The sequence below is a fragment of the Plecotus auritus genome (genome assembly GCF_963455305.1).
Source record: "Plecotus auritus genome assembly, chromosome: 9".
Classification (NCBI taxonomy): Eukaryota; Metazoa; Chordata; class Mammalia; order Chiroptera; family Vespertilionidae; genus Plecotus; species Plecotus auritus.
Window position 1 is genome coordinate 127828751 of NC_137783.1, and position 288358 is coordinate 128117108.

Sequence of the window (288358 nt, forward strand, 5' to 3'; positions counted from 1 at the left end):
TGAGAAAATGAAGGACAATGAAAATCCTAAATACACGAACCAAAAAAAAAAAAAGTGTGAACTTGGGAGAATTGAGTGTTATGGCCTAAGAGCATTCCACTGGGATGGGGCCCAGGCTTCTAAATCTGTGGACCAATCATTGCCACCTTCTTTTCTCTTTTTCTTATACAGGTTTTCCTGAATACTTGGCTCATAAATCAAACAGCTGCAACATTAATTATGTTAGACCTCTAGTGTTAGCTGTTAAATATGCCTCACCCTAAGGATTACTGCAACACTAACCCTCTCTGGTTAGTACTGGGCATATGAGTAGGCAAGTCGCAATTTCTTGTATTCTCTGATTTGATGGAAATTGGAAAGCCAACACCTCAGCCCACACACACCTAGGCTATAAAAATCTCTTTAACTTGGCAGACCTAGTTTTTTCTGTCTCTACCCACACTCTGCTGATACCTCCTCCACCCCCTTTTCCAGCATTCATCTCTCAATTTCTGAGTCAGTGCTGGGGAGATCAAGAGGAGAGTGGGGAAAGTGACTAATAATGATTAAATATGAGCACCTACACTGTGTCAAGTGGTGTCTTAGGCACTATCAATAAGGCAACTATTATTAGTTCTTTTTTTATAGATGAAAAAAAAGTGAAACAGGATATAATAAGTAAAGCAGTTAAAAGCAACAAAAATAACAACAAAGCAAACTAGTCCACAGGGGCAAACATCTGGTGAAAGGATGCCATTAAAATCCCCCAAGGACAAAGTGAAGTCTAGAGGACTCCTTTCTAGTAAGGTAATTGCAAGATTTTCAGAAATCTAAGTTCTGGATAGAGTTGTAGAGTCCTGGGAATATACCATTTACATTTTAAGAAAGCAGTTTTCTTCTTTGCTTAACCCCTCCACTCCAAAAAAATGATGTCAAAATGTGGGAAATGCTGACTTACTGTTGCTGATTTGTGTGATTCAGCATGCAGCTGAAGTGTGAGGAGAAAACAAGGATATGAGCAGCTAGGGTCAACTGTTCTCCCCAAAATTGTAAACTTTGATTCAATTGTTGAATAAAGATTATGGATGGACAGAAGGAGCTTACAGGGCATCTCTGTTTCATAAGCCCATTCTTTCTATCTAAGTCTTTTGATTTTGTATTTTTTTAATGATCTGGAATTTCTAGAATGGCGCATGGTACAGTGTAGCTTCACCCTTCCTAGACTGCATTTGATCATTCCTATATGAGAGTTCATTCTTCTGCAAAAACAACACAAAAAGTAAAAACAAAGAATATTCTTTATAATAAAGCATGACAATGTTTTTTTAATCATAAACTGGAATTGATTAAACATATTAATTAGTGCTTATAGACAATTATAAATAAACTTCTCTTTTTATGTATGTGTGCTTTAGTTAACCCCATGCAAAAGCCCTGTGTGCCTTTTACAGAATCTCATAAAAGTTTACTCAAGCCAGACATTGAGTTTTATAGAAACATAACACTTTCTAATTGCCTCCTACTCCTACACATCTGAAAGACACATACACACACACAGAATAGCCTGAGGACATACCTAGTTTATAAGGTCCTTATTCATTGATGACCAGATCACCTCAAAATGACCATGGGATATTTTTTCCCATGACTCTCACATCATAGAAGACTTAGGTTTAGATTATGTTGAGAGACAAGGAAAATGTTATTGTTCCTTTCCATGCCAATTTTTTCATCTACCTTTTTTTTCATATCTCATTTACTGGGAGAACAGTTTTATTTTAAATTTTTAAAATTTATTTATTTAAATTTATTGGGGTGATATTGGTTAATAAGACCATATAGATTTCAAGCGTGCATTGCCATGATACATGATCGGTATATTGCATTGTGTGCCCCACCCAGAGTCAAATCTTCTTCCATATGTTTGACCCCTTTACCCTTTACTACCCTCCATTCCCCTTCCATCTGGTAACCACTATTGTAGGTCTCTATGAGTTCTTGTTCATTTTTCTTGTTTGTTCATTTGTTGCTTTCAGTTTTAGATCCCACATATGAGTGAAATCATATTGTTCTTGACTTCTCTCTAACTTATTTCACTTAGCATAGTATTCTCAAGATATATCCATGTTGTCACAAATGGCACTATTTCATATTTTCTTATGGATAAGTAGTATACCATTGTACATATGTTCCCCATCTTCTTTATCCAATCATCTATCAAAGGACTCTTCAGTTGTTTCCATGTTGTGGCCAGGGGAACTCTTTTAAAAGCCTCAGATAACTTGAAATTCTCTAGCCCTATTCCATAAATGTAACATCAATAACCCTTAAGATGGCTTTCCAGTGGCTTGCATCTTTCCTGTGAGCTAGAATTTGCTTCAAACTTCATATAAAAGGCAAACTTTAATTTAATAGCAAATCTTTTAAAATATTGTCTATTGTGTTTCTAGCTCTGTTTTTCTCTCTCTCTCTCTTTCCCCTCCCCTCTCTCTAAAAATCAATAAACATATCCTCAGGTGAGAATTTTTAAAAATGCCAGATGACACTGCAACAAAGTACATATCAATGTTTTTAGATTCACATTATCATAGTGAAGTCTTCGGGAACCAAGAACAAAGAAAATTAAATTGATTTTCATTCTTTTAGCTATTTCCATATGTTCAGTTTCCTCTATACTAATACAAAATGAGGTTTTTAAGACCACACACACAATTAAGCTAAAAAATTTACCAAGCTCTGAGACTGATACAATAGTTATCCGTTGCCATATAACAAACCTTTGTCCCCGAAGCAGTGCCCACTGTTGAGGTTTTGCAGTAAAAAAGACATCACGGCCCTGGTGATAGGTGGTGTTTCAGCCAATGTTTTTCAAGTGAGCACTGCTTGTGGGAGCTTGACAACAGGCTGACATCCCAGGTTCTCCCTGGGTTCTGAATCCCTTTCTGCAGCTGACGAGGATGTTTAGCAAAGCTGACTGCAAAGCTGGAAATCCATCATGGTTCCTGAGGCTGAACAGAAGTGTTCCTTCACTTGTAAATAAATGCAGACACTGAAAATGACTAAGGGGAAAATAATGTGCTTCCAACATATAAGGATGTTTAGTTTTCATGCTGCCGAAGTGAGCACCAACATATAATGATTTTTAAGCTTCATATTTCAGATTATAACACCAAAGAGTCCAGCATGTCACCTGGAGAAGCAAGAGTATAGTGGTCAAGAGTACAGCTCTGGAGGCAGGTTTGAACTGGGTGAATCCTAATTCTGCTCTTTATTGCTATGGAACTGAGCAAACTATGTAAACATGTTTTGCTGTTTTCTCATGTATAAAGTGCCTACCTCTAGGGTTTTGTGAAAATTAAAGGGATAACTTAAAAAAACAAAAAACAAAATTAAAGGGATAAATCATATGAGCATTCAATTAATATAAGATATATAACAAAAAGGCAGTTTCCACATATAACCTAAATCGCCCCAATACAAAAAATAAATTATACAGGTTTCACAGTGGTAATAAAATAATGACACTATCTTAGATCTGAATAGTGTTTTAGAGTATGTGAGTGCTTCCACACCTCCAAGCTCACTCGATAATAAAGCATACTTCTTAATAAAATCCTGTTAGCGAAACTGTGTCCAGCCGCTGGTGGGAAATGGATAAGTATAGTGAGCCAGGCAAGCTCAGGCCCGACAGCCATTAGTGAGAAATAACAGATGGTGTCTCATTTTTTGCTATAGGCAAAGAGCCAAATGACATGACTAAATAGAAAGACAGCCCCATAGGACTGCATTTGGGCTCCTACTGAGCATGGAGCCTGAAAGGCAGGGACATTTTTAATAACCTTTCTTTGACAAGCTTAAAGCCATTTAATGTCTAAACCTGTCACACGTATCCAGCCAGGAGAATAGACCTCCAGAGAAAACCCTACAGTAGACCGTCTCACCTCCCGGTGAAAAAATAAAAATTGCACACATGCATAAAAAAATTATACAGCCGTGTCACCAAATATGCACTTTCCTTTTAAATAAAAGCAGCCATTGCTCCTCTCAATGGCAACCTTCTAGACCTACTCCCCATTTTGCATTGGATGAAAAAATCGGTTTCTATCCAGACATTATTTAAATAAAACAATAGAGGACTCATGCTTACTTTAGCTGAAATTTTAGTTCAGTCTAATTAGAAGAAAATGCATTATAAATTATTGTGTGTTGAAAGTTTATACCAAAAAAAAAAGAGAGAGAGAGAATGAACTCATAATTCCTTATATATCGGGTTTCACTTTTTCATCAATCCAAGTGAAACAGCAAGTAATTGCTTCTTTTTTAACAACTGTGGAAGTAAATGGGGGGAAAAAACTAGCAATTAACATGATTAAAAAATCTTCATTATTTTGTCTATTGTTATAGTACTCAGCAGCAGTGAACCAGTGATTCTGCAAAAAACATTCACTACAGCAAATTTATCTAATAAATTGTATTTGTTTTCCAGCAAGTCAGCTAGTAAGAGCATTAGTGTGGACATGATTTGATTTTCCCTGGAGTCCATAGCTTCATCTTGCCCCAGCTGTTTCATTTTCTTCTCATCACCAAATCATTTTATTACAATAACTCTCCCTGCCTTGTTTTCCTATAGCGTTATATGAATACAAGCACATCAAAGATACCTCCATGCTGAGTAGTAAGTTTAAGGTTTACATTTGAATTCCACCTTAAATGTACGTTTGTCAGGAGAAGGAAGGCTGGTAGAAAAAAAAATAGTTTGAAAAATATCATTTACCATTCCTTAACTATATTATATGAAAACTAATTTATAAGAGCTGCAGTAGGGGAAAAACCATCTTAGTAAAATGTCATAATAATGTCTGTGTAGTTCTACCGATTAATGGAGTTAATCTCAAATAAAATAGGTGTACTAATGATGTTTCTAGAAAGACCCAGCCTGATTTATATATTTTCCCTTTTAAATCTCTCATGCCAGAAACATGATTTCAAATTTGAAATATATGCTTATTTGTAAATTCAAGAACACTCTGAATTCCACGAAAGTGACCATTCTTCTTGTTTACCAGTGTTTTCTATATACCCATGTGTGGTAGATGTTCAATGACTGTTTAATATGTAATGTAATTCACAGCAAAAATTGTTAGCAAAAGGAGTGTATAAGCACAGTGAAACAATTGAAACAAGTTGAAACACACATTATCTTGGCCATACCAGAATAGTTTGCAGTTGAAAAATGTGGGTCCCAATGATAGAAAAGAAAAATATTCAAGATCCTCCCCTCAGCAGTAACATTTAGCCTTCCTTCCTCCTAGTCCTCTCTTATAAGCAACGCCATGGTGTCTCCTCCTCACTCCTGCATAACCCAGCACACCCATGGTCATCTCTTTTTTTTAAATAATATATTTTTATTTACTTCAGAGAGGAAGGGAGAGGGAAAGGAAGAGAGATAGAAACATCAATGATGAGAGAGAATCATTGATCAGCTGCCTCCTGCACACCCCCTACTGGAGATTGAGCCCACAACCTGGGCATGTGTCCTTGACTGGAATCGAACCTGGGACCCTTCAGTCCACAGGCCGACACTCTGTCCACTGAGCCAAACCAGTTAGGGCCCATTGTTATCTTGAGATCCACCTCATCATGACCACTCCTCTTATTCCAATGCACCAAATACTCATTCTGTTTAGGTCACTCCTTTCTGCTGTAAGCACATTGGTGCTTGTATTAACCTTGCTCCTTCTGGTGGAGGCAACACAGTAAATCCTCAGAAAATGAGTAATGAGAAAATGCATGTACTGCTTTTGGAGTCAGAAATGCACATGTTATTGCCCTATCTGGTTTGGCTCAGTGGGTAGAGCATCGGCCTGCAGACTGAAGGGTCCCAGGTTCAATTCCGGTCAAGGGCATGTACCTTGGTTGGGGGCACATCCCTAGTAGGGGGTGTGCAAGAGGCAGCTGATCAATGTTTCTCTCTCATGGATGTTTCTAGATCTCTATCCCTCTCCTTTCCTCTCTGTAAAAAATCAATAAAATGTATTTTAAAAAGACTAAAAAAAATGCACATGTTATTTTTAAATAAATATTCATTCAGCTTGTGAATCTTGAAAAAGCAATTGCTAAAGAGTTTGCAACCAAACTGGGAAATATATATATATATTTTACACACTAGCATATCTGACTGATTTTTCTGTATCTAAAAAATATATATATTGCATCATTAACTTGAAACAAGCTGTTCTAGCCTGGCCAGTGTGACTCAGTGGTTGAGTGTCAACCTAGGAACAGGAGGTCACGGTTTGATTCCTGGTCAGGGCACATACCAGGTTGTGGCCTCGAACCCCAGGAGGGCGGTGTGCAGGAGGCAGCCAATCTATAATTCTCTCTCATCATTGATGTTTCTCTCTCTCTCTCCCTCTCCCTTCCTCTCTGAAATCAATAAAAACATTAGAAACAAAAACAAAAAACCACCACTACCAACAACAACAAGAAAGCTGCTCCAGTAAGATACAATGACACATTCCATTGCAAGGGCTTGGAGACACAGATGGCCTCTCAATTCTAAAAGCCTGGAGGGTTGTCCTCTCAGTATCAAGTTTCTGTGTAAACTGCCCAACATGGAGGAAGGATTACTTTATTTAAAATAGCATACCAAACAATAGGCAAATAAATAAATGCTCTTATCTCTTTTCTGACATTCAAAATCCTAGTTATTCTCTAGGCTTCATGTTAAAATATGCCTTTCCTTATGGGCTTCCTCTAAATATATTGCTTATCATGGTCAAACCTGAATTACAGTAATGCTTTCTCTCCCACTAAATTTTAAGTTCACCCAAGGCAGACAAGTCCTACATTTATCTCTCATCTTTGTATCTCTCGGTTTAGCACAACGCCCAGTCATAGTGCCTAATAAAGATGGGCTTATTGAGAGTCAAACAAGAACCAGTCCATTGCTTTTTCTAGTCTATGGAGGAACTCAAGGAGTAGGATATGTCCTTGACAGCTTGTTCCTCCAGTTTCTGCTTAAAATATGTCAGGCTAATAGGTCAATTTCTGTATCCACAGTTTCTCCACTCATCATAATATTGCTGCAACTGATAAGTGACTTACCTACATTTATCAAATCCTCAGAATGTATAATTTAAATCTTATAATTTTTTAAAAAATATATTTTTATTGATTTCAGAAAGGAAGGGAAAGGGAGAGAGGGAAACATCATTGATGTGAGAGAATCACCAGTTGGCTGCCTCCTGCACACCCCCCACTGGGGATCAGGTCCACAATCTGGGGATGTACCCTTGACCAGAATAATCAAACCTGGGACCCATCAGTCCACAGGCTGACGCTCTAGGGCTAAGTCTTATAATTTTATTTGTCAATTATATCTTAATAAAGCTAGAAAAAAAATTTAAAGTAAAAAAAATGCTAGTTTTCAAAAGAAAAATATCTTTGGCTTTATTTATGAAAGATAGTATTTATCTTCTGACTCTTGCCTAATGTTCCTCTGGAGAAGCAACATGATCTCATAAGCCTAGAGTAAAGCTAAAGTGATATGTGAATAACAATGCAAAATAATAATTATAATAAAAGGTCAGGTATATATACATTGTTTTACAATTTCAAATATAATTCATCTCTATTTTTCAGCATAACCCTTTAAACCTCTTTTGTTTATTTAAATAAATATTTGAGGCCTCATTCTGTTAGATGCTGTATCAAGTACTGGAAATAATAAGAATGAAGCAGAAAGAAAAATGTCAAACCACACAGTTTATGACTCAATTGAGGGAACATTAACCCTGTGGGTTAGAAACAAATGAGGAAACTCAGAGATAAACAACTTGCCCAAAACCTGACCAGCAGGACTGGTTTGAGACCAGGTTGATCCAACTGCAAAATCTAAGCTCTTAAAAAAATTGTTATAATAGCTGAACTCTCAAGACCTACTAGATACCCTTCTCAGTTTCTTACTGCACAGGCAATATGTAATTTTTAGATAGAGTACTGAAATATACATTTTATGATTCTCATAATTCTCAGAATATGAGGAGAATGATGGTCTGTTTTATAAATTAACTTTAAGGATATTATGATTACATAATATGGATAACTTTGAACAAATGTTAAGAATACATTTTTTTCTTCAAAATTGAATTCAGATTGTTAAGATAATTTTTGGCTTTATAAAAATCAGCAATAGTTTAGATTTCAAAGTAACAGCATTTTGATTGATCAGATTTTCTTCCTACTTTCTACTTTTCTAAGAAATTAGCTATTTGACCTGTTAGTTGCCCTTTTTCTGAGGTATGATAAAAAATTACTTTTATGGAAGTCTACAAATCATTTCCTTCTGCATCTAAGGTACTTTAAATGGAAGTTGGTGTTTAGATTGATAACTTTCAGCACTATAAAACTGCCTTCACCAAAGATTCAATGATACCTTCACACTTACTAAGGTAACCCTCAATCAAAAAGAAAATCTACCCAATGAAAACACCTCATAACCTGAAATGTGCAACTATTCTATTGGAAATTTAATAAAGGATGAGTAATAATAAGGACAAACTGTGGAGATGGATAGGCAGAGAAAGTCATGGACATGGAACCCAAGCTCAAACAGTAGAGAATCATTACTGGGTAAGATGGAATGTTCATTGCTTTGGCCAGAAACATTGTGCAGGAAAAATAATCATTGTTATGAGAAAAGTATAACCCTGGGAGAGAATTTTCCAATGGCTTATGCCAAGGTCTATAATGTTACTATTATTTTCTATGTAAACATATGTTCTGTAAAATGGACCTACTGTGATTTGATACGAAGACCTGATTCATTAGCAGTATCCAATAAATAGCAGCTGTGACACAAACCCTCACCAAGCATCTAATCATAAGGCACATTTTACTTGCAACATTGGCTCTAACCAGAAGTGTCAAGTTATTAGGTTTGAGATTTTATAGACTGGCTTTAGTAGATTCAATATAGCCAAGGGATATCAGTTGGTATTAGAACACCCTTATGGAATTTTCCACTGAAGCCTAACTGAGGATAGTCCCGGAAGCTACATACTATAATTCATGTGTATGAGGGTGTGTATGAAAAGCTTTTACAGAGAAAATGAGAGCACTTGGCTAAGGATGTGTTAATTCATTCATTCAAGGAATATGTATTGAGTGACATGTGCCAGACCTTGTTCTAGGCCCCAGAGAGGCAAACGGGGAACAAGAGAGACAAGGCATCTGTCACTATAGAGATAATATTCTACTGGAAGGCGTTATGTGATATACAACTAAAACAATAAATGAATACGGCGATTTCTGACAGTGGTGAGATACTTGAAAAAATAAAACAGAATGATGCAATAGAAAGTAACTGGTCAGTGTGTGGGTAGTTAAATTCTGGAAGAGCCCACTGAAGTGCTTAGATCTACATGTCAGGAGCCAGATATGCAAAAAGCTGGGTGCATACATTACAATTACTTGCTTTTGATCCACCTGTGGTTTTGTGTTGACCATTTTTTTTTTCATGAAACCATGTATGATTCTCTATATCTGAATCTTAAAACCTCACAACACTTGGATATGGTCATCCTTTCTAATTCTCCCTCTTAATACATAGGTGTACCCCTATAGCAATATTCCATACCTTGTGAACCACCTCAAAGAACCGAGGGCTCCTAGAATCTTCTGGGCAGTGTAGGTCTTTCAGTGTGCATACTTGGTTCTGTGAATTGATAATGTTTAAATTATATCCTTTGGGAGCAGGATATTTTTGCCTTAGCACTACACTAAGCTTATAGTGAATATAAAATTGTGGCAAATACCACATAGGTTCTCCAAAAGGTTGGGGAATGACAGATTGACTTGTAGAGCTAGAAGAGCACTTTAATTTTTCAAATAGTGGGACATTAATGCCAGTTTACCCTAGGGAAACCAAATAGACTGAAAATCCATTGTTTTACATTCTTATTCTGCAGAGTCTGCATATGGTACTAAGAAATTTTAATCAAAGGCAAATCAAAGCTTAATGGGAAAGTTATGACATAAATACTTGTATGAATGGGTTCAATTCAGGTATTCACAGCTACACTGTGTATTTCAGAAATGTGGAGTAGGGGTGTTAGCCGAACAGTCTAATATTGTGTCTTCTTATGTGAGAAAACAGATTCATGGCTCAGATTTGCATTTTAAAATATTACCCGGATTTACCCAACCTTGCCGGTCATTAACATAGTTGAAATTCATGCTCGAATAGTTATTAGAGAAATCATTAAATCATGAAAAATTAAAAGATGTTCCCAAATGCCCAGAACTCATCATGAAAAGTATAATGAATACAAGATATTTTCATTAATCATTCATATGCTTTTCTATAATGATGGAAGTAGTAGTATACTTAGAAATTGAAACATTATTTCCTATTTCTAGTTTCTATAATTTTATCACTAGCATTTCTTGTAGCTTTCATTTTGGTAAAGTTCCTGTGGTATTTATTTTTGCCAGGTATTTGAAGTTAAACTTAATGATTTGACATTTTAATATCCCTTACAGTAAATGAATTAAGAAAACAATATATGTGTAAATATAATTTTTAATCATCAAAACATTTTTGTTTTGTAGCAGGATTCCCTAAGATGAGAATGGACCATGTCTTATTCTCTATATTGACTCAACATATTTTCTAGACTTCTTTTATTGTCCTTTCCTATACACAGAATCTGTAAAGGTGAAAATTAAATTTCCCAGGCTTGAAGCTAGGGTTCCAGACATGATATTGGTTTTGTCAAGCAGGTGAATTCTGAGGAAGGAATAAAGACCTGAGGCATACATTTTACAGGTGCACATCAGCAGGTAGAGCATGGATCTAAACCCACCCTTCCCTGCAGGTTCCTCCTGATCTCCGTATCACTGCTAAGAAAGGATTTCCTGGATTGGATTATGGATGAAGTAGTGGTACCAGAGCCAGTAGTTGGAATAATGATTTCCTGTTTCCTCAGTTTCCTTACTGTGGGAGAGAGGCATTTCCTAGAGAAAGCTAGTCTTGTAGCTTCTTATGGGAGTCTTTCCTAGGGGACCAAGGCTGGCACTTGCTCCTGTAGCCTTCTAGTGATTTTTATAAGCACCTAACAGGCTGTTTTAACTGTCTTTCTACTCAGAGACCAGGTAAGGGTAAGTTTTATTTGGACTAAGATAAAAGATGGAAGCTCTATTTAGATCTCAAATCTAAGCTGATTTTCCAACGGAAAGTTATCAGAATGCTACTTTGAATAATACTGGGCCCTTGACATGCTGATAAAAAAAGCAATACTTATTCTGCCATTGTTTGAATGTGGAGCTTTCTGTGGGACTTCTTGGGTCATGGACGTGCCATAATCAATTATTCTTGAGTTCTTAGTGATCCAATAATCAAAAACATCATCCTGAGTCCTAGACTGAAGAGTGGTAGAGGCTTTTTTCATTACTCTTCTGTTAATCCTGTAGCTTTATGGACATCTTGCAACCCAAGCCTTGAAATTATAAAATGGAAAGAAATAGTCTAGCTTCATCCAAATTAAATATTCACACTTATGATAATATTTGCATGAATCCTTGACCTACTTAGGCAAAGATAGTTTTAAAACTGTCAGGCATTCTACTTAAACCACAAGGGAGTTAGTAAAAGCAAGTACAGAAGTAACTAGGACTCCATTGCTTTTTTAAAAATGTTTTATTGAGTTCTTAATGTTATTCTCCTTTTATTTATTTATTTTCAAAAATATATTTTATTGATTTCAGAGAGGAAGAGAAAGGGAGAGAGAGATAGAAACATCAATGATGAGAGAGAATCCTTGATCGGCTGCCTCTTGCATGCCTTGTGCTGAGGATCAAGCCCTCAACCTGGGCATGTGCCCTGACCGCGAATTGAACCATGACCCCTGGTTCATAGGTGGACACTCAACCACTGAGCCACACCAGCTAGGCAATGTTATTCCCCTTTTAAAGTGATATTGAGTTTCCATTTTAAGAGGGTATATCAAGGTAAAAGCAACATCCCCCCTGTTTAACTATGGTACATACCTGATCAGCCACGTATATTTTATTAATTGTAAACAAATGCTAAAATGCTAAAGTCCTTTATAACATGAATAATTTTGGTTTAAGAACCAAGGTCATATATGCAATTCATTAGCTGTTTTAAAATATTTTATAGATAGGTAGTTACGTAGGTAGATAGACAGAGGCTAAGTAAAGCTAAATCTCAAGCCTAATCTTGGCAAGTTAGATTCCTTCAACCCCCTGCAGAAATTGATAACAAATGCAAGAAACCCAGGATTGTGAGGTAGATTTGAGTAAGAAGGTAAGACTAATGAAATCAGGTTTAAACTTTTCTAGACACACTGTGTTCCTGACTCCTTAGTTTATAGTGATTTGCACAGTGAAAGTCTCTGGCTGAGAATCTTGATCTATTTCATTGGTTGACTCATTTGAATCCCAACTCAGCTATAAACACCTTAAATGCAGGAATCCATTTTACCACTTACCAAATACAAAGCTTGCCCACAGTAACATTTTAGTGAAAGTTTGTGGAGTAAATTAACTATTTGTCAGTTGGATTTCCATGTAGGTTGATGACATCAAGAGTTCTAGCCAAGTGCTTCTCAAACAAATGTGAATGTGATTACCTGAGGATTTTGTTAAAATTCAGATTGCTATTAAAGAGATCTAGGGTGAGGCCCAAGATGTTACACTTCTAATAAGCTCTCAGGTGATTTAGATGCTGCTGTTCCTCAGATCATATTTTCATAAATAAGAGTCTATCTCACTCCTATGAGTCTTATTTCTGTGAGACAATAAAACATAAGCTAGGCCCGGCCATGGTGGCTCAGTGTTTGAGTGTAGACCTGTGAACCAGGAGGTCACGGTTCAATTCCATGGTCAGGGCACATGCCTGGGTTGCAGGCTTAATCCCCAGTGTGGGGCATGCAGGAGGCAGCCAATCAAGGATTCTCTCTTAACACTGATGTTTCTATCTCTCTTTCCCTCTACCTTCCTCTCTAAAAATCATTAAAAATATATATATTTTTAAAAAGACATGTTCAAATTCTATTCCTGTACTTACAAATTTAGTAAATGTAAAACAATTATTAATATATATGTGCCTTATTTCTTCATATGTAAAAATTTGATAACAATCAATATTTTATATGGGTATCATAAAATGTAAATGAAATAATATATGAAAATAATTAGCAGAATACTTGGCATATGGCAAGCACTCAATAAATGGTAGCTATGCAGTCTCATGATTTTCCCTACTGACTATGCCTGAGGTTATATGCTCAAAAACACTCTTAGTAGGCTAGGTGAGATTACTCTGAAGCCTAATCTTGCCATGTTTGATTTCCCCAATTCACTGCAGGAATTGATAGCAAATGCAAGAGGCCCAGGGTTGTGAGGAAGATCCCAGTGAGAAGCCAAGACTGATGGAAAGGAGACTTAGGGGCACTGGGTAGTAATGTGGGGCTAATTACTGAAAAAAAGGCAGAGTTTTTATAGTAAAATAAAGAAGAAAAAGGCTAAAAAAGAATAGAGAGCCAATCTGTTTAATGGGGAAAGTGAAACGTGCCCAAAATATAAAAATGGCATTCAAAATGCTTCTATTTGTCATATCTTAGGTCAGGTTACCCACAAGAAAGATTTTGAGGCAATGATTCATGTTAAGTGATTTAGTAAGGAGATGTTCTAGGAAAACCAGTCAGAAGAGTGTGGGAAGCTGACTAAAAAAAGAGGGAAAGTCCAACAAATGTGGGCTGGCTCTCAAGCAAAGCCTCACAGAGGGAAACAGCCTGATCTCCAGGGAATTCCTGGAGTGTAAATTCGCCTTAAAGATGTCCTGATTTGAAGAGAGAGAACTGGAGTTTTATTCATTGCTTTTAAGCTAGCCCAGAGAAATGGGAGAGACATAACTTTAAATCCCACACATTTCTAATTACACAGTGCTGGTAAAGCAGGCCCCAGTGCCTGAAAGCAATCTATAATAATAAAATGGTAATGTGCTAATTAGACCGGACGTCTTCCAGACGTCATTCTGGACATCCTTCCTGATGAAGCTAGGGCCCGAGGGAAGCCAGCCCAGGTCCCGGGTGCCTGCGGGTGCCTGGAGGAAGGAAGCAGCCTGGGTCCTGGGTGCCTGCCAGCAGCTGGAGGAGGGAAGCCCATGTCCTGGGTGCCAGACGGAAGCCGGTACCAGCAGCCGGGGGAAGGAAGGCCTACTCTTGCATGAATTTTCGTGCATTGGGCCTATAGTCTATATATATAAAAGGCTAATATGCAAAGTGTCCCCTTGGGAGTTCAACCAGGAGAGTGGGAGTTCAATTGCTTGCTATGACTTGTGCTGACCACTAGGGGATGGCGCAGAACATGGCAGGCAACCAGTGGCAGTGGTGGGGACACTGAGGGAGTGAGGGAAGGAGGAGGAGGGGGGTGGGGAAACTGATCGGTCCTGATCACCAGGCAGGCCTAGGGACCCTACCCGTGCATGAATTTCATGAACCGGGCCTCTAGTCCTATATATAAAAGCCTAATATGCAAATCGACCAAACAGACCGACTGGTCAGTGGGTGAGCGGGGCCAGCGAGTGGGAGGCACCAGGCCAGCCAAGGCAGGTGCCAGCAGGCAGAGGGAGGAGATGGCAATTGGGGGGCAGCGGCAACTGGTAGCAGCAGTGGGGAAATGGGGGTGGGGCCAGCCACTTGCCAGCTAGTGCCATCCCCCAATCGGCCTGCTGGTTGCCTCTCACAGAGGGAGGCCAGACTGCAGCTTAAACTGTCAGTCAGACATCCCCCAAAGGCTCCCAAACTGCAAGAGGATGCAGGCTGGGCTGAGCACCTCTGCCCCCTGCCCCCCCCCCCCCCCAGTGCACGATTTTCATTCACCGGGCCTCTAGTTTTCCAATAAAGAGCCAGAGGTCTTAGAGGTTTGAAGCCAAACCATACAGAAAGGAGGGAGAGAACACAAAAATGATAGATGCCAGACTACTAAGTATTACATTGCAAAGGTAACTTCATTGTTTACACCTTCCAAGGACAACTGCTAGCAATGAAAGTAGTTATTTATCTATGAGTTTTTTTCAATGCCTACAGCTTCTTATTGTGTGACATTAAACAGAAATGACAATGTTTTTGAAAGTCAGGGTGACTTTGCAACATGAGTTTTTGTTTTGTTAGACTTTTTGTTTTAATTGTTTTTAATTACTCTTCAATAGTAGAACCAATAAAAGTAAGCTGAGGAAAGTGTTAATAAGGACATATATAAATATATATAAATTGAAATGAAAATATATACAGTGGGTGGGCAAAAGTAGATTTATAGTTGTTCATGTGGAAATAAAATAATCCTATCTAATAAAAGAGTAATATGCAAATTAACCATCACTCTGCTACACCCACAAGGCACGCCCACCAGCCAATCAGGAGCGAGTATGCAAATTAACCCAACCAAGATGGCTGTGGCCACTGAGTGAGCAGGAGGCTTGGGTTTCCCTGGCAATGGAGGAAGCCAAGCTTTCCGCACACCCTGGCAGGCCCAGGCCTCCACTCAAGGCTACACAGTTTCAATTATAGAAGATAAATAAATCCCAACAAAACTGGCTGTGGCCATGGAGCGAGCAGGAGGCTTGGCTCTGCTCAAGGCTATAAAGTTTCAATTATAGAAGATAAATATATCCCAGATACCAAGGCCTCTGGGGGTCACCGGGGGGGATGGTCAGCCTGCAAACCAACACAGGCCCCTCAGCCAGGCCACCCCATGCCCCAAGGCAACCCCCACCCTGATCCAGGACACCCTTCAGGGCAAACCAGCTGGCCCTCACCCATGCACCAGGCCTCTATCCTATATAATAATCCTATCTAATGAAAGAGTAATATGCAAGTTGACCATCACTCCAACACACAAGATGGCTGCCCCCATGTGGTCAAAGATCCTGCCCCCATGTGGACACAAGATGGCCACCACAAGATGCCCAGCAGGGGAGGGCAGTTGGGAGGGACCAGACCTGCAAGGGAGGGCAGTTGGGGGTGACCAGGCTGGCAGAGGAGGAAAATTGGGGGTGACCAGGCCTGTAGGGGAGGGCAGTTAGGGGCAAACAGGCTGGCAGGAGAGCAGTTAACCATCAATCAGGCTGGCAGGGGAGTGGTTAGGGGGGTGATCAGGCTGGCAGGCAGTAGTGGTTAGGGGCAATCAGGTAGGCAGGCAGGCGAGCAGTTGGGAGCCAGCAGTCCTGGATTGTGAGAGGGATGTCCGACTGCCCATTTAGGCTCGATTCTACAGTCAGACATTCCTCGAGGGGTCCCAGATTGGAGAGGGTGCAGGCTGGGCTGAGGGACACACCCCCCACCCCCATGCACAAATTTCATGCACCGGGCCTCTAGTAAATAGTAATACAAGAATCAACTATCTTGCATACTCACAATTGCCAACTTATTTCTGCCAACCCCCTGTGTATATCACATAAGAAATTCGGGTGAAAATTAGTTATAGCCCAACTGCTAAAAAACTAGTGTGGTCATCCAGAGAGAAGAATGTCTGCAAATGACATGCTGCACTTAAACAAAGCATTGTACCAAAAATATGGTTAACCTATAGGACTTTATTGCTTGCCACTTTGCATTTCCACTTTTGAAATGAAGAAACCATTATGACAAATACAGAGTTGAATTAGTGATATAAAAATTATGTCCAAAATAGCTATGCAAATTTAAATTTCATAACCTGACTGGCAGAAACTTCCAGGCTGAATATAGAAGTGTCTAAGGGTAAAAATAAGCAGAAATGGCTTGTTAATTCCAAGTCCCATATTTCACACTGCACACAAACTGAATCTGAGGTGAAAAACTAAAAATACTTGAATATATGTTTTTGTGCTTAAAAATGCTGAAATTGGAAGAAATGAGGAAATGGCCTTTTCCCAAGGACAAGAAATATAGAATATTTTCCCCTAAAATGTTAAGAGTTCAGTTAGATAGGATAAGCTTTAGATTAACCCTCAAATAGCTGCAGCTTAAACTAGCAAACACAGTATATGTGTGTAATGTGTGTGCATGTATGCAATTTATATATTTTGTGTATGTACATATATATAATCATAACTCTCAAATAAAATATATACAATAAGATAAAAATATAAATTATAAGAAATGACTGGCAGAAGTAACTGTCACTTATTTAGGATCCTTTCAATGCTTCAGAAATGAAAAGTATTTCAAAAGAGCAACAAAAGCTATAAAGAACTTAGAAAAAAAACTTAGTGTTCACGACCTCTGAAGAATAAATTAAATAACGTAACATAAATGATTAAAAAACACAAAAGCCAATCAAATTCCTGAGTAAAAAGAGTTACAATTTTCCAAGATGGGAAGACTCAAAAATCATAGAACTATGAGCCCCAAATTAAGTTAATTAAATATAAATTCAATATAATCCAATGAGAAAGCCATTATATTTTGGGGTAGAATTTGGTGTAGTAACTCTAAAGTTCACTTGAAGTAGAAAATCTGGTAGAATAAGAACTATTTGGGAAAAATAATACAAAAAAAATCCTATCTTACAAAAATTAAATTGGGGGCAACCAGGCCTGCAGGGAAAGGCAGTTAGGAGGGACCCAGGCCTGCAGGGGAGAGCAGTTAGGGGTGACCAGGCCTGCAGGGGAGGGCAGTTAGGGGTGACCAGGCTGGAGAGGGTGCAGGCTGGGTTGAGGGACACACACACCCCCGTGCACGAATTTCGTGCACTGGGCCTCTAGTATACATATAAAGAACAAAAACCATAAAATTTTAAAAGAAAATAGAGGAAGATAGTTTTGATAATATTAATGTAGGGGAAGTTGTTTTAAGTAAGCAAATTAGAAACTGTAAAGAAAAAGCAGAATTAGCTTTTAAACACTTAAAACATCATTGTGACTAATGATGCTGTAAAAGTTAAAATATAAGGACCAATTTAGAGAGAAAGTATTTGGAATACTTTTAATAGATGAAATAATAAAATATCAAATGCATAGGAAGCTAGAAAAAGGTAAGATAAAAAATAGGGGTAGTCTGGCCAATGTGGCACAGTTTAGCGTCGACCTGTGAACCAAGAGGTCATAATTCTGATTCCGGTCAGGACACATGCCTGGATTGTGGGCTTGATCCCCAGTGTGGGGTGTGCAGGAGGCAGTTGATCAAAGAGTTTCTCTCATCATTGGTGTTTCTATCTCTATCTTCCTCTCCCTTCTTCTCTAAGATCAATAAAAATATATTTTTAAAAATAGGGGTAAAGTTTAAACATTTCACCCAAATGAGAAATACCAATAGCCTATTACCATATAAAAATTCTCAATGTCACTGATAATCAGGAAAATATATTTTAAAATGAGAAGCTAGCCTGTAAGGTAAGAATATATTCATAGGTAATTTGGTAGGGCAAATTGTATACTTTTTATTTAACATTTGAATAGATAATATATCCCTATGTGTCAAAATGCACAAGTACAAAATGCTATGTAATAGTCTTCTCACCCAGTTCCCTGCCAATGGTTTACTTTTTACAGGCAATTAATTTACTTTATCTCCTATGTAGTTTTACAAAAATGTATTTACAGGCAAATACACAATGCTTTGCACTTTAATTTTACACAAACACACAGATAGCTTTCTCCTTATTTTTTCCAGTGTTCCATTGTATAGACATGACATAATTGATGGGTATATAGTTTGATGACAATGCTACAATAAAAAAAAAACTATATATATAGATTGCATCACATAGATTTGAATATATGAAGGGTAAACTTCTGGAGTAGAATTGCTGAATAAAAGTATATTTGTTCTTTTACAAATGAGTAGTCTTTTGAGTAGGAATTTTGAAGATAGTGTTAAAATTTCAAATAGTTATTTCTTGGAACAAAAAACCTCTCCTGCAAAGTACTTTTAACATAAAAAAAAATGATGTCTCTAAAAGGATACATATTGCAGTATTTTAATAGCAATACACTGGAGCTCTAAATGTCTTATAATATATATAATGGTCTATCCATATTACTGAACTAGAGGCCCAGGGCACGAAATTGGTGCACGGGGGTGGGGGGGGGGGGGTGGGCAGGGGGGGGTGGTGTCCCTCAGCCCAGTCTGCACCATCTCCAATCTGGGACCCCTCAAGGGATGTCCGACTTTCCGTTTAGGCGGTGTGACATCTCTCTCACAATCCAGGACTGCTGGCTCCCAACTGCTCGCCTGCCTGCCTTCCTGATTGCCCCTAACTGCTTCTGACTGCCAGCCTGATGACACCCTAACCACTCCCTGCCAGCCTGATTGATGCCTAACTGCTCCCCTGCCAGCCTGATTGCCCCTAACTGCCCTCCCCTGCAGGCCTGGTCACCCCTAACTGCCCTCCCCTGCCAGCCTTGTCACCCCTAACTGCTCTCCCCTGCTGGCCTGGTCACCCCTAACTGCCCTCCCCTGCTGGGCATCTTGTGGCAGCCATCTTGTGTCAACATGGGGGCAGCCATCTTGTGTGTTGGAGTAACAGTCAATTTGCATATTACTCTTTTATTAGATAGGATAGAGGCCTGGTGCATGGGTGGGGGCTGGCTGGTTTGCCCTGAAGGGTGTCCCGGATCGGGGGGGGGGGGGGTCCCCTTGGGGTGTGGGGTGGCCTGGGTGAGGGGCCTGTGGTGATTTGTAGGCTGGCCACGCCCCCAGGTGACCCAAGCATAGGCTGGAAGCAGGTATCTGGGATTTATTTATCTTCTATAATTGAAACTTTGTAGGCTTGAGTGGAGGCCAGGGCAGGCCAGGGCGGTGGGAAGCTTGACTTCCTCAATCACTGGGGGCAACCCAAGCCTCTGGCTTGCTCCAGCTCTGTGGCTGTGGCCATCTTTGTTGGGATTTATTTATCTTCTATAATTGAAACTTTGTAGCCTTGAGTGGAGGCCAGGGCAGGCCAGGGCGAGGGAAGCTTGGCTTCCTCCATGGCCAGGGGCAACCCAAGCCTCCTGCTTGCTCCAGCTCTGTGGCTACCACCATCTTGGTTGTGTTAATTTGCATACTTGCTCCTGATTGGCTGGTGGGCGTGGCTTGTGGGTGTAACGGAGGTATGGTCAATTTGCATGTTTCTATTTTATTAGATAGGATAATATATGGCTATTAGAAGGAATGAATTATGTCCATATAAACAAAGATGGAAAATTCTCCAAGATACATATAATTAAATGAAAAAAAACAAGTGACTGAACAATATGTGACTTAAGATTTATGTTATTTTTAAAAATATATTTCCAATCTGAAAGGATACACACCAAACTATTAAAAGTGATCATTTGTCAAAAATGGAGGGATGGGTGTAGGTGATAGGGGCAGTGTGAAGGGGAATTTTACTATTTTTGCTGTATGTCTAGATTTATATTATTTTTAAAATAATAAAAGAAAATATTAGGAACACCTCACCATGAAAGTCAGCCTCTAAAATCTCTTGTGTGGATGCACTCTAAGATTCAAAGGTAGAGAGTGCAGATAAAAATGTGTGTCAATAGGGATGACAAGCAAGGACAGCATAAGCAGAATCTGGTATATATGGTATTCCCATTACAAATGTGCCTTTTCAGTTAAAAGTAATAAATCTAATTTTAAACTAAAAAACAAAGTAAGCATAGCCACAATCTTTGCAATTTCTAAGTGATAAAATGTGATAACTTTGGCGAAATATATAAAATGCATTTTATACATAAAGGAAAATGTGGAACTAATATAAATAAATCATGTTTTATAAGTTATTGGAAACTGACTACTTTATATGAATCTACCATATGAGCTATAATTACACCTTATAAACATGAAAAATAACTAAACCAGCAGGAGGGCTTTCTTTCCCTCAATAAAAGAACCATATGTCAGGTAAAAGGAAAATGATCACATCCACCAATGTTGTTTCTGAACCTCTGTTCCTGCTTAGGAACAGTTCATAGCTGAACCATGCCATCCATCCTATATAATAAAAGCCTAATATGCTAACTGTCTGGTCATCCGTTCAACCAATCAAAGCATAATATGCTAATGATATGCTAAGGTCGCTCAACTGCTCGCTATGATGTGCACTGACCACCAGGGGGCAGGCAGTCAACCAGTCACTATGACGTACACTGACCACCAGGGGGCAGACGCTCAAACCAGTAGGTTAGCTTGCTGCTGAGGTCCAGCCCATCAGGACTGAGCAAGTTGGGTTGGACATGTCCTGGAGCCCTCCTGCGGTCCCTCCCTGGCTGGCCAACCTCCTGCATCTCTCCCCGGCCCCAATCGTGTACTGGTGGGGTCCCTCAGCCTGGCCTGCACCCTCTCACAATCTGGGACCCCTCGGAGAATGTCGGAGAGCCGGGTTTGGCCCGATCCCACAAGCCAGGCTGAGGGACCCACTGGTGCAGGAATTCGTGCACCAGGCCTCTAGTTTTACATAATGACTTAGAGTAATCTTTACTTATAATATGAATCAGTAGGGCAGTTAAGTAGGCAGACATTCTGTTACTGACTCAATAATATGACAATCTACACACAGAAATGTTCTTAGTGAAAAGTTACATGCAGCCCATGATAAATACCTGGTATACATGCCCCTAATCTCTCATCCCTGTGGAATCTGCAGAAGTTAATTAGCAAATACTGAGCTCCAAGGAAATCTCAGAATCCTCAGTTTAATACTTCAGGCAGCAGTCATTATCAATCGAAAAGAGTTATGGCCAATCTAGTTAAAAGTCCAACAATTCAGTTTTCCACTTGAATCTTTCCATTAAGATGCTTGTTGTAGGTAGAGATATTTGGTTCTGCTGTTGAATTATTTTGATAATTTTGATATTTATGAGAATAAGGGAATCAGATTCAATAGGGGAATTCCATTGTAATTCTCACATAATTTTTTGTTCTTACACCTACTGTACTATAAGTTAAATGGAATAGTAAGAATTTAGTAAGTCACCCAATAATGTTTTTAGTACTTTACATTGAAAAAAAAGTTATTAATTTTAAGTTAATTGTTTTTTTTAATATTTTTGTTTTATACTTTCAAAGCCAGAGAGATATAGTTTTCTCATTATACTGAAACTAGTCATTAGTAAATAGTTATCGGGTAAGATCATCTGCTTCCCAAGGCTCTTGACAGTGAAACATCATTTGCAGATAACTCACTACAAAAAGCATAGTTTAATATGAGGTGTCAGCTTATTCTGGCTTTTAATTAACTCAGCTTTTAAGTCCCTTTTTTTTCTCTTTTCATTTACTCTTATCATAGTATTTGTGCTTGCTTTTTCTTTATTATCAATAGTTCTAGTTAGAAAAAAAGTTGACAAATATTTCAATGCATTTAATTACTTACTTATATAATAACAAATGTGTTAATAAGTAGAACTTTAAGAAAAGGAATAAATTTAAAAAGTAAAACCTTACTTGATATAAACTAAACACTTAGGTAACACTATATAACTTAGGATCTTGATTCCATTTCTTTTTTTTTTTTTAATTTAAATTCTTTATTGTTTTTTTCCCATTGACCTCTCCTCGGCCTCTCCCACCCCCCAGAATATGCCTTCACCCTCCTACTGTCTGTGTCCATTGGTTATGCTCATATGCATGCATACAAGTCCTTTGGTTGATCTCTTACCCCACTCCCCAACCCCCGCCTTCCCAATTAGGTTGGATGGTCTGTTCAATGCTTCTGGCTCTATTTTTGTTGATCAGTTTATGTTGTTCATTGTATTCCACAAATTAATGAGATCATGTGATATTTATATTTCTCCAACTGGCTTATTCTGCTTAGCATAGTGCTTTCCAGATCCATCCATGCTGTTGCAAATGGTAAGTGTTCCTTCTTTTTTACCACAGCGTAGTATTCCATTGTGTAGATGTGCCACCGTTTTTTAATCCACTCATCTGCTGATGGGCACTTAGGCTGTTTCCAGAGCTTAGCTATTGTAAATTGTGTTTCTATGAACATAGGGGTGCATATATCCTTTCTGATTGGTGTTTCTGTTTTCTTGGGATATATTCCTAGAAGTGGGATTACTGGATCAAATGGGAGTTCCATTTTTAATTTTCTGAGGAAACTCCATACTGTTCTCCACAGTGGCTGCACCAATTTGCATTCCCACCAGCAGTGCATGAGAGGGTTCCTTTTTCTCCGCATCCTCGCCAGCACTTGTCATTTGTCAATTTGTTGATGATAGTCATTCTGACAGGTGTGAGATAGTACCTCATTCTCATTTTTATTTGTATCTCTCAGTAATTAGTGACTTTGATCATGCTTTCATATGTCTCTTGGCCTTCTGTATGTCCTTTTTCGAAAAGTATCTACTTAGATCCTTTGCCGTTTTTTGATTGGATTGTTTATCTTCCTTTTGTTAAGTTGCATGAGTTCCCTATAAATTTTGGAGATTAAACCCTTATTGGAGATAATATTGGTATATATGTTCTCCCAAGCAGTGGACTTTCTTGTTTTGTTGATGGTTTCTTTTGCTGTGCAGAAGCTTTTTATTTTTATGTAGTCCCATTTGTTTATTTTCTCTTTAGTTTCCATTGTTCAAGGAGCTGTATTGATAAAGATATTGCTAGGACATATGTCTGATATTTTGTTGCCTATGGGTTCTTCTAAGATTTTTATGGTTTCCTGTCTTACATTTAAATCCTTTATCCATTTAGAGTTTATTTTTGTGTATGGTGTAAGTTAGTGGTCTAGTTTCATTTTTTTAAATTTTAATAAAATAATTCGTGGCAATGGAAATTCCATTGCCAAGAATTATTTTATTAAATTTTTTAACCATCTTAATTTTAAGCTTCATAGTTGTGAGTGGATAAAATTGCTTTTTATAACTTTTTGTAACAAGCAACTCTAAATTTCATAATTTTCTATTCCATTATTGGAATTTAGGGTAAGTTAAGCATTAACTTAGCTTTTATAAGTGAGCAAGTCTCAAACTATACAATGAAAGTGTTTATCTTATGCATTTGCTCATTTCTTATTTTGACCAGCGCCTTACCTAGTTGGAGTTATGGTAAGGTGCTGAGTGACTGAATAAAGAACTAAATATATGAATGACAAAATAAATAAAAGAATACTTGGTTCTTTACATAAATAGATGCTATGTATTGAAGTAGATATTTATCAGTATTTAATTTAAAGAATGATTAAGTATATTTATTATGCACTGGTCTGTAGAATGTATTATGTGTACTTACTATATATATTTATAATGAAGTCATACCTCTCATTTTGTGTTGCCAACACAGACACTCAGCATCTTAGAAAATCTTAACTGTTTTAGTAGTGAAATAAATACTACTAATAGAGTTAATTATAAAGAAGTCTAAGAAGTGCTAACTGTATTTTCTTGATTTAGAGTCACATGTTCACCATGTTTAAGGTGGTGGGAAACCTTTAAATCAGTGGTTCTCAACCTTTCTAATGCCGCGACCCTTTAATACAGTTCCTCATGTTGTGGTGACCCCCAACCATAAAATTATTTTCATTGCTACTTCATAACTGTAATTTTGCTACTGTTATGAATCGAAATGTAAATATCTGTGTTTTCCGATGGTCTTAGGCTCTACAGCAGCGGCTCTACAGAACCGCTAGCAGGGTCGCCTAAGGCCATCAGAAATTGCAGATATTTACATTATGATTCATAACAGTAGCAAAATTACAGTTATGAAGTAGCAACGAAAATAATTTTATGGTTGGGGGTCACCACAACATGAGGAACTGTATTAAAGGGTCGCGGCACTAGAAAGGTTGAGAACCACTGCTTTAAATAAATGGCTTCATGTAATTCTGGAAATAGAGCAGTTGTAGAACCTGTCTCTCACTTATAATACTTCACATGCTCTTTTTTAGCCACCTCTTTATTCTACGAACATGATGATGTAGCCAGAGTTATATGTAAACAACACTCACACTCAACATTGAATCATAGTGATGAATGGTCTGCATGTCTTCACCAAAGAGTCATTTCAGCCCTTAAATTATGAAAAGAGTTGACAAGTGACACATATCTCTGGAAATTTGGTACCAAAAAGTTTTCTCAAATTATACATTCTGTGTTATTCATATAGACTCAGTAGAAATATATCATCTCTCACATAATAGTTGTTTTTTCCAAGAAAAAAAATATTAACCAGAGAAATGACTCAAAAGCAAAATAAGTGTAGAATAGAAAAACAAGTTCTGGTAATTACACTTTCAAAGATTAGAACATATAGTCCAAATATTATGTTTGGTGTATTTTAATATCACACTAATTTCAACTTAAGTTTTATTTATATTGCTAAAATGACTTGGTAATCTTTTCCAAACTGATGGCTACATTAGGAGCACAATTAAACCAATGCAGTGGAAATTCACTGCCACTAATTTAAATGAAAATGTTATAAAAGGTAAAGCTTAAAAGAGAAGAGATAAAGCAAAGAACTTATATGCATAGCCCATGGACAAGGGCAATTGGGTAGTGAAGACCTGGGGGGAGGGGGGAGAGATTGAGAGGAAGGGGATAAAGGGGAGGAAATGGGAGATGTCTGAAATACTATCAACAATAAAAACTATATTTTTTAAAAAAGATAATACATCAGGCTACAAAAATGTGTTTCATATAGGATATTTACCATGTTAAAATAAAATCACAGCAGTTTAATTAATAAATGTATATATTCATTAAGGAACTGAAAAATCAGTCATTATGTCTCCTGCAAATGGCCTAGGGAAATATTATTTGAGTCAACTACTATTGCGTTAATATCTATAATAATCTATAATAATAAAAGCATAATATGCTAATTAGACCGGACATCCTCCTGGACTTCCTTCCGTCCTTCCAGATGAAGCCGGGCCGAGAGGGAAGCCTGGACCCCAGGTGCCTGCCGCAGCCAGAGGGAAGCCCGGTCCCGGGTGCCAGAGGGAAGCCAGTGCCGGCAGCCAGGGGAAGGAAGGCCTACTCTTGCATGAATTTCATGCATCGTGTCTCTAGTATTTATTATATTATATATATGTTAAAATTATCTTTGTCATTACAAAACATCTCATCATCACAGAAGTTCTATTGCTCAGCTCTGGTCTGGAGAATTGAAATAAAATCAGCTATAAGAACTAGAAAGGAAGCCTGGGCGCCAGAAGCCGAACAGGTGGCCTGGGCCGCAGGCACCACGAGGAGAGGCGAGGTGAACCCTGGAGGAGCCAGGCCTGGCATGTGAGCCGAGTGGCTCCTTGGCGTAGCCTGCCCGCACCCCCCCAGCCACACGCCCATCAGTGGCCCTGCTGCGCCAGCCTCCAGCCCGTCCCCCCTCCCACCAGGGCTGCTCAGCTGCCGTCAGCAAGGGGCGCGGGCAGGCCCAGCAGCTGTGGCGGCATGAATGTGACCGTGTGTTCCATGTTTCTCTGTCTCTGGATCTGTTTTTGTTCCTCAGTTTATGTTGTTCATTATATTCCATAAATGAGTGAGATCATGCGATATTTATCTTTCTCTGACTGGTTTATTTCACTTAGCATAATGCTCTCCAGTTCCATCCATGCTGTTGCAAATGGTAAGAACTCAACATCTATCAGACCGTCAAACCTCAGAGGGAAGGTTGGGTGTGGGGGGGCGGGCGTAAGGGGAAGAGATCAACCAAAGGACTTGTATGCATGCATATAGGCTTAACCAATAGACACAGACAACAGGGGGGTGAGGGCATGAGTGGGGGGATGGGGGGTATTGGGAGGATAAGGACACATGTAATGAATTAATCAATAAAGAAATTTTAAAAAATAAATTAATTAAAGGAAAAAAAGAAAGTGACCGTGTGTTTCAGAAGGACCTGTGTCGTCGGGCAGTGCGGAGACGGCCACATGAAAGTTTTCAGCCTCATCCAGCAAGCAGTGACCCACTACTGCAAGGCCATCACCAAGGATCCAAGCTACTGGATTCAGGTGCATCGACTGGAACATGGAGATGGAGGAATACTGGATCTTGACAACATCCTCTGTGATGTAGCAGATGATAAAGACAAACTGGTAGCAGTGTTTGACGAACAGGATCCACATCATGGAGGTGACGGCACCAGTGCTAGCTCCACAGGCGCCCCGAGTTCAGAGATATTTGACAGTGAACTTGGCACCAATAATGTTTCAGCCTTCCAGCCTTATCAAGCAACAAGTGAAATTGAGGTCACACCTTCAGTGCTTCGTGCAAATATGCCTCTTCATGTCGGACAAAGCAGTGAGCCAGCTTTCACTGGCCTCTCAGCTTCTGTCAGTGATAGTAATTTTTCCTCTGAAGAGCCTTCACGAAAAAAACACACATGCTGGTCAACAACTATGGCTTCCTTAAGCAAAACGCTGCTGGTAGCCCTAAAACCTGTGACAGGAAGAAAGATGGAAATTACAGAAGCCTTCCACGAGACACTAGTCACTGGTCTAACCAATTTCAGAGAGACAATGCTCACTCATCTCTGAGTGCCAGTCACCCCGTGTGGACAAATGGCTGGAGAAGCAAGAACAGGATGAGAATGGGACAGAAGACAACAGTCACGTTGAACCTGTTGGACATGTGGACAGTGGTTTGGAGAACATACCCAACTTTTCTCTGGATGATATAGTAAAGCTTGTACATGTCCCCAACGATGGAGGGCCTCTGGGAATCCATGTAGTGTCTTTCAGTGCTCGAGGCAGCAGAACCCTGGGGTTATTAGTAAAGCGATTGGAGAAAGGTGGTAAAGCTGAACAAGAAAACCTTTTTTCATGAGAATGATTGCATTGTCAGGATTAATGATGGCGACCTTCAAAACAGAAGATTTGAACAAGCACAGCATATGTTTTGCCAGGCCATGCGTACACCCATCATATGGTTCCATGTAGTTCCTGAAGCAAATAAAGAGCAGTATGAACAACTCTCCCAAAGTGAGAAAAACAATGATTATTCAGGCCACTTCAGCCCTGATGGCCAGTATATTGATAATAGGAGTGTGAGGAGTGCAGGGCTTCAGGCACCGCAGAGAGCACCCAGACTGACCCACCAGGCCGAGCAGATGGACTCGCACCCACCACTACCTCAGAGTACACAGCCCTCTGGAAAGCCACCGGCAGCTCCAGCCCCAGCACCACAAAGTGTATTTGGAACAAGTATAAGCAGTGGTTATGACACCAAAAAAATAGGCAAGAGGCTGAATATCCAGCTTAAGAAAGGTACCGAAGATTTGGGATTCAGCATCACTTCCAGAGATGTAACAATAGGTGGCTCAGCTCCCATTTATATGAAAAACATCCTCCCCAGGGGGGTTGCCATCCAAGATGGGAGACTGAAGGCAGGAGACCACCTGGTAGAGGTAAATGGAGTAGATTTAGCAGGCAAATCCCAAGAGGAAGTTGTTTCCCTGTTGAGAAGCACCAAGATGGAAGGGACAGTGAGCCTTCTGGTCTTTCGCCAAGAAGGTGCCTTCCACCCAAGGGAACTGAATGCAGAGCCAAGCCAGATCAGATTCCAAAAGAAATGAAAGCAGACGAGGAGGATGTTGTTCTCACACCTGATGGCACCAGGGAATTTTTGACATTTGAAGTTCCACTTAATGATTCAGGATCCACAGGTCTTGGTGTCAATGTCAAAGGTAACCAATTAAAAGAGAACCATGCAGATTTGGGAATCTTTGTCAAGTCCATTATTAATGGAGGAGTAGCATCTAAAGATGGAAGGCTTCGGGTGAATGATCAGCTGATAGCAGTGAATGGAGAATCCCTGTTGGGCAAGACAAACCAAGATGCCATGGAAACCCTCAGAAAGTCCATGTTCATTGAAGGGAACAGTGAGGAATGATCCAGCTCATTGTTGCAAGGCGAATAAGCAAGTGCAGTGAGCTGAAGTCACCTGGGAGCCCCTCAGCACCTGAGCTGCCCATTGAAACTGTGTTGGATGATAGAGAATGAAGAATTTCCAATTCCCTCTACAGTGGATTGAGAGGTTTGATGAATCCCCCACAAGAAATGCTGCACTCAGTAGTATAATGGGTGAGTTAGGAACATAGGACTTGCCATACTGAATCAGACCATTGGTCCACCAGTTCCTGTAACCGGTGTCCTGCCTCCAATCCCTGATGCTTCAGAGGAAGGTAAAAAACTAAACTAAAATACAAACCAAAAACCAAACAAAATTCACCTAGTAACCTTTTGAAATGCTGTGTATTTGGATTGAGGATTCATTAATTTTCATTATAGCCTTTTGCCCTGATTTTGTTAGCTATGGATTCATTAGTCTGCTTACTTTTGCATTGTTGTTGGCATTGTCTTCCCTTCTCTCTGCTAGAGGACTTTTAAAACTCTAGATGCTTCCCCCAAGGTAGTAACTTCCCTCCCAGCTCTGTGCTTTGTGATATACTGTGCATGCCCTTTGGGCTGGGGGGTGACAGACTCTTTTCGTTGGATGATAGGCCAATTGATGTTGAATGATTAGACATTTTCTTAAGACAATATTTTTACATGTTGTACTGGAATCTAGGGATCCCATATAGTTTTACCCTGAGAAATACATGTACTTAATGTGATTTATTTTTAGTTTTGGAAATCTGAGAATTAGTCTTTGTCAGCCCCTATTTCAATATCATTGGCTCTAAAACAGAAATACACTTGAAATCAGTTCCCCTTAAAGTTAAAAATCCTGCAAAAGATGCTACCTTACAACAAAACACCAAAACAGGGTACCAAATCCTATCTAATAAAGAGGGATTATGCTCATTGACCCTCACAAAGATGGTGGTGCCCACAGCCAATAAGGAGGGAATATGCTAATTGACTGCCCCCAGGGGAGCGGCAAGCCATGAGAGCGGATAGCCCTGCCCACTCCTGACACCTTTGAATTTCTCCGCACCAGAGGTGGTTTCAGCAGCGGAGTTTCATTTCTTATTACAGATTTTAGATTCCAAATACAAATTAAGATTTTAATTTGAACAAGAAACCACATTCCTTAAGCATGCAAACCAAAAGTCTATAATAAAGTTTACTTTATAACCTAATTCTGCCCCATTAGCCTGGCTGAAAAAGACGTTCCCACCCTAGTTATAGATCTTGACTTCTGCAGCTGATCATGGGCTTTGCTTGTGGTGAATTTCCCTCACCTATATGGTGATCTTTTCCCCACCTTTTCAGTGTATTTTTTTCCCCACCTTTCTGGTGAAATCTTCTTTTCTTTGCTCTAGGTGAAATATCATCCCCTCCAGAGGTCCCACATCGAAGGCACCAGTTTGTAGTGTCCCACATTTGGGCTCCAGTTTGTAGTGAACCCCTTTTACGTCCTGTATGGTTCAGGGTTCAGGTTCAGGGTTCGGGCTCTGGAGGAGGCCGCACACAAATGAAAAAGACTAGAAAATATTAATTTGGAAATATTGGGGGCCAGGCAGGAGCCCAACTCAAGGGGAAGGACTCTGCTTTGCTCCGGCCTAGAGATCCCTTTTATTAAGACTATGGGATCCACCCATAGTGGTAGGCAGGCAATTCCAAGAATAGCCAATCAGCAAGGATTTACATAAGATTAAAAGGTGGAGGTTGCTTTAGCTACCATTGTCTCAACTAGGCAGTGGGTGGTTGGCTCTGACCTTTCAGAGCTTCAAGGTTGATCAGCCTTCCGGGTTCCTTGTGCACACCTCTCTGCTAGTGAAGGCAATGGGCGGCTTCCAACACTGGGCTGTGAGAGGAGGCAGGCCGGGCTGAGGGACCCCCCCTCCCGTGCATGAATTTTCATGCACTGGGCCTCTAGTATAAGATATTAGAGCACTGAATTTCTATTCATCTCCACCAATACCAATAGAATTTATTGATTTGCATAGTATCTAGGTACATGGAAATTTTTCAGATCTTACTTAGTAAATGCTTGTCTTCTATGCTTTTAGATTAACTCCTGTTAGACACTAGTGGAGGTGATGGTATTTACTTCATGATCAATTATGATTCAATTAGAACTTGGTATTGAAATTCCAGCTGACTACATTAAGAAATGATTTATTTTACGCAATCAGGTGAATTTTCACGTGAAATATTTCTCATGTACACCTGACTCTAGACCAGAATGAGCTTTGAGACTTTCTGACTTATATCTATGGGAACATATCCTAGGAAAGAAGCTACTAAAAAATATATTTAAGCCATAACCGGTTTGGCTCAGTGGATAGAGCGTCGGCCTGCGGACTCAAGGGTCCCAGGTTCGATTCCGGGCATGTACCTTGGTTGCAGGCACATCCCTATTAGGGGGTGTGCAGGAGGCAGCTGATTGATGTTTCTGCCTCATTGATGTTTCTGGCTCTCTCTCCCTCTCCCTTACTCTCTGTAAAATATCAATAAAATATATATTAAAAAATAGATTTAAAAAGGTAGAATTGTTAGAAATGGAAGGATGTCAGATCTCATCAGTCACACTTTCCAAATAACAAATAAAGGAATGAAATCCCAAGATCCCATGGTGATTTTTATTTTGTTTTTATTTATTTTCTGGGGAATACTGAGACTGCACAATTTGTGACATTCATTCTTTATTCCCATAAATTTATAAGTACTCACATCTTTAAGCAGAAAGCATTAGACAGTATCTAAAATCTATTCCATTTTGACAACCACTGTGATCTAAAAATCAAAGAGGTTAATCTTTTAAAACAATGTTAGAAATCATGTAGTCCAACCTCTTTATGTTCTATTCAAGGAATTATAGACCAAAGAAATTAAGTGACAAATCTGAATCTGCAAAGTTACTGTGCTTCTGAACCAAAATGACCATGTATATTTTTGTGAGTCATAAGTCCCACATTACTCAAACCTGTTTCATCTCCTTAGCTTTTGATGGGGTCAGCCATATTTGTGACCAAAGGAAAGATGTCTCCAAATGTCATTTGTATTGGCTGACTTTCCACTCTTGTGCATTTTAAAAGAGTCATCCTGGACTTTCATCACAAAGAAATCTACAGTGAGCCTGCATAGGATTTCTTTATTTTTAAAGCCTTAAAAATATTTTACACATTGTTAGACCATCCTAACTAATCTATACTAATAAAAGGATAATATGCTAATTAGAGCAGGTCGACCAGACATTTTCTGGTCGTCTGGTCCTCCTTCCGGACAAAGCCATGGTGGTGGGGGCCGAGGCAGAGGCAGAGAGGTGTGATCAGGCTGGCAGGGGAGGGCAGTTAGGGGCCATCAGGCTGGTAGGCAGAGGTGGTTAGGGACAATCAGGCAGGCAGGCAGAGGGGTTAGGGGTGATCAGGCAGGCAGGCAGGTGAGCAGTTAGGAGCCAGCAGTCCTGGATTGCAAAAGGAATGTCCGACTGCCTGATCCCATAAACTGGCAGTCAGACATCCCCTGAGGGGTCCCGGATTGGAGAGAGTGCAGGCCGGGCTGAGGGAACCCCCCCCCCCACACACACACACTAATTTTGTGCACTGGGCATCTAGTTAATAATAACAGTACTAGGCATAGCTAATTTAACAAACATATTCATTTCATAAAGTTACAAGCTGACATTTGGGAGCATTGAACCTTAAATTTTTTCCAATGTTTTAATCTGAAGAATTTTTCTATCTAAAGTAAAACTGAAATCTGTTGTATCCATTTTAGAATTTAATCTTAGTAGCTTTTATTTTCACACATTTGTGGTGAGTTTAAAAAAATATGTTAATATTATTTCATCTTGTTAGAAATTCAATATAGAAAAATGAAACATTAATATTTTATTGTGAGTCAATCACTGGAAAAATTTTGCTCATTTCATCTGTTTTTAATATCATGTATGGCATTGCCTTCTATGTAAATGTGCCAATGAATAAATGTTCAGTAAACAAAACAAAACAAAAGAACTAGAAGGTATTTTTTCTGAAGTTCTAGTCTTACATATAAATAATTCAAGAGTTTCCTCTTAATCTCCTTAATATTTCATTGAGAGGCAGCCAATAAGTAATGTCTCCTGTACCTTTCTGACAGATGTGATTATTTTTCTGTTTCTTTAGGGCACGTCATGCTTTCTGTTCACTGTGGTACTATGTCATCAATTCTCAAGATTTAATCACTCTTCTACACTCGGATATTTTACTGTGATTGAAAATCTGTTTTTTCAACTTGGTTGATGTACAGTAATTACTTTTCATCATTACATGCTGCCAAACAGATACCTGATAAGGCTTACTGATACTTAATGGTCCTCCCATGAGAAAAAAATATATAGTATATTCAGTGCTAATTTCCCAATAATTAACATGAAGTTTTCTTGCCAAGGCCTGAAAAATTCTTCTGGTTTTATGAGTTCTCTCTTTCCAAAGACTCCCTCATTCTAACCTTTTAAAAAGAAAACCAATTTCTAGCAAAATTAATCCTATATAATAAAGAGGTAATATGCAAATTGACCATCACTCCAACACACAAGATGGCTGCCCCCATGTGGTCAAAGATGGTGCCCCCATGTGGACAAAGATGGCCACCACAAGATGGCTGGCAGGGGAGGGCAGTTGTGGGTGATCAGGCCAGCAGGGGAGGGCAGATGGGAGGGACCAGGCCTGCAAGGGAGAGTAGTTGGGGGTGCCCAGGCTGGCAAGGGAGGGCAGTTAAGGGTGAATGGGCCGGCAGGGGAGGGCAGTTGGGGATGACCAGGCCTGCAGGGGAAGGCAGTTAGAGGAAAACAGGCTTTCAGGGGAGCAGTTAGGCATCTATCAGGCTGGCAGGGGAGTGGTTAGGGGGTCATCAGGCTGGCAGGCAGAAGCAGTTAGGGGCAATCAGGCAGGCAGGCAGGTGAGTGGTTGGGAGCCAGCAGTCCTGGATTGTGAGAGGGATGTCCGACTGCCCATTTAGGCCCGATCCCACCTGTCTTCTGGATCCTCTTAGTAATTTTCCAGCTACTTCCCACTCTGCTAGTTGGCTATAAGTCCCCACTGGTCTTTGTTGTACTTAGAGTTTAGCCCAGCCATGGGCAAACTACGGCCCGTGGGCCGGATCCGGCTGTTCTATCCGGTTCTCTTGCTCTCCCCTCCGTTCCTTTACTTTGAATTTATATTAGTTCACACAAACACTCCATCCATGCTTTTGTTCCAGCCCTCCAGTCCAGTTTAAGAACCCATTGTGGCCCTTGAGTCAAAAAGTTTAGCCCAATCTCTCTTTTCTATTATAATTCCCTTATTACAAAAGTCATGAACAAAGTCTTCCTTACCATTTAAACAAGTATCAGAATATTGTTTTCAATAACAGTCACAATAGTAAGATAAATAAAACTTAAAATATATTTTAAAAAAAAAAGTAAATCTATACTGGCTTTCCTATTGTTCCTAAAAGGTACAGTCCAAATCCTCTTTGTTTTTTTTTCTAACTCCATCCTACTATGATATTATAATATTTTGATCCCCAATATTCCTTTTGGCCTCATTTACTCCCTCCACCAGTGAATAAGTGCCACATATTTCCCTGGGGGGAGGGAAGATACAACTTAGAACAATGATAGCAAATAGGATCCTAAACACATTTTTCAAAAACATTTACTGTGGTTATTTGTTTTTGAATTCTGAAAACCTAGCTCTGTATATTAAGAGTACATGCCTAGAGGACTCAGACCACAGGATTATATAATAAGGAGAGAAGGTTGTATGATGACATTTTATTACAAGTCTTTCTAAAGAAAAGAGATTAAAATTATTTTCTGGGATAGCTTAGAAGTTTGGAGAGGATTTGGAAGACAGAGTAAGAGTGTTTAGATGTGAATGTGAAAGTCTGCTTTCAATTTTGCCTCCTTTCCTAGTCAAAACCCTAGAGAAAGCATAGAAAACTCTTGATGGTTTGCCTAAACAAAAGCAAAGGGGACTTGGGAGCTTTGCAACACTTGGTCTGGAACTCTGGAGACAGAATTGAGACAGTCATGCAGAGGGGACCCACACCAGCATTAGGCATGGCAGATCCCCAAAGATTAAGGACTTCAGATTCATCTCTCTTCCCTTGAGTTTTAGTTACCTTCCACAGGATACTGACAAGGTGTGAAATTACTTACATGCCTGAGAATTAAGAGCATGTGACATGGCAGTGGGGATGTCTGAGGAAGAAGGGGTATCAGCTGGGGAATGGACAGCCTAAACTGCTGTCCGGATGGAGATGTGACTACTAGTACTTCTCATGACATCAGTACTGCCAGGGGCAGCTGAGGTATGGACATATTCATTAAGAAGGGATCATGAAGTTTTCTACCCACTATTTATGCCAAAAGAACAGATAATGTATATCAGTAGAAGAGTATTTACAGGTCAGAGATCCTTCTTTGGAGGATGCTAAGATGGCATAAAAAGCCCTCCTGACCTGATAACACCTACAAAATACAAAAACAGAACAGGGAGTATTTATCCAAAGAAGACTGAGATTTAATCCACAGACATTTTATTATCTTAAACTGGCAAAATCAAAATTTCTGCCATCAGCTTGAGAGCTAAGTTCAGTAAGAAATGAAAATTGTAGGGCTCAACATGTAATGATATAATGTGAAATTTTAAACTGGTTACACTACCATGACATATACTCAAGAAATAAAACTTCATAGTTTCCATTAAGACGCTTATTTAACTATGGGAAAATAATAGTCACTTCAGAAAATTGTTATGAAGAGTGAATGTTTATAGTACATGCAAAAAAACCTAAAAAGTATTAGCTATTTTATTATAATTATTGATTATATCTAGGATCATGTTGATTTTTGATATAGCAACTTGCTTTATACTATAAGGTACTGCATAGGGTAGCATGAGTCAACATACTATTTGGTATCATTTACCCTTTTTGAGAATCTAATGATCATCACAATAAAAGTGAACAATGAATAAAATATTTTGCATATAATTTCAGATTCATCTTTTGAGCTCTAAAGGTCGATGGATCCTATGCTGAAAGTCCCTGCTCTTCTATACATTTGCAATTATATCTACTACTAAGGCACTAAACCTTCAAGGAGCTAAATTTTTTTCTCTCACTTATGATAGAAAATATAAATTCATCCCTTCAAAATATTTTCTTAGAGAATGAGAAAAGACAAACAGACATTAATACTAAAATGACACAATGTTGGCATTATCTAATAAGGATTTTAAAGCAACTGTCATATCAATAATTCATTGAGCAATTACAAGCACTTAAAACCAATAAAAAGAAAAGTCTCAGTAAAGAAATAAATATAAAGAAAAAAGCAAACTTAAACTTTAGAATCAAATAACAGATATAAAAATTCAATGGAAAAACTCAATAACAGAATGGAGAGGACAGAGGCAGGAATCAATGAAGTCAAAGATAGAATAATAGAAATTATCCAACATAAACAAAAGAGAAAATATAGTAAGGAAAAAAATATGAACAGAAACTCAGTGACTTCTTGGTATAAAACAGTATAGTTAACTCATGTTGTTGGACTACAGGAAAGAAAGGAGAAAGTGAGTGGGGCTGAAAAATATTCTAAGAAATAATGGCTGAAATTTTTCCAAATTTGGCCAGAGACATAGCCTATAAATTCAAGAAGCTGATCAAATCCAAAATGGGATAAACCTAAGGGAATCTACACCAACATACATCATAGAGTTCTGAAAACTGTAGACAAAGAAATAAAAAACTTAAAGAAGAGAGAAATGAAATTTTACCCATAGGGGAAACCCTACTCAAGTGACATATTTGTCATCATAAGTCATGGATGCCAGAAGGAAATGTCACATTTTAAAATGCTGAATTAAAAACAACAACAACAACAACAACAAAAAAGCCACACAAAGCAGCCCTAAATTCTTTATCTAGCTTTATTCTTCTTCAGGAATGAAGGGAAAATCAAGACATTCTCAGATGAAGGAAATTTAGGAGAATGTCACACCCTAACAAATGACTAAAAGAAGTTCTTGAATATTCATGATATTACTTGTTTTACTAAAGGAAGATATAATTATGATTATCCCAAATGTATAAATGAGAACATGGAAGCTTAAAATAATGATAAGAGTTTATCAAAGGCTGTCAGTTAACAAGGTTTTTAATTTATTTCTCCCTTTTTGTCTCCTCACTTACACTTCAGTATTCCCACCATTTAAAAAAAATCAGTTTTTTAAATCTTTAAACTCTTAAATGGAGTTATGTCTTTTAATTGTAATATTGTAATAGTAAGTGTAATATCACATTCACAGAACTAGGCTATAAAAATGGGTATAATACATTTAACAAATTGCAGAAACCATATTCTTCAAATATCCTGCCTTAGCTAAGGTTTATAATAACAAGCAGCGAAATCATTTTGAATCTACTGGGGCCAATTTACTGACGCAGTGCACAAGGTCCAGTGCTTCCAGCTGTAATTAGAAAATGGCGCCTGCTCTCCATTAGTTTTGGTTACTATAATAATTCCATATGCAACCCATGCCTGCTGACTAGTGAACTAGATCATGTATCTTCTATAAATTGCTCTTGTTAGTCACTTGTAATTTATTTTATGTTTCCAACAACAGTTTCAAACCAGCAGTGTCAGGAACACATGTTTTTACGCTTAATGAAAAAACAGACTAGAGAATGTGCGCCTCCAACCTCATCCTCACTCCTGGCTATTAAAGTTTATGTAGAATACTAAATATTTTTGAAAGTTATCAAAGATTGCAAAAGTGGATTTTTAAAACACAAGGTAGAAAACATACATCCTTTCTGCCAAGAATATTTATTACAAAATTATGAAATCTCATCTCTAAAAGAGACTATAAAATAATTTATAACCTGCATTGTTTTTGCTATTCTTTATTTTGATAGTCAGTTTGTTAGTGTATATTATTTGAAATTTGGTATAAACATCCATTGTGGATTTTAATTCAGTTAATATTCTTAAGGTGTGTAATATGTCTTAGATTAGCAAAGAACTTTTACCAATTTTGTCCCTGGCCACATCTATAGTCAGTGACCGTTAACAGTATGCTATTTTCTTATTCTATTTTGGCAAATTGTCAATGCTCATAAATATATGCATAGCCTCAAACAGAATATTTTACCAAATAAGTATTGATAATGTGTCAGATGCATGGTATAACATGAATATTTCAATAGCTATCCCATAGAGATTTATACAATTACGGAGGGTAAAATATCCAATATTGAGCTACACAAATATCTATGCCTCAAATATTGCTTTTCAGATATAGTTTCTTTTAAGAAATAAAAAATTTGGTTCATAACATAAAAATATATAAGCTAAATAAATTGGTTTTTAAACTTTTTAGTGTATTATAGTCTGACATATTAGTAGGTGATCAATGCTTATTAAATAAAAAAATGAGTAAAAACTTGCAACACAAATATAAAACTGAACAGTTAGATATAAAATGAGCCTTTGTAGTGATTAACATACAATGTTTTCGAATTTTTAGAATAAAAATATTTTAAATAGTAAAACCAAAATTCATATAAATCCCTAATATTGAGAGTATCATAGACTTCATTCACAGCATAATACTATTTGTAGAATATATGTACATATAAAATATAAACCGATTATTCACATTTTATATCCCTATGCTTATACTTCTGAATTTATGCATATACAAATTTTTAAGATTAAATCCTGATCATTCATGAGATAAAACAATAAAATCACAATAGACTTTAAAACACCAAAGTTCTTTTGAACTCTAACATTTATCCCAATATTAAGAGTAATGAAGCTTCAAGAGACAGTTGTATACACATTAATTACTGTAATCATTCAAGCTACTTTCCCTTAGGGCCACTGTATTTCTAAGCCAAAAGGGCATTCTTAGCCCACTATGGCAATTAGTATCTGATAAATGATGCTACTGCCACACTTCTAATATAGTGATTGATCATTTCCAATTAATTCCTGAGAGAAATCAATGATTCCTTCCTGAAGCATTTACATTAACTAATTTATGTTAATACGAATACTCTATAGCAGCCGTGGGCAAACTACGGCCCGTGGGCCGGATCCGGCTGTTCTATCCGGTTCTCTTGCTCTCCCCTCCGCTCCTTTACTTTGAATTTATATTAGTTCACACAAACACTCCATCCATGCTTTTGTTCCGGCCCTCTGGTCCAGTTTAAGAACCCATTGTGGCCCTCGAGTCAAAAAGTTTGCCCACCCTTGCTCTATAGCCATAATTTGCTAGGGAATATGGATTATTCTATTTTTAATTGGTTACTATTTTAGAGCTTTGGTATACTGTTTCAGAGCTCAAAAATATATTTAAAAGCTATAAAGATCAAGTAAAATTGGGCAGTTTAACCACAGCAAGTAATCTTTGCATTGGTAAATGTTGATCAAACTCAAATTCAACAAAGAACTGTTGAAAAATTTGTCAAATTGTTTGTAGCTTAGAAATGTTACCATATATTGGGGACCCCACTTTTGTATGGATTTATACTCCTTGTATCTACTACTAAAATGACTTGCATTTTTAAAGCTATAACTCTAAGGGTGTGGTAATCAAATGTTTCCTCCACTCTTACTCCTTTTGTTTGCTCCATTTCTAGTGTGAGGGCCTTGGATGTTCAAGCAGCACAGTCTTGTCCTCACTGAGCTTATACTCTAATGGAAAAGACAGAAACACATCAACAACACTAAATGGGATACAATTAATAGGAAAATGGGTGGTCTGAAGGAAAACAAGAGTGCAATATATTTGGATAGAGGCTTAAGTTCTCTTCCAATTACTTCAAATTTCTCAGTGAATGTGGGAGTCCACTACTTGAGCTGTTAGGTGGAGATAGATTGTAGAGATGCAGTAAAGTATAGAAACCAGCTAACTGCAGTGATCTGGCAGATTTATGATGGATGAATGACCATATAAATTATCAGTCAAACCAGGAAACTTTAGAGAATAAAAGGGGACACTTGCATTAATTATGCCAGGACAAGAGGCATAACTCAAATCTGTCCTGAGCAAGCAATAATTTATGGTCATCCTAGGACCTAGCCCACACTAGGGGGATGAGCAAAAATGGAGCTAAGGAAAAATATATTGATGGAAGGAATGTGAGGGTTAGAGAAGAGGAAATATTTTAAGATAATTCCCAGTTTCTATTTATTGAGAAACACATGGGAGTAAGCAGGCTTATAAGTGGGGATATAGGTTTCTGTTTTGGGTATGTTTGGTTGAGTGGCTTGAGGCATTTATATGGGGATATTGGTCATGAAGCTCTGATGAGAATCTGGGCTGGAGATATAAATTGTGCACATAGGTAGTATTTAAATGGGTGAGAACACATGGGAACCAGACTATTAAATTCTGAGAAATCCCAGGAAAGGTTGATTAGGGGAGAAGTTAGGCAGAAAATCAAATTGAGAAAAAGTAGCTAGAAACATAAGAGGAAACCAGGATAAAGCAGCATCACACAGGTTTTGAGAATAGAATTTCAAGCCTAGTTTCAATAAAAGGGAGGGGTCAAAATCTCTAAAGTTGCAGAAAAGTCTAGTAGTTTGATACAAGAAAAATGTTCCTTTGCATTTGGCATAATGGAAATAATTGTGACCCTGACAAGAGTTATTTCATAGGAGTATTGAGGACAGAAATTAGATTGATGAGTTACCATTATCTGACATGTTGGTTAAAGAAAACTCTTCATTACTGCTGAGTTCAAAAACTGTTTTCTTGCCGAAACCGGTTTGGCTCAGTGGATAGAGCGTCAGCCTGCGGACTGAAAGGTCCCAGGTTCAATTCCAGTCAAGGGCACGTACCTGGGTTGCGGGCACATCCCCAGTAGGGGGTGTGCAGGAGGCAGCTGATCGATGTTTCTAATTCTCTGTCCCTCTCCCTTCCTCTCTGTAAAAATATCAATAAAATATATTTTTTTTAAAAAAAAACTGTTTTCTCTTTGAAAAAAACTACGTTTGTTTTTTTATTCTTACCTGAGGATATGTTTTGTTTTTAATGCCTTTTTGAGAGAGAGAGAGAGAGAGAGAGAGAGAGAGAGAGAGAGAGAGAGAGAGAGAGAGAGAGGAAGGAGAAACATTGATGTTTCCCATACTGACAGGGAGGAAACCCGTAGCCTAAGTATGTGCCCTGATCCGGAATGGAACCTGCAACCTTTTGGTATACTTGACGACCTTCAACCAACTGAGCCACAGGCCAGGGCGAAGTAGTCTCTTTTCAGCATTCTTAGAAATGATCCTTCTAAAAAAGCAAACTATTGTTAATTGTATGGCTTTAAATAGGATATTTCCAACGTCATCTCCTCTATCCAGAAAATCCATGGTACCACAAACCAATCTTCATATGTTATAATTACACCTATTATAAATTAGTACCTAAAATGTATTTTGGACACATGAAAGTATAGATTTGGTGGCAACACTGAAATTTTAATTTTGTAAACCATATATTTAAGTAATCAATAGAAAATGTTGCCCACATAGAAATGGGCTTGGCCGAGACGTAGAACTTGTCTTTTCCCAAATGCAACATCATGCACCACTCCCAAGAGCTAACAACAGGTCTGTCCAGATGCTAAGGCCAGGGACTTCAAAATCTCCATCCTGTGCCTTACAAGTCTCCAGGGCACGTAGAACTTCATCTTTCAGAGGCGAAGGGGCCTGACAAAGGCTTTGAAACCTGCTGAACAACTCCTCCCAGGGCCCATCTCGGTCCTCAGCTCCAACCCAAATGCCCTTCTGAAGATCGTAGTGCAGCTGTCGACCCCAGTCTGTCAGCAGACCCAGGTAGACCTGGAAAAGGTCTGGATGGCGACCCACCACCTTAGTTAAAAGCCCGGCTGGGAGGCTGTGGCAAAAAGTAGCCATGATGCCTGACTTCCCCAGAAGCCACTGAACCAGCTCGTGATGCCCCTCTCCCGGGGTTTTGGGGCTATCCAGTTTCAACTCCTTTTGGGGGGGCCCGAGGGGCGACGAAGGCAGCAACAGTGCGGCGGCTATCACCTCCAGGAAGTTGTTCTGGGGCAAGCTCTCCCACAGGCTGCTGAGCAATCTGCGGGGGCCCTCCGCTTCGGCCTCCCCCACCTCCTGCAGACGCTGCAGCAGCAGCTCGGCCTGAGTCTTTATCAGTGGGTCCTCCTGAGCGGCCGAGTTCTCTCCAAAACAGCTGGAGCGCAGCAGGTGGACGGCGGCCCGGCGGCGGGCGAGGAGGGCAAGGCGGTCTTGGAGCGTCTCCTCCTCGGCGTCCCGGACGCCGGGGCCGGGGAAGAGCTGCTGCAGCAGGCAGCGAAAGGCGGCATCCCCTAGGGCCCGGTTCCCTAGCAGGCGCTGGGACAGAAGGAGGTCGCAGCGCCCCAAGGCCCGGAAGTTCGTCAACCCGGAGAAGGTGGCGGGCCCAGAGCCGTCCTCCCGCCTCCACTGGTCCTGAAGCCGCCGCTCCAGGTCCAGGCGGATGCCGGCATGACGGCCAAAGCGCCTGTAGACGTGGCGCATGTAGCGAGACCACTGCAGGGCCCTGCGCACGGTCGCAGGGTCCCAGCTGTGGACGTGGGTGGTGCGAGAGACGGCCAGCACCTCTGAGAAGCGCTCCAACTGCTGCGAGAGCGACTCCATGGCAGCGCGCGAGGGCCCGACTTCCGTTTTCACCGTGGAGACAGCGATTCCCTGCAAGCTGATTGGTGTGTCTGTGGAACTGATACGCCTCCCTACAATGCTATTGGGCGAAGACGCTGTCAATCTGACAGCTCCACATTAATCCGGGTACTTTGAGGCATTTAAACTAGAGAAACTGCGAGGTGGTTTTACTTTGGCCTTTGAACTCTTAGGGGAGGGAGAGTAAGTGCAGGGCATCCTAGCGAGAATTCCAAGAGCCACGTGAGAGATGCTCATTTAATAAAAACGTTATTAAATGAAATTTTTAGATCAATTCACCCTAGTAAAAATGTACTGACTCCCACTAATTAATACCAGGCACTATGCAAAAGTCTGGACCGTGACATTGTTCTTTCATTATTAAAACTGAAGCCCAGGTTAATTGAAATGAAAAGTAAAATAAGATATTTTGAGAGCGGGACCACAGTCACATAACTTCTATTATAGTCTGTCGTTATAATTGTTCTGTTTTATTATTGGTTATTGTTAATCTCTTACTGTGCCTAATGTATAAATTAAGCTTTTTTATAGGTATGTGTGTATAGGAAAAAACAAAAAACATATATAAGAGTCATACTGTTTGTGTTTGCAGCATCCACTGGGGCGTCTTGAACGCATCCCGCTCAGATAAGGGGGACGAGGACATGAATGTAGTATAGTGTGCGCTATGAATACCAGTACCAACCTCCCACTTCTTGATCATGATTTCTAAATTCCTAGGTTACAATAAATTAGGAGAGAGAATGCAAAAGCAAATTTCAGGAGATTTTGTTAAAGTCTGACATCAATTGAACCATGGGAATTAAGCATCATCAATAACTAAGGATTAGATAAAGGTGCTTTCACGAAGTGCCAACCTCATCTGGTTCTGGTGAAGATTAAATGAGATAATAAGTGTAAAATGCCATTCTTGATATCATAGTTTTCTTTTAATATTCATTCTTCCATCACCTCACCCTCTTTGCATAATAACGATGCAATTCTGGATACTGATTCCAGCTCAGCTCAAGAGAGTAAGGCCTGATAATTGTGTGTCAATCATTTTAAACTATCCCTCCTCTTAATTCAATAATTAATTTAGAAACCCAGTCTTAAATCTATCTATGTATAGCATTTTTTCATGACAAAATTTTCCCAGAAGTGTCCAGGTGAATCAGTTCCAATCGATTAGGCCTTAGTAAGCAATCAGAGGAAGCAAGACATAGGGTTTTTATTTCTCTGTTCTCTGCTAAGGCATCGGTATTCCAGCCTCTTCCTCAAAACTTCTAAGAGGCCTGCCTGAGCTTCTAGTAGCACATATTGCTCCCTGCAGCCCTAGAATATTCTTGCTGTTGCTAAGTCCTGGATGCCCTGGCTTACCTTGTAGATTCCCTTAATGCTGGCCCATCCCTATAAATACTGCTCTGTTAAATTTTCTAAATCCTTACTGACTGTGCTTGTTTCCCACCATGACCTTGATTGAAACAGTTTTCTGAGTGTTCAACCATTCTTATAATTAATATAAGCCTGTGAGTCATAATATTATCAATCATTATCTATTTTGGGAATGTTGAGTAGTCAAGGGCTGTGATTACCAAATACTATCATTGTCATACACTTCTGCCAAATGTTACTGATACGTAAAAAAAATTATGACAGAACAAAGTAAAATTTTTTTCATAAAAGTAATTAAATAAAAGGAAACCACATTTATAAAGTAATGGTGCCCAGCAAGTGTGGCTCAGTGGTTGAGTGTCATACCATGAACTAAAAGGTCACTGGTTTGATTCCCAGTCAGGGTACATGTCCCAGTTGCTGGTTCAGTCCCCAGTAGGGGGCGTGCAGGAGGCAGCCAATCAACAATGTTTCTTTCTCATTGATGTATCTCTCTATCCCTCTCCCTTTCTCTCTCTCTAAAAATCAATAACATATTTTTTTTTAAATAAAGTAATGGTGATATTAAGTGGTCATTTTGTGTTTTCTTAACTTGGAAAAATAAAAAATTTTGAAAGTATTTTAAACACCTACTTTAGAATATGTATGTGTGTAGAAATATAGATAGATGATAAGTCAGTGACATTCATAATTCTGAAAATCTCCTGTTTAGTGTGGGAAATGGTAGAAGTGTTTGTAGATGGACCCAGCTTGTGAAGATTTTAGAATACTGCACTAAGGAATAGGGTCTGTGTTGAATTGGCATTCAGATGCTATTGATAATTTTGGAGCACAAGAATTACATGATCATATCTGTTATAAAGCAATGTAGAAAATTGGTTGTAGCCAGCTGAGATGGAGGTCCACTAGAAAAATATTGCAATAGTCCAGGTGCACAAAATGACAGTTTTACTAAGGAAGTGGCAGAGAAAATAAGGAGGGATGGGAGAGAGTCATGCTAAGATTTGAAAATTCCTTCTGAAGAAGAATCTATAGACCTTAACGGAGAGGAGATGCAAAATAATTCCGCAAATTGTAATTTTACTAATTGGGAAAAGTCTCTTTCCTTTTGGAATGGAACAAGATATTGATACTGATTTTGACTAATGCCAGTAATTGGAAAAGAGAATAAAAAACTCATAGCAAAGCATGGCTCAGTGGAAATTCTTATAAACTAGTTTTTTTGTTTGTTTGTTTGTTTTTAATCCTCATACTCTTTAGGATCCCCTGGATTAGCATATTACATAATAGAACCCATAATTAGTTAATACTATGTATGGTGACTCCAGAAGACATAATGATTGCATGAGAGTTGAGTTATTAAAAATGCAATTGAATTATGTAAAAGGAATAATTTAAACAGGAATATCTCCTCTTCCTTAAATAATATCCAATTCAACTTCCAGAACCTGAGTATTTAATTTGTTATCTCTTAGACTGCTAATATTCAGAAACTACTTAAATACCTGAATTAATCCCACTGGGAGAAGTTCTGCTGACTGAGTTTTATCATTTATATATTTTCCCACTGCATGGATACCTGTTTTGAAAAAAGTAATCTATATATATAAAAGGCTAATATGCAAAGTGTCCCCTTGGGAATTCAACCTGGAGCCCGGGAGTTCGATCACTCGCTATGACGTGCGCTGACCACCAGGCCACAGTGTGGAATCAAGGAAGGCCCTGGCTGGCAGCCAGAAGGCCCCAATTGGCCCTGATTGCCGACCAGGCCTAGTAACCCTACCTGTGCATGAATTTCATGCACCGGGCCTCTAGTCTCTACATAAGAAACAATGATGGCCAAAGCCGGTTTGGCTCAGTGGATAGAGCGTCGGCCTGCGGACTGAAAGGTCCCGGGTTCGATTCCGGTCAAGGGCATGTGACTTGGTTGCGGGCACATCCCCAGTGGGAGGTGTGCAGGAGGCAGCTGATCGATGTTTCTCTCTCATCGATGTTTCTGACTATCTGTCCCTCTTCCTTCCTCTCTGTAAAAGATCAATGGAATATATTTAAAAAAAAAAAAAAGAAAGAAACAATGATGACAGCTATACTGACATAAATTGAATAAATAATATACACTTTTGAGACTACATGTCAATACACAGATTATACACCCTCCTCCGTGTAGATGTGTATATTTGCATAGAAGTAAATGGGATGATATTCCCAAGAAGGTACTTGAACTAAATAACTGAACTACATTTAAGATTTCATTTTTCTTTTGCATTTATTTTTCTAATGTCCAAACTAGAAAGAAAAAAAAAATCAGGATCTCTCTTTTCTTTCAAATTAGAAGTTTGATTTCATGGAGTAGAGCTCTGAGCTCTGTAATAATGTCTGGATGCCCTTATTTTTATCCCACAGTTATCAGTATATTGCTATATAAGAACCTGCCAGCAAAGGCTTTTTTTCTGGTTCAATATGTTTTAAATGTCTGTTGTTCCCATTTTCAAGTCTCCAAAACTTTTATGTGAATTCTTTCAGCACATTTTTTTCATTATGTCCTGACTTTCTTTTTTTTCTGGATGGCTGAAGTTTCCAGACATATAACCAGAAATGTCCTAAGAGAATTAATATATAAAAAAACTAAAGCTAAGGACATGGAAAGCAAAGAAAAATATCATGTAAAATACATATATATACTGGTAAATTCATTTTAAGTTTTCCTTTAAAAGGTAATACATGAACCTAATTTTCTTTATTAATATTCTCTCACTGGGTAGCAAATATGGTGGAAAGGTATCAAGAAATTTGTTTTTAATAACTCCCAGATCCAATCTGAGTTCTTAGATTGGGCTAGTCTGTTAATATCATTAATATTAAGGACTGTTATTCCAAAAGATTTCTAGCATTTCAAAATAAACTGGCTGAAATAAGCCAAACAAGTGATTAAAACAAAATTCACAATATCACAGAGACATTTTATTTGAATGTAAAAAATATTTTTGGTAATGTTTTTTATCAGTCAGTTACCAAATTTTAAGTATAAAGAAAGGCTTTAAGGGAATATTCCATCAAATTTGAAGGGCTCACTTCATTTCCGTGGAGAGGGGTGTTTGAAGCAAAAGTGCCAGAATCTAATATTTCTTTTCCCTTTATTGTTCTGAGTGGATGAATGACTTATAATTTTCTAACAGTTTGCATAACTTTACTTAAACAGATCTAAATGGGTAAAAGCTCCTGTTTCTTGTTATTTTAAGATAGGGCATGTCCTCACCTTTCCCTTAGTTTATACACTGAGTGGCCAGTTTATTATGATCTCTGAACGCATAATAATCTGGCCACTCAGTGTATATCCTATATAATAAAAGGCTAATATGCAAATTGTCCCCCTGACCAGGAGTTCAACCAGCAGGCAGGCCAGCCAGCCACCCATGTCCCCTCCCCCTGGCCAGGCTGGCCGGACCCCACCCATGCATGAATTCATGCACCGGGCCTCCAATATATAGTGTTCAGAGATCATAATAATCTGGCCACTCAGTGTATAATTTTAGTATGCATCTGCTTTATTGATGCTCTGCAGAGAGGAGGAGATATATATATATATATAGAGAGAGAGCAACATCTCTGTTACCAGGATGTTAGTAGTACCTGGATCCATTTGAAGACTTTTCAGTATTTCATGGCCCATTCAGCATGTTAGAAAATGCCAAGAGTTCAGAACAAGGCAAAATTACTGAGGGAGCTATAGTGATAAAAATAAAGGCAAGAATTAAAAAGAATTATGTAGCCGATTACATTTGACTATATAGTGGGGGAAATATTGAGACATTTTTCAGAGAAATATTTTCCTAAATAATAATGTTATTGAAATATGACAAAATTAAGGATTGCAAGCAGCAACATAATTTTAAGCAAATATTTGCAAATTTCATAGTAAATATTTTTGTTTGTGAAAATTATTATAATTTTTAAAGTGTAATATTATTAACTTTTTCTAGTTCAAATAAAGTTTCTTTTCTGGGTATTCTTGGTTATAAAAAATGTTCATTTTATTTTATTCATTTAGTGAGAAAAAAAAAACAATTTGATGTTCTTATCCTCTGCCCAACCATGAGACTATCACTTAATAACTACAATTCTGTGTAACAAGAAATTATTAAAGTGAACACCATGTTCTTTAGCTCTTCAATGGAATTATGTTAATTAGTTTGTTTACAGGTTTTAGTAAAAAGAAAAAAAATTGCTTAATTTTAACAAGAAGGCTGCATATCTCTACAGTGTGGCTTAAGATCAATTTACCTTTTATTGCCTATACCAGCTGTGAAATTTTCCCTTATTCTTCTCTACTTTAGAGAGCCTAGGGGATACTAAATGTAGCTCTCATATCCTAGCAGTCCAAGTATTTTCAACTTTAAATCTATGTGTTTTACATTTTGTAGTCTCATTAGGCATATGGTTGAGGAACATAAACTATGAATATTAATCTGATGTCCAGGTGGTAGGAAATTGGAAGGACTTCCAGCACAGCATTAAAGGGAACAGGCAATTGAAACTGCCAGAAGAAAAATCTATTTTGAGAAAGATGTGTGTTTTGGAAACAGAGTCATAAGACATTTGACTATGTTAAATTATTTGTGTATGGTATGTCTTTTAGAAGGTAATTCAGAAATAAAAAACCTATTTCATATGGCTTAGTTAGGTAGTATTTGCACACTGCCAGGTTTGCTTTCTAATTCTAAAATGTCTTTCCTTCCTTCCTCCCTACCTCCCCACTTCCCTATTTCCCTCCCTTCTTCCCTCTCTTCTTCCCTTCCTTTCTTCCCTCCCTCCCTCCCTCCCTCCCTCCCTCCCTCCCTTCCTTCCTTCCTTCCAGCTTTGAAGAATACAAAACACTCAGAAAAGGGGAGCTAATATTATTTGTGTAATGTAGGAGCTCAAAAGTAGTCAGAAATATATACAGGCTTTATTTTATGATGTTTCCTTAAAAAAAACGCACCTTACCTTTAATTTGAGTAGTCTTATTTTTATCCCAGGAAAAAAAATCTGTTGTTTCCTTTCTCAACTATTTTGTGCCTCATGTTTCTTAGGCTTGGAACCATTTTCTTCACTTTTATTTCACATGAAACACTTCCTTCTATGCTACACATCAAATCCTACCTCTTTTGTGAGTCTTTTCTGGTAACACCAGCAGAAAGTAGTCTGTTTCACTTTCAGGTTTCCTGTAACACCTGTGGTTGCATTGTTAATTTGTCACTTACTATTTACTGCCTTTTATGACAAGTTAGGTTCTTTTTATGACCCAAATGTCTAATGACATGAGCCTACTGAATTAATCACCACGCCAGGCATATTGCTACCAGGAGAATTCAATACACCAGGTTCACTGTGCAGGGTCCCTTCTCCACAAAATGGGCAGGAACACACCGCCCAATTACATTTTCAAATGGATATGTTTATCTTAGCTCCACCCTAATGGTATTTTTAATGTCGACAATACTTTCTGCAGTACCTTACTGGATGTAGGAATGCAAGGTGTTGGAGGGGAAAGAATATGTCCTTTCTTAGATGGTGAGACTTCTTTTCATTAGACTTTGAGCTCCTAAAGGGGAGGGCCTAAGTCTTTGTATCCTTGGTTCCTAGCATAATCATTGATACATGATTTGTGTTCACCAAACTGGAGCTCAACAAAATTTTGGAATCAATCCATACCAGTGTGTGTTATAAAGTTGTTATGAGGACTCAAGGAAATCATGTTTGCAAGGCACTTAGCACAGTTACTAGCACATCATCTATATACAATTGATATTAGAGGGTTCTTTTCCTCCTATCATTGAAGTGTGTGTGTGTGTGTGTGTGTGTGTGTGTGTGTGTGTGTGTGAAGTGGTAGACATGAAAAGGATACTCTAGCTTTGAGGACTGGAAAGATGAAAAAAAATGAGGTGTGCAAGATGCATTTGGAAAGTATTTATCTCTTCAACTGATACTTTTGAACCCATATTATGGGCCATGTTATGTTCTAGGGATATAGGAATGAATAAAGTAGAGTCTGTATTAGCAAGACCCAGCCTAAGAGAAAAGAAAACTCCAAATTGTCCATAGTCAGAGGATTGCGATACTGGTTATGGCCATTTTAAACATGGCCTTAGAAATGTTTGACATTCCTCCCATTGAAAACACGGATTTGTGACCGATTTGACCAATAATACACAGTGAAGGGATGCTGTGTGACTCCTGAGGCTAGATCCTAAAACGGCAGGCAGCTTCCACCCAGTTCTCTTGGACAGCCTGCTGTCAGAACATTCCTCTAGCAACACTTCCTCTAGGAATCGGCCACCAAGCTGTGAGAAGGCCACTTCACCTGGGGAAGCCTTCAGTCATCCAAGCCCAGGCACCAAATATATGAGTGACAGAGCCTGCAATTATTACAACCCCTAACTGTTTCTGTTTCTCCACTTGAGACCCCAGGCATTGTGGGACAGAGGGCAACCATTTCTCCAGTGCCCTGTCTGATATTTCTCAGTCTTCCTTAGCAAAAGTATGTGGTAGTTGTTTTACATCACTGAAGCTGGGGTGGTTTGTTGCATTGCAGTAGTAACTGGAGCTTAAGGTGATAAAGATGAGGTCATTATTACTTAACTAGAGGCCCGATACATGAAATTCGTTCAAAAGTAGGCCTGCCTTCCCTCGGCTGCTGGCACCAGCTTCCCTCTGGCACCTGGGACCCAGGCTTCCCTCGCAGCCCTGGCTTCATCCAGAAGGTCATCTGGAAGGACATCCATTCTAATTAGCATATTATGCTTTTATTATTATAGATGGTCTAATAATATTTTAAAACCCCTCTTGTTGAAGTTATTTAATTAATTTTCTTTTAAAGAAAGTATAAAATAACTTGTAAGAACTTGTAGGTTCAAGTAATGAAAAATAATGAATAAATAATATAAAAGTTACCTATTTTTTTCTGATAAGGGTGATATTTCCTTCCAACATGAAGAGTTTCCTTGAACCTTTATTATGATACTAAAATATGGATCATAAATAGTTATGGTTATCATAAAGCAGTATAACTATTCCTCATGGTTAGAAAATGAAAATTATCATCATAGGAAATAATATGCAATTATTGAGTCCAAACTTTTTAATATGGTATTTAAGGCCATCCCAAATCCCCACTACTATCCTCTATCATCTGAACCCTACAACTCCAGACTGCCTCTCATTCCCTGAGGACTGAACATTTTCACACCGCCAGGCCTGCATTCAACTCCCCTACCTTATCTTGTAAGGGTCACCCCACCATGCTGCCTACCCTGATTCCCAGAGGCATGCTGTTCTTGAATCTCCTTGCTCTTCTGTAGACTGTGGTTTGTACCTATATTTACCACTTATTTCATTCTGTGTTAGGTTAATTCTGTTTCCTTCACCAATGAAAAATTATTCAAGGGAAATGGTGTGTCTAATTCTTCTTTGTATTTCCACATTACCCAATTTAAGTGCTAAATAAATACTTTCTAACTGTCAAAAACAAAAACAAAAAAAACAAATGGGAACATTCTGAGGTAAGTTTGTGATATGGCAAGAAACATTCTAAAAACATTATCAGAGTCTCCATCTACTCTTTAATTCCAAAATTGAAAAGTAGGGACAAAAATAAAAATGACTGCATTTTGTTGAAATCATAAACCCCAAATTGTAGAAATCACCATTTTTATTTGGAAAAAAATTAGCATTTCTGTTCTTAAAGATGTCTGTATAATTTCCATGCATAATTTGGTTCCAATTCTAAACTCTGCCTTAATGAAAAAAATTAATGTATGACCTGGCAGGCCTAATACATGCCTCCTCTGCTTGCTCAGCAAAGAAATTAAACCAAACCATAAGATGTAAATCATACACTTTCTTGGTACAGAGCCTAGCTTTATTTCCTTACCTTCTATGTGTCTAGCATAAATATTTAAGGCTATATATTAAAATTTAATTAGCAAAATTAGTGCAGTATTTAAGGCCAAGTATATGAGATTTTTAAGTTATTTAATAATTCTGAGAAAGAATGTTAAGTAAACATTTTGTGTATAGTATATTTTTGTACTTCCTGTGCCTCTTGGATCTTACTTTCTTCCTGTTATTTCATAAAAATATTCTCATTTACTAAACAATAAAAATATCTTTATGTGATATTATATTGCCTGGATAAAACTGCAGACCAAACTTATTTATGAACAAGAAAATATAAATGTTTTAAAACAAACTGGAAACTTTTTATTTCAATCATATTATGACTTCTACAAGCTATAAAATAATAGCATACACTAATATTGGATGTGTCTTCTGATTCTTTTCTTACATTTTTGGGTCTTGAACTTGGCTACATTTTCTGAAACTTGAAGCTTTTCATGGTCTCTTTATGAGTTACAGCAACGTATGTCATTAATGAAGAGAGTTGGGAAACCTCTTCGCTAGTCTTAATACAGCACAAGACAAACACCAACAAACCAGTTAGGGAGATCTGCCTCAGGTATAGAACGTTAAAAATGGATATCTGTTGAAGCAAAGAGGATGAATGTAAGAAAAAGAAAAAACTGAACAGAGCTGTGTAAAGGAGAAATTGAATGAATGTTAAGATAATGTTCACATGTTGGGGGGAAAAGAAGAATAAGGTATAATCAAGGTAAACAATAAAAAATTACAGGAATTGATAAACACTCAAAAAGTATATAGAAGTTAACCTTATGCTTTGAAAAATCCCCACAACCCCACAATAAAGCAATACTAACAATTGAAAATCATCATAAGGTATAAGATATATGAGCTAGAGAAAATTCCCGATGGTGGAAATAGTAAAAGGCAGTTCACGTATGCTTATTACTCTCCCACTGGAGGTGTCTGTTGTGATTGTGTGTGTGTGTGTGCATGTGTGTGTTCTTTACAGCACTTATATACTTTTATGTATACTGTATGCTGGACATTTTCATTATGACGCTATTAAAGTTTTAATATTGTTTTACTCATTTTTTTCTTTCGTGTTTACTTTTACAAAGGATTTTGAGATAACTTACAGAAATTCATGAGCACAGGGAAGTTTGTTTATGATATTTCTATAGAGGATAGTGAGATGGCAGGAACATTTTAAGAGAGGAGGACAGTGAAGCAAGACAGGACGAATCTGGGAATCCTGTAAGAGGAGAATAATTGTAGAAGCATGAATAGGTGAAAAAGGGGAAGTAGGATAAAAAGAGAGTTCTCAACCCTTTGTCCCTGTTCTACAAAATGTAAGGATTCTTGCCCGGCTGGTGTGGCTCAGTGGTTGAGTGTCTACCTATGAACCAGGAGGTCATGGTTAGATTACCAGGTAGGGCACATGCCTGGATTGCAGGCTTGATCCTCACTAGCTGGCATGCAAGAGGCAGCCAATCAATGATTCTCTCTCATCATTGATGTTTCCATTTTTCTCTCACTCTCCTTTCCTCTCTGAAATCAATAATAATATATATCTATCTATATATAATAGAGAAATATGCAAATTAGCCAGGGCGCCATAATGTCACGACTGCACAGCAGGGACCTGAGGCTGCATGGTGCCTGGATGGGGCAAGGGACCTCAGGCCATGTCCCCCGCCCTGCATGGCTTGATGGGGGACTTCAGGCCATGTCCCCTGCCCTGGCACTGAGCCGGAAGACCTCAGGCCATGCCCCCACCCCAGCACTTGGGCCGGGGGACCTCAGGCCACGTCCTCCACCCAGCAGGGCTTGACGGGGATGTCAGGCCGCACCCCTTGCCTAGCAGGGCTTAACGGGGGCCTCAGGAAGTGCCCCCCACCTGGCAAGGCTTGATGGGGGACCTGAGGCTGCGCCCCCCACCTGGTGCCAAACTGGGGGACCTGAGGCTGCACTCCCCACATGGAGGGGCTTGACAGGGGTGGGGCCAGCCAGGACTGGGTCTCACCCAATGGGGGTGGGGCCGGTTCGGTCTGGGTCTCCTGCATTTTTGAAGCGCATGCGGGTGGTGGGTGGGGACTTGACTCTAGGTCCCGCGGCACACCCCAGACTCTGGCAGGAGGGAGATTTTCATATATATTTTACTAATTTTCTTTCATCTCTGACAATTCTATTATAGAGAAAGGGCAAATAGCAGTATTAAAATATTTCCTCTAACTAATTCTGCCGGGGTTCTTTTTCCAGCCTTATAAAGGGTTCAGCATTCTGGAGAAAGGGGCTGATTCGTAGATGATTAAAGAGTCCGGAGACAAAAGATAATTTTGAAAGGCATTGGGGGTCAGAGGATCTCCAGCTAAAGGAACTGAAGACTCCCCTCCTTAACTCAGGACCCTGCTTTTATTTAACACAATTTGTCCTGAGGCAGTGGTCGGCAAACTCATTAGTCAACAGAGCCAAATATCAACAGTACAACGATTGAAATTTCTTTTGAGAGCCAAATTTTTTAAACTTAAACTTCTTCTAACGCCACTTCTTCAAAATAGACTTGCCCAGGCCGTGGTATTTTGTGGAAGAGCCACACTCAAGGGGCCAAAGAGCCGCATGTGGCTCTCGAGCCTCGGTTTGCTGACCATGATCCTAAGGCAAGGTGGAGATAATACACTTCAAAGGGTAGGGTATAGAAGCATTGTCAGTTTGGGGAATAGCCTACAGCTGTTCAAGTGTTTGGCCAACAGGAGGCAATAAAATGCCCTGAGCTGTCTGGCAGTTAACAATTATCCTATTCAGGTTTGGGGGAAGTGCCGTTAGCCGTTTTCAACAGGTAAACTACATATGTGGCTCACCCTTGTTGAGCCGCCCAAGCCTCACCAACCTTTTGGTGAAACTCTTGTAATTATTACATGCTGGAATTGGTTCCCAGCATAATTCCCTTTAATGTGCATGAATTTCATGCACTGGGCCACTGGTGTGTGTGTGTGTGTGTGTGTGTGTGTGTGTGTGTGTGTGTGTGTGTTTAATTAAGGATTCTTTTCATGGCAGGACACATCAAAACATGCTGACACTTGGACAGATAGAAATTAAGACTCTGTTATAGATCCAAATGAGAAAAGGCTGCCAGAGAGAGCCACACAAAAGGTTGTTCCCTGGGACAGGGTAAGAGCAAGACGAACTTCTGTATGGCAGGCTAGGAGGCTTTAGTTCGTTTTCCAAAGCTCCCTGGGAAGTGACTAATTTTGTGTACCCCCCAGGGCATTGGGGATCTCCCTAGTTGTCTGCTAGAAATTAGGGTGAATGTGGGTGCATAGTAGCTCAGAGTGTGAGAGCCCAGTAAGGGAAGTGGTTAGAATATGGATTTAGTTGGCTGCATAAGAGAAGGAACTGAAAAGACTCTACCCAGGGTCTCAAAATTGGGTCAAGACAGTATAAAAACAAACAAAGAAACAAATAATAAAACCCCACTATGTTATACTTTCCTGGACCAGAAGGGAAAATAAAGTGATATATACATAATATATAGAATACATATCCTATATAATAAAGAGCTAATATGCAAATGGTCATCACACCCTCATGCTCTCACAGCCTCATGCCTTCACACCCTCACGTCATCACACCATAACAGTTCAGACACTCAACACAGGGGAGAGAGGAATGGGGACCAGCCAGGCTGTGGCCAGGGAGAGGGACAAGCTGCCTGCCCCACGGTCCTGGGCACCAGCAGCTGGGGCTGTGGCCCAGGAGAGGGATAAGCCGCATGCTCCATGGTCCCCGCAGTTCCGGGCACCAGCAACTGTGCCTGCGCCTGCGGCCCAGGAGAGGGACAAGCCACCTGCCCTGCGATCCCGGGCTGCAGCCTGGGCAAAGCCGGCCCAGGTCCTGGGTGCCTGTGGCTGGCCAGAGGGAGGGAAGCCCAGGTCCCGGGTGCAGGGCAAGGCAGAGGTGGTTAGGGGTGATCAGGCCAGCAGGGGAGCTATTAGGGGTGATCAGGCCAGTAGGGGAGCAGTTAGGGGCGATCAGGCAGGCAGGCAGAGGGGTTAGGGGTGATCAAGCAGGCAGGCAGGCAAGTGGTTAGGAGCCAGCGGTCCCAGATTGCAAGAGGCAGTCGGACATCCCCTGAGGGGTCCTGGATTGGAGAGGGTGCAGGCTGGGATGAGGGAGCCCTCCCCTCCCATGCACAAATTTCATGCACCAGGCCTTTAGTATATTATAAATATATGAAGAAAAAAAGAGCCTAGTAAACTCTAAATATAAAGAAGGCAAAGGGGAAAAGAAAAATAATAGGGAGGGAAAACAGTAGGTTATCTCCTGAACAGGAAATTCTTTCTGAGGTTCTTTTCTTTTCTTACTCTGCAAGGTCTGGACCACTCTATTTCCTCACACTCTTTTTCCCCAGGGCTTTTGTTGTCAACTTGGGCAGCCCAATTATGTGAGCATCATATCTTGGCCTATAATTAAATTTGCGACTAATATATTTTATTAGGGTTTAAATTCACTTCACAATTTAGTAATGAACTAAGTCACTCCCAGAGTTATACAACAACTGGTAGCTAAGCAATGAGAAATGATAATCAGCATTCCTACTTTTATTCAGCAACTCCCCAACATTTGAGGTGAGAGACTTTAAACAATCTGGATATTTTTGTGAGGAGGAATGAAGACAAGTGAATACTTGTATATACATGTAAGATTTGCTTTTAAAAGACTCAGTTATTTTTATTTTTTTAAATCTTTATTGTTGAAAGTGTTACATATGTCCCCTTTTCCCCCATTTACTCCCTCAGCCCGCCCACACCCTCCACCCCAGCACCACTCTAATGTCTGTGTCCATGAGTTCTGCATATATGCATACACCTTCCCTCCGAGATTCTACACTCTGTTCCATGCTTCCATGTCTCTGGGTCCACTCAGTTCATCAGTTTATTTTATTAATTAGATTCCACATATGAGTGAGATCATGTGATACTTGTCTTTCTCTGACTGGCTTATTTGGTTTAGCATAATACTCTCCAGGTTCCTCCATGCTGTCTTAAAAGACTCAGTTATTTTTTATTCAACTTCTTACTTACCACATGATAGCTTCCACTGGATATCGAATTGTTATCTCAAACTTAACTTGTCCAAAACTAGAAACACAATTCTTCTCTCAAAGGAAGATATGGTAAAACAAAACAAAACAACTTCTTCCCAAAGTCTTTTCAATTTCAGTAAATGGCAGCATAGTTTCTGTAATTGTTTACATTAAAAAATCGTTGGGGCTCACCTTGTTTGTCTCTCATACTGCATATCCATCCATCAGTGATAAAATTTAAATCAAAATTTAAAATAAAAATTATAGTGACATATATCATGGGTGAGAGAGTATTCTGGACTAGAATTTGGTGCTTACACAATTCATCTGCCTCATTATAAAATGAATACTAATATACTGAGGAAAAATAATGTGAGGAAAGAAGAAAAAAGTATGAAGAAGAGAATAACCATATAAAAGATATGCAGACTCTAATTACTTACCATAACATCCCTGCAATCCCTCTCATCCAAATCACAATCACCCCTCAGCTGGATTATTATAATAGCCACCAATCTGTTCTCCTTGCATGCCCCATTGTCCTCCTACAGTCCATTCCCTACCCAGAAGTCAGAGTGACAACTTCACACTACAAATCTGATCATGTCACTCCTCTGCTCAAACTCTTAAAGCAAAGTCCCTACAAAGACTTACAAGATTCTACAGGATATGAAACCCCTCTTCTGGAACCTCAATCTCTCTGACATTATCTCCTACTCCTTCTTTATTTATCTCTGCCATAGGAGCCTCCTTGATTTCCTGTAACATTTGCTTTGTAGAATTCCCCTGAGACACTGCACTAGCAATTTCTTTGTCTGAAATGGTCTTTAGGAATCTTTGTGGTGCACTGACTTCCTTTGGATCTCTGCTCAGATGTCATTTTGCTGGTGACCATGTATAACATCTGCCATGACCATGTATAACATCTGCCACCTCTCAGCATTTTCTAACATCTTTACCCTTATGCTACTACCTTTCTGTAGGACACACATTATCACTAGCTATATTATGCATTATATTTTATTGGTTTATTTGCATAATTCTTGTCTCACTTCAGTACAATATAAGTTCTATTAAGTTGGGGACTTTGCTTTCCTTGGAAAGAACACAGCATGCTTCATCTTAGCTAGCAGAATAAATGGTACTTTATTTTATTTTATTATTGATTTTTTTACAGAGAGGAAGGGAGAGGGATAGAGAGTTAGAAACATCGATGAGAGAGAAACATCAATCAGCTGCCTCCTGCACACCTCCTACTGGGGATGTGCCCGCAACCAAGGTACCTGCCCTTGACTGGAATCAAACCTGGGACACTTCAGTCCGCAGGCTGACGCTTTATCCACTGAGCCAAACTGGTTAGGACATAAATGGTACTTTAGAGGTAAAGATGTGTTTAGGGGAAAGATTCTGATTGATTTTCTATTCAAATATATGTAGCAATATGAGAACAGGAACAGTTACTGGCTACATTTGTTACATAAGACTAGAGGCCTGATGCACGAAATTTGTGGCAGAGTAGGCCTTCGCAGCCACAGTGGCTGCCTGGATCCTTCCCTCACAGCCACTGTGGCTGCCTGGATCCCTCGCAGCTGTGGTGGCTTCCTCAATCCACGGCTGCAGCCCCAGCTTTGTCCGGAAGGTCGTCCGGAAGGACATCCAGTCTAATTAGCATATTATGCTTTTATTATTATATATTAGTTGAACACATACATTTGTGCATTCATAGGTTAAGCAGTTTTGTGTGTTTTTTTTAAATTTATTTTATTGGTTTTTTACAGAGAGGAAGGGCGAGAGATAGAGAGTTAGAAACATCGATGAGAGAGAAACATTGATCAGCTGCCTCCTGCACTCCCCCTACGTGGGATGTGCCCACAACCAAGGTACATGCCCTTGACCAGAATCGAACCTGGGACCCTTCAGTCCGCAGGCCGACACTCTATCTACCGAGCCAAACCAGCTAGGGCGGTTAAGCAGTTTTTGATCCAGAAATGCTACTCTATTAGTGAAGATGAATGTCAGAACCTCAGACATTATGCTTTATTTCAAATGGAACACATGCAAACCCTTTCTATTTTGTTGTTTTTTTTTCTCCTTGTTTTCAAGCTATGCATTTGTATGTAAATTCATTTTAGTTTTATCTCAGAGGTAAAAACTGTTGATGTATAGACTCTTCCTTCTCCTTAAAAAGAAAATAAAAAGAGCCCTGGCCAGGTAGCTCAGTTGGTTAGAGTGTTGTCCTGATACTCCAAGGTTGTGAGTTTGATCTTCAGTTAGGGCACATACAATAAATACAATAATCAACCAATGAATACATAAATAAGTGAAACAACAAATCCATGTTTCTCTCCCTATCTCTCTCTCTTCCCCTTTCTCTATCTGTAAGATCAATCAATAAAAATTTATTTAAAAAAGATAGTGAGAAAGGAAGGGAGGGAGGGAAGAATGAAGGAATATAGGAAGGGAGAGAAGGATGGAGGGAGGGAAGGAGGGAACGAAGCAGGGAGGGAGGGAAATGAGCATAGATTTTCAAATCACTCAGAATCAGACATGAGTCTGAATCCCATCTGAGCTGTTTAAGACCATGTTTTCCTGTTAACCTGTGAGCTCCTGGAAAGCCAGGCTTTCAACTTCATCTTCATGTAACAAGTGCACAGAGGAGATTGGAGAATGAATGAATGAATGAATGGACCATGAAGCTATAGATGTCTAATAGCGCATAGAGTGGGATGCCATAAATTGGAGAGGAGACAAAGATTCAGAGAAAGGATGCATAAAATTCTCTGATCTCCTATATTTTTAATGATGTTTTTATCCCAGGGGATTGTTGTAATGAGTCAGAAGATGATTTAGGTGCTCAATCCTATATAATAAAGAGGTAATATGCAAATTGACCATCACTCCAACACACAAGATGGCTGTCCCCATGTGGTCAAAGATGGCCGCCCCCATGTGGACACAAGGTGGCCACCACAAGACGGCCAGCAGGGGAGGGCAGTTGTGCGCAATCAGGCCAGCAGGGGAGGGCAGTTGGGAGGGACAAGGCCTACAAGGGAGGGCAGTTGGTGGTGATCAGGACTGCAAGGGAGGGCAGTTGGGGGGGACCCAGGTCTGCAGAGGAGGGCAGTTGGGGGTGACCAGGCCAGCAGAGGAGGGCAGTTGGAGGCGACCAGGCCTGCAGGGGATGGCAGTTGGGGGGGTATCAGGCTTGCAGGAGAGGGCAGTTGGGGGGGGGGGACCCAGGCCTGCAGGGGAGGGCAGTTAAGGGGTGACCAGGCCAGCAAAGGAGGGCAGTTGGGGGTGGCGAGGCCTGCAGGGGAGGGCAGTTGGGGAGGGACCCAGGCCTGCAGGGGAGGGCAGTTGGGGGTGACCAGACCTGCAGGGGAGGGCAGTTGGGGGGGGGGGGACCAGGCCTGCAGGGGAGGGCAGTTGGGGATGACCAGACCTGCAGGGGAGGGCAGTTGGGAGCAACCAGGACAGCAAGGGAGGCTAGTTAGGGGTGACCAGGCTGGCAAGGGAGGGAAGTTAGGGGTGACCAGGCCAGCAAGGGAGGGCAGTTGGGGGTGACCAGGTCAGCAGGGGAGGGCAGTTAGGGGCAACCAGGCTGGCAAGGGAGGGAAGTTACAGGTGACCAGGCCAGCAGGGGAGGACAGTTGGGGGCGACCAGGCTGGCAGGGGAGGGCAGTTGGGGGCAACCAGGCTGGCAAGGGAGGGCAGTTAGGGGTGACCAGGCCAGCAGGGGAGGGCAGTTAGGGGTGACCAGGCCAGCAGGGGAAGGCAGTTGGGGGCGGCCAGGCCTGCAGGGGAGGACAATTAGGGGCGACCAGGCTGGCAGGGGAGGGCAGTTAGAGGTGACCGGGCCAGCAGGGGAGCAGTTAGGCGTTGATCAGGCTGGCAGGGGTGATCAGGCTGGCAGGCAGAAGAGGTTAAGGGCAATCAGGCAGGCAGGCAGGCAGGCGAGCGGTTGGGAGCCAGCAGTCCTGGATTGTGAGAGGGATGTCCGACTGCCCATTTAGGCCCGATCCCTTGAGGGGTCCCAGATTGGAGAGGGTGCAGGCTGGGCTGAGGGACACCCCCCCCACCCCCCGTGCACGAGTTTTGTGCATCGGGCCTCTAGTTAATAATAAAATACCTAACATCTACTAGTACTTCATACTTGCTATGCATCAGACAATAAACTAAATATTTTACATATGTTATAGAATGCTCAAGACAGGCCTACAAGTGAGGGGCTATTTGTTAACCCCACTTTACAGATGTGGAAATTGATAGTTAGGTTAACTAATTTGCCCATAATTTTTAGCAAGTAAGTGAAGGAGTTAGAACTTGACCCTGACTGTGTCTGTTTCCAAATCTGGACTCTTAATTATAAAGTGAACTGCAGTGACTATTAGTATCTCAAATTAAGATGTCCTATTCCTTGTCAGCTTTGGTGGGAATAATGGCTGGTGAAATCTTTTGGCAAAAGACTCTGGAGTCCAAGAAGCTACTGTGACAGCAGCTTGATGGTATTTCCTTCTGCCTAGAGCAGCCCCACTAACTCTGATCCCTTCCCATGCAGTTCGGTCTCTGTGGGATAGGCATGCTACCTCTCCAAGCCTGGTCCAGTATTCATAGTAGAAAACTCTTCCACAGTATAATTTTACGAGTCATTTCTCAAAATGCTTCATGTAAATCAGCAGTTGTCAAAGATCCCATGTTTGTAAAATATGTGATCGTTTCAATATTGGAAATTTCAGCACATTTTTTTTCATCCTTCAACAAAGTAACCCTAAATTTGTCATTACCAGTGTTCTAAAAATATATGGATAATTGAAACAAGGTCATCCTGCAAGAGAGTCCCAAGAAAGGTGACAGTAAAATATCATTTTAGTGTAAATTGTTCTATCAACAAGGATGCAAAATCAACAACGGGTGCCATCTTCACAGGGAGATTTCCACTCATTTACCCTTTGATGGGTGCAGTCCTTCCTTCTTGTATCTGTCCTATTACACAATGGCATCTGCTTTTTCTCTTCCAGATATTCAGTGGCATTATGTCTCATTTATTCATTCAATCACTCAACGACCTGAGGTTTGGTACTGTGCTGAGGACTTGATATGCAAAGATGGATAACCTAGTCCCCCCTCTCTAGGGGTTCACAGTTTTAGTAGAGAGGTGCAGGTGTAAGAAAATACCTGTGACATATATTATAAATGAGATATTGAAGAAATAAAATATTCTCAGAGCAAAACAGAGAGACACAGCAATATTTCTGCCAGAGAGATCAAGAGAACCACAGAGAAGATAACTACTAAGCTAATCCTGGAAGAATGAATTTGATTTAGTCAGAGAGAGAAGGAAAAAAGTGAAATGTCATTCTAGTCAGCATGAGCAAAACTTGGAGGTGTGAGGGTGTACAATGTTTGGGATATTGTGATATTACATCATCTCAAGTCTACTGCCGACAATATATGTGCACATCTGTTTTGTACTTTATAATGAAGCCATCTGTTCATTGATACCCTGCCTCAATTTTGATTGATTTTCTCCTTAGTTTAGTTTCAACATCAGATTGTTTTTCAAACTATGGGTTTGAAATAAATTTAGCAGTTCTTCAACAGCATTTCTTTTCAATTGAATGGCATAGAAAAGACTAGAATAAAGCCAAATAGAAACATGTTTTGGTTATGTGTGTCTGAATGTGCTTCTATGTGTCTGTAACATAAGGTATTTCATATTTTGAGTCACAATAAAACAAGTTTGAAAGCCACTGAAGTAGTAATATTTTTCTATTGCTTTTCAATGCACTCCCATTATATTGGTTATGATTAAACCTTGAGTCCAAATCAACCTTGGTTTTTAATGAAGTGACTAGTGACACAGACTGACCTCATTTATAAGCCTGGTACACAGGCAAGCATCTGTTTTACTGAATTCTAGTTACATTTTACTAGAAGAAATGATTCTAGCCTGGAAATTAAACCATTATTTATAATGTTATTTTAACATTATTTTCCTATTCTGAGGTCCAAACTACTAAATTAAAAAACAATATATAAAAATATAACCAATTAGTAGTAAGCTTCCCAGGAGATTGGATTCTTCTATAACTAGAGGCACGTTGCACAAAGATTCATGCAATAGGCCTTCATTCCCCTGGCTGCCAGCACTGGTTTTCCTCCAGCACCTGGGACCCAGGCCTTCGCTCTGGCTTCCGCCTTCCATCTTCGCTCTAGCTGGAGCCTTCAGTCTTCGCTCCAGTCGGAGCGCTGCTCCTGTAGCTCCTTCTGCCCGCCCCCGCCCTCCCCCTCATAGCAGGTGTCCTGCCCTACCTGGCCGCTCTGCGCCTGCATGCGTGCTGCCCAGAGGCCTGGAGCATCTTGGGGGTGGGGCTGCTCCCATCTTTGTTGGGTTAATTTGAATACTCACTCCTGATTGGCTGGTGGGTGTCATGAAGTGATGGTCAATTTGCATGTTTCTCTTTTATTTGAGTAGATATTCATTCATTCAACAGTTATTTATTGAGTGCTTACTAGATGTCCAATGATATTCTAGATGCTAGAGAAGACAGTGGTTCAAAAGAAATACAGGGTTATTGAAATAAAATATTTTATATTAAACATTCATATTAAATTTGACCTTTTTCTAATTAGAATGGCACATACATTTATAAAAGATTTAGAAACAAACCACACAAATATTTAATGAAAACCTAACTTCATTTAGACAAGGAAAATCACACAATAGTATACGTACATTACAAAGGATATTTAAAACTAGATGAGATAAATGTCATATTGCATGAAATGCTTTCCATCTACCCTCTGTGTAAAAATTAGAAGGCATATGCTCATATACAACACACATTTTGTGAAAAATATGAGCCGCACAATAGGGAATGGATACCTATACTAGTGTTATGTTGTACTTATAAACTTTAAAGTTTTCCTTTGAGAGTGAAAATCGAGTTTTTAAGTTGGATATACAAATGAGAGTAAACCTTGAACTCTCCCATGAAATTTCTGTCATTTGATTCATTCTTTGTAGTGTTACATATGAATGGTGATGAGAAGTATTAACATTTACTTTTTATCCCTAATGTTATTTACAATTACCATACTAGGACTTATAAATCCTTTTTGTCTGACATTTAAAAACATATTTCAATATATATATCAATTCAAAGCCTATATTATGGTCCAAGATGGTAGGTAGGGAAAGGTAAACATAGTTTTCATTACTGATAAAGTATTTCAATAAAAAGGAAATAAGTGTTTTCATTTATTACATTGCTTCATATATTTCTCTGGCACCATTGCAGGTTTTTATACTGCTTTCCATATCATATTTCTCACTGGGTTCTAACACTTGCTCATTTAATAGCCCTCTTGAAGCTATTTAGGAACATAAGAATGCCTTGCTCACCTTTGGAAATTTATTTTACTTTAACCCAGTGTCTATTTCCATGTTTTTAAAATTATTTCAAAGTGTCTTCTAATCTTGATCACCTATTGAAAATTTGCTGGACTTTCCAGAAGAGGTGAGGATGTATATATTATTTAATGAAGGAGGGAGAAAAGAAAGAAAGAGAGGAAGAAGGGAGCGAGGGGAGGCTAACTTATAGTTGGGGGTGGGGGATGAAGAACTTTATTGTTTATTTTAAACCTATATAAAGATATATACTTTTTGAGAGAAAAGGCACAGCTCATATCCGAGACAATGTTGAAGGTGTGCAACATCCCCAAACACAGAGTAACCTAGAAACTTTCAATATTGAAGTCCTCTTTAAAACTTTAATATTTAGATGATAAAAAGAAAAACTAAACTACATATTTCTTTAAATCTGGCTCGGCTTTTATTTTTTGTGCTGTCAAGGTCAGGGATATATTTACACAATTTTCACCTCAATAGGTGAGGCATTTGCTTTCAGTACCTTCAAATCAGATCAGGGAAGATAAGCTGGACCAGGGCTTCCCAAGATGAACATGTTTAGGTTGAGAGAGAACAAAGAAAGACCATTCTTGGATAAAAAATGTATCTGACAAATGTATTAGTGACTGATTGGAAGACATAAATAGAAATTTGATTTTGAAAAATACAAAATCAAATGGGAATTGTTACAAATTCAAATTAAATTAAAACATAATTTTGATGCCTCTTTAGAAATCTTTTGTATTACTTCTCCTTTGCCACCAAAAGAGATTCAGCACAACTCTCAGATGCTAAGGGAGAAAATGCACATTTCTCCTAGTATTTTCCTTTCTGCTCTTGCTCAAAAGACAGGAATCTGATGTGATGCATAATTCAAAAGTAAAAATTCCTGGAAGAAAGCAGCATTGGAGGGAGTAATTTGAATGATGATGTTCTCCCAGTGCTTCTGCAAGCCTCCCTATTTTCCCAAACTGGGTTTAGCATTGTTCCTGAGTCAGTACAAACATTGATATACACTTTGACAAGAATATGGAACAATATGACAAGAATATTTACACCTGGAAAGGTATAGGATGTAAGATTTTCAAATCCAAGGTGTTAGATTTTTGAACTCTTATTTTATACCCTGAAGATACTAAAATAATGTTTATTGGCTGATGATGTTTGATCATGAAAATTTATCTAGGATGTTTGACCTTTTAACTTAAATCGAATACATTTAGAAACTCACAATACTTTGTTAGGGCTCTTGAAATATCAGATTTGGTTACTTTGGAAACATTTTTATTATTTAGAATCATTTCCTCAAATTCATCTGTAACCTGTTCTGTATGATTTGTTCAAGTTTATGTACATCCAAGCAGTAATATAGGCCTTTACATAATGCTGTTTCTCTTTAAAATGAGGTGGCTCTGGGAAGCCAAGGAACTTGGAACTGATAGCTGCAACACCACCTTGAACTAAAGTAAAAAGGTTGGGGGGGGGGGTCAGTCAGTGCCACCAAACTTTTCAATCTGTTTTGTCCCCTTCCGCACTATTTGTACTGCCTCAAGCAAGTAACGGATGCGGTGTCTAGATGTTTCAGAGCAAATAGCCACTTCCAGATGAAAGCAGTAATAAATGCAACATGCATTCTTTAATGATATCTAAAATTATCCAGGTCACTTCGCTATTGTGGATCTACAGGTAGTTTCTATTTGGGGGGTAGGGGTGCGGTGGGGGTGGGAGTACCTTACTACCTACTTAAAAACTGGTATCCATGAGAGAATCAGAATACTGTGTGCCAACGCCATCTTATAGAGGGGATGGAGATGCACGTGAATCGGATGAACATGAAAACAAAACAACAACCAAGTGTAATACTTTTCATCTACGCTCCATGGAAGTGGTAACCCGAGGCGAGGAGGACACTCAGCCAGAGGTCACCTATATATTAGCGGGGAAGCAGACACTTGAACATCTGTCCAGTTCACAGCAAGGCTTTCCATCTCAGACTCCACGAACTAATAAACAACAGTTGGGGAGCACTGTCTGTGACATTCCACATCATGCTGAGCTGAGGCGGAGAGAAAGAAGGAGGAATTGTATTTCCTTTTGTAAAGCGAAAACAGCCCTAAGTGCAGCCTCTTCTACAAGCTGATCTTTAGAGAGACGTGCAAGAAATCCAATTGTTCAGTTTGGAACGAAGAGTGGCCGAAGTTACTGGAAAGCTCATGCTTCCCAGTCTGCAAAAATCGCTGGCCAGGAAAGCACAACTTTTCCAACACCCCATTTTAATATTGTGCTAAAGCCATCGACTCTGTTAAAACCCTGGAGTTAAATATGATCCCCTCCCCACCCCCAGGCCCTTTCCCTCTTAGGTTAGTGTTTGGGGGGTCAAAGAGGGGGCTGGAGCTTGGCCCCAACCTCCGAACCGCTGCCAAGGGCTTGTAATACAATCTCTCCCCGTTTGAAGGGTAAATCAGTGTCAATTGCGTTGCCGTCCACCAGAAAAAGTAAGCATTTGACTTCCGCTCGGTCTGTGCGGACTGATGAAATGTAGGAAATCTGTTTCTGGCAGGGGGAAAGATCGTTTTCCCAAACTGCACCAAGAGGAGCCATCAGAGAAGTATGAAGAGGGGCAGCGCGGCGGGAGCTGCTGCCTGTGCCGCCCGGCTGCTGGGGTGCGGACCGCTGCTGCCGCAGGACCTGCTCCGGGAGGGGGCCGGGCCCCAGACGCTGCGGGAGCCGAGCCGGGAGCCCGGGCGCCTCTGAGAGCCGCCAGCACCCAGCCACCAGCAGCCAGCTCCGGACGCGGGGGTGAGCGGGGCGGGCGGGCGGGCGGGGGCAGCCCTCCCAGCCGCCGCAGCGTGCGCGCTCCGCAGCGCGGGATGGCGGGAGGCCCTGCTTGCGGAGACTGCGGGGGCGGCGGGGCAGGGGGAGGTCTTTAAAAATAACCCCGGGGACCTGGCCGGGCGGGGTGAAGAGCTGCGGACCGCTGGACGGGCTCTGGTGCTGAGTGGGTGGTCACTGCAGGGGGCGCCTCTCTGAATCACGGGACACAACCATGTGTTCCTCATCCCTATTGTGGACCAGCCCCAGGGACCGCGGCGCGAAAAGCCCGCTGGGGCGGCTCAGCCAACCAGGGACAGAAGTGAGGGTGTCTAATTAGCACATCGATTATGAATGCACACTGACGCCTCCCGGCACCAGGGCCGCTGTGATGCACGCTGTTATTGGGGTGGGGGAGCGGAGTGGGGCTGGCCTTTAGGGATTGACCCTGAATGTTTTGCTTGAGTCAGAAGGCCAGGATGGGAAGAAGAAGGGTGACACGTGTGATTTGGGGTGAATCTCTGTTTTCCTTGATGAGTTTGACAGAGTTGAGCTTTTTCAAGTGAACAAACAAAGGCTGGCCTGTGAATCAAACCCCCTTTGGGAATAATTCGCGAAGCATTGTTCTCTTTGAGTCCACAGAGCAGGGTTTTGGAATCTGGAATTGTTTGGGGAGCAGAGGAGACAACTTTGTTTTGAAGGCATTAATTATTTTGGCAAAGTTACATTGTATCAGCCCAGTGAGGTAAATGGCCAATAACCTAGCCCAGCGTGCGAAGTTTCTACTGTTAGAAAGGAGAGGGAGCAAACGCTGGGCTTAACCATTGTTTTCCACACTCCAGCACAGTTGGGGGTGGGGTGGGTTGCTCAGTACTTTCCTCCAGGTAACCTTTTTGGAAATCAAAACCTTTACCCTCCCCACCTTCTTCGTCTTACTCCTCTCCCCTCCTTCACCTTCCTCCTCTTACATATAGATTTGCAAAACTTTTCTGTTCCTCTGGCAAACTCCGCCCTCTCCCCAAGAACCCTCTCCAACAAAGCTAGATCAGTTGTGTATGGGAGTCTTATGCAGAGGAAATAAGATCTGCTTGTGCACAGGAACACCCATTTGGCCTCCCAGTGTTAAAATAAAGGCCCAGGCAGGTCGGATGTGCCAGCCGGGCAGGGGAAGTCCACCTTTCCTCTCCACCTGTCCCCTGAGATTCACAGAGGCAAGGCTGAGAACAAGCCCTTGTGCTCATTGCTTCTTTCCCCCCAACCTCTTCGCTGTGTGGACACTGATTAACTACAGCTGGGATCTGGTGTGCCCAGCCTGTCTTTGAAACCCATCAATGAGTTCCTTCTCGAGGAATGCTCCCCCCTAACGGTGGAGGGGGAGGTGGTGGCCGTGGTGGTCCTCTCCAACATGGGCGTCCTGGTTCTGACTGCCTAAGAGAAGGTAAGGGACAGATGCTGAGGCTTGGGACCTTGTAGCCTTCACCCATGGCTCTCTGCATCTGAAAGGTAGCTTGGATTTCAACCTGTATGCTACTAAACTTTTGAGCTTTTTTTCTTTACTTTGCGGCTAAACACCATACTTTTGTGATGTGGACTGTGCTTTATTGGGAAATAGATTCACTTGGCAAAACTTATTTCACCTGGTGCAAAAGGTCATGTGGTTGCCACTGAGTTTCCTAGTATCTTGCTAAGGAATCTTAGTTAAAACTTAAACTTGCAGGGGTGAAATGGCAGGTCTTTCTTGTATTAACCCTAAGTATGGGAGGTAAGATTTTAGAATTCTGTTTCAAGGCTATGAGTCTGCATAATAGACTTTTGGAGTCTATAATGGAAGGCCAAAGTTACCTTGGTTGAAACCAGGTAAGGAGGCTCTAGCAATTCATGCGCAGAGGGAGTTTGTTAAAATTGCAGCTGATGTTAAGGCTATTTTGGTATCTTTGTGGTTTTGATATGGAGGCACAAATAGAATCTCACTGTTTCTTTGCATTTCTCCTGAGCAACTATCAAGGTTTTCTACTCCATGTTTTCTGATTAGAGGAAATAACTGGGGTGAAGGTAAAACATATCTCTTGTTAAAGTGAGTAAGATGCATGTAATTTTTGTCTTAAACATTTTCAGGATCAATTCAGTTGAGTTTTTGTTGATGTTCTCCCCTTACATGAGAGAGAGTAGAAAACTGAGAGCTGTCAATAACATTATAGTTAAGAAAAACAGAAATCTTTGCATTACAAACAGCATATAAAAAACAAAATCTCATGAAGTGAGGTTTGCCTAATCAACTTGGATGAAATTTTGCTGGAAATCTTTAAATATTCTAATTGACTTATGAATTTCAGGTGGCTTTCTATTCAAATTATGTTCCATGTTAATCTGGTAGGGGTCCAAAAACTTGTATTAAATTGTTTGGAAAAGTGGTCGAGCAGAATTAAGAAAAGAAAAAGAAAAAAATCCCTAATGCCTAGAAATCAGTTCCCACTCAGTCTTAATATTTTGGTCATGATTTAAGAAGGAATTATTATTGCAGGCATATCATTAGTTGATTCAAGACAAATCATCATGGGAGTCCAGGTAAGAAAGATTCATGGAGGAGAGTTAGCATTACTTGAGATTGGGCACCAGAAGGATAGGATACTTGCAATGACTCTGTGGCTACATAGCCTTGTTACATTGGGCAAAATATTTTAGGACTCCAATCATTTATTAAGAACCAGGAATTTGACAAAGAGTAAATCTTCTAATGTCCATTTAAAATTTAAAGATATTATGACATAATTAGGAAAACTGTTGAGTGCTGTTTTGACTTTATGCTTGGTGCTTCTTTAATCTGTGGACAAGTTGTTCCCCTTAGCCAGAAGTGGAGGTCCACTTACTTACAAGATCTAGAATTACTTTTATGATTAAATTTTGAGCTTTGATTTTCTGATTAGACTCAGGTTAAGCATTTGCATTCATGGCATTGGTCGAGAATATGTAGCATTCTAGAGAGGTTATTGGTGAGCTAAAATGAGTCACATAGGAATGAAGAACTCAGAATGGTGAAAGAGCCATCCTTAGTTGTTAATTCTTTGAGTCTAGCTTGAAAGATAGCATTTTCTCCTTCCAGATTTTGGGAAGGTGTTTGGCTTGGGGTATTGTTTGTTTGTTTTAAACTTTAAAAGATAGTGTTACTGGCCTATAAACGTTGTTTCTTCATTGTTTCACACCCCAAACACACAAAATGGACTAGATAGAGGTGAGGTCAATGCTGCAGATGAGAACAAGGTGGCCTTTAGGGTGGAGACCCTTCACTGGGAATTCATTAGCATTCTTTGTTTTAAGTGGCCACAGTTAAGGAGTATGTGCAGGGTAGGGAAGGAGTGTAGTGACATCCTCTCACATTTATTTTGGGATGTCTAGCATTCTCCTATCTTAATAGCTTATCTTTAACTGCTGTCAAAAATGAAGTATAATTTGTTAACAAAATTTGTTTTTAAAAATAAATGTAAACTACTCATTTTAGAGCTCAACATTTCATTCATCTTTGAGTTTTCCAATATTTATGATTTTATTTCATCAATACTTTGTTTTCATTCCTCTTCATTGCCCTTTGTCTTCTCTTAGTGACTTAAAGGCCTACAAAACATTCCTACTTTGTTACAGAATTGCTTTTCTTTTTAAAGTAAGTCAATGGAAGTTTCATGTTGGCATACTAGATTTAGCTAGTACTAATTGAATATAAAATATATGCCAACACTGGCATAAATATTTAATCTTAAAGATTATATTTGAGATGTTAGCCTCCATTGTACATACTGAAGAACTCAGGCACAAAAACAAAAAGTCTCATAACTAGAATAGAACAGCTATTAAGTGGATAATTAATAGAGCTAGTGTTTGACCCCAGGACTTCTGATTCCAATTCTGAAATTCCAATTATTATTCATTAATCAGGCTTTTTAGTGGAATCTCATAGCAGACAATAATGATATAATGTTTATCTTATTCTTATTCTTTCCAATCTGTTTTCTATGCAATATTGCAATGCATTTTTTATAACATGTCAACAAAGTCTAGAGGTAGACTAGGAATCATGTTGGTCATAATAAAGCACAATTCTAGGTGGTGTAAAGGAATACTTTATCTTTAGAGTCAAAATTATGAGGTCTTCAACTGGGATTCTGGAGCCACAGACTAAACAGTCTTTACACATATGATATTTTACTTACGGAGTCATTCATTCTTTCTTCTTCCCCTGGGCTAGTTCACGTCTCATCATATTCATAATGGTTATTCCAGAATCACTTCTATGGAAAGAAAGAAAAAAATACATTCTTTGAAGAATTCTGTATTAAGTTTCTGCATGTTTTTCACTTTAGAATTTATTTTTCTGAATTCCAAATCCTGAGGGTTGGCTTATCCATTTTTAGGTAGACCCATAAACCTTGGAGAAGCCATAGTGTAGAGGACTCAAGGCAGCATTGGAGTCCTCGCTCCACTCTCCAAAGCTATTGCCTTTTTTTAGTTCTTACCGAAATCACTTACCAAGCTTTTTACATATTTACATCATACAAATTTTAATGTTAACATCTTTCAGTGTTTTGATATAGTATACAAAAAAAAATGTTTTTTGGTCTCCCAAACTTTAACTTTGTTCTTCAAGTCTAGTGAATCATTAATCATTTCACTTCCCATCTTTAAAAGCTACCCTTTGGCATCGCTTATGGTTTTTGAAAACTTTTGAATGCATTCAAAAGATCAGAACTGATCTTTTTGTTTCGGTTTGTTCTTTGTGATTTGATTCAACGCATCCACACTAATTAAACATTTGTTAAAAATGATAATATTTAAAAAGGTTACAACCTGTAGTGATCTTTTTATGTTGGTGATACGAATTTGTTTGACTTTCGTTCACCCCATTTTAGTTATTTCAATGGGAAACTATTCACCATGGAATAATTCTTCCACACTCCTGCGAGCTGGGTTCATTCCCATGTTTCTTATTCATGTCTCGGCCATATCTAAATCCAAGACCTCCATGTAGTGGCTGACTTTCAGTTGAACCACAGATGGTGACTTAAATTATGAAAAAAAAGCTTCAATTTGGATTGAAATCCCATTTTTTTTTTCAAAAGGGACTTAAATACAATTCCTATCCATGACAGTGACTTTAAGTGCCAACCAATTTGGCGTATGTTTACTTGCTTATCTCCTATTGCATGTTGATGACCCACTAAGCCTTCTTTATCTCATTTTAACCTCCTGGTAAAATAAAACTTTTTTAATGGTTTGCATATAGTTTCAATCATATACAAAGCAGCATAACAAAAATTGCTTAATTGCTCCCACTGTTTTTACTTCATGATCATCTATAAATATTAGAAGATAGTTTGAATTACATGTCTGGCAAAATACAGGGCAGACTCCATGAGAAATAAATGTGCCACTGTCAAGAAAATAAAAACTTCACTGTTTAGAAGTATTGAGGGGAAGGATTGTGTCCCTCTGACTCACTGAAACTGTTACATGCCATTAGGCTTACTGTAAACTATCCCTTGATGAATTCTTTGTTGGACAATGAGCTTAAGAATCTGAGGTGTCTTCTTGCTTTTACTGAGCAGAATAGGACTCTGATGTTTAAATGGAAGTTGCAGAGCACATAATAGGATGTAGCTAAAGTTACTGACCTACCACATCTCACTTTCAGGAAAGTAGTGGGAGAGATTGTGTCTTGAGAAGAAAGGCATTTTAGAGGTAACCCTTTTAAGATTTCCATTAGTTATTTAAATATATGAATCATGTGCTTAAATGTAATATTACTTAAATGTCTGTTTCTGAGGCCAGCTAGCCTATAGGAATCCTAACCAGCTACAGGGAGATGTTTTGTTTTTCTGGGACTAGACCTATTTTTTTCAAAGAACTGGGGCAAAAATGTTTTGGGTTTCTGATATTTAATGACAGGATTTGGAGAAAATTTTAGGATTTTGTATGAATAATGTGATGATTAACTACAAAAGAATAGGCGATGATAATGTTCTGTTTCCTATAATGATAATTTAGTAACATATGTTTCACATTTGCACTGTTTTACTATGGATAACTAGATATGGAGATATTTATAAAAACATGTTTTCAAAGAAAAATTATGGCCTTTTCTGTTTGCAAAAATGACTCAAAGGCATAATTGCTTAGAAATGCATTTGTTTGTGCTTTTAAATTACATATTTATGACACCTTTTAGGTGTTTATGCTCCAGCTGTCTTTTCTAATACTATAGCAAAATGTTTGGGAGATGTTCACATTTGACATTTTTCTAAACACCAGTATATTATAATGTTTTCAAAAGCAGTCTTTAAAAGACAAAAATTATCCTATGCTAAGAGAATTTGACTTTGAGATTAACTAGGAGGGAATACTATGTAAAGTTTCAAAGAATAAAACTGACAAGAGTATATATACACTTGTATTGGTAACTTTAAAATACCATAATTATTGAAATATAGCTGAAAACCCCATTATATCATAAATCTTACCTCTTGCCAGTTGTATTTTCATTTTGGTTCAGTTATCATGCATTTAGTTACTTCTTATGCACTATTTGTGTGCATAATAGAGACCTACACATTGTTAAATGTATGAGATTCTTACCTTAGCTGCTTCAATGTTACTTCTACAGTCTTAGGTCATATAAATAATGCATACGAAAGTGCTATGTTCAAGGCCAAGTATATATTCAAACAACTTTTCTACAACCCACCCAGGGGACTGTGATACCTATGAGGTGACCAGGTTAATGAAATCACCTTTAACTTGGTAGATTTAAGATATTTAATCACTTCTACTCAAAAGATGGTTGCAAACAAAACCTAGGGTGCAAAACACATAAAGTGAAAAGACTCAAAGTAAGACAAAAGAAAAATTTGTGGCAGTATTTGTTAGAACGATTGGGTTATATTTTGTAAAATGTGTCATTCTGGAAAGAATATGAAGACTCAGGTTTAAGGATGACAGTGCCATAATCTAGCTGTATGATCTTGGTTAAGTCACTGATCCTATATGGTTTTTATTTTCATTAACTGTAAAATGAGAAAAGTATAGTAAGGGACTCTTTGAAAACACCTTTTACCCTGTCTCCCACCCAGTTCTCTGAACTGTAAATCCATGATTGCTCAGGCATCTGCAAAGAACCAAGTATTGTGCTTAATCCCATACGTAATAGTTTTAAGGGTAGTGACCATATGTTTACAATAAATTGTGCAAACATTGTCACTGCTAGCACTCATTCCTAAAGTTCTGTAGAAATCTATGGTTTAAAAAATTAAGCCAAACAATGGGGATTTACAGTTTGGATGCTGAAATTTTAATTAACAACTTTGAGTGGAATTTCTTGTCTTAGAAGCGGACTCTAAATATGATGTTTGACATAAGCTTAGGGCTAGCTGTTTGATATATCTATTTGACCTTTGATTGCTGCTATTTTCTACCAACTGGCTCGTCAACAGTGATAGGACCAGAAAAGATAAAGCAAATAGTGTTTCCTGAGGGTTAATAATTAATAACCTGACCTTTCATCAAAATCTCTATGGATCTGGTTCCTTACTTTGTCATTGGCAGCAAGATGTTAACAAGAGAGGTCTGTATAAAAAGCAATTGCTCTTTTGTTTCCCAAACAGGTATTACAAGTGCATAAATAATGTGCACTGCTCTGAGCCCAAAGGTACGCAGTGGACCTGGCCTCTCTGATATGCATCAGTATAGCCAGTGGCTGGCCAGCAGACATGAAGCTAATTTGCTACCGATGAAAGAAGATTTGGCCTTGTGGTTAACCAATCTATTAGGTAAGGTTATAAGATATCATTTTGTGAGCAAAGATAACAGGGTTGTTTTTTTTGTGTGTGTCTCTCCCCCTTCTCCACCCCCATATAGTATCCTTCACCTAAGCATGTGACAGCACCTTGGAAAGAAGGATTTCATTATTTGGGTTTTGCATCTGGGAAACCTGAAGCATGTGGAAAATTTAAATGAATTTCCCAATGTCTCTCGCATTAACTGTGCTTCGTACTTCCAATATCATGCATCGAACTATGGAAATATGTGGTCAAATTGCTATTTCATCTATATGCCAATATGATTTATGTTTCACTTTTCTTTTATGCAATGGACCAACCTGACCTATTCTTTGGACATCGCACCTAGGCCATAGTCTGTGAAATCTGACTTCTAAAACTAGATTGCTTTGCCTTACATTTATAGCACATCTTCTGAAACTGCTAACTACCCAAACTCTAGAATGAATACATCTATCCTTTGTCCAAATGAGCTGACTAGAGTCATCTAACCTTGAGCTAAAATTTTTCTGTTCATTCACTTCTGTTTTTAGCTACACTTCCAAAAGTATTATGTCTGAGAAAAATGCTACCTCATGCTAAGTCTGTCTCTTTTTAAATTCTTATTGTGCTGGCATAGTCATAGGATAAAATTTCAACCATGTGCATTTTTTAACCATGTACATTTAAAGAATCATTATATATAGAAACACTCTTTTTACAAATAGTTTTTCACAGAGAGCAAAACTGATTTATGACCCGGGGGAAGGACCCTTATACACATAAGATATAAGATTTGAATATCGAGTAAAATATTATTTGTATGATACTTTATCACCTGCAGAAAGGATTTCACCAACCTTATTTTATTACTTAAAGAGAAACTAAAGAGCTTAGTGAGAAGCACCTTGTCCACCTGAAATCTTAGTGAAGTTTGGAAAGGTTTTAGCACATTTTAGCCAGATTTTCCTTTCTTGCACCATGGCTCAGGATTTTTCATGGCTTTTTTTTTTTTTTTTTTTTTTTTTTTTTTTTTTTTTTTACTTTTTCTCACTGTGTATACACTAGTTTGACAATTCTCTGTAGTGTAACCAGAGCTACTGCATATGAATATGCCAAGGAGGAACTTTTATCTCCATCACGTAGAGGGAGTCAAGTTAACCTAAGCAGGTGGATTTCCTCTCTTTATGTTTGTCCTTCCAAGGTTCACTAATGATTGTTACACGAGTAACTTATTATTCACTTTGAGCTGTCTTCAGATATGGCCTTTCACAAATACGGCAGTATAGAATGGAGGTTAAGAGAATAGGCTTGATAGGGATTGCCTGTGTTTGAGCCCCAGAACTGCCACTTACTACCAACATGATATTGGGACAGAAAACCTTCCCCTCTCTGTGCTTCAGTGCCCTCATGTGTCACGTGGTGATAATAGTAGTGCCTACTTTGTAAGGATGCAATGGGATTACATGACTAAAATAGGTATGCTGCTCTTTAGAAAGTGCCTGACATATTGTAAGTACTATGTGTTGTTGTTATTCCAATTATATAGTTTAGAGATACTGTTAATTTTGTGGATATGTTTGTTTATTTATTTATTGAACAAATATTTGAGTGTGCCGCAGCATATACTATTAGTTTAGAAAATATGAACACTGGCATCAGAAGGCTTGAATTCAAGTCTCAGTTCCACCACCTCCTAGCTCTGTGATGCTGGGCAAGTGTCTAAATGCACCATGCCTCTGTTTTGTCATCTGTAACGTAGGTATAATACTAGTATCAACCTCGTAGGATTGTTGGCAATTTGAACGAGATGATCACATTTAGAACAAGGTCTGGTGCATAGGAATCAACTAGCTATGGTAAATACGTGCTGTTGTGATATTAGTGGTCCAGACACAGTCTGCTAAGTACTGGAGGGTGGAGTGGTGATTAAGAATAGACAGAGTGCCTGTTCTTAGAAACATTGTAGCAGATTGAAAAGGAAACATTAAGTAAGTAATTGAATAATTCATTAATTGGGCTTATTATAAACACTAAAAGATATAGGTTGCAATAAGAGGTGGGAGTCCTGCAAAGGATTGCTCGACTTAGGGAAATCTTCTTTAGGAAGTCTAGTATTTAAACTGAGGACCAAAGAATGATTAATAGCGAGCCAGACGAAGCATGTGAGAAGAGCCTGGTTGGAGGGAATGTCTTGTACTGAGGTAGAAAGGAGTTTGGTACATTGGAAAAACGGAATGAGGACTAGGGTCAACAGTGCAGGTCAAGAGAAGGTGAGTTTCATGACACATGTAGGTACTAGATTATGTTAAAAAACATTATAATTTATTGTATGATCAGTGAGGAACCATTGAGGCTCCAGATAGAGGGAGATGGTGATTAATTAGAATATAGCATGATTATACAGGTATGGTCCAAGGTCCCATGACTTGTCATCAAAGCCATTTTATTTGGTGAATGTGATCATTTACAAAGCAGCTTGATCAGTGTGAGCAGCCCAAGACAGCCTCAAAGAATAGAGAGTCAGTATGTGTAATGGAAAGATCCATGGAATAAAAATCAAGAGACCTGGCTCGTAACAGGACATCAGGAGACCTGGCTCCTAACAGGATGTCAGGAGACCTGGCTTCTGGTTCTGGCTCTGCCACTCAGGAAACTTGCCCAGAGTCACTCAGCTATCTTTTCTGGGCTCCGTGTCCTCAACCATAAAGTGAAGGGGTTGTAGACAATCTCTGATGTCCTTTCCAGCTCCAAAAGTGTATGTTTCCAAGAAATCCATCTCTTGAGACCCAGTTTGAGATCATCAATATGCATAAACAAGGGAACATCATTTACATACATGAATAATCTTTATTTTAAAGAATCAGACTATTTTTTTTTTTTTTAATGCTAGCAGTTGGTAACACAAATGCAACTAATGGCTTAGGAGATTTCCTCAGAAAAGGAATCTTAAAAGACTCTCAAGATATAGAAAAGTACCACCTTGCATTGACTTAAATTAATAAACATAGATAGTAGACCTCAAGTGACTAGCCTTATGGTAACTTAAAAAGTAGAACAATAATTTGACATTATTTAAAAGTGGTAAACCACTTGTGGAGATAAGAAAACATGTATTAAAATGGTGATGATATGAAGGGGAGAAAACCAATATGGCTCGGTTAGAAGATATTTTTATAACATATATTAGGTACCTTTAGAATTCACATATTTGAAGTCAGTAAAGTACACTTTAAAATTATATATATTTACTGTCCATTTTATCACTTCAGAAATATTTTCAAATTTATGTTAGTAACTCTCAATTATTGCTTTGTAGGTACTTGAAAGTTAGAGATATCTTAAAAGTAGTTAGCTCCAAAGTTGATGCTGTCTTTATATAACATATCTGATTTTTTTTTTTTTTTAGTGAGGTAGAAGTTCACATTCTATAATAAATCTTTTAATTATATTTTTTACCATTGTGATATAGAACTTGTGGAAAGGCTTTCTACTTCTTTTTAGTAATACTTGATCAAAATGTAACATTTTTTATGCCCTTCAAAACGAGTATTAATGATGGTCTAAATTCAGATATTTCTGGTCTTTCATATGAAATATCAAGTGAAAGCTGCAGTTTCTTAAAGAACACTCAATTTGGATTTAGATATTTCTGCTAGATAAAAAATATTGGATAGAGAAGAAAATTATTTCATTGGTCCATAGACCAGTATTCATATTCATATCACATATGGAGGTTTAATACTATAAATTTCAAGTATATGATACTTAATCAGTAACACTAATACATACCACTTTAGTTTCTTGGGCCTGGAATTAAAGGAGCAATAGCAAATTTTTAGATTAAATATTAGTTATGTATAATAAGAACATAGACTGCCAGCTCTCTTGTAAAAAGTTGGGATTTGTTTATGGGCTAGCACAGTGGTCGGCAAACTGCGGCTCGCGAGCCACATGCGGCTTGTGAACCGCGGTTTGCCGCTCTGTTGACTAATGAGTTTGCCGACCACTGGGCTAGAACATCAATGTGATTCGTAAGATCATCATGTAATATTTACTGATTACTCATATATCTTTGGAAATATCAACTGACCTTATTGAAAATAGTTTGTATAGTCCAAGTATGTTTTTCAACAGCTGGCTCCATGAAGCAGTTTTATGGCCATTATTATGAAAAAGCAGCTAAAGAATCCTGAATATCCCTTCATTCTTCACTATAAAATCTTTCTTTGGCCATTGTTCCCTATTATACATTAAATACAAACATTTCATCTCTATTTAAGACCTTCTGTTTTGTTATTTTTGTTCATGAACTAGCTATTTTCCATTTGTTATTGATCTACGTCCTTAGGACATATTTGAACAACAAATAATTATAAAAATACATCTTGGAGAAAAACTTGTCACTTTGAATAAACAACATGTTATTAAATTAACAGTATCAGATTATAGCAAAAACACCATTCAAATAGAAGAGGCACATTCTACAAATGTAGTGATTATTGCTGGACTATTGAAAATTGTTGTTGACTTAGCTTTGAAATGAATGTACTAACATACATGTTCTCAAATTGTTTATTTCACTTGTGTTTCTATGTTTGAAAATGATGATCTACCTTTATCTTTAATTAGTATTTGTTTAATAACACTACATGAAATCACATGGGAATATGTTTTTGAGAAAAGATTATAGTTAAGTAGCAAATAAGTAGACACTGTTCATAAAGATTGTAGATTTTTAAATGTAGGCATATGTGTTTCAATATATGTAGGAACTTTGAGTAAATCATAAGATATATTACAGATCAAGTTTTGCTGAATGGATTTTACTTCCATTTAGAAATGCGTTGTGACAATTGATGTTATGGTGATTTTCCCTTTCTCTCTGACTTTCCACAAAATAAAATTCAGTTGTTATATGCTTAATCTGACTGATACGTAATTTTACTTACAAGTCATTTATAAAAATAATCAGTTTCTAGCATTAAAATGTTAAGTGTCTACTTATTGGTATTGCTGCTGTCTAATATAACTGCTGTCTAATAAATTTTGAACAGCTTTCTTTGCTTTTTATTTTTCTTGAGGCTCTTTTACCAGAACTTATCCTGCAGAGTTCTTATGTTCTTGATACAGTGCATAAAAATTCATTCAGAAAGGTGCTATCTTTTCCCAGTTCAAAAGTCTAAAGAATCAAGTTCATGTTCACAAGTTGACACCTTTCAGAGAAGTTACTGCCCATGTTTTTTTTTACCCAACTTTTCCAACAGAACCAGCTTTGTCTTTTCATGATATAAATGCAGGGTAGAGAGTTGGAATCACTGTGGGGTAAGTGCTGATCTAGGGTTTCAGGATAGAATGAATCATTTTCTACCTCACAACCTTCAGATTTCAGTCTCAAAACACTGACTAATTCGAGTTAAGACAGCAGATGAGTTCCTTTGAGTTCTTCAATTAGAAAAACATCCTGGGATTGAGAGATTGCAGTGGTTTCAAGTAGCGTTGGATTCTATCCGGATCACCTGTAGAGATAAAATATGCCAGTTTTCTTCTGCAGTAAATCAGGTCACATATCAGAAGATGCCTGAATGACATTCTCAACCATTCTCCAATTTACCATGTGCACTGCTGTTCATTTTCCAGTACTGCTATCACTATCTTCAGCCCTAAACTGGTTTTTTGCTTGTTTGTTTTTTCCTGAAGGGCTTTCTGTGGAGTTTGTAAAGTGAAAGAGACAACTAATTAGGGAGAGTGCATTGTAAAAGGAAATAGTCATATATTTAGCAAACATTTACTAAAGTAGAAGGGCATGGTGGGTGACTGAACATAGACCTCTAAACCTAAAGTTAAAGAGCCAGATTCCTTGTGTGACTTTAGGCAAGTTACTTAATCTAAGTGCCTCAGTTTTATCATCTGTAAAATGGATATAATGGTAGCACCCACATCACAGTTTTGTGAGCATATTAAAAAATACATGAATACATGTAAAGTGCCTGGCATACAGTAAGAACTCAAATGTTTAATGTCATTGTTAAATGCTATCATGTCTTTAGGAACCTGAGTTTAGTACTTCTAACTTACTGGAAGGAAAACATTCTTTCTCAGCAAAGTATAAGATAAAAGGGCCCCAGGGTGGCTCCATTTTAAAATACTAAACGTTGATACTTAATCTTTATGGATATTATGGCAAGCATGTGTGTTGATTTTAGTTACTTGACAGATGTTTATTTCATGTAATTGTGCCCTACTATTTTAATAGGAAGTGACCAATGGCATTTTTTAACCAAACTTCCCAATCTTTGTCTACTGGCAAGCTGTCAATCATGACTGAATTGATGGTGTGAAGATCAAAGTCTATAATATAAATTCAGGAAGCAAAGACATTACCTCTAGACTAGACTATTTTAGATTGATCTTCAGGTCAGTAGTCTGTACAACCCAGTGAGGGTCAGTATGCCAAGAAAATTTAAATAAAATATTCATTGTTCTATCTTTTCCCAAATATATCAACAATGTGGAAGATGGGGCTGAGGAAGAAATGATTCTATGGAACAAGAATCCTACTGCTTCTAGTATTTATAACCTAAAGTCTCAAACCAGCTACACACATTAAATATCTGCTTCTAACAAAGATATTTAGCTTTAATGTATAATGCTTACTTGAGAAATTGTAATTAGTTCATCACAGCCTGTTCTAGTGGATTTGTCATAGTTAAATTCAGTTAATTTTATATTCTGTTTTTTTTTAAATACTTTTAATAAGAATGAGACAATATATCAGGCCTTACAAGAATTATGACTGATTTCTTATAATTATATACTACATTTTAAATATATTTTATGATTCTTAATCTTTGGATGGAAAGTACATTACATGTGATGGTTGTTAAAAATACTTCTCTGTCTTGCATTTTTCCTTCATTTGAGGCAGCACATTTCAACTATAAAGTATGTAACAGTGTCTGCTTTAGCCAAAAAAAAAAAAAAAGAAAAAAGAAAAAAAAATCTCACCTTTTGGAGCTATAAAATATACAGAATTGAAAGCTGACACCTAATATATTTTTCATTAGATACAGATGTTCAGTGTAGATTCTTTCTTCAAGTATTCATGGAAGTCAGGATAAAGAAAAATTTTCAGGTATAATGCATACAAGTAAAAATCATACCTTTTGGTAAGCTGATATTAACTTTTTAATAAAAAACATTTTCTTTCTGTAATTTATAAATTCTTTTAAATATTATAATTATCTTGTCACTTAACATTATGAGTAGAATCTCTAAATTGCCATAGAGCTTAATGAAATAAGAATACCTAAAAACCTCACCTAAGTATAGAAAATCTTAAAACTAATATATTTTTAACAATTTAAAGTTTACCTTTTTTTTACCTTGGAATTTAATTGGTAATTTTGAAAATATTTCTAATACTAGAGGCCCAGTGCATGACATTCGGGGTCCCTCAGCCTGGCCTTTGCCCTCTTGCAGTCTGGGGAGTGGGCCTAAGCTGGCAGTTGGACATCCCCCGAGGGGTCCTTAGTGTTCCCGCCACCACTGCTGCACTCGTCAGCTGTGAGCCCGGCTTCTGGCTGAGCAGTGCTCCCCCTGTGGGAGTGCACTGACCACCAGGGGGCAGCTCCTATGTTGAGTGTCTGCCATCTGGTGGTCAGTGAGCATCACAGCAACCAGTTATTCTGCTGTTCGGTCAATTTGCATATTAGCCTTTTATTATATAGGACTTATTTTTCATACTTGTCTGCAAAATAACTTTCTTGTTGTTAGAAAATGCAGGCCAATATGGTGAATGCATGATACAAATTCAGTTGTGCTGGCTTTTTATTCTTGAGACTATTACTTTAATTCCTGAATTGAGTTGAGCTGCATACAATCTATTTATATATAAAAGGCTACTATGCATTGTGTCCCCTTGGGAGTTCGACCAGGAGACTGGGAGTTTGATCACTTGCTATGACATGCGCTGACCACCAGGGGCGGCGTGGAACGAGGGAAGGCCCTGACCGGCAGCTGGTAGCTGGGGAAGGAAGGCCCTGGCTGGCAGTCGGAAGGCCCCAATTGGCCCTGATCTCCAGCCAGGCCTAGGGACCCTACCCGTGCAAGAATTTCATGTACCAGGCCTCTAGTTTTGAAATAATAGTCATTTTGAATAGGCTATGTCTGTGGTGAGTAATTAGAGCTACTGATGTTTTGCCACTTGCAGAAGTCATTATTCTAACTGGGGGATGAAATGTGAACTATCCAGTAGGGGAAAAAAGAACATTTTAAAAAAAATAATTCTCTTTCCCTTTTTAACTGCCCTTCCCCCAAGTCTGAAAAAGAAAATCATTTCAAACAGATGTTTCTTGAGATATAAATATGTTAGGTATTGTGAGTTTAACTTTATGCCAGTAGTTTATCTATTGTTCCATGTGGGTTATAGTTAAGTGTTCATGGATTTGAGCTGCATGCATTTTTCTTAGGATAAAAGTTAACTCTGAGAGACTCAACATAAAACTTTAAAATACTTCCTTTTATTTTGCCTTAACCACTTTTCACAAAGATAGTACCCAATGTTTTCTCAAAGTTTCCCAATAGTTTATTTCTTCATCTGTTAATTCATGTGCTCACTGAACACATTTACTATGTGCCTACTATGTGAATAACATTATGTTTACCTTTGTAGATAGATGCATGCGTGTGTGCGCGCACATACACACTCACACACACACACAAACATACACACACAGATTTACCTCGAGGTTTACAGTGTATTGAGGAAGACAAAAAATTTATACAAAACATGTTACCAGCTACAGAAGTTTGATAATGCCAATGTGAGTGATACCCATGAGTATAACCATACAGAAAAGTGATCATTGTGAACTGGGAGAACCTTTTTCTGGATTTCTGATTAAAGGACAGCTGGAACTTGGCCAGACAGATAGAAGTAGGACATTGCAGGCAGGAATCATGCCAGGATCAAAGCCCTGACAGCAGGAACTGGAAGATGGGCTACTGGAACTGTGAAGGCAGGGTGCCGACCATGGAGCAGAGTGTAAGGACGTTAGATTAGAAAGGTAGATTAGAGGATTTGGGAAGACCTTTAGATATTGTGTTAAAGTGGACATATTTTATATTTTAGGTAGAGACAAAGATTAGGGACTCTTCATAAAGATGAAGAAGGAGCCAGTGAGGGTGATGTTTAGCAATAATAATTTTATCAATGAGTGTGATATGTATTGGACAAAGAAGTTGAGGGTACAAGGAATAGCTCTTGTTGCTAGAGGTTTAAGTATGGATCAGGACATTTTTTATTAAGATGATGGCACAAGAAACAGAAGGAAGCATGAATCTACAGGATTTGTCATTAATAACTTAAAGGAAATTAAGGCAAGAAGATAAAATATTCTGAAACAGAATTACAGAACCAGGAATAGGAGAGAGCTTTGGGGGAGATGAGTTTGGGGAGCATATAAGAAAAACTTTAGTGGTTTTATAGGAGCTGGAGGAATAGAGCAATTAGGTGATAATTAAATGGTAAAGAGTTTCTTTAGGATGTTACAAAATGTCCTAAAGTTGTTTGTGGTAATGATTGCACAAGTCTGTGAATACAGTGTAAGAAACCATTGAATTTTACACTTCAAATGAGTAAATTGTAAAGAATGTGAATTATATCACAATAAAACTGTTATAAAATAAAAGAAAAAAAGAAGAAGGAAAATATGCTTTGGGAACATATGAGAAAGGAAAAACAGTGGTTAACCAGCTAAATGTCAGGGATGGACAGTGTTGAATCATGTTCAGAAGAGCAGTAGAGGAAGCCAAGAGTGGTGTGAGGAGAGAGAATGGTTAGAGAGAGTGTGTGTTTACAGAGAGTTTATCAATGGCATTGATTTTACCTGTGTGTATCATCTCAATTGGGAAAACAAATGGAATGGGATTTAGAGATGTGGCTTTATGCCTTGGCCATGCTATTAAAGTAGCCAATGATGGTTGATTTTTGATATATGATGGCTCTATTTCAAATTAAACGAGAGCAAAGGCATATATGTAACACAAAATACCAGTCTGCTTTATGCCCTTGCCTTGCAGGCCCAAGTAATTGTCTGGGCCACTGAGCAAATCTCAGGTGCTAAGCTGTACAGTCATTGGTAGAAGCTGGTTCTTTGAGTTTCATCGACTGCTTGATTGCTAAATGGTGGGACTCATTCACCCAGAATATCCTTTTGTCACTTTTAATATGAAATAAAACATGTATGCAGTTGAAACTATTTTATTCAAATGTAAAATATTGAGATTCTTGCTACCAAAGGATAACATAAAATTCCAAAGGAATAAGTCTTTCCCATGAGTTCCTAACCCAGACACATAACTCAGCTGGAATGGAAATGTTGATGATAAGACTACGTCATAAATGCTGCCATGAATTGTCACATTTGTGTTTGGGGCATGATTGTGCTTTTGTAATGCTTCTTTTGGTTATTTCAGGGAAGGAGATCACGGCAGAAACGTTTATGGAGAAATTGGACAATGGTGCCTTGCTCTGTCAACTTGCAGAAACTGTTCAGGAGAAATTCAAAGAGAGCATGGATTCTAACAAGCCCACGAAGGTAAAAGAGCCCATGGCAAAATAAGAATTAGGATGTGGATCACACTTGTAGTTGCTTATGAGTTGAATTTATTTTGAGGATTTTGTTGAGAATGGATGCATTACTGTCTCTATTAACAACATGGTATTTGTTCTCTAGTTACATAAATTGCATACTCCTTTTGGTAAGTCTAATGAAACAAAAGCTTATAGAAATTGACGGTATTAATACACAGCGATTACTGTGGTATACAAACTAGCCCAATCTGATATACTGACTAAAAATTTAGAGAAATAGTACATGCCATCAGGCAATGAACAAAATCTAGTCAAGAAAGATTTCCTATATAGGTCTTTGTTTTCAAGTAGATCATTATGGCAGAATATTGGCAAAAATATTTAGAGTGGGTAACTTTTTGTTTGTTTTAAATAGGTAGCAGCATTGAATTAAGTGACTTTGGACAAATTATTTTCTTTCTGACTTCTCAGATTTATCTTCCACATATTAATTCTAATATTCTTTTAGTGTAAACATATAATAAAAGTGCGATGTTTGATATTTTTTGAAGGAAAGAAGGTAAATGATACTTTTCTTACATTTTAATAGAGAAATAAAAAAGTAAGGTTAAAATAATGTTAAAGTCAGCTTAAAATACAAATAAAAAACAACTATTAAACTTTCTGCACTTCTGGCAAAAAAGATAAAAGTGATTTTTTATGTATAGTTTCTTTATGACTACTGAACTAAAATCCAAACAGAAGATTAATCTTCCTAAAACACTGTATTTTTTTACAGTGCTGGACTTAATTTGGAAATAATATCCTATATCACTTTGTATAGTGCTATCTATAATAATAAAAGTGGAATATGCTAATTAGACCAGATGTCCTTCCAGACGAAGCCGGGGCTGCAAGGGAAGCCTGGGTCCCAGGTGCTGGAGGCAAGCTGGTGCCAGCAGCCGGTGGAAGGAAGGCCTACTCTTGCACGAATTTTGTGCATCAGGCCTGGAGTATAATATGAAAGCCCCTCCATTTATTTTAATTTTAAAAGTGCCTCCGTGAATGTATTAATTAATTTACTAGCTCCCAAATTTGTTGCACATTTTATCACCTGAGTATCTTTAAAAATCACTGAACCTGGCCTGAACATTCTGATTTAATCCCTGTTGGGAGCAACCTGGGGATCTCTAAAAAGCTCCTCAGGTGATTCTAAAGTTCAGCAAAGTTTGGGCCCCCCTGCATTCATTTCTTTCTCCCCTCCCTCCACCCATTGTTTAGATGCAGACTAAGTGATTTGTGCAAGATCAAGAATAGATTCATTAAAACCCAGATAGTTAGGTTTACATTGAATATTTCCCATAGAGAAAAAGGAGGCTTTCAAATTGGGTATAAATAACCTGGAGGTCACAATATTAAGTCTGTGTGTGTGTATGAGTGTGTGTGTGTGTGTGTGTGTTTATGTGTGTGTATGATTTCCTCCTTGGCATCTTGAAATGAGGGAAAGTAATGGCAGAGATAGATGAGCTGGTCAATACCTTCTCTGAATTAGTGAACTATGTTGTGTGTAGGGAGATGTTAAAGCAGAATTTAAAAAAAATCAACAAACTTGATCCCATCTGAATTGATGTCACAGGAAGCCCTTAGTAATTTTCTTCTAGCAACTTAAATCTCACATTTTCATACTCATAGCAATATTTTTAGTTTAATGTGGGGATTTTACAGCTGTGTAAACACATTTGAGTGGGTAAGTTATGCTTGGTATGTGTGAAGCATGCCTGTGTTAAGAATTTTTCAAACACTCTAATATTTGAAAGAAAATTTAATAAATATGTGAGACAGTTTACATATTGAATGTTTTAGTTATAAATTCATGACTGTTATATTCTATTCTGGCTTGATAAAACACCCTGAATGAAAATAAATTGTATTCTAACATATTTTTTTTTCCAGGCATCAATAGGTCAATAGAAAAAAATATAGCCTATGTTTGTTAGTTATAGTATTAATCTTAGCCTTTGCATTTTCTCCCTTTGCATGGAAGTGTTGCAGAGATTCCACATAATTAGGCAGTATTAGGTGGGAGCATTTAAGAGTAGTGTGCAACAATTTAATTGTAATTAATTTAATTGTAATTAATTTATGTGCCATTCACAATAATTATAAATATTAATATTCTTGGGGCTGAGGATCATTAAAGGCACAAATCTAAACAAAAGTAATCTTTCTAATATCCTGTCAGGATGAGAAAACCAACACAAGTGATAAGCCCAAGGTCAGGTTTTCTGCCCTTTGACTCTTAATTACCTGACTCAAAGTTGGCATGTTCCGTCAGACAGAATAATTGTTATATTGATGTATGAACTTTCACTTCCTGGTCCAGATAGAGTCCAAATATATATTTCCTCTGTTCTTTTCCTACCAGTCATTACTTGTTGATTTTTTATGCAAGATTCTCTCAACCACTCAGGCATCAAGATGGTGCGAGATCCCTAAAGTGTTCATCCTCTCTCTTTTTCTTCTAACATTCTTTTCTGTTTGTCTCATTTATCTTGAAAGACTCTGCCCCAGACATTAGAGTTTCCCTGGGTTCAGAGCTTCCTTTGACTTTAAAGAATCCTGGGTAGTTAGATCAGGTTTGAAGCGCATGAAGAAGAGAGAAAGAGAGAGAGAGAGAAAGAGAGAGAGAGAGAGAGAGAGAGAGAGAGAGAGAGAGAGAGAGAGAGAGAGCAGTTCTGTTACCTGGTAGAAAGCTGCATTATGTTCCTAGGAAGGAACTAAACATTCACCATCTAAATGTAGAATCTTGTCCTTGTTTGGCAGAAAGAACATCCTAGTCAGATAGAATGCCCACAGTACTATTGGCCATCAAGAATACCTAGTTCTCTGAGCTGTAAGATAACAATACCTCAGGATGTTGTACCATCCAGGAATTAAATTAAAAACATAAAGATTAGAGTTTTGACCTTCAAAAATCAATAGTATGTTTTGTTAGAGAACACCTTGTCAAGATTGAATTCAGAGAAATCTAGAAATTTGTGTTTATTGCTGATATCTCTGACAATAAGAAAGTATGGTAGAAGTGATAAAAGGTTTTTCTTAAAAAGATTTCAGCTGCAGTTAATTTAGAGTTATCCATTCCTGGTTATATAACTAAAATAATTGTATATTCCTTAAGAAATTCATGGCTTTGTGATGCAAATATAATGCTAGATTAAACCAACAGAATGAATCAGGATAAGATGGAGGGAATATAGGTGTAATGATGTGGAAATAAATGATTTTAAGGGGTTATTTTGCTGTTTGGAACTTAGGGGAAAAGCAAGAAAGAGAAAGAAGTTAGATGATAAATGCCTCAGGATTTAAAATAAATAAATATAAATATCTTCAAGTTTTAAATATATTAAATTACTTTCCAGTATAAAAATAAATTCCCTTGTCACCATTTTTCTCATTCCCTGACCACCTGGAAAATTTTTCATCTCTAGATCAGAGATAATGAAATGTCTTGCTTACTGTTTTTCTTATTGTTTATATTTTATACCATCTTAAAGGATTATTCCTAGCCAGGGCTCCATTGCCATAGTAATAAAGGTTAGTCTGTCATGTAGAATGATATGAAAAGAAACTTTACTTTTTTCCCCTACCCACTGTTAACTCGTCATAGGGGATTTGGTATGAGCTAAATTATACAGTAGGCTGAGATAAAAAAGAAAAAAAGGAGCAGTGTGAAAAAGTAGGTATAACAAGGAGTGCATGATGTACTTATTGAATTTACTTGCATCTTCATGCCTATTGAACTAACCCCCTGTGTAACACTTCTGCTCACTGACAAGAGTATTGCGAGGTATACCTAAAAATATGGACAAATTGATTATCTAGCCCTAAGCTCATGATAAACAGTTCAAGTTGCATGGCCTGGTACCCCAAGGTGGAAATTCAACCTCCATTAAACAACAGCAACAGGCTAGGAAGATTTTCATGATGTCCTTTACAAAGAAGGCAGTGTTCCTTCAGAGCTCCTACGACTCAGCCCAGAGCCTTCCTTTGACTGGCAAGGCCTCCATCCTGGATTCCTATGGCATTCATCTTCTACTCTCTGGAATGCATGTATTTTATGAAACCATCTACTTTGTCTACTATTTCTGCTCTTCAATATCAAGTTAGCAATATATTATGATATATAAGAGTTTAATGTCTTGTGTGACATTGAAATATCCATTGTTTCTGGGTTATGTCATAGAGCAGGATCTGATATGCATACGGTAAATTTTATGATTTTTGTCAAGTGCATACAAACTGCTTCTGGAGTTTTTGATCAATCAAGATTAAGAAAATTATATTTTCCATATGGATAGATACCTGCCAAGTACCAGCATTTTTACTAATATACTTCAATGAAAACACCTCATCTGGAATAGCAACTCTGATTGAAGCTGTCACTACATTTTAATTTTTCTGTTGTTCTCTGCATCCTATCCATCTTTTATATTGGCTTAAATTGAGTGGAGATGTGATAGAAAAAAATTTTCCTTGCAATGTTTGGATCATTGATAGCAGCATGAATCTACACTTTTTTTTTTCAAATTCTAGTGTTTTATTTGGTCCTTCTACCAAATAAAACATTATTCTTTATGTCAAGCAATAAAAACTCTGACAGTTGCTATTCTCATATCCATGACAATTGCTCATTCAGGAAAATAACCTCTGTTGTGTTCAGGAAATAACCTCTGTTGTGTTCAAAGCCGCAGTCGTCAGAGTGTGATGTGGACTTAGGTCAAAAATCTATCTATTGCCTCATCCCCACAAGGTATTTCTCCTTCTCTGATGCATGGTATATAGTTCAGGTCTCTTTGAAGATTCATAGGAAGCTGTACAGTAAAGACTTGAGATCATGTCTCCTTTCATTAAGCGGGTCCTGGGTCCATAAATTGGCTCTAGTCTGGAAATTGAGTCATCAAAAAGATTCTCTCACTTGGTCATTGTTGCTGTTTTTGTTATGAAAGTCAAGCACTTAGGGAGTTGTCTTTCCATGTGCACCTAAAGGCCCTATGATTAATAGATCACAGTCAGGTGTCTGGTGGGGCAGATCATGCCAGGATATTTGATTAGCCTGCTTTGTGTTCTGCCAGCCCTGTCATCTTGCCTATGGAAGTTAAGTGCCACCATGTGTTCCTGTCACCTACATTCTCAATCTGGAGGGACAAGTCACAAAAAGTTCTAGAACTTTCCTAGCCAATCTGTTCTTTACATCTCAGTGAACAATAGAGCCTCTTTGGGTCCCACTGAGTAACATAGTAAAAAAAATATGGTTAGGTGAGTTTACATTCTAAATTACATACAGTATTTCTTCCCCAGATTTTGAATTCCTTTCTCTATATTATACCAAGTGATTTCTGGCCTTTTAGCATCATTTAGTGCAGGTTCACATTGCAGGTACGTTGGTATTAGCAAAACTACCAGACTTTGCAGGATCAGATGATGGCCTCACCTTGATTGACATTTGGTGAGACTGAAAAAAAAAAGTGAGAGAGGGATTATTTTTCCAAAGAAGGGGAAAAGGGAGCCTGGAAGAGGAGAGATATCCTTTATGATCGCCTCCATATTTATGATTTCCCCATCTGTCAGAGGACCTGTAATATTGTTAACTTAGTTCAGTGGTCAGCAAACTCATTAGTCAACAGAGCCAAATATCAACAGTACAACGATTGAAATTTCTTTTAAGAGCCAAATTTTTTAAACTTAAACTTCTTCTAACACCACTTTTTCAAAATAGACTCGCACAGGCCATGGTATTTTGTGGAAGAGCCACACTCAAGGGGCCAAAGAGCCTCATGTGGCTCGCAAGCCGCAGTTTGCCGACTGCGGACTTAGTTGATTGCTTGTCTTTATCCCTTTACTAGATACTCAAGGATGTGGTTTATGCTTTATTCATATATAGGTCTATCATAATATCCAGCATATAGGTGCTTGATAGACATGCTTTTGGATGAATAGATGAATGAATGGTCCAATGTAGATATATACTTTGTAGATCCAAAATGTTGTTATCAGTAGGTTTTAGCAATCCTTAGTTTTTATCCTGAAGACTTTTATTCTCAGCAAATTTGAAATTCCTCTCTCTGCTGGTTTTGCTTAACTCCCAAGTCCTTGATGTTCAAAATCATAAGGAGCAAAATTGACTTTTAAGTCGTGGAGAAGAAAGAGGACAGGTGAATTTCAGGGTGGTTCGGGGAAGAAAAAGGATCTGAGGACATCAAAAGTGCTGACAGGAGATTGGCTGATGCAACAGACCCTGGAGGTCTAAACTAGTTAGGAAGAGAATTCTAGAGGAGGTTGATCATTTTGTTAATTGTAGATGTTATTATATGTTCATATGATGTGTTATTACTTGAGTTCAGAGCATGATCTAAAGATAAAAATAATGGCAAAATGAGCATATTAATATCCAAATGTTTTATTCAACTTAAAGATTATTAATAGATCTGACTGTGATCTATTAATCATGGGGCCTTTAGGTGCACATGGAAAGGCAACTCCCTAAGTGCTTGATTTGCATAACAAAAACAGCAACAATGACAAAGTGAGAGAATCTTTTTGATGACTCAATTTCCAGACTAGAGCCAATTTATGGACCCAGGACCCGCTTAATGAAAGGAGACATGATCTCAAGTCCTTACTGTACAGCTTCCTATGAATCTTCACTGTTTATAGTGTTTGCCATGGTCCCAATAAAATAAGGAGTGATAACTGTGAATTTGCTCACCATTGAGAATTAGGAAAAGAATAATTTTAGGGCCTTCCATGTAACAGATATTCAAGAGATATTTTTGACCTGAAATGAGCTATTGTTAAAGTAATTAAGAGTTGTATCTTTCAATTACTGAAGAAACCATAAAGATGAATCACTGTGAGTTATTTTTGATTCTTTTTTTTTTTCTCAATAGCTGCCTCTTTTGTCCAATAAAAATATTTGGTGAGTGAAATGGGAATATAAGAGCCATTGTTTCTTCTCAGAGCCCCTAATTAGCCATCTACCAAAACACTATTTAACAACCAAGGTAAAAATACACTGTAAAATGCAGGAGGGAATCAGAGAATTCTAGGGCTTAGGAACAATGAGCAATAAATGCTGCTATTGGCTTTCCAAAAATGTGTTATTTGATTAACCCAGGGATAGTGCAAAAAGGAGATAAAAGTGATCATGGAGTATAGTAAGTTTAACACTTTATCAACCTTAATATAGAATATTATGAATACAAATATTTTATGATAATTGAGCCCTACTTATATATGTTATTTTAAAATTTGACAAATGACTAATGAGTATATTGTGAGGAATAAGAGATGATATTTACTGTAATATTAATGTGAATATGGGTTGGTGGTGAGAAAGGGTGTGACAAAGATATACAGAGTCTACTCAAAAATTTACTCTCTATTATGGAGAAATATGACGTATGTAGTAATACATAGATTTTGAAATCAAGCTTATTAAAGGGTTTCTTAAAAATTACTTTTTGTGTGGCTAACTTTAAAATTTAAAACATATAGTGTACATTGAAATGTTTTTGTACATATAATTTTATTTTTTGTGTGTCTGGTAATTTCTTAAGCAAATGTGTTAATTAAAAATAATAGCTGCTTTATAAAATATACACAGAAGGGCCCAGTATGTTTATATTCTTTATATATGCGCCTATTGCAATGATTTTAAGTGGATTTTGGTACATTAATTTGACCATTCCTACTACTCATACACTAATACATCCTTTAATCTTTTTATTATAAAGTCAAAGCCTCATTTGGTTATCCTCAATGAATCATAGAGGAATTGCTACTCTCCCTTATCATATAACTCCCTTGCTGAGTGGCAAAGAAGGTCAGTGAATATCTAAGAAGGTGGACTGAGATTCTTGGGAAAATTACTTAAAACAGTATAAAGTTTGTTGAATTATCTATCGGTGGAATTAGAAGTTGGACTACATTATGGCTTTGCATACTTACTATTATTTGGACAAGCGTAGAGGTCTTGGCCAAATGAAAAATAACCATGTGCAAAGCTTGGAAGTAGCCTTTTTGGCAAGCACTCGTGTCTGAGACAGCTTTCTTTTTATGTACTTGAAGCAAATGAAATGGATCAGAATTATTTTCAGAAATCCCCTCACATTATAGGAGAGAAAAGTATAATTTGTTCTCGTTTGGCTCCTTTTTTATTGTCAACAAGTAGTTGCCAACCTTTTTAAATGAGCAAGAGCAAGTCATTATTTTCCCAAATGGGAATGTTGTCCTCTGGGAGTTTGTTTCTGATGAGGTCTTCGAGCTGAGATGTGAGAGAGGGTATTTCTAGCCCTATTCAGTTCTCTGCTAAGAATCCTCACATTCCAGAGCGAGGGGGAGAGACAGACCAGGTCGAAGCATTTAGGAATTTGCCAAGTTTCAGACTACAAGTTTATGTAAATCTGCTGATAAACTGTCCAGAAGTTCTTTGCTTGCAAAAGTTCAAACTGAAGCCCTGGCCGGTGTGGTTCAGTGGTCAGAGTGTTGGCCCGCACCGCACACACTGAAGGGTCTCGGGGTTCAATTCCAGGTCAAGGGCACATACCTGAGTTGCAGGTTTGATCCCCAATCCTGTCAGGGTGCATGTGGGAGGCAACAAATGGATGTGGCTCTCTCACATGGATGTTTCTCTTCCTCCCTCTTTCCCCCACCCTGCCTCCCTTCCACTCTCTAAAAAGCAATGGAAAAATATCCTCAGGTGAGGATTAAGTAAAAAAAAGAAAAAAGTTCAAACTAAGTTAGTGTTTGATACAGTAAGTAACATTAAAGGCACATGAGGCATAAGATTACAAATAAAACATGTTGAATTGAAATTTCAGAAAGCATGAACAAAATTAATACAGATTCTGGGTTAGAAGATAGAAGTCCACACACATTTTTCAAATACATAATTTTGCAGAACCAGCAGAATGTTCCCCCGAGCATAAAAGTTAACCTGATCAAATTTTTCCATGACGGCATCATCTCTTGCACTTACAGGCTCACATCCTGCACTTAACCGCATGCAGACACATGGGCAAGACAAGATTGTAAGAGGAGTGTAGCTGGGGAATGTTTTCATGATATTTGATAGCACTAATTGCGGTCACTGCTGTTTCAAAGCACTGAGGATATGGAATACTATGTCATGAAAGTCACTCTCACCATATGGAAAATAGAAAATTAATTATTTTTAAATGAGCTGTTACTAAATGCTTTGGAGAAATTCAGGTCACTTGGACATATCAATAATGAATATACTAGTACATGCCATTTCTTAAAGGAGAACATTCCAAGATTTTATAACGAGCCTTTGTAAGGGACTGAAATGAGGGGAAAAGAGTTCCTTTTTAATTTAAAAATGTCTGCGATTGCGAGGTGATTTATAATGGAAGTACTCACCATATTTGTGTGTGTGTGGTCCAAGGTGGTACTGGTACATTACAGAGCACTGGCATAATGTTTTTTAGATGAGGTAATTCAGTTTACAGTCTACAGAACTCCTCAACTGTATCTTAAGCTTTTCGAGGCTGGCTACATGAATACCTTCTATTGTTTCACTTAGCAGTTTGAAAACGCATTACATATCATGCATGAAGCCGCATAGTATGTATTTTGTGTTTATACTACTCTGCTAGACATGTCTAATTTCACACTAACTTAGGCTGCTTGTCTAATGGATGCCTTGCTGGCATCCCTGCTCCATATAAGAAACAAACAGTGTAGCAGTGTGCTTATCTTGAAGCCAAAATATAGAAAAAAAAAGCTTAATCAAAAGTTGTTAAAAATATTTAAACCTTTGAAGTAAAAAGTAAGATAGGAATCTCAAAATGTGAATGAACCCACTACATTCTGAAAAAATTCAGAAAATCTCTTGAGAGTTTCTTTTGTTCTAGATGTTGTGAAGGGCGGACTCTCCCTTGTAGGTCAGGAATACTTGTTTTTGTACCATGTCTTTAGCAGTTAGGTGCAGCCCCTGACACTCTTCTCATAATGGTGTTTTTAAATATATGAAATAAAGCATATGAGGTTACAAATACAAAACAAAGGGAATCAACTATATTAAATGACAGTTATTACAATATTAAGAATAAATATTAACACACCAACTAAAAACAAAGAAGCAATATATCTGCTTTTTAAGATTAACCTGCTTCTTAAAAAATACTGTCATTTTTAAATATAGGAGAAAGTAAACCAAATATTCCCAATATCTGCAACATTTACTATGTAAATAAAATTTTCTACGATTTCTGCCCTAGCCAGGTGGCTCAGTTGGTTGGAGCATTGTCCCATACTCTAACTTTGGGTTCAATTCCTGGTCAGGACACATACTCAGGTCACATCCTAAGTTTCAGGTTCAATCCCTGGTTGGGGCGCTTATGGGAGGCAATGGATGTTTCTCCCTCCCTCCTTCTCTCTCTCTCTCTCTCTCTCTCTCTCTCTCTCTCTCTCAAATCAACAAAAACACATCTTTGGGTGAATATTTAAAAAATCTACAATTTCTATTGAGAGAGCTAATATATTTGATTATATTCATAATGAAGGAATATATATATATCTAAATATATGTATCAATTATATATTTGTAAATGATAAATGAGGAACCAAAGCATATTTTGATCCATGTTGTCATATTTGCTATATTTAAATGTTGCTTAAAGATCAAAAAGTAGATATTTGATTTTTTCCTCAGACTTAATGAGTGCCCTGTGATGTGATGATAAAGAAATTTATTAAGTATATTTAAACATTTACTATGTACTTATTCTGTGCCAGTTAGAGTAAGCTTTTAAAATAGATTACATCATCAAGTAATTTAAAACTTAAGTCAGATCATGTCACTTCTTAGTTCAGAATTCTCAATGGCACCTTGACTTACTTTGAGTAAAAGCCAAAATCTTTGACTGCCTACAAGGCCCTCCTGCTCTGTTCTCCAGCTACCTACCTAATCTCACTTCCTGTGACTTTCTCCTCTCCCCACCTTGATGCAGCCACTCACCAAGCAGTTACCACCCACCACAGGGCCTTTGCAATTGCTTTTCTATTTTCCTTGAACATTCTTTCCTCAGATATGTGTATGTCTTGTTTCTTCTCTTGAAGCCTCTGTTCAAATGTCATCTTTTGCCTGATACCTTCCCTGACAACCCTATACAAAGTACCTTACAAGGATGCTCTCCTAGAATTTTCAACTGATAGACATTGATGAAATGCTAACTATGTTCAAGAGGTTGATAAAAAAAAAAAAAAAGAAAGAGCAAAACATTACTGTCTTCGCTGAAAGGCCTTACAGTTTAGTTAAGTAAATAAATAGGAGCACATAAAATACAGAAATAAATGATAAGTGGTCAATAAATAATATATAGCAGTGGTTCTCAACAAAAATAGAACCAGAGACATAGAAGCATTGAGCAGACTGTCCAACCTATGAGGGAAGGCAGGGGGTGAGGGGGTAAGAGATCAACCAAAAGAATTGTATGCATGCATATGAGCATAACCAATGGACACAGACAGTAGGGGGGTGAGGGCATGTGCTGGGGGATGGGAGCAGCCAGGGAAAGATCAATGGGGGGAAAAGGAGCTCATATAATATTTTAATCAATAAAGAATTTAAATTGAAAAACAATAAAAACAAAACAAAAAAGTTTGTGTCACCATAACATACATTATATTGATGACATTCAATCAATCAGCACATATTTATTGAACACCTAAAATAGTATGAAATACAAGGTACCTGGCAGAGTAGCAAAAAAGGGAGAATAACATCAAACTAACACTTAAGCAAACAGTGGATTACAGCTGTGTTATGTATAGGCATGGGAGAGTCCAATCTCATGAGTAGCTGACCTAACCTACTCTTTTAGGATTTTTACATTATATTAAAGCAGGATCGGGACCTAAACAGTCAGAGAGGAAATTCACAGTGTTTCGAATACAGAGAATAGCACATGTGAAGGCCTTCAGATGTGGCAGTGCATGGTGACTTTGAGGAACTAAAGGGAAGTGAGTGTCTGGATACTGGTACAGAATACCAGAGCATCAGGAGGTGAGACCACAACTAAGTCTTGCTGGATATTGGCATTTATTTTAATAACAACATATTGCCATTGAAGTGTTTTAAACAGGAGTACGATACAATCTTTTAGAAAGCTGCCATTAGCAGTGTGGCGAGTGGGTTGGAGGGGAGAGATGAAAATGGAACTCAGGACCCCACTTAGGAAACTGTTGCCCAGGTCAGGAGAGAGGTAATGAGCATCTAGCTAGTGGTGCTGGAAAGAAGTAGATGTTTTGAGATGTATTGACTCTTGGCAGTGAAGGGGAGGAAAACTTTTTCCTTCTTCCCTTCAGGGTTCTTTGGCTGGTCTAATCATTAAAGTGAAAGAAGGCCCATAACAGTTGAAAAACCAATTTTATACATATGGAAGCCCCATAAAGAGATCAGAGCAGGAAGTTTTTACACCTTTTAGACAAAGAAATAATAAATTTGTGAAGATTGGAGAAGACAGGGATTTGGGTTTTAGATAGTAAATTGGGGAGGAAGTAACAAGATTTTTTATACAGCATTCTTGGCCCTTAATTCCCTATCTCTGGTGATAAGAATACCTTCTCCTCGCCTGGTACAGAAAGGGTATTTTTCACGTGGAAAATTTATCTCCTGCTTTTAGGGAGACGAAGGAGGGTCAGAATGTCCTTCTTGCACTGATTGTTTCTCAAGTGCTTTTAAGCCTATATAATAAAAGCTTAATATGCAAATCGACCGAATGGTGGAATGACTGGTTGCTATGACATGCACTTACCACCAGGGGGCAGACGCTCAATGCAGGAGCTGCTCCCAGCCCACAGGCCCAAGACGGGCGCCAGCAGGGGACCCCCGATCACCACGCCGGTTGCCCCACAGATTGGCCCTGATTGCCAGCCAGGCCTAGGGGACCCTACTTGTGCATGAATTTCATGCACCATGCACTGGGCTTCTAGTTAAAAAATAATATGCCAAAGTGGAATATTTTGGGGTGGTATATTCTACTTCCCTTCAGTTGGCTTAGCAGGATTTGGTGATTAATTGTATAGAAAGGGTAAAGGGTATTGGTCTAGGGCCGTGATCGGCAAACTGCAGCTCGCAAGCCACATGCGGCTCTTTAGCCCCTTGAGTGTGGCTCTTCCACAAAATACCATGGCCTGGGTGAGTCTATTTTGAAGAAGTGGTGTTAGAAGAAGTTTAAGTTTAAAAAATTTGTCTCTCAAAAGAAATTTCAATTGTTGTACTGTTGATATTTGGCTCTGTTGACTAATGAGTTTGCCGACCACTGGTCTAGGGTTTCATATGTGAAGAAATGGGTGGGTAAAGTGCTTTATTTTGCAAATGGAAAGGCAAGGAAAGAGTAGGATTAGGGAAAAATCATGTGTTCCTATGCACATGTACCCCTATGGATACCCAAGGGTTATGAGCCCTGTGCGCTCCTTGTCCTACTATTCCTTTAATTTCTGCTCAAGAAAAAAATAAAAGTAAATGAGTAAGGGGCCATTCTAGAGATAACTTTGAATATGCCTTAGTTGGCATAGACTGTAAAAGACTTAAATCTTAGCCAATTGAAACACATCCTTGTGTATTGACATCTGCTGATATAGACAGGGGTTCTGAAGTCAGTTTGTTAGAGTGCTTGGAGACGTTTACATGGAAGCAGTGGAATCTGAATTGCTTAGACTGGGTGCAAATAGGTGGGCAGAGAGAAGAAAAAAAAGTAACATAAACTCATAGTAAATGAGCCAAATATTGACGTTGGAAAAGTACAAACATATTCTAGGGATATTGAATAGACAAACATGGTCAATGTGGAGAGAATATGTGGAGGATGTTGGGCACATGGACTTGTGAAGTTGATGATCCATATTTTGTAAAGCTTATGTATTGTAGTCTTGAGCTGGAGACTGGAGCATTAAATTAAGAAAGATTAATATGATGATGATGATGATGTATAGCTTGAATTGGAGAAATTTGAGGAACATTTTGTAAAGTTTTTGCATTTGTTCAGACATAAGATATTAAAGGATTTAGAGTAAGGGCATCAAAACTTTACTGAAAGAGGCAGGATAATAATTGAAGAAATATTTATTAGAAAATAACAATAAGTTGTATTGGGAACTTATTGGCCATTGCAGAAAGGAGTGAGGGAAGAATCAAAACTATACTATGATTTTTGAAGTTTGAAAAACTATAATGATGAGAAGACAAAACTAAAAGAAGGAAATTCAATTAGGAAGAAAAAATAGAATGACATGATAGGTATCTGAGATGGCAAGATATATAAGTAGAAATGAGGGCTGTTTTTGAGTTTGTGCCTATGCGTGTCATTAAAATCCTTAAGAGTTTCATTGAAGCTCCAGGCTAAATTTTATATCATTTTAAAAACCTTCCCTTGTCTCAGTTTTCTAACAGAAACATTTTTAAACTTTATTATATGCCAGGCACAATTTCAAGTACTTCCCATATAAACTCATACCTCCCTCAGAGTAACCTGATGATGTAGGTACTATTATTATGCCATTTCACAGATGAAGCTGAGTTACTTGCCTGACATTACACAGCTAATATCTGAATATCCAGGATTCAACCCAGGCAATTTAGTTCCAAAATTTGTGCTTGTAACTACTCTACTCTGTTGCCCCTCAATGGAGGTAATATATGCCTTAGCTACAGTCAGATTTTTATTTATTCAAAAAATATTCCATAAATACTATTTGATAGATATTATACTAAGTTCTGGAGATAAAATGGTGAACAAAACCAGACACTGTTTCATTCCTGGGGAACTAAACAGTCTGGAGGGAGAGAGCTGCTAATCAATTAATCACGTGTGAGAACATAGACTAATGTGCATTTTAACCAATTACAAGGAAGTGTGGGGGGGGGGGAGGGAGTTTGTGGGTAAGTGATCCTTCATCTGGGATTAGAAGTTAATCGAGCAAAGAGGTATGGGAAGGGCAGAGAGAACAGTTATGTGTAAGGACCATGTCAGGGGAGGAAGGGGGAGAATACGTAGTAGGTAACAGAGCTAGTGTGGGAGAGAATGAGGGCCATGGTGGTAGGTCAGCAGGTTAGCACCATGGAAGCCACAATATAAGGAGCTTTGTCTTTGTCCTAAAAGCACTGGGAAACTAAATTTGGCTTTTGAAAAATCTGCTCTGATTAGAGTGTGGAGAACAGACACAAATGCATAGCATGGTGAAAAAAATTAGAAGATGGGTAAAAACAAATTGTAATTAAATCACCATACAAATGTAAAACATCTGTTTTAACTTCGTTTGCCTACATTAATGTGGACTTATTGCAGCAATTACAGACGTGATGATGTAACTATTTTCCAGTCTCATCAGGGAATTCTTTGTAAATAGAACTTAAAGTAGACATGTATTAGAAAGAAATAACATTAAGAGGCTATCATCTAGATTCTAGAAGTAGTATTAAGCATTTCTAAAACATCTTAGTTAATCCTCAAAACATGTTACAAATGATGGACCTGAAGTTCATCCCTTACTTTCAAATTTACTGGGAGTCTAGGAACCTATTATTAGTCAATCATTAGTCAATTGATGGACACTTATAATGTCAGAGTGCCCAAAAGCTGCAGTGTAGTGAAGTTAGCAAAAAAGGGAGGGCAGCTTTTGCTTAAAAAAACCCACAAAAACAAACATGTTTAGAAATCTGTTAGTCACTGAAATAAATTGAGTTTCCTGGAATCCACCTATAAAACAACCTTTAGACTTCTGAAAATGCTTTTCTTTGTTGGATACTTTCCAGATGGGTACCAAAAAAGTAGATTAAACTAAAATATTAGATTCATATTTTAAGTGACTCTGTGAACTCAAAATTTGCTGCCACTATTTATAAATTATTACATCTTTGAATATATAAAATGTTTCTTGGAAAGACAAAATTCAAGATACATTTCAAAAGAATATTCTTGTCTATTTCCTTAAGGTAGTACCTTGATTGTAGAAGGGACACAGAAAACTGACATGACATAGTCTCAAAAATATTTTAAAAACCATCCCCAATTTGTTTTAGCTTTTCTAATTCATTAATTATTAGCAGCTACTATTAATTTTGTTGAGAATCTGAGGGACTGTCACTCCTAATATCCAATACTCCTTTCTCTGAGAAATCTTTCATATTTAGAGAATACGTTTTTCTTCCTCCATTCAAACCTCACTCTTTCAGTCTTGCTACACTAGCTGTGACTTAGAAGTGTTCCAAGATGGAAGTGATAAAAAAGAAAGAAAGAAATCACTGTTCTTTGCTTCTGTAGAATTATCTATTTTTTTCTTTATTCTCTTAATCCATCGTTGACAACAAATGACATAGTTTTTTTTTTCCAAAGCACACACATAATCTGGTTACTTCAGAGTTTAAAACTGAGATTGCAGGCCATCAACCACATACATCTGCCTATATGATTCAGTGGTTCAAATTCAGGGAATATTCACATTAAAATATCTGGATTTCCAAATTCTTCTGGAAATTCGGAAGATCAAACAACATTGGCACTGCATCTCTTTATGGTAACAGTGAGGTAGAACTAAGTGAATAAGGCTGTCCCTCCTGGACCTGCCATGAACTCTTCAGTTTTCTACAGTCTCCACTATTCCATTTAGTCCCCTGGAGCTCGCCAATTCATTCTGTTATTTAATCTGCCTGGCCTCTTCTGGGCCTTTGGGATTACAATATTAGTAATTCTTATTAGGCATAAAATACCCTTTGTGATCCTGGCTCAGCTGACTTTTTTTGGACTCATCTCCTCCTCCACATGCTGTATTCATCCATAGCACACATGCTTGTTCAGGCCTCTGCCAGATGTTTCCCTTAATGCAATACACTGTGCCTGGTGAGCATTTGAGATCCTTCCATTTTGTAAATTGCTTCTCCTTTGTAAGGCTTTCCTGTAATGATTCCTAATCAACCTCTCCCAAAAGTTAAATGTACACTCATAAATTTCTCAAAGAACTGAATTTAAACTTCTATTTAAATACTTAAACTTCTATTGCAGTTCTTACCATATGAGATCATGATTTTTTAAGTCTGTTTTCAAAGATGCTGAGGGTCCAGAAATACTATATCATGGCCTGGTCTTCCTTCTATTTCAGTCCATGATGCCCAGTGTTACAACTGGCATGGAGCTGTGCTTTAATAATGATTGGTTGAGTGGAATCAGATTAAGTTTTTACTACACTTTTCTAGAAGGCCCCAACATTTAACTGTATTTTAAAGTGTAGGGTTAGACTTTTGGAATTTTTAAGAAGCCAGTCTCTGTCTAGTCATATGTAAACAATTAGTCGGGAGAACAGAAGCTTTTCATAGTAGCAGAGCATTTAGATAATGATTCCATGTGGATGTATATGTAAAATTAGGCACAACGTACACACAAGTGGAAAGAATGCATTTGTTGTTGAAGTTCCTGTATTTTCTCCTTAGTGAAGCCTTTGGTGCTTCTTAAACAACTGTCAGTGTCATAATTACTTTTTTGTAGACTTTAATTTTTAGAGCAAAATTGATCAGAAAGTACACCAATGCTACATTTGTTACAATCAATGAACTTATACTGACACATCGTCACCCAAATTCCAAAGTTCATTCCTGTTGTATATTCTCTGGGTTTTGACAAATGTATAGTGACGTATACTCACCATCCTATCTAATAAAAGAGTAATATGCAAATTGACCATAACTCCACTACACCCACAAGCCACGCCCACCAGCCAATCAGGAGGGAATATGCAAATAAACCTAACCAAGATGGCTGCAGCCACAGAGAGCAGGAGGGAGGCTTGGGTTTCCCTGGCAATGGAGGAAGCCAAGCTTTCTGCCTGCCCTTGCCAGCCCAGGCCTCCACTCAATGCTACAAAGTTTCAATGGTAGAAGATACATAAATCCAAACAGAAATGGCAGCAGCCACAGAGCTGGAGTGAGCAGAAGGCTTGGCTCCACTCCAGATTACAAAGTTTCAATTGTAGAAGATAAATAAATCCCAGATCCCAGAGCCTCTGCTTGGGTCGCCGGGGGGCATGGCCGGCCTGCAAACCACCACAGGCTCCTCGCCCAGGCCATCCCACACCCCAAGGGAACCCCCACCCTGATCTGGGACACCCTTCAGGGCAAACCAGCTGGCCCCCACCCATGCACCAGGCCTCTATCCTATCTAATAAAAGAGTAATATGCAGATTGACCATCACTCCAACACACAAGATGGCTGCCCCATGTGGTCAAAGATCCTGCCCCCATGTGGACACAAGATGGCCACCACAAGATGGCCAGCAGGGGAGGGCAGTTGGGAGGGACCAGGCCTGCAAGGGAGGGCAGTTGGGGCGATCAAGCCTGCTGGGGAGGGCAGTTAGGGGTGACCTGGCCGGCAGAGGAGGGAAGTTGGGGGTGACTGGGCCTGCAGGGAAGGGCAGTTGGGGGGGACCAGTCCTACAGGGGAGGGCAGTTAGGGGTGACCAGGCCTGCAGGGGAAGGCAGTTAGGGGCAAACAGGCTGGCAGGGGAGCAGTTAGGCATCAATCAGGCTGGCAGGGGAGTGGTTAGGGGGTGATCAGGCTGGCAGGCAGAAGCGGTTAGGGGCAATCAGGAAGGCAAGCAGGCGAGCAGTTGGGAGCCAGCAGTCCTGGATTGTGAGAGGGATGTCCGACTGCCCGTTTAGGCCCGATCCCACTGGGCAGTCGGACATCCCTTGAGGGGTCCCAGATTGGAGAGGTTGCAGGCTGGGTTGAGGGACCCCCCCCCCCGTGCACGAATTTCGTGCACCGGGCCTCTAGTTATAGTATCATTCAGAATAGTTTCACTGTCCTAAAAATCTCATGTTATCAATGAATCACATGATGAATCACCTATTTATCCCCTCATCCTCCCAAACCCCTAAATCATTTTTCTGTTTCTATAGTTTTCCCTTTTCCAGAATGCCATAAAGTTGGAATCATACAATATTTAGCCTTTCACGTGGGCTTCTTTCACTTAGTAACACATTTAAGGTTCCATCATATCTTTTATGACTTAATAGCTCATTTCTTTTTACTGCTGAATAATAATCCATAGTCTGGATGTACCACAGTTTATCCATTTATCTACTGAGGGGCATCTTGTTTGCTTCCAAGTTTTGGCAATTATGAATAAAGCAGGTTTTTATGTGTACATAAGTTTTCAACTGATTTACATCTTAACTTTTATTGTCCACTTCATCTTTTAAACCTGAAATTTGAGTATTTTTGAGAACTAGGTTTGACTATCATTTTCAACATCATTTTATATTATGCCAGAGATAATTTCAGATAATTCAAAATACTTAAAATATTATCCTTTATTATTATCATTTTTATTGTTTATCATTTTATAGGATAAACCAGAATTTGGCCATGAGAAATCTCTTTTTTTCTATATTCATGTGAATATTTTTATGATGTTATAGCATAGAGATTGCACCAAATTTTGCTGTAAGACCTGTTCTTTCTCAAGTGAAATCTATTGTGAGGGAGGAAATATTATTTCTCTTCTCCTCTTATAAGTTCTTCTGGTTGGTCCAATAATTCAATTGACATAGGCAGATTAATAGGAGAAAAGAACTAAATTTATTATATATTAACATATAGGGGTTTTATAAAAATATGGGGCCCTAGGACAAATTGTGCAGTTGAGACTTATATGCATGCCACTTTGAGCTAAGGAGAAAATGGGATGTGTGGTTTGGAACTTCAAAGGGCAGGAAAGCAATTCACACAGAGATGGAAAAGCAAATGCTTGGTAAATAAATGTTTGCCGAGCCATTTTTAACAATGGGGCACAGTGGGCTTTTATCCAATGGACCTTGCTAAGTTCCTCCCTGTCTATCATACCTGGATCATGTTAAACTATCCTTATCTATGATGATTGCTCTCTTCCTGGAGCAGGTCCTCTATCTAATCTTTTTTTTAGGAATTAAGGGGGAAGGGAAAAGATTTTCCCTGAGTCTTTTGTTTCTTAACAACATTCTGTTTCCCTTCAATATGTTGGAGGGGAAAGGAGTGCAAAGGTCCATTTTGAATTCAGTCCTGGTAAGATGAGTGGCTATTGTACTAAATCATAGCTCAATTTGTCTGAGGCGTGAGGTCCTATTGCATAGCCCCCAGGAGAAATTGATGGTACCAGGAAGGATTTCCCCCTATTTTTAATTTTAACAATTTTTGATCTTGAAGAATATATTTCCATCCTTTCTAAAGTCACTTAGTAGTTATATTTAGATGTCTTCATGTGGTGAATGTTCATTGAAATGATTTTATTGATTTTTCTTTCAATAAAATACATAGCAAAACCAAAAATAGCAAGGGGATGGAAACATTGATTCCATCATGGAAAATGTGACTTTATTGACTGCGTATTTGCACAGCACGTTCTGTATGCCCTTTGGAAAAGGAAATATATTAGTTTTTGGCGTTTTCCACATCTTTTATATACCTGTTCTGTTTTATATCTGAAATAACTGCAAACCAAGGGGAGTAGTTTGTCTCAAACTTTTGGGAAGAATGGATTATTTTAAACTAGTATTAAAATTTCAGTTTACTGCATATAGAGGAGTAAATATGCCATTGTCTAAATTATTTTCTAGTTTTAATAGCTCAAAGAGGATATATAATTTTTTATTTTAATATTACCTGGACAAAAAATGGGAAATAAATGCTGAAATATATTAAATTAAAGGCATTGGTGAGCTGTCATGGGGCAATTAGAAGTGTATGGGCATAAGAGATGGCATGATTTGATTTTAATTGTGCATGAGTTCATTATTTTCCTAAAAAAAATAGAGATACTATTGGAAAATGGAGATACTATATCTACCTAACTCATGGTAGGTTATTCATGGCACCATGTTTTTGAGATTTAAATCGGATAATCTATGTGAATGAAAGTTTTGTGTGCCTAGAGCAGGGGTGGGCAAACTTTTTGACTCGAGGGCCACAATGGGTTCTTAAACTGGACCGGAGGGCTGGAACAAAAGCATGGATGGAGTGTTTGTGTGAACTAATATAAATTCAAAGTAAAGGAGCAGAGGGGAGAGCAAGAGAACCCTCCGCTCTTTCGGCTCCGCGGGCCGGATAGAACAGCCGAACGGGCCGGATCTGGCCCGTGGGCCGTAGTTTGCCCACGGCTGGCCTAGAGCATGGTAGGTCCCCATAATGTTAATTCCCTTTTCCTCCACCCACCATATGATTCAGAAAACAATAAGACAGTACTGCTTGTGTGTAAAACACTATATTTGGCACTATGCCAATATAATGATAAATAAGATCCTGGTTCTCTAAGAATAGATTATTATAAGTTTTATAAATTGAATTAGTCATGACTACCCTTTTGAAGCTTTAATACCCATGACACCATAACTAAGACACATGCATGTTGAACTCTGCAGCATATAAGTAAACTCCTTGTAAATGACCAACATAGTTGTGTATCTCAGGACTGTATGAAGGGAGACTGTTGGATTTGAGGGGCGTTGAAAGAACTGAGTATGACATTAGTTAGAGGGAAACTAGTCAATTCGTAAACTATTAGACTCTCTGAAACTTCAAATAATGCCTTTACCCTCCCTATTAAGAATGAATGTGCTATCTGAGAGCCACAAACCACATGTGCCTATAAATCTATATTGAATAAAGTGAAATAAAATTGAAAAATTAGTTTCCAATCACACTCACTACAGTTCAAATGCTCAATCATCATGTCAATATAATGGGTAGTATAGATATAGAACATTTCCATTATTACAGAAAGTTCTATTGGAAAACTATTCTAAAAGTGAGATTCTAGTTTAGTGTGAAGATAGAAATAAATTGTAGCATGACCCTTGCTTGGTAAGTGAGCCTAAATTTCTACCCAGTTTCAGTTCAGCTTGGCAGTTGTTCTATACTCATCATTCTGTATTTAGTAACTTTCAAAAATAGATGTTACTTAAAATTTTCAGTTATACATTTCTTAATTTATGGAAAACATTTATGCGTAATTATACTGTGAATTTAGTGAATTTTGAAGGCCCTAGAAATTTATCCCTTGAGAATTTAAATTCTCTAATACAGTCTTTTACTCTTGTTATCAAATTGATTATGATCTAGTTTGAGGAGTACGGTCTAATTGTTCATTCGTGTATTCATCAATCAGGTTTTGAGGATATCCTATCTAATAAAAGAGTAATATGCAAATTGACCATCACTCCAACGCACAAGATGGCTGCCCCCATGTGGTCAAAGATGGCTGCCCCCATGTGGAGACAAGATGGCTACCACAAGATGGCTGGCAGGGGAGGGCAGTTGTGGGTGATCAAGCCAGCAGGGGAGGGCAGTTGGGAGGGACCAGGCCTGCAAGGGAGGGCAGTTGGGGGCAACCAGGCCTGCAGAGAAGGGCAGTTGGAGGGAACCAGGCCTGCAGGGGAGGGCAGTTGGAGGGAACCAGGCCTGCAGGGGAGGGCAGTTGGGGGGAACCAGGCCTGCAGAGAAGGGCAGTTGGGGGAAACCAGGCCTGCAGGGGAGGGCAGGCTGGCAGGGGAAGGCAGTTAGTGGTGACCAGACTGGCAGGGGAGGGCAGTTAGGGTCAATTGGGCCAGCAGGGGAGCAGTTAGGCGTTGATCAGGCTGGCAGGGGTGTGGTTAGGGGGTGATCAGGCTGGCAGGCAGAAGCAGTTAGGGGCAATCAGGAAGGCAGGCAGGCGAGTGGTTGGGAGCCAGCAGTCCTGGATTGTGACAGGGATGTCCGACTGCCCTCCTAAGTGGGCAGTTGGACATCCCTTGAGGGGTCCCAGATTAGAGAGGTGCAGACTGGGCTGAGGGACACCCCCCTCCCCTGTGTACTAATTTCATGCACCGGGCCTCTAGTCTATATATATAAAAGCCTAAGCGACCATTCTACCATTAGACAGTTTGACTGGTAACTATGATGTGCACTGACCACTAGGGGGCAGATGTGCATCACACAGGCATAGAAACATGGAACAGAATGATGATTCTCAGAGGGAAGGGGAGAGGGGGGAGGGTGGGAAGAGATTAACGAAAGATTTTATATGCATACTAGAGGCCCAGTGCATGGATCCGTGCACTGGTGGGGTCCCTCAGCCTGGCCTGCGGGGATCAGGCCAAAACTGGCTCTCCGACATCCCCTGAGGGGTCCTGGATTGTGAGAGGGCACAGGCCAGGCTGAGGGACTCCACCAGTGCACAGATCCATGCACTGGGCCTCTAGTAATATAAAACAGCATTGTCTGGAAAAGCTAATATGAGTAAATAATTAAAGACATTATATAATTTAAAGGAGTTCTTTGGAAAGTTGAGTGGTAATGGGGAGAAATATCAGATGAGCTATGTGTAGAGCTTCTCTAATGAACCCCCAGTTCTGTAGATCTGAAGAATTTCTCTCCCTACCTGTGATCAGTTTTCAGCTATTCAGTATACTTATAGTTCCATAATTACTCAGGGCCATTCTCTATTTTAAACCTACTCTTTAAGATTTCCTTGGCAAGAGGAAAGTTGATTTTATTCAATATTTCTGTTTTCCTTTTATTTACTGATATTGAAGAAGAGATTCAGGCAGAGCTGGCTTTTTCCCAGAATTTTCATGAGTACCTAGAAAAATTAACAAATTAAAAAATCATAGAAATGGAAGATATATAATTGCTAAGGTTTTCAGAACTTTATAACAATTTTTGTGTAAAATGTGTCAAAATATTTTTAACTCACAAAAGTATTGAGTGCTGGTATTATTGAATCATTTGATCTTTAATTCAAATGAAATTAGACTTCTTCCCTTAGACTCTTAATTATAAATGGCACGTCAACCCTGGGAAGACCCTTGACCCTTTGCTTTTTGGTTGATGTGCAATCAGGAAGAATATTGGATCTTACAAGCTATGTGCTACTGCTCTCAGCCAATGAGTAAAGATCCTTTCTCCTAGTGTATGTGATGGCTTTTAAAGGTACTGTATATAAGGGTTCACTAGTCATTTGGACTAATGAAGATGACTTTAAACAATTTTTAGCAATAAAACTTTTTATCTGGGTGAAGATTGGAAGCTTCCTTTCACACTGTTTACAGTTTCTAGTCTTCAGCTGAGATGGAAGCACTGACTTTAACAGCTTCATAACAGAAACAAATACTCCATAAATCACTTAAAGGTCAAGTTGTTAGATCAGTATTACTGATGAATTCTTTTACACTGGAAATTCCCAAGTTATGAAGTATCAATAGCTAGCTTGAATTTTATCTGCCCTAAAATAATTTTCATGTCTTTCAATATGAATGAATTTTAAAGAAATACTTAGGTTCTGTATATGATATGTAGATGACTTCGCAAGGACCACAGGCTTATAGGTAGGAAAAAAATGCTATTTTTATTTATATGTTCAGTGCTTGTCCTTATGAGTTAGTTCTTAAAGAGTAGGCTGAACAATTTGGGCTTGTTGCTGGTGGGTATTCTCTCAAAATGTGTTCCCCTGTGGATTAAGTGTCAAATCAATCTCTAGTCCAGGGGTGGGCAAACTTTTTGACTCGAGGGCCACAATGGGTTCTTAAACTGGACCGGAGGGCTGGATCAAAAGCATGGATGGAGTGTTTGTGTGAACTAATATAAATTCAAAGTAAAGGAGCGGAGGGGAGAGCAAGAGAACCCTCCGCTCTTTCGGCTCCGAGGGCCGGATAGAACAGCCGAACGGGCCGGATCCGGCCCGTGGGTCGTAGTTTGCCCACGGCTGCTAGCTTCTTCATGAACTATGGATATTGTATGCCTTTATGTCATACAAATCATGCTCCTCATGTTCTTTAGCATGCCCTTAGCTATGTCAAATATTTTACAGTTCCTGGGTTATAGGTCCTGTATTCAAATTCATTTATCCCTTTGAAATGGTTTCACAAGTTATTTTTTCCCCACCCAGGTAAAGAGATGGTAGATCTTAAAGTGGCTCGGTATTTGGATCTATTTATGTTCTTAAAGATGATCTTTGCCTTGTTCGCCTTATGAAAGGTTTATAGTCACCTCTTGGAAATTTTGTTTCAGCAAATATAATTTTAATATGTTTTTATTGATTTCAGGGAGTAAAAGAGAGGGAGAGAGAGATAGAAACACCAAATGATGGAAGAGAATCATTGATTGGCTGCCCCTGCACGCCCTCCACTGGGGATTGAGCCCACAACGTAGGGATGTGCCCTTGACTGGAATCAAACCCAGGACCCTTCAGTCTTCAGGCCGCTGCTCTATACACTGAGACAAACCAGCTAGGGCAAATGCAATTTTATAAAATGTTTTGGCTGACATAATTTACTTATTTTGACTACTTAATATGAAAATATGAAAAAAATCACTCAAATTCCTAAGACATATTTTGAAATTATGTAAAATACGAAGTAAATGATCCTCTATGCATCAATCACTTTCCTCAAATATATTTCTATTGTTTGGATTCATATCCTTCTTGAGTTTTTTCTAAATTAACATTATATAAGGAAATATAGTATTCACACTTATAATACACCATATTTATATGCAACTTAACTTTTTATACGTCCATTTGCATCATATATATATATATATACACACACACACACACACATACATACACCAGTGTGTGTATACACAAATATAATAAGATGAAATAGTAATAATACACACACACACACACACACACACACACACACACACACACACTGAGTGGCCAGATTATTATGACCACCCCATCAGTACTTCGTTGGGCCACCTTTTGCCTTCAATACTGCGGCAATATTGTCTTGGCATTGACTCCACAAGATGTTGAAAGGTGATGCGAGGAATCTGACACCATGCCTGATGAATAGCACTGTCCAGTTCTGTGAGATTTGATGGTTGTGGAACCAGCTGCCTGATGGCTCTTTTAACTTCTTCCCACAAATGCTCAATTGGATTGAGATCTAGTGATTGTGGGGGCCACCTAAGCAAGGTAAAGTCTCCCTCGTGTTCTTGAAACTACTCCTGCACAATATGAGCACCGTGGCATGGCGCATTGTCTTGTTGGAAGAAGCTATTTCTATTGGGATATGCCATCAACATGATAGGATGAACTTGATCAGCAACGATACTTAGGTATATTGTGCTATTCAGACGTTGTTCCACACGAATTAAAGGGCCCAAATCATGCCAGGAAAACATGCCCCAAACCATAACACTGCCCCCACCAGCTTAAAGGGTTGTACTCATGCATGTAGGGTGCATGCTTTCATGCTGTTTCCGTGAAATTCTCACTCTGCCATTTGCATGATGCAACTGGAAACGTGGCTCATCAGACCACATGACTTTTTTCCAATGCTCGACTGTCCAATCCTTGTGTTCCTGTGTGAATTGGAGACGTTTTATCTTGGTAACTGCAGACAGCAAAGGTGTTCGAACAGGCCTTTGGCTTCCATATCCCATACAATGCAGTGTACGGCTAATTTGCCTACAAACGTCAGGTGGTCATAATAATCTGGCCACTCAGTGTGTGTGTGTGTGTGTGTGTGTGTGTGTGTGTGTGTGTGTGTGTTTGCAAATTGTTTTTGCTTAAGAGTTTATAATGAACATCTTATGGTTCAATACATATATGTTTATCTTGGTCTTCTTTAATGATACATAGAGTTCATTGCATTTTTGTTTTATATTCTATTCCACCAGCCCTCTCTTGACATATTCTTATTTCAAGTTATTTTTTTGTTCAGTCACTGTTGCAACAGATATACATATATCTTTTTAAAAAAATACATATTTTGTTGATGTTTTACAGAGAGGAAGGGAAAGGGATAGAGTTAGAAACATCGATGAGAGAGAAACATCTATCAGCTGCCTCCTGCACACTCCCCACTGGGTATGTGCCTGCAACCAAGGTACATGCCCCCGACTGGAACCGAACTTGGGACCCTTGAGTATGCAGGCCGACGCTCTAGCCACTGAGCCAAACCGGTTGCAGGGGTGGGCAAACTTTTTGACTCGAGGGCCACAATGGGTTCTTAAACTGGACCGGAGGGCCGGAACAAAAGCATGGATGGAATGTTTGTGTGAATTAATATAAATTCAAAGTAAAGGAGTGGAGGGGAGACCAAGAGAACCGGATAGAACAGCTGGATCCGGCCCGTGGGCCGTAGTTTGCCCACGGCTGGGTTAGGGTGATATACATATATCTTTAAGCAGTAATGCTATTATGTCTGTAGGCTGTATTCATAAAAGTGAATTATTAGATTTAAGGATATATGTATTTTAATTTTAATAAGTACTGACTAATTGGTGTTTGTGAATATGTTATAAAGAATATATTATGCTATGCTATATCTGTTTGTTTTTACAATTCATATAGGAAAGCATTTCTCTGAAAACTATTACTTAACCAAAGTGGTTAAAGGGGTATTGCTATATAGTAACCTTATTTTTTATTTATATACATATCTATAGTACCTAATATATATATGTATATATTCATGCAAAAATTTTAATTATGTCTACCCTAAGTCAAATTCAGTCATCAACAAAGAGATGTATCGACACAGCCTTTAACTGATATAGTAAGTGAGTGTTCTTGTTGTCTAGCCTTAAAATCCTTGCTCATGAAGAGGTCTAGTAGTAGTTTGTTGTTAGCAGGACTTCACCAGTCCACTCATGGGCCATTGTTTTATTTTTTAAAACCATCCTTGTATATGGACTCAACAATCAACCACATTTTGGTTATATTTGCTGGTTGACAGTGCATAGAGGAAATATCCTGACTATGAATCTAAATCACAAAGTGCTTCTCCCTTGATCTTTTTTCTCTTTGAGGTAAAGCTCTATGTAGCCCAGATCATCCAAATTCATGGTTCTGTCTTTTCCTTAGAGTCTCACTGTATCACTTCATGCAATGCTGTGGGGCGTAGCTACAGTGTTTTGGACAGTTTCAAGCCTTAGGCTAATGAGAGGGCACAGTCCTCTCATGGCCACGTGCAAGTCGCAGCCTGGAGGGCAGAGCCCTCCCAGCACAATTATAGCCAACAGCTGTAGTTGTAAGCTTGAACCTAGGGTCCGAACACGTGGCCCCATGTGCCTAAGTGATATAGGCTGCAAGTAAACAAAGCTTGATCAGGTGCATGTAGTTGAGTAGGACTGAAACCCATGAGAGTGTTGTAGACATCTTGACCACACCCTTACTTTGCCTCATGGCATCTGGCTATAAAATAAAGACACGGCTTGTAGTCCGTGGCGCTGTCTCTCCATCAGAGGAGCAGCGTCCCACCGAGACCCAACTTTTATTCTCTTGTCTGTCTTTTCTAAGCCTTTCAGCCGCCCCCTCTCAGGGTCACTGAACCTGGCTGAGCTGGCGTGGCAAATAAGGCACCCTGGGGCTGAGTATGCCATGGCTGTGCCGGCTCACCGCACAATGCCATGGAAACTGGTTATATTCTATTTAAGAAAAAACCCCACACAACTCTTTATAACACTTGGTATGGTACCAAGAGTGATTTCCTGTTTAAAATTATGAGAAACTGTTAATAGGAAAGTTTATAGAGGTTCACACCTCCCTTATCTTAAGCATTTTTTTTTTATCCCAGAAGAAAAATGGTGTGGAATGTAAATAATATGTTTCAAGATCAGGTAGCAGAAATCCAACCGGAATGATATAACAATATCCTATGATTTAAAAGGAAACAGTCTAGAAGAAAGATGTTAGAGTGTTATTGTTAAAAGATTTTTCATATTAGTTTTCACTGTATATATAGTTCTTGTGTAATTTTTATAGTGTGTACATATGCACCTAAGAATGCAGGTGTGTGTTATATATATTCATATACTATATTTGTGTTTAATTCTTCTTTCATAAATGAGAAATACATTTATAAATACTTTATGAGACATACTGGTGGAAGAGAAGGCCAAAAATAATATAAGAGAAAGGAAAGAGGTCATTCGAGCCAGGGTAGGGATTTATGTATATTTATCATTAGATACTAAAAAACTTGTGTACAGGCACAGATTTTTATAGTCTCTTAATGCCAGCTAAGTTTCATATACGTTTTACTTCCTTTTTATAGTTCTTTACTAACCTATTTATTGACATGAGGTCATCCCGAAGCATTTTGTTGAAAACACAAATGTGTATTTAATGTGTCACTGTGATGGCTTTTCCAGAATTCCTTCAGAGTGAGGTTTCTTTGTTTTTCAGAATCTGCCCATGAAGAAGATTCCATGCAAAGCCAGTGCACCTTCAGGCTCCTTCTTCGCCAGAGACAATACAGCAAATTTCTTATCCTGGTGCCGAGATTTAGGGGTAGATGAAACATGTCTATTTGAATCGGAAGGTTTGGGTACGTATTTTCTTCAGAATTTTAACTGATTAAAAGTATTGTATTTGTCAGTATACCTACCAAAACTATCTTTTCTGTGTGATGTCATTTTACAGATTAACTTAAAAAAAAATCATAGTTTGGTGTAAATGAATTTTTCAAGGTAGTAAAATGCACATCCTCTTACTATTGATTATCTTGGGCGTAAAGGATAGGAACATAAATAGCACAATTATTGTCAAAATAAGATCAAGTAAATACGATGCAAAATTGGGGGATATTTGAAACAGGCAGGGTTCAATTTTCCCACCAGGCTCTAACCTGCACTAGAAAGGAATTAGCTATGTATGTTCTAGCCATAGGAGCACGATTGTCTTTTTGCTTCTCTAAAGGTATAAAAACATCATTTCCCATAAGTTCTCTTTGTGAAACTGAAGTTTGTTCATTTATTTATTTAATTTGTGGAGATAAAAATCAGCCAAGCAAGTAGGAGATTGGTTTAAAAATGTTGAAATAAAAGACAGATAGATAGTGCCCAGACCTACCCAGAGTATTGTGTGTGTTTTTTTTTGTTTGTTTTTGGTGGGTTTTTTTTTTTTTTTGGTCTTATTTTGTTTTATGATTGAATTTTGCCAAATCCACTCCCAGACCATAGAAAGAGCTTTTGCATTTCCTCTGGACAAAACATACAGTTTTCAGTGTTTCGGCATTACTCATGAAATAGAACTGAGTGAGGAAAGGAGACATCTAGATGGGAAAAAGCTTTCGTTTTTTTGCCTGAAGCTTTAAAAAATCAATTCACAAAAATCACATAATACCAACTATCAACATCAAAGTAAGCTGAGCATCCTTCAGAGAGAACAAGTATACAAATTGCCTTCCAAACAGTCAGACTACCCTCGCCCCCAGGGCTCACAAAGCAATATTCTCCTGTTGAACCTAGGAAATTGATGGCAACAGCTACAATGTTCATTTTTTTGCTTTAGGAAATTTGTATTTGTTCTAAGAGGAAATGATATGATATAGAAAAGATTATCATCAAATTTCTGAGAACTATCTCAGCAGAGAAGAAAAACACATTAATTTAGACGAGGAGAACATTTTATACCCGAAAAAAAAAATCAGTAATTGCACAACAGCATACTATGTTGAATAGTGTGCTCCTTGAATGTTCATTATATGAATGGGCTTTGACTGTTCTTACTATTTCCTCACATTAAAGTAAAACAAATTTGGTGGGAGATGTGTGTGTATGTATATACCTCTTTTTCAGTCCATTGTTAATTTTACAGATAGATTTTAACTTTTAGGTTAATAGGGGAACTCTGTGAGTGGAGGATTCTAAGAAAGGAGTGTGGAAGAATTATTTGTGAAAAAATATTCTTGAAAGATCTAGTGTGGGGCAGAAGTAGGTCTACAATTGTTCGTATGGGAAAATAATGCAATAATGAATAAGCAGTAATACAAGAATTAACTCAGTTTCATGTACTCACAACTGCAAACCTACTTTTGCCCAACCCTTTATACAGCTATATAATCAAGTGTGGACAAATAACATCATGATTTAAAATTCTGGAGTGCCCCTACATTACCAACTACTGACACAGATTTGTCAATATATATATTTATGTATATTTACCATTAGATACTAAAAAACTTGTGTACAGGCACAGATTTTTATAGTCTCTTAATGCCAGCTAAGTTTCATATACATTTTACTTCCTTTTTATAGTTCTTTATTATTAATTTATTCATTGTACAGATTTTCATTAAAGAAGCCCTTTTCAGTGGCAACTATAGGCCAAGTGGGTTACTAACTATGAATGTAAATGTGATCTTGTCTCAATTTTTTCATTGTCCATGAGTTTGTTAAACTAATAAAACTTTTTTGTTAGTTAAACTAATATAACTTCTTTGTTACTTAAACTAATAAAACTTTTAGTTGGAATCCAAGAAGGGTCAATCTAATAATAAATTTTCTCTGGAATATATATCACCATAGCCCGAGTTCCTAATGAGAACTGAATGAATATTATTTACCTTGATGGCTTTTTAAAACCCTATTCAGATAATGACTAATACATTTTATCTTGAAACAATCAAGCCTAAAGAAACATATGTAATAATGGTTGTTGTATATAAATAAGTATTCTGCAGCATATACAATTATATCAAGAAGAATTTTGAGATGGCCTAGTTCTTCACTTGAAAAAAAAAGACCTTATAAGAAGAAAGTCCATGAGAATTTAAATATTATAACTGTCAAGTGTTTAGCTAAAATATCTTTGATTTTTTTTATTACCTTCTACCTTGCAATTAAAATGCATAACATATCCATGGAAGTTTAATAAGACCAAGTTTTCAAGCTATAAAATTTAAAAATATTTTTTAATTGTTTAAGTAGCAAATTAAAGCAAACAGGCATTCTAGTTTTCTGCTTAATGAAAAGGTAAATTTGAACTCTCTGCGGCTCAGAATAGGACATGAGGTGATATATAATAGGCCTGGGGAGCTGAAAGAAGGGAGCCAATAATACAGCATTGACTTTAGGATTACTCAGAGAAAGGAAACAGCTGTGCCCATAGATGTTAATGATAATCAAGAGGAAGGGCAATGAGAAATTCCATTTCCCCAAGTGGAACCCTTTCTCCTTGGATTTTTATTATTCACTGTAGGTGAGGAAGTGATCGGGCCTCTGCTGATGGCCTTGGACTCTGTGCTTGCAGAATTGACTTTCCTGCAACAATAACGCTGTGTACTCTGCTTGATGTCTTTTCACACTTCACTTTTGAAAGGGAATTTAGGGCAAGGATTTTTTTCCTTTTTTTCTACCTCAAGATTTCATTTCAGTAGCACACGAGATGAAGAGCATCCTTTGTGTCACAGTGTTTTGAATAGCAAATAAAATGAAAAGATGCCCTGATGAAGGGGAACATCTGTTTGAATGAATGATAAAGTAGATCACTGTGCTTAGTGTGTATCAAGAGGCTTCTGTCTTTAGCTGTTCAAAGGTCTTTGCCTGCATAAAGCGTTCTTATCTTCATGGCAACTGATATGCTACCCTCTGTTGCAGTGCTTTTTGTACAATTATTTTGTGAGAGGATCTTGATTCACAACTCACTCAATCTGTTCTCTTTCCACAACAGCTAATGACAAGAAATCTCAGTGGGTGGGGAAGATATGCCAGGGGTGAGCAGGGGAGTATGGACAGCAACTTATTCCATATGCTCCCCTCATGCTTCTTGTCTTTTGGATTCTTGGCAGATACATTTCTATGCCACATGATAAAATCACATACAGAGTATAACCTGCAATTTATTTTCTATGACATTCTCGATCATTTTTCCTCTGTGAAATGTCAGTTCTTAGATCATAAGTTCATTACTGAAGTATTTCCAAAACAAGCCAATAGAAAGATGGACAAAGGTCTTGAAAAGCCTATTCATAAAAGATTTATAAAAATCCAATAAAGGTATAAAAATGTTTGACACATTAGTAATAATGTAAATGCGATTAAAACTATGAAAATTAGCACAGATTAAGAAAATTGTATGTTTAACATTGAGAATATAGGAAAATAGGATATTCTGTAGATTACTGGAGAAAATTGGAAATTGATATGTCTCCTTTAGAGGGCAATTTGACATTATCTCTCAGAGACCTGAGAAGTGTTCATGTCCTCTTATCAGGTTCTTCTACTTCTAAAAGTTTATCCAATGGAATTAAATGGAGAAAGGCATCAGAATGTCCACTGAAACATTTTTGTAATAGTAAAAAAATATGAAAATGAATTGAATCTATGACATATGGTGATAGCTTAAACAAATTACAGTCATCCAGAGATACCAACAAAAGATAATATCTTTGAGACTTTAAGTTTATGGGTAACTTATGACATACTGTGAAACATGAAGTCACACATTTATATCTAGTAAATAACAAAATATATTTAGAATTTGAAAGAAAGATAAACAGTAGTTGGGTTATAAATGATATCATTTTATTCTTCAATTATCTATTAACTAGGCAGTGAAACGATATGGCATATAATCTGAAACATGAACAATTAATTTTATGTTAAGATACAGTGTGAACCAATTTGCATAGAGAAGTATTTATGGACATAAAAATTTATACATCAGTGTGTTATAAGGGCTGTTTTGTATCATTGAGGTTTCAAGTGATTATAGAATTTTATACTGCTATGGGAACAGATGACATAACTCTTTGTGAGTTCTGTGGAGCATACTTTAGTCTTAAGATTTTACATATAATGCTCATTGACAACCCCAGTTGTTCAAACCATGGTGACATAAAAGTAACTGGAGGAGATTTTATTTTTAATGTCTCTGATTTATTAATAAATCAGTTTCGTTGGATTCCTTAAAAATATTTAGGATGTGCTTTAAGCTAAAAAAGATCAACATGAAATGTTTTTTAAATTTAAAATATGTAGTCTATTGGTCTAAAAATAAAATACTCCCCCAATAATTATTTAAAAAGAAATGAACTTTAATGTAGAATAAAGGGAAAAAAATGTTTAGAAGGCTCTAGTTATAAAAGCATTTTCTGTTTTCAGTTTGGAAGAGATGTAAAATTTCTTAAACTGTATTAATAATTATTCTTCCTAACAGTAAGTGTAATAATTTTTCAAAGGTTAAGTACTTGAACTACCATTTCTAAAATAATGATGAATATTTTGATGTGGCTCATTTTTATTATTTAAATTAAGACCCAAAAATGTATGATTTATTTTCAGTTGTGTTTTGAGGGGTAAAGGAGGGAATGGGAGACATCTATAATACTGTCAACAATAAAAAAAAATAAATAACTTTTTTAAAAGTTGTGTTTTAAGTCCTAAAATTGATGTTCATATGTGATTTTTTAAAGATATTTTAAGTAAGAAGCTAGTTAAATTAGTCATATTCTTATGTGGGAGATTTCTTTTTTATAAATTCCCCTTAGCACACAAATTAGAAATGTCATGTTAGTTTAATTTTTCCCGGAGACCTGTTTATTTTGTGTTATTTGTATGCATTCCAGTAACCTGAGAGATGGGGGGAGAAAAGGATGGGAGGAAATTCTTTTAAAATGCACAGTTTTTTGCTTTCTGTAATTGTGTCAATATCATTATGTTATTGGATGATTATAGGATTTGGAGGCCAGTGACTATTCTTCATCTATTTCTCTGAGAAAGAATCAACTCAGCAAGAAAAGGGTTTGCTATCTGCTGTGCTAGCATGCCAATGTGTGTGATTTGCTTTTTATTTTTTATTTTTATTTTTATTTGCTGTGTTCATGTTTGCTGTGTGGCACTGTCTTCTTTTGATGCATGACTTTGATGTTCAGTTTTACGGAGTCCTTTTGAACATGGGTCAAGCACTGATCTACCTGCAATATTTCTGTGATTATGCTGTATTGAAGTAAAAAGGATTGAGTATGGATTTTTTAAACACTGTTTTCCATTTTATACTTAATGTCACCCGTTGCATCAGAAAAAGAATCTATGCCTGCCTTCCAGTGCTTGATGACTTGATGAATTATCTTTTGTTGTCTAGATTGAGGACTACAAGAGTATTTCTGTAGAAAATGCTACATTATTTTTATTAGTCTTAATGTGGGATAACAATTCCATGAAGCTCTGGGTTATTTAGATTCACATTATTTCTTTCCCAAGAACAATTTATTTTAGACTTTTTTTTTTTACACCTGTTCTTATAATCCTAATTCACTTTTTACTTTTGAATTGAAAAACTCTTTCTAAACTTGGCCATTTTCCCTATGCCAGATAAAACACAAGCGAGAGCAGTATGGAAGCTGATTGAGGGAACTAAATGTCTCCTTGGAATTGTAGGTGTATCAGGACTTGATGGAGTCAGGGTCAAGTGAGGAAAGTAAACAGCTTTCTAATTTTTTCAGATTAAATTTCTTACTGTACAATATTTAATAATAAAAGCTACATGCTCAATGAGAGCTAAATAGTATACATGTGCTACCATTTCTACTCTCCCCCAAACCATCATGTTATAAATGAGAATGCTGGGACCTTGAGAATTCAATAACTTGCCCAATGTTACACAGCTCTCAATGGCCCAGCTGGGATTTTAACTTGGTGCCATTACCTCCAATGGTCATGTCCTGGGTTACAGAAAGTTATGCTTTGAGTTAATTTTGGAAGTCCATATGATTTTTTCAAATAAAAGGAAAAATGAAATATACACAGAATTAGAAAAGATCCTTGCCTCTTACTGCTATTCTGAATGGTAGCGACTGGATCCATTAAATTAACATAGGGTCTGGGTGCTGGAGAAAAAAAGGGTGCTACTTGTGCCAGACACTCTCGATTTAATGGCAAAGGCAATTAGCTATATTTTATTCTATACATCTTCCAATGCTGATGAGATTTTTGTATGAACTCTACACTATGTGTAATTATATGAATGTCATATTCTATTTTCATTGTGAACGATGATTCTGAGAAATTCGGATACACACGCACTCAGCATTAATGAGCTTGCATATTTCTTTCTCTGTGGCCTTTACTTTTGCTCATTAGCCTCCCTCAGGTCAGTCTTTAAGGCACCTAAACTGCTGTGCCTTGCTTAATTGCCTTCTATCTTTAAACTCAAAGATTATTTATTCTTGTATTATCTATTTCCCATACCAACAACTGTAAACCCACTCTCAGCCAGCATGTGATGGCTGTGTCATCTTACTGGGCATCACATACTAAGAGCAGTTTGTTACTGTCCCTTCACTTTGAGGGGTGGCATCTTTTGTACCTCGTAGATCCCAGAAGGAGGAAAATGCCCATCATACCCATTAAAGGCTAATGGAATGCATGACTTACTTCCTCCTTTATTCATCCTCATCACCTCATCATCACCACTGTTATTTGAATATTTTTAGAGCATATATCATATATCAAAACCCTTGCAAATAGTTTTAACAAAATACAGGGGTGGACAGTAGTAGGATTACAGTTGTTGGTATGGGAAATAGATAATACAAGAATAAATAATACAAAAATCAATTCTTGTGTTTCATGTGCTCACAACTATAGATCTACTTTCAACACACACACACACACACACACACGCGCGCGCGCACACACACACACATATATGTATGTTTTCTTCCTAAATATAAATCTTAAAGCCAGTTTCCTTCAAGACCAATCTGAATGTTGTAGCCTCTAATGTATGAAAACTAACGGACAAGACAATTTTTCATGCTTTCATTTCTTTGCTCATCTGTTAAAACTTAATATATTTAGCTAAACTATACATTAATGGCCCAATGCATTTTATCCTTGGGATGCTGTGACATTGAAACTCTACCCTTGGTTTTAATGGAAGGCCTCATTTTCTATTCCTGGAGCTCACAGCATTCTATTTGACATTTGATGCCCAGGAGATTTTTATAGAATCTAGGTTATAAGATTGAGTCTCTTGCCACATATTTTTGAATAGAGATCTGTGTTCCTTTTCCCAGAGGTGTTCTGCATTATACCTTTCTGTGAAATGGCTTTTGATTATTTAAAAAGAAGCCTCCGGTGATTGAAACCCGCACCCCCCCCCCCAAAAAAAAAACCTTTTGCAAAATAATCACCATTGACTGGAGAGCTTTTTATTTGTTTTAAAGAGAATTTGTTCAGAGAAAAGAAAGCAGTAATGATCCCCTCTGATACCTGTAACTCAAAGTGAAAAACCATGTTAATGTTACAGTGATAAAGTGAAAAAATGTTTCCTACTGGAAACTTCAGTGAAAGTGGAAGGTTCTTTGTATTTTTGAAAAGATTACTCAGTAAATGTGTTTAAAATGAATAGGACATATGACTCAATACAAAGGCTTTAGTTCACAGGCAGTAAAAGTTGCCTTTCTAATCACCCTGATAAAGACATGCATTTAGCTATTTAATCTCTTAAAATTACATAATCAATTATAATAACTTATTGAAAATAGACTAATTCACAGTATTTTTATATACTTTATATATATATTTCTTTATTGATTTCAGAGAGGAAGGGAGAGATAGAAACATCAATGATGAGAGAGAATCATTGATTGGCTGCCTCCTGCACCCTCCCCACTGGGGAGCGAGCCTGCAACCTGGGTATGTGCCCTTAACTGGAATCGAACCTGGGACCCTTTAGTTCACAGGTTGACACTCTATCCACTGAACCAAACCGGCTCAGGCTCATTTACAGTATTTAGTCCCACGGACAGAGGAAAATTAATAGTAAGATGTTTGGTGTCTCACAAAATGACTTGTCCTAATGTAATTGTTACGTAAACTTTATACTTAGCACAAAATCATAATGCTTCATGAGATCTGCTTTATATCTATCTGTATATACTGGCCAAATTGACTTATTTAACTTGAAATTTGATTAAATTTAGAATTTACTGTCTCTGGTATAATATAAATGATAAGATATTAAATATAATAGGACCACTCTAAAGTATACAAATCTATCAATAGAAATATGTGTTTTTTTTTTAAATTACGGTTTCTTCCATTGCTTAGTATAGTAACTAACACATTGCCTGGACTGGTGTGGACATGATTAAGTGCACAAAAAATGCTTTTAGGAAAAAAAAGTGAATTAATTTTTACTAAAGCCAAATGATGATCATGCTCGAGTAAACAATTTATAACAATGAAAATAAAACGAACCTTGAACAAATCTTTCCTCATGTGCTTCACACTGTGTTAAGAATAACAATAAATATTATTCTGAATAATATTCACAAAAATATTGTGTGGTACAGAATATTCATTCCCTCAGAAAACTGAGATTTCATCGAATGACCTCCTCAAATAACACAACTAGTGAGTATTAAAGCTCACACTCTCCCACAGCCACTGCACTCTTTCTATCTAGGAACTTGAGATTAGAACATGCCTTAGTACAAAACCAGTCACCTCTTAGGTATAATGTAGATAGTACTTAAATTATTAAATTTAAACTTCATAGCAATAAGGTAAGAGAGTTTGTTTTTATAATGAAATAAATATTTACATAATCTATATCTTGCCTTTTCTAAAAATGCTAGGTAAGATTTTAATCTTTATCAATTAATTCATTGTCACAAACACTATCATCACCACGTAATTTACATCCCCCTAGATATTATGAGATATTATATTTACTGTATAGTTACTCTGATCTAGGCACTGTGCTAATTTATGTACCTCTACAGATTTACCTTATTTATTGCTTACTAACTATCAAATATTGATATTTTTTGGCTATTGTGGTCCAGGCTTGATATACCTAATATTTAAAGAGTCATTAACATGTGAGACAATATTTTAGGTGCATTTTGAAGCAATTTCATTGCTTTATACAGGACAATATTTCCAAAATTACTGGGAAGTAAAATGTTACCTTTCTACTAGCATTTTCCTAAGAAATGATGCTGAGGAAAATGTTTATTATCTTAAATTATATAGCCTGGTTCTGTTAAGGATATAAGTGAAGAATCAAGCTATTTCTTTTTAGTTTGCCAAATTAAATTTTAATGCATCCATGTAGAGTTGACATTTGAGTTTGGACTTAAAAAAGGTGTTTTAAATTGATAGTTCTGTTGAGAAAGCAAAGAAATACACAATAGTGATGCATTCTACATATCACATTGTTTTTCATATATTACCCATATTATTGTTTTTCTTCAGAATGATTATTTTCCATAAAATTTATTTGTTTACATCCAATTCTTCTATAGCCTTCAGAATACGTACAACAAATTGGCTAAGGAATCATTATAGTTGGACAAGTATTAATTTTTATAGTTGGTTATTGACTGTACATTGACATAATTTGATCAGTTCACCAAAATTTTTCATTTTTTGACATTGTTGTCATCAAGAAATGCATGAGATTATATCTAAAGCTCATCATGCTTTAACCACTTGCTTCACACAGCTTTCCTTCACTGAAGATGAGGGTATTAGACAGGACTTTAAAATTCTTCTCCTCAGTTTTCATGTATTCTTTTTTCCCCCACTCAAAAAACTCCTGTTTGTCATTTGGTAGTATGGACAGAATTAAAAAAAAAAAGTTTAAATCAAAAGACATTGATTATTTAGAAAGGAAGATTGATTTCCATTTGTTTGCTTTTGTTTTGTGATGATTGTTATAGGATACCTATGTGATAGGACATTCCATGAGTTACATTGCTCTGAAGTTGGTTTAATATAGCACAAGTTGTGAAGTTTGTATCATTCTAGCCAGAGACAATTAATGGTGCATTTGACACTGGAGGTGTTAAGTATATTTATTTTAAGCCCCTTTAATTAAAAGTAATTTTAGGCTTCCCCAATTAGGATTTTGTGACAATTTACTAAGGGTTAGCTGAAACCAAAATTTGTATTACCAAGATTGGAAATGTTCTATAATCCAGAAATCCCATAGTCAGTTCTGTTTTAATGAACATTGCTGATGGAATTAGAATTTATTTTAAAAGCTTTAAAAGTGACATTTTATAGCAAGATAAAAATTTGTGTCTGTTTAAACCCATGTGAAATCATATACTTACAATTCAAGTAAGAGTATTTTTTTAATCACCACCCATTCCCAACAAGTCCTATAGGTTGTCCATGGACCAAATAGTGCCACTACCTTAATCTGTGTAAATAAAGAATTAAATGTTTAAATTAAAGGAATGGAATATCCAATTATAAAATTGAATGGAATATTCAGTTATAAAAATGGGATATTCAATTATAAAATTCTATGTTTAAGAATTAAATAAATATTATGATTTTTCTTAAAGTGTATTAATAAGCTAATATATTTTTAATCAGAATATTAACTGTGTCTATATAAAGACCATTGTAATGCAATATTTTTTTCCAATATCTGTTGTCTTTATTAGGTTGTATAAAATAACACTTAAAAATTCTCTAATCATGTTTTGAAAAGAGAATAATATAAGCAGTAGATACTCCTCTGGTAGGCTCAACAAATGCAAGTATGATTTGTCAACATTACTGACTGTGTCCAAGCAATTGGTAAAGATTTCTTAAGTAATCAAGTTATATTAGGATAAAAATATCTATGCAAATAGTAGTCTTCTAATTTGTTCATTTTATGAGCAAAGCTGACAGATGGTATATATTGTATATTTCCAAAATCCATCAGTTGAAAGTGTTTCTTTCTAAATTAGCAATCAGATTTTATTAGGAGAGGACATTAAGTTTCAGGGTCTCACTTGTCATCTTGGCTTAAAGGATAACAACAAACTGTGATGTGTAATTTTTATTCTTATTCATTGCATCATTTCTGCCAAAATCGCTAGTGAAGGTAAAGCCAGGATTTTAAAAAGGCCAGTCCTTAAAAAAATAAAAATAAAATAAAAAGGCCAGTTCTTGTTCCATAATCTTGCTGTGTGTTTTAAAATATCTATCAGCTATTTATATCATAATGATAGCCACATATTGACTTACTAAAATTAATTGATGAAAATAATTTTAAGGTGAGATTTCCACAGGTTGAGCTTTCCTGAGACTAATGACTTTGGGGAAGGGTGTTGGACAAAGAATTTTGAAAACTACCTTGAAGATTTAGTAAAGTGAAGTTTTCTGTGAGGTAGGTAGGCTGCCTTTTGTGAATGTTAGAATGAAGACCAGCTAATTTCCTGGGACCAGGCGAGATGAGGGGGTCAATGGCAAGCCTGTTCACCATTGAGCTGCTTTACAATCCCTTCTATTGTAAATATGTCCACCTCTGTCTTGTCTTTCAGTTCTCCACAAGCAACCCAGAGAAGTGTGTCTCTGTTTGCTAGAGCTGGGCCGGATTGCAGCCAGGTAGGTCAGACTACTGCTACTGTGTCAAGACATGAATCATCTCAGCATCCAAGCATCTAAGAAGCTTGATGGTTTTTTATTGCTGATGTTGAGCCTGTTGAGGAGCTATTTATTCAAATATGTACCAACATCTCAAGAGCAGTCATTCAAACTAAAAGCATGCCACCAATGTTCTTACCATTGTGATCTCGTTGTCAAAGCCACTCATATAAACTTTATGTGACAATTACTTTTTCCTTATTGGAAAGTCTATTCCATTATTTCCTTTCCTTAATCCTTCACCCTTCTCTTTCTCTTTACTCTTTACTAATGTTCACCCTCCTCTTTTGTTCATTTTTCCTCATTTTTCTCCACTCAATATCTCATCTCTTAGCTCTTTTAGTTTCTAATTCTGAGTAGGGGAATAGTTTTAAAATTATTCTCCCTATTTTGATTAGGGAAATATATAGAATATTATTATTCTTACATAGAGATATCTTTAGAATCTTAGTCTTCTAGCAAAAAAATAAATAAGAAGCAACTGTAGAAATCATAATTATGGTTAAATAGACAGAGGAAGGGACTTTACTAGCTAAGCTGACTTTATGTCATGTTTTCTTTTGTATCTTGCAAACCATCAAGCAGGGTTTCAGACAGTTCTATGAAGCCCCAAAAATTAGAAATGAAGATTTAAATCTTCGAAGAAGTCTTAATGAAAAATTAAAATTAAGAATAAATTAGGGGTGGGGGTAAGGGGGAGAGATCAACCAAAGGACTTGTATGCATGCATATAAGCCTAACCAATGGACACAGACACCAGGGGGTGAGGGCATGAGTGAAAGGGTTTGGGGGGTAATGGGGGAATAAGGACATATATGTAATACCTTAATCAATAAAGAAATTTAAAAAAATAATAAATTAGATGTTTTCTCATCCAGATCTGGGTATACTTTTAGAGCTGAGATCAGATGAGCCAATAAGATCTCAATAAATGACTTGCTGCCATCGAAATGCTAGATAAAAGAAACATGGGTTGTCCAGAGTTCTTACTTAGCAGATGAAGGAAACAACTTTTTGTTTAGTTGTTTGTTTTGATTATACTGTCAGAATATTCTAAAATGCAGATTATATATTGTTGCTTTAATATTGTAACTATATGAATTAAATAAGCATCATGAATCTGAAAGTTGAGATATAGAAGTAAAGAGAAGAAGTTGCACTATCTACAGAGTTAGTTGGGGATTGTCATTTTATTCTTGTTTAGGTTCTATTATTTGCCTGTTTTCTGGATTTATTTATTTTTGTAAATATACTTTTTGTTATCTGAACACTTCGATTAGGAGACCTGCTAACTGAACATTTTAACTGTGATCAAATCATTAAAGGAGAAGACATAATACCCAATGACAAAATCCCTTTAAAAATCACCTTTCCTCCTGCTCTACATCTGACATAAATTGCCCCTTGCCATAGAATATAAAGCAAATTAAAATCTTGGTTATTAAAAAGGAATCATGATGGTCTGTTCAGTTTCAAGTTAAAGCATGTATGAAGACTTTTACATTTTCCTTTTCCCCCCAAATATTTTAAAATTGAGATTCTGTATTGCTTTTTTTAAAAAAACTACTGTATTGAGATATGATTGACCTACAAAAAGCTGTATGCATTTAATGTATACAACTTGATGAGTTTGGGGATAACTATACATCTGTGAAACTAGCACCATAATCTATGCCATAAACATATCCATCACCTCCGAAACTTTCCTCCTGCTATCTATGATTATTATTACTATTATTATTTATGATAACAATGGGTGTGTCCATTTCTCTCTATACTTATGATCATGCAAGCTGACAAAAGCAGTATTTATTCATGCTGCAAAGAAAATATTACTAATCTCATAAAGGAGTTATCTAAGGAGTAAGATTACCCTTACATTATAATACTCGATTTGTAAATTTTGCTTTTTATTTCCTTCGCCTACGTGAGTGGTGTGAAGTATTGCACACTTTCACTGAAAAAGAGGAAATATGCCAAGAGATTGTTCAGGGTGTTACATTTTGTGTGTCACATAAGGTTAAACAGCTGAAAATGACTTGGGTAGATGGAACATTTACGTGTCAGAGTCTATTGAAGATTCTCTCAGTACACATTTGAAGATTTCTGTTTTTATGGAAGTTCAATTGTGCTTTATAGACAATGGCGAACCGATCAACCCAAATCCAATTTCTTAGCTCTATGTTGAAGCATATTAAAGAGAAAAAAGAAAAATATATTTCCCAATCTCATTTTACTCCTACATTAAGATTATATATATATATATATATATATATATATATATATATATATATGAAACCTTTATTTACATCCTTACTTTGTGCTTCTTTCTCGTTTAACTTCTCCATGGAGGATTTTATAAATTATTAAGGTAAGATAGTTTTAGCCAAAACTAAAAGTGATTTTGGGAGAGCTCTCAAACATTCATTTGTATACACAACATACGACTTTTGAGCATAACAAAGTTCCCAATACAATCTTGTGAGTTTTTATTTTATCACTGGTAGGTGACGCTTTTTTATATTTGATTCTAAACATTTCCTTCTCAAGTTACATAAATGTCATCTTAAAAGCATCAACATCTCTTCAGATATGATTTGCAAAATGTTTCTGGTTTTCTGCTGTGTTCTCCTGCGTGGGATCATTCAGGGAAGCCCTTGGAGAGCTGTGGGCTTCTCCGAGCTCTGAGATGGGAGGATGAGACCACTTACTTTTGTTCTCATGGGTAAAACTTCCTCTTATTTTCAACCAAATAGAGTTATCATCACTGGAGAGTGAAATCCCTCCATTAACGTTTCAGAAACCATGTCAGTTTCTGGGCGTAAAATATGCATGTTTGCCTTCTGAAAAGTAAAACACTCAGCAAAGGGAGGTCAATAAAACCTCACAGATCTTTTTAAGGACAGTGTTTTGATATTTGTTCCTTAAAAAAAAGTTACTGTGAATTTAACTTTTTCTACAGACTGCAGAATTAAGATTGGCTTTACAATAATAGTAAAACACAGGATATTTTGGGTTGGGGCCATAATCAATCATCAACATCATAATGGAGCTTTTTATATTTTTGAGAATTTCCTTGATTTTGAACAAAATTTATGACCACTGAAAAGAAATATACCTTATTTATTTTATTTTTTTAATCTTTATTGTTGAAAGTATTACATATGTCCCTTTTCGTTCCCCATTGACTCTTTATAGCTTGCACCTGCCCCCTGCCCCAGGCCTTCACCACCCTACTGTCTGTGTCCATGGGTTATGCATATATGCATACAAGTTCTTTGGTTGACCTCTTCCCACTTGCCCACCCATCTTCACCTTCCCTCTGAGATTTGACATTCTGTTCCATGTTTCTATAAAAAAAACAACAAAAACCTTTAAAATAAATTTGTTAGTCTCCTATTTCAATCCATGGCCAAACAAAATGTTTCTTAAAATAAAAATATTCTTTTACAAGACATTAATTAATTCATCCTATTTAAAGCACTTCTCTCTGACTACTAAGAATATCATGTTTTCACATGGGTGAAATTTCCTTTCAAATCTAAATCTATCTTTAAATCACTTTAAGACAGAATAAAAATGGGGCAAAAACTATCTTGCAGGAATCTTTAAATCGTTACAAGCCTTAAAAAGGGGCCCTAGTCATTGTCAGTTTTGCTCAGTGGTTAGAGTCCGTCTGTGAACTGAAGGGTCCCAAGTTCATCTGGTCAAGGGCACATGCTGGTTTGTGGGCTCGATCCCCAGTGGGGGGCAAGCAGGAGGCAGCCAATCAATGATTCTCTCTCATCGTTGATGTTTCTGTCTCTCCCTCTCCCTTTTTCTCTGCAATCAATAAAAATATAAAAAAGGGGGTGGGAGGTTTTAAAATTTGTCCCTCTAACTCTAGTAAAACTGGCCCTGGTGTCTTTTGTTTGAAAACTATAGTCTACTAAATAGTTTGAGTAAATGTTCTCATCCAGGACTCAGTTTGGGGCTCAATTATTTTATCTAGAACAATCTCAAAAGTTGTGCCATATGCCAGAAAAACGAAGTCCATGTATAAAATCTCATCATGAAGTCATCGACCCTTCCCTAGCACTTTGTAATATTTTTTAATGAGGCAAAAAAGATGTATTGGCCTTTCAGTATTCACCCTACTTTCTTATCCCTGAAATACACAGATGTGAGGATTTGGTTTTAGGGATTCACCCTTCTTGTTTTAGTTAGACCCTGGGAGCTACAGCAGCCTCCTCTCCCCCAAAGCTCTAAAATCTTGTCCTTGGAAAGGAGTAGAAACCAGTATAAATTTGTGAAGACCTCATAGACAAAAATAGAAATGTGAAGTGGTATAGAGTTAATCATGGAAACCATAATGAAGTGGCCTTTCGGAGCGCAGAAAAAAAAGACTTATTTGTTGTCTAAGTTGGCTTGCAGGTGTGGGCCCCCAACCTAAGGGGAATTTCATGATTTACAGCCTGTTGACATCTCCAGGCAGACAGGAAGGAAGCCAATGAATCGTATTTAAGTGTGCATTTCTGGACTGGCTGACTGTACTTGAGGCAGCCTGAAGTAGCCAAAAGCCAATATAAGCAGAGATTTGGGGCTTAGTGCTGATTTTCTGTGTTCAGCAGCATAGCTAATTTGCAGCTTTCCCGGATAGAAACAGCTCTCCAGGGCAAGGTTCCGCGTGTGACTGTGACCAACTTCATTCAAACTAAGTCCACTTTGTATCAGACGTGGAGTGGGACCTCCTGTCACTCTAATAACATATTATTTTACTTTGTGAAAAAAAGAAACAGAAAAAGTTAGGCAACCTGTTCCTGAAAGGTGGCATGAATCCACCTACAATTACAAATGAAATCATATTTTCCAATTGGCCTGCTTTATGCTTTCACATATGAGGTTTTTCACTCAGTAGTGACTTTTAATTGGCTGTGACTCCTAGTGTTTTAAATTTCTCTACGTTCACTGCCCAGTTTATGTTATTCTCTGAAGAACATTAAACATAACAAATTTTTATACCTTGATGGAACCAAGAATTCAAAGAAGCCTAGGGAGATTAAGAACGGGTTGCCTGCTGAAGTTCATGCAGCCAGCTAGTAGCAAAGCTTAATTTATAACTTGGTCTACTCCACTCCAGCACTGAGATATTTCTGCTATTCCACAATTATAGCAAAATCAATGTAAAGAAAGCCTATAGTAAGGTTTTTTGGTTTTTTTTTTTGGTAAAGGATACAAACAATAGTAATATAAACAATCTTTTTTAAAAAATATATTTCTTTATTGATTTTAGAGAGGAAGGGAGAGGGAGAGATAGAAACATCAACGATGAGAGAGAATCATTGATTGGCTGCCTCCTGCATGCCCCCTACTGGGGATTGAGCTCACAATCCAGGCATGTGCCCTTGGCCGGAATCGAACCTGGGACCCTTCAGTCTACAGGCCTATGCTCTATCCACTGAGCCAAACATTATTGCCCACTGGCTAGGGCAATATAAACAATCTTAATAATACTGCTTCACATCTTAATTATGATGCCGTTATATTATTTAATTTGGTGGTATAATATACTTTAAAAGTAAAAACTGGCAAAAGTACATTAGTGCTGCAGTTTTCTGGTTGTGCAACATTTAAAACATCAACAGCAATCTCAGAGGTTGTGATGTGTCAGAAGCTGCGCTATGAGTGTAACGGATACTGTTTTAATTCGTCCTAATAATATTCAAATACAAGGATTAGAATGTCCATTTTATATTGAAATAAAGCTGAGGCTCAGTAATAATGTATGTGAAGGTGCCCTAATGGGCCAGACACACGCCGGTGTTCAATAGCAGTTGCTTTTCCCACATTCTCTCTCCCTCCCTGCACTGCTACATCAGACCTCTAGGGCAGGCCATTTGCATTTCTGCTTTCCTGATAGAAAGCAGACTCCTAGAGGTTAAGTGATCTGCTAAATTTAAAGAGTAGGTTCATGACACAGTTAGCTCAAGTCTACCTCAGGGAATAATGATGCACAAAGCTCCATATGAGTTTTGTTGGTATTTACCAATGGGAATGAAATGCTGGGTTGAGTTCAGTGTGATTAATTATTATTACAAAGTTTTTTAAAAAAAGTATTCTCATTTTGGATAGGGTTTAAAGTCACCTAGATCATTTTTTTGTAAAGCATTTATGTACGTTTAATATTGGCATGTTTTATTAAAGTGATATGCATTTAAAGACCCCAAACAGTGAAACCAAATACATAATTGGAACTCCAAGTTATCATTATTATGAGAATACAGGACTTTTTTTAATAGTATTAAGTACCTACTGTGTTCCAGGATCCATGCTAACTGCTGGGGATGCTATGAATCAGAGAGTGGTTTCTGCTGTTAGAGGGTTTGCAGTCTGGCACATGATTTAACTCATGTCCCATATGTGGCTAATATGATTAAAAGGTTAAAAATATGATAAGTGGTGGCTAGGTCTTTTAGCCAATGATTTTTGTAACTAAAAATTACTCCATTCATAGAGGCAGTTCTCAAAGCAACATTTGTTCCGTTGAGTTATGCTAGCTTAAACTGTTTTGTACTGAATACTAATGTTTTCCAGCACTCAAAGGGCACCTGACGCATACCACCCATCCTTACCATCTAAATTCTGAAAAAATTAGAAAATAAAGGAGTGGCAGATAGAACATCAAACATCATCTTTGTTGCTGATAAGGTCCGAGTTGACAGACGTGTTTATTGTCTGAAATGGAACTGCAGAATTAGGCCAGTTAGCCACCTAGTTACAGGCAAGGATGAATCAGGATGGAAGTTCCTGTAGAGACCCTCCTGTGGGCAGTTTCTTTTCCAGATGAAGAAGGGAAAAGTGAGTCAAGCATGCTCAGTTTATTCTCCTGCTGTGACCTGCACGGTGGGTTCAGGATAACCTGTAGGAGGGCCGAAGCACAGTGAAGACACCATACAAGAAAAATGAATTTTAAAGGCATGGGGGGGCAGGTGGAACCTCCATCGAGAAGAGGAACCATGAGTTCGGGTTCTGCCTGCTTTTTATTCAGTTTGGTTACACATTTGCCCCTTAGCAATGCATGCTGGCAGAGCAGATAGAATCAAAGGTCAGTAAAGTTGAGTAAACTGTGTAAAGATGATCAGATTAGGAAATCACCACCAGCCATCACAATCACAGTGGGAGCAATCTTGTGCTGATACCAGCAATCTTGTGCTGGTACCAGGTCCATTGGCCTTCAAATGTCTCTTTTGCACTTTCATGCTAATGTTGTTATGCACTGGTCTTCGCCATGCTTAGACTTAGCAATTTGATAAATCCTTTTATGTTGTTGGAGAGGAGAATAATGGAGTAGAGAGACCAGAAATTAAATGAATCAAACACCCTCTACAAGAACAAAATATCAAGAGTGAGGAAATTGCTTCCCCTTGGGAATGTCTACTGAACACATGCAATGATGTCAGTTAAAATAACAGGCCATTAGAACAGGTTAGTAATTAGTAATCTAAGCTTTTACATTTAATGCTGTTTTAATGTACAACTCACTCTAAGATACTAGACATACCACCAACATAGTTATTCTCTATCTATAGATTGTTTACGTGGTAGATTATTCATGACCTGTGACTTTTTCCTCTTCTTTCTAACTCACAATCACCTGCTTAATAGCAAGAGAAAATTGGCTTCAGTCCTGAAGTCAGAGAACCTGGCTTTGCATCTTTGTGCAGTTCCTGCTTATTTCTGTATCTTCTCTGGATCTGTGCTCTTAGCTGTACAAGTGAAGTGAGTAATAGGTGATCCCCGAGGCCCTTCTAAAATCTTAATTACTGGAGTTATCTTTGGCCTCCTCCACCTGGGTACAATGGATGTACATCTAAGAAAGCAAATCAATTTTAAGTTTAGCCTAAGAAAAATATGATTATGGGAGATAAAAATGCTAATAACAACTACATCTATTTTTTAAAACTTCTATGGCATTTATAATTTACAACGCACAATTTTAACATATTATTCTAAATTGTTTTTCTTTCTTCTCTGTTCATTTTCTTTCCTAGTAACACTAGACGTGCTTTCATTATATTGTTTTTAAGAGAATAACCTGTATAACCCATAGTCCATTGTTCCTGGGCCCCATAGGAGGTATACAATTAATACAGAGAATTTCTTTTCTGTTAAATCATTTTCTGTTAAATCAATTATTTGGGGGGGATTATTGTTTTCAAACTTGGCTATGACTGAATTTATTTCCATCTTTAACAAGCTTGTGTCCAAAATAGGAGTTCAATTATATCACTTATATCATTTCCTAGTAAATATGAAAGCTGAATACTAAATGTTATATGGTTATTTGTATTATTGACTCATTAATATATTACATGTAGTATTTTATTTAATCTTAGTATGCTATTTGTTATGTGTCGATTCATATATGTGTGTACACACACACACACATACACTCAGCAGATATGTTTCCCCCCTGATTAAAAGGATGCCATTTAAGAACCATTCCATGCCAGGAAAAGTTGTTTTAAAAAATTATCAGTTTGCTCCTGTAATCTTCATAATCAAATATAACATACTAGAGGCCCGATGCACAAAAATTTGTGCAAGAGTAGGCCTTCCTTCCCCTAGCTGCTAGCACCAGCTTCCCTCCAGCACCTGGGACCCGGGCTGCTTCCCTCCTCTGGCCACCCACAGGCACCTGGGACTCAGGCTGGCTTCCCTCTGCCCCCGGCTTGGTCAGGAAGGACGTCCGGAATGATGTCCAGTGTAATTAGCATATTAACCTTTTATTATTATAGATGGTAAGTGTATCATTGTAAGTTATGCATCTACATCGATCTTGTATCTTCTAAAAGGTATGGTGTGGAGCCTCCTGGTTTGATAAAATTGGAAAAAGAGATTGAACAAGAAGAAACACTTTCTGCCCCTTCTCCTTCACCTTCTCCTTCATCAAAGTCTTCTGGAAAAAAGAGTACAGGAAACTTACTGGATGATGCAGTAAGTAAAACTGGTCAGACTTCTTACTACTTAGTCTCTTTTGAATTTCAAAACTCATTCTGTTTCATTTTATTTTTTTAATTTAAATTCTTTATTATTTAAAGCATTACATATGTCTCTGTTTTCCCCCATTGACCTCTCCCTGACAATTCCCACCCCCAGCACATGCCCTCACCCCCTACTGTCTGTGTCCATGGGTTATGCTTATATGCATACATACGAGTCCTTTGGTTGATCTCTTACCTCTTCCCCGCCCACCCCCACACCCCCTCCCCCCCGGCCTTCCCTCTGAGGTTTGACAGTCTGTTCGATGCTTTTCTGTCTCTGGATCTACTTTTGTTCATCAGTTTATGTTGTTCATTATATTCCACAAATGAGTAAGATCATGTGATATTTATCTTTCTCTGACTGGCTTATTTTGCTTAGCATAATGCTCTCCAGGTCCATCCATGCTGTTGCAAATGGTATATAGTATTCCATTGTATAAATGTACCACCATTTTTTAATCCACTCATCTGCTGATGGGCACTTAGGCTGTTTCCAAATCTTAACTATTGTAAATTGTGCTGCTATGAACATAGGGGTGCATATATCCTTGCTGATTGGTATTTCTGATTTCTTGGGATATATTCCTAGAAGTGGGAATTGTTGGGTCAAATCATTCTGCACAATCTCTTATCAGTCTAACCTATATCTATTTCAATTTCATTGAAATTCATTTTAAAATCCTGTGAAAAACTCTGTACTTCTACAGTTCATTTTGAGATCAAAACTGAACCAGTCATTTAAAATAAAATGTCACTTAATTCTGCTGAATAGTATCTAACAATTTAGGACAATAGATCAGCTCCTTAAAAGTTGACTTTGAAAACACTTAAGGCTGTTGCTATTGGTTTATGACTCCTCATTTCACAGGTAAGAAGCCTGAGGCATGAGATCTGGAGGATTGTTAAAGAGGGAAAGCAAACACCACAGAGAAGATAACTGCTCTTTCCCGATTGCCTGCTGAGGCCCAGGGTCTAGCATTGTTTTCCAAGTGCTCTCGGTATCTGTAATGCAGGTTTCTTACTGAGAAACACAAACAGAAGTTGGGTCACCTCCTGAGGAAAGAAGAGGAGCTCAGCTTCCAACCCAATTTTGTCTAACTCCGAGGTCCCCATCCCTCTACTTAGCAGAGTCCTTGAGTCACAGTATTTGGCAGATTAGCAACTATTATCATTATACCCTCATAATCACAGCAAACATCCTGGGTGTCACAGCAAAAGGAATGAATTAAAACTCTCTGGCAACCTCTGTTGCCTGTTAAGTAGTTCTTGGTGATAAGTAGTGTGTTTGATTATGTGTATTTACTGCCCAGAACATGTGTTTTGGGTACAAATGTAAAAAAAAAAAAAAGCTTATTTGTTTTATAGAAAATAGTAACATCATTCAGAGCGGTTAGAGTGAAGTATGTCTCCAATACCTGGGGAGAGTCCTGGGAAACTAGCAGCAGCCGTAATGCCCATTCTGAGGAGTAGTCAGAACTGACAAGGACTGCTGACCCATGGCTGAGGGTTTCCTTCTCCAGGGTCTGAGCTGAAAAGGCTGGGATGTGGCTGACATTGCAGAAACACGGTTTCCCATCTTTCGCTTTCCTCCATGTGGCACGCTATCTTACACTGCAGGTTTGAATGAGCAGAAATATAACTTTTTCTGACAGATTGAGAATTCCCATTTCTGCTAAGTGCACCAGACTTAAACTTAGCTTGTTACAGTATCTTAGCCAATAACAGTTTAGTTTTCTTCTGTTCAGTCCATTCAGGAATTAAAGAATAGGCAAGGACATTTATTATCTTCACCTGAGGATGGATATATATATATATACATATACATATATATATGTATATATATATATGTATATATGTATATATGTATATGTATATATATATATATATATATATATATATATCCATCCTCAGGTGAAGATAAAAAATGCATATATATATATATATATATATATATATATATATATGAAATATGCTAATTAGACCGGATGTCCTTCCAGACAAAGCCACGGTGGCGGTGGTGGGGGCCGAGGCAGAGGTGGTTAGGGGCGATCAGGGGAGAGTGGTTAGGAGCTAGTGGTCCTGGATTGGAGAGGGTGCAGGCCGGGCTGAGGGTCCCTACCGCCCGCCCCCCCCCTTCCATGAATTTCGTTCACCGGGCCTCTAGTTTATATATATAAATATATGTATGTATATTTATATATATATTGTTTTTGTTGTTAATTGATTTTTAGAGAGACAAAGGGAGAAGGAGAGAGAAAAACATTGATATGAGAGAAAAACATCCATTGGTTTCCTCCTATATGCACCCCAACCAGGGATCAAACCCGTGATCCTTAGGTGCATGGGACAATGCATCTACCAACTGAGCCACACCAGCCAGGGCTAGGCAAGGACATTTTAATACCACTTAAAACAATTTTAAGCCCAGTCAGCATGGCTCAGTGGTTGAGCATTGACTTGTGAACCAGGAGGTCATGGTTCAATTCCTGGTCAGGGCATATGCCTGGGTTGTGGGCTCAATCCCCAGTGTGGGGTGTGCAGGAGGCAGCCAATCAATGACTCTCTCTCATCATTGATGTTTCTATCACTTTCTCCCTCTCCCGTCCTCTCTGAAATCAATAAAATATATTTAAAAATTTTTTTAAATCACAGAACTGTTTTTAAGGATCAGTGACATGTCTTGCTTATCATAGTATTTCATATTTATTTTATAAGTTAATTGAATAAAGTATTGTATTAATAGTATAGTAGGTAATAGTGCATTATTTATATATTGATGAGAACAATTTTCCCCAATTTATTTTGGAGTAAGATATTCCTTTAGTTTTTCTCTTATAAATGTGTATCTCTGGGGCAACTGCACTTGATTTTAATCCTTTTCTCCTCAGCTGTCACCTCTACTCATTTTCTTTAATGCATTATAGTCGGAGCTCTGGCCAGCATCTTAACCTCCTAATAAATTAATTTCTTAATCAAATAAATTTTTTTTAGTTCTCAAATTATGAGGCTTATTTCTCATGTTTGACACTGTTGAACAATGTATTCTTGACATTATTATCCATAAACATTATTGTTACCTAAGTGCAACTCAGATTTGATGAAAATTATATAGGGGTTCCCTTTAACATCCAAGGTAAATCCCAAATCATTTATGTCACATAAGTCTCCATGTGCTGGCCTATTTTGTCTTTCCCCTCTAGACTCATCCTAGCATTAGGAGGTACTCATTGTAAAGATGCCTGCTAACCCCAAATTCCTAAGGACATTTTATGCTCTGTGTTTTTCCTCATTTGCTTTCATCACCATATGTATACCTATACATCTTTAAATCTATTTTTAGACACCTTTTCATCTTTTAAAATTCAGGCTGTGAGTTTTCCTTGGCATCTCCCATTCCAGGTGAAATTGACAAATTAGTCCTTGATGCCCCAAGTGTTTTTATATATTTCATGAGGTATTTACCTTATGGGACACAAATACCCATTATTCTCTATGTGTAGTCCTTGTTCTCAAAGACACAGACCATCTTTTATTAATCTATGTCTATTAGTGCCATTTTTGTTGAATAGATCATCAACGTGAGTAATTAAGGTTTAAAAAAGCTTCTCCCTTGTTCTAATTATCTGGAATGGCCATGTGCTCTGGAAATGGGCTACTTTGCAGAGGGAGGAGATGTTGCCCCTTGAAGGCATTTACATGAACCTGGGAGAAGTAGCTAGAATGGTTCCCTTTCTTCACCAGCTTGCCCCATATGTGGCCATCCCTCATCCTTGAGAAGGGGAGGAAAAGGACAGGAAGGAGGAGGTGGTGAAATAACTATGACAAGGATTTTGGAAAAGTTTCTTTAATATTTCAGTCCAAGCAAGACTATCACCCCGTGGTGGTTCTCCCTTCTCCAACTTCTAGTCCCCCAACTGGAAACAAGGGGGGGCTCGCACAGAGCTTTATCGTTCTTTAAAGTTTACCAGAATTTGGGAACATAACCATCCGTTTAGTTACGGGGTTTTAACTGAATGTAGGAATGTGCAAACTGGATATTTCTGCACTGTTGCCAGCTAGAATACTATGTTCTGAAAGTATTTAAACCAGCATTTCTCCAAGAATGTTTAGTCAAGTACTGGCACCCCAGATGCCTCGCAGGGAAAAGAATTCCATGGTTAGGTTGGTTTGAGAAACACAGCTCACTGTATTCCCTGGGTAGAGTGTGGCAATGCACTGTGGTATGTTAAAGGCACTAGTGAGTTCCATAAGACATTGTTTTACCTGGAATTTTCCAAATTATTTGTCCACGGAAGTTTCTTATAGTCTCTCCTTCATACTTTGTTGCTGAATTGCATTGCAATATTTGCATTCTGTGTAAGTGATAGTTTTTCAGCAAAGCATTTTATTTCAGGGACAGTAGAACAGAGAGAAACATAATTTGAGCCTCACTAATGATGTAAATCAGAGATTTGTATGTCAAATATGAAAATTAAATAGTTCCTATGGCAGTTGCTTCACTGCACATGAAGCATATATAGCAGTTGGAAATTGAAATTCATGAACCCCAGTTTGTGTTTTAGAATGGGGGTGTAAAATAGAGATTGCTTACAAAGTTCCTGTGTTCAGTTAAAAATATTGGCTATTTCTGCTCTGACAAAATTACTATTTGTATAAAAAAGAAAAGAAGGAAGAGAATAAAGAGGGGGAATAAAAGAATAAGGAGGAAAAAAAAGAGAAAAGAAAGAGAAAGAGAAGAGTAAGAAAAGCAGACCTGCGTTAAGATATCATATTCCAGTGAACAGTTTCAACAGGAACTGCTAGTTTTGAAACTGTCAATATTTCCTCACATTTATTTGTTTGCTACTTAGGGGAATTGTGGAAAATTGAAAGAAAAAAAAAGGTGACCTTTTAGGTGGATAATACACCCTACCTTCTTTAATCAAGATATCATAAAAGAATACACAGTGGTGTCCATTCAGATTAATTTATTCTCCGAGGTCCTGATAGAGCGATTCAGCTGTGATAAAGTGGTGGGGTCGGGTTCATTTCTCTTTGCATTCCCTCATGGTGAGCTGGTTCCCACACAATGAGTTGAATCCAGTTCTAAGAAACCATTATTACTTTCTTCCTCTTCTCCATCAACTTCCTCAGTCTGGGGATGAGAGATAGTGTAATTCTGAGTAATCAGGCTCCTCTTGAAATCCCATTTCAGCAGAATACTGGCTGGGTTCCTGGGCCAAAGCGGAACACCTGCCAGCCTGACTGATCCCGAGGTAACGTAAGACGCACAGATGTCATCAGTCACTGTTTACTTAACAATCTATTCCCACTATCCCGCAGTCTGGCCTCGTCTCTTCCATTTCTGCCTCCACCTCTCACACAACTACAAAAAAAGCCCTTATTTTTAAAAAACAAGTCTGTTTTCAAAGCTCGGAAGACACTGAGAGAAGGGCGGGCCACTTGAGAAAATGCATTTTGTATTTCACTTCATTTGATCCCCACAGTGTCTGTGTTTTGTCTAAGAACACTTCAAGATGGAAACACTTTTACCCATACTTGCGATTATCATTTTTTAGCAGAGGAACAACTTGAACACCAGTTTACCCTTTGCTCCATTACTGTGTGGCAGGAAAGCTGGGCCAAGCAGTGTTCTCCTAAAGTTTGGGCCACATGCTTTCATGATGCTGACTTATTGTTCTATCATCACCATCTTGTTTAAGAATATCCATTCAAAAACGTCTCTAGAGACAGAGTTCTGTTAATACTGTGGGAGTGGGTGGATGTATCTAGGGGCCAAGTATCATATAATAGAAAACATTCAGAACTCAAATACACGGACCTAATCACTAACTTAATGACCTTAACAGTTTTGGTTTTTCATTTTTCAGTGAAAGCCATTTGTAACATTCTTTGAATCCAATTTTAATCTGTTGCACGATTTTCCCCCGTGTCCCATATAGGCTCATGTTTTTATTTATCCATTCATTTAGTTACTCAGTATGCATTTATTGAACACATAGTATATGCCATTAAGGGATTTTGTTTTATTTAAAGGATTTAAAACTATAATGAAATACTATCTTAACCCTTAAATAACTCACAATCCAGCAAAGAGAAATTAAGGTTAACCAATAACTGATATACGATTTGATATGGTAAGAATAATTATTAAGAATTATAGGTTTATATGTTGGCAGAATTAGGAATTCTAGACAGGACAGATGAAAATATGTATCTCAAAGTTGGTTCCCTCTCCCTCAGCTATAGATAGTGTCAGCTTTTCTTTGTATGTCTTCACTGAGGCATAATTGCATAGCACTTGAGATAAGTTTTCTTCAGGATTTCTCCTCTTATTTCTAGCTTTTTCTCTAGTTATTATGCTCCCATAGTTTCTGGAATCTCTCAGTCTGGGGAAAGCGAGCTGATTAAGTTTTGTACACCAACACAAGTGAATTCATGTGTCACTCTTTCCACAGGTTTTGTTTAATAGAAGGCTGATTGAAGTCAGACGTTGCTTTATTTGAAGCAATGATTGACTATCTTTGGTGACAAAACTCTAGAAACCATATCTTTGTGGAAGAAAGAACTTAAGTGGGAGAGACCAAGCCAGTTCTTCAGAAACTAAATTTATTCAGTCTAGCTTCTCAATTGCAGGGTACATGTTGTTTAGATATGTGACTCAAAACACAGGAAATTGTTGCTTTGGGTTGTTTAGTTGGTGAGTGGAAGAGAGGGCAGTTATGAGACACAGCATGACAGGTTCCCAATTAAGAAAAACATAAATATAAACTTCATCCCTAAAGTCATGGTCTTTATCAGGGGTGGGCAAACTTTTTGACTCGAGGGCCACAATGGGTTCTTAAACTGGACCGGAGGGCCGGAACAAAAGCATGGATGGAGTGTTTGTGTGAACTAATATAAATTCAAAGTAAAGGAGCGGAGGGGAGAGCAAAAGAACTGGATAGAACAGCCGGATCCGGCCCGTGGGCCGTAGTTTGCTCACGGCTGGTCTATATACATTGCCTTCTAATAGTCACAACTACTTATAGGCATTGTGCACATATCATTTAGATTAGGTATTTTTTTTCAGGATAGGGAGATAGATAAAATCAAGGTAAATTCTGATATTCAGACGTGGTTTTATAAAACATATGTAAATTATAAGATACTGCCACTGAAATAGGTTTTGGTGGGTGGCACTTACTGAGATGGAGTGCATTGCTGGGTGAGCCTGGGTGTATTAGAGATGACTTCTTTTTTTAACAAATTATGTTTTTATTAATTTTAGAAAGAGAGGAAAGGAGAGGAATAGAGAGATAGAAACAATGATGAGAGAGAAACATCTATAATTGGCTGCCTCCTGCAACTGCTGAACCACACTGGCCAGGCTAGAGATGAATTATTAAAGAAAATTGTTGAGTTCAAAATAAGATGTAACAATCCTATCTAATAGAGAGATAATATGCAAATGGTCGTCACGCTGTAATGCTGTAATGCCAGGGCTGGGGGACCTGAGGCCATGCCCCCCACCCTGGCACTAGGGCTGAGGGACCTGAGGCCAGGCTGGGGGACCTGAGGCTGCGCCCCTCCCACTTGGCAGGGCTTGACGGGAGACCTGAGGCTGCGCCTCCCGCCCTGCGGGGCTTGATGGGGGTGGGGCTGGCCGCGTCTGGGTCTTGTGCAATTTCGAGGCGCACGCTGGTGGGCGGGGACTTGACTCTGGGTCCTGGGGCGCACCCTAGACTCTGACAGGAGGGAGATTTTCATATACATTTTACTAATTTTCTTTCATCTTTGACACTTCTGTTATAGAGAAAGGGCAAATATCAATATTAAAATATTTCCTCTAATTAATTCCCTTTTAATGTGCACAAATTTTGTGCACCGTGACACTAGTAGTCTCATAAAAACAACAACAACAACAACGTACTTCATTCTCTTTACTTTGAAATGGGTAAAATTCATATTGTTAAATTACAACGAGGGAACATACAATTTTGACATATGTTCTATTTTAGTTTTCAACGTATTTATCTTGGCAACCCAATGTACACAATCTTTTTAGTTCTCCCACAATGAGAGAACCCAGATTCATTCTTATGCTGCAAATTGATTTGCTCGTTGTTATTCTCCAGCATCGTTTCTTTGTCATCACCCAGCTTGTGCCTTAGTGCAGTCATTGGCCTTCAGAAAATGCCTTCCAGGCCTGACCTTCACACAGTTAGGACTCACCTGCTCATATCATGTTCATAGTGTGATATAGAACACATTTAAAAGCAGTCCTGGTCCACGGGCCTTTGAACCCACAGAACAGATTAATCTAAATGGGACTTGATGAAGGAGAATGAACTTGCTTGCTCTTCTATTTCAGGTGAAAAGGATTTCTGAGGATCCTCCTTGCAAATGCCCAAACAAATTCTGTGTGGAGAGGCTCTCTCAAGGAAGATACCGAGTGGGAGAAAAGATCCTCTTCATTAGGGTAAAGTTTTACTTCTCACGTGATATCTTGTCCTGTCTGAGACTTTCAGGACTTGAGTGGGGTTACAGGAAAGTATGTCCAGTAACTAAGCAGGGACTTCCCCTAGGGTGGTTTCAGTTGGACTTGAAGACATAAGGTATGAACATTTAAAAACGTATCATACATAATTACTGCTGAGGGCTAAATAAATAGAACTATCTCTCTCTTTTTACATATACCCAAACATGCACACCGAATACACCATAGAGATCAACTAGAACGAGGAAAAGAAAAAACAACAAATTCATTTTTGTTTATACATTTAGTTTCAAAAGAACCACTCTTCTCCCCCCTGCTCTCCCCCCCCCCCCCCCCACAGAAATCAACATTCTGCCCTGATCTTTCATATCTCCACTTTGGGAATATCATCCTATTGGTCCTGGCAACTTTCAAATTATTTGAACATGATTTTTAAAAGAAGTTCAGATTATGAACCAGGGTGAGGGGAATGAAAGCTCATTACAATGGCCTGGCTAAATAGTGACTGCCATTTCTTACTTAGTTTTCTGGGTGAATGAAGAAATGAATGATTTGGTGATCTCCATTTTACAATTGTCCTAATTAGAAATCTGACTAGATTGTCATTAGGGGCTCAATAAAGTCACATTTCAGGCCTTTCACTTGTGATCTGTTTTGGAAATAATCAAGAAAACGTAATCTCTCAAAATAAGACTTTTCATAAGACTAAGAATTCTTCTTCTGAGAAATAAGAAAATGGAAAATGTAGCACTGATACATTCCTAGAATTGATAAGTATAAATATTTTTCCACCATAGTTTTTAGTAATTACCTAAATAACAGCAGTTAGGATTCAAAGGAGCTATAGTCTCTTTTCTTTTGAACAAGTTACGAATTTCTTGCTTGTTACTTTATTTTGTAGAGCAGAATATTTGAATGCGTACATCTAGTACAATCAAAGAATACTCTAAACAATACTCACAGTGATGGCCCAATAGAAATTTTGCCTGTACAATATTTTCTTAATTTCAACTTTTGACTGAAATTTATTTGTGTGACAGATTTTTTAAGGTTCTACATCATGTTATTTGAAGAAAAGTTTGATCATACTTAGCCTTCAAAATAATGTCAGTCATTTTTTAAATCTAATTTAGGTCAGTGTTTATTGGTGTGTGCTTTTAAAATAATTTTAGGTAAAAATTGATATTTTGGAATAGCAACGAAAGGGATAGAATAGGTTAGTATTAGAGTTTTGGTACAAATCTGGGAGAGTGGCCTCACTAGGATAAACAGTTGCCCCCATCCATGCTTATTGTTCTTTTGTATCTTATTATAGGGATAATATACAGGTTTATTTTAGCCACGCTGCCTGCTTTCCCTTTAGTACATTAAAAATAGCGATTTAGTCATTCCAAAGATGTGTTTAAATTTTACTATGCTGACCTTTCTCAATTGAGAGTCAGGCTCCTTGAGAATATTAGGTCCTTGAACCTGGAAGCAAAACAAGGTTTAATTCATGTGAAACAATTATTCCTTTTATGATGGAAGTGTTGACAAACACATAATTATTAAATTAGGTACTTTTTCTTCTGTTGTAACCTAATATCTGTAGGCAAAAATATATATATATATATATATATATATATATATATATATATATATTATGTTTATTTGTGTCTGGTCTTTATATTTAGTCAATTGTCAACAAGTTTGATATCGGTATTTATGAATAACATAAATTTACATAGCATTTAATATTTAAGAAACTTTTTGGTGTGCCATTTTTCTTTTCAGAAAGTGGTTTCCTTTTGGTAAAATCTGTGCATGTGTTGTTTATAGAGGAATTGGGATTGGCTTTACTGAAAAAAATTGCATCAACTTCCCTAGTGATAACATTTGAATTAAATACCAGTGTGTTACAGCAGAATATACTGTGTACATTCAGTTTCATGCTTCCAGTGTTCCAGGTAAGCCTGCAATCAGGGAGTCGACTATGACGTGGTTTTCACTGACTGGCCAGCAAGTCATGGTGTCATGCTGCTATGACAGGTGTCTTAATCAACTTTAGTTATTCACTTTTTCTCATTTTGCACTGTCCACATATAATGTGAGCTATTTTTTTTTACAACAGATTTCCCTTTAAAATTAACCTGTTATTTTTCATATCTTAATTATTAAAAAGGAATATTTATATGACTGCTTAAACCGGAAAGAAAAACTATTTGTCAAAAAAAAAGTTATCTATTAATATATATTGAAATTCTTATCCTTTGGCTTGCCAGGGTCTGTTCTCACCCTGATGGAGGAAAGTGGTTCTAAAAAGACTCCTCTGTTGTTTCTTGATTATCCCTCATGGCTTTTTACCTCCCAGTCCCTAGAGTTTAGGAATTGAAATTTCACAGGCAAGCCACATGCACTGTTCATTGCACATGTTCTCCCTGCTTCCTTCTCTTCACTGAATGCAGGAACTAATAGTGTCTTAGTGACGAGTACAGGCTTTGGCTGGTACTTTTGATTTGTGGCAGGGACTATATTGAATTGATTGCTATTCTGCACTGACGCACTACAAGGAACTGGCAGTTATTACTAAAACACAACACCCCAAACCCTCAGAGGAATTGGTTTTCAAATGATCATATGCTTGTTGCTGCTCGTTTCTTATCTTATGGCTCTATGAACACCTGGGTTAAGGAGTAAGTGCGCTGTAGTCACATTCTCACCCACGCTAGGGAATGACCACATCACAGTGGCTGCACTGCGGTGCTGCATTTCCTAAACTTACGTTTTTCACATTGGCATATTTTAAGTTTTTTCATATCTTTTTTGAGGCTGCTAAATATGGTCATATTTACTACACAAGACATCATAAGTAGATGCACTTATGCATTTTATTATATAAAATATACATACAATGAAATATATATGGTGTCTTAGCTCTTATCCCCTAGTTTTCTGTCAGTCCTGGTCTTCATATGGCCATAATGATCCTGGCCATGCAAAGAACAATTCTGTCTTCTAAAGCTGTTGTTAAGACTGTTGACTTAGCTCTTACATAAAGATAATGCAGTTATCAAAACAGTGACTTAGGAAAAAAAATCTCTTAGAATTAGTAGATACAAAATTATCTTAATAAGTCTGCATGTAGCACATTTACTCTAGATTTAACGATTTCATTCCTAACAAAATTCCAAGGTTTGTTGAAAATACCCAATCACTTTACTTAGATACGGTTTTATGATTATTATGTATATGAACACATCTTCTCTTTATTCATTAAAACAGATACACTAACAGCAAATAAGAATGAAAAATACGAGAATGTCAGCAGATTACAGAAATAGAGCCCAGAAGACATTTTCTGCAGAGGATAACTTTGCTAAACATGTCTTAACTGTTTGTTTCTAGAAAGAGTGTATGCATTGATCCTTCACCTACATGGCTACCTAGTGTGCACTTGTCTAGATGCAACCATATGCTTATGGAGGCATGTTTGCTTATGTGCATATGTCTCTGTTTCAAGGGGAGGAATTAATCTATATCAAATATAAAGAATCCAATAGTATAAGGGAAAACCTCTGAGGTTTTTGACTGTCCCTTTTGGACAATCATGCTAATAATCCCCTGTCAAAGTGGGAATTCTCTTGTTTCTAGCTTATAAAAAATAATTTTCAAAGCTATATTTTTGCTCTATATCTTCTAACAAGCAACACTGTTTTTGACCAATCTGATAGACAAGCAAGATAAATGCAGCTAATTTGTATCTGTAGTGCAGATACAAATTTACTTTCCTCCGAGATATAAATATTTCAGTTACTTTTCAGTGACTTTTGAATTTGGACAGTGATGCTAAAACCTCCCCTTCTTGATTACTGAGGTAACAGAGGTTGGGATATTACCCTTTGGCTATGTTATAAATCTTTAAAATGTAAATAGAAGGGTCTCAGGCCTAATGGTATTATTTGAGGAGAAGAGAAGTAAGAATTTTACTTTGTTCATTTGTTCATTCAGTCAGTTGGTGTCTACCCAGGCTTTCAAGAAGTCAGTTGGCAATATGAATGTGTATAAGCTTGTGGGAAAGGTTTCCACATTCCATAAAAAGGTCTATGCTATTTTATTTGTCAGCCTCAATTCCATGGTGACAATATTCCGTGTAAATAATCCAACAGTAGTTTTTAAAAGTGATCCCAAGATAAGCAGCATCAGCATTACCTGGGAACTTGTTGGAAGTGCAGATTCTTGGCCTCACCCTGATTCATTAAATCAGAAGCTCCCTGAGGGCAGGGCCCAGCCACCTGTGTTTTAACAAGCCCTGCAGGTGATTCTGAAGGGTGCTGAAGTTTGAAACAATCTAAAAGAAAACAAGATCTATAAGAAGGAAGAAATGTGTCATACAATACCACAACTAGAGATCATTGCATATCTGGTCATGGAAGACTAGAACCGCTCAGGTACTAGGAAATGACTTCTAGGTATCATAAGTTGGGGGGAAACAGACTTTGAAATTGTATTTACGTATTCAAAATGCCACTTTGTGGAAATGATGTATACTTTTGATTAAGACTAGAAGGGAATAGGAATCATTGAAAATAGTTTTTAATTGTTGGGGGCATACAATTATGAGTGAGCATTTACTTCTGATGATGACATTAATAACATGAACTCTTCAGAAGAAGAGAAGCCAGTGACCTGATACAGTGGCAGATTTGAGAGTAAATAAAAGGACTTTGATAAGAGGTCATATTAATGAGCTGACTGTCCACTTTTCTGGTCCTCTGGCCAAGGGTAGGGAAGTTCATGGAGTCATGTTGTTGTGGACCAGGGAGGACTTGGTGTTTTGTTGTGGAACTATAGCATAGTTTTCCTTGGCTGATGCTTTCACCTTTTATCTTTCTTTACTATTTTATCTCTCCATTTCAGAAACTCCCTCCAGTTGTTTTGGGTTAGGACTAGAAAACATGCAAACACCTGTAAATTGTCCCTTCTCTCCGCAGGCCCCGTAATTGAGACATGTACTTCATGTCCTCTCTCTTAGGCATGAAAGCTTTAATCATGATATCCCTTTCCTTTAAAGCTAAATTTTTAGGGACCTGCAAATCACCTAATATGATGAACTGATCTGTGTTAATATGATACATTGATTTGTAAATGGCTCTAAGGAATAGAATGTTCATGGGGTAAGAGCTTTACACTTACCATTGTTGCTCTAATATTCTGGTAATAAGACTTTCTGGCACAATAGCAAGCAAACGAGTGGGGTCCTGTGTTGTGAGATAGCTGACTTTTTGTGCTACTTGCTTTGGGCACTGATATGATGAATACTTTTTACAGTTTATCACTACCCTAACATTGTACTTTAACTAACGTTGCTCAAAGTGTGTTCCAGGAAATAATAGTTCCAGAAGATGTTCAAAGGTATTATTTATAAAGAAGAATTATTATGAAAAAGAGTTTAAACAAGTTTCTTTAATTACTCTTATTACCGATAGTTGACTTGATTAGCCTCTGTCTGAGCACGTGATAGATCTCATTGTACTTCTCATCCTGCTATGTCACCATTCCCATTTTACAGATGAGAAAACTGAAGCATGGAGATTGAATAACTTCTCAAAGACATAAGCTAATAAGTGGTGAAGGTGGGATTCAAAGGCCCAACCCTTGAATTTACGTTCTCTACTAGTAAGCAATATTGATTTGTTTAACTGTTATTATCTGGGATTTCTTGGAGGGTGAATAATGTGAACTAGTAATCCCACAGTATACAGTGAAATATACTATGTAGCATTTTCCAAATGTGTCTGACAATAACTAACCATAGAAATTGTCCTTTCCCACCTTTTTTAAAATAAAAAAAAAACCTCCCAGAGCATCATCCTGAGCTTAGGAGGTTATGAAAACATACTTTGGGAAAGGAATTATCAATTGAAGCAAGTTCAATAATTATTTTATAACACAGAATTATACTGAATTGAAAGTTTTCTACACTTGCCAGAGTTAAACCCCATATATATTAAAGTACTTCCAAGAAATGTTGAGTTTATACTCACTTTTACCTTAAAGTTTTATTTGGAAATTATGATTCAAGGAAATGACTAGAAACCCTTTAAAGAAAAGACAGCTAAAATTAAAAAGTATCATGTGTTGGGGGCATTTTAGCAAGTGCTTTCTATACACTGTCTGAGTCCCCTCTACCACACAACTGGGGAATTGTTTTCACTCTTTTGTTACAAGTTAAAATATAAAAGTCGTGTTGTTCTTTTTTTTTCAGACCTAGAGAGACTAAGTCTGAAGTATGTAGTGTGATAAACAAAATTTAAGTTTTGACTCCCAAACCCATAATCCACTCCACTCCAAGCTAGTTCCCTGTGGCATGTCAATTAAATGCAAATGTTTTATTCACAAGCTTAGTATTATGAAAAAGAGCTGCACCTTTTTACACTATATTTGAGGCTCAACTATATAGTAGTGTTTCCTTATATCATTTTTACTTTAAAAATATTCAGAATTCAAAAGGCGTTACAATTGTATAATCAATAGTGCCTACTGTAAATAAAGGGATATAATGTGGATTGTTACAATTATAACAATACTTATTAGGTGTTTATTTGTATGCCAGACACTGTTCAAAAGCTTTATATGGCCTATCTAGTGTAATACTCAAAACCATTTAAGCATCTATACATCATAAGATGTATTGTTATCTGTCCTGATATTTTTTTAAATAGAACTTAGAAGATAAATCTTCTCTATTTCCAGTTGAGTCTTGTTGAGTCTTCTTGCTAATTGCAGATATTTTTTTAAGTGGATTAACATTATTTCAGGACATTTTTATAGCAGACTTTCAGATTAGGTAAAACCATATGACACAAGGCAATATACAAATGATGTGTCAGGACTGTACACTTGAAACCTATATAATCTTATTAACCAAAGTCACCCCATACATTTAATAAAAAAGAAAATAAATTAAAAATAAAATAAAATTTTGCATAAAAAACAACAGCAACACAAAACCATATGAGGTCCCTGTTGACACCCTAATGGTTTAGGATTTTTTTTTTCTTCTCATTTTAAGAAGTGTGACTATTTAAAGAGCCTGAAGAAAATATGATGAATAATTTAATTGGAAGTCAGCAAAGGGATGTGAAATGTTATGAAGTCGCCTTCTTTCTATTACTTTTAAATGAAATCATCTCAGATCAATGGAAAGGTCACACACATTGTTATTGGTTCATTGTAATTTCTTCTTTACTATAAAAATTCTTCAGGATTATACCGGTGTGGTAAAAATCACCTCACTGTAACAAACCAAGCAAAAGAGGCACCAGAGCTCTGTTGTTATAGCAACCCAACCCAGCAATGTCTTCTGGGACTCACTCTAAGGTCCAATGATAGCGAGTGATATTACTTCCTTTTCTGCTCTTATGACACATATTGATTTACTGTGAGTAAAAAAGTAGCATGGTTCAAATTGCATACCTTCCCTGGTAATGAAAAATGGGCTGTTATGTAAAAATGCAAAGGACTTTTAAAGAAGTAGCAAGCACAGTAATACTTCCATTTATCTTAGTAGAAACATTACACAAACAGTCATTACTCAACAGCTAAATGTCGAAAATTCATTTACAAAAAAACATTAATATGAACCTTTCCTCTCATTTAGCAATTTATGGGAGCAGTGATTAGGGTTTTAAAGCTGTCTAATGGCTTACATTCATTTCAAGGAAAAAAAATATGACCATGTTTGCCTCTGATGTATGTAAAATCTCAGACAACATTTATAGTACTCTAATCCATGGTGAGAGAAACATGGCTATTATTAGCACATTCATATTTTCAAACTGGGTCCCTTTCTTGTCTCAACTACCTCAAAAGAACACTAATTCAGGAAAAGCAAGCAGCAACATTTAAAATCTATTCAAACACTTTATTTTTAGATTTTAAATTTTTTAAATAATATTTTGCTCCATTAAAGACACTCATTTGTTTTTAATTTATTCATGTTAAATGAGGCTGGGCTAATAATATGGTTATAATTTACACTTTGGTAACACATCTCTCAGGGGACTTTGCAAATATTATTAAGTCCTCTTAAACTTTTTTCTGAGAAAGGCATTTGTCCTGCATGAACGAAAAATAAATAATGATTAACCATATCTGTAAAAATGAATCAGCTATTGTTTTTCTGAGATTTATCCTTTGAGGTTGAAAACCTTAAGCAGATACAATTTTAAAGTAGACTTTGTCGAAGATTGTACCCAACAATGAATTTGACACCACTTTGAAAAGCAAGAAAAAATGCATTCTTTTACAAGAATGGAAAGATTAGCTAATATATATGGGCAGTTCTCTATATTGTTATTTAAGGTAGAGAATTCACTTATTTTTCCATGGAATTGTTAAGAGGTATAGCAACTGTAAAGAACAATAAATAAATGAGAACTCAAAGACAAAGATTCTTTTTCCCTGAGAATTTGTTATTTGGCCACTTAGCAATGAGTAGTGTTTTTAAAATTATGTCTACCTTTCAGCTGATCTGATAAGCAAGGTTTACAGTGCCTTTAAGTAGTGCAATATATTTGTGACTCTCTTCCACCTTGCATCTAGAGTAAATGGACAATTTCTTGCATTAGCCACACATCAAAATTATTTACATTTACAGAAGCACTCGAAAATTAAATGGCTTCAGTGTGAAAGTGCACGGGTCGTATGACCTGCATTTTCATTTCTGCATTGCTATAGCATTCCTGCCATTAGATATATTTATTGCGTATATATACATACATATACATATGATGTATGTCTTGTAGTGTGACCTGTACATGCGTGGTGAAAAGGCACAATATGAGAAAGTTGAATTAATGTAATCATTTGGCACTTTGTTTTAAAAGAAATATTAAATTGATTTCTCTGTACTTGAAGTTTAACCCCCTAGCCAAGTATTTTGTAAGAAAAATAAACCTCATGCCCAGCCACTGTAGCCCAGTTTTTGATCATTGACCTATGAACCAGAAGGTGATGATTTGATTTCCGGTCAGAGCACATACCCAGGTTTCAGGCATTTCAATCCCCAGTAGAGGATATACAGGAGGCAGCCAATCAGTGATTGTCTCTCATCATTGATGTTTCTATTTCTCTCTCCCTCTCCCTTGCTCTCTGAAATCAATATATATATATATATACACCTTTTATTTTCACTACATTTCATTACATATACTGTTAAATACTCACTGACTGTTTTCCTTGTGTCAGGTGCTTTCCTAACTACTTTCCTTTATTTAGCCCTCACAACTCTTTGAGATAGGCACTATTATTTCCATTTTATCTACAAAGAAACCAAGCATTAGGGAATTAATTACTAGTACTTGTGAAAGGCCAGACAACTATAAGAGTCCAAGCCTTTTTTTGAATTCAACATACCTAATTTCAGAGCCCAGGGTTTTAACTGCAGTATATGCTTTCATTCCCTTTCAGACTGTCTGGTCTTTGGGCAGGTCATCTTGCTCCTCTACCTTTCAGCATCCATTAATAATTGACCCCTACTCAATGTGTAGCTCTTAATTTGTTTATCCTTTTGCTTGTAAGCTTTGGAAAAATGTTAAATTTGATAGCCAATCCCTGTTGGAGAGTCAGAAGAAAGTATCCAGGAAACAAAGAGTATTAAAAAAAAACAATAACAACCACCCTGTCTTCCTCCCCCCAAAAAATCAGAAAAGCCAACCAGTATGATTTTCACAGTGTAAAACATATTAACTTTTTCAATATATACTGACCAGACTTGAAAAGCAAAAATTTATTCTGGGAATGAAGAAACTAAGCAATATTCTCAAGTAGATTTCCATTTACAGTTTGCTTTATTCATTTAAGATTAAATTTGATTATGCATAAAAGGAGTTTCTGAGCATCTTATGGTGGGGTAAAGGGTGACATTGTCTTGTGTATGCTTTTATACTTTTATGAAAGGGGCTAAATTGAACTTAGGACAAAGTTCAAACTGAAAACTTGGCATAGCAACTAAGGCTTTTAAAAGCAAGTTCCCTAAAAATGGATGTCAAGTAATTTTTAAAGAGTAATGTTTCTTAACTGTTTTTATCCTGGTACTTAATGGTGGTACAGAATATCTTACTTTCATATGATTTGTAAAGTACATTCACTTATACATCATCTTATTTTATTTTCATTACTACTCTTTGAGAAGAATCAGTGTGATTGTTAATTTACATATCTTATTGAATTGAGGCAACTGCAGATTAAATAGAGATTTAACAACTTTCCCAAGGTAATCCAGCTAGTAAGTGGTTGATACAGGGTTAAATCACATTATAAATTTTTATATCTATTAAATTTCATATATTTTCGACTTCACACAATAAAATTTCCCTTTGAAGTTCTGTTTTGTTTTTTTTAAAATCTTGACATGTGAATTTGTAAAGTTTATAAGACTTTTCTCTTCTTTCCTTTTGTAGTCTTCCTAACAAGAACATTTCTTGGTTTATGTGTTCTATGCTGACACAAATGTGAATGATTTTAATGATTAAAATGTGAGTGACTTTTTGCAAAAGGGAAAGAAATGAAACAATTATACATTATGTGTCATGGTCTTAAATTATTGATGAGTCTTCTAGCAGCCAAAGAATAAACCTGTGAACTATCTGTCAGTATAAATTATATTTAATCCTCCCATGGGCTTAAGTTGCATAAACAGGATGCAGCCAGATTTATTAAGAAATGTACTTTGCAAATGTGGCCATCTTGAGTTTGTATTGAATGTAGTGAAGCGTGGTAGAAATTTTTTCTCATTACAAAAGGGACTAGAATAAAATAGGACTCATTTATTTAGTGGTGTCCTTTTTGTAATATCGCTGAGCTAAGCTTCTGCGTGACTTGGCCATTTCAGACCCTGCCTGGCATTTCTTCTCTAATACGTTTCATTTTGAATTTCAGTTCCTCAGTAAGAACATGGAATCTTGGTCCCGGATTCAGAAGGTGCCCCCTTTTCCTAACGCCCAGCCTTTCATTGCAGGAGCCTTACCAGTTCACGCCAAATTTTAGTTCACTGGGATGGCATGTTTCAGTTCTATTAACGTTAACATTTTTATTTGAAGCTTGTTCGTGTGTTGTTTTTAGGATACCTTGTGTCATTTCCTGCCATCTTGTTAGAAGCATACTAAGATCCTGAGGAAATTTTTGTGTAGATTTTGGGAGGAACAAAGTGTAAGGGATTTGGGTTTAATGTTGGCCTTAGGATATACATGCATTCTCAATTTGTTTTATAATGAAAATCCTGATGTTCGTAAAAAAGAAAAAATTCCCCGTGAGTTATTTGGAGAGTTATTTGCTGTTTCCCTAAGAGAACCCCCACAAGAAATCACTGCATTACATTTCTCTTGATTGCAGCTTTTTTTTTTCATCACCATTTCTTTTACACACTGGCTTCTCTTGCCAACTTTCCATCCTCCTGCACTACCCTCACACCTTGTCCTTCGCACACTCTTGCCCATTATGGAGAAATGCTCTCTCTCCAGCTCAGAGCTCTTCTAATCTAGTTTGCGTTATAGACACATTTTAAGGGGCTGTAAACTCCGTGGGAAAGTTTATAATGATTTGAGAAATCACCATGTAAAGGGTTTTCTCACACACACACCCTCACCTTTTTTGTTTTTTTAACCAATCAATCCATCCAGTGTTTTACTGTATTTGTTCATTTTCCCAGAAACTGACACCTTGGTTAACAGTCTCTGACTTTCACTCTGAACACAGGCATTTGTCTTATCTTTTTGAAATCCAGCCTTATAGAAGATGTGGAGCAGAGATAATCGGATAGTCTCTGAGGCATCATTTGAAAGCTGGGAAAGGGCAGGCCTGACTTAAAGTCTGTCTTCTAACGTTGGCATCAGGCATAAGGTTTCTGAGAACCCCATTTCAAAACTGTAACACATTAATTTGTCATCGCCCATCATTGTGTTATCCATAATAATTTTACCCAGTCCCGGACTCTTTTTTGCTATTCATGGTCTTTTGACATTATGGGTTAATAGAAAAATTATGGAAACTCCTATGGCCTACAGACCACTCGGAGTTTTTTAATGTCACATTGCCCACCCACCTGCTAGGAGGAAGGCTAAGGTGGGTTTCCGCCTTGCACCAGGAGGCACTTGGCAGTACAATGCGCAGGTCACAAAATCCCTCTCCCACGGTGTTGTTTGCCAAACATCTTTCTGCTTCCTTCAATTTCCCTAACAATCTATACTTAATATGACAAGGAACTAGCAGTGGTCTCAGAAGCCAGGTGAGGACTGTCTCTCATATCCAACCTTGGAGATCTCATCTGTCTCATTTTTTTACTCAACATCTTATAACAAAAAGACACCTTCCAGTGTGCACGGAAAGAATTCCAGAGAGACCTGAATTTAATTGACATCTTGGCATCAAGGATTGAACAGGATCTTCCTTCATGTGCAGTACCCATGGATCTGACAGATAGCACATGTATACATACTAACTAGAGGAAAGAGGAAGATAGCCTTGACTAATAGATAAAGACATTATAGTCATAATAGTATCTAATCATATAAAGGGTGGAAAATGCCTCCCAAGGATGACTTTACTTGAGAACCATAATGCTTAGTTAGAGAATCTGGGACATGTCCTTCAATTCTGACTGAAGGCCTTTCAACAAATTACCTTTCAGATAACGTAGGTGTCTCTTTGTGAGTGTGTGACCATTGTGAGATTAGAATGCTGCTTAAATACATTTCTAATTACAGCAGAAGGACGTGGCGGAGTGCCTGATGGGTCACACAGTTTTCAGAGAGTAAACAAAATGGTAGGGCCTTGAATAAAAGCAAGGGGCCAACATCAGTGAGCTGGATGGGCACCAGGGAAGTCCAAACAAGATGGCAGGATCTCCCCCAGCGTAGGAAGTTTCACACGGAAAATAATGGCTTCATTTACTTACCTTTTTTTTTTTCTAGGACTTCATCAGACATTCTCTAGAGTCTGGTATGTTTCTCTTGTGGAAATGAGGCACGGACTTGACATCTGTTTCCCAGGCAAAATTATTTCCTTACATGTATCTCTTGTTTTTATAGTGAGAGTTCTGAGCAATGAACAGGAAACCACAGGACCCAAGAAAACAGATAATTCTGACATTTGTGTTTTAAAATGCCAGTGGCCAGCACAGTCTACAGTCCTCAAATTATGTGTGCTTCAGTGATCACTTAGTGTGGATTATTAGGCAATAATAATCCTTCACTGTAGGATGTGAAAAAAATATACAAGTAGTCATTCTCATTGTAACTTCAAAAAAAAAGGTTTCTTTAATCTTGTCACAAAGATCACAGTTTGCATTTCCAGGTAATGTTCGTGTGCTTTCTGCAATGGAGATGGAGAGCATTTGATGAACTTCCTATCTTCTTGTTTCAGTAGGGTCTTCATGGTTGTTACTATGTCTCCAAAGCCAAAGCAAAGCAGACATTTAAGGTAATTACTTAGATAATTAAGGGGAAACCTCTCTACTTGGCTTTCACCGTGGAGCTTTGACCTCTAGACAAATGAGGGAAGTTGGGCAACAAAAAGTGAATCATTGACTTTGTTTTTAGTGAGGTATTCAGATGATGGTTCTCCTTTGGTTTTCCCATGATACTTTGTAAAAATGGCAATCTGGGACAGATTGGGAGTGGGTAGCAGGCAGTATCCTAGCGTTTTTGTCTTTTCTGAACAGTTCCCATGCAATTCTAGAGTATTCCTTCATTAAGTTTTTTATTCAAATTGTTCAAAAGTATAAGCCTTGGTTTAGCTTCTATGGGCAATATCGTCTTAGTCTTTGCTTTAAAATATTGAAGATGATATGCCTGTGGAATAAAAACAAAGCAGCGTATAACTTCAGGAAATTCCCTTTCTACTCCCATTGCACAAATTGCCCGTTGTGTTCTCTCACACCTGCAACCTCATGGACCCCTGCCACCTCTCTGCTCCTGACACCATGCTTACCCGATATATCAGCAGTGCCTTACCTAACACGTGGGATTTAGTACTTTGGTACAATACAGGTTAAAGAGGATAGGAATGGAATAGGACTTGAGGTTGCCAGTGTGCATAAAAGGGTTGGTTCATTTTTAGTTTTTAAATGTCAATCATTCTGATCTAGAAAGAGCAACTGACTAGAATAAGTGTTACCCATTTTGCACAAATACAAAATAATTGTTAGAAAAGCCCCATTTTGTAAATTATCTAAATAGGATAAATATATCTTGAAATTGCGAGAATTTAGGTTAGATTTTATTTAAAAAGTATTAAATGCATTGCTTTATGCATAATTTATTCTTTATTTAGTCACCAAATACATGAATATGTGAAATGTGCAAAGAACTATTAGAATTATGGAGGATACTGTTTCTGTATAAACTCTTTTTTTGTAAAAATCATGCTAAACAATGTAAATAATTGGTCATACAATACTAATGATTCTGACAGTGACATATTTAATTGGTTATAAACATTAATGATTGACAAGTATGAGAAAGAGGTTAGTTCTTGAAGAGTCACTTCTAAAGTCCCCTCAAAGGACATGAAAATATATTTATAAAACATTAGAGTTTCTGATCAAGTTGGGGCAGAAAGAGCAGACATAACTTTCCTTGGACCTGCTGAAGACATTGCATAAAGTCTTATGAGGCACGTTACTATTAAATGAAGGTGAATACTTACCTGGCAGGGGAGATACCATGATCATTAAATGAAGGTGAAACCCACGTCTTTTGTGCTAACCTGGCTATGACAGCCTTGACTCCCATTTATCACCAAGATTGATTGAACCACTCTTGATGGCTGGGTGTGAAGTTTGCCTTTCACTTATTTGGATGTCACTAGGTTAAAATGGAAAACGTTGCCTGGCTGGATTTCTTTGTTCAAAGAATATGAGTGTCTGTATTCTTTTCACTACTTAAATTGCCACACCTCTCTTTGTTTATCTTAAAAGTATTTTTTTTCATAAGTGTCTTTTTTGAGGGCACAAATTGAATTAGAAAGTCAGGAATATAGTTATCTGATAATCTAGTCACAATTCTTTGTACTTTAGGGTGAGTCTCTAAAGAAAATCTTTGAAGTTCATACGATCTCCGTAGACATCATGGACTTTATAGGGAAGGTTTGTAATGGGGCTGGCATGCTAGTTCTATTTGGGGAGGGGCAGTTCAAGCCCCACTTTAGAGAGGCTAAAAACAGTAGAGTTCTTTTCTCTGCATTCCCCCCTTTTTCCCCCCAGAGAAGATGAATTAGAGAAAGAGAGGGTTGTTTGCCAAGTTTCTGGAATGGCACCCTCATCCTAGTTCCTTGTTTTTCTATTTAAATATAAATGTAGAATGACAACAGTGGCATTGTCCTAATTGAAGTGAAATGCACAAAAATCAAGGTCAAGACATGCTTCCTGGAGACATTTCTCAGAGACCCTGTAATGCCCAGAGAACAGCTTGGAGTTGAGCTTTATCACTGGGCTCTTTTCTGGTCTTGGAACCATCAGAGGCCCTTCAGCAGGTGCAGCCCCTTCCAGGGTCATCGGTCCTTTCAGCTTTGAACCCAGGAGGTTCTGGGAGAATATGAAGGGCTTCTGAGACCTTGGCAAGCAGGACTTGGAAGGCTTTATCACATCTTGGACCCAAGGGATGAAATACCTGGAGATCATCAGAAGCCAACCCCCTAATTCTTCCTCCAGGGGCTGCAGTCTGCTGCTTGTGGTTCCGCTTTGCTGTCATACCACTCCCTGAAGGAAGCTCTGCCTTCTGACCCTGAGACTCTTGCTGAGAGGCTTGCCAAGCTGTCTTCAACCTTGAATCTCGCTCTTGCTGGTTTGGCTCAGTGGATGGAGCGTTGGCCTGCATACCAAAGGGTCCCAGGTTCCATTTGGGTCAAGGTCACATACCTTGGTTGCAAGCTCCTCCTGGCCTAAGCCTCCTTGACCAAAAAACACACACACACATAAAAACACAAAAACAAAAACAAACAAACACACAAAAAAACTGAGCCCTGACTGGTTTGGCTCAGTGGATAGAGCATCGGCCTGTGGACTCAAGGGTCCCAGGTTCAATTTCGGTCAAGGGCATATACCTTGGTTGTGGGCACATCCACAGTAGGAGGTGTTCAGGAGGCAGCTGGTCGATGTTTCTCTCTCATCGATGTTTCTAACTCTCTATTCCTCTCCCTTCCTCTCTGTAAAAAAATCAATAAAATATATTTTAAAAAAACAACAACACAAAAAAACCCAAGTCTCATGACCCTAGTCTGTACCTAGTTTTCAGTTTTCCCTGCCTTGTTTCATATGCCTTTCCACAGAAGGGTCCTATGTTCTAGTCATCTTCACTCCTTATGCCCACTTCCACCCCTCAGTCTTAGTCCCTCAGATTTAGACCCCTTTGGGTCTTGCCAGGTGGGTACAGGGCTGGAATTGACACTTGTCCTGGGACCTGTTTGGTGTGAACTGTTGCTCACTTTGTAGCAAGATTACCTTTTCTGCCTGCCCTTGATGGCACGTCTTAGATCATTTTACTCCCAAGATGCCATTTTTTGTTGTTGTTGTTGTTGATCCTCGCTTAAGGATATTTTTTTTCATCGATTTTTAGATAGAGTAGAAAAATGGGGGGGGCGGGGGGGAGAGAAACATGGATGTGAGAGAGACACATCGATTGGTTGCTTTCCGCATGCACCCTGACCAGGACCGGGGATTGAACCTGCAACCTAGGTATGTGCCCTTGACCGGGAGTCGAACCCAAACCCTTCTGTGTGTGGGCTGACATTCGGAACACTGGCTGGGACCCAAGATGGCACTTTTGACTCCCTTCCCACAGCAGGCTATAGAAGACGTAGTAAGCATTTTAACCATTTAGGTTACAGCAGTTCCCACATAACCAGAGGCGACTGAGGGAAGTGTTGATGTGCTTAAAATGCCTCCATCCAGGCTTTGCTGCTCAGACATTCCCAGTCAAATATGTCAAGGTAGATTTTTGCTTTAAATTTTTTATTTTAGATGTAATTTCACACTCAGTCATCTCTAAACCTATTTATTATAAGTATTTCTCCAGAATAAACTAGTGCTTTCTCATATTACTGCATGTTGGATCTACTAAAATTGGTTTTCCTCAACCATGTTCTCTCTCTGATTTCCTTAAAGTGAGGGGCTTTCAAAACAAGACATATCTTTGAGCAACATGTATTTAGTGTGCTATATTAAACAGAGACCTTTGGCCATATTTTAAAAGAACAATCCTGGATTTTTTTTCCCCAATAGCAAAACATTTGAATATTTATCTAAGGGACACATAGTTGAGATGCTTGGGAGAGAACTTAAAATAGTACTTGGTATATTGACTTGAAGGACTTAGATCATGTTGGGAGAGACATCAAAGTTTAATTTACACATCTACCTTTCATTCATCTTTCATATGAGACATCTTCAGATTTGGAGTTGGAATTCCCAATATTTTTACCTATCATAGGATTTTTCTATTAATCTGAACTTGTGGAACTAAGAAAGGCTTTTAGGAGAAAGAAATCTGAGATGAGACTCCAGGATGCTAAGGAGAAAGGAAAGCGTTTCAAGTAGAATCAGAAAGGAAACAGCATGCACGAAGGCTCAGAAGCCTTTAGAAAAGGGACACCTGCCCTCTAGTGTCCTCTGTGAATTATTTAATCTTTTTTTAAAAATATATATTTTTATTTATTTCAGAGAGGAAGGGAGAGGGGAGAGAAAGATAGAAACATCAATGATGAGAAAGAATCATTGATCGGCGGTCTCCTGCATGCCCCCTACTGCATGCCCCCTTGACCGGACTCTCACCCAGGACCCTTCAGACTGCAGGCTGATGCTCTATCCACTGAAACAAACCAGCCAGGGCTATTTAATCTCTTTAATGGGCTCTTCCCAGTTCCAAGGAGGATGTTAAGAGTGCCCATACACATACTTGCTGAGTGAAAGGCATCAATATTTCCGTAGATAGGAAACAAAGAAAAATAATTCTGAGAAGTCAGCTTCCGCTAGAGGAGAGTTACACTTATTTATTTATTTCTATAAATGAGAAGTATTGGGAGCAGAGGGGAACAAGAAGTGTTCTGTTGAGAGGAATGACTTGCATATTTTAGCTTGTCTGTTCATTCTTATATAAACTAGGGCAAAACAATGGTCCCATTAAGTGTTATCATTTATCACTTCAGTGTTTTTTCCTTTGGGGGTGGGGCGGGGAGGGCGGACAGCCTAGAATCAGGGAATGCTTTGATTCTGTGGTGTGGGTTTAAATTCTGTCCGCTCACCCACAAGAAAATTCTGAAGCATGGGCCCTAGAATTTTCTTCTTCATGAGTGTTAGTCATCTTTCTCAGTTTTTGTCCATCCCAGTAGTTTGGGAGGTGATGATGAGACAATAGAGAATAGAGTGAGAAGTTTTAGACCTTCGTGCCCACCTACCCTCCACTCTATCTGTGGTCTTTCTCGCTCAGCTCTGGCCACATTGGACTTCTCTTCTTTCAGCACACCATGCTGTTTTCTGCTGAAAGGCCTTTAGAAATACTGCTCTTCTTTCTGGAATGCATATCCTTTCTCTGCCCATTTCCTAGCATCTCATTTTTTAATCCTTACGCCTGCTGTCCTTCCTCCAAACAACTGTCCTACCTCCCCACGTGTCTGTCACGGGGTCTGATCCCCAGCGCCTCACCCTTCACCTTCCTTCTTCATCGTTAAGGGCCTTTAGGGTGTGACTGGCATTGGAGTGGCTCACAGATTCTTCTCAGTACAACATAGTCTCTGGTCCTTGGTCTTGCATATGAGTGTTGTGTGATAAATACAGGGTGAAGCAAAAGTAGGTTTACCATTGCTCATATGGAAAATAATACAATAATCCTATATAATAAAAGCCTAATATGCAAATTGACTGTCACTCTAACACACAAGATGGCCACCCCCATGTGGACACAAGATGGCCACCACAAGATGGCCAGCAGGGGAGGGCAGTTGTGGGCAATCAGGTCAGCAGGGGAGGGCAGTTGGGAGGGACCAGACCTGCAGGGGAGGGCAGTTAGGGGTGACCAGGCCTGCAGGGGAGGACATTTAGGGGTGACCAGGCCTGCAGGGGAGGACAGTTGGGGGTGACCAGGCCTGCAGGGGAGGACATTTAGGGGTGACCAGGCCTGCAGGGGAGGGCAGTTGGGGGTGACCAGGCTGGCAGGGAGGGCAGTTAGGGGTGACCAGGCTGGCAAGGGAGGGCAGTTAGGGTTGACCAGGCTGGCAGGGGAGGGCAGTTAGGGGTGATCAGGCCAGCAGGGCAGGGCAGTTAGGGGCAATCGAGCTGGCAGGGGAGCAGTTAGGTGTTGATCAGGCTGGCAGGGGAGTGGTTAGGGGGTGATCAGGCTGGCAGGCAGAAGCGGTTAGGGGCAATCAGAAAGGCAGGCAGGCGAGCTGTTGGGAGCCAGCAGTCCTGGATTGTGAGAGGGTTGTCCGACTGCCTGTTTAGGATCGGGCCTAAACAGGCAGTTGGACATCCCTCGAGGGATCCCATATTAGAGAGGGTGCAGGCTGGGCTGAGGGACACGCCTCCCTGTGCACGAATTTCATGCACCAGGCCTCTAGTAAGAAATAATAATATAAGAATAAACTCTGCATTTTGGGCACTCACAACTATAAATCTACTTCTGCCCCTCCCTGTGTTTGCCAAATGTATTGCACTGGAGTAAACATATTGTTGAGACAGTGCAGGGTTTTGGAAAGCTGAGGGACTCTGAGAACACGGATGTGGAAAATGGATTTCATTAGTTGGCTGTGAGTAACAAAAACCAACAAGACGTCAGTGACTTAAAGAAGATGGAAGTGTATTTCTCCAGCGCGCAAGTCCAGGGCGGTTGCATGACTGCTCCTCAGAGTCCTCAGGGACTCAGGGTTTCTGCAGCCCATCACTCTGCCATTGCTAGTGCTGAGTTCCAGACACATGGCCCAGCATCGTGCTGGGTCCCGGGCAGAACCATGAAGGAGGGGATCAAGAAGGGACACAGCATCTGTGCCACTTAAGGGAAGTTCCTGACTCACTTGACTCTTCTGTTTCCATCTCCTTGGCTGTAACTTAGACATGTGGCTTCATCCACCTGCAGGGAGACTGGGAAAGTAGCCTTTTATTCTAGGCAGCTCTGCGCCCCACTAACATTTCTACTGCCCTGGAGAAAGATAGGAGGTACTAGGAATGGATTCCTTTCCAGGAAGTCAGGGTAAACACCACGGAGATCAGATGTAAGCCGAATGGCCACATGGCAGATCATCCAGCATTAATTGTGGCCTTGAATTTAAGACTTTGATTCTGGAATTTGTAATACAACTTAAAGGCACAAGAGTTACTGATACTAAAATGATACATCCTTTTGAATAGCAGTTTTTGTTTTCGTTGGGCTATTTTGGTGGAATTCATACAGGAGACAAACCTAGCATGGCTGGTTTTAATAAGGAAGAGCATGCTTTTCTCATGAAATGTATCAACTTGCAAGAATTTTAATCCTAACTGGATGCAAGATTGAATTCAAGCCATGTAAGTCTTTAACTTTCAAAAGGAGAGTAAGCATGGTTTAGAAAGAAAGAAAAAAAATAGTCACAGGACATGTTTATTTCATGCTTGACTACTTACAAAGCACTTTGAATTAAGGACATTTGGCCCTATAACAGCCCCCAGAGCTAGACAGATTCACAGATGAGGACCTGAGAAGTGAGAATGAGGCCAGAATCAGACAGCTTACAAATGATGAAGTCAGGACTGAACCATGTTCATGTCTTATTTTTAAGTTATTCCTCCTGTCTCCAAATGTGTGTTAAAGCCTGATGAGGGAACATGTGGAAACATGGATAAGAAAAGATGTGTCTGCTCAATGTCTTTCTGGGAAAGCAGGCAATAGGAGGCTTAGGATGCTCTAGCTACTGAGCCAAACTAGCTAGAACAGTGGTCGGCAAACTCATTAGTCAACAGAGCCAAATGACTCTCCACATTTGTGGATACCTGGTACTCTTCAGTCATAATTTGTAGAGACATTTCATATGGAATCCTCCATGGTGGGGACTTTTCATGATGTAAGTATTGCACCAAAGGTAGCCATGTGGAGTGGCAGGGAATACTGTCTTTGGACAAACCAGGGACAGCACACACACACACACTGAAGACACACTGTGGTCTACACGCTGGTGTCACTAGGCAACCGAGAGCAGATTGCTTTGTATTCTGAGTTATTTCCTGAGCGAGGGGAGTCCCCTAGCAGGCCCTTCAGAGCTAGGCTTTATGGAGAGCTGGATTAAATGAGATTCGAGGATATTATGGCTGCCCTCACAGGATATCTATTTCCTGACGCCTGTCCCCGCCCCTGCTATTTCAGCAGGTCATGTATGAGTGCAGCTGCCACTTGGCCTGATCAGAATGTTTCACTCACAGGTTTAATTAAAATTTCTGGCAAGCACCATCTATCATTCCTCTTTTGTAATTTTTCTCTCCCAGAGAGAAGCACAGTGCTCATTACCTCTTGCGTGTTTCCAGTGCCTTTGTTTCTACAGGCAAAGATTCGATGCCCCTTTAACAGCTCACGGGATTTCATTTGGGAACCTTAATGCAAAGCAAGGCACAATTGTGGATCTGTGCTTCTATCTAAAAATGTGTGAGTAAATATGGGGTTTATTATTTAACTCAGTGAAATATAGAGACCCAGAACATAAAATCAGCAGGAATTATTTTGTATAGTGTAACAAAGTAATCCACCTTGAGATAGCTAGACCCCCAGGTTTTGTGCTTGTAGAAACAAGGGTTCATAGGCTAATTTCAGTATCTCAGAAAGCAAAATGATACTTGTACCTTCACCAATGGTCAGGGTGTGTGGGCACACCAAAACATCAGGCTTTAGGTCAAATTAGTATAATAATTATTTCTTTTGTTGTTGTTAATCCTCGCCTGAAGATATTTTTTCCATTGATTTTTACGTTGAGTGGAAGAAGAGGGAAAGACAGAGAGAAACATCTACTGGTTGCTTCCTGTACAGGCCCTGCCAGGGCTTGGGCTGGGGAGGAGCCTGCAACCAAGGTACGTGCCCTTGATTGGAATCGAACCCAGGATTCTTTTGGTCCACAGGATTGCTCTAGCTACTGAGCCAAACTAGCTAGAACAGTGGTCAGCAAACTCATTAGTCAACAGAGCCAAATATCAACAGTACAACGATTGAAATTTCTTTTGAGAGCCGAAAACTGACTTCTGTGCATGGGCCACAAAGTTTCAATCGCACCGTATGTGCGCGCCCGCACGTGGTATTTTGTGGAAGAGCCAGACTCAAAGGGCCAAAGAGCTGCATGTGGCTCGCGAGCCACAGTTTGCCGACCACTGAGCTAGAACAATAATTATTTCTTTATTCTAATCAATTGATGTTTTACATAACATCTATATCTATACCTATACCTATACCTATATCTATATATCTATATATGTGTTTTTGATTAATTAAAATGGGGACTAAGTTATTTCTTAATAAATAGATTTTGCAGGCAAATTCTCTCAGCATGATATGTAAGAAGAATGGCAAGGGCATTCTCACTGTTGGGAGAATGAAAAGGGGCTGGAGCGGGGGGGTAGGGATAGAGAAAATAGAGTCCTGGTATTCTTTTGTCACTCCAAGTCATGCAACAACTGTGCGAATGAATTCCATCATCAATAACAAAGAGGATTAATGATATCTATGACATATTTTTTAATGAGAACTAGAAAGGATACCCAGTCCAGTAATGAGCACACAGTAGCCTGTAAAGGTTGATTACCTATAAAGGTCATTGACATTATCTTCATCATCACCACCAACTTCATCCTCATTCCATGGAAACATGGGCTTTAAAAGAAAAATGAAGTAAAAGGGTTCCTTAATTGTGAACTGATTGGGAAGCACCATTTGAAGTCTCAACTAAGTTAAGACTCAGCTGATCTGGGCAAAGCCAGCCTGAGCAAGTCATATCAATTAAGGGCCCCCTGTCATCATCTGTGAAAAACAAAGCATTGGATTGCTATCTAAGGTATATTCTGGCCTAGATAGTTCATATTTCTCACCACCCCATCAAGACCTCCCCTCCCCAGCCTGCCATGACTAGTAGTGTTGCCTGGTGAGTCACTGCTCTCCCGAGAGCCTGCATCCTTATCTGTGAAATAGATATAGAAATGCCTGCCTTCCAGATTGTTGTGCAGTAAGAGCGTGGCCTGGAGCAGAAACTGCTTAAACTATAAGGGGCAGCTGATCACTCTGAGGAGTTCACGGAGCCCGTCCCACGATCAGGTCTGCTGGGTCCTTCACCATCATGGCCGCACCATCTGGGTGCTCCTCTTGCCTGTATCCCTCCTCTGTGGGCCTGAGAAGCAAACCTGTTCCTGCACACATGTTCTCATGCGTAGTCTAGGCCCTCTGCTTATCGTCATCTTCACGCTCATGTAAAAGCATTTAACCTGCATCTGTAAGACACCCTTCTTAATGTTCTTTCTTCTGGGTGTTCTTTCCTAGGTGTTCCTTCTATAAGGTCTGAGGTCATAGGTTAGACTCATTTGAAGACCACTTTGCAGCTTCTGGCATGAGTACAGAAGGCTCCAATAAACCTAATGAAAGTAAAAGCCTTCGATTAAATGACAAGGGCATCCGCACTCTTGGAGAACAAAAAGGGGCCGGGGAGGGGGGGGGGTGTAGAAAAAATAAAGTTCCCCTGTCACACTCTCCATGCTCCATCCTCAGGGATTCTGAAGGCCAAGGACACTTGTTGGATCTGTGTTTGAGTTGTAGTTGTTTTGTCAACCAAGCCCAACCTACTCTATGTATCACAGACCCACACTTCACAACATTATTGCTGAGAAGGAAAAACAAAAAATAGCCCACGGCACTCAGAAAGGACATCCTTATAGATTGTGTGAACAATAAGGTCTAACTATCCTGAGTGCGTGGTATTGTCCTCACTCACACTCTCACCCAGCTGCTCTGATTCATTCTGACACATGTCCGCATTGGAAGCTGTTTTTCCTTACTCCTGACACATTCTTACTATACACTGAGTGGCCAGATTATTATGATCTCTGAACGCATAATAACCTGGCCACTCAGTGTATATCCTATATAATAAAAGGCTAATATGCAAAGTGTCCCCTCTACCAGGAGTTCGACTAGCAGGCAGGCCGGCCAACCACCCATGTCCCCTCCCCCTGGCCAGGCTGGCCGGACCCCACCCATGCACAAATTCATGCACTGGGCCTCTAATATATATATATATATATACTGAGTGGCCAGATTATTATGCGTTCAGAGATCATAATAATCTGGCCACTCAGTATATAGTAGCTGTGCTTAACCAGGAAGTGCCAGATGGCACTGAATCACCAGCTGCTTAATATTCAAGAACATTTTTTTTTTATACAGAACAGAACAATGCACGTGCTGATTAAAGGACTTTGCTGATGTCTGGGGAATCGGGGAATGTCCCCAGTCACCTCCACAGCTGTGCCTGGACAGTTTGTGTGGATCACAGTCTTCTTGGAGGCTCTTTGCTAAGTGCGTCTCTACCTTTCCCTTTGCTACTGCGGCCCTTGGAATGTTTGCTCTGAGCTCCCTGCCACTCAGAGTACTGGGTGACATGCCCCCATCACTGGAAGGGTTATTAGAAAGCCTCCGAGTGCCCCTCTGTAGGATGAGGAGTCTATAGGAATATAAATGACCAAAAAACCCCAGAACTGTTAACATCGATGGTTTTACTTCTATGGGAGAATTGCCATTATAATCGAGAACATGTCAACATGTTAGCATGTCCAGGAATTGCTTTCATGCTATTACTAGGAGTTCCATGTCGTGTTCTGAATTGATTCTGAGCGTAAAGGCTGAGTTCTTGGGTAAGTCCTGCAAAAGGAGTTCATTTTCTATGGGGAGCTTTGGTTAAAAAACAAAGGAGGAGGGGAACAAAACCCACTCTCTTATTATTGCATCTTTCCAAAGGTAAGCCACCTTTGCGGGGCCACCTCAGAAGAGCATAAAATGTTCCTAATTACATCTCATAGCTATGTTAAAACAATCACAAAGCTTGCCAGACCTCCATTATTTGAAAGCAGATCTGCATGTACATCAGTTGAGTTTTTTTAAATTAGTGAAAAGGAGAACTTTTTCTGAGATGTCACCATGGATTTTGACTATTTTGTAAACAATTGGCTGGATAGAAAAACTGGCAGAGATTACTTAGGAATGCCTTGAAGGGGATTTTTGAAGCTCAACCAGTAAGACCAGCCTTAGAGCTCATCACTTAACAAGTCACTGTGTGTTGTCCATTTATCCACATACTCATACAGTAAAAGGTTATCACTTGTCCATTATGTGCAAAGATCTGTGTTCAATAATAGTCATTTATAGTTAGTCATTTATAGTTAATAATAAATTACATCTCAAGATATATCCTGGACATTTTGCTGAGGTCCTAAAAGATAATCAGTAATGTAGGATGGAAATGATTCTACCACAGACCTCTATGAATGTTGGCCTTGTGGAAATGCTGTTTATTTCAATAGACAAAAATAGATTCCTGTCTGTGTCATTGAAGGCACACAATTGACCACAAAAGGAATAGAACACAAAGGGGTGGGACATTGTTGGTGTTGGTAAGCTGCAAACCTGTATCACCTTCAGTGCCAAGTATCACACCTATAACCTTCTTCCTAACGATTTGGTATTTTCAGTTCTATCTTTGAGGATTTATCAATAAGAAGTGAGGGAAGGCTTCTAAAACTATTAAAAACTTACTCATAGTCACCATCCTAAAGATGCTCAGCAGTAGCTATATAGTAGAATTATGTGGAGAATTTTAAGAAAACTACCCTCCCTAAGAAAATTGGATTAAATTAGTCTGGGATAAGGTCTGGCAATCCACATTTTAATATGCATTCTAGTAACTGCCTTTATTTTCTCACATGAATTGTTTTTTCTTAACACAATGAAATGGGAACAAGCTGTTTTTACAGCTGATATAGCACATTGATTGAGCACTTATCTGCCTTTGGTAAGGGAGAATAGAAATTAAGACAAAATCCCTAGTCTCAAAAATACCGCAGACTTCGAGTTCTGTGAAATGTGTAACATAAATCCCACTCTGTGGCTCATTACACTGTGTGTCCCTGGCCAAGTCGTTCAATCTCTGTGTTGCTTGGCAATTAAATTGCAAAGGGAGAAGCTAATACCTTTTACATAAGGTTGTCAACTGTATTAAATGAGATAAATCACTCAATAGGGAATCCCTATTATTTATTATTGTATCATGTTAATCATTATATATTGCATGTAAGAATTTATACAATTAAATGTGATATATGTAATCTATGTACACATAACATGCATAATTATGTATATAATTAGTTTGTGTATGTATATGTATATATACACAAACATATAAACTAAATGTTACTCTCACAAATATTCTACAGTGAAATGTAGATTTATTTAGAAAAAAAGCAGCTTAGTGCTTTTTAAGCCCAGTAAAATAAATACAAGGCAATGGTGAGAAATGTTGGAGAAAAATATGTTTACTGCTTTTATTCCAGTAGAATTTTAACAATGCAGCACTAATTTTTATTCAAGGATGAGCCCACGCACTTGTGTGCTGCTGCCCCCTAGTGCCTAGGTGTAAGAACTTCAATTTTGCTACATTTTCAGTGACAGGTATTGAAGGTTAGAAAACAGCTTGCTTGGCACCTTGTCAGTGATTTTGAAACAGACATTAAATAACGTTGAGATGTGTCTGTGGGAATTTACTTGTTCCCTTCATCTCTTCAAGTATGTAGTAGTAAGTAGCTGGCTGACCCACGTGAAATGGTTTATAGGCTTTTTGCTCGTCACATGGCTTGTCTGTCTGAAAGGCACCAGGGTGCCTTTGCAACATGAAATGGTGTACATTTCCTCCTCTGGCCTGTATTTCAGCACTGCGCTGCTACCCTATGTAGCCACTACAGCCCCTTTGTTATCTCTGTTATTATTCCTACAGCAAAATATTTTGTGTCTCGCATATTAACTAATCTCGTGGGAGTAAAAAGAACACTGAAAGGAGAGCTCAGGTGACAGGAAAAACAAGAAATTACCGCTGAGATGGGGAAGATGATTAAAATGTTTCTTACAGGAATGGTTTCAGTTTAATTTTACTTTGTATGATCAGTCATATGGTATAGAACAGGGTTCCTCAAACCCGGCACTGTTGACATATGGCACCAGGTGATTCTCTGTGGAGGGCACTGTCCTGTGAATTCTAGGAGGGTTAGTAGCATCTGTGGCCTCTACCCACTAGGTTCCAGTGCAATTATCCCTCCATTTGTGAGAACCAAAAATGTATCCAGAAATTTCCACATGTCTCCTGGGTTGAGAACCACACATGTAAGAGCATGGTGTGGTAATCACATATAAACTAGTGATTTTTATCATTTTTAATAGGGTTTGTAATAATTGATGACAAAAATGACGTAATGCCTAGTGAATTGTAAGCAAATCCAACCAATCTATTCATTTATTCAGTAATTCATATATTTAAGAGGGTAGCTGTCTATAGTCATTATGTGGTGTGAGTTTGTCAGTTGTGCTGTCAGAATGGAGACCTTTCTGTTAGCAAGTTAGGCCTGGAGTCTGTATGTGAGGTCTTATAGAAACAAGTACACTATTGGAAGTTTAGCTGAATTTGAAACAAAGTGTTAGGAGATATAGGTTAGATGTGTGAATGAGGAGTGGGTATTGTTAATCCTCGACATCATTATTTAACTTATAATAAGAGGGACACAGGATGGTGTTTTACTTGAAAAACTATGGTTGCTTAGTGACTGCAGATATTGCTATGCATCTAAGTCCCCCAAATATGTGAAGATGCTTGTACAAACAGGAACTTACCATGTGCAATGGGCTTTTGAGGAAAGAAAAGGAAGTGGCCAAGGGACCCACATGGCTGAGGATTTGTTCTGTGGATTTTGTCATTTGAGAGAGTTGGACTATACAGATAAACAAATAGAAAATTATTCCAGTGCTCTGGCCAGGCCCTAGTTAGTCAAACAGTATCCCTCTTACCAGTAGGGGAAGGAAGAAAAGACACAGGGATGAGGGTAGATGTATGTATATCAGTATCAGATGGGATAAATTTATGTAAGTTATTTTTCTAATCATGTGTATATAACACACCTGTACACACACACACACACACGAACTATAAAATCATGAACACACCAGTATACCCACCCATACATATGAAGAACTTTATAAAATCATGAACAGAAATTAGAGTATAGAGATAGAAAATTATGGAAATGTAAAATATAAGATGGACTGGTGAAAATTTTAGTGTAATCTTTGACAAGAAAAGAGATACCAGAAGTTTTGAAGGTGAAAGTAAATTTAAGAGCCAGGGGAGCTTTGTGAGGGTGAGGTTGTGTCTGAAAAGAGGGTGGATTTGAGGGACAGTTTTGGGTGATAACTTCCTAGAGCATTAGATATGTGTGGCTTCCTCCCCTCAGGGACCTCTGAGTGGCCCCATGGAACAAAAGGCTCATTTATAAGTAAGCATATGACCAGTCCCTGAAGCAAGAATGGACGGACACAGTCAGTTATGAATTGTTTAATTCTTCTGGACTTCATCTTTATGAAGGCTGAACAGTTTGGAAGCTTCTAAACTTCACCTACTCATATTGGAAAATGAATGATAGACATAGAACATTCAGTAAAAATTTTTTTTTTTTAATTCAGAACAAACCAATCTATTCACAATGTGTAGCAAAGAGAATAGCTGTGTGGGGAGATAAAGACAAAAGATTCTTTAAAAATCCATATACAAATAGTAATATTTTTACATGGACATTGATAGGTGAGATTGGTTTATATTTTTCCTCTGTGCTCTTGATCTGTTCACACAGAATGAGAAACTGAGTTAGGGGAAGAGCAAGCCTTTGGTGCCTCAGAGAAGGTTTGTGGAGCCAGTTAGGGTCACAGGGGCCACAGTTACTGGGTTTTGGAGAGGGTGTGGCATTTTATTAGGGTTTAGGGAGAAATAAGAACAAGGGATCATGATCTTGGAAAAAGTTTCTAGAAGAGAAATGCCAAGACTTATGATTGTTCAAGAGTCAAGAACATGTTATAGAAAAGGGGAAGATAACTAAAGGGAACCAGTACAAAAAAAGCAAAGTTAATGTCACAGTCTTATCTGAGGATATTATGGTGGTTTTGCTTGGTGTTGGGAAAAATCCAAATATGTGTAATATGAAAATAACTATAAAGTAACATTAGATGATAAAATGAAATAAACCATTAGGTACTGTTAAAATGTTAGAAAACCCATTTGAGATTTGGGTAGCCCAGAGGTACCTAGGGTCTGAATACTCTTCCATTATACACTACTGCTGAAGTATATCAAAGTGGGGGGAAAAGATCATCATTAATTTTGTAGTGATTTCAGATAAAATTGCATGCTTTTGTAGTGGAGTATATGAGAATTTGCCAGCTAGTTTGCAAAAGAAGAATATGATTTTTATAGCAATAAATTGTTTTATGGATGATGAAATATATATATTTCCTATGTTGATGTTTTAGAAATTCTATTTTCCCTATTTTTCTTTTGTTTTCTTAAATAGAAGAACTATTTTAACTTTTAATTTTTATAAATAAACTAGAGGCCCAGTGCACAAAATTTGTGCACTGGGAAGGGTGTCCCTCAGCACAGCTTGAACCCTCTCCAATCTGGGACCCCTCGGGGGATGTCCGACATCCCTCTCCTGGCTCCTAACCGCTGGCCTGCCTGCCTGATTGCCCCCTAACTGCTCCCTTGCCAGCCTGATTGACACCTAACTGCTCCTCTGCTGGCCTGATTGCCCCCAACTACCCTCCCCCGCTGGCCTGATCACCTCCAAGGCTTTTATTAGTATAGATTCATGTATGTCATTAATAAAATGGTGCTATAAGATGTATGACCCAAAAGAGAAAACTTGCTTCCTCCATTTCCTTTCCTTTCCCCTCCCTTCTCCTGAGTTCTCCCTGGAAGCAACTAGTTTCACCTCTTATAGCCTCTTCTTTTATTTTTTAAAAATATTTTTAATGATTTCAAAGAGGAAGGGAGAAGGTGAGAGAGAGAGAAAAATCAATGATGAGAGAGAATCATTGATTAGCTGCCTCCTGCACGCCCACTACTGGGGATTGAGCGGGCAACTGGGCATGTGTCCTTGACCGGAACTGAACCCGGGACCCTTCAGTCCGCAGGCCAATGCTCTATCCACTGAGCCAAACTGGCTAGGGCTATAGCCACTTCTTTTGTCTTCAAGTTTTCAAACGACACAATTATGCTGATGTATCTTTGTTTTTAAATTTTAGACATTTTCTATGGTATACTCATAAGCTACCTTGGGGCTTATGAGCATACCATAGAAAATGTCTAAAAATCAATACTCAGCATTTACTTTATTGTGATTATGAAAACATTGTAGTGTGCCACAACTACTTTTCCTTTTATAACCATTTCTATTTTCTTTGAAGTCAATAATGTCTCATTTTGTTGTCATAGGTCTGTCTAAGAAGCCCTTAGCCAGACCCCCTTGGAGAACTGTAAAAGCCATCAAAATGATGTCATAGGAAGATACACCAGTTCATCTATCAGTTTCATTTCCAGTCCTTCCACATCTCCCCCTTCCTCGGGTTGGCCTCACTGCATCACCTGAGTCTTCTTTAACTTGTTCTTATACTGGACCCCCTATTTCCTGGATCACACATCTTTAGCTGTTTATTCCATTGTTTTTGCAGAGGTCATCCTGAGAAAATGTGTAATAATTCATTAAGACATATTTATTGAACATATATAATGAAAAAGCAGTGTTATAGGAGCTAAGATATATCAGAGAACAAAATGGTAGATCCCGGACTCCCTTGAGGACTTTATATTCGTGTGTATATGTATTTATGTGTGTGTAGGGTTGCCGATAAAATAAAATAGTGTTCAGTTACACTTGAATTTTAGATAACAATAGTTCTTTTTAGAATGAGAATGTTTCCAAATACAGTAGGGGAAGTACTTATTCTATGAAAGTTCTTCATTGTTTACCTGAAATTTAAATTCAATTGGATATCCTTTATTTTTATATAATAAATCTGGCAACCCTAGTTAGGAGGGAATATGCTGCATAAACATTAAACATCAATTGTGAGTTGTAGAGCTTGCTAGAAAGTAGCAAATGTCATGGTGGGTGGAGAAGGAAAAGTAAGTCAGGTAAGGCAGATTGGGAGTGCCAGGAGCAGAGACTGTGATTTTAAAAGAGTGATTAGGGTAAACCTCATTGAGAAGGTGAGAGATTAGCAACCCTGCTAGTGGTTCTCAACCTGTGGGTCGCGACCCACAGGTTGAGAACCACTGCTGTAGAGCCTAAGACCATCGGAAAACACAGATATTTACATTACGATTCATTAACAGTAGCAAAATTAGTTATGAAGTAGCAACGAAAATAATTTTATGGTTGGGGGTCACCACAACATGAGGAGCTGGATTAAAGGGTCGCAGCATTAGAAAGGTTGAGAACCACTGCCCTAGGATCTCTGATTCAACTTCTGCCGAAATGAACCTTCGATCTCCTTCTCTGAGGACACAGTCATTTTTCTGTATGGAGGATCACAGCACAGCAAATCTGGAGGGGGGCACACCAAATTTAGGGAGCTAACTGATGCTTACACTGACCTCAATGGATTCTCCTTTTCTCAGCTGCACTTCTCACCTGATGGAAGTACCTGGTGATTCTAAGACCTAGATTTCTTCTAATTTCCAGGCATGATTTGACTTGCTTCTTTTGGGCAGTTATCATTTCAGGCTTTGTGTTTTAGCTCTCCCCACCCTTAGTTGGTTTTGATTCATCTGTTTTCCATATTCTAAAAATGTCTATTTTCTTGTTTACTGTTATATCCTCTCAATTTCCCTTTGTCCTATGGCTCTATAACATTTTTGTTCCTTGCCTTTCATTTGATTGGAGCTTTAAGAGGAAGGAAGCTTATGTTTTCAAGTATTTTGTCAATAAAAAGGATCTGAGTGTATCCGAGTAATACTTTGTTTTCCATTTTAATGGATTTACCAATATGCTAAAGGTACATGAAAAACAGCAGGGAAGTAATAGTTTTTCCAGTGTCAGGATTACAGACAATGTTGTTACTTTTCAGGACCCAAGATGACACAGGTTGGAAATCACTGGCATGTATCATTATCATGAATAACATGTGGCTCTCTGAGGACTGATTCCTGTCCGTTGGGTTTTGGCATCAGTGTGTAAAAGAAAGAATGGGAGTGCAGGCTGAATTAGATAAACGTTTGATGAGTGGAAGGAATGAGTTTTCACTGCCCCTCGGATCCCAGCTTTCCTTCCTGAATAGTTATTACGTTTTGGGGGTGGATGAATTCTAGTTTCCATCAGACAAGCTACAAATCCTTCCTCTGGGCCGTGGCTCCTTCCAGCACCAGCCTCTTCCACCTCATTGCTTTCACTATGCTGAGTGTTCCATGAAATATTTATAACTTTGCCTTCCCTGACTGACGTGATGCCGTAGGTAGTTAGATTATGGTGAAGGCACCTTAATTTTATTTGGCGCAGAGCTGGGGAAATGGGGGCCTTACACAGCAAGTAGGTAAGAACTGACCTGCTGTTGGAATTAGGTGCTCCTACATACATTTCCAAGCAGATGCAAATGGAACTCTTGCCAGTCAATCCTTACATTCTTTTGTTAGCCACTCTCCTCACGTTTGCTTCCAGAAAGAAGCTACTAAGAGTCATTAGTCTCCAATGAGACTGGGAAGTGAACTTCCTGGGAGGGAAACAACAAAAGCAGCCCAGACATTTTTTTTCTGACCAGCTTCCGTAGCCAGAAGATTTCTGACTCAAAGCCCTGTTCCAGTTGGGAGGCTGGGTCTTACCATTTATGGTCCTTCAAGTGAGAGTCTGAGGATTGCATTTGCCCTAATGTATGTTTTATTACTAAAGTCAACAAATCACAAAACGGGGAATCGGAAGAGTAAATCTGTGTTCTTACTCTGTGTTCGTGAGCCACTCAAACGCTTTAAGCCTATTTCTCCGTTTGTGCAATGGGAACAGTACTGAGCAGGGGTGACAACAAAATGACATGATACCAGAGAAAGTACTTTGCAGACTGTCAGGGATCTCTCCCCTATATGATTCCTTCAACATTTTTTTGTTGTTGTTGTTTGGGTGAATCATTCAGGTCCAAATTCAGATATATTCTTCCAAGCATATATTAAACATCTTCTTTGATCTGTGGCTGGGGTATGTGCAGACTGGGCAATATGATCAGCAATGGAGACATCACAAAAAAGTCAAAATGTATTCCCAAGAAAATAACTGTTACCCATGGGAAGACAACCATAGAACTCAACACAACCAGGACCCCTGGCAAAGCTCCTTTAGCAGGGATAGTTGAGTAATAATGAGTATTGTGTTTGAAGTCAGAGAGAGTCATATTCAAATCTAAATATTGTCACTTCCTAGGTAAGTGATCTTGGGCAATTTTCTTAATTTTTCTGAGCTACCATTTTCTCATCTGTAAATGTAGATAATAATGCAAACCACTTAAAGTTGCTCCAAGAATTAAATGAAATAAAATCTATAAGAAGCCTATCATTATCATCACAACAACAATATTATTGTTTTGATAATAATAACAACAACAATGGCCGGCTACTATTGAGTATCATGTGCCAGGAAGTTTTGCTACATGCTTACAAATATTGATATCTTTGTCCGAACAACTCTAGGAAGAAGGAATTGTTATAATCATTGTACAGATGAGAAACTGAAGCAGAGAGAGATTAAGTAAATGTCTCCGAGTTGTACAACTAGTCAGTAGGAACCGTATTTAGGCAGTCTGGTAAAGGCAAAACAAATGGTTACTGTTAAGCCATCCCTCGGAAGCCTTATCTAAGAAAAAGGCATCATCAGTAAAGGACTGTTAGGGAAATAAAAAGGAGACAGTAGATATGAAACATGCTTTATGAACAGTAATGCAATAAATCCAAAATATTATTTATTTTAGTAATATTTAACCCTTTATCATTTCAAATAGCTAGAGATGATGACAAACAAGTGTGCACATGTCAGCTGTGGTTAACAGAGCCTCAGCTGCCACTGGAACAGGTAACCTGATCACGTACCTGAAAAATGCAGGTATCAGGCTTTCAACATGGCAGACTAGAGATGGACCACCTGCCACCTTATCTTCCGTGTGGCAGGGTCCCGTAGGCAGAGAGCTGAATTCCCAGTTGCCCAATTTTGAACATATGCCATTTTAGCATAATATTAGATGGTGACAGAGTCTGTTGTCCTATAAGATAATTTAACACTTGTTCTCTGGAGAGCAGATGCCTGCATTCTAAAGACAATATTTTCACTCAAGTTATGATGGCTTGTAAAAACACACCGAACAGGGTTGACAAGGAGGTATTAGGAAACATATGATATCCCAGGAGGCTGAACTGATCTAAAATAAGGTAGGGTTTCTCTTCTAGGCAATCGGTGTCAGAGATGGTTGTCTCTTAAAAGGATGGCTGGCTGGAGAGTGATTAACAGAGTGGGCAGAAATGTGAGCCGTTGTGGTCAGCTAAGTGGGAAAGGGCTTAATGGGAGCTAGAGTTGTGCTGAGTGTCCCAAACACTTATGAATTAAAAGATAAAAGGGAGGGGGTGAAATTTTTACTAAGTAATTTGTCACTATAGTGAACGATATTTTAAAAAATGCCAGGTGTAATGAGGACTTGTGAAGATCACCAGGAGAATAGTATCATAAATTAATTCTGGATTCATTCTTCCTCTTTCCTCCCTTCTCTCTTCTCCTTTTTCTCTTTCCTGTCCATTTAAAAAAAATTATTGACTGATTAACTTGAGAGAGAGAGAGAAACATCGATTTGTTCTTCCACCCATTCATGGATTCATTGGTTAATGCCTGGATGTGCCCTGACCAGAGTTTAAACCTGCAACCTTGGCATATGGGAATGACGCTCTGACCAACTGAGCTACCCAGCCAAGGCTCCTGTCCATTTTTTAAAAATTGATTCGCCATAGACTCTCCCTTTTTCCTTTTTATGTGATTCATTCATTCTTTGACCTAAAAGCTATCTTTAAGCAATTCTCTAAACAATAGTTGATGTGGATTATCTTTCACTTCCCAGTTTTTTCACTCTTTTTTCTAAAGACAAATCATTTCCTCATTTCCCTTTTCTTACCTTTCAAAAAATATGTAATGTCTGCTACTTATCACATATTGTAATTGTTGACAGGTATGCAAACAATGCCACCCTTTCAGGAGGTCACAGGGAGTTAGAGAAAGATAGACAAGTAAATAAGGCAACAAAGTGTTAAAGGCACTTTGCAGGAAATTCACAAGGTTCAAAGAAGGCAATCTAAAGGTTAGAGAGTACAAAAATCCTATATAATAAGCATAGTATGCAAATTGTCCTCTCGATCTGGAGTTTGTCTGGGAGTTTGACCAGGTGGCGGGGCCAGCGGGGAGAAGGGAGGGAGGCCCCAGCAACAGCAGGCTGCTGGAGGAAGGGAGGGAGTACCCAGACGGCAGCCGGCAGCCCCCAGGGACCCTACCAGTGCACGGATTTTGTGCACTGGGCCTCTAGTATTTTATAAAGGCATTGATGCCTGGGTGAAGCATTGGTAGGTGTTAACTTTGTTCACTCATTTAGCAAGTATTTACTGAGTGCCCATTGTATACTTGGCACTGTGCTGGGCCCCCTGGGGATGAAATATCACAAGGAATAATCTTGCCTGCCACTTAACAAATAAATATTTGTTGAATGGCCAAAGGAAGGGACTTCATTTGAATTCACCTGGTGAATGAGGAGCATTTTTCTGCTTGCAGAAAAGTATGACACTTTCAGGGGATTCCAAGGAGTTCAGAATATTTATGGGATAGGTATTTTGGAGGGTGGCATGGGCACAGCCACGGTAGCTGCACAGGTGTGCAATGCACAACCTGCATAGCTGTATGTGATCATTCTGGCATAGAGAGAAATCAGGTGGGGAAGGAATTGTAGCTGGGCCATGAAGTGCCTGGTGTGTCAGACAGCTGTTCTCAAGGGCGGTTGGTGGGACAGAGGTAGGCGAGGGGTATCAGAATTGCTGGTGGATTATTTCTCCAAATTATGTATGCTTTTGCCCTAACCTGGAGGCACAGATTCCACCCAGTCCTTACACACACACACACACATACACAGTACTGCTCTCCCAGAATCTTTGCCACAGACTTCTTGTGGGGATAGAGTCCTATTCCTCGGGTGGGTTGGAGATAAAAATAGCTGAGAAACTCTGCAGAGAACCACTCACAGGTGTTTAAGCAAGGCAGTGGCATGATCAGATTTTCCCTGTAGAAAGACCACTCTGGCCCGGGACTACAGGGTGAATCGGTGGAGTGTGAGAGACCAGGAGGGCACCCGCTGGAAAGCTTTACACCCTCAGGGTCTAAGGACATTGGTATTCAGAGCACTCGGCAGGTACTCCTGCTTGTCTCTGTTTTCAAGGTCACCGACATAAGATTGGAATCAGAATGAAACAGATTTGTCAGTGTTGTCCTGACACCTGAAGCATTTCACAGGGATTATGATTTAGGACAGATGTGAATACCCAAGCATGTCTTTGCTGGGGAATTAATGGAGGAAATCTACCAGATAGGAGCATGAAGCATGAAGCATTTAGCTTGAATAGCATAGAGGTATACAGCTTGATCACTTTAAAAACCAAATGCATTACCAATTAATCCACAATACTTTCTGGCTGTTTTATGAGATAAATGTATTCGTTTGTTTTTGTTTAGTAAAACCTATGACAGTCTGTGACCTATATAAATATTGGCTATGCCTTGTCAACAAAAAATCAAGTTGATGTATTTGTTTCTAAAGACTAATTATTTTCCCAAGAGAAGAAAAAGACCTACTTTTTTTTTTTTTTTTTTTTTTTGCTTTAAGCTCTTAATGTCTACTATACATAATGTGATTCTACTCTGTCTCTCCAAGCTCCATAATTATGCGGGAAAACATCTCTTTTTCTGAAATCCTGTTGTCATATATGAGACCCCCCCAATACCACAGTGACATCAGACTTATAAGGAGCTATTGATTAACCACTTCTACACCTTTTAAAATTTCTATTATGTTCTAAATTGATATGGGATAATTAACTTATTTCTTTTCAACCCATTTTTTTTTCTTTGAATTAAGTATCTGGGTGAGCTATAGCACTTGTTGGTTATGAGACAGTTTTTATCTTATAATGTCAGGAAGATAAGATTGAAAGGTGGTACTATGCCTTAGCACAGTGGTCGGCAAACCCATTAGTCAACAGAGCCAAATATCAACAGTACAACGATTGAAATTTCTTTTGAGAGCCAAATATTTTAAACTTAAACTTCTTCTAACGCCACTTCTTCAAAATAGACTCGCCCAGGCCGTGGTGTTTTGTGGAAGAGCCACACTCAAGGGGCCAAAGAGCTGCATATGGCTTGAGAGCCGCCGTTTGCCAACCACGGCCCTAGCAGGTTTGGCTTAGTGGATGGAGTGTGGGCCTGCGGACTGAAGGGTTCCAGGTTCGATTTTGGTCAAGGGCACATGCCTAGGTTGCAGGCTCCATCCCCAGTAGGGGCTGCGCAGGCGGCAGCTGATCGGTGATTCTCATCATTGATGTTTCTAACTCTTCCTTCCTCTCTGAAGTCAATAAAAATATATTAATAATAAAAAAAAAAAGGTGGTACTAGAAAGAAGGCTTTAGGTCAATACATACTAGCCTAACAAATTGTGCATCAAATTTAGTTAAGACAAAGTTAGGACTATCTGAGGTTACAAACCACTGTTGGGTCAGTATAGTAAGAGATTCGCTAATACTTTTTGGATTAGTACAGTTCAATCGTAAATCCAAGTATTTGGCTGGGAATAAAGCACATGTGATTTCTAGCCTGGCTCTGGGGAATCCACTCTGTGACCCTTTCTCTGTCTGTTTGTACATCTGTAAAAGAAAGGAGAGTATTGCCAATGATCTCAATATTGTTGTGTGTTTTTTAATGTTCTTTTTTCAAGGCATATATGTGGATTACCTGGCACTTAGTATGTCCTCTAATATTACGACTCTATATCATCAGAGGGAAAAAGGTTCCCTTTTGCTGGCACATAGGAAGAGGCCTTCTTTGAAAACTACAAATAATTAATTTAAGCATTAGTATAGGTCAAAGTCATTAGACAAAATGCCTTTGATAAGAATGGGAATGCTTCTTCCCATAACTAAGAAATTACTAAAAAACAAGAAACATAACATTGAGGCAGATTGATTCTTTTCTCTGGGGGCAAGAAATGTGGCTCAGAGACATCAAAAAAGAAAATGCTTGCAACATTTGTAACAGCCCAGATCTGCTTAAAGAACGCCATTAAGGCCATTGGGAAAAATACGAGGCAAGATTTTTGTTATTGTGCCCCCACCCCCTAAGAGATGTTGTCATCGGCAGGAATCTCTTTCCATTTGTTGGGATCAGGGGCATAGTGAGAAATGAGACCTAACATGCAAAAAACACTGTTTGCGACATGCACTGGGGAAGATTTGTAGCAACTCTAACTTATTTTTCTTTAAGAAAAATTTTCAAGAAGAAATGCAACCAACAGCAGCATAGAAAATCAATATTAAATACCCAATTGACATGTCCATTGATGCTACTGGAGTGAAGAGGAGTTATGTTTTGGAAGGAAGAACACAAAATTGTTCAACATTGTGAAGCATGAAAAATAAAAGAGCCGTAAGATGTACCCTCATCAGAGAATCAAAGCCCAGTCTTGCTTATGCCAACAGATATCTGGCAAAATGGATCCTGTCATTACTTGACACATGCTTATTTCTGAAATAATTAGGGCCACTAGGGGATAATCTCCTGAAATTCAATTCAATGTTAGGGTTTATTAGAACATAAACACTATAAATCATTTTATACGAGCATTTAATCTGCTTAAGCTGCTTACGACTATTTCTGACATTGATGTTCCATTCCCTGTGATGAATTATCACGAGTCAGTAATTAAGCAGACAGACATGAAAAACCAAATCTAGGAGTCTGACAGAATAACTGGGTATGGTAACAACGAACCAAAGGATCCTTGTTCCGGTTCTGCCCTGATTTGCTGAGTGAACGTGCGCAAGCTGTTTAAGAGCATCAGCTATTCTCCCAAAAGCATCCGTTTTTTCACAAAATGGGACTAATGCTGATAATGATATAGATTAGGCAAAGAAAGCAGAGCCTGTGGCAGTATACCCAGAAAGGACTACTATGTGATTACAGTATTGACACTGTTCTGAGCTCCCAAACATGAGATTCCCAAAATGAGAAATACGTCATCACTCTCTTCAGAGAGCCCACACATTATTAAAGGGGGCATACAGGTAAATTAGCAATTACATTATGGTAGAAGGAGGGAAACAGAATACAGTCAGGAGTACTTCCCTGGTGAGAAGTGTGATCATAGATTTTTCAGGTGGAGGTGATGCTGGAATTGGGGAAGGTTTGTGGTCATGGTAAATAAGGAGAACAAAGCAGGAAGTCCACAGTTAGGGCAGATGTGAAAAATGTGCCAAAAGAAAGAGTTATGTTTTCCGGGCACAGAAAACTGAAAGAATTTGTGGGTCCCAGAGCTCAGGGCAGGGCAGTTGAGGTTTTCAGGGCTGGTCATGGAGAATAAAGTATGCAAATAAAGGGAACTGAATCTCAGCCTCCTGGAGAGAGGGAGCCAGTGAAGGTATTTAGGCAGGAGACAGTTAATTTTGCATTTTAAGGAATTCTTTTTGGTAGTAAATTAATACATGGATGAAGAGAGGGGAAGGCTCGAGGCGGCCGGGCATGTACAGTAGCCCAGGGAAAAGGTGAGGCACTGAATGAAACGGCAGCAATGGTAGCAAATACCCTGAGAAATGTTTAGGAAGGAAATGAATGTGTTTGGTTTCTGGCTCATTACAGAGATGCCCATGCCATCAGCCTTATTAGCAAAGGCTTGCCGGGCCTTCCCGTGCGAGGTGATGGACAGGGATGTCTTTGCATTTTGATTCTCAGGGAAGAGGCAGGGGCTAGAGTTATAATTTGGAAACAAGAGTAGGTAGTAGTGAAAACCATAAGGTTACAAATAGAATGAGAAAAGCCATGAAGAATGGATAAAATCCTTCAGGATACTTTACAACAGCACAACTTAAAAATAGCAGAAATCGCACCTATGAAAGAGGCAGAGGGAGAACAATCAGATAGCTAGGTAGCAGGAGATCCAGGGCGGAGAGTCCTGTCAGAGAGAGTAATGGAGTAGGGAGATTCAAGGAAGGAATGGTCGATACTGTCAGAGAGCTTTCTTGAGTGATCAAAAATCATAAGGATTAAGAACCATCTATTGGAGTTGATCATCCTAGAAGCCCCTGGTTCCTTTTCCCAGTGCAGTCAGTTGAGTTAGGGGCAGAAGCAAAGCCTACTGTGGGCTGGACAGTGAATAGCAAGTTAGAAGTGGTGACACTGAGTGTAAACTGAGCTATCAGGAATATCAGATGTAAGGAGAAAGCACGAGAACAGAGTAGATGGGGTGGAAGAAGAAGAGTTTTGCTTTGGACAGGAGTGGGAGAGGCTTGAGTATGTTTATTTCCTGAAGGTTATGGACCATTGGACAGCAAGAGAGAGGGGATGTTCCATGCAGCAAGGTTCTGCATGAGTGGTAGTGGGAACTGTGATGTAGGGGGAGAAATTGACCTTGGGCAGAAAGACATTTTTTTTTTTCTGTAATTAGAAAGGTGGAGAAAAGTATAAATGTAGATTGAAGTAAAATAGCCAGTGAAGGTGCCAAGAGAGAGGAAGCCAGGCCTAATAAAGGTGAAGCCATCAGCAGATGGATGACAGTGGAGAGGAAGTGTCAGAATAAGAAGAGAGGAATAGGACATGGAGCTAAGTAAAACAGAAAGGAAAAGAATTAATTGCGATTGGCCTTGGAGTTGGAAAGAGTTCTTCAGCAGAGCTCAGCAGCTGGCCCCTGGTTTAGAAGGACAATTTCTACACTTGATCCAAGATTGGGGTTTTGTAGGCAAGCACCGGTGGGGAGGGAGAAAAGATTGACAGAGATTTGATGTATAGCATGCTGATTTGCTTTCAGGTTAAACAAGAGGGGTTTTGTTTAGGGAGATGAAAGTGGGTGTTAAATTTTTTTCTTGAGACTGACCACATACCAAGAAAAGGCAGGGGACTTCTATAGGGGTATGAACCCCAATGGTCCTTATTCCCAGGCTTGAGATTGTTGCCCACTAGTCCACTGACTTTCTTAGCAAATTATAGGTTGCTGATTATCTATAGGAAGGATATGGAAGAGGAGGTGGGCAGACATTTAATTCCTATATTATCCACATTCAGTATGACTGTTTCATGTTGGATCCACTTTGCTTGGGTCTATGGATTCATCAGATTATGCAAAGAGAGTTCGCGCTTAAACATTTCTTTTACTGTTTTTCCAAGTTGTTAACTAATTGTTTAAAAATGATTCTTCTGGTTGAAATAGCCTCACACTGAAATGAACTTGGTCATTCTGCCAGAGGCATATTCATACCAAGGATGTTTAGAGGCAATTCTAACTGTAATTTTCAGGGCTAAGAGGTGCCAGCCATTCAGCAATAGGCAAAGCCACTCTCTGAGAACAGTGGGAGGAAGGGTCAAAGTAGGATTTTGACACCAGCCTTTGTTCCAGCAGCTCCAAGTTTTGGAAGCAGGCAGTACAGGCACACACAGGAACTTGTGGGACTGGGAATGGGACAGCCTGGTTAAGCCCTGAGGAATTTTATATATGCGGAGGATCTGTTGTGGGAAGAGCACTAGACTGGAAGTCAGGAAACCTGGGTCCTATTCTAAGCAAATCACATAAAAGATCTGGGCCTCAGTGTCTTCATCTGAAAACAAAACAAAACAAAACAAAAACATGGTACTGTGGACTGCACCAGGGGAGGCAAAATAGTTAAAAGCCAAATCCTGACTCCTTGTACCTGCTTTATATTTCAAGGGCTCCCACTGAGATTTTGTTTAACCTATAGAATCTGATGCTAAAATAAGTTTACAGACTCCTAGCTAGAATGTGTTTCCTAAGACGTGTCTATTCTAAAATTCCAATACTCTAAATGGGAATAACCTGTGGTCCTACTTGATGTAACTCTCAAGAGTCTAATAGTTTTAATTCTTGATAACTCAGCACATTTGTTTTTTGATTTTGAAAACAGCTTCGTGCCAACCATGACTTGGGATTTCTTAGCTTGAGTCCATGGGCGGGTTTCTGGGAATCTGTGAAACCCCTAAGCATACACGTAGGACTTTGTGGGTATGGGCACACAGAAAGATTTCAAAACGTCCATCAGATCCTCAGCAAGTGAATGAAAGCAGTAAATGAACACAAGTTATCCCCGGCTTGATGGGAGTCAAAGACATACAGCATCAATTTTAGGGACAGTGGGTGCTGAACTGGCATTTTCCACTTTAAAAAGTCAGCTAAACATTTCACTTTCATGCTATACAGTCGGTAACATTCATAAGAAAATTGCACAGGTCTTTCAAATAAGGGGAGGAAAAAAGACCAAGACATATTCTGAGAAAAGCTGTCCAGATCGCAAGTGTGACACACACATTTAAATAGAACGTATAGTTTCTGCAATGAGAACAGCTTCCCAGATCCCCTCACGCAGTTCCATCCTTCCCCAAGATTACATGGCCAGTATGTCTTCACAACATTGTGGGCAGGGGAGAGGGTCAGCAGGGTCTGGTCATGGTGCCGCATTGCCCCGTAATCTTACATTTTCTGATAGATGCCAAGTTCAAATTCTGTGGCTCGCCATGCCAAACCTCAACTCTGACATGTTTTTGCTAGAGAGAAAGAACCACACATTCTTCACCTTTTCAACCTGTAGCCCTGTTAACCTGGAGTTCTAAACGGCTCACGGGCCTGAAGGTAAGTTTTCTTAAAAAGATGTGTTCTAAAGTAATAAGGAAGAATAAGAGTAAAGGAAACAAACATGTTTGGCCATTCAATAACATCTTGCCTCGGAAGACTTCCGTTTTCCTGAGTGCATTTGCAGTTCTATTTGGTATCAAATATTTGTGTGATTATTAGTGTTATAGTCAATAGCAGACATCTCCCTAATCTTGTAAGTCCCGGTTCAAAGGCGGATACCCTGGTGGGGAGAATGAAGCATTGATCTGAGGCAGTAGCAGGAAAGGGGGGCAGAGATGAGCCTGTAATGGAATATCAGGTGTCAGAGAGAAGCCTCCTGACACATTAAACCAGGGGTCCTCAAACTTTTTAAACAGGGGGCCAGTTCACTGTCCCTCAGACCGTTGGAGGGCCGGACTATAGTTTAAAACAAAAAACAAAACTATGAACAAATTTCTATGCGCACTGAGGGCCAGGAGGAGTCGGCTGCTAAGCAGGACAGGCAGCGGCACCCGGCGGGCCGGATAAATGTCCTTGGCGGGCCGTAGTTTGAGGACGCCTGCCAGGGACGGGACACAGACTGATTCACAAAGCAGGGCGAGGCTGGGTTCTGGGATGTGGACCCGGGATCCACTCGCGTGGCAAAAACGAAGCTTCTTTGATAAATGGTTCGCTAAGTCAGATGCTGTGCGGCCCGAACAGATAGACAACTGGGCATAAAAAACCAGACAGACAAAACGCAGTAACAACACTGAGACCTGAAAGTTGACTCGAGATCCTGTAAGAACACTCGGAATTGAACACGTTTGCTCTCCTTTCATTTCAGATGCTGCACAACAAACACGTCATGGTCCGCGTGGGAGGAGGATGGGAAACGTTCGCGGGGTATTTGTTGAAACACGACCCCTGCCGGATGCTGCAGATCTCCCGTGTGGACGGCAAAACGTCCCCCATCCAGAGCAAATCTCCAACCCTTAAGGACATGAATCCAGATAATTACCTGGTGGTCTCTGCCAACTATAAGGCTAAGAAGGAGATTAAGTGAAACTAGTTGGTCAGGACAAGGGGACTCGCATATGGCCTGTATCCACTTCTCCAGGGTAGTCAGTTTAGTTCACATGCTCTGAAAATTACTTTGGAAAAAGGTGTAACCCACAGGAAAATGTCATCATATTGAAAAAGGTTCAAAGAGTAGCACTATTTATTTTAATGCTTCTGTAGAAAATGACCTATGAAAAGGCATTCTAAACTCAGCTTTAGATTAGGCAAACTGGAGGCAAATTATTACTTCTCAACAGGCGAATACAGTATTTAGAAATACAAATCTAGCTAGAGATAAAAAAAAAAAAAACAACTGTTATTAGAAGAATATTTTTTTTTAGGATTTCTAGATAAAACAGAAAGTGCCTGCTTTATGTCTACAGAGTAAAAGCACCCCAGACAGTTTTTTAACTGCCATATTTTTAAAAAGTGACAATTAGTGTGGTAATGTGCTACTAAGAACATCCAACAGCACTATCAATAAGCACAGAGTATTCACAACAGTAAAGCTTTACTGGAAAGGCCACTTTAGGAAAGTTTACATTCACTTGGAAGATTGCCTTAAAGTTTATCCCTTACCTATGACCAAGTATCTGGGGTACGTCTGGAAGTTTTCAGAACACCCACTAGAGAACCGCTTATGAATTGCCCCACACATTCCTAAGAAACATGGCTGTGTCGAGGCTGACAGTGTCACTCACACACATAAGCTGACATACATTTATATTTTGACAGAGTAAATTGTACAGTCAAATGTTCATTGACTTCATGTTATTGGAAAGCATTCGTATTAAAATATATCTTTAGTTAATCCTACTTTGCTATGCTGTCTAGTAAAGTCAATTCACTGTAGCTAATAATGTTACAGACTTATGTATGCCCTTGTACACCCAGGACAGAGCTGTTTTGTACCCATAAACAGCAAAATATTGTCCTTGCTGATTCAAGAATTAAAGAGATAAATTGGAAAAAAAATTATGTGTCTCAATATCAATGATTCATTCGGAAATGAAAATAATCTTCAAATGGCATCCTTCCCTGAGAGTTACAGGAAGAGTCAAATTTTAGGTAGCTAGTACTTCTTTACTGTGGGCAGCTGAATGATGGTGTGTGTTCGTAAGCAGAGTCTAGGTTTTTCCATAGGTGGCCCCTTAAGTGCTGCTACCTTGCGTATATCAAGTATAGTCGGAGTTAATTCGTCATTTCCTCATTTTTTCAACAACAAACGTCCACTTTTATATTTTTTTCTCTGGAAAGTCAGGGAGGAAGTATCTGTCTGCCAGATGACCGATTTAATCAAAGCAGACACAACCTGTTAATAGGGAAGTTGTTTTGTGTGTGTAAAAGATATTAAATTGATTGGGGTGATAGAGGTTTCAGGTATGGCTTTCTATGATACAAGATCTGTATATTGCACTGTGTGCCCACCACCCAAAGGCAAATTTTCCTGTTACCTTATATTAGAGGACACAATAGGGAAGTTGTTAAACAGGCATAGTGTAATTTGGTGCTGCTGGAAGTGGTAGTAATCCTTCTGGGGGGAAAAAAAATTAGTTTTATAGGAAATGAAATCACCTTGGAACAGTGAACAATTGTACGGTCTCAAAAAACAGATATTGAGTGATAGGATTTTTATGTTACTAAACTAATATTAGCACTGAATTTTCCTGTATAGTAATTGGCAACAATATTTCCCTCAAAACTTTCTCCTGTGCTTAAATTTTTCCTGTAAACATATTTTTAATAATTAAAAATAATTTTAATTTAGTTAAAAATATCTAGGTTAACTAAACGATTAATCTCTTCATGAATTTTGTTTCCTCTTCTGATGTAACGCCACAAATTCACTGTGATAGTACTGCAGTGAGAAGTGTGAGAGGGTCTCAGACCTTGGGCTACAAAGGGGTCAGCAGCACTGTGTTCCTTTCTGAAGAGAGAATCCATTTCTTTGCTTTTTCTACCTTCCCCAGGCTGCCTGATTTCCTGGGCTCAGGTCCCCCTTCCTCTGTCTTCAGAGCAAGCAATAGAACCCCACAATGAAGCTTCTTTGTTTACATCTCTTTGACCACAGGTTGGAAAGGTTCTCTGCTTTTAAGGATCCATGTGATCAGATTGGGTCCACCTAGATAATCCGATATCATTTCCCCATGTTATGATCATTAACTGAATCACATCTGCAAAATATCTTTCGACATGTAATGTAACATGCTCCCAGCTTCCAGGGATTAGGATGTAAACATGTTTGGGGGGGAGTGGCATTCCTCCTGCCTATATCACATCATTTAAGTGTCACTAAGAACACGGTGACAAATGACATTGAGGGACAGCTGCTAGCTGGATAGCACTGTACACCAGGAATATGGACACTGAGACCACATTCAGAAGGAAATGGCCAAATGCAGATGGCTCTTACTGACTCTCTAGTGAAAATTACTGTTCTTTTTTTCAAATTTGTTTTAGCTGTTATACATGCTCAATCTCCATATAAATTTTATGATTATCCTGTCATTTTCCTTGAAAAACCTTGCTGGAATTTTGCATTGAATTCATTGAGCAATTTGAGAATTGACATCTTGACAATATTGATTCTCCCAGTGAACATGCAATGTCTGTCTTAAAAAAAAATTCAGCAACATTTTGTAGTTTTTAGTTCAGATCTTTTACTTTTTGTTTTTTCTAAGTATTTTATCATATTTGATACTATGATTGGAATAATCTTAATTATCAGATTATTATTTTAGCTTTCAAATAGAAATAGAATTGACCTTCATATATTTAGTATTCTACAAACTTGCTTAACTCATTTATTTTATTTTGCATAGATGTATAGGAATTTTCTACACGAGACACTTTATATTCTTTTTAAAATCTATGCTAAATAGTTCTAAACTCCAACTAAAAAATTTAGAATGAGAAAATGGTACCTTAGGAGTTATTAGGTAGATTGAGGAATTTAGGATAACTCCTTGACTTCTAACTTATGGGACGAAATAGATTCCAAGCAATAGCCTACAGAGAGCCAGTTTCTGTGTAGAACTAATTAGTTCCATTTGAGATAAGTTAGAAGTACTTACAACAGATTGCTCAAACCTGTTTTTATGGCTGGAAGACATTAACTCAAAACTACACAACTAGAGTGTGGTGCTACAAGAATAGACAATGCAGTTCAGGATATTATAAAAATATCATATCCAGGTCAAGTAATTGATGAACATTCAGTTCTTAAACCACAATGATCATATATGGAGGCAATGTTTGCAAGATGATGAATATCTCGAAGAGAGAGAACAAGACAATAAAAAGCCATGTCATATGAAAAATTTAAAGGGTTTGAGTTGTTGGGACAAAAATGTCTCTGTGAAATCAGAATTTTTTCAGTCTGCTATATACACAAATGCCTGTCAGTGGCTTTTGAGAAAATTAAGGAAAATGGCCACAGTACCACATTTGAGCCAACTTAAAGCACATACAGTAGTCATGGGAATCTGAGATGCTTGCTTGGAGATGTTGAAGGGAATACACCTCAAACCTCAACACAGATAGGCATGCATATCTACTCACCTCTTACTGATTTAGTTATGCAGAAGTTATTATTCAAATTAAAATTGACAAGTTACTCTTTCTTCTAAGGGTAAAGCATGATTCCTCAGCAAATAAACAAGCTGAACTATTGGAAGAGAAAAAGAAAATTCACGTTTTATGCCAAATGCTCCTGGGGTACCCCAAGGATGATAGCTGGACCCTCTTACAGTACTATTTCTCTAAGGGAAGAGGAGACGAGTAATATTTCTTCTTTGGAGTATTGGGGAAGAAACATGCCTCCTTATAATTCAGGGATTGTATGAGCACACCAAACAGCTCTTAGCTCTGTTCTCATTAATCCCAGAGAGATGAAAGCATCGCTGAGGTTTCTCTAACCACAAACCCACGTGCTAATGATTTACGATGTAGAGAGATAAAATTTTGTTAAACAGAGAGAGCCAAAGCCAATTTTTATATAGGAAAAATGTATATTTATATCCCTATATGGCAATACAGGATTTATAACAGAAAATTGTGCGAGGAAATGCAATCGGCAAAACAAGTGTCCCTCACATATAGATGCTTTAAAAATCATGCACTGTGTCAACAAAGAGGCCATGTAATAATACACAACTTTTTGTTACCAGCCATATTAATATAGTTTGGTGACTAGAATAAGAAAGCAGTGATTTAGGCATTTTATATTTTAACACAATAGTTACATATGTGCATTTTACTGTTACATTTATATTTAACTAATTTGGTTGGGGTGTTTGGGTGCCATATTAAGCATTATGTTTCCCTATTTAAACTATGAATTATGGTAAATTGGTTCCAAAATAAGGTTTTCATTAGGAAGTGATGCATAACTTTATGAGGGAGATGCCTGGCTGCATATGTACATGTGTACAAATTTTCTTTAGTAGTAATTTAGTCAGGTTTCCTATCAGGCATTTAGTGTTCCCCATTCCCTTCCCCTTCGTGACACTATTCCTAACATTTGAGTATCACCCCTTAGCCCAGGGGTGGGCAAACTTTTTGACTCAAGGGCCACAATGGGTTCTTAAACTGGACTGGAGGGCCGGAACAAAAGCATGGATGGAGTGTTTGTGTGAACTAATATAAATTCAAAGTAAAGGAGCGGAGGGGAGAGCAAGAGAACCCTCCGCTCTTTCGGCTCCGCGGGCCGGATAGAACAGCCGAACGGGCCGGATCCGGCCCGCGGGCCATAGTTTGCCCACGGCTGCCTTAGCCCATGTAACTTCAGTGGTTTTGGGGAAGCCATGGAGGCAGGTCATGGTTGGCTGGAGCAGGACATCCCACTGTTCCATAAAGCAATACCAGCCTATCATGCGTGGTTCAACAGTTAAGTAAGCATGGTATTTGGAAATAGGGCAGTATCCCCCAGATGTAGACCTTTTGTTTACACTAACCCAAGTGGTAATTCTTTAGGATGTAGTACAAGATAAAATTGTTCTTTCTATATTAAAACAGATGGAAGGATTTGTACAGTCCAAGGACAATACATCTGGTTCTACATCCATTCAGTTGTTAATGATCCTTTTTCCTTTCGGCCTTGGAAAAATTAATCATGTTCATAAAGTCAAAATTTTATTTCTAAAATTCAATTCAATGATTTCACTATCCTTTATGAACAAAACTCACTAATCCACTAAGAGATGAAGAAAATTGAGCCTAACTATATGTTTGCATGGATATCACGAAATACTTCATGCCATAATAGAAAAGATAACTTTCCCAATGAGTAGTCAAGAGACCTATATTATAGTTCAAACTCATTAAAATTAACATACACAATATATTGCAATATAATGAGACAGTGGCTGTTTCCTTTCTGTAAATCAAATGAGCTGGTCTATTTAGTCCCTATTGACAGTATCCGCAGATTCTAATTTAGGGCTCAGGTTATAGTCTTGCCATCCAAAAGAGTTAGCAACCATAACAGCTAATTAAAATATACAGTGATTCTTCTATTTTAGCTTATTATATATTAAATAGAAATATTCAAAAAACAAAAATGTGCCTGGCTGGTGTGGCTCAGTGGTTGGGCATCAACCTATGAACCAGATCCGTTTGATTCCCTGTCAGGGCACATATCATGATTTCGGGCTCCATCCCCAGTAGAGGGCATATGGGAGGCAGCCAATCAAGGATTCTCTTTCATCATTGATGTTTCTCTCTCCTTCTCTGAAGTCAATAAAATATTTTTCAAAATGCTATAAAACTCATTTTAGTAATAAAAACCTACAAAGTTTATGACTATGCATCATATAGAATTACCTCATAATATTCTTATGTTTAAAGTAGTCCTTTTAAAATACAGTACTTACATGTTTCTCTTTCATACATTTATATTTGCCTTGGCAAATGCTTATCTGTATAAATCTTATCACCACTTTTTAATAAATACAAAAGAATACAAACATCTATGAAATTTGGACAAATACATTGCCAGTCAGTATAATCATCTAGATTCTTAGTTTAACTCATTCAGTTACTACAAAGATCTCCATAGAGCTGAATCTGATATTGTACAATAGTACATCACTGCCCTTTCATGGTACCACACTAATATATAACTTTAAATTCAAGCAAAATAATTATTATAATGTAAAATATATGTTAAAGTTTATAAGCTACACAAGTCAAAAATAAATTAGGAGAAATTCAATATTTTCTACAAATATTCATTATAGTTTATAAAAAATTTAGTGTTCTTTCACATAACCCCTTCAAATGATTTTTCAAAGATTTTCCCTGATGATCAGTTTAAAGGCACTAAGTCCATACAGTTTAAGCAAAAGTCTTCATTATATAATGAAACAAAAGGAAATATAAGGCTAAGTAGCACAACTATAAATAGCTAGGAGGAAAAATGAAATTGTAAATTTTAATATTTGAGATGTATGCAGAATTTCACATGCGATGCATATATATTCACTATTTAAATTTAACTACTACCCCCTTCTTGCAAAATAAGCAAATGTAGGAAAATAAGAATTCAATGAAAGTTGTGGCCATTTTCTAAGTCTGAAAATCAAAATCATGTTCAATATTTCAATACTGAAAAAGCACTGCATTTAATGGCACTAAAATTACCAAGTCTAAATCTCCATTTATTCAAAGAGAATAAATTAAATGGAGGATGTCCACTTGATTGAAGATACTAGTTATTGGCAGGAGACTCTCACTCATATTATCCTTTATGAAACTGTCCACTAGAAAATAAAAACATCGAGAAAAGTAGGTTTTACTTAGGGTTACATAATAATATGTAATATGTGAACAAACAGGCAAAGAGAGGACTATGGGGTATGCCAGCGATTTTCAACCAGTGTGTTGCGGTACACTAGCGTGCCACAAGAATTTTTAAAACACATGATACCTGACTATTTAGTCAGGGGCACTGACCTCTTTTCCCATAGACTATCAAATAAAAAAATGACAACAGCCAACACAATAGCCATCCGGTGTGAATGAATCAAAATTATACTTTTTTTTTGTCTTATTGGAATTTTAGTAATTCGTTTATGTGTCCCATGAGATGAAAAAGGCTGAAAGTTGCTGGGATATGCAAATGCAAACTAACAGCAGTGATTAGTAACATTTCACTCGGCAGTCAGAGTCTGAAAGAAGATATATCATCATTTAAAAACAGAAAAATATCTGGTCAAATTAATGGGTAGCTAAATTCGAACTATCCAATGATCAGTGAAGGAAAACACACACACACACACACACACACACACACACACACACACACACAAACAAAACACCACCAATAAAAAACAATAATAAAGTTAGAAAATGAAAATAAAGGAATTCTTGTTTGAAGCACAGAACCAAGAAATGGTAGAAACTATTAAATAATGGTTTGGCAGTCTTTTTCCTTGCTTGAGTTGAGAAATTATTTCACTTGTTGTCCTGATTAAATCTGTAATAATAAGTTCTAAAAGAGCCACTGGGCTAGGACCAGAGATATTTTAAGTCTATTGAATAGTATTTTCCAAGTATATCCAAGGACTATTATTGGGGCTACATATACATTTAAAAAATTAAGGTTTATTCCAAATAAACTTGCTTTCCTTTGCAAGAACTTCTTAGAGACTTGACTACTGTACCCTTTTTAATCTTCAAGGAAAGAATATTGTATACAATATAGTATTCAGAATTTTAAACAATTTTTTAGCACGGGACTCTATTTTCCACAATGTATCTCTTAGGACTAGAGTTAAAAACACCAGAGCAGCGATTCTCAATCTGGTTTGACATCAGATTACCTTGGGGAGCTTAAACCAGTACTGATGGCTACACCCCACTCTCAGAGATTCTGCCAGCCTTGTTTGCAAGCTCCTCCTAAGACTCTAATGTGCAGCCAGGGCTGAGAGCCACTGCACTCAAGGTCTGCCATTACTCCTGTAGCGGTATAGCTTGTACTGATGCTAGTCTGCATCCTGATGCCATCCTCACCTTGACTTATTAAGATAAGGCTGCCTTCCCAAAGAACCGTGCTTAATATTATCCTGGGAAGAGGCAGAACTAGACAGGAGATGACTATGTGGAGGGCATGCAGACAGGAAAAGGACATTTCCTCAAACCATGGAGTCAGGTCAGATCAGGAGGACTCTGCCTCCACTACAGGACATTCCAGGCCAGCCTGAACAACAGGCCTGATAGCAGCCCTTAAAGAACCCTAGGCCAAAGGGGTTGTGAATTGAAGTTATTCTCTGCCTTGTAATTTCCCTTCTGTTATCCTTGAGCCGCCTACACTTTATTATGAACTTAATGGAATACTCTGGATGAGCCATGCATATGGTCTAGGGCAGTGGTTCTCAACCTTCCTAATGCCGCGACCCTTTAATACAGTTCCTCATGTTGTGGTGACCCCCAACCATAAAATTATTTTCGTTGCTACTTCATAACTGTAATTTTGCTACTGTTAATGAATCGTAATGTAAATATCTGTGTTTTCCGATGGTCTTAGGCAACCCTGTCGCGATCCACAGATTGAGAACCGCTGCTGTAGAGCCTAAGACCATCGGAAAATACAGATATTCACACTATGATTCTTAACAGTAGCAAAATTACAGTTATGAAGTAGCAAAAGAAATAATTTTATGGTTGGGGGTCACCACAACATGAGGAACTGTATTAAAGGGTCGCGGCATTAGGAAGGTTGAGAACCACTGGTCTAGGGGAAAGCAGTATGTCCCTTAAAGACAGTGTGTTGATGGTAGAAGTGGTTAGGAATATTCCATGGAAAAATGACAGTGGCAATGGTAGTTGATTTATGAGAATGAGCCACTCTTACTGGGAAAATCTTCTCACCACTGCCCAGTCTGATGGCCTTGAGGGACATTTTTATTAAGGAAGCCAAAGAGATTTCCTGTAAGAACAACATTCAAAGAAATAAAGGTACTAAATTTACATTGGGATGTTTTTCATTGTGAGCTCTTCTGAGGGGATGGACTAGAAGTGGTATAAGGCCTAAATTACAATTAATCTATAGGCTTCAGGGCATTAAAGCTTTAGAGCTTATTAAGAAAGCCTTTTCTTTCGTAGAATTTGTTAGCTGAGGAGTTGTAAAATAAGTACCTTCTTAATTCTGACGAAATATAAATTATCCTTTTCTTATAACATTGTATGTGACTTTAAGTCACTTAGTAACTCATTTTCCTTCTACTATGAAATCAATCTCAGCATCATTGCCAATCCTATAATTTAATTTTCACAAATTGTTTTTGAGAAACCTCTATGCAGTAAACCTGATGACACAGATCTTTATCGCAACAGAATACTGAAAGTAAGCAACTATACTTTTCATAAAGTATTTTACCTCCTATCTCCCAACTGTTTCACCTTGTATTAAATTTATTCTATTCTATTGTTGGGGGTATATTAAAAAACTAAGCAAAATGGTCATGGCTATTTACTTTAATACTGAAACCAATTATTTTATACATTTATAAAGTTAACAATCAAAAAGTGTTTTAATTTCATTTAAGTGAAATTAGATAAAGTCTCATACAATTATAAAACACAGGTAAATCTTATCTCCATGTGACATTCCTGAGCCAGAATCACATCTGCATAGAATGCTTCTAAATTGCCTGCCCCACAAACATGTATGTATTTATATATGGTTTTGAGAGTAAAAACCAAACTGAATTGAGTGAACCGGCTAAGTCAGTGCTCATAAATCATTGGAAAGTTAAATATAATTGACTTGAGATTCAGAACACTTGACTGTCCTTTTCGCAAATATACTTACTTGAGGAAGTTATTTCCTTTAAAAATAGACCAGAGAATAGAATCTTAGTATGTGAACCATTATTTTTCTCAGTTTTAACATGTAAAATAAAACCCACATGCTCCTACTAGGTTGCAAAGATCCCCAAGTGCAAGGGCCTCGTTTAATTCGTCCACCATTATATTTCCAATGACAAGAGCTGCAATTGTTACACTGGGAGGTGCATGTGACACACTCAGGTATACCCTACTTCCATAACTATGGTATGAGTGACAATGAAAAGAACAAAAATATCAAATCATTGAGTAAATACATTGCAGGTAACAAAAACAAATTTTCAGTGTAACAGAATTTAGTAGGATTGATGTATAAGTGGAAACAAGAAATGATGTTTCAAAATGACACTGAATTTGGGTGATTTTGACTCCTTTACCCTTTTCCATAATATTTGAGTTTTCTACACATTTAAGATTAGTATTAATTATATAAAGTATTATGATAATCAGGAAAACTCCAATTGAATTTTGGGAAAAAGGAAGTAAACCTATTCCAAGTAAATGTTAGAAAATAAATGGATACGTCTTCCAATCTACATTATTCATGCTTTTAAATTAATTCATAATGTTCTGGCAATCCATTTCAACAGGATATTATTGAATAGATTGCTACTTAAGTTTTTTTAAGATTCCAGGTAAAATTAAATCTTAACTAAAATTTAATACTTACTCTAAGTCCACCTTCTGGTGGGGGCCCAGATGTAGCGATTTGTTTTTCTATTTTTTCCTTTCTCTTTCTCTTTTGTTCCACAGACTGAGCATCCAAAATGCCCCGAGATGCAGCCTTTAAGTTAAGGAGCACAAAACAACAATAAAAATTAGTATCCAAGCGTTTATCCAAGCGTTTTTTTTTTTGTTTGTTTTTGTTTTTTGTTTTTTTTTTTGCTTTGGAAGTGGGGTATTGGTCTATTTTGGTAACAAAGAATTAGACTATTTCTACAACAGCTTTATGTAAAAAATATTATCATTTTTTTCATTTGGGATTTTAAAACTGTACAAATTTTTCTCCTAAACTTATTTCATATCTGTCAGTGTTTTATAAGGCATGGTCATTTTATCCCAGGGAATACTGCCATTAAAGGGACATCTCAGATTATAGAATACATATGTATAATAATTTTCATATATTAGATAATATAAGTGCATTGATGTAGCTTATAGAAACACAGATCATTTTGAAAAATAATTACCTTTAAGTATAAATTTAATAGATATGGATAATGGATATCAGATACCATTTTTGTTAAATACTACTAGTCACAGACATCTTTCAGGAAGAAAGTACAAAATTCTCTAAGTAGGTAAAATTTCATTTTTAGTCTCACCTCCTTCTGTCTTCTTTCTGCAGCCTCTGCAAGCTTTGCTCTTTTCTCTTCCTAAGGACAATATGTAACAAATAAGTTTTAAAATAAAACCAAACATTAGCATGGATAATTTACATATCTATCTATATCTTATAGGTAATATAACAGTTCATAAAAAATATTTAGTACTGCCCCAAAATGTTCTAAGACTGCCAGTACTTACTTTTATAAAATAATCAACTTTCTGAACCTCATTCTCACAATTAATGAACACAGATTCAAATAAGAGCATGCTAAAACATAATATGATACATATTGTATATCATATATTATACACACACACACACACACACACACACACACACATATATACACATACACACGCAAACACACACACATACAACACAGGTTAGTCTACAAAATAATCTATTTCCTTTGGCTAAAAAAAAAGGCTTACAAGCAAGTCAGGACAATAAACAAATTACCTTTAATAATACAAGGTTTCGTACTGCCAATTATAAGGGAGTTTGGAGTAATTGGTGTTCTTAAGAAAGGTTCATGAATGAAGTGGGGGAATCTCACTGTGTATGACAGGAAGAACTGTAGGAAATTATGAAAGGTACTGTTCTAGGTTGGGAAACTGAATACTTTTTTATATATGTATTAATTATAAAACCTTTAAATAGTAAGACAGTAAGTAGCATTCTCTTGGGAGCTACGCTAGTAATTCCCTTGTTTTCCATACCAATTCATTCATTCATTCATTCATTCATTGTACAAATACAGTTTCTACTGACTACCTGTCATGTGTACGGAACCTGCCTCAGTGCCAGGGATATAGCAATGAAAAAACTCAGATAAGTTTCCACCCAAATGAAACTTAAAATTCCAAGGAGGGCACACAGTCCAATATAGTCAAGTAAATATGTACCGAGCAGCAGTAAGTACTTGGGAAACAGGAAGGATAAGAAAGAGAAGGATGGGTGGTATAGTCAGGGATCTATTTTATTTAGTGTGATCAAGAAAAACCTCAACAATACAGTAGCATTCAAGTAGTGAACCAAGTGGTTGTCTATGGGGATGGGTGAAGGGTTTAACAAATACTGACAGATTAGGATTTTATCAACAGCCAGATAAACAAAATTAACAACATTTACAAGCAACTGTAGCAAGAAAGACAAGGTGAACTTCCTGGTTCCAACTTCCAGGTCATTTTTAGTACCTATAATCAAATGGCTGAGGAGTTAATGCACTTTCTTAAATAACTAATGTCTTCCAACGAATTTTTAGCTAGGCAGGAATGTAGGTTTTCTGTTACCAATTCCCAGTAAGGAGTACTCATGTAAAGATACTGTTAAAAACAGAAAGCTACGATAAGTGTAAATGCAGTGTACCACAAACCGCTAAGTTACATTTGAATTTCAGATAAACAAGGAATAACTTCTAGTATAAGTATCCCCCACTATTAAACCTACTATTAAAGTGCATTCCTTGTTTATCTGAAAATTTAAATTTAATTGGGCGTCCTGTGTTTTTATTTGATAAATAGGGCAACTTTACAAATTGTAAGCTCTGTATCACATAAAATAATCGTGTTTTTTTTTTTAAAGGAAGAACTTAAAGAGATTACTAATACAATATCCAATAAAGCTCAGGAGTAAGGGACTTTATTAAGCACCTTCTTTAAACAGTTGATACAGACACAGGAAAATGCACATCTCCCACTAGAAGACTCAACACTTCAGTTCAGAAAAAAAAGAATTTAATTTGCACCCCGTCTACCCCGTCGCCAAGAACGGCCCGCCCACCACACCGTCCGCGTCGGGTCCCACCAACTTCCAATTTTGCCAAAGTCGGCGAAAAAGACCTAGGAGTTGCCTTCGGGCAATTTTATGTAACCAAAGCCGGGAGACCGCGGAGGCGGCGGCCCAGGTTCCGCCCGCAGGACCACAAGGTCCCTCGGGGCGCGACCGCACGTCTTCGCCACCAGGGTGCCCACCCGCGGGCTCTGCGGCGCGCGCCCCCGCGTCCAACCGCCCGGCCGGGTGCCCGAGGCGCCAGGCCCCGCAGCGCTCCTCCCGCGAACAGGTGCGCGCGGCGCGGGCGGCGACGCGCAGACGCGGCCTTACTCACAGGGTCCGGCGAGGGAGGCTCGGCCTCCCCGGGGCAGGGCAGGCACAGCCCCATGTGGACAGCGGCTGCAGGTCCCCCCGCCTGGCCGGTAAGTGCGCACTGCACGGCGCGGTGATACGCGCGCCCCACCCGGATGGGCCGAGCTCCGGGGCCCCCGCCGCGGCCGGTGATTCGCGGCTCGGCTCCGCCCCTCGTTGCAACAATCCTGCTGCTCGCGACTCCGCCCCAGCACCGCAGCTCGCTTCCGCCCCCCGGAGGCGACTCCCCACTCCACCTCCGGGGCCCCGCCCGGCCAGTGCCCGCGGTCGGCCCGGGCCTGGGTGCCTGGAAACGCCTGCCGCCCGCAGCGTGCTGGCCTGGGATGGATAAAGGGGATTCGTGGCTCCCTTTGCCTGTCCATTTATAAATCAGTGACCCGACACTGACAGTTTATGCTACTTCTGTGAAATGGGACCCTGGCCTCCTAGAAATCGAAGTTTAATTGAACTAAGCTTGCTGAAATTGCAAATTAACTTCAGTGCCAGTTTCTGCCTTCTAAGTGGCTCAGTATTATTGCCATTGAGAGAGCAGAGTGTGCAGTTCATGGCTGTGATTTAGAAGCCAGCCTCCTGAATGTGGCATTAGTTGAGGTGCCCATTGGTTTCTGGTGTTTTGGGAAATGATGGAGGTTGGTCCATTCTGAAATATTTTGGTTCTCAAATTTTAATAGGCATAAAAATCATCTGGGCATCTAGTTAACATGTGGTTTATAATTTAGCAAGTTTAGGGTAAAACTTGAGATTCATTTCTGGGAAGCTCCTGGGTAATGCTGAAGTTGCTGATATCTTCACACAATTGCTTTTGATTTTTTTCTTACATTGTACTAGCTTTTCTTGCTTGTTGGAATATCTTCAAATCTTAACAAAAAAATAGGATGTGAAGTGACAGCTCCTCAGAAAGCACGGTGATGTGGTTTCAGGTCTTATGTTTAAGTCTTTAATACATTTTAAGTTATTTTTTTGGGAAGTGTGTAAGATTGGCAGCTAATTTCATTCTGGGGCATGTCATTATCCAGTTTTCCCAACACCATTTATTGAAGAGACTATCCTTTTCCCATTGCATATTCTTAGCTCCCTTATCACCTGGTAGTGGCTTATTTCTGGGCTCTTGATTCTGTTCCCTTGGTCTGTGTGTCTATTTTTTCGCCAGTACTCTACCGTTGGATTACTATAACTTTGCAGTCTAGTTTGATATCAGGATTGCTTTGACAATTTGGGATTTTTTTTGGTTCCATACCAATTTTAGGATTGCTAGTTCTATTTCTGTGAACAATGCCATTGGAATTTTGATAGGAATTGCATTGATGCTACAGATTGCTTTGAGCAGAATGGACACTTTAACAATATTACTAATAATACTTCTGATCCATAAACAGGACATATCCATTTATTTGTGCCCTAAGAAAACACCGATTTGCTTTTTGTGGCCCTACAGTGACTATATTTTATAGTTTCAGATAATTTGGATCATGTGTACTTCTTCAACACAAAGTTTTTTTAAAATTCATTAATGTTGTGTGTGTGTGTTCAATAATATTCCATTTCTATAGATGTGTAACATTTAAAAATTGAATTTACCTATCCATTGGCATATGGGCTGTTTGCATTTTGAGGCTATTAAGAACAAAACTCTCTAAATATTGGTGTACAGTTCTTTGTGTGAACATGTATATTTCTCTTTAGAAACACCTAAGATTGGAATAAGTGGGTCATATTTCACAGTATGGAAAAACTGTTAGGATTTTTTATTGTTGTTATCCTCATTGAGGATATTTTTCCCATTGATTTTTAGACAGAGTGGAAGAGACAGAGAAACATCAATATGGGAGAGACACATAGATTGGTTGCCTCCTGAAAGCGCCCAAATGGGGACTGGGGTCTGAGATCGAGCCTGCAACCGAGGTACATACCCTTGACGGAATTGAACCTGGGACCCTTCAGGCCTTTGGCCAATAGCCCAACCACTGAGCCAAATCAGCTAAGGCTTTTAGGAATTTTTTTAAGGCAAAGTACTTAAACCATTTTCATTTATATCAGCGATGTAAGACAGTACCAGTTATTTTTCATCCTAGCCAACAGTTGGTATAATCAGTCTTTTTCATTTTACGAATTCAAATGGACATGTAATAGTATTAATTTGCATTTCCCATGTTTTCATGTACTGTACTTTGTTATTTGCATGTTTGTTTAGAAATGTCAGTTTCCTATATTTTGTCCATTTTATTGGATAGTCAGAATTCAAATTTTTTTTTTAAATATATTTTATTGATTTTCACAGAGAGGAAGGGAGAGGGACAGAGAGCCAGAAACATCGATGAGAGAGAAACATCGATCAGCTGCCTCTTGCACACCCCCCACTGGGGATGCGCCCGCAACCAAGGTACATGCCCTTGACCGGAATCGAACCTGGGACCCTTGAGTCCGCAGGCCGACGCTCTATCCACTGAGCCAAACTGGTTTCGGCAGAATTCAAATTTTTAAAATATATTTTGTGGTCAAAGGACCCATTCGGTATCACTTCAGTCCTATGAATTTCACTGAGATTTACCTGCTGGCCCAGCAGATGGTCTATTTTCCAGTGTACACTTGAAAGAATAGGTGTTCTGTTGATGTTGGGTGGAATGTTTTATAAATAGCAGTAACATTCTTGAATGGTAGTGCTATCTTCTACATCTTTAATAATTTTCTATTTGTTGCATTAGTTTTCAAGAGAAAAAAGCTATATTTCAGTTATAATTGTGGATTCACCTATTTTTTAAATTCTAGCTTTTGCTTAATGTCTTTTGATGCTTTATTATTGGGTGTCTGTATTTATGATTATATCTTTGTGATGAATTGAAGCTTTCATTATCATAAAGTGTTCATCTATACACCCGATAATATGATTTATTCTGAAGACTAATTCGTGTTAGTAACATAGCCATTCTAGCTTTAGGATTTGTGTTTTCATGGGACATATTGTTGCATCTTCCTATTTTTATGCCTATCAATGTTCATGTGCAAAGCATGTTTCTGGTAGATATTTTGTAGTTGTTTTTGCCTTTTGTAAAGTCCAGCTTGACCATCTCCGCCTGTTGGGAGAAATTTCTCCATTGGTCTTGCATGTTTCTGTATGTTTTCTGAGCAAAGGTTTTAATATTTTTTTCTCTAAACTATCTTTTTAAGGATGTTGTATAGTAAGTGAACTTGGAAGATAGTTTACAGCAGGTCTGTTTGCTGTCCAGTGTAGTGGAGATAATACCTTTCTCTGGAGCAAAGTTGGGCAGGTTTGCTTAGCAGCCCCCTATGTAAGGTTGTGGTTTCCTTAGTTGTGACATGAACACACAGTATCCACCTGGCACACCTCTGCCTCTCCCCATGGGGCTTGGCGAGTCAAGGGAAACCAATGCAAGCATGCCTTTGATACTGCCTGCTGTGCTAGACATAATACAGTTATTTTTCTCCACCCAGTAAGTCTGCTTTCTGCCAGCTTCTATGAAACTGTGACAGTCTAACTTGTTTCTTCTAAGTAGAATAAAATTTCGAATTCTTCACAGTTCTTGATACTGCCTTTTAATTGGAGTGTTTAGCCCAGTGGTCGGCAAACTCATTAGTCAACAGAGCCAAATATCAACAGTACAATGATTGAAATTTCTTTTGAGAGCCAAATTTTTTAAACTTAAACTTCTTCTAACGCTACTTATTCAAAATAGACTCACCCAGGCCGTGGTATTTTGTGGAAGAGCCACACTCAAGGGGCCAAAGAGCCGCATGTGGCTCGAGAGCTGCAGTTTGCCAACCACGGGTTTAGACCATCTAGGTTTAATGTAGCTGTTGATTAATTTGGGATTTAATCTATTATCTTGCCATTTGTTTTCTTATCAAATCCATTCTTTTCTTTTTCTGTCTTCATTTGGATGGATTTTAAGCATTCAATTTTATCACCACTTAGCTATATTTCTCTGTTTGTGTGTATGGTTTCTCTAGTACCTACAATATGTCTTTAACATATCCAAGTCTACCTTCAAATAATACACATTTTCACCTAAAATATAAGAAACTTGATGATTGTACTCTCCCACCCTTTGTTATTGTTGTCATACATTTACCTCTATGTGCTATTAAAGCCATAATAATTAATTTTGCTTAAAAGAGTCAGTTCATTTTAAAATCAAATATTAGAATAAAATTTTATATTTACTTGTTTGTGCATTATTTCCAGAGCTTTTTGTTGTTCTGTGTAGAACTAAGAATCCATCTGATACTATTTTTCTTCCACCTAAGAGCTTTCTCCTACTGTTGATATTTTTTTGGTACTTCTGAAAAAAAAATCTGCATTTTGCCTTCAGTTTTGAAGGACAGTTTTGTTCCATATAAAACTTTAGTTTCACAGGTTTTTCTTTAATCAATTCTTTAAAGATGTCATTCTGGCTTACATAGTTTTTAATGAGGTTTGTGGATTTTTATGCTTGTTTCTCAATATTTAATGACCATTTTCCCCTGCTGTTTTCCTTTCTCTTTTCAATTATTCAGCAATTCATTTATGAGGTAATTTGATCTTTATATTGCTTGTTTATTAAGCTTTTTGTATCCATGGGATTAATTTTAATTAAATTTGAAAAAGTTGTGGGAATTCTTTTTTACTTCCATCCTCCCCTATTTAGACATTCTCAATTATTCATATGTTAGACCACGTGATACAGTGTGATATGTCAGCGAGGTACTAATAAATTTTCCAGTCTGTTTCTTTTGTCTCAGTTTGGATTATTTCTCTTGCTATATCTGCTATATCCTCAATTTCACGACTTATTTTTTTACATCTAATATACTGTTAATCTCATGTTGTGACTTTTTAAATTTTAGATACTTTTCAGTTATACAAGTTCTATTTAGTTCTTTTAAATATCTTTTATTCCTCTCTTTGTTCATGTTTTTAAATTACTGAGCATAGTTAACATATATTTTATTTAAATTATTTCTTTTACTTATGTAACCTCTTTTAATTTCAGTGTTTCTTTCTATTGACTCAGTTTCCCTGATTATGTGTTACATTTTTTTCTGCTTCTTGACATGCCTAGTAATTTTGATTGGATACTAGACATTGGACATTGATAGTGGACTAAGACTAAACAGATCTGACTTTGTTGAGTTTCACACTGTGAACATGCTGTTTAGCATTCAGCAAACACTCAGTATAAGCCATATAAGATCTACAAAGTGCTGTGTATAGTTCCTTATGCTCTGGAATTCTGCCTATAACTTCCAGCTGTCCCAGACTTCCTGAATTGCTATCTCTGTTGCTCAACTCATCCTCAGCCCAAAAACATTGCTGTGCTCTGCTTATGATCCTTTTCTCTGCATCGAGATCTGGATTGCTCCCCCACGCAGGAAATGGGTCGTGACTGGGTTCACCTCTTTCTCCTCGGTTAGGGGTCACAGCCCTTTTTTTGACTTTTGTCTCTTATCTGAAAACCATTGTTTTAAATATTTTGTCCTGTTTTCTAGTTGCTTAGTGTGGAAACATAATTCTGGTACTTCCGTCATGCCCAGAAGCAGAATCCCCTGTACTTCAAATTATATTTTGGAGGCTGCAAATGATCACTGAATATAATGACCCTGTCAATCTAATAGTTGGCAGTTCTTTAGTTTGAAAATAATTGTGATAATTTCATTTTTGTTAATAATTATGTAACTAAACAAGCATTTTACAGAGGCATAGGATTGTCATCCATATTATACATAAAAGTAAAATTTAATTCAATATTCAAATTTTACCTTGAATGAAAATTATATTTGCACTATAGCTTATTTGCAATATCAACCCATAATACAGGGTTTAGTTAAACATTTTGTTTAAACACAAGTCATTATAATTATATAGAGAGCAGAGGAAATCTGTTTTTCCTTATTATCAAAACACTAGAGGCCCGGCCCGGTGTACAAAATTCATGCATGGGTAGGATCCCTAGGCCTGGCCAGCAATCAGGGCTGATCAGGTTCCCTGTCTCTTCTTCTCCCTGCCTCCTCCTTCCCTCACCACCTGTGCGCCACCACCACGTGGTTCCCTGCCTCCCCACCTCCCCGCTCCTCCTTCCCTCACCGCCCACACACCGCCAACGTACGGTTCCCCACCTCCCTGCCTCTCCATCTCCCCCACTCCTTTTTCCCTCAGATCCCACGTCCACCACCACCCCCACCCCTGTTCCCCCTCTCAGCCTGGGGCCGGGCCCAGATCAGGCAATCAGGGCCTGCTGGTCAGGGGGAAGAAATAGGAGGTTGGCCAGCAGGCCCCATTGGCAATCAGGGTCTGCGGGCTAGGGGCAGCTCCTGTGTTGAGCATCTGCCCCCCTGGTGGTCAGTGCACATCATTCCGATTGTTCATCGTAACAGTAGCTTAGGCTTTTATATAGATAGATAATGCTATATCTCTACATAAGTCATAAATCCAACTGCAAAATTTAAACGTAAGTATATTACTTTCAAAAGCCTATACACAGTCATTATCACTTGGTGAAAATCAGCAAGTTTCAAATTTCCAAAAAGTAAGTGTTAGGGAGATTTGCTGTTTATTGAAATTCTAGAGCCTGTGTCTTGGATGTGAAATGGTTGCATTGTGTTTATTTTGCAGAAAGGACAGAGTAGTGCCTTTATTTTTCAAATGGAATAAAACCTGGAAATGCCACTTGGTGTCAGAAATCCACAGATTTCTTCCATACAGGCTCCAGCTTTATGGCCACTAAGAGATCAAAATACACAAGAAAAAGAAATTCAGTTTGTTTACATGAAGAAATATTTATGCAACTATAAATCATCTGCAAAAGGTATCAAAGGGAGAAGCCTTTCTTCTGCTAAGAGAATTATGTAAGAACTAGAAATGCTATTCCCAATTAAAGCTGCGTACAGATACAATCCAGATATGAAAATCACTAATATCCAATATCACTAATATCTGGGGGAAATTTGATAGAAACATTTTTTTTTTCCTGTGAGTCAGGCAGCAAATACTGGGAACAGAAAGAATTTGTGGAAGGTGAAGATAACAGTTTGGATCAAAGTCATTTCTAGACATAATGGGTATAACAGAAATGTTACACATGGGGATTTTCTTTTTGTAGACTTACGCTCTTTTCGGTGCAGAGGTTTCTGATGTGTTCAGGCCTAGTCTGAATAACCATTTGGCAGAAGATTTTGTCATTTATTTTCCAAATAATATAATCCAAAATACTTAAGTGAATCATTTTGTCAGATAATATATGGCAAAGCAAAAAATGGAATCCAGAACATGGTTTCAAAAATCATACTCTTTTCATTAAACCACAGCACCTCCAGGGACGATTACAAAGGAGATTTCAATAATAGATGAGAATTTCATTAGAGGAGCTTTAAGGTACCTTACCAGAATGCAAGTATACATTTCTCAAAGGAAAGTGGAAAAACAAGATTTGGAGTATTACATAAATTAAAAATGAGGATATCTGGTGCATTAAGGATTCATTAATTAGATTGAAGTCTTCATACTTACTCGGAGCCCTGGTTCTGGAACAGGAGAAGGCTTTGCAAACCGCTTATTAAGTTTCATCTTCTCTTTCTTTAGGTTTTTCATATCCTGAATACGTTTATTTATGGACTTGTGGAAAATAAAAAAAAAATAATGTTTTTATTAAGTAACATGCTAATTATATTTTTGGTTTATGTCAATAAAAAAGATGAACCAATCAGTGCATATGGCTTACATAGCTACATGAAACTAGGGAAAAAATCTTCCTTTTCAAATATGTGGTTTATAGATGAAAAAAACATATGGGACTATCAGTAGAATTTTCAAAAGAGACTACTCTTAATCCTACTTTACCAACCATGCACTAGTACATTTAGATAGATCCATTAAAAGCCCTAAAAGGGCATGGCCAGTGTGGCTCAATTGTCGAATGTCATTCTAGGAATCAATGTTATATTTCTGGTCAGGGTACATGCCCAGGTTGTGGGCTTGATCCCCAGTAGGGGGCGAGCAGAAGGCAGTTGATCTATGATGCTTCCCTCTCATTTATGTCTCTATCTCTCTAATCCTCTTTCTCCTCTCTCTCAAAAAATAAATAAATAAAATAAAATAAAAAATAAACATAAAAAACCCAAAGGGATTTTTATAGTAATTAGAGAACAAAATCCATGCACATTCTTTAGTTCTCTTAAATGCTGCATATCACACAGATCTTTTTTTTTTATTTCCCCGCTGTATGGCATCTATAAGTAGCAGGTACCTAAGGGATCACACTAGAATGCATTGACAATAATGAAAGAATATTATGGTGAAGAGGATATGAATAATAGAAACTTTTATATACTGCCATTAGGAGTGCATTTGGTATAATGGCTTTGAAAACAATGAGGCCTTACTTCATAACAATGAAAAACTTCCTTTTCCTATGATCCAGTTATCTACTCCTGCCTAAATAATAAAGTGAAACTTTTGTTCTCTGGGAAAAAAAAGACATACTGGAATGTTCGAAATAGCACTGTTCATTACAGGCAAATGTGCAAACTACCCACTGCCCATCAACAGTAAGTCACAAGATCCCAGAGTCCCAAGATAGATAACACAGAAGTGCCTATCTAATAAAAGTTCTATCCTATCAGGACCACCACACATAAAGGAACAAGATAAAGCCACAATTTTGAAATACCCAGAATGATTTATTTAAACATTACCTGCCTTTCAGTGACATCTGAAGGATGAGGATTTCTTGGTCCTTCCTACAAAATATGTGCAATAATTAAAAAAAGACTATCCAGTCATGAGCAGACAGAAAGATTAGTTATTATAACAGGAAGCCTATGGTACAGTTTTTTATTAATATACTTGAGATGCGGTGCACAAATTTGTGCACTGGTGGGGTCCCTCGGCCTGGCCAGTGATTGGAGCTGATCGGGGCTATCTCACCCAGTCCTGATCGGGCCAATGGGGGCCAGCCGGCTGGGGAGGGACTGCAGGAGGGCTCCAGAGCATGTCCGGCCAGTCTCGCACAGTCTCCATCAGCCGGACCCCAGCAGCAAGCTAACTTACTGGTCGGAGCATCTGACCCCTGGTGGTCAGTGTGCATCATAGTGACGGGTGGAATGGTTGAATGAACAGTCGAATGAATGGTTGGACAGTTAGCATATTACGCTTTTATTATATAGGATGCATATTATGTTGATGGCAAGTGGCAGGAGCAGAAGAATATCAAGGTAAAAACCAGGTTGGAGATTGGTGATAGTACTAGAAGAGAACCAGGTATAAACAACATTATAGGCATGAAAAATGATAAAGGGAAGCTTCATTTAAAATGGAGTTGGAGACCAGAATGGGGAGACCTCAGGCAGTACCACTTGACATCAATTACAGACCCTATCAGGAAGAACTGTCAGTTATGGGCCTCAACAGGAAGAGACTTACCACTCTAGCAGGAGGAAGAAAGGTTTTCTTCCTTGCAACTCAACCAATGAGGAACCACTTTCACTTTTTTCCTCAATGGGTTTCCTTTCAAAAAAAATCTCTACCAACTTCCTCCTTTTTCTCTATAAAATTCCTCTCCTTTGCTTGTTGGATTAACCTATAGTTTTTTGCTATAGCATACTTGTCTAGAATAGCGATTCTCTACTATTCTCAGGTATAGCCATTATGCTGCTAAAATAGTTGTTTTATTTTTTGGACAACACAGGGAACATATTGACTACAGAGATTTATTCTGGAAGAACGGATGTAGGATAAATCCAAACATTCATGTTTCTATTGGTACATGACTTTAATGGTACCATGCTGATCTTTGCTTAAGGAACTGGTTTTTAGTTGAGGTTCTAAAGCCTGGTAAAGCTGGGGTGATTAAGAAACTTCACCAGATGGTTGGATTTTCTGAGGCACAGGGAGTTTGGCTGGTAGTTTATGGGTTTCCAACACCTCCCCCCAATTTCTAAATTATACAATAAATACTTCCCATCTGTCCTCATTTTGATCAGCTGTTCAACTCAAAGACCTAAAAGTAACCTCCTCTCCATCTGAATATTGAGAAGTTCACCCTTTTTCCCACCTCTGTAACTCTCACTCCACCTTCTAGGTTGGCTCACTGTGTCCGTTAACAAACATGATGGAATAGTGGCAGCACCTACAAGCACAGCATAGGGTTTTTCCTTGTCCTAGGCAGGTCTTGCAGCCCAGGATCAAGTCTGTCTACTTCACCAGGGATTTCCCACCCCCAGCACCAAACCACATGTGCAATAGCCTGATGCTCTCCTGGCTGTTCTGGCCTACAAGCTCATAGCCTGGGCAAGGGTGACAGAGCTGGCGTTAAGGGCAGGAGACTCACAGAGTTAACTTGGGTACTTTCATCCCCTATACAATGCAGGCACATGCTTTAGAGCCTCAGAGCGCCCCTGGCGCCCACTGCGTGATCTCAACCAAGTAATTGCAGGCAGGCCACCTACTCCTAGGAGCCCCGCCCTATCTCATCACAATTCTCTTTATCCTCCCCCTGTGAGCCCCGCCCACCCTGTCTTTAGCTGTCTTCCCATCCCAATGAAAGGAAGGTGAAGTCTCCAGCTGTCTAGCTGTCTAGAGAGCACCAGGGGCATTAGGGATGCCAGGTTACCTCAGTTCCATATCCTTCCAGCTCTTTTGCTCAGACATCCACAGAATCCCAATTTTTCATCTTTTCTGTCCTTATCTCTCTACTCTCCACCAAGTCCCCTTCACTTCGATTCCATGGCCCCTCACTTCAGCCGATGGTCAGGGTTCTCAATTCCTCGATCTCACTGTTCTTCCATCATAGCTTCCAGTTGGATACATCCAACTATCGGCCTTCTCCCTGGGCTGAAATGGGAGAATACTTGGAGATTCCTGCAATACATACCCATAATCGCCCACTTAACATGTGTCCTCATCAGGACTATCCACTTCTTTTATGTTGCACACCTCTTTCTTTTTTATATTCCGTAGTATTGCCTTCAAACCGCCTCCCTGCTATTAAAATCTCCGAACCCATCATCTCCCAGGCACCTCCTGGCTATTAAAATCTCTGAACCCAAAATCTCCCAGGCGCTTTCAGCTGAAGTTGGACGGCTCTTGCTCCACTCCCTGACAAACACACGTAGAACTAATGCTCAGCATTGTTAGATGAATTTATACATATTAGCTCCTTACAACAACCCCAAAAAGGTAAGTATGTGTGGTTATTATCATCTGGGAAACAAGGCACTGGTGTGTTAAATTACTTGTCCAAGGTTATACGATTAGTGGGTGAGCTGGGATTTATCTACAAAGTTGGCCTCAGAGCCTGTGCTCTTAATCACTATGCTTTGCCACCAATAGCTTTTAAAAGCCCAGAGGTGCTAGCTATCTCCACTCCTTGCCACCTGTAAGCCTAGATATAACCTTGTTTGTATCCGCATTACCCTTTTCCTGTAATCCTGTTGGGATGGAAAAAGGTGCCCCCCTCCTCCTAACTGAAATAAATCTCTCTGCTTCTGTTCTCATGCCATTTCCCTCCTAGAAACCTCTTCAGAGATCTTACTCCACATATTGCTTCCTCTTCTTGTTAACCTCTCTATATTTCCTTTCCTTTAAACATTTAAAATCCATATACTCAAATCTTCTCTTCAAATGAGTAAACCAAAAACCCTTGAACAAAAACTGATTATAACTATTGTCCATCACCTCTGTTTACAGGAAACTTTCACAATCGTTGTCTGCAATTCCCATACTCTCTTCTTTACATCCAGGGTAATATTTGGCTCACTGCAACCTTCTTCAACCCTTACTACACCATTGGTACTTGTTTCAAAATGGTCACTAATGGTCTTCCTGCTGAATTCAATGAACACTTTGTACCACGTGACTTTGGCATTGTTAGAAACTGTAGAGATATCTTGAAATATTATCTTAGGAAATTTACTCTGTCCCCTGTTTGCTCTGCCTTTTTATTTATGTTGGGAGTCTGTGCCAGGCCCAAGATTTATGTGGGATTCACCACATCTGCTAGCTCATTCCTATATGCAGCCTCAATTAGAGCCCCGGCTTATCTGCTGGTCCAGAAACAGTAACACATGATTTATATCATACCAAAGAGGATATATGATTAAAAGTACATAAAGATATTGTCAAAGACAATTTCTCAAAGGTAATAATGCCCCCCCCCCAACATGCTAACTGCTATTTCCAGAATTCTAACTGCAGTAACTGGTTATCTGCTTTCCTTGCAGTGGTTCAGTGGCCTAGAGACACATTAAGTGTGGCCCTAGCTAGTGCTACACCACAGAGGTGAGAAGTTACAGCTGTAGGTGGTGGAAAGAACAAGCAGGTCCTTTTGAAATTAACTCCTATCCAGTGTCAAGTTCAGGTATATAGTAGTCCTAAGGATGAAAGTGTATAATGCCCTTCCTACATTTATTTCAAAATTGAAGGGCTAAATTATCTGTGGTAGGTTAACAACTGTTCTCAAAATACATCCACGTCCTAATGCTTGGAACCTATTGATATTTCCTTATTTGCAAAAGGGTCTTTGCAGATGTGATTAAATTAAGGATTTTGAGATAAGATTATCCTGGATTATCTGGGTGGACCCTAAAGACCATCACCAGTGTCTTTATAAGAAAGAGGTAAAAAGAGAGCTTAGACACTCAGAGAGGAGAAAGATAAGTGAAGGTGGAGATAGACAGTGGAATGTTGTGGCTTCAAGCCAGCGAATGCAGGAAGCAAGCCAATGAATGCAGTCAATGAAAGGGTTCTACCTAGCACCCTGGGGAGAGCAAGACCCTGCCAACGTCTTCATTGTAGATTTCTGGCCTCCATAACTGTAAAGAATAAACTTCTGTTGTTCTAAGCTACTAAGTTTGTGGTCATTTGTTATAGCAGCAATAGGAAACTAATACACTAACCTACGATAAGTTTAATTCCTTCATTGATTCATTTGTTCAATATTTAACTCTAGAATTTTATCTAAGTTAATTTCTCATGTGGCTAGAGTTTATATGGGGACAACAAAAGAGGAAATAAATAACGAGTTACCAAAGGGATATATAGGAGATCCCCCAAAATTTACACACACCCTTTGAATAATTATAAAGACAGTGTTTATTAAAATTCATTTCATTTTCAAAATTGATCTCTCAGCTGTTAAAGTGTGTATACATTTTTGGGAGAGACCCTACATATAGTCTCTTTCTCTATGAGAATAAATAGAATACATGATAATTCTCTAGAATATTATATATAAATAATTTATAATTCTTAGAATCAGGAAGTTTATTTGCTTAGCAAATATCATTTTTTTTCCTAGAGTGACTGGAAATTATGCCCAGCAGGTGGCACCACAATCATAATATTTACAGGGTTGTAACAATTCAGTCAGGGAGAAAACAAAAATTATTATATAGCCAGAAGATGGTGCTAGGTGACCAATCTTTAAAAACCAATGTCTGCATTTGAAATAGACAGCTTCACTTTTACTCATTCCAGGTTATCATTTTTTTGAAATTCTTCAGTGCCTTCAGTAGCTTCAAATTTAAACTTCAGATTTATTACTTCTACAATAAAAGAACTCACACTGACCAGCTCATAAAAGCAAGTACTTTCCTACTCTACTTTTTATCACTCCCAATCCTTGCAAAGAAAAATATATTAAAATTTACTTTATTGTTTCTCTATCTTCATATGTTTTAAGATTATAACTTTTAAAAATTATAAACACTCATCATGCCCAAAAAAGTGGAGCTTGGACACTGAGGTGCAGGTGCAGAAGAGTCTCACATCTCTAAATTGCCAGCAAAAGCCATTGGTGGTAGGGAAATGATGCTGTCCCCCACCTGCCATCCAAATCTCTCCCAAGTACTGACAGTAAAAATTTGCTTCCAGAGCACTAGCTGCAAGAGTATTGGAGGGATTTAGTTTATAGCTTTCCAAACCCTCCAAACTGAAGAAGAGTGGACTGGAGAGTGAGAATTAAATTATTCCCCTCCTATAGAGAAGCTCCAAGTAGGACAAAAATCACTGATATATGATCATCCAGATAAAATAGCTATTAACATTCTGTCACTTGTCTATTATTATCCATTTTATGCTGTGAAAGTTTTCCCTGTACATTATTACATTATCACTGTTGCCATTGTTGTCTGTCTTAGAAAAGCAGTTGCTAGCTACTAGCAGCCCTGTGCCTTTTTTTTTTTTCTACATAAAGACTTGTAAAATGTACTTATTTGAGATGGAATAATGCTGGTGACTCAGACTCAAGATTGCTTTCTGGAGCAGATAATACCAAGAAAAGGAAAACTTCACAAAGAAGTTCCTGTTGTGTGGGGATTATTTCAGTGCAACCCATTCCATCCACACAGGCCATTGCAAAGTCTGTTCTGTGGGCACGGATATCGATTGGGGACTTTCTGTGCTGAGGTCCATTCTGTTTTGACGTCCGTCCCAAAGCCTTCTGTTTTAGCAGCTATCCCAACCAGCCAGCAGCATTTCAGTGGCACAGTCAGAGTGGTTTTCAGCGGAATCCGTCCTCCTTCTTTAGCATTCATCGCCATGGGCTCCTCAGGGTTGCGCGGCCCATACAAAACAAGATTTACACCGGCTTTTGGCTCTTTTCTCTCCATATGCAGGGCTTACCCCACAGCAGCGTGCTGTGCTGTATCTCAGGAACCTGCTGAGAAAGCACTGGTGTCATTCATCTCCTGCATTTGCACGTCCCAGCGCTGCTGCCTCTGCGATCCCTGCTGCCTCCTAGTGCAGCACAAACAAGATAAAAGTGAACGGGAGCAGAGATATTGGTTGCCGTAGCTAAAGAGGATTCCTCATGGGAAGGTCCCCAAAGCGGTCCTCCTGCCAGCAGACTCTAATTTTCGACTGCATACTACAGTTTACTCAGGGAGAGGTGCTGAATATCCCCTTTGGACTAAAACTCAGATTCTGTTTCCACACATCTGCCTTTTCTCTGGTATGTTTTGAGTAAGAGGAGGAAAGATCAAGGACAGCCACCTGCAGTGTCCTGCCTCTCTTTACTCCTGCTCCTAGCTAGGGTGGCAGACATTTTTGGTTGCACATTCAAATGCATCTCTTCTTTCTCGCCAACAGGATTCCAAATGGGTTTGGGGGATACGGTGCCCAGCTCCATGATTATTACTCTGGCGTTGGAGGGCAGTGAGGTAGAAGGCAAGTCTGAGGGGAATATCCTAGGAATAGTTTCCCTTCCAGGTAAAAGAGCCAAGAAACTCACCTCGCCCCTGCCCCTTCCCCTTGCTTCAGATGTTGTCATGCCCCAGCTGTGGCAGCAGCCGCACAGCCTCATGAGGGTCCACTCCCCACACTGTGCTGGCAGAGAAGGGGGAGGAGTCTGGGTCTTTGATGACAGTGCTGAATTGCTGCTCCCATACCAGCTTCTCTTACCCCTAAATTTGGTAAGATGATAAGTGCCTGTGTTGTTAAAACTGTTTTTTTTTTAAAAATATATTTTATTGTTTTTTTACAGGCGGAAGGGAGAGGGAGAGAGAGTTAGAAACATCGATGAGAGAGAAACATCAATTAGCTGCCTCCTGCACACCCCCTACTGGGGATGTGCTCGCAACCAAGGTACATGCCCTTGACTGGAATCGAACCTGGGACCCTTGAGTCCGCAGGCCGATGCTCTATCCACTGAGCCAAACCGGTTAGGGCTAAAACTGGTTTTAATTGGAAATTTTGTTCGTTCAGGGGCAGGCCTTCTCCTTGACAGACATGGCATTTTGATACCTTTAAAAAAAGTTGTTTTGGAGCAGCTGGCGCATCATTTCGGTGGACTCTGCCAGGATGTCCTGGGCTAGAACTGGGTTGGGAGGGATGAGCATCTGAAGCATCCGGATGAGGAAAAAGACTTTGCATACGGGCAAGTTAATGGCCAGGAAGCTTAGAGGTTCAAAGCCAGAAAACCCATAACGCCCAAGTACACCTGAGGCTGAGAATGGAAGATAAAACACAAAAGATCAAAAGTGCCTGGATGGGTGAGCAGAAGCAAGAGTATGGGTCAAATGAGGGAATTACGGGTATTCATGAAAAAGACGGGGAGCCCAAGGCTGGTAGTTGTTGGATGCTTCCCTGCCCCCTAAGGAGTGTGTGATACTGGCTTAAAAGCATGGCTTCAGAGAGATAAATGAGTCCTTTTTCTAACATCCCAGCATCTTTTCTATTCCCCTTTCCCTAAGCTCTGAAGCACGGAGGGCATCTTATGTTAAGAAGAGGATTTGTAGGTATCTGAATGAAAAGTTCTGCTATGTGATTTTCTGCAGGATAGTTCCTATGCTAAAATCACCAGCGAAAGGAACATTCTGTTCAGAGAGTGGTAAAAATGCGATTAGGGGATTTTCATATAGTGTGCTTTGTAAAGTCAAGTTAAGAAGCCTTTACTTAGAGCCTTTTATGAGCTGGGCACTGGACCCGTTGCCATCTTCCAGGAATAACTGTGCCACATTGTACAGGAACCTTGGAGAATCCACACAGAATATAGTAAAGGGCACACTTTCTCTTTCCGTCAAGCTAGTTTAGCCTTTTGAAAGCAATCTTGATCTACCAGAAGAAGTAGAATCTTTTTGTCTAATACATCATGAAATACCTCCCTGTGATGTTTCTTTTCCAGCATGTAGACATCAGGAAGGTCAGCCTCTTTAAAGGCGAGAACAGAAATATTCACTTGGGCACAAACTTTGTATGTTTCATAATCAATTGTCAAAGCTTCCTGAACCATTTGAATTTATACATTAGTGACTGTATCAGTCAGAATTATTAAGTGCAAGCAGCAAGCACAGAATTTATTGGAAGATCATTGAGCCGTTCTCGGAATCTCTAAAAAGGTTAGAAACTGTAGCCAAGAACAAAATCCCAAATGACACTGAGGAACTTGGTCAGGTCTAGACACCACAGTAGACACTGTAGCACCATTAACACTGGCCCACGGCGCTGATACAGTCTCTGCACAACGGACTCTGTGCAGGCGCTGGTGTTTGCATTACTAACATGTGGTTCAATATTCAGGATGGCTGCATGTGATTAGAGAAGACTGGGTTACATCCCGAGCCTCATTGCAGAAAAGGCCAGGAAAATGAAAATTTGGAAGTTTGTCTTTCTATAGTAGAAAATGAGTTTTGTCGTACTAGGTAGGCATTTCCTAAATGGCTTAGTGAAGCATTTAGCGATGCCTGTAGGTGTTTTTATTGTCACATCTTGGCTAAGGGAGGGAAGAAGGGGCCATAGTTTGCTTTTGACATCTAATGGGGAGAGGCCATGGATGTTGCTAAACACCTTAAATGGCACAGGATAGCCCACATTACCAGAGAATTATCTGGTCTAAATGATCAGCAGTATAATTGTTGAGAAATCCTTCCCTTAATAGAAAAGGGTTTCAGATACACGTGGCCAAATGATTGACACATATTCATGTAGTGGCCAATTAGTTTTTCATCTTCGTTCAGCTTGTTTTTGCAGGGTTTTTTATTTTTTATTTTCTTCAATTCTACTTCTCTTTCTTTTGTGAGAAAAGACCTATATGAAGAAGATATAATGGGTTCACTATCAACAAGGAAAGATGTTCAGAGGAAACAGTTTGGGCAAAAAGCAAAGATGACAAGTGACAGAATCTTGATTGTAACAGCAGATTTTAAAGTTCATGATCTTTCCACTCTGCCATGATTTTCTTCTGTGGTTCCCCTGAGACCCAGACCGAGTGTTTAGGATGTTATTGTTGTGATTTTGTAGAAAGTCTACATATGGTACACAACTGATTAGGGAGGAGTCCATGGTCCCAATTTCATTGACATCGTCCTGTAACCAGCTGAGTTGATAGTGTACTCAGCCTGCATGCCACTCTTTCAGATCACTCACGGATCATCCAGCTGCTTCCAGAAGAACTCACGCCACATGGAAGTGACAGCGATATACATCAAATTAAATGAGTACTTTCCGACTGTCTATGTAGGGCAGGGCCGGAAGGGGAAGGACGCGAAAGTGGCAGTGGCATCCCTAAATGGGGGTGTAGGAATATTGTCCCCTCTCCTCCCATTCCACCCACTATTATGCTGCATCCACTCTGTACAGGGCTCCAAGGCAGCGCTATTTTCTGCTGAGCACAGCCCTGGAGTAGGAGTTCGCTCTTGCTCCCGAGAAATCCCCTGCAGCCAGGGCAAGCACTTGCATCAGTCACAGTGGCAGGGTCGAGGGCAGGGGATTCAGGTCTAGCCACGTGCTTCAGACATGCCTGCACAGCCAGCAGAAGATCCCTTTGCAATGTCTGGGCGTCATCTGTGTCCATCAGGCTTTGGCTTTGGCACTAGCCATGACGTTCACATAGCATAGAGCAGTGGTCGGCAAACTCATTAGTCGACAGAGCGGCAGACCGCGGCTCGTGAGCCGCAGTTTGCCGACCACTGGCATAGAGTGTTGGGTTGGGGCAACCAACTTCAGGTGGCACAGGCAGTTTTAGAATCCCCCAGCCTCCAGGGGCGTATCTGAGCTCTGGCTCCAGAGACAAGGAGAGAAAACATGCTCTTCCGACAAGAGGAAGCCCTTGGATTTCTGGTTAAAACTGGGGAAGGCCTCAGTGGGTTGAGGACTGGACTCTTTGAGAAGCTGGAAATATGTGAATATAAAGGCTGTGTTTTAGGAAATCTATTGGAGGCTATTGTTTACATCCTAAATTATACAGCGGGTTATTTCAGCTCTCATACATGAGTACACTCAATTATAAAAATTTTTGTGAAAAATATATTGTGCTATTCTGATCTCTAGTTTACAAAAGATATGACTGAGGACTGGAGATGCGAAGTAATATGGCATTATTACATAGTAAGTAAGAGATTTGGTCTCAGATTCATACATTTTCAAGTCCTCGACTTTTAAATGCCACACACGTGCTGTCAAGCAGCCCTTGTTTTGCTTCTTATGGGTGAGAGTATCACCAAGTTGCTTGTTGTCTTTCTACCCTTTGTCATTCCACCTGTGCATTTTGGGAATGATTAATACCCTGGGCCACACAGCTCCTCCATTGGACAACCACATGGGGGCACCCTTAAAACACTGTGAGAGGACTTGTACACATGCATCTAAGCATAACCAATGGATACAAGACACTGCGGGGGGTAGGGGGACGGGCAGGTAAAGGCATGTACTGGGGGGAAGGGGAGGCCGGTGGGAGGTCAATGGGGGGGGGGGAAGGAGACATATGTACTACTATTTGTAATACTTCAAACAATTACAAAAATAAAAATAAAATAAAAAATAATAATAAAAAAAAATGACATAGTAAAAAAACACCACACAATAAAAGCCTTCCTTTTAAAATAAAACAAAAAAATAAAACACTGTGAGAGGACCTGTAAAATTAATAGAGGCAGAAAAAAACAGTTTCCCTTTTCCCCACCCTCCTTACCCCCACCAAAACTAGTGTTTTGTTTTGTTTTTAAAGTGAGGATCATGACATTTTAAAGGGTCTTAAAGTCAAATGATGTAAACTGTAATTGCAAAATGAAATTAAAAAAGAAAAAAGTCAATTTAATGATCCACAATTGACTTTTTTTAAATTTTATAAAGGAACACAGATGTGAGAGCACGTCATATCTAGTAAGGGTGCCATTATGTGGAAATGTATTCCATTTTCGTGATATGTAATGAGGGTGATTGTAAATATAAAATATATTTCTCACTGTGGACCACATGGTTAAAAGCCACTAGATGGCATGCAACTGCTGTGGGACCTCCTCTGGAGCAGCAGAAACCACTAGGGCCGTGGTCGGCAAACTGCGGCTTGCAAGCCACATGCGGCTCTTTGGCCCCTTGAGTGTGGCTCTTCCACAAAATACCACGGCCTGGGCGAGTCTATTTTGAAGAAGTGGCGTTAGAAGAAGTTTAAGTTTAAAAAATTTGGCTCTCAAAAGAAATTTCAATCGTTGTACTGTTGATATTTGGCTCTGTTGACTAATGAGTTTGCCGACCACTGCATAGGGCATTGCCTGAGTCCAGAGGGTGGGATGGATAGGAGGGAGTGGTCATAGAAAAACAGAGGAGCAACTTGTCATGGAGTCCAATATTTCAAAGTACAGTGGGTGGGGAAAACACACACACACACACACACACACACACACACACACACACACACACACAGGAGCGCGCGCATACTCCTCAACTAGTTCTTCTGGCCTTTTGTCAGCAGCTTCCCTGTACTTGGAGGAAGGACTGTATAGCCCGGGGAACCTGGTATTTATTCAGCATCTGTGGTGTGCCAGTTGCTTTACATATATTACTTACCTTTATCATTCTTATGAGCCAATGGGGAGAATAGAGTTGCTTGACTTTTCAGATAAAAGCCTGAGTCCCTATGGTAACTATGGTTTCCGTCTACTTGGTAAATTCTCATTTTTCCATTTTTCTGGTGACAGGTCTCTCCTGTTAGAAACAGGAGGGTCCCTCCGTGGTCATAGGGGTTGGGGGAATTGGATAGGAAGGGAAGGGAGGTGGTCCACCTTTGGGCAGCTGAACCAAATTCCACTGGAATTTGTGCTGGAGCTGGCAGTGAAAACTCCCCCTTTTTCTTCGACCATGGATAAAGTTATATAAGATGTTCATCTTGATAGGAGCAAAGATATTTGATCAAGAGACACAGGTTACTTGAAAGCGGACAGTGCATGGAATCAATACCATGATCTTACTCTCCTGCTCTTTTGAGCCACTGTTGGGCTACCCATTGGGTACATCCAAGTGGAAGCTAGAGGGTATTCAAAGTCCATACAAGTCAGCCTCTGAAACAGAGATCAAGAAGGAGATGGGTGGAGAGTAGACTGGATGAAGAAATGGACGTGACCCAGTGTGGATGTCAGTGCACGCACACACAGACACACAACACACAATGAAAATCTACTCTATGCCAATAATTAGTGCACAATTCACTCCTTGGCTGCAATAAAGGAATGCTTTTTATTATCAGAGGAGCTGGCCTGAGTGCAAAGTTTCTTTTATTAAAATTTCTGACTCATCGCAATTAGTGATAGCTCTAAACCATCCAGGTAGAAAAATGGAAAAGTAACCTAATTTACTTCTAGAGTTTTGCAAATAATTGCATCAGATGAGGCTGCAGAACAAAAATCCTAGTAGTCTCCCAGGAGACAATTTTCGTAATGACATAATTAGAGCTGGCAATCACAGGGGCTGAGGTAATGGAGCAAATGATGAGAAATATAATATTCCTCTTGTCCTTCGGCATAAATGCTTTTCAGAAAAAAACATACCTTTTGCATAATTTGGCCACATTTCTATTCCACATACTAATTTTAGTGATCTATAGTGGTTCTGACTGTACAGTGAACCATTGAGTTCTTATTATGAGGTGTAGTCCAGCTCATTTAAATGCAGTTCAAGGGAATTCAAGCACATAATCCCTAAGGCTAGGATAAATATGTTCCTCTCTGGATGTCATGCACAGATCGCTGCAGGTTTGCTTTGGAGTAGATTTTGAAGGCTTTTGCTAAAGGGGCCCAAGTTTCAGAAGTTATGTAATTACAGTAAATTGGACTTCACTGTCCCTGAAGCTCTTTAACATTTTCAAGTTTTGAAAAAAAATGGTCATTAACAGATGTGCAGGTAACTTGCTAGTGGATTATGAGAGAAGTGAAATAGCTGACATTGCCCCGGTGTTAGAGGGTGTCAGGGACAACTGGCAGCTTGCTTGCTTGAGGTGGTTGTAAATTAGTGTATCAGCTTCCCTGAAACCGTGCCCTGGGCAGCTCTTGGAGGGAGGCAGCATCAAGGCGAAAAAGACTTTCAGGCTGAATCCCAGCTCCCATATGGCCATGTCTTCTGATGCCAGTTCCTGAAAGATGGAACTCTGCTCATTAAAATCAGCAGCGCAATACCTGGTCAGACAGAGAAAAGGAACTGCTCTCTCCCTCCTGATCCTCTCCCCTGATTGACCCCAGGGGTCGGATCTATCAGAGAAGTTCAAACAGGAGGAAGCTGGTATTTGTTTCAATGGCATCCCAGCTTCTCAGTACCAACTTTCTTAGTCCGTTTGGGCTGTTCTAACAAAATGCCACAGACTGGGTAGCTTATAAAAAATAGGAATTTATCCCTCACAGTTCTGGAGGCTGGAAGTCCAAGATCAAACACCTGTTACGTTAAGTCATTATTTGTTGGGGTTTAGTTGTTTATAGCTAAACAAATTCTTAAGTTTGCTTTTGTCTCTTAGGAGAATTAAGATCATTCCCCAAATGGGTATGTGATTTAAGAAAATCACGTAAGTGTGAGCATGCACCCGAAATGGTTACTTCTACTAACTGTAAGAAATATATAATTGATAAATATCAATGTAATTGACAATTCCTATTAAAGATTGTGTGTATGTGTGTGTGTGTGTGTGTGTGTGTGTGTGTGTGTGTGTGTTAAAGGCTGTTTCAACCTCTCCCAATTAATAAAAGATGACTATAATAAAGTCTTTGTGCAGGCATATTTTGGAAATTCGATTGATATGTATGTACCCTTTTATGATTGGGATGGTAATATATTTATTACTATAAAATTTACCAAAACATAGTTGGAAATATATAAAAACCAATTGGATCCTTGATGAGGAAGTGAGTAGAAATAAATTGCTAAATTTATGGGGATTAAGAGAGGATCTCTAAAAATAAACACCTACATCTAATAGTCATAGATTTGGGGGTTGCTCTTTTGAGAACCCATATATCACATGGTCATTATGGTACAGAATAAAATGGGGACCTTAAACTGGTTAGGTTATAGTCATTTGAGTGCTCTGATTTTCAATAATCAGATGTAAAACTGCATAACTTAATTATGCCATGTCATTGAACTGTGCCAATAACAACAGCACCATTTCCCAAACAACATGAATAAAATAAATTATTAGAATATTTTGATCATTAGTGTATGTCACATTATTTCTTCCACCTTTGTTGACGTTTTCGTTCAGTAATTAGTAAAGGAATGGCATACCTGTGCTGCACCTGCTAAGGATGTCTCAGTTGTGTGCTGTTCACTCAGCAGCTCCCTGAAGCTGCCAAGAATAACAGGATCACGGGGGAGGGAAATGATTCTCTTTGACTTTAAGTATAGTTTATGCCTTTCATTTTGCTTTCTATTTCCCAACATGAGTATGTTCCACAGCTGGATGTGCATTTTTCCCAGAATAAATATGTTGCCACCTCCATCCCATGGTTCATGCCATCTTAACTCCTCCATAGTCACCAGGGCTACAATGTACACATGCCTTTTTATTTTTTTCCAGTAGAAATTCAGGTATAGCATTCTTGTATCTTTTGGTATTCTAGTAACAAGTGCCTAATGGAAAGTGAATGCTTAAATGATAGTATTACTCTAGCCCTTTAAATGGGTTTCGTTGTTCACATCTTCAGTGTTTTAATGTGAAGCAGGAGCAAAACAACAACCAAAAGATAATTAGAGAAAGAGGGAGGGAAGATAATCAGGAGGGAGAGAGCCAGTTTTATTCCCTTATGAGTAAGAAAACGTGGTAAATGGAAAATGTAAGACACTTAGCCTCACTCTCCTCATTTGATAAATGGAAAATAAAATACCTTTGCTCAGAGGATGGCTGTTTAGAAAAATTGATGTCCTGTGTGCAAGAGGAAAGCTCACAATGGGTGTTCAATAACTTATTCACTCCCTTTTCTCTTTTCTGAGGGGGCCAAAGCTAACACAAGTGGACAATACTTCACTTCCTCTGGTTTCAGCTTCTTCAGCTACATGGTGCATAGTCTAGGTGACCTAAAGTGACCCAGTGCTCCGAGTCTCCCCCAAGCAGTGTGTGATAAGGGGCTTACGACACTAGAGGATGAGAAAAAGGAAAAAAAAACACAAACAGACAAACAAGGGATTCTCTCCCCTTCCCCCGAGCATCAAGAAACCCACTCCAACACCCAGAGTCAGAACCAGAGGGTTTCTTGTGTGCTCTCACTATGCACATCATTACCCACTTCCACGTTTAGGGTTATGTCGAGTCCAGATTGGACTCAAAAACAAAGCAAAATTAAATCAAATGAAACGAAGCTCACTCATGGTTCAGTGGTACTTCAGATACTGATCTCCTTGCTCAACCTGCCTGCTGCTGCTTACTTTCAGAGGCCTCCGTCATTCTGGGCATATTTTCTCCTTGCAGTCAGTGTGAGGTGTGTTTACGCCATCTTACCTGGGGTAGGCGCATATGTTTCTCAGGAATTTTGATGTAAGTGAGCTTTCTGAAAGAGGTTTCTGGAGTCAACAGCTAAACTGAATGCATACCTGTCAGACCAATGGCAGTCTGCTTCTGCCAGAGAGCAAAGCCCTTGGCGCTGTTGTACTTTATTCACATTACAGAGATCCCAGAATGCCCACACCTGTAGTAGCATTTCATGTAGAGATGTTTAAGACTTAAAAATCGGACTTAACGATACTCTTTATTTATGTTAGTGCCTCATGAATAGTTCATTAATAGCTCATCCACATGAAGGATGGCAAACAAATGTTATCTCAAGTCCTACTCATCTCATCTAGTTGTGGCTACTTGGCATATGGGTCTGAGAAGAACAGAGAGAACCCATAATGCTTGTTTGCAGGAAGGTGTGCTGGGACTGAAGAGTATGTCACGGGCAGAGACATGGCCTTTGCATGTCACCTTCCTGCCTTCCTGGATCTACCTGAGTTCATGGGAGGGAATATATATATATATAAGCTGGTGAAGCAATAATAATAATGGTTTAATATCAATAGTGAATCATTGGCATTTTGTAGTCCCACTGAAGATGAAGTTCTGTTTGGTCAAAGGGAAGCATGCCACAGCCATGATCACCAATAGCCCCTTTGTTGTCCCAAAGTATTAATAACTATCTTCCCCATTCTTAGAACTGTAGATCCAATGCTGTGTTTCACAACTTAATTTTAAATGAAGCCACATTAGCATTAATGTCTATTAAAAAATGATTTCAGAGAGGAAGAGAGAGGGAGAGAGAGATTGAAACATCAATGATGAGAATCATCATCAATCAGTTGCCTCCTGCACGCCCCCTACTGGGGAATAAGCCCCACAACCTGGGCATGTGCCCTGCCTGACCAGGAATCAAACCGTGACCTCCTGGTTCACAGGTTGACCCTCAACCACTGAGCCACCACCGCCAGGCAATATCTGAATTTTAATAGTCCTTAGCTCTGAGTTGATTCACTCCAGTAATTTTAAATGGGGACTATAAAATGAAGTGGGAGTATTTAGGAAACCTGTGGGAGGTACTACTAGCATTGGGTGGTGGGTACAGTATAGGAATTCCAGAAGGCCTGCAATGTGAAGGGGAAGCCCTGGGAAAAAAAAAAAAAAAAAAAAAGAATAGTCTTTATCTAGCAGGACTCCAGTATCCAGTGAAAGAAAATTCATAGATACCTTTAGACAAGCGAAGAGGTGTTCCTGTGCCAGACCCTTGTGAATAACCCTGTCCAGGCAGTGTTTGTCTGTATCATTTGCCTCTTGTCCTTGGAATAAGATGATAGCATTCAAGCTGTGAAGATACATAGCTTGTGCCACCGCTGGCATTAAAAACACATTGTTTTGAAGGGCAAGGGTGATTGGAGAGGCAGAAAAGCTTGCCTAGGAGAAAAGACAAAATTAATTAATCTGTCAAATTATGCCTCTAAGAGCCTGACTGCAGATGATTCTTGCATACCAAGTCTGCTCTCACAGTAGTGCTGAATGCCCATTTCTTCCTTCTCTGTGTTCTAATTTATGATTATGCACAATCTAGCACAGTATTTACAACCACAGTACATAGAAGCTAAGGGATCTTTTACAATATTAAATAACACACATCGCTCTTAAATTTGCATATATATAGATATAAAAAATGCACGTGCAGTGACATATATATGGGCAACAAGACAATGAGTGAATCATTTTATTTTTAAAACAATCTTTAATAAGACTTTAAATTAAAAAAAATAAAATTCACTTTTACTCAGATAATTTTTGTTTAAAAGTTTGGTATTAAGTATAATTGGTGTATTATTCTAATTTTAAAACTTTAAGTATTTTAGAAAAAAAACATTTTATTCTATTTAAGCTTTCTTCATAATGATTTTCTTTAAAGTTACTGTCTTTTAAAGTAAATTCTTATTTAAAAAATTCTTTGTTATTATTATATACCAAAGTACTAAAATTTTATTTTCCAAAGAATCAGAACAGAACTATGTGCTTGCTGATAATGCACCTTCAATATTTTTCTCCTGTCCTAGCTGGTTTGGCTCAGTGGTTAGAGTGTCAGCCTGCAGACTGAAGGGTCCCGGGTTCAATTCTGGTTAAGGGCACATGTCCAGGTTGTAGGCTCAGTCCCCACTGGGGGGCATGCAGTAGGCAACCGATCAATGATTTTCTTTCATCATTGATGCTTCTATCTCTCTCTCCCTCTCCCTTCCTCTATGAAATCAATAAAAAATATTTTTTTAAAATTAAAAAAAATATATTTCTCCTAGTTCTTCTTCTCCCAGGGTTAACCAGTTTGCCACCCTAAAGGATCTCTGACAAGGAAATTCTGGGGTCACCAATAGACCCTAAGCCAAGCATGTCAGACTTGTGGCCCACTGGCTGCATGCGGCCCACACGAATATTTTTGCAGACCAGCCAATATAAAGGTATGTAAGAAATGTTTTAATAAAAATTTTGTAACTTAATTTTTATAATATCCTGTTATATATAATTATTAATAACAAACTACAATGTTTGCTAATGACTGATTACTATAATCGTGTTGCATTCATTTCCCTTATGCACCTTATACGCAGGTGCACTATTTCTCTCCACTAATACTAGCAGCAAATATTTTAGCAGCCAATTGCCACATCATTAGTCTTGTACTGACTTGTTTGGTGTGTGCAACAGGAAATATTTCACTTTCAGAGAACAAGAAAAATAGGTTTATTTGCATTATGCTTATTAAATTGTGCAGTTATTCAGTGTCCAGTAAGTTAATGTGTAAGACAATTTATTAATTTTTATTAAAATGTTCTATTATTTTATGTTAACGATTACTCATTTCAGGCCTTTGTATTTAGCATGTCTTTATCAAAATAAACCTACGTTTCTGTGAAAATTGAAGCTTTTGTTTTTTGCAGCCCACATAAACTTAAACCTTGTTTATTTGGCCCATGTTAGCCTTTGAGTTTGACATGCTTGCCCTAAACTATTTCAGGCCATTGTAGCTGCATCTCAAAGTGGTGTAGTGTCAAAAACATCCTGATTTGAAAAGGCCAGTAAGAAAGAAAATTATTTAAATTCAAGATCTCTATGTGAGCTTTGTTTTGTGAAAAGTTTGAAAATGGATTAATATATTTTGGTGGTTTGGGTATTTAAATGGAGAGAAGTGAATAACAGTTCACTCGACTAAACATTCAATTGGGCTCAGACATTATGTTGGTCCTGAGAACACAGAGAAATAAGATAGATTCCTTGTCCTTGAAGATCATATACAGTCGAGTGTTGTGCATTTAAAATTTTCCTGCCTAATTTTTCCCCCCGAAGATAAAAATAAATGTGTGGCCCTAGCTGGTGTTGCCCATTGGATAGAGCATTAGCTCACACACTGAAGGGTTGTGGGTTCGATTCCAGGTCAAGGACACCATACTTGGGTCACAGGTTCCATTCCTGGCCCGGGTCAGGTGGATGTTTTTCTCTCTCTCTCTCTCCCCTCACTCCCTTCAACTCTCTCTCAAAATCAATGAAAAAAATATGCTTGAGTGAGAATAAAAAAAATAAAAATAAAAATAAAAAACAAAATAAATATGTGATCCCAGAAATAAATTCTGAGAGCAGGAGCTTCTCCATAAAGTCTGTATATGAGGAGCTTAGAGAAACAATGTAGTTGAAAAAATGGGCTCCAGGGCATTTCTTGCTTTTACTTTGATTGTATGTTAAAGACAATAAAAGTAGAAGTTTTCCATTTATCCTTAATCTGCAATTTTTATTTTTTAAAATATAGTTTTATTGATTTCAGAGAGGAAGGGAGAGACAGAGAGAGACAGAAACATCAACGATGAGAAAGAATCGATGATCGATGAGAAAGAATCACGGATCGGCTGCCTCTTGCATGCCCCCCACTGGGGATTGAGCCCAGAACCCAGGCATGTGCCCTTGACTGGAACTGAACCTGCTACCCTTCACTCCACAGGCCGACGCTCTATCCACTGAGCCACATCAGCCAGGACTTAACCTGCAATTTTTAATAAAATGTAACATTGATTATTTTTATTTCCTCTTGCTGGGGGTGGAGGAAAGGACATTATGCCAGGATGGAAAGATCTCGAGTTCTCTGAGTCATTCCTCAAGGCAGTGACCTTCAAGGAATGTGACCTGAGTTCCCCCTCGAGGGTACAGCCAGCCTTTAAGTCTAGAATTTTACTTTAAAAGACCATGCAGATTTTTCATTCTACTTTGAAATATATCTTGTTTTCATGTGAAATGAACTGTCCTGAAATCTTACAGAAAAACGTACACCCCAGGTGTATCCCGTGGTTATATTGTTGCTTCTCGTCTCATGTATCTTGTGGGGTTTTTGTGCACTCAGCTGAGAAACTCAGGCAGTGGAGCATGGAAATATGAAGGTGATTCCATGATATAAGTCAATATGAAATTATAGTTTTTTCATTAAACCTATTGAAAAAATACTTCTATTGAAGTTACTTTGATGTGACAGAACCACAGAAGGTATTTTTTTCAGTGCTTTCTATTATTTATATTATAAAAAATGTGATAACCACTAATAAAGCGCTTTACCGAAGGAGCATGGCTTTGTCTCACAGAACTACCTGTATTGCACTAAAACGTTCAGCAATGAGCCTTATTTGCTGTCTAGACTAGTGATCTTAACGCTCTGTATCACAGATTTATTTTTTTAAAAAATCGTACTTCCAAAATTTTTTGGCAAAATAAAAACAGGATAGGAATTCTTGAGATCTACATGGACCTCATGGACCTCTTTAAACTTATTATATCTGTATGTAGTGCTCATAGGTATTTCAAAGGATAGAGGCAGAATTCTTCTGCCCAAATTCATAACATGAGTTATGAAATAGGTGAAATTTTAAAATTCTATCAATGGATCTGGCCTTATTTCACTGACAGCAAGTAGCTATTTCCATCATTTTTGTTGTGATTACTTGGAAGCTTATGGTTAAATTTTTACTTTATATATTCTTAGAGAAAATTTAATTCTGTTGTTCTCCACATTTTTTTAAATGTCCATCATTTAGGTCTGTCTAACTGTGTTTTTGTTTTGAACATCAATCTCTTTTGGAATTGTGCAGGATAAAAATTAGCCTATTGTTGCCTGGCCAGTGTGGCTAAGTGGTTGAGCATCGACCCATGAACTAGGAGGTCATGGTTGGATTTCAGGTCAGGGCACATATCTAGGTTGCAAGCTCGATCCCCAGTAGGGGGCGTACAGGAGGCAGCCAATTGGTTTTGATCAATGTTTCAATCTTTCTCTTCCTTCCCCTCTCTCTAAAAATCAATAAAACCAATTATATATATATGTTTAATTTACCCTATTGTTAATTAATTATCTAACTCCACATATTTTGTAACACCTTGTGCTATGAAATAGGAGGCACATGAAATAGGAAATATATGTCAGAACAATAGGCAGCACTCGTTACAGAATCATACCCACCAAATGTATATACTATGGCATTAGAGGTTTAGCTGCAGAACTGAGACAAATTCTGCATGATCCAAATAAATATAAAGATCCTTCAACTTGGGCTTTAGTAATGATTGGCTCAACACCCACCAAAGGTTGAGGACACTGTGCTGGTTACTAGAGTTAACTTTTACATTCTCATGCTCTTAAAACTATAACATGTAGAACAGGTTAATGATTTTAATTTTCATTCTTTTTTCTTCCATGAAAAATTGAAGAAATCCATTTACCAAAGCAGTTAAGAAAATTGTTTTCTAGATTTGGTTTATTGCTTAGTCTGTGTCCCTTGCTATTGTATCCTAGGAGTTTCTATGCATAGGTCTAAGATTCCCTTAGGAGAAAGAGTCTATTTCAATTTTATTGAAGACGAGGTTTGAATTCCTTCCAATGTGCAAGTTATACAGAGAATTACTTTGTTTTCTGTTGACATGGCTCTGAGATTTGCTGTATCTCTTAAGTGTTCTGTGTTTTACAGTCAGTTGGGTAAGTATTCTATATCAAGGTGGTGTGAGTTCACAACTCTATACCTGTAGATTATAAAACTAGTCTCATATAATAAAAGATTTCATGCCATTCCATTGCAAAACCAGAAATGACTCGATCTGAACCTATTAATGGCCTTTATTTCTCCCATTTATTGTGAATAGTCACACATTTCATTGCAGTAATATGAATGTGTTTGATTAGAGGATACTGACTGCCTCACACTCCTCCAGGGGATAATGTAAGAACCAGATTATGTACTTTCCTACTTTTCTAAAGTCATCAAATTTCTGAACTCTGAAACAATCTGCCCTCAAGAAATTCACTTAAGGGATTATGAATTTGAAAAGCAAGAACGTCTATTTTTTTCATTCAGATTATACTTCCTGTATAGAGTGGTAAAACAATTAAACATCTTAATGGCTTTAGTTTTACTGTTTAACTATTTCAGTGTCCCTGCTAAGAGACTTATTATTACTTTAAATAGCATAGACTTCACCAGAAGCTATTATGGTAGTCTTAGCCAAATTTTAGTGAGAGAGATGATTACTCAGATCTTACCCTGATCTCTCATCCTCTTATGTATAAGCTTTTGCTTTATAAATCTTTCATTCAATTATTTTCACATAATTTATTTGGATATTTTAAAATCCTAATTTGTACAAAAAGTGTCTAAAACCCAGTGCTAATATTTAAGGATGCCTTCTGAAAAATATTTTTCTATTTTTAAAATTGCTTGAGTAATCCAACAATTTCAGAGATTTCTGAAAGAATGTTTATGTTCATATGGTTTGGATTTAATGTCAGATTTTTATGAAACTATGTTAGACAGGAATTCTTTTTTTAAAAAAAATATTTTATTGATTTTTTTACAGAGAGGAAGGGAGAGGGAGAGAGTCAGAAACATCAATGGGAGAGAAACATCCATCAGCTGCCTCCTGCACACCTCCTACTGGTGATGTACCCGCAACCAAGGTACATGCCCTTGACCGGAATCGAACCTGGGACCTTTCAGTCCGCAGGCCGACTCTCTATCCACTGAGCCAAACTGGTTAGGGGAGAAAGGAATTCTTTTTGGCTCAGTTTTAGATATTTTGAGGAGACAAAAGTGAGTGTGAGACCACATACATCCCCTGCACCCACAGATACTTTACAAACTGTTGCACAACACGTGAACCCCTTAATTCAGTTTTCAGATTGAAAAAAAAAATCAAGAGAGGAGAGCTTATTGGTGAAGAGTTTTCTCTGGAGAACTGTGCACGTTTCCACATGGTGATGGGTAGGGTGTGCTGTTTTCTGACCCCACACTTGATTAGAAGTTTCTCTTGCAGAACTTTACAATGTGTTTCCTACAGTGGGAGTCTCAGAGGATGGGTGCCTGACTCACACTGGGGAGAGCCAGACTGATCTGACTCCAGTCCTGCAAAAGTGAGAGTGAGATAGGGGTTCCCAAGAGCTCTGCGGGGGCTCATGGAAAGGACTGCTGTGCTGAGATCAGCCTGAACTGCCTGAGTGAGTGGGGCAAGGTCTCTCTGATTGCAAAATTCCCAATAGTACTTTTCTTGCAGGAAAAAATAGTGGTCATAGATGGATTATGTAAAAATTAACGTGAATTGTTATGCAAAGTAGTATGTTTTGTCTGTGTAAAATGAGGGCATATCTATATCTACTGCTGGTGACAAGAGGTAATTAGGGAAAGAATACATTTATTCAAACTAGAGTCAAGTAGATGCTAAGAAGCTAGCAGGTTGGAGAAGAGAATTGACTCACAATAAGAGTCTCCAAAATAAGTGCTTTGGAAAGCCTTTATGTAGCCCCCAATTCAGAAACAATTGCAAAGCTTTGTGTGTTTTTCCAGAATCTATTTCTATCCCTCTTCCCATCTCTAGCATTCTCTCTTTTTAAGAGTTATATTTCCAGGGTGTATACTCACTTAATAATTTAACTTTTGTTATGCTTTTTATAAACTCATAAAATATATTTTTATCTACAGTGAAATTTATGATCAACTTAATTAGTATGGTAAAAAATCAGGTCTTTCAGCCAGTGTTGCTCAGTGGTTGAGCATCAACCTATGAATCAGAAGGTCATGATTTGATTTCTGATCAGGGCACATGCTAGTTGCGGGCTTGATCCTCAGTGTGGGGCATGCAGGAGGCAGTCAATCAATGATTTTCTTTCATCATTGATGTTTCTATCTCCCTCTCCCTGACTCTCTAAAATCAGTAAAATATATATATTTTAAAAAAGGGTCTTTGAGCCCTAGCCACTGTGACTCAATGGATAGAGGGTTAGCCCAAGGACTGAAGGGTCATGGTTCGATTCTGGTCAAGCGCATGTACCTTGATTGCAAGCTCAATTCCCTCCCGCGTGAGGTGCATGAGGGAGGCAACCAATGGATGTGTCTCTTTCACATCACTGTTTCTCTCTGTCTTTCCCCCTCTCTTCCACTCTCTCTAAAAAAAAAAAAAAATCAATAGAAAAAAATATCCTTGGGTGAGGATTAACAAGATATGGCTGCTGGGCAGTAAGCTGGGCTCATCAAAATCACATTTTGCCACAGGTCAAAAATATGCTTACAAGTAATCAAAATCTTTGTTACACATATTATTTCCTCTGCCTGGAATGTCATCTGTAACACACAAACACACACACACACACACACACACACACACACACACACACTCTCACACTCGGTCCCTCACAAAACATTTTTTTCCCAACTCATACTTGGTCCTTCTAAATTCACCTTAAGTGTTTTTTTATATAAAAGTCTTCCAAGAACTTCCTGGCCCGAATCCATGGTCCTCTTTATGACCCTAAGGTATTTTCTGCATGCATTTATTGGGACTCGTCCTGTGGCTATTGGTTTATGTGCCTGTCTCCCCACCTAAATTATATTCTTGGTGAAAGAAGAGAATGTGTATATTTGTTGTTGTTCCAACAGTGTCCAGTTCTGTGCCATACACAGAGCAAGGGCTTAATGAGTATTTGCTGAATGAATATGTACCAGTAATTGAATCCAATATGGGAGAACTGATAACTGGACAACACAACATAAAAAAGCTCATGTATAAAAATTAATAATACCAACGGGGGGAAAAAGAGACATACGTAATACTTTAAACAATAAAGATTTTAAAAAATTAATAATGCTACCCACTTCATGGGGTTTTTATAATGTTTAAATGAGTTAAAATGCTTAAGTAGTGCCTGGAACATAATAACCTTTATGTAAGTGTTGGCTTTTGCTATTAACAGTAAATTTATTGATTTGGGATATTAAGAAACAATACAGCACCCAACTTTGGATGCAATAAGCAGAGAATTAGAGTTGAAGATGCTGTTGGTGCCAGAACTGAATTGAAAAAATAGAGGAATGACCATAATCTGCTTTCTACTTCTCTGATCTTTGTGTCAAGCTTAGTCCAAGGTGGCTTTGGAATACATCAATGGAGCTCTAATATTGGATATCACGAGAAAGCTGTTCACTTTAATAAATGTGATTATAAATACAAAATTGAAATCAGCGGGTGCAGGTCCAGGGATCACTCTCAAACTCAATAACCTCAACTTTCCCCATAGAATAGGTATGCCTGAGATTTAGGAAGATAGGTGTTCAGTATCAGTGCAACTCTCAGTGTCTTTAACTAGGCAGTGGAACTGGACCATGAGATAGCTCAATGCCCAGAAAGTAGACTGAAAGGATGGAAAAAGCTGAAATCTAGTTTAACATTCTCATTTGCTCTTCTCATTTGCTCTCCTATACAGTCTGGAACAATTTTTGAAGGAGATATGACCAGCACTTCCATTTCACATTCATAAAATAAAAATCTTCCAACAGAAAAGCTATTAAAAATGATCAGACAGAAAGCTTTTAAACGAATACTAAACGTTTCTGAAATTTTTCAGTAATCCCTCTTTATTTTCCCAAAATGTATGGCTTTCGTCTACTGGATTGGCTATGAGCATCATTTTTACTCATGTGAGACTAGGCCTTTCAAAGTCCATTTTTCAAAATGGAGGTATATTAATATGTAAAGAAAATATTATTTTCTTATTGGGAATTCTATCTCTAATAAGAAAGTTTGACCTTGTATATTTGTCCTTTCTTTGGTATTCTTTGTGGCTAGTCTTGGTATGTTTGACTCCTTCATATATTCTTGCTAAACTGTGAGCTAATATAATATTGATTTTTCCCTGAAGTTACATTTAGTTGCAAATGGTAGCATTTTTCAGATCAAATGATATTCTATTTCCTTACTAGTACTAAAACTTTTTGGAAAAGATAGATTTTTAACACAATGGAACATCTAGGAAAAGTCCACGATATATAGTATCACATAAATTTGTAGGTACAGCATTCATTGTAAAATAATTCACAAATAATATTTTGTGAAACAGTGTGGAAAAGAAGCAGAATAGCATAAGATTATAAATGAACGTTTATTGGAGTTAGATAGAAACTCTACTCCTAACACTCGTGGGGCCCAATGAAGAATTTAAATGGAGGCCACATAACTAAATAGATGAATGTTAACAAAATTTGGAAGCTGAAAATATATGCTGCATTTCCTTGCCTTCATAAATATTCTTCATAATGACCTGGAAGGCCATATTCAAATTGGAATGCTCAAAATCTTTGGAGTTTTCATTGAAACATGGCAGCACAGAGAGAGGAGGCTGCTGGCCTCTGGACCATGGATCACTCTTTTTTCTTCTCACCCCTGGATGTGTCCTGAATCATGAGATGTCTCTTGTACACATGTGTGGAAGTCCTGAGGTTGCATGTCCCAGCTCTGTCCATGTTCCTTTCAGACCTGCTCACAGAGGGGTGGAGGGTGTCACATCTTAATAATGTAGTAAGCTCTTAGGAGACACTCACACAGTAGAAGCAGGAACAGCTACAGTTGGCCTGGAAATAACAGTTCTTGGTGCTAACTAGCTCTGAAAGGTGGTAGGGTCCAAGTACAGGGAATGGGGCTGGGTGAAAGGAGGACCAGAGAGGGTCCCTCTAAAGTACAGGACCCAGAACTTAGGGTCCTCTTACTTGAGCCTATAATAATAGTGATATTGCAGTGGGCCTTTGGTTTAAATCTTGTTCATCAGTTATTAACTGTGCATGCTTAGACAAGTTACTGAACCATTATTAAGTATTGGTCTGGAGCCCAAACATCTTGGTTTAAATTCCTGCTCCACCAGTAACTAGCATTATCGCCTATGGGAGGTAGATAAATCCGCTGTCCCTCAGTGTCCTCATCTGAAAATTATGGATAATCATAGCCCCTATCTCAGAGGGTTGTTATGAGGGATAAATTCATATTTCTAAAGTGCTTACTTAGTATGCTTTCTAGCACTAATTAGCACTGTGTGTTTATTTAAAAAAGTAAAATAAATACCTTCCTCATTTGTAAAAATGGGGATAATAATAGTGTTATTAATAATCGAATTATTGCCATAATTAAATAGGATAATGACTACAAAGCACTTATATAATGTTTGGTACCTGGTAATAGTAAGTACCAAGGCATTAAATAATAAGAAAAAGTAATGAGAATTAAACAACTGGACATCAATATGCAAAAAAAAAATGAATCTAGATGTAGACCTTACACTCTTCACAAATACTAACTCAGAATGGATTAGAGACCTAAATGTAAAATACAAAACTATAAAACTTGAAGGTAACATGGGAGAAAACCTAGATGACCTTGGGTCTACAATAACTTTTTAGATACAACACAAGAGTCATGGTAAACAGAAGCAAGACTTGATAAGCTTGACTTCATTAAAATTAAACACTTCTGCTTTATGAAAGACAATGTTAAGAGAAGACAGTGAAGAAAACAGACAAGGATCTCTTCCCTTTGGAGATTAAAGGTGGTATGGCAACATTTCTTAATTGCTCAGGTGATACAATAGGAGCCCTGTTGATACAAATTTATGTATCTGCAGGTCATAAGAGTGGGTGATTCCAGCTTCACTGTCTTGCTGGGTAATGCCTTGATGCCCAATCAGTATTTCACAAAATAATCCAATAAAGTATGTCATAGTAGCATTATTTGCTTTGTATCAGAGTAGAAACTGTACTCAGAGAGATTAACCCAAATTCATTTTGCCTCTTCCATAATATTGGGCATTTAGACCCAGTTCTTCTAACTCAGCATTCCCTATCCTTTGTTCTCAGAGTCCTTTGCAAACAACTATGTCTTGAACTATTCATTTTTTAAAGTTAGCTATCTAATTTTATCTTTCTAAATGTATCATAAACCTGGCAACATTAGGGATCATGTTTCATGTTTCTACATTATTCATATACAGTTTCCTGAGGAAAGAGAATGTAGTAGCTGCTCATGAATACATATGATTATTCTTTCTCAATTTTTAAAATAGAATGCTTTTAGGGCATAGAAATTTTGCTTAGGTGGCAGTGAAAGCTAGTGTATTGTATATTAAATAGCAAAGGCAAATCTTCAAAAGACATCCTATTCTTTCTGTACTATATATTCCTTTCCATTAACCAGTGCATTGTTATAGCTAGGAATATTCCAGGACAAGTGGAATAGGGAAACTGAGACAGAGACAAACAGCAGTTTGCAGCCACCTAGTAAATCCTATCTTCCCAAACCGAGGATACTCAAGAGTAAATGGTTTGCATTTTTCTTCCCCAACCAGAGGGTAAGTAGCCTAAATCATCCTACTCAGGGAGACAGATAACAGAAATCCTATTAAGTGCCATTTGCCAAGGACACCCAAGGACGGACAAATTAAGAGAATAAGTCTCATTTTGGTCCATCAGCATGAAGCTGATGAATATTCTATTGAGCTTCCCCGGAGACCTCCCCAAATGCCGAGCCTTTAACACCCCTGAAAATGAAGGTCCTGCGCACTCTCCCTCCAGGGAGCATGCCTGTGCCAGTCCCTTCCCCTGACCTCTGAGCAGCCCAGCCTAAGCTCTCTTGCTACGTCTTCTATGCCCTCCCTTAGTTTGTTGTCCTAAATATATTTTTGCTGCTGTCAATAAATTCTTGCTTTCTTTTCTACACTTGTCTCTTGATTGAAATCTTTCCCCCAAGAAGACAAGCAGTGAGGTCTCCTCATCTTGTCAGTAACACTTGGATCTGCAAACAGATGTTCACGGAACAAAATAGCTACTTATCAGTAGAGTTACCAATTCTGTATGCATCAATGAATGCTCCAACTTTAGAAAGAGTTGGCTAAATATTCTTGATTTCACTGGAATGTATTTTCTCTAAGGGACTAGGAGTCTTGATCTTGCTAGCACGTATTACATTGACAAAGAGTTTCTACTTGGTTTCTGCAACTGTAACCTATTTGCTGAAATGAGGGATAGATTCACTTTTAAGCTATAAAGTTCTATGGGTTTTGATAAGTGCATAGTGTCATTTAACCAATATTATAATATCATACAGAATAGTTTCACGGTCTTAAAAAGATCCCCTGTTCATCACCGGACAGTCCCTGACGGTCACTATACTGCTTAGTGGGGGTGCCAGGACGAGTCACCTCAAGATGTGCCTCTGTGGGAAGCAGATTGTTTTGAGCTAAAGACAACGTTGACCCACCTATATGGCAGGGACAACTTGTATTTACTCAACATTTACCCTTCTTATCATCCTGCAATGACTCTTTGAAGCCCCAAGGTGCATTACCTCATCCCCCTATAGCATTAGCTCAGGATGTCTTACACACCTCAATCCTCCTGCATGTGGGCTCTATGAACCTGTCATGTATGGGGGGTTCCCACAGATATATCTCTATTAAATTTGATTATTTCCTTTTTCTTATCTGTTTCATGTCTGTTTGATCATTAGACTGGCAAGAAAAACCTTGAGTTTGTTCCTCTCACATATTACCAAATCTATAGTTTTTGAGGGTTTTTTTTGCATAAAAATGAATATAAATGGAATCATACAATATATAACTTTTCAAATTGGCTTTTTTTTCACTTAGAAATATTCAGTGAAGGATACTCCATGGCTTTTTTGTGGTTTAATAGCTCATTTGCTATTATTGAAAATATTCTAAATTATGAATGTTAACACATTGTGTTTACTTATTCATATATTAGAGGTCACTTTTTATTTCCAGTTTTGGGTGATTATGTAAATTTGGTGATCTGTTGTAAATATGTGCTGGTTTTTGTGTGAATATAAATTTTCTTACCAATTGAATAAGTACCAAGGAATGCAGTTGCTCGGTCATATTGTAAAACTGTATTTAGCATTGCGAAAAACTGCAAACCTGCCTTCCAAGGTGACTTTTTGGATTTCCACCAACAACGAGTCATAGTCCTTGTTGCTCTTTTTATATCTAGGGAATGTTGTGGTACTTCATTGTTTTAATTTGAATTTTCCTAATGACAAATTATGTTGAACTTAATATTAATTTTTATATACTTACTTAACATTTGTATATCTTTTTTGTCTGCTCATATCTTTTGCCCATTTTTTATTTGGGTTTGATTTTTTTAGGTTGGGTTTTAGGTGGTCTTTTTTATTTGTTTTGGATACCAGTCCTTTATATTATACTAGTGGCCCTGCGCACAAACCCGTGCATGAGTAGCTCGCTGCCACTTGCCTCAGCTGGCCACCCTGCTCACCGCCACTCTTAGCTCGCTGCCCCGCCCTCCTGCTGATCGGTCATTACGCATCACAGCATAACGACCATTTGCATATTACCTCTTTATTATATAGGATATTTTGTAATTATTTCCCCTCAGTCCATTAAGAGTCTTAATTCTCCTGATAGTTTTTTTTTTTTTCACGAAGTGGAACTCTTAAATTTTAATGATTCTAATTTATAATTTTTTTCTTTCATGGATTATACATTTAGTGTTGTATAAAAACTCATTGCCAAACCTAAGTTTACATAGATATTCTCCTGTATTTTTTTCTAGAAGTTTTATAGTTTTCCATTTTACATTTAGGTCTATAATCCAGTTTGAATTCATTATTTTTGTCAGTGGTGTAAGGTGTGTGCATAGGTTCATATTTTTGGAAATCTGCAGTTACAGCACCATTTCTTAAAAAAGGCTATATTTTCTCCATTAAATTAACTGTAAACTTTGTCAAAAATCAGTTGAGTACGTTCATGTCAGTGTACTTCTGGGGTCTATTCTGTTCCATTTATCTATGTGTCTGTTTTTCTCTTTGTTGCCAGTACCACTCTATCTTGATTACTGAAACTTTACATAAGTCTAGAAATGTGACTTCTCTAAATTTGTTGTTGTTCTTCAATATTGTGTTGGAGTAAAAGAGAACTTTTACTCTTCCATGAACATTTTAGAGTAAGTTTGTTGATACCTACAAAATAGCTTACTGGGATTATTATTATTATTACTGGAGGCCCAATGCATGAAATTCGTGCAAGGGGCTTGGCCCTCACAGCCACAGCTTCTTCCAGAAGGTTGTTCAGATGTCCAGTCTAATTAGCATATTATGCTTTTATTATTATAGATTATTGTTATTATTAGAGTTTGTTGAATATATAGATTAGGTTAGGAAAAATAGACATCTTAATATTGATGCCAACCCACAAACATTCATTGATATATTTAATCAGTTTTTTAAATTTCTATATATGGAACCTACACTGTACATAATTTGTTAATTTATATCTAAGTATTTCTGGTATTTTGTATTATTCCCATGATGTAATTTGAAAATTTTAAATTTCAATTGCTCATTGCTATTTTATAGGAAAGCAACTGACTTTTGTACATTGGACCTTGTATTTTGAGACCTTGATATATTCATTTATTATTTCCAAAAGCATTTATTCATTTTCTTATTTTCTACATTGATATTATCTATCATCTCAAATAAAGACAGTTTTATTACCTCCTTTGTAATCTTTATACCTTTCTGTTGATTTTCTTTGCTCTGTGAGACTAAATTGAACAGGGATGAGTGTAGGAGAGGTCATGCTTTCCTTCTCCTGATCTTAGAGGAAAAGTGTTCAGTCTCTCACCATGAAGCATGATGTTAGCTGTGGGGTTTTTACAGGTGTCTTTTATCCAGCTGAGGAAGTTCCTTTCTTTCCTAGTTTGCTAAGAACTTTTGTTTTGAACAAATGTTGAATTTTGTCAAATATTTTTCTGCATCAGTTGATATGATCACGTGCCATTTCACCATGGCTTAAGACTTCGGCAAAGTTTTGTGTGTCCCCTCCTCTGCCCCCCCCCTCCTCCCCTCCCCCCATCTTGGAACATAGTTCCTTTCTCATGAAGCGTGCTCTGGTCGTATTTTACAAATGTTAATCTTCCCCTCCTCTTCCAGAACCCAGAGATATTCTTTTTCATGGATCTTCACGTGAGAACTTGTGGTTCCTGGAGGTAAAGCCCACAAAGTGTGTGGATCCCCTAATACTGTGTGTGGTCCCCAGGAGATACTCACTCTCATGCCAGGTACCCTTAGCCTCTGGCAGTTTATCAAAATTACCATGTAAGTGTTCTTACCAGTTTATACCTCTAGTACCTTCTGATTCATTTGAGTAAATTTTGGTTAGGTCCCTGAGGATGTACTTTTTCTCCATATTTTGTGTAATTTGCCCCCATAACTCAGTTTTCTGATGTATCTAAGAAAAATTTTCAGTTTTTTCTGGTTACAAAAGACAAATGATAACTTTCAAACTCTTTATATGTTGGAAATGAAACTGAATATACACAGACTATTTTTTTCCCCTTTGTGAACCTTTCAGTTATTTTATAGCCACAGAATAATAAATTAGTTTTCATATTAGCTGATTCTTTGGGAAGCTACATTGTTTGCAGAAATGAAGTAGAAAAATTCTTTTCAAATGCAAATACAAAAGTTGTTGCATTTGTAAAATAGGTATCTATGCCTGAAGTGAAAAGTAAAAAATATTATTGAATGTCTTTGTTAATACATCATCTCAATAAAAATTAACAGCAACAAAAAACTTCAAGAATATAAATCCCATCACCAGATAGAACAAAACAAATAAAAAAGCTTTGTGTTTGTGTTGTTATCAGACAAAACAAATCTTAAGGCAAAAAAAAAAAAAAAATCCAACCCCAATATTAAGGATAAAGAGGGATGCTACATAACTGTAAAATGGAAAAGTAATGATTTTGAACCTGCATTTCCATAAGTATATATGAAATCATGTGGGGGAGGGACAAATGAGACTACCACGTCAGGATCAGGGCCTGCGTTCAATCTGTGGAATTGCACAGGGCCCCACATATGGAAGGGCAGTGTGCTTGATTTAAGGTTCTACTGTCACCATTTTAGAATTCCTTGTAATTTTTGAACAAAGGATCTCATATATTTATTTAGCCTGAGCCCCACAGATTGTGCAGCCAGTTCTGCTTAGAATGCCTAGTCTAGGATCAAGGATATCTTCTTTGATGGGAAAGACTGAACTTAATTTTTCATGGGTGCAGAGAATCATATTTTCCCAACACCTCAAGTTCATTTTCTTGCAAAGTTGCCTGCTGCTACTGGTATTCTTATACAATTCTCTACTTAGTTGTCTTTTAGACTCATTCAACTTGGAAACTTAGTTCTCTTTTTGTATCGCACATGGAAGGCTGTTTCCCACTTACACTGTAAAAGGGTAGAGTGGGGGAGGTGCAGGGTCCCTTCTCTAGAGCACATTCCCTCGTGGGTCCCGCAGCACACTGGCCCCCACATCTTTCTCCAGGGAAGATGAGAAATCTGGGTACTGCTTGCTGCCTTATGCTGACCCTTGGCTTTTACAATTCCTCAATAAAGCCTTTTTCTACAACTATTTCATGGAATGTCATGATGTTTGCTGTCAGCTACCTCCCCACAATCTTGTAAGTGTATAAATGTAGACTCATGCTCTTTCCAAGATTGCCTTCTGTGACCAAGGACACACACTTAAGACTTTTGGTTGTGATTATGAATAGAGTCTAGAAACAACAAATGGGCAATGAATAGACCGTATTGACAAAATTACAAGAAAAAATTTAGAAACCCACATCAAATTAGGAGATTTGTATATATATCTCTCTCAATGATAGATGGATGTAGAAGATCAAACACTTTTTAATTGAACAATCTAATTAACAAAATTTATCACACACTCACACAGTATGTCCCTCACACAATCAATTTATCTGCTCCTTTGTATAGAAAAAAAATAAGTTTTCTAAAGATTTGTGTATTTATACTTTCTCCCTTCCCCCATTTTCATTTTCTCTTCAACTCAATATGACTTACCTAAAGTCCACTTAAAAACTCCTCTCACTGTCAAAAATGAACATCTATGTTATTGAATCTAATAGGTACTTTTTCTGTTCTTATTAGTCTGGACTTTACAGGCTGACAGTACTTTCCTTTTTGATGTATTCTCTGATCATGGATTCAGTGACAGAACTGGATCCATGGTCCTCCTTCCTTCTTTATCCATGCTCTCTACCAAAGAGAGCTTATTAATTCTTATGGCTTTAAAACTGTGCCAGATGGTGTCTATATAATAGTTAGGTGTAGAAGTCAAAGAGAAAATGTATAGAGCTGGATTGCCTAGATTGAAATCCCAGTTCTGTCTCTTAAAGCTGGGTTGAGCTTGGACAAGTTATTTAACCTCTCTGTGTCTCAGTTTCATTGCCTATAAAATGGGAATAATATTAGCCATTTCATTGTATTGTTAAAATGATTAAATCTGTTAATACTCAATGAAAAGGGCTTAAAATAGGGCCAAACATATAGTGAGGGCTTTTGTTAAAAGATATCCTTAAGTTATAAAACTTTTAACACTAATACAAATGTAAAACAAACATGTGTTAAACATTTTATTCAACATAATCAATGAGGGAATTAGTAAGATGTTACAGTGATTCAAAGGAGAATTGAAAGAGAAAAACAATATATAAGCCAACTATTTAGTTTGTCAGGAAAAATATATCTGAAACCTAAACATTGAGAAGGATCAACCATTTGAAAATCCAGGAAAATGATTTTTACCAGGCACAGGGAACGGTAATCCTATCTAATAAAAGAGTAATATGCAAATTGACCGTACCTCAGCTATACCCACAAGCCACGCCCACAAGCCAATCAGGAGCGAATATGCAAATAAACCTAACCAAGATGGCTACCGCCACAGAGAGCAGGAGGGAGGCTTGGGTTTCCCTGGCAATGGAGGAAGCCAAGCTTTCCGCCTGCCCTTGCCGGCCTAGGCCTCCACTTAAGGCTACAAAGTTTCAATGGTAGAAGATACATAAACCCAAACAGAAATGGCGGCAGCCACGGAGCTGGAAAGAGCAGGAGGCTAGGGTTGCCCACGGAGATGGAGGAAGCCAAGCTTCTGCAGCCCTGGCCGGCCCAGGCCTTCGCTTAAGGCTACAAAGTTCAATTATAGAAGATACATAAATCCCAACAGAAGGCTTGGCTCCGCTCCAGGTTACAAAGTTTCAATTGTAGAAGATAAATAAACCCCAGATACCAGGGCCTCTGCTTGGGTTGCCAGGGGCGTGGCCGGCCTGCAAACCACCACAGGTCCCTCACCCAGGCCGCCCCATGCCCCAAGGGAACCCCCACCCTGATCCGGGACACCCTTCAGGGCAAACCAGCTGGCCCCCACCCGTGCACCAGGCCTCTATCCTATCTAATAAAAGAGTAATATGCAGATTGACCATCACTCCAACACACAAGATGGCTGCCCCCATGTGGTCAAAGATCCTGCCCCCATGTGGACACAAGATGGCCACCATAAGATGGCCAGCAGGGGAGGGCAGTTGGGAGGGACCAGGTCTCCAAGGGAGGGCAGTTAGGAGTGACCAAGCCGGCAGAGGAGGGAAGTTGGGGGCGACCAGGCCTGCAGGGAAAGGCAGTTGGGAGGGACCCAGGCCTGCAGGGGAGAGTAGTTGGGGGGGACCAGGGCTGCAGGGGAGGGCAGTTAGGGGCAAACAGGCTGGCAGGGGATCAGTTAGGCATCAATCAGGCTGGCAGGGGAGTGATTAGGGGGTGATCAGGCTGGCAGGCAGAAGTGGTTAGGGGCAATCAGGAAGGCAGGCAGGCAAGCAGTTGGGAGCCAGCAGTCCTGGATTGTGAGAGGGATGTCCGACTGGGATCGGCTTAAATGGGCAGTCGGACATCCCTAAAGGGGTCCCAGATTGGAGAGGGTGCAAGCTGGGCTGAGGGGCACTCCCCCCCGCCCATGCACGAATTTCGTGCACCGGGCCTCTAGTTGTAAATAAAGGACCTGATTCGGAAATGAGCTCAGAGGGTTTGATAATTAGGGAAAAAAAGGTAATATAGTTTGAATGTAGTAAGTTATGAGAGAATAGGAGGGAAATAATATTGGATTTAGTCAGGCAATAGATCACACAGAGCCTTGAATACCACAGTGAAGGAATCTTGATTTTATTCAGAAAGTAAGGGCAGAAATCAAGAATTTTAAGCAGGGGAATGACAGTTTTGAGAAAATAGACATTGTTATTTTAACTGCCTAGTGATAAGACTTAAAAATCAAGTACTTATCAATTTTGCTCACTGTTAATTATTAAGATGATTTAAAGGCATTTTTAAAAATACAGATTAATGGAATGGGAAGAGATAGTTACATATATACATTAGTATCCAAGACCAGTGGTGCAATGGAAAATATGTCTAACTATGGATTAGAAGATCCTGGATTTAACTTACCTCATGTACTTTTTTGTGCTAGGGAGACAGTACATACAGTGATTAGGAGTTCCTTCTTTATTTTATTTTAAAAAAATCTTTATTGTTGAGAGTATTACATATGTTCCCCTTTTTCCACATTGACTCCTTCTAACCCACCAGGAGTACCTGCTTTAATGTTAAAAGACCTGGGTTCAAGTTTCTGCTCCATCCTTTTGGGACAAGTTATTTAACCTCTTTAAGCTTAACTTTCTTACACTTTAAAAATGGAGATAATAACATCTATCCAAGAATGTTTTGTGAGCATTAAATTGAAGGATAAATGACAAGTATTCTATGCTTAACACCATAACCATCTTGTTAAAATACCGCAGTGAATGTAGGTTATTATTCTTGAAACCCAGTCACTGAGATCACTCATAAATACCAACCCATATCGTGTAGGGAAGCCAGTGTCTGCCTATATCATTCTACAGATGATTACAATGGCTTGCATTTCTCCTTGTCACCTTGGCTGCCAAGGTACCACATTCACTTAATTGAGTTTATGTATGTTTTTTCTATCTCAGGGATATTTTGGATATTCTTCTTGCATTATCTTCACTAGGTAAGACCCTACTCCCACCATTCCCCAATATATTTATAGCATTAATCAAGGAGGGCAGGTTATGCTGCATTAACAAATAAATCCTGAAACCACAGTGGTTTAACTCAAATGAAACCTTACGTTTTTTTGCTCAAGCTCTTCTCTTTCCTGCAGTAGCACTGTCTGGAGCATGTGGCTTCCAATGTTACTGTATAATTGGAAAAGATAACTGGGGGATCGTATGACCTGTTTCAAAGAGTTAGTCCTTAAAGTTATAGCATACCTATACAGCGTAAAATTGGACATAGGACATCCAAGTTCGTAAAATGGCCATCTTTATTCCATATTGGGGTCCCTTGTATCTGTCTCATCCTTAGCTTCTGCCAGGATCTATGTCTCCTCTCTTGTCTCTCCATGTAGGATTTCTAATATCTCCAAACATTCAGAATCCATACATCTTTTTTTTTTTTTTTAATTCACACCTCTACCTGACTTGCCATGCCTTGAGATCTGTGCTGTGTTTTGCTAAAATAAAAAAGCTATCTGTTCTTTCAAGACTATACAGCATTGATTTCAGAGGTTGCTTTTTTCAGATAACTTGTTTTTTCCTTTCTCCAAATGCATTCATATATTAGAAACTATTTTACTGATGTAGGAATAGAAAACTAAAATCAGTAATTACTTTGATAAATCAGATTTTAACTGTAATATTGTTTTCAGGGACATTGCAGTTCAAGATATGCTAAATGAGGATTTTAAAAACAAAATCTAATAAATGTTACAGTTGAGGTTACTTCTGGTTTGTTCAGTAGCAAAAATATTTAAATATTCAGATATTTCACCCATTATACAGACTACTCACAGATTTAACTAAGATTATTTTGAATATGTTAAGATAAGTATAACTGAATGGAAATGAAGTAATTAAAATGTAAAGTAAAATGAATGAAGTGATTCTGAAATCTAATTATGTTAATGTTCAAATGTTTTACTTTGGTATCTAAAATCTACATATATTTGATGCTTCCCCCTTTTTTTTTACACTCGAACTACTTCCTCAGAAAGATCCTAAATAGAATTTTTAAAAAAGACTTTATTGTATAGAGCAGTTTTAGATCCACAGCAAATTTGCCAGATTTAGTACAGAGATTTCCCATATACTCCCTATCCCAGTACATGCATAGCTTACTCCATTACGAACCTCCCTCACCAGAGTGATTAGTTACATTAAATTGATAAACATACATTGACGCCTCACAATCACCCAAAATTCATACTTTACACTACATTGTGATATTCACTGCCTTAAAAGTCCCCTGTGCCATGTCTGTTTATCCCTGCCCTTCACCCTCTGCCCCAACCCACCCTGTGGCAACAACTGATTTTTTTACTGCCTCCATAGTTTTGTGTTTGCCAGAATGTCATATAGTTGAATCATACAGTATGTACCTTTTGGCTTCTTTCAAATAGTAGTAAGTATTTAAGATTCTTGCAGGTATTTTTTGGCCTGATAATCATTTCTTTTTAGTGCTGAATAAATAAAATTGTCTGGATGTACCACCATTTATTTATCCATTAATCTACTTAGGACATCTTGGTTGCTTCCATGTTTTGGCAACTATGAATAAAGCTGTTATAAACATGTGTGAAGGTTTTTGGTGTGAACATAGTTTTCTACTCCTTTGAGTTGGTAGTTCCGAGGAACAAGGTTGCTAGATATTTAGTAATAGTATATTTAGATTTGTAAGAAACCACCAGACTGTTTTCCAATTTAGCTGAGTCTTTTTGCATTTCCTTTAGCAAGGAATGAGCATTTCTGTTGCTCCACATCATTGTCAGCATTTGCCATTGTCATTGTTCAGATACTGGTCATTCTCATAGGCTTGTGGTGGTATCTCATTGTTGTTTTAAACTGCACTTTTTAATGACATTTGATGCGAGTTTTAAGACTGCTTTATATATTTTGAATAATAGTTCTTTATCTAATGTGTCTTTTGCAAATATTTTCTTCCTGTCTGTGGTTTATCTTCTCATTCTTTTGACATTGCCTTTCACAGACCAAGCAAACAAACAAACAAAAAAACAGAAAAAAAAGATAACAAATGTTAATGAGCGTATAGATAAATTGGAACCCTCTACACTGTTAATAGGAATGTAAAATGGTGCAGCTACTATAGAAAACAATCAAAAATTAAAAATAGTTCTACTATATGATCCATCAACCCCCCTCTGGGTATATATTCAAAATAACTGAAATGAGGTTGTCGAAGAGGTATCTGTGCTCCATGTTCACTGCAGCACTATTCACAATAGCCAGCAGTTCAGGTGTCCAGTATTGCTCATCAGGAATTCTCCTTTTCTGAGGTCATAGCTCTTATTATCTAAAATATTCATTTTATTTTACAGTTACAGATGTTTTCTTCTATATTATTTATTGATATTTAAATTTTAATTAATTTATATCTTAGGTTCTCTAAAGTAAGTATGTTCTTTAAATGTAGGTACCTGGACTTTTATGTATTCTTATTATGGTGAGTAAAAATAAATAATTGATATTTAGTTAATGAGATTTTTTAAAAAAAATTTGGATTTAAATGTTATCCAATGTGTTCACAATTTATTCATTTTTTGAAGCTCATATTTAGGTACAACATTTGTTTTACAATGAAAATCATTAGATTGTTTTATAGTAACTAGGTGTTAATGAGCTCTGTCTCTTGTTATAGAACAAATCCAAAGCAGTGAATCAGAGATCTTTAACTCTTTCATATAATCAAGATTAGAGAATAATTTCCTAAAGTAAACATGCCAATAGAAAGCAACATTGCTAATGACATTCTACATTTCTTTTTTTATATAGAGACTAGAGGCCCATTGCAGGCAGATTCCTGCAATAGGGCTTCCTGCGGCAGTCTGCTTCCCTCCCTTCTCCCCCACCCCGCCTGCTTCCCTCCCTTCTCCCCCACTCTGCCTGCTTCCCTCCCTTCTCCCCCACCCTGCCTGCTTCCCTCCCTTCTCCCCCACCCTGCCTGCTTCCCACCCTTCAACCCCACCCTGCCTGCTTCCCACCCTTCTCCCCCACCCTGCCTGCTTCCCTCCCTTCTCCCCCACCCTGCCTGCTTCCCTCCCTTCTCCCCTACCCTGCCTGCTTCCCTCCCTTCTCCCCCACCCTGCCTGCTTCCCTCCCTTCTCCCCTGCCCGCCTTCTTCCCTCCCTTCTCCACAGCCCCGCTTGCTTGCTTCTCTCCCTTCTGCAACGCTTGGCTTCCTTCTTCTACTCTGTCTTCAGTCTTCGCTCTGCTCCGGGATATGCAAATTAACCGCCATCTTGGTTGGGTTAATTTGCATACTTGCTCCTGATTGGCTGGTGGGCGTGGCTGGTGGGCATGGTTTGTGGGTGTAGCAGAGTGATGGTTAATTTGCATATTACTCTTTTATTAGATAGGATATTTTCTTTCTAATACATCATTTATTTTGAAATAAATAATAAATATTTATGATTTATTATGTTTCTTTTAAATTATTTATTGAAGTATTGCAAATATAACCTCTACTCTATCCATATTTATTTTGATACTTAAAGTATATGAATTTATTTGTTTAGTGTAAGTAGAGATCTATTGATTTGCAAAGCAGGATTTTATATTAAACTCTAAGGCTGATTTAACATTTTTTTAGCAGTAGCTCTGTCTGTTTAGAAAATATTTAATTCTATAAGAAATTTGTCAAAATTCCTAAAGATTCTGATATGAAAGATGAAATAGAGAACTGTACAAAGATAGGTGGTGAGTAAATGTCCATGCTATACTACACCTAATATTGTTTTCTTAGAAGGAAAGAATGAGGAGACTCATTATATTTACAGTTGCTGTTACTTTGGACTGGAGACATCTGAAAATACCAAGATAAACAAAAACAGAATGAAGGAGGAATCTCCTTGATCTAACCAAGGAGGATAGATCTGGCTCAAAACATGAGAATGTATTTTAAATCCACACTGTCAGTGGGAAAAGAAATAAAGGAATTAGATGAGTTGGGTTAAGGATTGGGGGAAGAGAAGCCAAGCCTGTCATTGCCCTCAAGACACACACATGGTGACAAATATGTGTTGATGAAACAAATGCTTATTGCCTCTTCATAAACATGTTTTTCATAAACTCATCTGAATTCATGCATTCAATTATCTCTTACCTCAGGAAGGCCATAAATAGCATCTGGAGAATGTGATGCTCATTTCAGTAGCTGAACCTGAAACAGTAGTGGATCGTGAATAATATAATACATACAATTATTGGGTTGGGAGGGCAGACAGAGGCAATGTTAAATTCTCAAGTGGAGTTGTAAATCTTCCTTTACTGTGCTGCTGCATCAACAGGGAGCCTCAAAAATATTCTTTATATCCGTTATCAAAAAGAGGCTGCACAATGTGCAATGCAATATAGAAATCATTTTCCCAAAAGAGAATAGACTATTAACAAAATGAGACACACATTCTTCCTATGAAAACAGAGAGAGAATGATTCCTCTGGAAAATTAGGACTGTTTGGTTAGTGATTTGGTGTAGAATACAGGTTTATCAAAATGCAGTGATTAGCAATAATATCTAGGAAATAAAGGCCTTAAATAGATGGAGGGTTCCAGATTATCTATATATATAAAACGCTAATATGCAAAGTGTCCCCTCAGGAGTTCAATTGGGAGACTGGAAGTTCGATCGCTCACTATGACGTGCGCTGACCACCAGGAGGTGGTGCGGAACAAAGGAAGGCCCCGGACAGCAGCCGGCAGCCATGAAAGAAAGGCCCTGGCTGGCAGCTGGAAGGCCCCAATCAGCCCCGATCACCGGCCAGGCTTAGGGACCCTACCTGTGCACGAATTTCATGCATTGGGCCTCTAGTGTAATAATAAATAGCTACATTGTCTATAAATAAAATGCATAGAAATCAAAGATGGAAGAAAGAGAAAGGGAGAGAGAGATCAGTAAAGGTGCTTACTTATAATGGAAGGAATAGATGATTCAACTTGCTCGTCCTGGGAGTCCTAGGAAACTTAAAGTAACACTTGAAACTCAGGATTCTGAAGTTTAGCCACTTAACTAGTCTTTTTTTTTTTTTTTTAAAGTTTTTTTGTCCAGAGGCCTGGGTTTAATATATATATATCTACACTAATAAAAGAGTAAGATGCAAATTGACCATACCTTTGCGATGCCCACCAGCCAATCAGGAGTGAGTATGCAAATTAATACAACAAAGGTGGCAGGTTAATTTGCATATGCAGGCGCTGAGCGGCGGGGGCGGGGCGAGACGCTTGCATGGTTGCCATGGTGACGACGCAGGCATTCCGTACTGCCCCAGCACCTCCAGGCCTCTGGGCAGTGTGGGACGACAGAAAGGCAGCTCTGGGCCAGAGCGAAGGCGGTGCCAGCAGCCAGGGGAAGGAAGGCCCATTCTTGCACGAATCTTTGTGCATTAGGTCTCTAGAGTATGTATGCACACACACACACACACACACTAGAGGCTCGGTGCATGAAAGTCGTGCACTGGGGGGTGTGTGGCCCTCAGCCCAGCGTGCACTCTCTCCAATCTGGAACCCCTCGAGGGATGTCTGACTGCCGGTTTAGGCCCAATCCCGCAACTGTAAATATAATGAGTCTCCTCATTCTTTCCTTCTAAGAAAACAATATTAGGTGTAGTATAGCATGGACATTTACTCACCACCTATCTTTGTACAGTTTTCTATTTCATCTTTCATATCAGAATCTTTAGGAATTTTGACAAATTTCTTATAGAATTAAATATTTTCTAGACAGAGAGAGCTACTGCTAAAAAAATGTTAAATCAGCCTTAGAGATTAATATAAAATCCTGCTTTGCAAATCAATAGATCTCTACTTACACTAAACAAATAAATTCAGTCGGACATCCCTCTCACAATCCAGGACTGCTAACTCCCAACTGCTTGCCTGCCTGCCAGCCTGTTCATCCCTGAACCACTCCCCTGCCAGCCTGATCCATTACTAACTGCTCTTCTGCCAACCCGATCACCCCTAACTGCCCTCCCCTGCCGGCCCGGAAACTCCCAACTGCCCTCCCCTGCTGGCCTGGTTGCCCCTAACTGCCCTCCCCTGCTGGCCATCTTGTGATGGCCATCTTTGACCACATGGGGGCTGCGATCTTCTGTGAGGGTGTGAGGGTCTATTTGCATATTACCTCTTTATATATAGGATATATATTGATTTTAGAAAGGAAGGGAGTGGGAGAGAGAAAGATATAGAAACATCAGTGATGAGATAGAAACATTGATCAGATGCCTCCTGCATGCCCTACACTGGCGATGGAGCCCATAACCCAGGCATTAGGGTAAATATTACTATCATCTTGAGTACTGCAGTACAAGTGTCCATATCTTTGTTTGATGTGTTATATTGGATGATGTAAATAAGGACAAATGGGTAGACATATCATGATGAAGCCATCTTCACTGGGGGAAACTCACGTCCACAGCATCGTAGTGTTTGTATGGGCCCTGCATTACCTTTTCAATTTAGGGCAGTGCACAGATGTCTAATAGATATCATGGTCTAGGACAGGGGTGGGCAAACTTTTTGACTCAAGGGCCACAATGGGTTCTTAAACTGGACCGGAGGGCCGGAACAAAAGCATGGATGGAGTGTTTGTGTGAACTAATATAAATTCAAAGTAAAGGAGTGGAGGGGAGAGCAAGAGAACCGGATAGAACAGCCGGATCCGGCCCGTGGGCTGTAGTTTGCCCACGGCTGGTCTAGGAAGTGACCTTGAGCTCTGACTTCTTTTTTTTTTTTAATATATTTTATTGATTTTTTACAGAGAGGAAGGGAGAAGGATAGAGAGTTAGAAACATCAATCAGCTGCCTCCTGCACACCCCCTGCTGGGGATGTGCCCGCAACCAAGATACATGTCCTTGACTGGAATTGAACCTGGGACCCTTGAGTTCACAGGCCGACGCTCTATCCACTGAGCCAATCCGGTCAGGGTGAGCTCTGACTTCTAAAAGGCATGATTAGGTAAGGTCCAGACCCTTTCCTGCTAGAATCAGAACCAGGATTAAGGAGTCATATTAACTGGTAGAACATTGACTCCAGCTCTACTTCCCCAGCTCAGGTTCATGGTTATCAGCATTAGCCCCTCCCTTTGAGTGAAAGCAGGAAGGCTGAGGTTCAAGTCTTATATTTCCATGGAGCTCTGAGGGAGGTAATTTCTGTTTCTGGGAGGCCAACCTTCAGGGCATTAATCTTGATATTTAAACATACTTCTTGCAAAATTTTATAAATATAAATTAGGTAAATCTCTTTACCCATTCATTCTTTATAGTTTTGAGGCACATGACACAGATTTGAGATTTTATTAATATAAAACACAATGTTTAGCAGCATTGATTCAGTTGTTTCTAGGTAAAACTGGCAAGACCTATTTCAGGCTACCAAATTACCATCTTCCTTGAAGATAACTCTCCATTTTTACTTCGTTGACTTTGGGTACAAGCCTCCCTTCATACTAATGTACCAACCACCCAGAGAGTCAAATCATATTTTCTATTTCCTCCCATTCTTTGCTACAATTGACTGGTTATTTTACTACAATTGACTGGAATTTATTTATGCCCTGGCCAGTGTGGCTCAGTTGGTGGAGAGTTATCACATGCACTGAGAGGTTGCCGGGTTGATTCCCAGTCAGGGCCCATGCCTGGGTTATGGGCTCATCCCCAGTGGGGGGACATGGAGGAGGCAGCCAATCCATGTTTTGTTGTTTTTTTTTCTCATTGTTGTTTCACTCTCTCCCTTCCTCTCTCTCTAAAATAAAAAGAAACCACACATATTAAAAATATAAATTTATTTAAAATAATTCATTTGTAATATGAATTTTTAATATATAAAAATGAAAGAGAAATTTATTCTGATTTTTCCTAAAGAGATTTACCTACACATACCAAGGTTTGAACTCTTCAGGAGCAGGGGCTCTGTCATTCTCACCTTTGTTCCCTACTGCCTATTTCTGGACGAATTCATGATGCCCTGCTGATGTCTTTTATGTTCAGATCCTACCAGATTCAGAAAGTAAATGGTCCCAGTCTCTATTCCTGTAATACTTGCGAATCATTATAACATATCTGTTCTTCAGTTTAAATTAAGCTGGGCTTCTGAAAACTGAGGTGTTTTTTGAAATTATTTGATCTCTTTTGAATCTTTTTTAGACGGTTCATGCTCTCAATAAACTCAAGAGCACATCATTCGGAAAGAGTCTAGGAGCTTTAAATGACAAATTATCAATTTTTTGATCTGTGGGTTTTAATGAACAATAATATTTTATTGAGAAATAGTAGTTGCTATTTAGAAATATTACTCTACATTTATTGTGATCATTCACTCGTCATCCGTAATGCTTGCATAACTAATGTACATTGAGTTGAATTAAAATTTCATTTTATAACTAGCTTCTCCTGCTAGTATCTTAAAGTGGAGAAACAGAACTTTTAGGAGAGAGAGTGTATGTTCCTAAGGTATGGGATGTCCTGATAGTATTATGCAGAAAATTAGTCATTTTTCGATTTATGGCAAAAGGCTTCATTTGAAAAATATTTAGGTCAGTCCAACTGTGATAAAACCACATATGAAAATAACTGCCCACAGAGATAGCACTGAGGTGAGATCAGTGAGACCCGTCTCAGACACAAGATTTAAGGGGTGCTGGAAACAGTAACAGATATTTTAATGCCCCCTTTTCAGAACTAACAAATGCATGCAGCACTCCATGGTGAACATTAGTATTTCTTATTTTTCCTTTGGTCTCAAACTCAAGTAGGACAGTAATTATGTCTTCATTTAAAGTTTTTATGTTTTTGTTTCTCATTCATTTTTATCTTTTACAATTGGTGCATTAAAATACAATTTTTTTTAAATATATTTTATTGATTTTTTACAGAGAGGAAGGAAGAGTGATAGATAGTCAGAAACATCGATGAGAGAGAAACATCGACCAGCTGCCTCCTGCACACCTCCCACTGGGGATGTGCCCGCAACCAAGTTACATGCCCTTGACCGGAATCGAACCTGGGACCTTTCAGTCCGCAGGCTGACGCTCTATCCACTGAGCCAAACCGGTTTTGGCATAAAATACAATTTGTCTTGACTGAGTTTTTGGATACCCCCTTTGAAGGTGTTGGCAACAGAATAAAAATTGAGTGAAGCCCAAAAGACAAAAAGTTGCATGCATAGAGCATCAAAAACCTGTAAAGTAACAGGAATTTGCTAGAATTTATATAGCTAAAAATAGAAAGTAAAATAATTTAATTTGAAGTAATACATGTAAACACACAGCACAATATCAGGTGCATTACAAGCTCTTTGTACTTGGTACATTGCAAGCTCTTGTTGGCTATTATTTTATCAATATTATTAGTGGTTATACATTAGTGATTTATATATTTTTGTGTTTTATTTCTCAACCTTTACTCTTTCTAACATGTTCAATAATCTTGAGCTAGGCCAAAATAGAATACTTCAGTGTTTTTAATATTTGTTTTATAAAATTGCTTACACAATTTTATCAATTACTGAATGAGGTTATTTAAAGAGAATTTGGTCAAAATTTCCTCTTGTGCAGTGTTCAGATTATCCTTTTGAGAATGCTGGTATCTGTATTTCAGTAAATCCTATAAAAATTAAGAATTCTCAAAACTACCAGAAATAATATCTTAAAGGCATATAATTGTTTTTCTTCTGAAATTTTTAAAGAAACATGAAGTAAGTATTTTGGAAAAGGAAATGTGCATTTTCAGGCCTTTGACAAAGTTGTGTTTTTTATTAAACTAGAGTTAAATTTGAATCTAAACACTAAAAATAATAAGAATTAATATTTAGTAGTAAAAGCATACATTTTTTACTTCCAGAACTTTTCTTGTATTGTGCAGAATAATAGTCCTTCTAGTACTTTCACACTTTCCGAAATTCACCTTTAACTTGTATTACCTACAAAATTGGGGTCTGGTGCAAAGAAAGGTGCCTGTGACAGAAAATCTGTAAGAGAATACAATTCATCCAACCTTGCAACCTTTGAGCATGCTTTTTCTTAGATGATTAAATATCATCCAGAAAAAAAGTAGAAACTGAATTGTTTGTTAATTTAAACTCAGATTGTAATCGTAGACAGGTTCTATAAATCAACTTTTCTTCCTTTATCAATATCATCTACTTTCAATATTATATCCATTATCGAAGGCCAAAAACAATATTCAATGTACATGAAGAAAGGAAACAAATATTAAGATTTTGTTGATACTGGACAATGTGCTAGGCAAAGGGCTAAGTATTTTCACATCAGAACACTGAAGTTTGTGGTATATCCCCAGATAGGCTTTTATCAAAATTCTGGAGATCAAAAATACTATGCCTTCCTTAAGTTAGTAAATAATAGATAAGAAATTCAAACCTACGTATGTGGAGCTTATACTTTTGTCCCATGGGTTCATGACCCAACTGAACCTAATTAATTCTAATTATTTGTTATCGAAATACTTCTTTATTAAAACTTGCTTTCTGTGAAAGTTAATAATTTGCATGTAATTTTACTTGACATAGGGCAGTGACTATCCCCTGGTAATATGTATTTCTACTATGTATTTTACAGTGTCCAGTGTGTGCTAAGTTCATAATTAATACACAAATTTGAATAAATCCTTGAGGAGAGAACTTTATTGCATAAGTACCTTTAGAAATTTTTCTGTTGATAATTAGCATTTTCATAGGGAATGGATTTTTTTTTTACATCTTGAAAAAAATAAACCTTTATTAAATCAAAACAAAAAAAAGAATCTAACACACAAACTTTTGGTGTGCAGGATGATGCTCCAACCAACTGAGCCACCTGGTCAGGGCAAGGCACTCTTTTATTTATTGATTGATTGATTGATTGATTGATTAAGGTATTACATATGTGTCCTCATCCCCCCATAGGGAATGGATTTGTTTTTGGATACAAAGATGGTCTCAACCTCTCTCCCCACTAGACAAAATTGCGTAAACTCAACCCAAGGTGACTTCATTGTTGAACCTCTTTGTCATCACTTCCTCTTTTTTATTTTATTAATTTCTTTATTGATTAAGGTATCACATATTTGTCCTCATAAACTGATGAACAAAAACATACCGGGAGACAGGGAAGCATCGATGAGACTGTCAAACCTCCGAGGGAAGGTAGGGGAGGGTGGGGGAAAGTGGAAGAGATCAACCAAAGGACTTGTATGCATGCATATAAGCCTAACCAGTGGTCACGGACAACAGGCGGAGTGCGGGCATGCGTGGGGAGGGGTTTGGGATGGGAATGGGGGATGAGGACAAATATGAGATACCTTAGTCATCACTTCCTCTTATATAAATATCCGTCATTCCCTCATATAGTCTTTCCCTCACTCAGTGTATAATTACTATCTTGAACTTATATTGACTTTCTGGGGGCACATTTCAAAAATACATACTCCTGCTATGTCATTCTCATTCTTTCCCTTCTTTTCTTTCCAAACTCAAATTTTCTCTCTTCTAACTGTTAGCTCTTCTCCAGCTCACATAGTAAAACTTACGTTCGAAGGGAAGGAGTAAAGTTTGTTAAATAGTCTGTTAAGTTGAAAGCTTAATCTCAGGTACAAAGAACAAAAGCCCTCACTAAACACTTTTAAAATTCACCTTACTTTCTGATAAAACTAATATATGAAGAGATCTGCTTTTGTTCCAAACATTAAGATAAATAAATTTTAATATATAGGGGATGATCTATGCTGTTCTTTGAAGAAAATCAATTTTTTTCCAGATTTATTCTTCAATGAGAATAGACATTGGATAGTACTTAAGGATATCCTCAGGTTTTAAGCATTATATCAAAAGAAGGAAATGTGACTCATATTATTAGAATCTTCTAATAATCACAATTATAAAGGACCTGCATTATTAACCTATTACTTATATGAGTTATGGGTAATTTTTAAGTTAAAAAACTTTTATGGTTTAATATATTTTATATTATGATCATGAAAATCTAAGGAGGTCATGACTGTCTTTTAATTAATTTAAATTCATTTTTATATTGTGGAACTTTGTTCCTTCACTTTCTCTTTTTTAAAAAAGGAAGGTTGAAATTACAAAGACTAGAATCATCTCTGTATACAATACTTGAAAGTAAAAACTCCCTTTGCCACTAAAAGAGTTGATCAAAGTTGTTCTCCAGATCTAAAATATCTCTTTGAGTGGTTAGATGAGGAAAATTTTATTACTGACACTAAGGTGAAGATCTAAATTACTCTCAAACTGAATAAATTTCTTACAAGGAAATGTCATTAAAAATACCACTTCTCTTAAGGCTTACAATTTTTCACTACAAGCATAGAGATATATGCTAAATTTAAAATAATGTCCTTGAAATCCCTTTTTATATCAAAGTATTTAGATACTATGGTTCATTTTATCTCATAAACCTAACTAAAAAATACCCATTTAAGCAAAAGAAAAGCAATGCCTTATTTAATACCACATTCATCTATCAAATGCTTTATTTGTTTAAAATCTCTTTATCATGTGATTAGAAAAGATTTTTAAGTGACTGAAAAACTTTAATCACCAGAGTATTATGAGTTGTCATTGTCAATAAGAACATATGAATTGAACTAGAATTTCTTTCCTTTTCTTTATATTTATACATTGTGCACAAAAATGGACATTTATACAGTTCTGGCCAGTATGGCTTAGTTGGTTGGAGCATCATCCTGCATACCAAAAGGTAATGTGTTCCATCCATCAGGGCACACAACGGGGTTTCAGGTTTGATCCCCAGTAGGGTCAGGTGTGGGAGGCAACTGGTCAATGTTTCTCTCTCACATAGATGTTCCTCCACCCCATCCCCTCTTCTCTCCCTTCCTCTCTCTAACTAAGCATGTTCTCCGGTGAAGATTAAAAAAACAGTTCTCATGACTCAAAACTATTTATGTGACAATAAAAAATGTGGGTGAGGAGGACAATCTACACACAGCAGGAGCTCTGCCCCTCTGGGCACATACCTGAGCTTGACATGTGGCCTGAGCCCTGCCTGGGTCACTGCCTAGCAGACAGGAAATAGATACAGTAGGCTCTCTCAGCCCTGCCTCAATTTGGCATCTATTTTTCTTTAATGTATCTGTGAAAATGATTTCCGGATACTTTACTGTTCAGGATATCTGTGAGGGAAATTCAGAATCTGTGTGCCAAACACACAGGGATGCTAAATGGAGTGGAAAGCATTGCCAATGGCTTGGTACAGCTTCTGAGAGTGAGAGGAAAAAAAAGTGAGGACGTATGTAATGTAAAATAACAGATGCTCCACTGAAAATCTAGTAAGCAACGTATCATTTAGCCATCTGTGTCCCAACGTGGTCCATAGGAAACTGGCATTTGCAAAAGAATTTACTTTTTTCTTTAGGACTTTTCTAAGGACTGGCCTCAAGATGCTTGCATTTATGCTGACGTAAGTCTCAGGTTTCTGGCTGTTACTCACTCACTAGCTTGGTCAAGATTGCTTGGTTTGAAATCCATTCCTTCAATAAGATCAGATAGAGGGTCTATTCCCCAACTTTCAGAATGTTTTTGAGGAAAACATGCTCTCTCTTTTTTTTTTTTTTTTTTTTTGTATATTACTTGCAGAAGTTGATGCTGTATACATAATACACAGTAGGTATTAGGGACTTCTTAAAAATATTTTTTTATTGATGTCAGAGAGGAAGGGGAAGGGAGAGATAGAAACATCAATGATGAGAGAGAATCATTGATTGACTGCCTCCTGCATGCCCCCTACTGGGGATCAAGCCTGCAACCTGGGCAAGTGCCCTGACCAGGAATCGAACCCCCAACCTCCTGGTTCATAAGTTGACGCTCAACCACTGAACAACACCACCAGGCAAGGGGCTTTTTTTTTTTTTTAAGTTGAGGTAAGATAGAGAAAAGACTGAGGAAATTCAGGAAACATTTATTTCGCACCTACTGTTTCCCAGGAACTGGTACACATTAATTTAACTTTCTGAGTACCATTGAAGGGATAGTCAATTTTATCAGAAAAGAAACTGCTTTGCATACATGCCTTGGAATCACACAATTACCAAGTGACAGAGTAGTGATACAAACTCATGTCTCTACAAACTTGGTACTCTCCCATTAAATATTGCCTAAGGTATTTTAAAAGTTCTTTTTAAAAATGGGGAGTCGTTAAAGAGTTTTGAGTCTGGAGAAATGTGATTAACAGTTGTATTTAAGAAGCTTAATCTGACAACTGTGTACATAATTTTGAATGGAGATATTGAATTCAGGTGCTAGAAGAAAAATGCAAGGACCAAGGAGATTGTAAAAAGTGTCTGGATTAGGTTAAGGCCAGTGGAAACTGAAGGAGTAACTTTAGCGAGAGAGTATATTGCAGCTTATGGTACGTTTCTGAGAAACCGCCGAATTTTTTTTTCACTGCAGAGTAATAGAAATTTTTTTTAAAGAAAATAATCACCTTCTGTAAAACATAGGTCAAGTGCAAAATTGAGGGTATTCCAGAAAATTCATGGTGCTATTTTTCTAGCCCAGGAAATGTGTTGGGATGCCACGCCGATTTCTGACAGTGCTGCAGCTCTTCTCCTACGTCCTTGAGTAACTCTCTTAGTAACCGTAGGCAAAGGAACTTGAAGGCTTGGTGTTTCCAATTTCATTAGTTGACAACAAGCCCCACAGGAAACTGTAAAGAAATGCAAGTCAAAAACTTAAAAGGTATGGCTCCTTGACAGATGCTTGGTAGGTATTCATGAAGAACTACTGAACAACACACAGCTAGGAGGCGGGTGCTGCCAGGCTTAAAAAACATCAAAGAAAAGGTTCATAAAAGCTGACCTAATTCATTATCCCACACATCTTAATTTTTTTTTTTTTTTTTTTTTACATCAGAGAAGGGAAAGGGCGAGAGAGAGAGAGAGAGAGAAATGTAAATGATGAGAATCATTGATTGGCTGTCTCCTACACGCCCCACACAGGGGATCAAGCCTACAACCTGGGCATGTGCCCTGACCTGGGATCAAACCATGACCTCCTGGTTCATAGGTTGATGCTCAGCCACTGAGCAACACTGGCTGGGCTATTCTATACGTCTTAAGAGCCTTTTGTAAGCCAGTCATCTTTTCTTGAGTTCAAGTACCTTTTAAAAAGGAGATTGTGCATTGCTCAGCTGCAGATGGTCTTAATAAGATTGGGAGACAATAAACTAAGAATTAGGTGATACAGTCTGACCACTGTCATGATAAAATAGGGACCAGAAATTTCAGAAAGAGTTTATATAGTCATCAGTATAATAAAGACTACTATGTAAATAATGGAAGAAAACCCTTTTGTAGTGTTGTCTGGCCAGAGTAAAGGGAATGCTATAATTTACCATTTGTGGTATCCAGGAATCATTAAAATTAAATGGTGAAATTATGCTCCTCTTTTACATTAATAGAAACTCTTTTATTTAAAAGCATAGCTGTAAATATGCTAAAAACCACAGAAATGTTTATTTTAAATGCATGGACTTTATGGTATGTAACATATATCATTTCTAAAACCAGTTTAGTAATTATTTTATCTTAATTACCAGTCACTGGGAAGACGCTACATTCATACTAGCTTTGTAATGGTATACCCTGGAGGCTCATTCCCTGGTTTGCAAACTCCCAGTTGCAAGCTGTCTTTTTGGTGTGTGCACAAAAAACTTATAAACCATTTACTACTTCAGTGATTCACTGGTTTTACTTTGGCTGTTTCTGAACCTTTGACTTGTTCTTGCATATAAAGATAGAAATATGCATACAACATCCTTAAAAGGCACAAACAATACTCCTATAACAAAGAAACAATTACTCTGAGTCAATGCAATGATCGAGTTTTCCCTCATGCCAGCTCATTGCATTGGTTCGTTATTTTGTTTTTGTTTCACATACTGACCTCAAATAAATGCTAAATCAACTCCATGCATGTATAACCAAGCATTTGGTGAGCATTTTATACATACAAAACAATTCAATACAGCACCAGGCACTATGCTAGATGCTACAGATAGAAATGTGATTAAGATATAGTCACAATTTCACGGTGCAAATAGATTAGTAATGGAACTGGCCATATCACAAATAGAGTTTAATCACAAAAGTATGCCATAGCTAGAGTGATAGTAAAAGGGTAACAGTATCCGTCTGGGCTTGCCCACCTCTGCAACCACATCCCTTTCTATTCCATGTTCTCCACATACCACTCATACTGTTATTGAATGTAATGGGGTTCACCGGTTGGGGTGTTCTGTTCAATAATGAGACAGTGGTTGTCATTAGCCAATTGCATTTATTTGCAGCAAGTAAAGGAGACAGGGGATGCATATCCAAAGCTCTGTCTCTCTGAAGGGGAGACTTAGTCATTGCTTATATACACAGAGTGGCCAGATTATTATGATCTCTGAACGCATAATAATCTCGCCACTCAGTGTATATCCTAAATAATAAAAGGCTAATATGCAAAGTGTCCCCTTGACCAGGAGTTCAACCAGCAGGCAGGCCGGCCAACTGCCCATGTCCCCTCCCCCTGGCCAGGCTGGCCGGACCCCACCCATACATGAATTCATGCACCGGGCCTCTAATATGTATACTGAGTGGCCAGATTATTATGCATTCAGAGATCATAATAATCTGGCCACTCAGTGTATATTGTTTGATGCATTATATATTGATTTCTTCTTTGCAGTTGACTAAACTTAATCTGTTGGATTGTGTTGAAGCTCATCCAGCTACAGTTGCATCTGCAAAATACTGTGCTACACTTTAACATTTATCAGGAACAGCATTTAGTCAGAATTTCCCAGACCTTGAGACCCTTGTCCTATCTAACATAGACGAATCACAGTCACATTAACAAGGCATGCTCTCATATCTCAGTCCCTTTGCACAAGCTGCACCTTCTTCCTGGAGGGTCTCTCTTGTTCTGTATACTTTATTCACCTGACTTAACCCTTATTCATTCATACAGTCTTGGTTTTGGTCTCCTTTCTTAGAGAAGCATTCTCTGATAATCCCAGAGTGCTCTAGCTGCAACTCTGATATGCTTATAGCATCTTTTATGCTTTCCTCTACCCAGGTAATATCAAACTTCTTTGTAATTGTCGATTTATGTTTCTTTTTCCTGAAGTTGAAAGACACTTGAAAGCAGGTTCTGATTCTTAGTCAATAGCGTGCACTCAGCAACTAGCAGAGGGCCTGGTGCCTTGAAAGTTATCAAAGTTTATTTATTTCGTACATGTACCAATGAATGCATGAAATGAGGAATAAACCTTTGCAGGAAGCTCGGGAACGATTTCCTTCTGGAGCATAGAAAATGACGTACTAGTTTTCTGTGGCATACACACACAGTGTAAGTCCTGGTTCTGTCTGGGAAGAGTTGACCATCTCGTTTGGAAAATCCAGCATATCCACTTGTACATCAAAGAACCAGTCATGAGTTTGCCCAGGCAGCGATTCATACACATTAGATACATATGACAACCAATGCCGTAGAGAGGAAAGAGATATAATTTCAAATTTGATTGGACTCAGAAGATTTTGTGGGAGAGATGGAACTTTAAAAAAGTCTACACCCAGAAATAGAATCTATATAGATCTATACAGAGAAAAATAATTCTAAGTATGGGAAATAATGTGAGCAAAGAAGTTAAAGTAGAAAATCAGGGTAATATGCAGCTAATTTGAAGGTAATTTCTGGAAATCCTAAAGGCAACAACATAGAATAGTGGCTTTGTGGATGTTGCCAATATTTATGAGAAAGTAGTCTACTGTCCTACAGCTATACGTGAAATAGAGATAATTAAACTTTTATCTCAGGTCAAATAAAATCACAAAGAGAATGTCTCTCTAGATAGTCAACCTAAAAGGCTGAATTTATAGAAGCAGAAGAAATAAATCCACCTTGGCTATTTTGCCTGTGAAAAGTTAGCACTGTTAGTGATGGGCAGGATTTGTAGGTTTGATCCCGTAGGACATTCTGCAAAAGAAAAGCAATTTAACACATCCCTCCCTTTTGGTGCCTGCAATGGTAATGAAGTAGAAAAAATAAGTTTTTGCTTTCTGGCTGTCTAGCTAAATTGCAAAATAAACACCTGGAACTGCACTAACTCATATGTGCATTTTTAAGCAGCTCACAAATAGTGGCCTGAATGATACAGATTTTCACTTTCAGTACTAAAAGAGGAATAATAACTATTCAAATTTGTAGTGATTATTTTTTATTTTTCAATTATACTTTACATTCAATGTTATTTTGTATTGGTGTCAGGTGTACAGAAGAATAGTGGTTAGATAGTCATGTACTTTACAAAGTGTTCCCTCTGATATTTCCAGTACCCACTGGAACCATACATTGTTATCACAATATTATTGACTGTATTTCCTATGCTGTACTTTACCTTCCCATGACTATTTTGTAACTACCGATTATACTTCTTAATCCCTTCACTTCTTTCACCCAGCACCCCAACCCCTCTGCCCTCTGACAACCATCAGTCTGTTCTCTGTATCTATGAGACTATTTCTGTTGTTATTTATTTATTTTGGTCTTTAGCTTTCACATATAAGTGAAATCATATGGGATTTGTCTTTCTCTGACTGACTTATTTAAATTTATAGTGATTATATTTTCTCAAACCACAATTTTTCATTAAGAAAACCCCAAAAAAATCTAAATATGATTTTTTGAGGGTTAGTAGAGGAGGAAGAAAGGGTTGAGAGTGTCAATAAGAACTGTGTTGTCCAATCACTCCCAAATTATATTATTTGAATTCTCGCATCAGTCACAACTTCAGCATTAAGACTCACTTTTCTTTCCCCATTCATCAAATTTAAGCCTGTGAACACTTAAGTAGAAAATGTGATCTAAATCCAAGGGAAAGAACCCGTGCGTCACCTAGTAAAGTTCCTAAAATTTCTCTCCTTGTGCTAAAACTTCAAGTGTTGGATTGTTCCTCAGCCCTTATTGTCTTTCACCCATCTATGTGAATCCAGTTGTCACTACTCTCCTTTCTCCTCTCCTCTATTCCACCCATTCTATTTGCCTAGCCTTGAAAGAGATCCGTGCACATTTCTAATATTTTTTATTTAAACATTTATTTTTCAAGTCCCAGTATACAGATCAGTACTTGTTAACTTTTCCTACAGTTTTCTGCCAGATGAATCCTTCAATAGCATCATTTAAATATAAACTTTATTCTTATACTAATTGTAGCTAGCATTTATTGACTAAATATAGTATATGACTTACCTTGTTTAATTGTCACAAAAAACAAATGAGATACCCTTATTTGTTTTTTAAAAAATAAGGAAGTAAGGCAAGAGGTTTATTTGAAACCCAGGCAAATTGACTCAGAGTTTACATTCTTAATCTACTTATTATCCCACCCTTAAACATAGTGGTGTATACAGAGAGGGTTCTTGCTAGAAGCACTGTGAAGTTAAATTGAAATTCAAGGATAGCCAAGGACACTTTTCTTTTGAAAACTCTGTTCCTCAGAGGAAAACAAGAAAAAAACATACCTATTCATTTTAATCACAGGCACCATTCATTTCTGCAAGGAAGATTGGGATTTATCCAGCCAATATTTACTGAATATCTACCTGGTAAAACCATGCAGTGTTAGGGAATTTTTAATTCTCATGAGTACTAGAGAAAAGAGGCCCTGGAGTTTCAGAACTTCCCTAAATTTGCATGCAAAAATTTGAGTTTAATAAAATACATACTTTTTTTTTTTTTTTTGAGCAGGATGTTCAAACCTGTCATCAGAGTTTCTAAGAATTAATGATATTTATAACCACCATCCTGGGGACAACAGACCAAGAAAGATTGGTTGGGACCAGGACACTTATTTGTGCCTAGGCCAGGCGTGCCTCAAGTCAGTTCATAAATACTCAGGGTCCACATAGGGACAGGAATTTCAAACTCTATAGTGTGGTATGATTTTTGCTCAGAGCGTTTTTGCACAAATGAGGATCCCAGAGGCTGAGTCCGGCCGTCTGTCTAACTCTTTCCACGTGAATGATCAAGCGACAGGAAAACCACTGGCATCAGCATAGTTAGCACTGTGACAGAAACTGGTGCGGCATGTAGAGGAAAAATTAGAAATAAAATATCTCAACCTGAACAATCCTTTTCTCAAAGACAGAAAAGAAAAAGAAAAGCATTTTACTACTGAATGAACATTATATCAGACTGGGATGTGCATCGCAGTAATCTGCTAATGATATTTATAAAGACAGCGAGGAGTCCCATCCTTTGTATACCACCAAACAGATATAATCCATTACATACCTTTTCTCAAGATTAACAATCATTTGTCTTCTTGGAAAAAGACTTGACCGAACCTTTTGCTCTACATTCTTTCAGCTAATCTCAAATTCAACTGGCTAATTGGGGTAGCCATCTGGGCAGGCTAATTGCTTTTATCTGTAAAAATATTAAAACTTTTGAACCTCTATGAAAAACTGCTAGTTACAGCTGTAGGCAATGCCTGCAGCTAAAATTCTGATGATTAGGAGGTAGGGACCCCAGCTTCATTAATGTTTACATTTCAAAGAGATGGCTGTCCAGCTTTTAAGAAAACTTTCCTGGGTTATAACACTATTTATCCTTTAAAAAGATTTACAGTAGTCGCTCCTTATCCAAAGTGTATATGTTCCAAGACCCCCAGCGGATGCCTGATATCAAGGATAGTAGCCAACCCTACATGTACTATATTTTTTCCTATACTGTACATACATAACTATGATAACGTTTAATTTGTAAACTAGACACACTAAGAGCTTATTAACAATAACTAATAATAAAATAGAACCTTTATGACAATATGCCATAATGAAAGCTATGTGAATGGCTTTGGGGCAGTGATTAAGAAAAATAAGGGTTAATTGAACATTAGCACTGGGATACGCTGGCAATCTGTAAGACAACCCAGAAGACAAGGCTAAGAACAATAACGGTTAGTTGAGCATCAGCACTGGGATACTGTGACAGTCTGTAAGATAACCGAGAAGGCTAAGTGGCTAAGGGGAGGGTATACAGAGTCAATACTCTATGCAAGGATGATTCATGCCCTGGGCAGGATGGGGCAGGACTGCTCAAGAGTTCATCACGTTACTCAGAACGATGTGCAATTTGAAAGTTAGGAATTGTTTAATTCTGTAATTTCCCATTTAATATCCCCAGACCATGGTTGACTGCAGGTAAGTGAAGTGGTGGAAAGTGAAATTGTGGATAAGGTAGGACTACTTTATAGCATAAGGTGCATACATATCAAAGGGTTTATAACCAGTAGGCATTGGAAATGGTCTAAGAATGGGAGTGGAGAAAAGGTCTTTTTGACTTTTGGCATCAGGAAAAATTCTAAAATAGTTAATTTGCCCTTACAAGGGTAAAATGGCTCCTTTCCAGAATCACTGTGTTAAGGAAAAGATAGGGCATTGACTTCACATGTAATCTTTAAAGTGGGATTTATTCCCCCCATCCTTCCAGGTAACAGTTTTAAGTGCTACTGGGTTCAATATGTGTTTCTGGTCCTGTTCTCTAGAAAGCAGGCTCTGAGATGGAAAGTAATGTTCAGGGCATTTAATGGGAGAATTCTTAGGATCAACACCTGCCGAGGAGTGATGGCAGCAGGGTTGGCAGGGAAAGGATAAACTGTGAGGTCACCAGCTCTGTTGCTGAGGAGACCCTTCATGCATTGAGGCAAGGGCATGGGAGCTTCATTAGGGAACCTACATTGACTAATTGCATGCTGACTCCCCCTGGGAAGGAGGTATCACCCTGGGAGAGGCAGTTCTCTTCTGAAAAGGGCACTTTCTAGAGGGCTGACTTAGCCATCAGCCCTCTGGGAAAATGAGTGCCTCTGTTCCAAAGGGGGCGGGGATCTGGGCAACAAGCCCCAATATCCACTACAGCCTGTTTGACATTTTCCTTTTTCAGATCTAAATTCTACTATATTTCAACACCATTGTTATATTTATACTAGAGGACCAGTGCACGAAATTTGTGCACAAGGGGGTCCCTCAGTCCAGCATGCACCCTCTCCAATCTGGGACCCCTTGAGGGATGTCTGACTGCCCAACCGCTCACCTGCCTGCCTGCTTGATTTCCCCTAACCGCTCTGCCTGCCAGCCTGATCACCCCCTAATCACTCCCCTGCCAGCCTGATTGATGCCTAACTGCTCCCCTGCCAGCCTGATTGCCCCTAACTGCCCTCCCCTGCTGGCCTGGTAATCCCTAACTGCCCTCCCTTTCCAGCCTGGTTGCCCCAAACTGTCCTCTCCTGCAGGCCTGATCACCCCCAACTGCCCTCCCTTGCAGGCCTGGTTCCTCCCAACTGCCCTCCCCTGCTGACCTTCTTGTGGCAGCCATCTTGTGTCCACATGGGGGTGGCCATCTTGTGTCTTGGAGTGATGGTCAATTTGCAAATTACTCTTTTATTAGGTAGGATATTGTATGACTTCATTGTGTGGGTGAACAATTTTAAAGCAAAATATTTGATTTTGCTAGAGGATTTGTGGGTAGCTTCTGTGTACTTAAAGAACAAATGCAGAAGACTAGGGTTGGGCTGTTTGAAAACCAGGCTGCATAGATTCAATTCCCAAGTCTCCATCTTTTCTCTCTCTCCTGTCCCTCCTAAGGAGTCTAGGAGATGCAACCCAGACATTTACAAACCTCCCTAGTGGGAAGTCTATTACTCTTAGTGCTTGGAATAAACATTATCAGGATTAAATCTATGGTTTGGCATGGTTATTGAGAGTTTTTTTTTAATTTTAAATAATAAAGCATTACCTGTGATAAATAGCAATGTATACTTTAATTATGAAGTTTGCCAATTTTAATGATCTATTGTGGCAATTAATAAATGAGTCCTTAATAAATGAGTCCTTTCAAAGAAAGTTATAATATGTATATACCGTAGCATTGCTTTACCTTGAAAAGAAAATTTTCCTACCTGTGTTCTTCATAATTTGTAGTTATGCAAACAATAAAAATGTTATCTAAGGCATTTACTGAACAGCCTCAGTGTCTCTCTTTAGACTGCACGCAGGTCCAAACTCTTATGCATAGCTTATAAGGCTCTCAGCAAGGGGCACTCCTACCTTCACTGTTTAAAGGATGCTACAGGGTCCTCCCCTAGCTGTTCCCTTTTCCACAGGAAGGCAGTCTCTGGGGCCCAGGGGATAGGCTCATTTGCAGTTCTGGTTCCTGCACCTGCCACTTTTCAGGTCTTACTTTCAAATTTCTTACTCAATGGCTACCTGTTTCCAGGGCGTATGTAGCCCTAGCCTGGGTCAGTTCTTGACAGCAGACGTCCTCACAGGTATCTGAAGAGAGGCCTGGTAGGCTGTAGGCCGGGGCCAGCTTGCTCTCACTGTCACATTCTGGCATGAATTCCCAAGAAATCCTAGAAAATTGCCTTCTAAATCATTTTGAGGTATTATAAGTCACAGTAAAAATAATATAATTTATTGTATTTCAGCTTGACTTGTAACATACTCTTCCCTCATGATTCACAAAAGTTGAAGGAAGGCCTGCTCCATGATCGAACCCCTAATTTATCATCTTTTTTCAACCATGTCTTTTTCTTTTTTAAGAATATATTTTCATTGATTGCAGAAAAGAAGGGAGAGAGAGATAGAAACATCAATGATGAAAATCATTGATCAGCTGCCTCCTGCACACCCCTTACTGGGGACTGAGCACACAACCCTGGTATATGCCCTGACCAGGAATCAAACTGGTGACCTCTTGGTTCCTGGGCCAACGCTCAACTGCTGAGCCACACCCGACCAGGCTCAACCATGTCTCTTCCCTTGCAATGTGCACCTGGAACATACTCAACTTCCTTAACTATTGATAGTTTCGTAAATCATTTTGTTTCTTGTCTTCTATGTTTGTATTTGCCTCGAGTGATTTCCCTCCATAGACTGTATCCCAGCCTCCAAAATCTATTCTGCTTTGTCCACCAGGCCAATTTTCGTTGAACAAACAGCTTAAGTGTTGCTGGTGAGCCTTTCCTGGTGTCCCTGTTCTCCCACTTTCCCCGACCTGGGTTCATTTGCATACTTGTTTTCTCTATTCTTAATGAAAAATGTTAGCACCAATGAAATTATATTCTAGTTGTTAGTTACTTGAGGAGAGGTACTATTTCTTAAACATCTTTGTAACAAGAGTCTTACACAGTATCTCATGAAGATTCAGTGCTTCAAAATTATATGCTCATTGCACAAATCTATAAACTATTCAGTAATTATGTTAGCATTTTTAGAATTAGAAAAAATAGCCATATATATATTACCATGTGGATTTAAGTGATCTCTCTCTTATTTCAGTTGTCCTATGTTGATGAATATTTGGATTTTATGTATATAACTCATATGTTTGAAAGCTTTTGAGGCATAGAGAATTAAATTACTATATCCAGAGAAAGAAAATACATAACAATGAATCAAGGAAGGCTTTAGTGTTTATTCTGTTCTGGCAACAGAGTCCACTGAGTACTTTTCTTTTCTAAATTTACTTCCAAGTTATTGATGAAATTAAGATACATGTTCTTCATTATCTTTACAATTGCAAGGGGGATAAACTACTAAGAGAATGTTGCAGATGGTGGTTGGACAATATATAATCCAAATGGAATTGGATTATATTTATTCCATTGGCTGCTAAAGATAATGCTTAAAACTTCATAAATTTAGAGAGTGTTGTCTACATTTATTCTATAAACTTGTATCATTTCCTTAGAGAAACTACAAGTTTATTGCCTCAGACTTGGCTCTTATAAAGTAAGTACACAGAGCTCTACCAATATGTACAGTTCACATGCTTAGATATTTTACATACCTGAACAAAAATGCTACAGTAAAAATGGTGTCAATCTGTTTCTTAAATTAAAAAAAAATAAGAAAAGGTTATAATGCCAAAGGTTTTATAGACATATAATTTAATTTTCTTTAAATCATAATTTGTGTCAATATCTTCTTAATTATATTTAAATTTAACAAACATGACAACACAGTAACATAAGTCATACACCATATCTATCTATTCATATTGATATAACAATGGTATTCTCTTCATTCTTTTTGTTTTTATTTCACAATACATAATATAAATAATAAAAATCTATTAAAATCATTAATTTCAGAAAGGTTTTATTTGTTATATTTTTACTGGCACCTTTGATAAATTAAAACTTTGGTGAAAGTTTATGATACAGCAATTTTTGAAATTTAAAAAAGCCTGCTTTGATGCCTTTCTTTACCTTCTATCATTTTATATTTTATAGATGGAAAATGAAAACACAAAACTATGACTTGAAATGATTAGTAACTTCTCCAAATTCACAGGTACGAAGTTTAGATCCAGGAATTGAATTTAGGCTACTAGAAACTGCATACGATTTTATGGTATGTATTTGATAGTTATACTTGACATTTTATTTTTCTTCATCTCACTTTTTTAAAAATACACTCTATTTTTTTTAAAGAAGTTTTAGGTTCACAGCAAAATTGAGTAGTAAGTACAGATTCCCCATGAACCCTCCCCCATACACATACAACCTACCCCACTATCACAATCTCACACCAGAGTACTACAGTTTGTACAATCAATGAACTTACATTTGTGCATCATTATCAGCAAAAGTCCACCGGTTACATTAGGGTTCACCGTCGGTATTGTACCCTTGGTATGAGTTTGTATAATGCTATGTATCCACCCATTATGGTATCATACTGAGCATTTTCACCACATTGAACATCCTCTGTGCTTTACATATTACTTTTCTACAACATACACTCATCCATTTTATTCTTATAGTATCATACATAGGTATCATACTTAGAGTATCATTCATAGGTATCATACTTAAAGATACACTTAAATGAGACAAGCTACAAATAAGAAAAAAAATAATTTCAGTTTGCTGTAACCTGTGTAATGATATCCTAATTCCCTTCTATATCATACAACAGCATACTAAGTAATTTCAAGCTCTTTGTTGCCAACATCCATACTGTTTTCCCTCTGAAATCAGCCTGTACCTTTCACAGAGCCATGGCACACAGTTGGTGCTCAGTAAATATTTTCAACGTGGTTGTAGTTTGCCACTAACCACAGAATCCAGGAAGCATGTGATTTCCTGCTTTGTGGCCTTGCAGTGCCACATACACATAGAGTTTTTAAATTAAATGTGGAAACTTATATCAATAATACATGCATTCGTTTCATTGTATATGTTTATTTTCATTGATCAAGAAGTTAAGGATATTAGTATTTAAAGCATCTTGTTATGTACTGCAATCACATTTGCCAATTCATGTCTAACTTGAATTGTAATTCCTGTAACTCCTAAACTCTAGAGATAATAACTACAAATGCATTCTGCATTAATTTTTACAGTTAGTGGATTTTCTGCTTTTACTAGAGTTTGTAAACAGACCATAGGCTGTCAAAAACACATCTGTCTAAACATTTTAATAACCTTACACAATTACTGCTTGAAAGACTGTCAAGGATTCATTACATATTTTCAAAAGGTTCTTAAAAAGTGGAGGTGATAATGATGCTTTTTGTGATTAAAAAAAGTCTTTGAACCTTCAAAACTGATTTTTTTTCTCTTCCCTAGAAGCCAAGGATTTTTAATTTCCTTTCTAAATTTTACTTTCTTTTTTAATGGATAAAGGCAAGACATGCTAACTATAAATTATCAGCCTCCTAACATGCTTTAATTCTGTTTACAAAGTTTGAAGTCTCATTAAGATCTGATAGCAAAAACTCAAGCAAACCTGCCTGGTAAATGCAAAAATCTATATTAAAATAAGCTCTTTAAAAAGCTTTGGGACTGCTACATTTTAAAACCATAAATTAATAAACTTGTTAATGGAAAATATTTTTGTGTAAAACAGTAAGAATATATCATTGATTACATTGTTACAGAGAAATTGAGGACAAAATGCACTTATATATCCATAACTATGTATTTACATTCACTTGTATCTGAATTATAAATAACTGGAGGCCCAATGCACGAAATTCGTGCATGGGTAGAGTCCATAGGCCTGGCCCACAATCAGGGCCAATTGGGGCCTTCTGGCTGTTGGCCAGGGCCTCCCTTCCCTGACTGCTGGCTGCTGGCTGGGGCCTTCCTTTATTCTGCACTGCCCCTTGGTGGTCAGCACACATCATAGCGAGTGATCGAACTCCTGTTCTCCTGTGAACTCCTGAGGGGATAATTTGCATATTAGGCTTTTATATATATAGATAATGGCCAGTCTTTTACATAAAAATGAAATTACTTAATACAGTGCTGTATGATACTTACATTCACTGAACCTTTTGAACATCCCCTCTGTAGGGGTGCCTGCACTGATCCCATGTCTAAATTTGGTGCCCCCATTGCATGCTTTCATAGTCACCTTTCTTTTTCATAGCAATCATATCTGGAATTATGGGCTTATTTGCTCAATTACTGTTATTAATATCTGTCTTCCTCACAAATTCCAAGAGAGGCAAAGGTTTGTTTTTTGTTTTTCCCTGCTGAATCCAAGTATCTGGGAGGAGGTGTCCAGTAAATGTTTGTAAAATTAATCCATTACTTAGTAACTGATCCAAATGATGAATCTACAAATACCTGGGAAATTCAGGCATAGTCACTCAGACATTTCTTTCTCTTAACTTTTCCAGTAAAGGCCTCATCAATATATGTTTGTACAGCATTTGAAATTTAATGAATTAAGGCAGATTGAAAAAAATCTTTCATCAATCCATTATAGATGTGCAAATCAGGGGACAAAGGATTTATCAGCTCTTTCTTTAGAGTTCAAAGACCCATTAATAAACCAAGGATGATAGGTTACTTTACATTAAGCATTAAAAAAAATTATATTCCTTGTTCATGTAATATCTTTTTAAAGGTACTGCAATGAAATAATATAGTTCACCCTTGAACAATATAGGGATTAAAGGTGCTGATCCCTGTACATTCAAAAATTCATGTATAACTTTTAACTTCTCAAAAACCTAGCTATAATTGTCCCTCCGTATCCGTGGGGGATTGGTTCCAGGACTTTTGCAGATATAAAAATCCGCAGATGTTCACGTCCCTTATATAAAACTGCGTAGAATAATGCATACAGTTGGCCCTCTGTATCTGCGGATTCCCATCTTCAGTTCGTTGAATCCATGTATACAATACCTGTAGATACAAAGTGCTGACTGTATATTTATTCTTCAAGAACTTGTGCAATTCAAACGAATGTTGATCAAGGGTCAATACATTATTGAAAAGGGGTTTTTCATCCAATATATGTGCCAGGTTAAGAATAACTTACAAGTTTTGAATCCATGTATAATTTAAACAGACTTAGAAGATGCTCTATTGAGTTAATGAATTTGAGAATCTATAGCCTTATAAATCATATTTCACCATTGGCTAATTTTATTTTCTCATTTAATCTGTTTAAAGAGAAAACAATTCTGTGAAACACTGTTTTTATTTTAAATTTAATTATTAAATTTTAATTTAATGCTTGTATTAGTATTTTTAAAAGTCAGAAAACACTAATAAATGTATAAATAATTAAGAATTAGTCACAAAAACATGGTGAAATAACTAAATTGAATAGACAAGAAATTTCAACCTGAGTTTCCCATATATATTCTCTCATTTTACAATGAAGCCAAATAAATATGTACATATACCTATGCACAAACATTACCATATTGTAGAGTTAAAGCACTATCACTTTAAATGTGTCTTTAATCCAAAATAACAAGAAAGAACAAGAAATCAATATACTATGTTTCTGTTAGAAATTCACAATATACATTAGTATGCAAATCTACTAAGGGAAAAAAACCCTATAAAACTGTATAAGTTTTCTAAGCATTTACTAATTTTAGTGATGTTATTGAAATCATTTTTGTGTCATTCATTGACATTTTGTTATTTTATGAATTATGTTTTGGGAAATGTTTATCTAAGCGACTTTTAAAAAAATTAATTAATTTTTTAATTTTTTTAAATTTATTGATTAAGGTATTACATATGTGTCCTCATCCATCCATTAGCCCCCTAAGACCCCCCCCCCCACTCATGCCCTCACCTCCCTGGTGTTCATGTCGATTGGTTAGGCTTATATTCATACATACAAGTCCTTTGGTTGATCTCTCCTCCTTTCCCCCACCCTCCCCTACCTTCCCTCTGAGGTTTGGCAGTCTGATCGATGCTTCTCTGTCTCTGGATCTGTTCCTGTTCATCAGTTTATGTTGTTCATTATATTCCACAAATGAGTGAGATCATGTGGTATTTGTCTTTCTCTGACTGGCTTATTTCACTTAGCATAATGCTTTCCAGTTCCATCCATGCTGTTGCAAATGGTAAGAACTCCTTCTTTTTTACTGCAGCGTAGTATTCCATTGTGTAGATGTACCATGGTTTTTTAATCTACTCATCTGCTGATGGGCACTTAGCTGTTTCCAAATCTTAGCTATTGTAAATTGTGCTGCTATGAACATAGGGGTGCATATATCCTTTCTGATTGGTGTTTGTAGTTTCTTGGAATATATTGCTAGAAGTGGGATGACTGGGTCAAATGGGAGTTCCATTTTTAGTTTTTTGAGGAAACTCCATACTGTTCACCACAGTGGCTGCACCAGTCTGCATTCCCACCAGCAGTGCAAGAGTTCCTTTTTCTCCGCATCCTCTCCAACACTTGTTGTTTGTTGATTTGTTGATGATAGCCATTCTGACAGGTGTGAGATGATACCTCATTGTTGTTTAGATTTGCATCTCTCGCATAATTAGTGACTTTGAGCATGTTTTCATATGTCTCTTGGCCTTCCTTCTGTCCTCCTTCGAAAAGTGTCTATTTAGGTCCTTTGCCCATTTCTTGATTGAATTGTTTATCTTCCTTTTGTTAGGTTGTATAAGTTCCCTGTAAATGTTGGAGATTAAACCGTTATCGGTGATGACGTTGGCAAGTATGTTCTCCCATGCAGTGGGCTTTCTTGTTCTTTTGTTGATAGTTTCTTTTGCTGTGCAAAAGCTTTTTATTTTGATGTAGTCTCATTTGTTTATTTTCTCTATAGTTTCCATTGCCCTAGAAGCAGTATTGATGAAGAAGTTCCTTCGGCATATGTCTGAGATTTTGCTGCCTGTGGATTCCTCTAGTATTTTTATGGTTTCCCGTCTTACGTTTAAGTCCTTTATCCATTTTGAGTTTATTTTTGTGTATGGTGTAAGTTGGTGGTTTAGTTTCATTTTTTTGCATGTATCTGTCCAATTTTCCCAACACCATTTATTGAAGAGACTGTCTTGACTCCATTTTATGTTCATGCCTCCTTTGTCAAATATTAATTGGGCATAGTGGTTTGGGTCGATTTCTGGGTTCTCTATTCTATTCCACTGATATATATGTCTGTTCTTGTGCCAATCCCAGGCTGTTTTAAGAACAGTGGCTTTGTAATACAGCTTGTTATCTGGTATTGAGACCCTACCTATTTTGTTCTTCTTTCTCAGGATTGCTGCAGCTATTCGGGGTCTTTTTTTATTCCAGATGAATTTTTTGGAAAGTTAGTTGTAGGTCTGTGAAATATGTTGTTGGTATTTTAATGTGGATTGCATTGAATCTGTAGATTGCTTTGGGTAGTATGGACATTTTGATGATCTTGATTCTACCAATCCATGAACACGGTATGTTCTTCCATCTGTTTATATCTTCCTCTATCTCTTTTTTCAGTGTCCTGTAATTTTACGCATATAGGTCTTTTACCTCCTTACTTAAGTTTATTCCTAGGTATCTTAATTATTTTGGTGCGATGGTAAATGGGATTGCTTTTTTAGTCTCTCTTTCTATAAGTTCACTATTGGTGTAAAGAAATGCCATAGATTTCTTGGCATTAATTATGTATCCTGCTACATTGCCGAATTCATTTATTAAGTCTGTTAGTTTTTTGATGGAGTCTTGAGGTTTTCTATGTACAATATCATGTCATCTGCAAATAAGTACAGTTTTACTTCTTCTTTTCCAATTTGGATGCCTTTTATTTCTTCTTCTTGTCTGATTGCAATGGCTAGTACTTCCAATACTATGTTGAACAGGAGTGGTGAGAGTGGGCATCCCTGTCTTGTTCCTGTTCTTAGGGGAAATGGTTTTAGTTTTTGTCTATTGAGTATGATGTTGGCTGTGGGTTTATCATATATGGCTTTTATTATGTTGAGGTATGATCCTTCTATTCCCACCTTGCTGAGAGTTTTTATCAAGAAGGGTGTTGGATTTTGTCAAATGCTTTTTCTGCATCAATTGAAATGATTATGTGATTTTTATCTCTCAATTTGTTTATGTGATGTATCACGTTTATTTATTTTTGGATATTGTACCATCCTTGCATCCCGGGATAAATACTACTTGGTCATGGTGTATGATCTTTCTGATGTATTGCTGGATCTGATTTGCTAGAATTTTGTTGAGGATTTTGGCATCTATGTTCATGAGGGATATTGGGCTATAATTCTATTTCATTGTGTTGTCTTTATCTGGTTTTGGTATTAGGATGATGATGGTTTCATAGAATGAGCTTAGAAGTGTTCCTTCCTCTTGAATTTTTTGGAATAGTCTGAGGAGGATAGGTTTTAGTTCTTCCTTGAATGTTTGGTATAACTCCCCTGTGAAGCCATCTGGCCCTGGGCTTTTGTTTGCTGGGAGTTTTTTGATGACTACTTCAATTTCATCCATAGTTATCAGCCTATTGAGATTTTTAGAATCTTTCTGATTGAGTTTTGGAAGGTTGTATTTTTCCAGGAATATGTCCATTTCCTACAGGTTGTCTAGTTTGTTGGAGTAGAGTTGTTCATAGTATTTTTAACGATCCTTTGTATTTCTGTGGGGTCTGTTGTTATTTTGCCTCTCTCATTTCTGATTTTGTTTATTTGAGTCCTCTCTCTTTGCTTCTTGGTGAACCTGGCTAGAGGTTCATCAATCTTGTTTATCCTTTCAAAGAACCAGCTCTTGGTTTCATTGATCTTTTGTATTTTTTTTTTTTGTCTCTATCTTATTTATTTCTGCTCTGATCTTTATTATCTCCTTCCTTCTGCTCACTCTGGGCTTTTCTTGTTGCTCTCTTTCTAATTCTTTGAGTTGTAGAGTTAGATGATTTACTACCATTTTTTCTTGCTTTTTGAGGTAGGCCTGTAGAGCAATGAACTTCCCTCTCAGGACTGCTTTCATTGTGTCCCATAGATTTTGGATTGTTGTGTTTTTGTTGTCATTAGTTACCAGGATGCTTTTAATTTCTTCTTTGATCTCATTGGTAACCCAGTCATTATTTAATAGCATGCTATTCAGCTTCCAAGTGTTTGAGATTTTTGGATTGTTTTTATTGTAGTTTATTTCTAATTTTATAGCATTGTGGTCTGAGAAGATGCTTGGTATGATTTCAATCTTCTTGAATTGGGGAGACTTTCCTTGTGACCCAATTTGTGGTCTATTTTTGAAAATGTCACATGTGCACTTGAGAAGAACGTATATTCTGTGGCTTTGGCATGCAATGTTCTGAAGATGTCAATTAAGTCCATCTGATCTAGTGAGTCATTTAGGATTGCTGTGTGTTTGCTGATTTTTTTGTCTAGAGGATTTATCCATTGATGTCAGTGGTATATTAAATTCCCCTACTATGATTGTATTTTTGTCAATCTCTCCCTTGATATCTTCCAGGAGTTTTGTTATGTATTTGGGTGCTCCTGCGTTGGGTGCATATATGTTTATCAGGTTTATATCCTGTTGTTGTATTGATCCCTTTAGTATTATGAAGTGGCTTTCCTTATCTCTTGTTATGTCCTTCACTTTGAGGTCTATATTGTCAGATATAAGTATTACTACCCCAGCTTTTTTTTTTTTTTTTTCATTTCCATTTACCTGAAAGATATTTTTCCATCCCTTCACTTTCAATCTGTGTGAGTCCCTTGTTCTGAGTTGGATCTCTTGTAGACAGCATATATATAGGTCATGTTTTTTTATCCATTCAGCCACTCAATGTCTTTTGATTGGAGCATTTATTCCGTTTGCATTTAAAGTTATTACTGAAAGGTACTTGTTTGTAGTCATATCTATTTTTGTGTCTGTGTTCCTTCTTACCTTTTTATTTCTTCTTTTTACAGTATTCCCTTTTAGAATTTCTTGCATTGCTGGTTTGGTGGTGATAAACTCCCTTAGCCTTTTTTTGTCTGCGAAGCTCCTGATATCCCCTTCAATTTTGATTGATAGTCTTGCTGGATAGAGTATTCTTGGATTCAGTCCTTTGCTTTGCAACACATTGTATACCTCCTTCCATTCCCTTCTAGCTTGATGTGTTTCTGTTGAGAAATCATTTGATAATCTGATGGGGGATCCTTTGTAAGTAACTCTCTGTTTCTCTCTTGCCGCCTTTAAGATTTTCTCTTTGTCATTAATATTTGCCATTGACATTATGATGTGTCTTGGTGTGGGTCTTCTGGGATTGATCCTGCTTGGGACTCTCTGTACTTGTGTAACTTTTTTCTTCCCCAGAACCGGGAAGTTTTCTGTCGTTATTTCTTCAAATAGATTTTCTAATCCTTGCTGCTCTTCTTGTCCTTCTGGCAGCCCTATTATAAATATGTTACTTCGTTTCATGTTGTCTCAAAGCTCCCTTATGCTTTCCTCCTGCTTTTTAATTTTTTTTTCCAGTTGCTGTTCAGATTGGGCTTGTTTCTGTACCTGATCTTCTAACTCACTAATTTGGTCCTCTGCTTTGTCTAGTCTACTGATGAAACTTTCCATGGTGTTTTTGATTGTAGCTATATCACTTTTCATTTCTTCCTGATTCTTGCATAGGTTGTTGATTTTCTCATCCATCCTATGTATGAATTCCACGACCATTACTTTGAATTCTTTTTCAGTCATGCTGCATGCTTCAATTTCACTAATTTCCTTTCTTGGCGACTCCTCATTTTCTTTCCTTTGGGGATTGTGTCGTCTCCCCATTCTGACTATCACCAGAAGGTTCAAACTTAGAGTTGTGTGGACCTGGGTCGTGTGCTGTGAGAGCTTCGCACCACCTGAGTGTCACTGAAGTGCTCTGACACTAGGACGTGTGGCTGCCGTGGGTTGGTGGGAACCAGGCCTGCCCAGGGTCAGTGTTACCAGCATTCAATGTGGTCTTGTGTGCGCACCTAGAATCATGGACCCTGCCTGCACTGCGCTGTTGGTGTGTGCTGAAAATGAGTCCCCTAGCACATGCCAGGAGTCAGAGTTTCCCTGTGTTTGCACCAAGAATCGAGTGTCAGAGTCTCTGTTGCCTCTTGTGGCTTCTCGCTGAGAATAGGGGTCCCCATGTGCGCATGCACCAAGAATTGGAGTCACTGGCTCTTAGTGTGAATGCGCTGTGAGTCAGGGATTCCAGGCGCACATGGTAAGAAACAGAGTCAAGTCAGTGTTGCTCAGTGCTGCCTCTTGCCAGGAGAATCTGGGTCCCGATCACCATGGGGGACTGGGTTGCACAGTAGCACTGTGACGTGCCTGCGCTGTGGAAAACAGACTTCCATGTGTGCTTGCCCAGAATCAAAGTCAGGTGGCACTGCCGCCCTGTGTGGGCTTTGGGTTTGGTCGCCTGATTGCATTGCGGGGAACAGATTTCAGTCTCTGTGTGTGCGCAGGCTCAAATTCCTGTAGCAGCACTGCTGTCTGTGCACGTGCTCCCAAGCTCAAATTCCTGTAGGGGTAGGTCTATCAGTTACTAGGGCGCTATCTGATCCTGTGGGGAGGGGGATAGGCTCTTTGACTCACAGAAATCTGCAGCTGGGAAGTCTGGATTCTTGTTGTCTGTTGGTCTGAAGCTGTGGTTGCAGTTCTCTGTCCCTAGTGGCTGCAGGGTCTTGGTTTACGTCTGAGATGCGGCTGGGTGGTGCTCTCTAAGCGACATTTTTATTTTTTAATTTCTTTATTGATTAGGGTATCACATATTTGTCCTCATCCCCCCATTCCCATCCCAAACCCCTCCCCACGCATGCCCCCACCACCCTGTTGTCTGTGATCACTGGTTAGGCTTATATGCATGCATACAAGTCCTTTGATTGATCTCTCCCCCTTACCCCCACCCTCCCCTACCTTCCCTCTGAGGTTTGACAGTCTGATCGATGCTTCCCTGTCTCTGGGTCTGTTTTTGTTCATCAGTTTATGTTGTTCATTATTTCCCCCAGATGAGTTAGATCATGTGACACTAGAAATACACTTATAAGAACCGAAAATGAGACAAGCAATAACGGTTATGCTGAGAGGCAAATGGATCAGTCTGTAGTGAGTTTCTTCCTGGGCTAACAGTTCTTTTGAGTCCCAGTTTCAATGTCAAACAGCTCCTTATGTGTACATGTCAGCAATGATACTTCAGTTCTGGATGGTGGACAAATAGTGGTAATGCAGGTCCGACCCTCTTTGTTCCTGGGCAACCTGCAGCAACACACAGCTGCTGACTGCTAGTATGGCAAGGCATCGTCAGCATCTTCCATCTCTGGACTGTTTCTCTTCTGTCTTCATGGCTGGAGCAGTCCTGTCAATTCCTCTCTGTTGCAGGAATACACATGGTCTTGGAGTTGATTTCTGAAAATATACAGAAGCCTGTATGGGTCTGTATATTTCTAAGCGACTTTTTAAACAGTCAACACATGTTTATTGAGAATCAATATGGGTAAGAATAAGAAAATCAGAACTTCTTCCCTCCTAGATTTTTCTTTTTAAGGAGACAGAAAATAAATAATCAAGTAAAATAATTAAGTTTGCTGTAAGGTGCTTTGAAGAAATTTAGCAGGGTGATCTAATTAAAAATAATGAGAAGGGGTGACCTGTTTCTGATAGGGAGGTCGAAAAAGACATTTTGAAGGGAGGCTATTAAAGCTGAAATCTGAAGTTAATAAAGGATTCAGTTTGGGAAGAGCCAGGAAAGACCAAGACAAACACAGAAAATCGAAAGTGCTAAGTTATTGAGGTAGGAACAGTGTGATATCTGAGGAACTGGAAATTCCGTAGGCCTGTAGTGTATATATACATAAAGTGCCATTAGAGAACCAGGTACCATGAAGAGTTAGACATTCATGCTGAGCCTTACAGTCCCATAGTGAGTGATTTTTGTTGTTGTTAATCCTCACCTGAGGATATTTTTTTCCCATTGATTTTTAGAGAGAATGAAAGGGAGGAGGAGAGACATAGGGAGAGAAACATTGATGTGAGAGACTTGTTTGCCTCCCGATGGCCCTGACCAGGGTCGTGCAACTGAGGTACATGCTCCTGACAGGAATCAAACCAGGACCCTTCAGTGCACAGGCTGATGCTCTATCCACTGAGCCAAACGAGCTAGGACTTGAGTGATTTGTTCTTCAGTCTGTGGAAATGCACCAAAGGGTTTTAAGTCTCATAATAGTATGATCTGGTGTACATATTTGAAGAGTGTCCTGGCTGCTTGCTCTCAGGAAAATGGAAGGAAGAGGGACAAAACAGAAAAAGGGAGATGGCTTTCAAGGTTATAGAAGTTGTCAAAATTGAGAGAGAAATATGGTTTGAACAAGGGTGGTGACAATGGAGAGGGGACAAGGTGAATAAATCACAATGCAATTTAGAGGTAAAGCTGATAGGATTTGCTAATGGATTTCATGAAGAGACTGATGAAATGATGTGATTGCCATTTACTGTCATTAACTGTGCTTACAAAAAGTAGAAAAGGAACAGGCCCAATGGAAAAAAATCAATAACTTTTTATATGATAGGTTAGAAATGCTTTTTAGACATTCAAGAGAAGATGCCAAGTAGGTAGTAGATAGTCAGGTTACAAAGCAAATGTTGACTTAAGGTACAAATTTCTGTCATTCGAGTGTAACTTATATAACACCAACAATCTTGGCTGATAGAGTGTCAGGAAAAAATTGTGAAAGATTTTGAAACTGAACAGACCAAGAGCATTACTGGGTGTAATAAATGAAAACTATGTCTTGTCTATAGCACATTCTTCTGGGACATTTGATTTTATAGGAATTTTGCCTTTTATTGTCTTTGAGCTATTTTATAACTTGTAGATAACTAATGGCAATGAATATGAAACTTGACTTGATACATGAAAATAAATTTTGGACATTTGAGTCTCCCATTCCCAAAACCAGTTTTTCATATATTTGTAAATTTTGGTCTACCTTCAGTTATTCCCATAAAATAACTGTTATGTTCATAGTTCTCTTTGTTGTAATCTTGCTTATTTAATTATGTATCCTATGCCTTGTCTAAAAAGAAAGTGAGCTCCAGTTATTAATAACTAATAACCTAGATATAGTTATTACCTAGCATTTCATGTAGCTGGCAGGTGCCTGCTATTAAAATAAAAACTAATAATTTTTTTCAAATGCATGTTAATAATGTCATTTTTGCTACCACTACAAAAATAATCTGCAAATAAAGAGGACATAGTCTAGTATTTATGCACATGGAACCTAGCTCACTCTCTAATAATACATGTGACTTTCTGCAAGATACTTAATGTACCTTTGTTTCCTCATTTGTAAAATAGTGATAATAACCGTACCCACCTCTTAAGATTGTTAGAAGAATTAGATGAGTTGCAACTTGTTAAAAGATAGAAAAGTGCCTGTATCAGGCGTCCTCAAACTACGGCCCGCGGGCCACATGCGGCCCACCGAGGACATTTATCCAGCCCGCTGGGTGCCGCTGCCTGTCCTGCTTAGCAGCCGACTCGTCCCGGGCCCGCAGTGCGCATAGGAATTTGTTCATAGTTTATTTTTTAAACTATAGTCCGGCCCTCCAATGGTCTGAGGGACAGTGAACTGGCCACCTGTTTAAAAAGTTTGAGGACCCCTGTATAAGCAATGTGCTTGTAGACAGGTAACAGCAGAGTAGATGTGCTTGTAGACAGGTAACAGCAGAGTAGATGACCAAATTATATTTGAAAGCTTTAAGTTTTCTTTTAGTTTCATTTCTTCCCTACTCACTGACAATAAGTCAATAAGTAAACAAATGGGTCAAAGCATTTAGCCAATTCTTTTCTTTTTTAATTTTCTCTTTGTTTATCAGGTGCTCACAGCTGCCATTTTCAGGTTATTTTGAAGTGTGGTGTTGGATTCTAGGCAGGGAGGCAGGAATGCATCCTTCATTTTGCTGTAAATTATTTAGAATGTTTATTACTCAACCAACATTTCTTCGGCAGCTGATAACCTGCATTTTTTTCATTTTTGCTTGATGAAGTGTTTTATTTCTTTACTTTGAACTGGAAGAAGGATTCTTTTCAGGATTTCTTTGTACCTTGCCATTTTCTGATGTGTATTTTAAATCCTTTCTCTGCACATGGCATTTTCCTAAAGAATTTTGCATTGGAATAATTTACATATTGCAGTATTGTGAACATGTTTGTTCAATGTCTTCGTTATATTTTAAATCTTAGAACATTGTGTTCAAAAACATAACGAACATTTGAGAAGATGTGGACATTTTAAAATGAATCAGTAACTTCTTCCTATTTTTTCTATACTTACATTGTCTTTTCTGAGTTAAAAAAAAAAAAAAAAAAGTTAGCCTAGGGAAGGCTCCGGGAAAAAAAGTTTAAGTTCAAAACCTCAGTCTGCTTTAGAAACTTCATAATTTGTCCCTTCTGTACCTTTCCAACCTCATCTGTGATTACATTCCCCATGCACCTATTTTTTTTTTAGTCTTACTGCCTTATAAGCTATCTTGCACACACTGATATTTTTCTTGCCTCTGGCTCTTTGCTCAAGCTGTTCCCTCTGCCTAAAATATTCCTTGCCACCATATACACCTAATAAAGAAATATCACACTCTCCAAGATACATCCCCAGATACCACCAGGGTTTTTATATGCCTTTCTTTCTCCTCTAGTTTGTTTGCAACTCCTATGGAACACTTGCTATGATCTGCCTTGAGCCAAAATTTCTCTATTTATTTCTCTGTGATTATTTATTTAATTGTAAGCTCCTGAGGCTCAATTGAATTTTTAGTGATGATGGACTAAAGGACCCTGTAGAATGTATTATCAGGATCAGTTTCAAATACATGTGTGCTAAAAGGAATCATTCTGCACTAGCATGGGATATAAAGTAGAAGCTGAATTCAGATCTTGTGCTTATGCCTATGCCAGGCAAACCAACCTGTATTGTTCATTTCCTTCATCTGTAAAATGGGAATAAAGCGAGTTTCTTCATACATATGTTGTGGAGATTAAATAAAATAATATTGTGACAATTCTATCTAATAAAGAGGGAATATGCTAATTGACCCTCACGCCATTGCAAAGATGGCGGCACCCACAGCCAATAAGGAGGGAATATGCTAATTGATTTCCCCACCCTCAAAGATGGCGGCACCCACAGCCAATAAGGAGGGGATATGCTAATTGACTGCCACACCCTCAAAGATGGCAGCGCCCACAGCCACAAGATGGTGGCGCCCAGTCCCCTCAGCCCCACTAGGGCACCTGCCTCTGGAGTCCCCAAGTCCCCTCATCCCCCTAGCTGCCCAGAGCCAGCCCGAGGTGCAGGCAAGCCTTGGATGGCAGCTATGCAGCACCCAAGGCCACTTGAGGCTCAGGTAACCAGGGCCAGCCGAGGTGTGATGGGGCATCACCTTCCCCTGATCGCCGGGTCGCCTACTGCCCCTGAGGGCTCCAGGATTGTGAGAGGGGTCTGGCTGGGCTGAGGGACCCCCACTCCAGTGCATGAATTTTCATGCACCAGGCCTCTAGTGGTATATAAAACATAAAGAGCACTGTAAGCATCAATTTCTGTGATCTAGTTTCTTCTTTTAGGCATTTTCTCTCTTTCCTGTGCCTTTTGGACAGAATTCCACATGCCTACATTTTTTTTCCCTTTTGTACATCTAAATTTGGTACTGCATGTCTTCATTTGTAATTTATATATCTAATTTGACACTTAGAAATCCAATGATACTACTGCCCATACTTGCTTCTTTTCATTCATATGTAACACCAGTGTAATGATCAGGGGAGTTGTGTGATGGTTGCACATGACAATGATCAGGACAGTGGAAAGGTATGTGAAGTGTGTGTGAAGTGCAGCAGGTGTGTGCTGGTGGTAACTACAGAAAGTTGAATTGTCCTGGTCTGGGTCATGAAGAAATAGGCTATGATTGTAAGAAGACTATTAAGAATGCAAAAATATTGATGCAATTAGAATACATAAAGATTAGTGCATTTTTCACTTTACTGTTTTTAGCACTGCTTCAAAAAGAAATAGGAAGATGAAGAAAAATAAGAGAAAATGGTAAAATGTAGACTAGTCTCTTCAGTAGTTTATTATATAATTTCATAACCAATATATTTGGGCAAGAGGAAATTGGAAATAGATTATTAAGAGGGATCATAATTAAAAGTAGATAATCATTTTGCAGGTTAGGCCTGTTTCTTTTGTGACCAAAAGCATTTTGCTCTTCTGAATATCACTGTGTTGCTGTGGTACCTCACCGATCATAGCTCTGTGTGGTTCCCAGTACTCCATTTTTTCATGGAAAGCTGGAATGTCATTTTGTCATGGTCTGAACTCTTTTCCAGGGAAGTTTGTCAGGACCCTCAGTTATTGGAAATACAGGGGTGGGCAAAAGTAAATTTACAGTTGTAAGTACATGAAACAGTTTATTCTTGTATTATTTATTTACTTATTACTAAAGGCCTGATGCACAAAGATTCATGCAAGAATGGGCCTTCCTTCCCCTGGCTGCCGGCACCTCCTTTGCTCTGGCCAGAGCCACCTTTTCGCTCCGGCCTGGAGCCGTCTTTCTGCCTTGCCACACTGCCCAGAGGCCTGGAGCGGCTGGGGCGGTGCGGAATGCCTGCGTCATTGCCATGGCCGCTCGGCGCCTGCATATGCAAATTAACCTGCCATCTTTGTTGGGTTAATTTGCATACTCACTCCTGATTGGCTGGTGGGCATTGCGAAGGTATGGTCAATTTGCATCTTACTCTTTTATTAGTGTAGATTGTATTGTCTATTTGTATTATTTGTCTCATTATCATTTCATATCCTTACTTATGATTCATCTTTTAGATAACAGCGGCTGGGAATGACCAATGAAAGTGGATACTTAAACAAAACCCACTTTTGCCCACCCCTGTATGCTGCCAGGCTCTTTTTTTTTTTTTTTAAATATTATTGATTTTTTACAGAGAGGAAGGGAGAGGGATAGAGAGTTAGAAACATCGATGAGAGAGAAACATCGATCAGCTGCCTCCTGCACACCACCTACTGGGGA

At 38.4% G+C, this 288358-nt stretch overlaps 3 protein-coding genes and 1 pseudogene across 6 annotated transcripts; 2 read left to right on the forward strand and 2 right to left on the reverse strand.

Annotated features, from left to right (window-relative positions):
- The first annotated feature begins 26790 nt into the window (after positions 1-26790).
- Positions 26791-29009, forward strand: LOC308233722 (partitioning defective 3 homolog; annotated as a pseudogene). Its single transcript has one exon. The product of its transcript is annotated as a partitioning defective 3 homolog (transcript).
- Positions 29010-41288: 12279 nt separating this feature from the next.
- FANCF (FA complementation group F) lies at positions 41289-42514 on the reverse strand. Its single transcript, XM_080641196.1, has one exon. The coding sequence runs from the start codon at positions 42488-42490 to the stop codon at positions 41411-41413; it is 1080 nt and encodes a 359-aa protein (XP_080497322.1). The 5' UTR covers positions 42491-42514; the 3' UTR covers positions 41289-41410.
- A 24296-nt stretch (positions 42515-66810) lies between these two features.
- GAS2 (growth arrest specific 2) lies at positions 66811-189188 on the forward strand. 2 transcript variants are annotated; one of them, XM_080643007.1, is made up of 9 exons: positions 66827-67095; positions 74754-74918; positions 85386-85507; positions 114712-114853; positions 126584-126647; positions 135521-135662; positions 144063-144170; positions 157593-157646; positions 188007-189182. In XM_080643007.1, the coding sequence occupies exons 2-9, from the start codon at positions 74774-74776 to the stop codon at positions 188223-188225; spliced, it is 996 nt and encodes a 331-aa protein (XP_080499133.1). In that variant the 5' UTR covers positions 66827-67095; positions 74754-74773; the 3' UTR covers positions 188226-189182. The 2 variants fall into 2 exon arrangements, with proteins under 2 accessions (XP_080499134.1, XP_080499133.1); XM_080643008.1 differs by lacking the exon at positions 157593-157646 and having other exon boundaries at positions 66811-67095; positions 188007-189188.
- Positions 189189-190682: 1494 nt separating this feature from the next.
- SVIP (small VCP interacting protein) lies at positions 190683-201736 on the reverse strand. 2 transcript variants are annotated; one of them, XM_080643009.1, is made up of 5 exons: positions 201508-201734; positions 199396-199446; positions 198741-198854; positions 197076-197150; positions 190683-194982 (listed from the first exon to the last, which is right to left on the reverse strand). In XM_080643009.1, the coding sequence occupies exons 1-5, from the start codon at positions 201559-201561 to the stop codon at positions 194968-194970; spliced, it is 309 nt and encodes a 102-aa protein (XP_080499135.1). In that variant the 5' UTR covers positions 201562-201734; the 3' UTR covers positions 190683-194967. The 2 variants fall into 2 exon arrangements, with proteins under 2 accessions (XP_080499135.1, XP_080499136.1); XM_080643010.1 differs by lacking the exon at positions 197076-197150 and having other exon boundaries at positions 201508-201736.
- Between the last annotated feature and the right edge of the window lie 86622 nt (positions 201737-288358).

Coding starts and splice junctions, on each gene's coding strand:
- GAS2 (XM_080643007.1), top strand. CDS start 74,774: ATGTGCACTGCTCTGAGCCCAAAGGTACGCAGTGGACCTGGCCTCTCT. Junction 144,171..157,592: donor AAAAGATCCTCTTCATTAGG/GTAAAGTTTTAC, acceptor TTGTTTCAGTAG/GGTCTTCATGGTTGTTACTA. Junction 157,647..188,006: donor AAGCAAAGCAGACATTTAAG/GTAATTACTTAG, acceptor CTTTCATTTCAG/ATGCTGCACAACAAACACGT.
- FANCF (XM_080641196.1), bottom strand. CDS start 42,490: ATGGAGTCGCTCTCGCAGCAGTTGGAGCGCTTCTCAGAGGTGCTGGCC.
- SVIP (XM_080643009.1), bottom strand. CDS start 201,561: ATGGGGCTGTGCCTGCCCTGCCCCGGGGAGGCCGAGCCTCCCTCGCCG. Junction 199,447..201,507: donor AGCCTCCCTCGCCGGACCCT/GTGAGTAAGGCC, acceptor TATTGTCCTTAG/GAAGAGAAAAGAGCAAAGCT. Junction 198,855..199,395: donor CAGAAAGAAGACAGAAGGAG/GTGAGACTAAAA, acceptor CTTAACTTAAAG/GCTGCATCTCGGGGCATTTT.